This window comes from Gallinula chloropus (genome assembly GCF_964237585.1).
Source record: "Gallinula chloropus genome assembly, chromosome: 2".
In the NCBI taxonomy this organism is placed as follows: domain Eukaryota; kingdom Metazoa; phylum Chordata; class Aves; order Gruiformes; family Rallidae; genus Gallinula; species Gallinula chloropus.
In genome coordinates, this window is record NC_140086.1 from 53,078,900 (window position 1) to 53,367,257 (window position 288,358).

The following is a 288,358-nucleotide window of genomic DNA, read 5'->3' on the forward strand; positions in this document are numbered from 1 at the left end:
AGAGAACAGCAGCCTTGTTACAGCTGGATTTGGGGACATCCTACCACACACGCAGACCTAGGAGGAAGGCGGAGTCATCAAACTCACACAAAAGCATGAATTCTGCGTTTTGGATTCACTTACTGGGCAGTGACTGTGGGCTACTTGAAGCCCAAGGGAGGAGGATAAACTGTTGCCATGAAGTTGTGACTGCGTGAGCAGCAGAAACCCCACCTGGTAGCAGCTGCAGCAGGATGCAGAGGCAAGTTGCAATGCAGATGGGTCAGTAACGAGAAATCGGGGTGAGGCTTGTTGGAAGTACTTGGGTTTACTCTGTACCTGTTGCAATGCATGCAGCCCCCTGCCCCTGAAATTTTCTGCCCCAAGCTCTGGACATGGAATTTGGGTAACTGGGTAGCCATCGGACTAAGGAAGATTAAAATCCAAGGAAGATGTATGAAGACGGGGGCTGGGGCATTTAAGTACTCGGTGATGCAGCTGATCAGAGAGACAGCTCTAGTGGAGCTGCCAGTAGTCAGCCTTCCCCAGAAACTGGGCACCACTGCCTAGTCAACTCCTGAGGTAGCCCTTTACTTTGGCAACTCACAGTACCTCTTTCCAGGGCTCTGTTTTATATTTGATGCTTCACTCTCTCCCTGACCCTCCCCCCTTCTGTCCTTTATGCAAGCACCTAAATGCCTTCCACATGTCAGGGGCCTACATCTACCCCTTTCGTTACAAGCTTTAGACGGGCCTAAGGGTTGAGGCCCTCAAGCCAGAACGGCATTCCCTTCCCTGCTTTGTGCACCACACCTTGGGCCTCACCTTGAGATAAGATTCAAAGCAGCTGCTAAGCTGTAAGGCAGGCTTTGCAAATTTCCACGCTTCAAAATTCAAGCACCTCCAGGATTAAGGAGCAATTCAGTGGCAGCTTTGAAAACGCTTGGCAGTGTCTAACCGGGATGTCAGTACCCCCAGAAGTTTCAGGTTCTCTGCTGAAAGCGCCAACGAGATTCTCATCTAGGGCCACGTGTGACAACGCTGTCATCCCAGGGCAGCAGGTAAGTGTGCTGGGAGAACAGGAGGCTGCTCTGGCTGAGGTTCTTCCTAGTGGTGCCTGGAAGATCTTACTTTTGGAGCTGGTAATTATGAGCCTCCCACGAGCTGGTCTCATGTAGGGCTGTGGAAGAGCAAATATCAAAGGGGTGCTGCCTGCTTGTTTTGACAGCCACCTTCCAGACCAGAAGGGTACTTTGCACCTATGTGACTGATTCTGGATTATTCTTACCTATGATAGATTTAGCACTCACACACACCCTTTGCAGGAATGTTTTTCTTACCTACTGGTGGTTTTCAAAGCGATTATAAAAGCCAGGAAAGCATTTGGGAGATGCTGCTGTTACGACCGACCGGGTTAGGGTGTGTTTATTTTAGTTATTTCTTCTTCCAATCCCTCCATGCCTCCCTTAAGCCTATTCACAGGCTTTCTTTCTGCAGGGGACTTGTACCAAATTCAGCAAGGCTCACTTTAAAAGCCTATTTTAGCAACATTATGCAAGTTTCCAATATTTACCTTTACATACCAATACGTAATTCTGGCACATTTCCTGACTGCTGTTGGGGGGGGAGGGGAGGAGTTTTGCAATTCTTCTTTAAAGGTACAGTTTGCTTGACTCTAAACAAAATTACATCAATGACTTTCCTGTACAGATTGCCTTATTTTATCTCTTTGGCAGTTGAAATTTTAATTTGGTGAATCTGCTTGTGTTTATCTGCTCTGTGTGGCTGATGTCAGACACCTGTGATATCTGGGCATGTTCTTACACAGCCCACAAAAGTTTGTTTCAAGCTTTTGTTCCCAGAAGCTATGGAGAAAAGGACTGTATAAAATCTATTTAGAACAGGATTTGGTGGGGGTGGGGGGGCGGCAAGGGGGTGTAAAGTTTTATCCCTGGAAATAAAAGCAATGTGGCATGAAGGTATTTGTAATATGGGTTCCTTTTAATGAATCTTAGCCACTTAGTTGACTGAAGACATTAAATTAGTCTTTCCCTAAAGTAAGTAATTAACTTTCAACACAGAAAATTAAATTGCTTAAGATTATTACACAGCTATCTGAACAATACTTCTAGTGTCTTGTTGCTTTTATTGCTTTTTTGCCCCTGGCACTTTGTATGTAATCATCCAGACACCATGAGACATATTGATTAAATAAATTGGGGCCCTTTGCACGGTACAATCTTGTTTTATATAACCTTATACAATATGCTATCGCTGCAGCCAAGTAATAAATAAGAGCAGTGTTAAGATAGAAACTTCAAGCAAAGCCGTTCCGTCCTGTAATCCGTAGTCAGAAGTTGTTTGGACTCATGAAATAAGTTACGTCTTTACTGAGGGAGAGACCGACAGACTGTGGAGCTGACTTGAGTAGGTATTTTGCTGTTAGGTTGAGCATATTTCCTCTTACAACACGGGGAAAAAAAAAAACCCAAAAGGCTGGCTGAAGGGCAGCTTCTGTGCCAATGCTCACAATGCTTCCAGAGCTCCAGTCAGGTGAGCAGGTCTCACCTCCGTCTGTGTTTGTACAGTGTCTAGCAAAACAGAGGTGTGTGGAAGGGGGGGTGGGGTGGTGGTGCTGGTGAAAATATACTGTCTTAAGGCATTCCCATAATAAAAGTAGCAAGCATGTTTTCAGTAGAGATGACAACAAGCTGTGTTTGAACAGCTTCCACTGGGCCCTCTGTAATTCACCAGAACGCCATTCCCACCTCACTTTGGCTAGGCTGAGGTAGCAGCTTTCTGTTACCAGTGTCCTAGATAACAAGTGGCTGCCTGGTCCTTTCTTATCCCACAGCCCAGTGACAAAAGGAGACAATTGTACCGTGCTTGCTAACTACATGCTGTGCCTTGTCTTGCATTTCGGCTTATGTTGTCATCAAGTCGCTAATCGTCATTCTGTGACACTGTCTGCACAGCTCCCCTATGCCTCTCCTGGCTGCACTACGTGGGCCTGGTATCACAAAAGAGCAAACACAAGTGTGGGCACCTGTCAAAAGCTGCTGTTTCAAGGGAAACCATTCATTTCGCCAACCAGTGGAACATCAGGTTTCAAAGTCACTAAATAAATGCTATTCCACATCACCTCAGCACCATATGGTCTGCGTGCTTCTGACTATAGCAGAGCCACAGTCCTCCAAGCAGTCAGGTGAGAGAACCACCTTCCAGCCTCAGTAGCTACCTGCTTTAGCAGCAGTAAGTCTTCCACATCGGTGCAAAGAAAACTGGGGAAAGCCTCTGGTAAAGTGCCAGAAGGATTTTGTTTCTTTGTGGAAGTTTCTGTTGAGCCTTTCAGGCAAGGATGTATACACATCCATCCCTGGATGTGTTTAAAAAAAGGGTAGATGAGGTACTTAGGGATATGGTTTAGCATAGGACAGGAACGGTTGAACTAGATGATCTTAAAGGTCTTTTCCAACCTTGTGATTCTGTGAAATAAATAATCTAGCTGTTTACCATTAGTTGTTCTCCTAGAGATCTGCACTCTGGTGTATCTGCAGCTCTGTTGCCCCCTCAGAGACCCCATGTTGTATTCGCCTGTCTGAAACTGTGGCTTAAATGAGCTCATCTCATCTTATGCAGCTTTTATTATGTTACTGCACCAGCTAAAGGAGTCTGCCCTGTGCTGGGGTGTTGCTTTGGCACCGTGCCTGAATCGCCAGATCCAATGTGTGTACCTGGAGGTGACTGGGTTAAATGTGAGACCTTCCACAAAGAGAAAGAAGAAATAAGGTCTGAAGCAATTCCTGGAGTAGCACAAATTAGTGAGTTACTAAGAGCCCTCAGAGAGGTTCCCTGAGACTCAAACTTCCAGGTAATACAGCTGCAGGTGGCTATGGAAGCGTGAGTCACACAGGTGAGAGTAGTGCAAGACTGGTTTTAGATGCCAAGGAACTGGGTCCAACCGCATTTTATTGACCTTTCTGCCAAGGCACCAGCAACCCCTGCACTAGCCAGAGTACAGCATGTTGTTGCCATGTAAAACATCTGGGACTGGGACAAGCTGTATGGGCCAAATCCCAGTCTGCAACCCGTCAATCCAGTACTCATACAAGTTCAGCAGGCAAATTTTGGCTCTGTGCCTGCAACTCACTTCATAACAAGTGAAGATCTGTTGCCGTCCTGAAGTGCTTGAAAGGAACTTCTGTGTTTGAGAGCATGAGATAACTAAGGTAACAAATGACTCAATCATCTACCGACATCCTGTAAACGGGGACACACAGGTTCTGCAAAGGAACTTTAAACTTCCAGGCTTTAATCCATACTGAACTTGGGCTTTGAACTCTTAGCAGCGTCAACGGTACTTTTCCTGTCCTAATCCCTTACATGCTTAATTGTCTGGAGTGGCCTTTTTACATTTTCTTTCTGGAATACTCATATCTCATGGTCTGGGCTGTGCTGAGCAGCTTCGCTGTTGTTTCCAACCTAAAGCCACATGAGCTCTAAGAGGTGATGACGTCTTTGTGCCTCACTCGTGTCCTGCTCCTTCTTGGGCTGAGTTCAGTGATCATACACTGAATCTTTGCTGTGTTCAGCAAGGATGGGTGGAGTTAAATACAAGCACAGTGGCATCTCATGCAAAATCATGACTGGAACAGGCTGCCCAGGGGGGTTGTGAAGTCTCCTCCTCTGGAGATATTCAAGACCCATCTGGATGCCAACCTGTGTGATGTGTCCTAGGGAACCTGCTTTTGCAGGGGGGGGTTGGACTTGATGATCACTTGAGGTCCCTTCCAACCCCGACGATTCTGTGATGCTATGATTCATGCTTTTTGCATTCTATTTTAGTATCCAGAGCAAGTAGAGACCTGGGGGCAATTTCCTTCTGAGCTTGAGAAGGTTCAAAACTCTTACACCAGAAGCTGTTCTAGAATTAGACCTTTTAGTACTCCTCCTGTTGAAACTGGATTGTTAAAGGAGTGTAAGCTTCATGGGAGGACAAGGGAAGACAGACAGACACATTACATGTGCCTGGCTCTGTAACTCAGAACTTCCTGGAGAATGTGGCATTGGGCTTCTTCAGTGTTCAGCTTCGTTTTGTTGAAAGCAAAGAATTCCTCAGGAGCAGCCAGGCCTGCCTGCTCCCCTGGGAAGTGCCCTTCTCATTGAACTGCAAAAGTGGGCTCGGGATTACTTTCTTTTTTCTACTTTGTACCTACCCATATTACTGGCATTTCCTCTTGCCCAGTTAAGAGATTTCCCTTTCCCATGTGATGGTTGACATCACTCTCATTTTTACACACAAAATGTTATCTTTAGATTGGATATGGTACGGGTGAAGTGCTGAAGCAAACTAGGTGCTGTGACTTCCTAATCTGTGTTACTCATTATGGCCATTCCTAACACTGGAGTTGAGTTATCAAGGATTATATATGCCCTGCTTCAAGGAATCAGTTATTCTTGTTTATTGTATGCTTGGTGTGTGCATAGATTTATGACTCTGTAGACAGAAAATTATACAAATGGAAAAGAACTGTTAATGGGTCTTTTCCTTAAGGATAAAATCTCATGGTGGCTATCCAGAGGTCACTGCAAGTAAGTGCCAGTTAAATGGGGCTACCTAGAGGGGGGTGGGAATGCAAAAATCGATGTGTTAACATCAAATTATCCCAGGCAGAAATTTTACTTTGTTGGTGGTGGTGGTTTTTTTAGCACAGGGCAACTACTCTCCCTGGCTTTAATGGAGAGGTGTGGCTAAGGTGCTGGGTTCCTGATTTTTTCTTGATTAGGTTTGGATACTGTGTTCCACAAGGACACAGGTAAGAGGAAGAGGCTCTCTACACTCTCCACTTCCACATGGATCAAGACTTCCAGCTGGTGAATTTCTCTAGGTTTTAAGAACACACAGGCAATAGGGGCTTGACTGAAAGATGCTCCTTTAGAATAGAACAGAGAATTTAGTTTGAAAGGGACCTGCAATGATTATCTAAATCCAACTGCCCTTCATCTGCAGTCCCCTCCAGTACGCATCCAGTGGAGCATAAGTGTAACCTCCATCACAGCTCTAATTAACTGCTGATGAGGCTGAGGTGAGTGCAGGCAAGGGATGAAACTTGTAACTCAGGAGGCAACTGCACATCAAAAGTTCCACCAGGTGGGGAAAAGTCACGGGGCAAATCTGGACCTGCCATTCCCACGGAAACAACTCTCATCTACAGATCTTACACATTCTCTCTCTTGACCTGCTCCCTCTTCAAACAGTCCTTAAATATTCAAGAGAAGCACAGCCAAAGCCCTGCACAGCAGGTACAGCCTAGGCCTCAAATGTGTGGAAAACTGTGGAAGAGTTCCTTGGATTCCTAGAATGGCCTTCAGTGCCAAAGCACCTGGAGCAGTGTTTCAATCTTAAAACCCAATTCAGAGGATGACTGTCTGTCAAACCTAAATAACATTAAAAGGGGGTGGTATGTGTTTGGGGGGGGGGTGGTACATAGGAACATACCCAATCTGTGCTTGTTTCTGCTCAGGTTCCTGCCTGACCCCACTCTGAGAGACCCATCTTGCCAATTTTTAGCTCCGTCTTGCCAATTTTTAGCAGAGCTGTTATGCCACAGCCCAAGCACGCCACCACACATGGCTCCATGCCTTTAAATCATGCTGCTTTTCCATGCATGGGTTTTCCCTGCCCTCAGCTCCCCAGCCAGAGTGCCTCTGGAATACAGGATTAGTTTTCAAGGAGGAGAATTCAACATGCTCCCAGTCTGTCACTTTATTTACCATAACAGAGGAGGACGGGATAATGGTCGAGCACTGTCTGGAAGGGGAAGGGGATGTACCAGTGCCTGCAAGAGTGAAGTCATCCCTTCACCCCATTCTGTTTTTTCCAGATGTGGTGCTGAGGGGTTGTCAGCTGTGTGGCTCTGTCAGTGTTCTCACAGCACACTGTGGGAGAATTCGCCCGTCCCTACCCCAGATCCTGGCAGAAGTAGGGTGGGTATGGCAAGCCATGAAAGCGACCGAGTTCTGGCTCCACATCTGTGGTTCGGTTGGTGGCGAGGCATCGATCCAGTGCCTCGTTCTCTGATGTGTGTGTCTCAGTTACGCAACAAGCCCTGCGTGTTCGCAGCTCTCCTCCTGTTAAACTGCCCAGCATCAGTACTCTGAGCCTGTGCCACACTCCAGACAAGTCCGTGTTCAGCTGTCTGAGCCAGACAGCCCTCTGCATATCTGCTGCCACCCAAGGCGTCCTGCCCTTCGTTTGGTGCCGTCAGCACATTCCCCTTCTCCTGGCATGCTTCTGTTCAAGCCTGCCTCTCCTCAGCTTTCTATGCCATTTTCAGCCATGTTGGCCTGCCCCATAGCCCATGCCTCTCCAGGCCTTCCATCTAAGCTCCGTGAATCCAAAGAATGGCACAGGAGAATCTGTTCACAGCTCCTGACTCAGTCCAAGCAGCCAGAATACACCCAACTGAAATACTTCTCTTTTTTGGGGGGGTACAGGCTGACGTGATTGCAGAGGAGAAAGGATTAGGGCCAAACCTCACTGTCTGATACTACCCTTCCCAGCTGCCATGGAAGAGAAGTCACGGTGCTAAAAGGGAATCGCTATAGACCAAGGGAAGCAGGTATCCCAATGGTGAAGGTGCCTGCATAACTAGCTTCTAAGCAATAATTAGTGCATGTGCTGGTCCCAAGCTCAAGAACACATTAAAACTATCAAGAAAAAGGAAAGCATCAGTAATTAATTACCTACTGGGAAAGATTAATAAAGGTTAAAATTAGCACCAACTGCATTTGGTGACAAACCTGGAAGGATGAAACAGAGGTGCTTTCATGATTCCCTCACTGAAAAGGGAGCTTCTGAGATTCAACAGGAAGCAGTCAGACTGTCAAGATGAAAGGAGCAATTGATCGGAGGGGAGTGCAGAGGGGCTTCCACCACGCAGCCAGCTCGGGAAGTCTGTGTGACGGGGAGCCCGGACCAAATGTTAAAGGGAGTTTCTCAAGTGATGGGAAGGGAGAGAAGTCAGAAGGAGGCTAACTAGTAGTAGTAAAAGTTGGGGGGGGATTTGGAAGGAAGGACAGAATTTAGATTAACACAACCATCAGTATTCTTTGCACGTGGCTCAGGAAAAAGGCCAAATGGGGAAGACAAGCTGAGTAGAGAGATAAAAGTTACTGGCATTGAAAGGGGAACCAGAATTATTAGTGTCTGCTGATAGCAGTGAATGGCAGAAATTAGTGTGCTGCTGAGAGCGCTGTAGAATAGTGTGGCAAAAGTGTATCTGACAGATGAGCAAAGCTATTATCCATGCCTTTCCTACTTGAGAATCCCAAATTACTTTGTGCTGTGATACCTTGAAGTGTGGAGAAAGTCCCTGGTCTTGAAAGGAGATACTAGTAGGCCAAATATATAAATGCTCATGTTCGTAATGGCTAGAGGAGAAAGGTTAGGAGGGGATGGAATGAGATGGTGGGAGTCTGGCCAAAACAGGACAGCACATTCAAAAAGGCACTGGCTGGTCATTTGCCGAGCAGTGAGATGATGGAAAAGCATACAGAACAAAGGAGCATCAGGTAGGTCAGCCCAGGAGCAGTTTGGGGAGACAAGCAAGAAAATTACTCTCAGAGAGGGCAAGAACAGAGCTGAGTGTGTGGAGCGTAATCAGGCTGATTTCAGATCAAACCACGTGCCAGTTCTGCTGATTTACTTTATTGAGAAGTTCCCTTAATGTTTCACGTGGAAATCAGGAGTTTGAGTTTATTCCACTCCGCTGTGGCCAGTTCTAAAAACGTAACCCCAGAACTCTGACACCCATTTTAAAGCATGAAGTAGGAAACTTCCTGGAAATCACAACTTTTGCTATCCATATGGCTGGCACCAGCCACTCAGATGCACATACAACTGACATGCACCAAAACCACACTAATATAACATCTCAAGTTAAAATTTCATCATCTTCTCTATCCTTTGAAAATAAGCATGTGAAATAAGCCTCCTCTTTTCCCTGTCGTGAGGACTGTCCTTTGTGTGCTGCCCCCAGGACAGTGGATGGAGGCTGGGAAAGCTAAAGGCAAAGGTTTGTGGGGAAGGGGTTCGGGGGGGGGGCGGGGGGCTGTTATCAACTAAAGGGTGTCAGCAGATGGCAAGGGAAGGAAGTATGGAAGGAAGGAAGGGAAGGAATTAAGTATGGAATTAAGGGAGGGAGGGAGGACCAGTGGCAGTCGTGGTTGTGCACTGGAAGAGGTACTAGCCTCAATCAGCAGTGCTGTGCAGGGCATGGGTCCTGGGGGGTTACCAGGCAAGCACAGCTGGTGGGCTGTGGCCGGTGGATTGGGAATGAGCTGCAAACTCCTGCAACTAGTGTGAGAAAAAATGGACCCATGACCACACAGAAACAATTAGGAGTTCCTACTGTAACCCTGCTAGACTCCTTCTCCCAGACTTACCTGGCAGGGACAGCACTGCTATGTTTCTAGTCTTCCCCAGCTCTGCCTCTTGAATTTTTTGTCATCCTTACTCATACAGATTCATTCTAAACCTGGAAGTGACCTTACAGATTTCAACTCAGATGTTAACTGTACAGGCACAAATGTGTCATACAGAGCATTTAAAGGTAAAATTCTGACCTAAAATAATATGCAAGATTTGCTACACAAAATAGCTTCCTGAGTATAGGTTTTGTTCTCAGGGGATGAGTTGCAACATCATTAGGTGACTAAGACCAGGATTTTGGGCTGGTTGGGACTGCTTTGCTGCCTTGCATGGCCTTTCGGAGGCAGAGGAACCTACACCACCAGTAAGGTCCTACAGCAGATGGCTGTGTAGGGCTACTGACTGAACTAGCAGAGCACAGGAGAGGACAAATGCTGCCATCAGGGAAGCAAATGCTAAAGGTGGCTGAAGGCCCAGCTGAGAAGTAGATTCAGTGGAGGCATCAGGGTAAAAATCTTCATGTATTCACAAAATACAGAATAAAGGCCAGAAAACAGTAACACTGAGGTGGCACCCAGATGTCACTTGGGTACTGCTTGTCAGCATCCTTGCACAGAGGACCTGACGCAGCGAAGCTTCAACAGAATAATCCCCCCTCACTCTCTGGTGTGTGACCAAATACAGGACCTGAGGGGCCCTGCTGGCTCCCCACTCCCCTCTGCATGCCAGACAAGAAGGACTCACCCTGAGAGATGAGAAGTTATGTAGGCAGCTATTGCTGCCCTTTCAGAGAAGGGAAACAAGCTAAAAAGCCCAGAGGAGTTGAGATTAAAACTGAAGAGTTTCTGGCTGGGTGCCTTCTGGAGGTCACAGCACTCTCCTGATTAGAAACAAAAACATTTGATTTACATAGAACTATTTCTGGCAAGCACAGGGAAAAGACATGCTATGTGATGGATATGGTTTTGATTACACTTTGAAAGTTTGCCTGACCGGAACAGTAGCAGCAAAAGAGTTTGCTATGTAAGCTGTCCTCCTCCAAACTTAAAATAAGGCTGCTCTGCTTAGCCAAATGCTAAAATGACATTTCGCTGCAAGTTCTGTTACCTCCCAAAGCTGCTCTCTCTTTCCTAAGAAAACTTTTGACTTGCATATTAAAGCAATGATGGGTGAAAATCATCTTGATCAATCACTCACGGATCATCTCCTCCTGTTTATGCAGATGTTCAGCCAGTGTCTTTTCCTTTCCTCATTACAACCATCACTTGAATGTTAGACTTGCACTTAATGTTACAGGAGCCCTTTAATGATGACTGATGAACATGAACAGAGAGAGAGAGAAGTTATTTTTGCAAGCAATTATCTCAGAGCACTGCTGCAGCAGCAAGCACCCTGTGCTCAAACCTGAGCAGCGAAAGCCACAGGGCTGAAACTACCTGCAGACCTCCATTTTACACTCTCAACTTCATGTATTTGAGACATCTCATTTGTGGTCTGAGTCCAAAGGAAAAATATTTCTCCTCCTTTTGTTTAAAAAAAGGTATTTCTATCTCAGACTGGAGGTATTTTGTTGCTGTCAGTGCTCCTGCTGCTCTTTAGTCTATTGGCGTTGCAGATGACAGGCTGGAACAGCACTGATACACCACCGGTTATTTCTGTGCAGATCTTCAAACACTTAAAAAAGGGCTGGCAAAATGAGGATCCAAGCACTGGACCTGGCCTGTTCCCAAGTGGTCAGAACACAAGCAAAGGGGTTTCCTCTTTATTTGCATACTCACATACCAGGGTTTGGGTTTCTTAGTCATTCTCTTATACAGGCACCATGAAATACACGTGATTTAGCAAATCACTCTGACTCAGTGCATCTCTTCTGAACCAAGGCAAACACTTCTTCCATGGCCTTTATTTAAAAGTTTTCCATCAAAATCCTGTTAGAGGTGGGTAGCTAATTATCCTTTTAAGCAGGCTAGGGCTCTTCAGTAAGACCAAAGGTTTTCACATAGAATTGGAAATTAAAACAGCCACATTTAATGTAGTACCTGAGGAGCACCTGAGAAGTTCTGATCTAAGAACACCCTGCACCCATTATGTTAGGACATACTAAATCATAACTCCTTTTCTGTGCAGAGCCTGAGGTGTCCCTTGATTCTGTCTCATGGGTGTGCTGGCATAGCCCTCACAGTGCCAAAACCACCCTCCCTTCCACAGTCAGGTGAGATGTGGTGATCACATGCCCTGAAGGCTGCTGACTCAAAGACTGAGAAAGACCCAAGTACCAACCAGGGAGCTGAAGGCAACCAAGGTCTTCAATCTGTTGCAATGCCATGGGACTGGACTCATGTCACAAACTGAATTACTGACAAGGTTGCTTTCACTGGTGGAACTGGGTGTGCTGGGCAAATGGGACTCACATTTCAAATGAAGTGCTGCTGGACGTGTTGCTTTGGCTGGTCTGGTTGAACCTCCCCTACATCACCACTGCATGTAAAGCATCCCACCTGGGAAAATAAGCCCTTTCACACTCACCAGGCCAGTCAATCACAGAACCACAGAACTCTAGGGGTTGGAAGGGACCTCTGCATAGGATATCACCTAGTCCACCCCGCCTAAAGCAGGATCACCTAAAGCAGGTTGCACAGGACAGCATCCAGGTGAGTTCTGAATCTCTCCAGGGAAGGAGACCCCACAGCCTTTCTGGGCAGCCTGTCCCAGTGCTCTTTCACCCTCATGGTAAAGTTTTTCCTTATGTTCAGGTGGAACTTGCTGTGTTCCAGTTTGTGCCCGTTAGCCCTTGTCCTGTCACTGGGCACCACTGAAAAGAGCCTGGCCTCATCCTCCTGACATCTACCCTTTATTTATAAGCATTGAAGAAATTCCCTCTCAGTTTTCTCCAGGACAAACAGTTCTCTCAGCCTTTCCTCATGAGAAGGGTGCTGCAGTTTCCTCATCTCTGTAGCCTTAACGTAGGGCTCAATGTAGGTCCATAGAGCAGAGCTGTGGCTGTTAAGATGTGTCTTGCTCACATGGAGTCAATAGTTCAGGCCCTCATTGCTCTCTCTTCCCTCTGGCAGGCGAAGAAAATTCTCTCTGCTGAGATGCCACTCTGCTTTGCTCTTCTCAGAGAGGAGGAGCCACCAAAAAGACCTCTACTTCTGGTGGAGGAGAGCTCAGTGTGCCAGATGAAGGGGAAGCCCTGCTTAGGCATGTTTCTACCAGACCTGATCCCTCCATCAGGATATACAGACCCTCCTCCAGCCAGGCTGTGTGCGAGGTGTCCCCACATGGCTGTCCTGGCTCTAGTGAAGCCACAGACCTCTCCCCAGTTCTGTAGAGCAGGGCTGGCACACTGCTCATAAGGTTTTGCCTTGCATGCAAAAGGCATGTGGTGTTCATCCATGAGAGTCTCAGCTCCTGCTCCCTAAACATTTTCCCCAGAAACACCTGATCTTGCTGCTTATCCCCAGGAAAAGCACCCCTGCTTAGAGGCAGCAGTACTGAGACCCTTCCCAAAGACCATGACTGCAGACATGACCCCTACCTGCACACAGCACAAACCTAGGAGTCCATGGGGCCCTTTGCAGGTTTGGCTTCACTTTGCAGCTGAGATGGCTGATGTAGAAAAGCAGCTTGGCTGTGTGGTCCCTCTGCTCAAGGGTGCTGTCGGAAGGAAGCCATGGACATGGGCACTGCTTGCAAGCCTTTGTGTTAGAAACTGTGATGGATTAACATTCATAAACTTGTAAGGAGCAGTATGCAGTGGCTCTCCAAAAGAGTGACTTAATTTATTTTTACATGTAATTACGTATCCTAATCCTGCCCTAACTCTACTCCATTACTGCTGAGACAAGGAAAAAGACCTTCAAACTCAGATCAGTGTCAGGCCCAGCAATCAAACACGCTTCTTTTCAAAACAACCATGCAAAAAAGACAAGTAGAGAAAGCATGCAGTATTTGCCAGCATAACCTGAAATAAACACTGAAAAGAGAACTGTGGAAAAATATGTTGTACTTGCTACGGTTTAGGCCACATCCTGATTTTACATCCTGGTTAAATTCAGCACAAGTCTTGAAACGATGCCACCGAATCCACTTTGCATTTACTCCAGGTAACTGAGCAGATGAAGACCTGGAACAAAGTTAAACTCGGTGTTAAATTAACAGCGGGGCTTAGTAGCACAGATGAAAGTATAATCCTGAAAACTGCTCTTTCCCTTCCTTCACATCACATTGTATTTGAGACACATCCAGGCGCTGAAACTGTTGCAGAGCTGGGCAGTTCCTTAGTTACTGGAATGTGCTTGTCACAGGCATCAAAGGTTTGTGCTTTGGGTCTGCATGGGCTACTTATTTAGTAGCAAAGTGCATACAAGCAGCTGGGTTTGCTCTGGAGATCTCTGCACAGCCCCTGGGTCTACCAGGTCACGCCGCTCTTCGCAGCGAGCGAGTGCAGCCTGTCCCTTTGCTTCCTGCTGCCTACCAAGAGTGAAATACAGCAACTGCTTTACCAGCCTTCCGTCCTCACTGCAATGCTCACGTATTTCCCTGGCTTCCAGAGTCTATGAAAGTGCTCCCAAGAGCAAGAAATCCCAACTGTTAAAGGCTTCCTTTTGGAGGTGAAGGGGTAGGTGGTGCTCCCTCAAGCTTACTGCATCTTTAGATTGAATGCAGTCGCTCGAGTCTTCTTCCTAGTCACATTTTCAAATGGGTCAAGAAGCATCTAGGAACAAGAGCATTCCTTTCTTGGGAACAAACCTCTAAAAACATACAAATGGTTATTTAGATCTATTTATTCCCTATGAAGCTAAGATACTATCATGAATGCTTCAAGGGATGTGTTACTTTTAGTTGTTTTCACTCTAAAATGGCAGTATTGGTACACTTAAAACTATCCCCTTCCTGCATCAGGAACTCCAACCTAAACACACACACAGAAGAAAAGCTCCATCATCAAGTGATGCTAGGTACTAAGGTCACTACCACCACCACCAATTACTGCAGAAGCTGCATTCTAACCCTGCAGGTAGGAACACTCATGATTTGATGTCATCAAACCCATCCTAGCATTGCTCCATAGATATGTTACTGACTGAAGCAAACCCTCTATGTCTCAAAGCAGAAGCTTTTCCTCCAGCATGTTCATCAGGACAGCTACAGCCTGTAAGTCAGCTCTGAAAATCTATGACAAGGCGATCACCCTAGTGTGTGAAGGAAAGTCTGTGGGTGTTGTCTGCCCAGACTTTAGTAAAGCTTTTGACACCTTTCCACATAGCATTCTCCTGGAGAAACTGGCTGCTCTTGGCTCTGATGGGCATACACTCTGCTGAGTGAAAAACTGGCTGGATGGCTGGACTGAAGAGTTGTGGTAAATGAAATTAAATCCAGTTGGTGGCCAGTCACAAGTGGCATTCTCCAGTTCTGTTTGATATCTTTATCAGTCACCTGGATGAGGGGATCAATTGCACCCTCAGTAAATTTGCAGATGACACCAAGTTGGGCGGGAGTGTTGATCAGCTGCAGAGCAGGAAGACTCTGCAAAAGGGATCTGGAGAGGCCGGACCAGTGGGCTGAGGCTAACTGTGTGAGGCTTAACAAGGCTCAGTGCTGGGTCCTGCACTTGGGTCACAACAACCCCAGGCAACACTAAAGGCTTGGGGAAGAGTGGCTGGAAAGATGCCATGGGGAAAAGGACCTGGGATTGATGGATGTGTCGTGGTTTTACCCCGGCTGAGAGCCGAGATCCACGCAGCTGCCTGCTCCTTAAAGGAAAAGAGCAGGGGAAGAGGGAAGGCGGAGGGTGAGAGGCAAGGGAAGGGAAAAGGAAGGGGCAAATAACCCCAAAACCAAGAAACTAAGAGGCCCGTGGGTTGGGATAAGGATAGTTTACTAAACTAGCAGAAAGATAAAATATAACAATGCTAACAGGACTTTAGAGCAAAAAATATGAAGCTGTTGATACACAATGCAGTTTCTCACTGAACCCACAGCTCAGGCCGTGCCACCCAGAGCCGCCCCTGCTCCTCCTCCCATCAGCCCCCTGTTACACTGAGCAGGATGTAATTGGCATGGAATACTCTCTTTGGTCAGTTGGGTCACCTGTCCTGGCTTCGCCCCTCCTTTCTCATGAATAGAGAAATACAAAGGGCTGAGAAAGTCCTTGACTGTCTGACAGCAACTAAAAACATCAGGGTGTTATCAGCACTGCTTCCATTTTAACTCCCAAACACAGCATTCCATCCGCTGCTACAAATGAAGTTAACTCCATCCTGACCGAAACCAGGACAGGGTGACAGCTGGCTGAATAGGAGTCAGCAGAGTACTCAGGTGGCCAAGAAGGCCAATGGCTCATATCAGACATAGCGTGGCCAGTGGGACCAGGGAAATGATTGTCCCCCTGTACTCAGCACTGGTGAGGCTGCACCTCAAATACCATGTTCAGTTTTGGGCCCCTCACTGCAAGAAAGACATTGAGGTGCTGGAGTGCATCCAAAGAAGGGCAACATAGGTGGTAAAGGGTCTAGAGTGCAAGTCTTATGAGAAGCAGCTGAAAGAATTGAGGTTGTTTTGTCCAGAGAAAGGAAGGCTGAGGAGAGACCTTATTGCTTTCTACAACTGCTGGAAAGGAGATTGTAGTGAGGTGGGTGTTGGTCTCTTCTCCCAAGTAACAAGCAATAGGACAAGAGGAAGTGGCCTCAAGTTGAGTCAGGAAGGTTTAGATTGGATATTAGGAAAAAGTTCTTCATCAAGTGTTGTTGAGCACTCTAACAGGCTGCCCAGGGAAGTGGTTGAGTCACTATCCCTCAGGTTATTAAAACACACACATAGATGTGGTGCTTAGGGCCATGGTTTAGTGATGGACTTTGCAGTGATAGGTTCACAGCTGAACTTTATGATCTTCAGGGTCTTCTTGAACCAAAGTGATTCTATGAACCCTAAACTATATGTAGTGCTTGTAACACCCAAACTAAAACTTTTTTTCCCCCTGTACGTTTAGCACATCTTCCCATATTAGTTTGGTGGTTAGAATATTTCCAGCCTCCATGGAAGAGCTTGTTTCAGTTCCTTAAACTGGACTTTAACCAGTTTAAGAGCCTCTAACTCTGTGTAACAGCCTGTTCTTGGGATAGTCTATTAGGTAAGCTGTTTAACTAACTTTATAAAGTTTTGTATAAATAACTACACATCCACTGAAGGAACGATACGAACTGCACGCAGTGACAACGCAGCTGAGCAAGAGAGGAAGTCATTCTGTCCCTGACTTGATAAATATTTAGTTACAAGAGACTGGAAGAGCTCTCTTACAGAGCATGCAGGAATCTAGGAGCTGGAACATTCCCCTGGGATGCATGTCACTTCATGACTAAGCAGCATATGCTTGTTCTAGCTAATGATTGGCATTACCTTTGAATGACTTGCCAGATTTAAAGATCACAGCTTAAAAAAAAAAAAGTTTCCACAGTGTGGTGGGGAAAGAGCTCCAGGAGAGGATGATGACAGAGAGAGAAAGATTACAACCCTAAACCTTAAGGAAGACTTGAACAGTCATCATGATACTGGAAATAACACGCATTCCCGTTCAGCCTCCTGCCTGCAGAGCCAGCTGAATACAGTGACTTGGAAAAACAGCAATCCTACCAAAAGAGGTTTTACATGCAGGGGCGAGATGGCAAGACCGGCCCCCTACTCCGCTGGTGGAGTGACCCGATGGCCTGAACTGAAACTGAAATGATACATAGTAGGCTGAAGGCAAGGAACATGTTTCTCTACAGTCACAGAGACAAACCTGAAACTGAATCCCTGATAACAAGTTAACTAAGTGAAACAGTGAAACTCACTAGAATCTCACTGTGTTTAAATTCAAGCCAAGGAAACCAGAGGGATGGTCTGAAAACATAAAAGTTTCTAACCATCACCTTATTTTTCCTCTCACCTTCCATGTTGGCTATAACTCCTGAAACAATGAATTCTTCCTCTGGAAAATACAGAAATCAATTTAGCACCATTTTAGTTCTTCTAAATCACAGCCCTTTCAGTATGATCTCTAGGTCACAGATCAAGGAGAAAATGCCGTACCACACAAAGGCACGCCTGACCCAGACCTCTGGATCACTGATTTTTATCAAATGACCTGTGGGTGAGAGTCAATCAAAAAGGCAGCTGAAATAGTCCTAAGCATAGTTCAAACAGCTTTCTGTAAACCAGCACATGTGGGAACAAATAAACATGAGTGGGATGAGAGTGGAATAACGGTCAGTTTAGCTGTATTTTTTATTTGGTTGCAATGAGGTAAACCACTCCAGCAGCATTACAGAACACCCATGTCCTACCAGGGTGAGATCTGACATGACTCAGCATTCCCTGTGCTGTTCCTTCCATGCAGGACAGGCAGGCAGGAGCTGGCGTACATGCTGTCCGGTTTCCCACTTGCTATGAATGAAGGAACAGGATGCAAAGTGCAAGCAGATCTTTGTGTGCAGTCATTCCCTGAAGTAAATTCAGCCCAAGCCTTCCTTGGACAGAGTCAGGGTTCAGGATTAAGCCAGGGCTGACTGCCCAGTCAAACAAATGCCAGTTGCAAAGCTAGACTTTGCACTTCAGTGAACGCAGAGATGACCAGCACTAAGAACTCGGGTCACTAGTCCCAAAATACTTTTAAAATTGCATAATCGCTCTTTCTAGCGGGATAACTAGAGCTAACCAAAACCTTCCTCATTTAATCCACTGTTTTGAAAACACACGACACCGCCACAAAGGAAGGAACACTGCAGATCCAGGTTTTAATTGCTTTGGTGGGGCAGTTCCACCTCAGGATCCTGAGGTAGGGCTGAATTATGGCACGTCGCAGGGTGCTGCGGGAACACGGTACGCGGCTGCTTTTAGCTTATCGAAAGGAGACAGAGTGATTTAGCTGAAACCTTTTTCCTGGAGGTTCACGCCAACACGTTCCACCAGAGGCTTCCTAAAGCCCAGCAGCACACAGGCAGCGGCAGTTACCACAGCACAGCTGAAACGCAGCAAGTCTCTGAGCAAAGAAATTCAAAGTGTTGCCTTTACCCCAATCTCCAATCCCAGTTTCTTACACAGAACACATCTCAGAAAAGCTAATGTAATTATTTTCAGTAAAAATGTTCCCTTTTTATCCTCTCCTCCTACCTTTTTCACTTTTTTTTTTTCCCCTTAAAGGGTGAAATAAAAGTTCATGAAGGAAGCAGTCATCTGTTGCAAACTGGTGCATGATCATTATACCCTTATCGCAGAGCTTTAGCTCTGAGCTTGCATGTCTGGCTGTGCCTGTGAAGGCATTCTGTTAATTACAGAAGAAAGGGAGTGATTCTTAACCAACCTGAACTTTGATGACTAATTCACTATCTTAGCAGCAGATACTGAAAAAGCTGAGTTACAATTAAGCTCCAGAAGCATCTCAGTGTTATCACTGAGAGGTGAAGCAACACACAGCATGGGAAGACTACAACCAGTGTCAAGATCTCTCCACAGCTAGAGAAAATGTAAGAACATAATTCTTCTGCTTCGGAGGGTAAAAATTGTGAGTAATAATTTTACTGGTATCAAAGTTAAAATAATGATGAAATACTATCAGATTGGGAACAGGTCCAATGCGTTCTCGGTGCTCATTAGGCAGGACACATATGTCACCACTTAGTAACGCTCTAAGTAAGAACATACAGTACCTAAATATAGACACCATAATGTTAGCATTTAGATCCAACTCCCCCCTAGGAGTCTGCATCCTCCATTCTTAAATGGGGATTATGACTTACCCACAATAACATGGAAAACGAGGGCTCACAAAAATCCTCACAGCATCCCATTGTTCCCATTCCACAATGCAGCCAGACTAAAAGTGACCCAAAGCTGCCAAGGAAGGCAACAGCAATTGTTTCTGCAACTTTTGCTCTTCTGAAAAACAATTTTATTCATGGCATTAAGAGTTGCTGGATCAAAGATTGCTACAGCTCTTCACTGAAACCCAAGGCTGAGCCCCAAGGCCTGGAGTAGCAGCTAACCTAAACCCAGAGCTCACAAATGACTCAGTTACTTTTTCTACCTCTGGATCAGCATCGCTCTCACCTAGGCCCAGATTCCTTGTATAAGCCCTTCCCTGAGCCACAGTGTTTCCTGACACAGCTATCACAGAGCTTTGAACTGCAGCCTTATATACATCCAAGCCTCCCTTTTCCCATTCAGCAATCCACTTGTGTTTTCTCAGAACTCCTCCTCAGTGCTGTAATTCTGGTTTGACACCTCCAGGCACTATCTCACACACACACAAGGCCCCAACCCAAAACATATGGTACTCAGTCTCAGCAAAAGAATCTCTCAACCAGTCAGTTTATTATTAACAAATGCTGCAGAATACCACAATTCCATAAAGCCTAGCCTAGCCTTCACAGCAGAGTGGTCCAAGTTCTGTCAGTATTTCAAGGCACACAAAGTTTTTCCTGCTTCTCTCTTTCCAAGTGCCTCATTTAACAGGGACTCCAGGTCTACCTCCTACCTCTTCAGCCAAGCAGATGCTACACACGCCTCCTGAGAAGCAGTAGGTCTATCAGCCATGCTGGGTCCCTCCTGTAAAAACAAAGCAAAACATAAATAATAGTAATAAAAACTATTAATAATCCAGAGCCCCCCACTTCCAGGGCCCAGTCCAGTAGTTCTGAGATTGAAACAAAAAATTTTCTGCTATGGCTGTTCTCTAAGGTGTCCCAACAATTTTTTTCTGGAAGGCAGCTCAGAATTCAAAACAGGTGTCCTTATGAAGCCTCCATTTTGGAAAGCCCAAAATTCTTCAGTTAGAATGATGACAGAAATCTGCCAGACAGGTTAGCATGCTGATGCAGAAAATCCGAATCTTTACAATGTATTCAAAGCTAATTTTATTACGTTTCTATGACATGTTTTTACCCCAGTTCATATAACTGTACGTGGAGACAGCAACATGTTGTGTATTTCATTCTCTGGGGGCAGAGAGGAAATTCCCGGACATAAGCTTATATCACTCATAATTATGAGTGAAGAAGTGCTAATTAATGAATTGTATTCATTGGACAGGCAACTTTCAAGGGTCTCATTTTCATGCCCATAAATCAGGTTTAGTTAGAAAGCAAACTGACTAGTGATAGTTGTAGCAAAATCCAAGAGCTTTTTTCCTAAGATACATTCTTGCAAAGTCAGCGCAATGCCTGATGGATGCCTCTTATTTGTCATTAAAAATAAATCACTCAGTACCTCTAATAATTTCGGTACAGACCATGAAGAGCTGAAATTAAAGTCGAACAGAAATGTAAGCTTTCAGGATCTAAAGGACAAGCTGACGTTATCACTTGAGATGCTTGAAAAGATGAATGTACAATTTGACCTGAACCAAACTTCAAAGTCAGTGAAGGCCAAGTGAAGATAAAAAGAAAAATGAAAAATATTTTCTGCAATTACTTAGCACTAATGATTCAGTAGTAGAGAAAGGACGAGAACTTAAGTTAGAAGAAGCCTCTATGTCTCTAATGACCTGATACTTAAAAAAAACCCCCAAACAACCAAAACTAAAAGCCAACAACAAACCCCCAAACTGTGAAATATAACATTACTTTACATTCTAATTCATTCTTTTTATGTTACAGTATAAATAGCAGTAACAACTGTGTTTCCTGTAACACAAATGTTCTTCAAATAAATAATAGCAAGAGGGAAAACAACAGCAAGAGGGAAAAAAAGGGGTGGAAAAAAGAGAAAAAAAGGTGGAAAAAGAATTTTCCACTAATCTAGAAAAAGAATCTCTACCACTAACCTAGAGACCTACTGAGCTATATAAACGCAGGGAGGGGAAGATGCAATTTCATTCCCAAATATATACAATTCACAATTATCTTTATGGAGCCACTTTATGGAGTCTCAGCAGAATTTTACTACGTCAAAATAGCACAGTATTTCCTAAAAGGAGAATTACCCAAGTTCCTCGTGAATGGCTAGAGGATTCTGAGGTCTCCCAAGCCTACTGTTCACTCTAACAGACAGAAGAGTTCGGAAAATACAAGTAAAGACAGAAACAAAAGCTCTACCACCAAGTGCTGCCCTGGTCTCCTGGCCACGTTAAAGAGAAAATTAACTACCAAATCTGCTGGCAGATTAGTAATGACAAAGAACTATTTCCAACCGATCAGTATTTAATAAGAAATGAGCTCATGATCTCAGGATGGTTCTGGCTGTCAGGTGGCATTACATCATTCACTCTCACTGTTGACACTGGGGCTTTTGGCACACATTCGGCAGACAGCACCTGCCTTGCTAGAATTCAGATATGTAATTCATTACTAGTTCAGCTCCCCGATATACTAATCGGGAAGGCCACAGCTCAGATAAGGATAAGCGCCTCTTGGTTTGGTTTGGTTTGGTTTGGCTAAGACATCTGTATGTGACTCAGAGGAGAACTAGATAGCATAATCATTAAGAGTTCCAGTCCTGTCTCTGCAGCAGGTTCTCCATTCACCACCCCCTGCAAAACCATTCCAGTAAACCATAGCTTGGCCACATTAGGGAAGGTACACCAGCAGAGAGGACACTGACTTACAGCTGACAATAGGTAGAGACCTAAGAATCATGTACACACCCACATTATCTGACTATCCAAACTACGCCCCCCCATTTTAATTTCCTGAGGCAAGTTAAAACCCATACCCATAAACTCTCTGAGGCATACTCATACATTTTAAACTCCGATATACTTTTCTTTGAAACCAGTCTGCAAACCACACAGCCCAGAACCAGGGACTCTCATCACTGCCTGCTCTTAAAGACCTTCTGTACACCATCTCCTCCCTCTAGCCCTCAGAGAATGGCTGGTGCTTTACAGTTTCTTATTCAGCCTTTAACCCTTAGTTAAGGTCCAAATGATAAGAAGAGAGTGTCACCTTTAATCCATACTCTGTCTACCCAAAGAGCACTTCCGTGTGTGACCTTACTGAACTACTTGTACATCTGTAGGCAACCTACTGACCACCATTTCATGGCTACAGTACAAGTTCAGAGCTGCCTGGTTGGCTGGACTGCCGTCCTGCCAGACTGCAACGCCCAGAAAATATTGAGCATATACAACAAATTTACATGAATGCAAAGGATGCATAACAAAACAGCACAGAGAAATCTTGTGAGCATGGCCATATGTGAGGCAATGCAAATGGCATCAGGTTAACTGGAGAAAGACTCTTCCCCAACAGCCCAGCAGCAAGAGCCGTTCTGGTTTTGCAGATATGGAAAGACCACCACTGGTTCCCTCAGTATCAGACAGAGGAGTCAGGTCATTTGACTCTTAATTCCTCTATTCTAATGACAGCTATCCACATATTTAAGATGTATTTCAGGTCTTTTGTAAATTATTAAGGGTAAGTATTGCAATTAGACGCTGCAAATACCAGACAAAGACCAGAACCAGATTAAAATCCAAGGTCCCGACATTACTGGTTATGTTGTATCTTCATGGCTGGACATAATTTTTCCCAATCTGTAAATGCTGTGATCACTACTATTGACAAAACAGGATCATCAACCCTACAAGCTTTGATAGCCACCTAAGTACAAGTTAGTAAACTGGGAGTCAGGGATCAGAACCTGTTCTGTCCTCAAAGTAAGTATTTGGAAATCGTGACATCACTAAATTAAGTAAGGACATCTGAAATAACCCTCTTAGGTTTTGTGAAGCAACATGAGAAGCTGAACGTCCTAACTTCCTTGCAAATATTCATTCCTGTTATTTTTAAAATACATCAAAATTATCTCCTTGGCACTCTTAAGGGGGATTTCCTCCATTCTCAGAATGAAAGCAAGAGGCAAAACCACACAGCCATGGTGTTGCCAGCACCAGGGGATCATAGATAAGCTCTGATTTGCATATTACAGTTTGTTTTAATGTTTCATAACCATATCCTCTTTGATCTGCAAGTCTTTACATAGGCAGTTCTGTACTTTGAATTTATAGGAACAGCCATTGCTTCAAGAAGTTTAAGCAAGAACTGATCTCCATTACTTATTCAAAATTAAAAAGAAATACTTCCAACAACGTATTTGAAGGCATCATTCCAGTATCAGTATTTGGAATAAAAGCCTCATTGTCAGTTACACATGGTTTAAACTCCACTGTGGTTCTACTGTAATTAAAAAGAAGAGGAAGACAACTGAACCTATCACTGCTTTTTTGTGTTGGACCCTAGGAACTCTGACTAGGACACAATGCAGACAAGGCAAGCCTCACAAAGGGCTATCTTTGCTCAAAACTAACTTCACCATGACAAATGCTTGTTGGGGTGTGGTAGGTTTTTGGGATGAGGGGTTTTTTTGGGGGGTGGGAGGTGGTGGAGACAAATCAAGTACACATGAGATTCGGTGCTAATAACTCACTCATAATCTGTGTGGTCCCCGTAGTTACTCTTGTGGGATTTTAACTATAAGCAGCCCGACTTGGGCTTTACAAACACAAATGATCCATCAAATCTTTAAAAGGCACAAAGACTTCCAGAGGGAGTTAAATGTTCTTCAATTTACCTGTGCCTTTGTGCCTCATGTTTGTACTATCCCATTTCAACTAAGCTACAAAGTCTGCCTCTTGTGCTTGGGATATTCAAAATTGACATTCAAAATTTCTCCCTTGCAGGGTCCTCCACTGTCTAAGAACATAACTCCTGTCAAAGCCTTTCCTTCTGTGAACAGATTCAGGCCTTTGCCTATTCAATCACTTTCATCAAGAACAAAACATCTTTAAGACTTGCATTGTGTAAAATATATCTGAAATTGGCTTACAACTTTTAAAGGTACTGAGGAACCCAGGCAGCGAAGAGACAAAAACATGTTTACAATTGTGTAAGCCTCCTTTCCTCAGGAATTCCAGCTAAAATTCCTGAGCTGGTTCTTCTATAATGTCATGACTACATTTCAAGGTTCATTCAGTGCAAGCAGGTACCCTTTACTGCCTGACCCTTAGAGAATCACACCAAGCCAAAGCAGCACCAGGCAACACCAGCCCCTGCCCTGGCCCTCTGAAGCCTTCCCTGTGTTTTCTGAATGAGTTTTAGGAGCACAGCTTCCCTGAGACGGGCCACAGAGACAGAGCACATTAAAGTTTTGGTTTCATCTCTATTTCGCTTCCACACAGCCCCTGGTTCAGGCTGCTTTCTTAGGTTTGAACAGGAGCAGCATGTGATACTAAAGAACAGACCACCAGCCAACCCAGAAGCAGCTCTGACTGACCACATCTGCGAGGGCGGGATTTCCTATCCCTCTGCCCCACTTTTATCCAAATCCCAGCATTTCAATGGCATTAGATGATGTTTCAAAACAGCATTAGGCACACTCAAGGCCCATCCAAACAAAAAAAAAAAATGTACTGCCGTGATTTACAATGCATCAGGCAGTCACTCACACAACTGGCTCCCCTGAGAGCTCTTTTGAAGCGTACATGAGTCAACAGACTGACAGCAAAGCACAGTATGCCATCACCAGGCGTTCCCGGGCAGCCTCATTGTTTCTTCTGCAGCATGTGTCACTCTCCTGTCTCCAGTATATCTTTTTTATATCTCCCTCTGGCTCTGTCAAAGCAAGTTACACTTTATTAATTTGCTGATCGGGTCCATTCATATAGCAGAAATTAAATTAACGACAAGTGCAGCATCTTTGAATGCTAGCAGAACCAGAAGTCCTAGCACCTTGCCTCGCTTAAGTCCATGGAAGGTCTTCCACAAATCTGAACTAGGCCAAAGTCTCACTTCCAAACTCTAAGCCCATCTAGAGGGTAAGTGCGGCTGCTTGAGCAATGCTGAACCCCGCCCCCCTTCCCAAAGCAGCTTACCTGTCCATGCAGTCTGTAATCCCACCTGGTCCTGCATTTCTCTCCATCAACACCCGCTTGCCTTTCTGCTGCTTAAAGCTGCTTCTGACATTGTTCTGACTTTTACACTTTTGAAGTATAATGGATGTTTGTGCCAGGGCCACTGTATTTCTGAAGCAGTGGCTAACAAGTTGTTTGGCTACTTCAGGGAAAAGTGTATTGCTTGAAAGAAAAAATCATCAGCATGACTTTCTTCACGGTTGTCATGCATAACATTGTGTTATGTGGACATGAAAGTCTGAAGTTGGCTTTGAGAATGAGAAGTAGTTAGTGTGGTGCTTAACCAACACTAAGCCTTACATCTCAGCTAATTAGTGAAGCAGGAATGCCACAATGACAAGATCATACTGTTACCAGTGCTCAACATTAATTAAGCATGACACATGTCACTTGGACAGGACTTGAATTTTGGCCCATCTACAGAGAAGTTTTAGGGAGGAGTCTCATTTCCCAGCACACCAGAACCATCATTTCTGCTAGGCACTCCATTCACTAAGCCTTCCAAAAACAATAGTTACCAAATTTGCAAAATAGTATCTTCCATCTGCACACGTATTATTATTATTAGTGTCGTAAGACAACAAGGAAGGTTGGTTCTTGACAAAGGCATTTTATCAGAGTTGTATAACAAAGAGCACTGAGTGTGTATTTACAAACACAGAGACGCAGGCAAACAGCTCTAAATGTGCTCTGCTGTGTTTTCTCTTTTAAGATTGACACTAACAGGGAAAGACAGGACACCGTTATGACATTGTGTACATATGTTCCTAAGCACATACATATTTGTAAACCCAGAACATATCCATATGTACAGAAGTGCTCTTTATATTAAGAAGAGGCAGCAAAAAATATTAAATACACTCTGTGTCATAACTCTTTTCCTTCTAGATTGGTAGGATCTACCCATGAAACTAGATTTTATTAGCAATGTTCACGCTGTTATGTCAAGACCATACATACATTAACTGTATTGCCCTGAAATACAGAAAGAAACAATAAAGCACTGTAAGAAAGCAGTTTTTCTCTGAGTGTTTTATCTCCATAACAGAACAAGCTTAACTTAAACTTCTGCATTTAACAAAACCCTGTATGAAGCGATGTCATTTAACACCCTTACTTGGACCGAATGACAGCTGTCAGTTTTAACTTTTATACAGTGTAAAACTATTCCATGTCTAAAAACCAAACAATTTGATTTGAGAAATCATGTTTTGGAGAATGACACTACCACCAGATTAATTACCAAGCAATGAGTACTGTCTCTTATGCAATCCTTATCTCTGTCTCTCAAATATGTGGTTCTGCACCAGATAAAAACTTGAGATTAAAGGAGGGAAAGTAAAAAAAAAAAAATTACTTCAGCATTTCTGACTTCTGTAACTGGCACACAGATGTTAAGCCTACGTGTTGCATGAACTCCTCCCTTTCCCCTCAAATCTTCCATACTGTCAGTGAGGATAAGCAGATTTGAGCTTTGTACATCACATACAATGCAGTGTTTATCTAATTACCACTTTTGACTAAAAGGCTGTTTATTCCAGGAAGAGAATCAAGATTTGCCAGGACCAGCTACTACAGTACTTCTGTCCTGACCAGCACAGCTCATGACTACATGGCTCCTCCTAGCCACATGACACCATCATGCACGGCTGGGCACTTCGGTGTTTTAGAATGTTAATTCAACTCTGCGTAGGACTGGGTTAATACTTCAATAGTACAGATTTAGAGAGTACTTTGAACGCACTATTTATCTAGTATTAAACCTGGCTGCAGCTTCTTTCCAGAGACATGAGAGAGAACACGTTGGTTTGGTATCAATGAGGTTTTAGTAAACAAGTAAAAAATAAAATAGGGTTTTTGAAAGTTTCAAGGCTATCTTTTCACATTTAAGGCTAAAAGATTCTATCTGCAAAGGGGAAGCTACTCTGTTTTCAACTGATTTAAGAATAGAACTGGTAGCCACGGCCTAGCGATGTGCAGTTTGTTTAGACTCTGTGACTGCGAGCACACCTGCAAGAGACTGAAACAGATGTCAATCATCTGCCTTAACTGCACACAGGTAAGAGGCAATTAGCACCTTGTAAAGTTGTAAACAGTTTAACACAAAGACTGAAAGTCACTCGAATTTGCTGTAGCCCTCTGCTCCACTTTTCAGGACTAACCAGTTAATCAAACAGCTCCACAGCTGAGGCTTGTCTTGCGCAGCTGGAGTCAGTCTCAGCCATTTGAGCATCCGACGTAAGACTGTTAGCAGCCAGGTGACTCAATTCCAGCTCCTCAGGAGACTAGTGACCCTACTTGGGCTTGTCAGGGTTTGCTACACCTGGTAAGGGGTGCAGAGGTGGGGGAGGTATGAGAGTCTGATATTTACTCAGAGTAGAATGCGTAGCTCTTACTAAGCACAACTTAACTGAAAAGGAAGGAGGAAAGACATAGATTTTAGCATTTTAATAGTTAACAAAACAACATATTAACAACAGTTGTGTAAAGACTTAGGTTTTTCTCCCTAAGGATACACAGTTTGTTCACCTAGTTTCATATCTTTCTCGAGGGTCCTAAAATCCCTTGTTACCAAGACATGAGATCTCCATAACTATAAATTTAGAGTTCAATCCAAGGTTGCTGTCAGTCAGGCTGCTAGTGTACTCTACACTGAGGATCCAGTGTCTCCTAATGTATCACCACAGTTTCCCCAAGCTCCCAGGGAGATCCCAGTTATCACCCACTTCTCGGAAAGAACAATGTGGCACTGTCTGCTACAGGACAGAGAATAATTATCACCTGGCTGATTATGCAGGCCACAGAGCACCCATGAAGGAGAGAATGTCCCCATGATTTCTGGCATTTGAGATGACTATATTTAAATACTCCCGAAGACAATCAGAATCATTAAGATGATGATCAAATATTTGTGAGGATATCCTGAGTATTTAATCTCTCAAAATACTGGAATCCACAAAAGCAGATGGTTGGATTACAGCAGTTTTAGGAGTGCTTGCCATGTTGTCATTCATTTAAATAGTGTGAGAAGCCTTAACATTACTTAAGCGTTGCCACAGGCCCCATACTGCGCCCACAATGTGCTTTGAGATCGGTTCATCTCAAATGCCAGGAATCATGGGGACATTCTCTCCTTCATGGATGCTCTGTGGCCTCGCATTCACTTTTTGACAGTGTGAGAGATGACTTGGCAGGTTGCCTTAGGCCCTCACAAAACAGGTTAGATGTCTGGAGGGACTTCCTAGAGTATTCCCATCTTTAAGTGCCATGTTCCAAAAATCCAATCCTTGGGATGCTCCTGAGCCACACTTTATCCTTCACTACCTCATCATAGCTTTTTTAAAAAACACCTGAAAGAATTATGCAAGAAATACCCTGATATAGAACAAATAATTTTATATAAAAGTCTGTCTCACTTTTCTCATGGTGTCTAGGGTTTGCTTTTGGGGTTTTTTTGTTTTGTTTTGCTAGATGGCCTATTTCTTTCAGTGAGCAGTAGCCCCCTCCCTACATCAGGCTGGATCCTATACCTCTAAAAGAAAGGCTGTCTTAAGAAGTGCTGGACATGATGGTCACACATAGGAAGAGCACACTACACAGAAGGCCTCATGCAGATTCGGATATGTCAGCACTACTGAATACAGATAGCACACATTCCTGTTTCTCTCCCATGCTCAATCCTCCATCTGCACACCTTCAGGAGTTGGGTTTTAAAATCAAGCACTGACACCTGACTGACTTACCCTACTACAAAAGTAGAAGCTGAGCACAGAAGCCTCCACCCAATTGCTTCAGCCCTAAATAAAACCCCCCCAAAACCAAAACAACCCAACAAGACCCACTCTGCCCTCTCAAAAAAAAACCAAAACAAACCCCAAACAATCCAAACAGGAAATTAATCTCCTTAGACTGCAGCACTCTCCTTGTTTCCTAAGTTATGCTTGGATGGGCCACATACAGGTTTAGTGATCTTCCTTGGTGCCTAAATGGTAACTGCAGGGTGCATTTGCCAACAGAAGACAAGGGCCTCAGGCTATGTCTAGGATCTACAGGAAGGTAGCCAACATCCTTACCCATCACTTTAAAAACCTTACACATCTTTTACAGCAGTGAAAACTTAACATTTTCCTTTCGCCATTAAACATCCTCCTGTTCATGGTTCCACACAGGTGAAAAAGATGGGCTCACCAGTACCACCTGCAAGGGAGATGTAGCTGTCCCAAATTCTACAGATTAGCTCCTTTAGGCTGGGCCTCTCAAGCAGGCACTGAACCCTTTCAGCTGAGTCCAATGTACATAAATGCTCAGTCAATAAAGTAACTTTAACAGCTTGCTGAGATGTTCAACTGATGAAGCTGTGCCATAATGCTGTAAATTTGATCTGTCACTCAAAATCCCTGTAGAATCTACAATACTGAAAGAATATTCTGTTTGTACTTAAATGTGTGGAACTTACAGCTAACAATAATACAAGCATTAATTTAAAATTGTACAATACAGAAGATCAATAAACAATCACAATAAGCAAAAACGATAATGTGGATGCAATACCTATACACCTTTGTAGGGCAATTTTGAAAATAAAGCTCCCAGCAAATATTCAGGGCAGGTAAAGCACAGCCAGCACTGAAAGCTTTTCTGTATTCAATATATGGTGTTCAATTGTGGCCTGTCATAAAATATCACTTTATTTTTTTTAATAGTCCTCATCCTTAGCAATCTTTGTTGAACATGAGGTTACAGACCTGAATAGGGTTGGGTTTTTTTTTTTCTATACTATTAAACCTAATAAAAATACATGGAAAAATTGCAGTTTCAGAAAGCATTCTGATCTTCTATGTAAGTCTTTCCCCTTAAAGACACGGAAAGGCAAAAGAGTATTAAACACTTCCAAGAACGGCAATCTTCTGAGCTTTCCTTCCCTAATACTCATCTTTGTTTTTATCAGTTTGTGACATCATCACTTCCTTAGTTCATAGGTCATAACAAGTACTTCAAGTTAGGTCTTTCTTATAAGGAAAACTAATTATTTTATTGCTATACCAAATAATATTTAGAGTAACAATAGTACAGTGCAAAATAACTGCATTTTTTTGTCCTTCTGCAAGTCATACTAAACCTTGGCTTGTAAGGACAGAAATAACTTCGGAGACAAAATGTAACTTTTTAAAAAACAAAGCAAACTTTCAGTTTAGATCCAAACAAGCAACCACTTAGAGTATCATTAAGTTACACTGCTTAGAGTGGACTATGCTAAACCCAAAGTCTCCTGATACAGTTACTAAGAAAGTTAAACTGACACTCTGCTCTGAAAAGAAGTATCAGTTATCAAGTGTAGACATCTCTTAGTTTTTTATTGCTTTACAGGGTGACTTTTGTACGGTTATAGTTTGCTGATGCAAATCTAAGTGGAGATGGACATTGCAGCATTTGGTTAGACGAGGTCAGCTAAGTCAGGTCACTCTTGCTTAGGGCACCTTACAGTAAACCTCCTGCCTCACCTTCAGTGAGTAACCAGTAACCAGTCTGTGATAAAACCCAGTTAGTCATCCCTCAATTTTAAAAAACCCAAAACACACTAATATTTTTGTTAGATACGCTCACTTAACTTCTTACAAATAAGCAAAACCTGATTACATCGATTTTAAAATTGCACCCACAATTTCAAGAAAGAGGGATCTGTTCCTTTGCTTGCCCCAACTTCTTGAGCTAAGCTGAGACTATCAACAATCATGCAATTTGTCATGCTGATTTTGATACACTCACTTGTGTGCCACAAAACAAAACAGAGCCAGAACCACCATCCCTCCTCTCTCCCCACCTCACAAAGGGCAAAACAGTTATGACATGTGCCTGTGGTGGACAAAATTGTCATTTGTGCATAACTGGAATACATGAGGTCTGTTCTTTAGCAAACTCATACTTTTAAGTTGCAACCTTAAAGCAAACACCATTACTACAAGCAAGATTAAACCTATAATTCACTTTATTTTTAATTTTACACAGTGGTCTGACTTCAAACTATGGAGAAGAAATTGCTCTTACATTAAAGCAAGTTTCATAAACCACTCCCCAGAGTACACACACAGCTTTTAGTCTCAGGGCACAAGTGATTATGCCACTTACGAAGTTTCTGCATTGTCTTATAATCACAACTAACATCATTGCATATACTTAAGCTGCCCTTACTGTAATCATAATATTCTATTTCCTTATGCTTACACACTGAGGCACAGGCGTGGGGGAGGACCATGGGGAGATGAGGGCACACGGGCTGGCACAGGGAAGGATTGAAGGAGGCCCCAGAGACTCCGCACTACAGCCTGCTAGAGAAGCCTTCGCTCCTCTGTGCCAGTAAATGTCTGGAAACCCCAGTTGACAAGCACAGATCACTCAAGTGGCTGATGGTCATTGGGAATGATAACTACTCCCTGTTACCTCGAATACCTGCTGAGAATCAAAAGCTTGCAAACCAGACAGGAGTCAGTGTGATTCTACACAGGGAATTCCTGGGGCTTTTGTTCTTCTTTGCTCCTCGATTATCACAAAAATGCTCACATTAAAAGAAAAAGTGAAAAGTTGCAGAGTCTATTGGGCAGAAATTCTGAAATCTTAGGCTTGTCTTCGTGGCTTTGATTTCCCTTTTTTGCCCTTGCACAAAGGCAGCAAAGTGAGCTCTAATTATGGGAGCACAGCTGGTCAGCATAATTTATTTAGCTTTCCAAAAGGTTTCTGACAAGGTTTCATGCAAGGAGCTACTGGAAAAACGAAGAAGATGCTAGAGGAAAACGGCAAATGGTTGTCATGAACGACTATCTGGTTGGAGCAAGAGAATCAAAGTGTAAAATTACATGTTGGGGTTTTATTTATTTTTTTATCATGACACAAGGTTAACAGCAGGGTGCTTCCGGGTCCTATACTCAGTCTGGTGTTCTTCAATATTAACTCAGACCAGTGAGAGAGGGAGAAATAGGGACACATAATGAACAGCGAGGTGCTGGAGTCTGCAGCTATCAGAAACGTATTTGGGAAGGGGGAGATTTGTGAGTAATTTCAGTGTGACTTTTGTTACATGAACAAACAATGCAGCAACAAAAGAAATGCAGCAGAGATGAATATGAAACCACACACAAGAGAAACTTCAAACAAGCTGTAGTTGATAGAGTCCTGTGCTCAGTATGTAGCAGCCGCTAAAGATAAAGCCGAACGTGCTGGATTCTGTAAGAAATAGGTCAGGGAGTAATATCAAATACATACATATTGTAATCAGAGGTATAACCCTGCTTGGACTACTGCATGCAGCGTAAGTCACCTTTACTGAAAAATGGAGTATTGTAGGACTAAACAGCCTTGGGAGAGAACCAAGGCAGCAATCAAAAGCTGGGAGTAATTCTCAAGGGAAAAGCGATTGAGAAGAGTGAAAAATTTTATCTCAGAAAGCAGACATGATGAAAATACATAAACCAGTGAACGGTGCAGAGAAGGTAAAACCCAGGAACTTCTCCTTTCATTGTCTTAAAGCACAAGAGGCAGTCCAATAAAATAGATAAAAATGAATGCATTTTTGAGTCATTTACAACCAACATGCTACTCTGCCATTACACAGTTTTAATACTATAGAGATATGCAACTTTTACAGCAGTATAAAGACCATCCAGTTGTCTCAGTAACAAAATTCTAAGTTATCCTGAACTATTGCTCCAGTGGTTGTATCAAACTATTAAAGATTTGGATAGGACATCGGTGGAAAAATATTACCTCACATCTGTCTTCTGTAGCCTCCCCTCTTCCTGTGACACATTCGAGGCGAGTCAGTGTCATGGATAGTAAGGTGAAGAATGGGTATGACCCACAGTAGTGACTCCTGTTTTCCCATGCACAGGACAGATTTACTCAGTGGAAGAACAGTTATTTGTTACATTGCTTTATTCTCATTGCCAGGGGTATGACCTGCTTTACTTACTGTGCACTATTTAACTGTCTTGAATATAAAGGAATCAATTTTCTCACAAACACTCCAATGTCATCTGAGCATTCCACAAAAATCAATGGGTTTATTTTCATAACATCCTATGAAACATGGGAAAAAAACCCATCCATACTCTACATGTAAGTGGGGAACTGGAACAGATTAAGATAACAAATACTGACCAGCCTGGGATGCCTAGGTCCCAATTTTCCAAAGTACTTCCTTTAAGAGTTTCTATGCCCAAAGCATGGCCTTGGAGAGTTCAGAAGTAGTTAGGCAAACACAGTCCCAACATTTCAAAGCACTTGTAAAGTAAGAAATGTAGAATTAGTTGTGCAAGATACCACACGAGGCACTATGACAGGACAGAAACACGTGTGCCTCCCCACAGAACACTGATAAACCTATGATATGGACAATCATCAAGTAACTCAAAATCTAGCCCCTCCAGTTTTATTTCTCCTCCTTCTTGGAATCCAGTTTTACAAATACTTACAGCATGTCTATGCAGGTGGGTCTAGACAGAGCTGAACTTGCTCTGACTAAACCAAGGTGTTCAAACCTGTTGGCACAAATGTACCTTGATGCACGCATGTACTACTCACCCAAGGAGCTGCAAAGATGCCAAAGTTGCTCAGCAAGCAGTGTAAGCTACTTGTGAGATATGACTATTAGTGCTGATACATCTCCAGCAGACTAATACTAAAACACAACCTCACCAACATGAAAAACTGCAGAAAATTACACATTGTCTTACATCTCTCTGCAAACAGCAGCCAATACCAACACCCATCAACTGGTTACCAGTTTACTGTAAAATCAAGTTATTTTGATTTGAGCTCAGCACAATCACCTGCTCTCTCTTTAGATACAACTTTGTTTCAGGTGTGTTGAGGTTTCACTGACAGAGAAGGCTGAGAGGGCTTTCTTCTACCCACTCTACATTTTTGCAAAGGTTATCCAGCCTACTGCTTATACACATGGTAAAGTGGTAAAGATATACAGAATTTTTAGCTAAACTATCTTGGGTTCAGCTAGGAAAGAGGTAGTGTTGTTTCCTGCAGTTGGTGTAGGGCTGTGTTTGCAATTTAGACATTGCCTTAACCAAGCACAAGGTGCCCTGCACAACGCCACTTTATCTTTCCCAGTAGCTCCAACTACAGATACATATATCCCTTTGTACTCACCCCCTTTGAGTTCTGCATTTTGCACCCAGGGAGCTGGGAATGAACACTCACGGGTCTGCTGCCCGCTCCTACTAACTAAAAAGCTGACATACCGAGTCAGAATCAATCTTCTCTTAGTGTCCTTTGAGAAAGTTGCTATGAACTAACGTTCCACCAGAGCTACAAAGGCTGTTCCTAACACTCCTAAAAGCAAGCCTGAGCTCAGGGGGCTTATTCCCTCCTCACCCCACCCCCGTAAAAAAACAACTGGCCTTGCCAAAGCACCAAAACAAACAGAAAAAAAAACCCAACAAGCCCCAACCCAAACAAACATTAAAAAAAACCCCAACACGCGGAACAAAGAGGGAAAAAACAAAACAAGAAAGAGAGGGAAGAGTTTGGTTCACAAGCTTGCCAGCAGTCCCAAGGACAATAAGCAAGCGTGAGGCGGCTCAGGCGGCACGGAAAAGGGGAAATCTCTTCAAATCCTTGACGTGTCTTTTGTTAACTTCCCGTAATTGCTTTTTTGGCATGACCGTACCCGGACGCTCGAAACACCAGTTTGAAGAGTCAGCCCTCACAGCTGGGAAGCAGGACTTTAAACAACAAAAACAAAACGAGGGGGGGGGGAAGGAAGGAATACCGCGGCGAGCGCGCACAATTCCCCCCCCCCCCCCCCCCCCCGCCCCTGAGTCACCAGCCCCTCGGAGTCACAACTCGCTCCTTTTCATGTTAAAAACGCCCACCCGAGGGAGCCTTTCTCCCGGGCTGCCACCGTACAGGGCGGCAGCACCGAGCTCCCTCACTCAGCTGCCCTGCCCGGGCCACCAATCGAATTGGGCGCAACCGCCGAGCGCCGCGGCGGGAAGGCGGCCTGAAAGGTCGGCGGTTGGATGGCGGGTAACGGCCCGGCTCGCACCGCCGCCGCCAAGCGCTCAGTCAGCGGCCACACAACACAACGGCCCGCCTGACTCATGAGTCAGCGCGCCGTGCCCGGCCCGCCCCGCTAGCCTGCAGCCGGACACAGCGCCGGGTAGCAGTCGCTAATCCCGCCGGTCACCCAAAGCCGAGCCGCGGCCCCACCGGGGCCTTATTAACTGGCATGACTCACCAACAACCCTACCCCCCCCCTCTCCCCCCCGGGCTATAACAGCTGTTTTATCTCCATCAAGGCTGCCGTAATTACGCCACACAAAAATAGTTACAAGGTACTTGGAAGGGGTTGCTGTTAGAGCGCTGCCGCTTCCTCTTCTGATGTGAACGCGCGTGTGCGCGGATGCCCGAGCGGGGTGCGGGGGGGGCGAAGAAAGGAGCCCTGCTGTGCCGTAGGAATTATTTCATCAGCCGTTCGAGGCGTTTGCCTCGTAGCCCCCGGTGCCTGCCCCCGCTCCCCCTCGCCCGCCCGCAGCCCACGCACGCGGCGGTGCAGGAGCAACACAAATAACACGCGATCCCGCGCGTTAAGGAACAAGCAGCACTCCGGGTCCGCACGCCCGTCTCCAGGCCAGGCGGCTTGCTTCCCTTCCACTCCCCAGGCCGAAACCTTCGCGCTTGAAATCTCAGCTCGCAGCTCGGCGGCGTTCGGGACTTTGAAGTACGCGCCCGGCGCCGGCAGGCACCTGGCTTTGACAGGGGGCGGCGGGGCAGCGCGGGGACCAGCAGCCGAGGCCGCCCGCCTTCGGGAAGGGGCTTTCCCCCCCCCCCTTTCCTCCTCCCCCGGTGGGGAAGCTGGATCGATCCCCCCCCCTCCGCCCCCGGCCCCGCGAACGAGCAGCTCGCAAGTCCCGCGTCTCCCATGCCGGAGGAAAATAAACTGTTGCTGCACCACGTGCTCGCCTGAGCAGGGTGAGTCAAGCTGTGAGACTTGTCTCTGCAGCTATGAGCATGTGTCGCAGCCAAACCAACGGGCTGGGGGGGCAGAGGGGAGGGGAGGGGGGTGTGAGACAAACAACCTTTACGAACTGATGTAAAAACAACCCCAGAAACAGAGGCTGGCCTTCCCCCGCGGGCCGGGCTGGCCAGGGCTCCTTCGGTGCCATCGAGAGCGGGGGGGGGCGGGGAGGGGGGCAGGAGGCAACGAAATAGCCCCCACGGGCAGGCGGGAGGGGGGAGGCGGCAGAGCTCGCCGTTCTTTAGAGGGGCTCCTTATCCAGCCGTACGTACTCTCCTTTCTTCTCTTCTATTCACGCGAAGGAGTGGGTGGTTCATCCGGCAGCAACAGGAGGAGGCTAGTCAAGGGCAGCTGTCAAAATCTTCCCCCAACCCCACCCCCCTTCTCCTTCCAGTTTAATGATCAAACGTCTGCTGGAAGAAAGACGAGGGAGCGGGAAGCACGGACCCCCCCCCCCCCGCCGACGCCGCCGTTGTGTGTGCATGAGCGAGCGGGTACGGGCAGGACCCCCCCGCCCCGCCGGCCCGTCCCTCCCCTCCCGTCTGACAGAGCCACAGCAGTCCGTGAGGGGAGGAGAGAGGGGGAGGAGGAGGCAGCGCGGCAGCCGCGAGTGCCAGTGCAGCGCTCGGTTACTCTGCTGTACTCGCTGCGGGGAGGTGGGGGAGGGCGGGCGCTGTGTACCTTTCCCTCCCGTGCCTTTCCTCACTTTAACGAGCTGGGGCCAATCGCCGGCAGAAGGGAACAAAGGGAAGGGGGGAGGGAAGCCCACCCCGGCAGCGGCCGCACCAGAAAACCCCCGGGGAGGCAGAGCCCAGCGGCTCCTGCTGACAGCAGCGCGGCCCCGGACTAGGCGCCTGGTTCCGCGGCGGTGTTTCTTGTTTTCCTTCTTGGTTGTCGTCGCCTTGCTCCTCCTCGCCGAGTTTAAAAGGGGAGCAGTGTCCGGCAAAGGGAGAGAAACTTGGGGCACTGTGCGAGGGGTCCGGCGGCGGCATCGGCGGCAGCTCGGTCCTCGCGATCAAGATGAAAAGTAAAAAAGGTAGTTGTGATGGGGTGCGCTGGGAGAAAGCGGGGTGCCCTGCGCCTCTGCTCTCCCAAAGGGAGCAGCTCGGGGAGGGGGGCCGGGGGGGGGGGAGGACTGTTGCTAAGCTAGACGGAGTCTTTTTTCTTTCTCGGCCGTTTTGTTTCCAGTGCCCACCACCCCCCGTTCGAGCTCCCGTGTAAGATGGCAGTGGATGCTCCGCTCCCAGACAAAACATGCGGGGCTGTTGTTTGGAGACAGCCGCCTCTCGGCGCCGCTGGCTCCCTGTCAAAAACATGTCCAGCCGCCCGCTTTGTGCCCCCGAGAACTTTTGTTTTCGCTCCCTCCGCCGAGTCTCTTCCCCCTGCCCTCCGCTAAAACGCTTTTTGTCGGTTTTTTGTACCGAGCCCCACCGTCCCGCTAACGGGGGATGGAGGGTGCGGGTTGTTTTCCGAACTTGGGGCGAGGAAAAGCGGGGCAGCCCCCAACTCCGAGCGCCGCGGGAGTCCGGCAACTCTTTGTTCGCGGAGGCGCGGGGGGAGCGGGCACGCCAGCGTGGGGCTGGGGGGCAGCAGGGGCTCGCACCCCATCCGAGTTGTTTTGCTGTAAGTTGCTGCCTTTTCCTACGCCTTCTTTTATGTCTTAAAACACAAAAATAGCAGAAAGTTTCGACACATGCTTAAAAGGAGGAAGACACCCCCCTTCAAAAAAAAAGGGGGGGGGCTTTTTTTGTTCTTTCTGTGTTATTTTACAAACAGACAAAACTTTTCAGCTTGAGGATTGTTACTCTCTGCGCCTGTGCTTTAAGTGCCTTTAAATTAGAGCTTGGCCACAAAGACGCGGAACGTGGTTTAAGATTTAACACATCTGCGCTGGCTGGAAAGAAGTTTTTGGCAAAGCAGGATCTTTTCAGTTGCGATTTAGTGCGGATGAAGGGTGTTTTGCATTCAAAGACCATTAAATTATCCCAAGTGGAGGGTTGGAGGGGAGCAGTGCGCATGTTCAGTACTCCAGAGTTGTGCTGTTTTTCCTCTACTACGCATTCCTGCGGCTCTATAGTAGGGCAGCCTCGCTCATTGTTAATATCCTTGGAGCAATTAACGCATATGTAGTTCGTGAAATCATTGGACTGCTGAAAAACGTGATGTACTAATATGGTCTGTAGCCCTCGTAAGAAAGCTTTTGGACGTGCCACTCGTCTTAAGAGGAGGCGCGCACAAAGGGAATTAAGACACAAAGGCGAAGTTTAAACAGCGGGCAGGGTGGTGTTTGAAAGCGGAGCTCCCGCAGGAGCGGGGCGCGTACCAGCCTGCCTGCGAGCTGCCCGGGGTTGGAGATCACAGCGTGCGCTGCATACCGAGCCCGGCCGCCTGCGCTGGGGGACGGTGACAGCCTTGGCTTCAAAGCCCTTGTAGTCGCGATAAGTGGGCTGAGATTCTTAACCTCATGGCAAGCGTTGGGTTTTGGTTGGTTTTTGGTTTCTTTTTTCTTTTTTTTTTACTTTTTTTTTTTTTCTCTGGTTTCACCGAATTAATTTAGCCCGGTTATTTTTAGGACATTCCTGTGCTCCCTGTTTGCACAGCAGTGGTGAGCTGGTTTCCTGTCTGCTGTTGCTTCCATTGTTCAGACTTCTCTCCCCGAGGGCAGCTGCTGGTTGGTGAAATACCAAACTCGGTGCACTTTCAGCTGTTGTTCTTGCCACCCCCGAAATAAATGCGTGTGAAAAACGCTGACGTAGTTTCTAGGTATGGATGTGTAGGGCTGTGCGTGCGTGTGTGAAGATCTTCTGCTTTGAGGATTGCAAGTCCTGGGCTGAAACAATGGAAACAATGAAAGGTGACAGGCGGGAGGGAGAACTTTTGAGAGGGGCCATGGGCCTGGGGTTTGCGTGGCAGAAATTAAAAGGTGTGGAGACAAAGACCGAAACTTTCTAAAAAGATGTTAGGGGCTAGGGTGTCTTTGTTTTATTAAAGATTGGGCTTGTAGTTATTTGTGACCTCCTGGCGTACGAGGCTCATTCAAGGAAGTTTCAAAGAGTGACTTTGTTAGAGATTTCTTGCCTGCACTCCTGGAAAAATCCCGTTTCAAGAAAAAAAAGCCGCATAGCGTAGCCAAGTCTGGGCGCTTTAGAAGCGATAGAGTGCAAGCTGTGAAATGCAGAGGAACACAAATAACCTGGTTCCTCAATTATGAAACCTATTGAGAAGAAAAAGTTGTGTTAGTTTTTTGGTTGTTTTTTTTTTTTAAGTGTGGAAATTCCCTTCTGCATCCTTGTAGTTGTTGTTTACTTATTAATAATTTTAAAGGAATTAGGTTTTGTTGTTGGTTTTTTTTAGTTCTCATTAAATTGTAGTTAGGGTTTTTTGTGTGTTGGATTTTTTTTGGTGGTTTTGGGGTTGTTTTTTTTTTTAGTGTGTTTTTGTTTTTAGCTAACAGGCAGCGGAGTAACCCCCCCCCCCCAGGACACTTCTGTGGATAGTTTCATGTACAAATAATAATGTGATAGCAATCGCACTGAACGTACTCAGGTTGTTAATTAGCTGATTTAGAACACAGTCTTGTAAAGGCAGAGGCATGTGCTCAAGTTTATACATGTGAGGAATCTTACTGAACTTGGTTACAACAGGATCGGGGCCTTAGATGGGAGCTGATTCTGTTTATCTGTGTTCAATAATAAATAAATAAATCATGCTTTAAAATCCAGAGAACCCTAAGGGAGTAGGGTGAGAGGTTTTCCTAAGGTGTTTTTTGTCCATCCCCTCTCTGGAGGGCAGAGATTGTTCCTTGTGGTCTACTTTGTCCTGTTTTGAATAACAATTGGCTTCTGCCACTTCCTTTGTGAAGCTCTTCCTCGACACAATGGGATAGTTGTGTTTTTTTGTTTTGGGTCGTTGTGGTGTTTTTTTTTTCCCCCATCCTAAATTTTTCACTTGCTCAACTCTTGAGTCTCTCTGGACACTTTGTCCTCCCCCTCAAAGTATTTCAGCTGTGCTGCCGTAAGTAGCAGGAGTTTATTTTGAAATCAACTTTAGTCATCACTGTACTTTTACTCAAGTTGTTTCAAGCTGTAACGGTTGGGTGCTGAGCCTGGGCTCCTGGGTGTAATCTTCACCGAGCTGATTACAGCGGGACCTGTGAAGTCTTAGGGCTGTGATACAATGCAACAGTGCCTTCAATCGCGCATATGACTTCAGTTGAAGAGCCGGGAGGATCAAGTAATTTATAAAGAAGGGATGCTGATCGTGGAGTTCTTGGGTCATTAATAGCATGGATGGCTCACCTGAGTGGCAATGGCAGGAGTGGAGGACTGGGATTTTGTTTTGTTTCTTAGAGCTCCCTGCAAATGGACTTGTTGTGCAGCTTTAATTTGGGTCCTGTAAAAGCAAGTTTTTTCTTTAGATTAAACACATTTAGGAGAAGAGTGTAGAATATCCCGGCGCTAGGCTGCTTTTAAGACAAAATAAATTAGTAGGTCAGCTGGGGCTACTCGTCGTGTCCACAGGCCTTTATTCTGGGTGTAAATAACAGTGAGCCAATGGTCCAGTCTGTGGAGCCCAGCCAAGAATCCTTTTCAGTTGGGCCCTGTTAAAACAGGAAACCAGCAGCGAATAGCCTGATTACTAACAAGACGGAAAAACAGAGTTGGGTTGTAATCAGCAGGAATGCTTTTAATGAAAACAGAGCCTTGACAGCAACAACGTGGCTCCTGCTCTAGTAAAAAACATATCAGCTGGGGTAGGGTGAGATTTCTAGCCGTGACTTCCTGTCGCTGCTCCCTCTGTGCGGTGCCAGGGAGATCTGCCACAAGTTCAGAGGGCCGATCATCTTATTTAAATAAGAAGCTGTACTACACCGGGTTTCCTGCTTAACCAAAACCTGCTTTGTGTCACTAACTTACTGTGTCAATTAATATGACACACTAAGCGAGGAGGTCAAAGGGCAGGCTGTGCTGTTGACTCATTCCTTGCGAGATGGGTTAGTCAGACAGCAACTTTTACTTTAGCAGAAGATCGTGTCTGCAAAATAGACAAACGGGTTTTTCTATGCTGCTGGCTTTCAGACAGTGTTTTGTCACTTTTTTCAGGTGAAAGCGAGCAACGGTTCTAGAAGAACTTCAGCTGTCAAATCAGTTTTCTCAAATCCAGAGAGGTTCCCGTGGAATCTTTTAGCTCTGTGTTAGGTCTTGGAGAGGTTACTCCAGATAGGGTGGTGTGTGCCTGGAGGACTTTCTTCTGCCACGTAAATGTGGCTTGCAAACCATTAGACACCTAACTTTCTCAAGAGGAGCAGTTTCTTTGGCATCTCTTCCCTCTTTATTTGCAGCGTTTACTGTTTGCCTCTCCCTGTTTTCCAAAGTCCTGTCTCGCTGCCCATTATATTGAAAAACAAACAAAAAACCCAACCCACTGAAGTGCCGCAACACTTCTGGCTTCTGACAAACAAGAACAGCAAACTTGAAAACACTGCCTGAATAGCCCAGGCTAGTTTTAGCTAGTTTTCGAGTTGAATTTTAAAGGGATGAGCTGCTGCTTTGCAGAGCCGTGGTGGTGTCTCTGCAGGAGCTTTGTTCCAAGAAGTGCTCCTCATGGCTCCAGGAGCCCATTGTGCAAGGCATGTTCTCAGGTTAGGCTGCAACCATGACAGCACTTTCCGTGAAGCTATGACGAATACCAAGCAGTTTGCTGGGAATCGTCTTAAAGCAAACTTGACATACTTTCTACATGAATTGAGAACCTGTGTACATAATTCAGAGTTTATCTTGTGTTGGTTATTTAAATACTGTCCTATTGTTCCTGTTCCATGACTGTATAATTTATGTAGCTAATCATCGCAGGAAAAAATTGCTATGTTAGTTTGGTGTTTGTTGGTTAAGTAAGTGAGTAAGTGGGAGAATGGAAACAACAGCAAGTTACTGAAGTAACTGTGCCAGATGAATTGCAGATTGATCATCCTGCTGGGAATGCTTTGCATGGTGAAACTGTGCATTGAAATCTGGGTAACTTAAGCTAAATGGAAGGATGTTGGAGCTATTCATAAATAGGGGAAGGAAGAGAATAATTTCCATGTCAGCTTTGGCTAAAGTTTCAAAGTGTGGGGTGAAAAGTCCTCCTCTGCCCCCTGCACACCACTACCCAAGTGTTAAGGAAAACTTGCGCACACCCCTTTTTTTCTTTCCTTGTGTGGCTGGAGTTTTGTTTATTTGTTTTTAAAATTATGTTAATTCCTTCTGTTTATTTATGGTATATAGTTTTCTACTTTCACATGCACATTTCTTTTAGGGCTGATTTTTGTTTCCTTACACAGAATTTTTGATTTAAGGGTGGTTGCCCATATAAAAATCTTATTTTTGCATTCAACTTGTTTTTACTATTCAGGTTGTAAGTTTTGATGTTGTGAATGAGCAAGTCTCTTCCTCTCCCAATCAAAATTCAAAACACAAAAAGATTAAGGTCTTTTTTTCCCTTCTATAGCTTCTAGAAAATGCTTCTGAAAGCCAGTATAGTTTAACTTTAAATTAGTATTAAATTCTACTAGTCGAAAATGGGTGGTACGTTATTTAAGTTTATATATAGTTTGTAAGATTCCTAAAATTTCTCGTGTGCTTAACCTAGTATTTAAAGCATGGTTTTCTGTGTACTTTACAGTACTTCTTGCTTCTTCAGTAACTAGTGTGTCCTACCAAAGGAGTAGAGTTTTGTAGTGTTCCTAATGATTGAATGTTTATTTGTTTTAATTTATTTATGTACCATAGCACCATGTTACTAGCAGTGTGGTGTATATAAATAGGGTAGTCAGGTTTTGAAATCTGTTCCTTCCTTGGTATTGAAGGAAAAAGGTATGCAGTTAACTTGTAAACCAGGAGCCTTTGTAGTAGCACAGAACATGTAGCTATGAGATGAAAAGCATGAATTGGAAAAAATCTGAGTGCGAAGTGGTACATTTGAGGCAAACAAACCCACCCAAATATTATGTTTTCATGGTTGGCTGTTACAGAAGTGCAATTAAATTACACCAGTCCAACTCCTGATAAACCTGGTTGACTCTTACATGACTTAGGCACCTGGTTCTTTCTTCCCCCAACCCCCCCCAAGTGAAAATACACTCAGGTGGGGGCAGACACAATTTTCCCCTTTCTTCTTTCCTTTTTCTACTAGTTTTTATTAATAGGTCTAGAACAAGCTATTAATTTATAAAATCCACAAGCTATCTCTCCCAGGAGGGAACCATCAACATGTTAAGAAGCAATTAAATAACCCATTGCTTGAGTTGGGTGTTTTAAGTTCTTGTATATTGGCCCCTTGCCTAGCCACTGGATAGTTACCCTTGAAGAATAGTGTTGGATGCATACCATAGCAAGCAAATTTGGACAATATTGGCATTAGATAGAAGCTATCTGATAACATGCAGCAGATAAAAGGTTGCCAGGGGAACAAGAACATGAGGGTTTGCAGAGAATTCCCCTAGGAACAGATCATTGGTGCTACGTTTTGTTCAGCTGACAGGAAAGCTACAGCTTGACAAGTTAACACTACAGGACAAATCTCCTCTATAAGAGGCAATACCATGATACGTAGTAAAGACAGTTAATGTAATAAAAAGTGAACCGTACAGTGCTGGAGCTGAGCAGTTTACGGATTTAGGAAGCTGATTGTTCTTCTCTTATAATCGTAGGTGTAGTTGCAGTATCAGGCAGTGAAACGGAGGATGATGACACTATGGATGTCCCACTGGATCTTTCCTCATCTGCTGGCTCAGGCAAACGGAGGAGACGTGGCAACCTGCCCAAGGAATCTGTGCAGATTCTTCGGGACTGGCTATACGAACACCGATACAATGCTTATCCTTCAGAGCAAGAAAAAGCGCTGTTATCCCGACAAACACACCTTTCCACACTACAGGTATTTAAAAAAAGTAGTTATCATTTCAAAAGGAGCTGTTCTCTTCTTATTTTACCTGTGGTCATGCAAATGTTTACATTGTACGCAATATTTCCTTTTTTATTGTTACTCACTCTCCTCCTGATGGCACTTGTAAGGAGAAATACAAATGAATTGTGTGTTATGATTATCTTTGTTTATTGGGAATAAGAACCTCTTCTCTGGGAGAACAGGCAGTTATGAGTTGAAGCTTGCATGCTAATTTTTGCAGAGTCGGGGCCCAGAAGATATAAAGTGTCTGCATACGATTATTATTATGAGGAGAAGGTATTTATTTGTCAACAGAAGTTTTATGATGATAGCTAAACAGCTTAACATACAACTCTTCACTTCTAAAACTGCAACTTGAGGCTTGTTCCTCTGGAACATGCACATGCATAATTACACATGATCCACTTCCATTAAGGTCAGTGGAACAACCTATTTATGGGATAGAGCTGCTCAAGTGTGTTAGTATATGATGAGGCTTTTGTTTGGTGAGCTTGGATTCTCATCCCGGGACACTGCTGGCAGCTGCAGGGTCCCTTGGATGCATCATTCTTGTTTACTGTGATCACCTTTGGTGGAATAGCTGTTGACAGTTGCTGCTTTCTACCTCGTGGGAAGGTTGCTTCCCGAGAACTTGGGCAAACCCTGCCTGTTTCAGTTTTGAGAGGCTCCTGCCTGGCTTCTGGCCTTTATTTTTCCAGATTAATTCGTTAGTACAAGTTTCGTAATTGGCTAGAAAGTAAAATTTCCTTAATGTAACATCATAAAGAAAACCTCCTGTATGTAGTAACCAGAAGAAAGACGTTAAACTATAAACTATCCTGTATCTCCCAGGAAACTGGTTTGATATTTAAACAAGGACAAACTCAAATGAGGTAATTCATGTTATGTCTGTCGACACAGTCAGTTGAACAAGGAAAATCAGTAACTATTTGTGGGAGGAGTGGCCCTCTTCAGAGAGAAAAGGTTTTCCTGTTGTTAATTAACCTAAGCTAGGGAACAATAGCTAATAGGTTAATGCATGTGCACAGAGTTAAAAGCTAAACCCCTCGGTTTGGGCTAGCAGCCTTCAAATGTGTCCTGGGGCTTTCTTTCTGTAACAGGAGTGGGGAGCCGGGGATAGAGCTGGGACAAGGGAAGGGCCTTTGCCAGGCATGTCAGAACTTGTCAGTAGGTCTCTCTTTTGTTCTGCAGTTAAGGAAACTGCTTGGAGGGATTCATTAATCTAACCCGATGACTCTAATGGCACATAGTTGGAAATGAATGAAGGTAGAAATTAAGATGTCGTTGTATTCCCAGGTCTGCAACTGGTTTATCAATGCACGCCGCAGGCTTTTACCTGACATGCTGAGGAAGGATGGCAAAGACCCAAATCAGTTCACTATCTCGCGGCGAGGGACCAAGCTTCCCGAGGGCGGCCTGGTGGAGTCTTCCATCAGTACCAAGAACTACATTCCCCTGCTAGAGGAGACTGCCTTCCTTCCCGCTGCCACACCGCTCGGCAAGACTGTGCCCTCTTCCAAGCTGGCTTCCCCGGGATCGGTCCTGGCTCGGCCGTCGGTGATTTGCCACACGACTGTGACTGCATTGAAAGACGCCCCCTTCCACTTTTGCCCGCCAGCTGGTGTAGGCCAGACCACGGACCTGCAGCAGGCCCCGGCCAACGGCTTCACAGACAACTCCCTCTCCTACCATGAGGACGCATCGAAACTGGGACCCGGTGCAAATGCACAAAGTGGGCTCTTTAACACTCCTCCTCCAACCCCACCAGACCTTAACCAGGATTTTAGTGGATTTCAGCTACTGGTGGATGTTGCACTCAAAAGGGCGGCAGAGATGGAGTTGCAGGCGAAACTTATGGCCTAAATCCCCTTCCTTCTCCTTCCCCATTTTGTTTTACCAGGCAGGGATCTAACAGCTGTGTGGTTATTGCCACCCACACGATATCAAAAGACTTCACTGCATTATTATATTTTTTTTTTTATTAATCTTATTTGCACAAGGGATTGCTGAAATGAAGCTTCCTGTCACTGAGATGGTCTTCAGTGGAATATGGTCATTCCAAGAATTATAAACTTAAAGCTACTGTAGAAAGAAAGGATTGTGTTGGTTTTTTTTGTTTTGGGGGTTTTTTTATGTTTTCTTTGTAGGTTTTTCATAATGTGAGATGGTTCCCAAGATCATGTGATTTGTTTTTGTTTCTTTCAGACTGTGCAATATCTAGTAATGATATAGAGTCTTCTTATCATTCCCATGCGGAACAGAATATACCGACACGCTGTCTAAAATAAATTTTCAATTTTTTTAACAATACAAACTTTGGATGATTATGCTTTTTTCCCATAATAAAATATTTTCTTTAAAAATGGATGCATAGAGTATTTTGTCAAATATGAGCTCTACAGAAACACAACTTTACTCTTTAAATACATGGAAGTGAGAAATATTTTTTGAATTTCTACTGACTTTGGTTTAGAAAGCTACGCTAGCAGTTGTTGTTAACCAGATGTTTAAAGGCATGCTGAAAAGTGGGCCAGAAGTACCTGACCATGTTCTGCTATGTTGGCACTTTTTAGAGGTACCCAAGGGAGCTATATATACAGGCAGCTCTTCTCTTGGGCCCCTCTTAAAAGTTCCAGCTTTAGGCCTGGAGATGTGACAGCCTGTGGGGAAGTTCTGAAGATGAAATGACTATACCAGAAAAGGGGTTGGGACAAGTGTTCTTTGCAGGTGATACAGCTCCTAGACATCACTGGTGACAAATATTGAGGGGAGGGTGACATGGGCCTCCCACTCTTACTCTACTTTGACTAGCAATTATGAGGTTTTGACTCGGTAATTCTATTAGACTGAAATGTATTCTTTGAAACCTGAGTTCCAGAAGCCAGGTCTTGGTGAGATACTTAAACAGGTGGTTGACTAAAAGTTAGGAGAGATCACTGTTGTATGGGGGTGTATTCTGGACAATGGATTCTAAGTTACCTTTCAGAAGAGGACTTTGCTATCAAAATGACTTGTTCCTGAGAAATGTGAAGACTTGCAGCTCACATTTCAACTGACTTGAATGTCAGTCACCCACCCTTATCCTCCCAACAACAATGAAGTAAGAGACCTCTAGGGGAAAGAATCAGTTCCAGATAATCCTTAAAAACAAGCCAGTTGTCTGGGAGCCTGGGTGAAGGCCTTGTGGAGCAGGAGAGCTGATAAATTTAAGGATGTCATTATGGGTAAAAGACTGCAATAGTCTGTCTGCACTGTGTATGTGTTTTGTTTTGCTGTGACCTCTATCTTTTAGTGTCAGAACAGTGTCAGAAGTACTGTCTGGAGTACTCTTTGGAATCCTGCTGAACTTCTGCTTTTCTTTAACCTTTAATGACTTCATTTTTATTTCTTAAAAAGGCAAATAGTAAATACTGGCTTGCTCATGTCTATGTCAGCTCCAATAACATGGTGTCATCCTAATAGAGTGTATGAAAACATGAATTTTTAGAAAATACTTTATATTAAAGCTAGAGAGAACAATTCTGAACATAGCTGTATACTTTATCTTCACGGAATAGCATGTGAATCCAGAAGGAGCCTTGTGTTTTGTCTCTTAGGACACACTGTACTTTATACTTACAGGATATTTTTCCTAGGATACCCATGTATGGGTTTGGGGTTTTTAGTTGTTCAGGTTTTTTTTTAATGAGTAATTGTAAAATGAATGTACACTTTTGTGTAACTGTGAAGTCAATGTTGAGGGAAAAGTTGGTCAATAGGTATCCTTTTGGGGCGTAGATGGTTGTTCTCAAGGGATGCTAGACACCCAAAGAGGAGAGTCATCTTTTGTAAAGATGTTTTCTTTTCCACATGCAGGAAGGAACTTATGTCAAGCGCTGACAAAAAAGAACCTCATGCAAATATATGACTTTCTTCTTTTTTTTTTTTTTTTTTTTATGGGGCAGGTTGCTGGTGTGCTGTGGGGTAGAGAAAAAACAGGGAACTGGGATCATTAAAGGGCATTCTCCAAGATCTTTACTCTTCATTACTCCGCCCTTTAGAATAAAAAAATGTCAGCAAGTTCAGGAAAAAAAAAATGAGTTTTGCTGGCTGAGCTGACAAGTTCTGTAAATCCAGTAGAACAGCTGCAGTACTGAAAATGAAAATAGGATGGGGAAGAAAGGTGTTGCCATTTGGGTTAACAGTTTTCATTGAAAGTAAAAGCCTGTGGTCTCGCTGCTGTTTTCATTTACCATTATGCCCCACAAAATGGATTACCGTAGCAGCACCAAAGGGCCTGCCCATGTGATGAGCACTGCATTTCCATTTTGCTGACTGACTTAGCCTGGAGACTTTCCTTGTGACCACTTTTGCTTGAGGCTGTCTTTTTTTATCTTTTTTTTTTTTAATTATTACTTGTATTAAAGTTAGACCTAGAAGTTCAGCTGTAGTCATAAGTCAAACCCCTTTGGCTGACGAGCACCTGGTGCACTATGTAAAAGCTTTTCCCTACCCTGAGGTGTTACTTAACTTTAAAGAAGAAAATGACTCTTGCTAAGTACCCACCATAATATAAAAGGAGTTTCTCCTTTCCTGTAATCTAACAGAGTTTTGGTGCAGGCTAGTGGAAGTTTGCCTGAACCTATTCTTTCAGAACAGAAACTTGGATGTCTAGATAAACTTTTTAAAGGTAGGTAGATAGAGGGCAATCAGGTGGAGCTCAGATCCAGAGTGGAGCAGGAGTCCCAGTAGCAAAGCAAAGGCTTCATGCGATGGCCACTCATCCCTAGTACAGCAAAGGAGAAGTATTTCTGTAGCATTGTACCATGGAGTAAGAAAGAGGGTGGGAAAAACGCAGTACAAGGAAATAAAGAGACAGAGAGTTTTGCTGTTCTTGCAGTAGTAATAAACCCAGTAGCAAGGCAGCTGTGTCAAAAATTGACTCATTGAAAGCACACACTTGGACTGACTCCGGAGATGAAGGCGGGGGGGGGATCGCTGGTGACCATGCAGCCAGCCAGCACGTGAGCTAAGAGGTATGACACATCTACACTGGGGAAAACAGCTCACACAGAGACTTTGTCAACCTTGTTTTCATGGCTTTTGTGTCTTGTAAACAACTTGTGGCAGCTGCATGTGATAAATCTCTGCACAGAGCAAAAATAATTACAATAGGGTGGGAATATTAAGACTGGCGTCACCGCCTGCGTGCACAGGGGGGATGGTGTCTTGCTGCCTGTTTTGGCGGTGGGTTGGGGCTGGGGGAGTGGACTTGTGGTATCCCACTTGTCTTTCGGCTTCTGCCATGAGGTCAATGTACATGTCTATAAAACCGTTGAAGCTGTAACAGCTGGCCTTATGCTATGGGGGAGGGAAGAGGCAGAGAGAGAACAGGAAGCTGGGATAAGTCACTTTGAACTCACTTTAAGAGGGCAGCGCAGCTGGTCTGTGAGCTCCAGGGCAGGAGAGGTGATGCTGCCCTGGGCAGAGGAGTGCAGGCAATAACCTCACTGGAAAAGGGGTGATTTGAGAAAGTAAGGAGAAACCTGAGAGAGGGTATGGGTGGTGGTGGGGAATGATCACCGTTTCCCCATTGGAGGAAAGCCTGCAGCGGGAAGCCCATCCAGCACAAAGTGCAGTGCAGCTGGAAGCCCAGGTGCACCATGACCCTGTTAAGTGTCACTTTTATACCTGTGGTATTTAGGCCATTTGCAGTTAACTGTGTGCTGCCTGTCAGAGTCTCTTTCCTTTCATCTTTTTCCTCACAGCACTTGATGCAGTTTTTCTGTTAATGCTTAAAATCTATTCCTGGAGTACCTCGTAATTCTTTTAAAGCTCGTTTGGGTTTTCTTTTTTTTCTTCCTCTTCTTGGCATCTTGCAGTTGTCAACTTCCCTGCTGGCTTTTGCCAAATGGAGATTACTGGCAGGAGTACAGGGCATGTTCACTTTTCAGGACATTACTTGTTTTAGGTCTCTTGTTCACCAGTTCTCGTGGTAGTTAGTCTCTATCCTGTTTCACTGGTTCAGCGGGTTCTTCTCCCATGTTGGGACTGAAAGAGAGGAGATAAGATTTGCCATTCTCTAGCAAAACATCACTTAAAGCTGTTGCTGTTCCAGACATTGCATCCATGTGTGCTGTATGTGGTTCGGTGTCTATTCTGGTCCCTGTGATGACAATGAGTGCCAGGAGCTCTGCACACGCAGAAAAACATGTAAAGTGGTGCTAGCTATAGTAGAAAGTCAAAACAGACTACTTTCTCCACCTAAATTTTGTGTGCGTTCCTGCTGACAGCTCAAAGCCTTGGCATTTAGCCATGGTGTTTTGCTCACCTTTCCCCCTGAAACTGGCATTACTTGCCTTAATACTCCCTTTTCTTTCTGAAGTTTTTCAAGGCCTTCAGCTCTGAGATACAGGGTCTGGGACTAAAGCTAGCCAAGTATCAGAAGTCTTGTTAGAGGCTTGCAGACTAGGGCAGCTACCAGCACAGCCCTTTGTAGCCCTGCGATGCTGCCTTGCTGTGTAATATGAATCACGGTTCCTGAAGCTGATGCAGACATGAGTAAGTCACATCTGCCTCCCAGCTCATCCCCGCTCCATGGGATAGCAGGGTTTCTGCCAAATTCCATGTGCTTCCACTGACAAAGTGTAGATCTTTCAGCCGCTTACACCAACGTGTAATAAACTTGTAAAGATGCACACAGGTAGCAGAGCTTTGAATTAGTGTCTTAACCGTGTGGGGGAGGCAGGCTGCAGCTTGCAAAGGCAAGTTGAATGAGAGCAGCTAACAACTACCTAACTTTGGCCAACCTACCTGCCTATTCTTGGACAACTCTGGGACCACAGACCAGGGCTGTAGCGGCTTTCTTTAACTGCAGCCTAGCCAGTGCCTGCCATGGGCAATGAGCCCTCTCTGTAGGTGTGTTAACAAAGTGACCCTCTCGCAGCAAAGAAGCCTTGTTCAGGCATATATAAACCCTGCATGTGTTTTTTTTGTTGTGAGCCTTTTTTTTGTCAAATGATTCAGCTGATGATGGAAGATCAGCCTGACTGCAGCGAGAGCAGGTCAATCCCCATGCTGTGGGTTCTGCAGTAGGTATTTATCTTTGTGTGGCTACTCTGAGTTGTTCCCTCTTTTCTGCATTGACATGCTGCTGGGGAAATAGTGCCCTGGCAGCTGGTCCTGGAGCTCTTCCATCAGTGACATTTCACAGGCTGGCAGAGCTCAGCTTCTTTTTGAGAATATTCATTTTTATCAGTAGTAAGGAAACAGTTCCCAATTGTGAGACCTCTAAGTTTTACCAGTATAGTATTTAATAAATATACAGAAAATGTTCAGTCTCACCTCTGAACTCCCTGCATTCTAATAGCTCTTCAGGAAATGATGTGTCATTACATTTCAAGCTTGCTGCTGCTTCCTCCTCTACAAACAAACACTTAGGACCACACAGCATATGTTAAGGACAAAACCTTCCGTTTCTTTAACTGATGGGTCCTATCTAGCTTCAGTATAAAAGTGAGAATTCTTTCCTATCACAACTTTCCCTCTAGTGTCCTAGGTCTTTTGCAGGGGCAATTTTATTTTTTTCCTGTTGAATAGATTTTAGTGCTTGGCTGTGGGCTTTTGGCTTTTTGACCTCTCCTTTAGGAGATGTTGATGAAAAGACAACCTTGATTGTAATTTACAAGTCATTGATAGATTTTACATATATATATATATATTTGCACATATATATATTCTAGTAAGGACACCGTATATGTATATATATGGTCCTGGTATTTTTATATATATATATATATATATATATGTAAAAAACCCAAATCATTTGACTGACTATGGGAAGAATATGATGTTCTCCAGCTTGCTTTTAGAAGTTTGTGTAGCTTACCTTGGAAATTGTTCTGGATAGCAGACACAAAACTGATGGTAAGGATCACAACAGTTCTGTAATTTTCCTGAGCAAGCATCCAGCAGTTTTGCCAGAGCCTGTAATTTCACTTCCTTTTCTAGCCTACAATGTTCTGATCTCCTTTTCTTTTGCACTTCTAGTCTGATGCCTTGTTTGAACTCTCCCTCTATCATCTCTCTCCCTGTTTGACTTCAGAGTGCTTACTTAAGAATATCATGCATAGGCTATTTAACTAGATTAGGGATTATTTTGACTAGTTTTGTACTGTTTTGGAAGTCATGTGATCCTTGCTACCCCACTAAACTAACCACAACAACAAATCTTGCTCTGATGCAAACAAATCAACTTCTGTTCATGAGAGGAAAGCACATCTTCCCCTGGTAGACAGCTCGGTTAATTTCTAACTTCTGCTTTCTGTAATGTGACAGGGGCGAGCCAGAGAGAGAAGCAATTAGTAATAAAATCCAGCGTGTGTTTTTAAAAACAGAGGGATTGTTTTTAGTTTTGAGTTGGTGGCATTTCTGGTTTCAGCATACAGTCCCTTGGCTCTACTGCTACGGGCCTTCCCCAGGTGGATGTCCCACCAGGTGAGGTGTGAAGCAGACATTCCTCTGCCAACCTTGACTAAAAGGTTAGCTCAGGTTATCGTATTAAACACTACTTAGGCAGTTGCTGCTGTAACTCATTCTTCATGTTAAATTCAGCTGGCTTGCAGTCAGCCAAGGTATTTCCAGTGATGTGCTGCCAACTTTCTCCAAGGGCTTCCTCAAAAGTCTTTCTTCCTTTAGCTGGTATTACATAGGGAAAAAAAACCCTGTAAACATCTCCTTTTAGTTTATGGATTTACATCTGCAAAGCAAATACTGTCTGTTGCAAAGCCTACAGACCCTCCACCTCCCTTCCTCTACCAAACCAGTCCTCCTTGACCCCCTGATCCCTCTGTCCAGCCACAAGGAGCTTCAGCCAACTTCATCTTCTTGTCTGCTGGGTCTTTGCCAGCCGCCCTGGCCCTGGGGCTGTCCCTGAGTTTCTGGAGGCTGTGGATGGCTGCTCAGATGCAGAAAGCCTCCTTCATTGCCTGATCAGTAAAATAATAAATGTGTCTTCGACAGACACTTTGTCTTACTTCTCTCCTACTGCCATCTGTGACACTTGGGGGGTGGGAGTGTCCTGGTCCCCTTCTGAAGAGGAAGTGTCATCCCCTTACTGTCTTTTTGGACCCTAGGAGGAAGTGGTGGGGATGTGGGTACACAGGTCTGCATGGGAGAGTTCCCAACTCAGTCCTGCAACATCTTGCTGCTTTACTCCAATGTGAAGCTGGAGAGGTGGAAGTGGTGCAGTAGGGTGCCAGTGATCACAAGGGGTGCAGCACGCGAGGTTGGGCTGGGGAGCATGCCCACTGCCAGCACTGCTCATGGAGCTTCCTCTGATGTGGCAACTCAAATAAGCAGCACACTTAGAGGTTGAAGTGGGGTGGGGGGAAATAATTTTCCCTCCTATTTACACTGATAAGCAACAGGTATTTCTGCTGTGATAAGTTTCATTTCCTCTCCTTTTAAATGCAGTGATACAGAAGCTCAGGTTTCCTTCCACAGGGTCAGAAGAGCAAGGAGGGAAACACGGACCAGCTGATGCCTGCATTAGCCAGACTCTCTCGGTCTGGCAGAAGCGATTTGTTGGCGGTGGGACCCTGCCACTCCATGATGCTTGTTGAACTCAGAGGGAGTTTCGCTTCAGATCCTCTACTTCCCCAAAGCTTTGTATTTGATCCTCGCCTTTCCCCAGCGCTCTTCCACATTTCCTAGCCAGTCTGAGCTGAAGCAGGCTGCCCTGGATGCCTTCCCCAACGCCTGTGGGCTCCTTCACAGGGTGTGGGGAGCCGCCATTGCAGAGCTGGAGCTGCTCCCTCCACCTGGGGCTAATTACAGGCCGCTTCCTCTCCAGCTGCCAGAGGCCTGAACGGAGAAGGGGGAAATCGCATGCAAGGCCCTTGTAAAAGCCGCAGCCAGGCCCTCGGTGCCTGGTTCCTTTCTGCCATGGAAGGAAGAGCTGGCTGAGCCTCCCTCCCTGCGCTTCCTGCCTTAGGAAATCCCCTGCTGCAAGGCAGCCCGGCAAACCCACCTTGGGGATTTTAAACTGCAGCCAGTCAGCACTGGTTGGGTACGGGATGAGAGCTACAGGTTTTGAGAAAGCCCTAACAAACCTATTGATTATGCATAAGGAAAAGAATAAATATTCCTTCCTGCTCCGCAGCAATGTGGTTTGCCTAAACTCACTTCCCTGGGATACGGCGGAATTTGATCTTTAAGAAATGCTATCTAAAAAGGCCACGTGTAAAAACTTAACTGTTCCGGTGATAGGATCGTAATCTGCCTTTGATCCCATAAATTGTTGAACCACAGCTCTATCTGTTGCCCAAGGACTGCAGGAAATGTACACAGGCTTATGCAAATTTCTAGGAGAGGGAATATTTTTCAGGGCTGGGGGGGGGGGGGGTGGGGAAGGGAAAGGGGCTGGGGGGAGATGACTTGCAACACTCTGTTTTTGGATTACAGCTGAAAAGTTTGGCAGTCCTGATGCTCGCCTGTGTCACCCACCCCGCTGCCAGTTCCCATGGCTTCTTCCCCTCGATGCTTGCAGCCCAATTGTGCAAGCCTGGAGTGGTGAGATTTTTCCAGAGCTCTTCTCATGTTTGCCGGTGGCATTTACAAGCAGAGTCTGCAAGCTGGGTCCTTTGGCTGCATTTTCCTCCAAAGAGCCACAGTGACTGCAACGTTCATGTTTTGCTTCTAAATCCCCGTGATTTTTGTCAGTTGGGGGATATTTGCATGGGGGTGGGTGAATGGTGAGGGGCGAAACAGTTTCTTTGGGAACCTTGAAGGGAGCTGAGGTTGTGCCCGAGCCTGACCAAAGCAACAACACAGCGGGGGCACAGCCCACAGCTGGGGAGCTGTCAGGCAGGACTTCAATTTTGTGTAAATTGTGAATTTTCCTCTTTCCCAGACTTGTAAAAGAATATTCAAACCCTTGTAAAGAGGCAGGTTGGGTGTAGTGTGGGATTACATCCATCACTGCATTTACATCCTAAACTGGATTTAGGGCAGCAGATCTTGCTAAAAAATAAAAACAGAGATCCCATGATCCTCTCCTTGTGCTTTTTTTTTTTGTGTGTGTGTATATGTGTGTGTGTGTGCAAGCCAAGTGACATGACACTGGACTTTGATACTTCACCTGATTTAGTTTATTTTGCATGTTGAAGAAAGCTGTCAAAAGGGCAGCGTAAGCCCTCCATTGCCCAGCCGCCCTGGCAGGACTCCCCTGGCAGCCATGCCACAGTGCCGTGCTGTGCCAGGGGAGGCTACACTGCACCCAGAGCAGAGCACAGCATCTTTCCTGAAGCCACATGTGCTGCGCAGGTACAGGGCTGTCCACACCAGAATGTGGGGCAACTGCCTCAGCTGGGCATGAGTTTGTTTTGCTGTTTCTATTTGGTTTTTTCACCTCGGTGATAATTCTTACCCAATGCGCGATCTCTGCTCTGTGTACTTTACTACTCCTTGTGATAATCAAAATCCGGCCCTGAACTTTTTCACTACAAAGAAAACAAGAACTTTGCCCCGTTGGCTATTCACAGGGTGTCCGGCGGTGCCGCAGCCTTTTCTCACGTGCAAACCTCCCCCCCCCTCAAAGTCTGGTGAAATCAAGGTTACGCTGATGGCAGAGCGCTTACCGGTTTTTCCTGGTGTGGGTGGAGATAGGTGCTTTGACATGATGAGAGATTTCTGGTGACAAGCTCCTCTTCAAAAAGAGAAGGCACCCAACCAGCCGGTGAAAACAAGCCTATAAACCCCAGGATCACCAATATTGTGCTGTATATGGCTCAAAGTGCAACCTGTGGTGGGCAAGCACTGAAACATTAACCAGACCTTGGGACAGCGTCTGTAGTTGCCGCTGGGTGCCCATGCCGTCATTCCTGGGAGCAGGGAACAAGGGCTGCACTATTACTACTCCGCGCGGAGAAAGGGCACAGCGGTGTTTGCACAGTGTGGACAGAAGTGCTGGCGGCAGCCCCGAGTCATTGTGTGTATGGCGGTGGGGACAGCAATAAAAAGATACAAGCTTCCCTGTTCGGGGCACGGTGAGAGCTGGGAGAGGCTGAGAGCTTAAATCTTGGTTTCTGGCTCTCGTCAAAGAGCTGTGGCAAGCAATGTGGTGGTGGTGTGAAGCCATCCTTCCACGTACACTCCCATATTAGTAGGTATAATCTTGGCTGCTTGTGAAACTCCTCAGCCTCTCTTCTCTTCTTGTGGGAAGAACTGATAAAATTTATGAAAATGAGGGCTGCAGTGGCAGAGGAAAAGGGGAATACTAGAGATGCCTCTGGACCCAGACATCAGATAGATCGTTTGAATCTGGGTGGTGTTTTGGTTTGTGGGTTGGTTTTTTTGTTGTTGTTAACACCAGTGAGCTGTCCTGGAGATCAGGCGAGGAGATATGAGGAGCCAGAAGGTGTTCCTCAGCACGCAAGTGTTGTAATCACATTACTGCTCCCTGAGCTCAGCTGACAGAGGAGACCAGTAAACATCTCCCACCTCCCTGGTAGGTGACAGTACATAAATCTTCAGAGCACCCTGAGGAATAACAAGTCTTTTGCAACTTTGCCTCTGCACTCTGAAGGAGTTACGCTTGCATGATGGATGGCAGCGGCGCCTGGTCGTACTCAGAGGGGCAGCGCAGCTCCCGACTCCCTTGCAGAGGTATTATCCTCACCTGGAGGAAGGGTATAGCCGGGCTGCCTGCCAGCGCCGACACTCACAGCTGTAGAAACTGTCATTTCCTTTCCAGACACTGTCACCCTCAGCAAGACGCCTCCAGCCGCCTTGCATGCTTGGTGTCAGGCCAAAAACCATTCCTATAGCATCTGCTAATGCTGTATACATGTGGTAGTGTTAACTTACCTGGTTCCTGCTGTGGATTTCTCCACGGCCATTACCACATATCTGTGTCTTATCAGTGGGGTGGCTTTGGGAACAGCCTCTTCCATTAAAGTTTAGAGCGACTTTACCTGACAGTGTGTCCCTACTCAGGATCAGCAAAGTGATGCCTTGCCCTGCTCACGCTGAATCCTTGTTACCTGGCAAGAGTCTGGGAACCATGAGATCTTTTATTATTGTCGTGTATTACAGCTTCAGAAAAAGTACTGGATTTTGGGTTTGTATTGAAAGACTGACTCCTGGTCAGGATGATAAAGCCTGCAGGTGCAGGAATAGGACTTTGCCTTCACAGCTCTTTGTATAGTAATCGCTCTCCCGGTAGTCACAAAAGAAAGGACATGCTCATTTATGACGCATTAAATCACACAATTAATTTCCAAAGACAAATAACAAAACAGTAGCAAAGAGCCCCGGCGTGGTGCTCCTTCGTGGACTGTAAACACTGCAAGACAGAAACCATCAATATTTGCACAGTGCTCAGCCCAGCATAACACAGTTTCTCTGGTCAGGGCTTCGGAGGCACACTAATAGGTGTATTAAATAACACTCAATACTTTCTTATGGTACTTACAGCTTAACAATAACATGCATGCATGTGCCCAGGACTGTGGAGTGAGACTGCAGCACCGGGACCTGAAAACCCGTGATGAGGCCAAGCCTTGTGGTGTGCCCCCATTCCCACCCCGCTCTCCCCCCTGCTTATCACGTGTGCACCGCAGTGGCCGGGGCCCGTTCAGGTGCTGTCAGTGTGCATCAGAAGCAACTTCTTAGAAGGAGATGTGAGAGTAAGTGCGTTACTGTGTGAGCTGTCACCAGATGTGCTGAGGACTGTGTATTGAAAAGGCGAGGTCGGGGGGAAGGAATTAAAAATACCATTGCCATGTTGCCCCCTGGGCTTACACAAATGTGACACAGAGAAGAATTAGACTGCTGCAGTTTCATGTTTCTGTGACCTTTCGAGAGAAGAAGGAAAAAAACAGATCCAAGTTTTGCTCCCAGTTACAATGCTGAAAGTCCAGAGGTGCAGGAGCAGAGTTTTGTGTTGCCTACTGAAAAATCAGAGAGAGTGAGATAGCTGAGGTGTAAAGTTATTTGAACAAAAGCTGGATGCATTAAAAGCCAAGCCTCTGTCCCAAATGAATGTAATTATTGATGTTTAAGGAGATTTGTTCACCCTGCTCTGGTGGGATTTCTGGCTTGGGATCACAGCGAGGTAAAGGAGAAAGCACGTGGCTCCTACAGCTCAGTGTCGTCTTACCACACAGGAATGAGGGACGTGCCATGAGAGAAGGTTCCCAGACAGTGGCACCGCAGCCAACAGACCCTGGCAGTGGCAGCTATGGCTAATGCAGGTGGCAGAGGTACTGCAGCAGCACCAGTGTTGTGCTTGCTTGACACTTGGGAAGGCTGTGGACCATTACTGTTAAACTGACACGTGCAACTTGACATGAAAATATTTCCAGTTAAAAGGAATTTCGGAATATTATAATATTGGCTCATACAACTGCTGACAAACAAAATCTGTTTGGATTACACTTTAATGGCAAACTATGTGTACTTCAAAATGTTTTCTTTGTTTTGGCTTGGTTTTCTGATTTTATTCCCCATCTTCTACTAAGAAATATTTCAGCTTAGAGAGGACAAAATACAGAGGGTGGGCTGCTTCCGACCCGAAATATTGCCTGAGAGAACATGATCAGTGTGGACCGTCGCAATGAAACGTGGCACTGCACACAAGTACCTTCCTCCTCCCCGCCCCCACCCCCCCTTTAGTATACAAGCACAAGGCTGTTAAGCGAAGGATGAGAAACACGTGGAGTGCAGCACGGTTTGCTAACGTATGGCTGCGTTCCCAGGTCCATGCGCATTCTTGCAGACAGGCTGCAGTTGTCATGATGCTCTTGCCAGGAAAGATGTAAACACAAGGAGAACTCTGGCAGTCAGCTGAATCATTAGGTTAGCAATACCAAAGAGGACTTCACAGAGCCTTTCAGATCAATACTCAGTATCTGTTTGCCAGAGATGTTATTTGCTATATGTAGTCATACGTATTCATCGACATAAGTCACCGGTTTTTACTCTTTTTTAAATGACAGTGGCATTTGCTATGTGTGAGTCAGGGCAGTGAGCAAGGATACTCTCACACAGGATCATGACTTAAAATTCAGGTGTTTCAAGCACAGCTCTTCTGGCTTCACTTGGAGACGGACCGTCTGTCCATGCTTACGTTGAAGCTGCTCAATGTTCATCTTTATGCCTTGGCTACATTTTACAGCTGGCAGTTCTCCTGGGGCGAAGTCTCCCTTCTCTCCCAACACTGCAGATGCAGCTGCGTAACTTCACTAAAAATTAAACTCATTATGCTGGATTAAAACAGTTGCTAGCCAGATGACAAAACTCACCCTTTCAAACTCTTCTTTCCCACCATGTCGGCTTACTTCATGGAGGTATCAGCCATGAACTGACCTGAGTTACTTTTGGGTTATGTTGTTTGGGTTAAATCCACACCACATTCCCCTGGAGTTGGCATCATTTCAGTACAGTGTGATAAAGCCCTGCCCCGTGTGAGCCCCAGTGCTGCCCTGGGAGTTGCGTCCCCCCTGCCCTCAGCTGGGTCCCAGGGCCACCTTGAGACTGTGGTGCTGCCTGGCACATCTGAGGTTTGCATGGTGGAAATTGTGGTTATGGTGACGCTGATGCATGGGGATGGGATGTCAGATCTTGAGAAACCATTTAATGAAACATCACTCCAAGAAGGGAAGGAATTTCTCCCTTCAGCTGTCGCTGCAGATTGCGACAGAAAACGCTTTGGTCATGGACGAACTTGGTGGTATCCAGGCTCTGTCCTGCCAAACCCCTCTCCTTCCTCCTGCTTTCCTCCTTCCCCAGGGCCACTGGTGCCACTCCCTGTTTCAGCTCTCGGTACCATGGCCTGTTCTCTCAGCGCCCATTTCACTTTTGTACCTTTCCATGGCAGAATGCCATTGCAGTTTTGGTGTGTTGCCTGGCTGGTACCAATTTTTTCCCTTTTACTGTTAATTTTTATGTGGAGAGATGAGGAATGACACGTGCTCAAGTGCATCAGTAATGCCCGTTCCCCTCCCCGAGGTCTAGTACAGCCATGATTTGCCAGAGTTATTTGCAAACTGATGAACTTTCAGTGTTGGGGTTTTTTTTTAGGTTTCTGGGCTGGTTTTTTTTCAGGTGGTAGGAATGTTTTCTTCCCAATGTTGGCAAATGACTGGAACATAGTTATTGTGACAAATTCTTACTAAAAAAAAAAGAAAAGAAAGAACATGCTGTAAGAGGACAAATAATGTAGCCCAACTCATGCAGTGTATTAGCATCTCAGTGCTACATACTTCCTGGAGCACTCACAACAAAAGCAGGGACAATCACATCTCTGGTTCAAAGGCTGTGGCAATCCATCGCTGAACATACGCTCACAAAGTGATCCCAGGCAGCAGCTTTGGGCACCCATAGTCAGTACAGTAAGAAAAAAAAAAAAGCCATACTATTTTAAAGACATGACTTGGATAATTCTCTCATTAAAAACCAGGGAAAAGTGATAGGTAGGGCATTCCCACTGTGGAAATAGGTTAGTTACCTCGGAGAGGGTTACCTTTTGCTATTCAACATCTCAGCTCCCTGGTTACCATCTCCAAACTAAGAAGTTTGCCTCAGCACATGGTTGTTTACCCAAGTGACTTACCTTACCTCAGACATTTGTTACCCATAAAACATCCTTCATACTCTGTCCTACTCCTTTTCTTTAACTCCAGGCGAGGCCCATCCCTTTGCCTGAACCTTTGACAGCTTTGAAACGTGGCAGAGGGTTGTCGTCATCATGGCTCTGGGGCTGTGCAGCGTTTGCCTTCTCTGTCAGCTCCACAGCACTCCAGTATTTCTCCTCTTTGAATAGAGCTGGCAAAATCCATAATTGCTTCCATTCTGCTTGGCTAAAAACGAGCCCACATCCCACCATGGGGATTGTGCAGCTCAGAGTCGATATGATGAAGGCCTCTGCACCCATAATAAGTGATGGCAATGTCACAGCTCAGCTTTTTTTCAAAATTTTTTTTCTCTTTTCATATGTTTTTTTTTCTCCCTGGGTGGAGCACAACTGAGGAGGTGATGGCTTACCTGCCACAGCTTGGTAGATCGCAATCTGTAACTGGCAGAGTGTTAACACAATGCCCCAGCAGAGCTTTTCTGTCTCTAATTTCTATGATTATGTTGTTACCGGATCAGTGAAGAGAACCATGAAAAACACAATTACCAGGAAGCCCTGTTCCTTTCCTCGTCCCTTTGTCTCACTGCGGATCAGGCATGTGACTCACAGAGCAATAGAGGACCCCCTGTATTTGCCCGTGCTACCGAAAAAGGGTGCTGCCCGCTGGTGAGACCCAAGCGTGGGAAAGCCTGGCCGCTGGCTGAAGGGGCCAGTCACGTCATGTTTTGCAGCTGACATCCAAATGCATCCTGATGAATCACATAACAGCAACTACCTGCTCCTGCTACAACAGCGGCCGAGCAGCAGTGCCAAAGAGGGGTTGTAAAAACCTCCACGCCGCGTACGAAAGCACAGGGAAGGGGCCATGGTTGTGAATGAGCTTGCCATGGCATGACAGCAATTATTTTTGGGTCACTGGCATAAGCATCAAGCTAAAGGGAAAGGGAACAACTGTGTTGTAACTGTGGGTCCTGGTCTCATATTTGCTCAGATCAAGCCCACCCCGGATATCACAGGCTGGCGGGACTGACCCAACCCTGTGACATCCCACAGAGTGGGAAAGGAGAGCTTCGCTTACTGACTGCGCTCCAAGTCATGTATAAACCCAAGACTCTGACAACAAATGCTGATAGCAGCAGAGCGGCTGATATTGTTATTACCGATTCCTATAAAAAATGTCAGCTCAAAGTCAACACCAACTCTTAACAGATCTGAGAGGCGAGCGCGCTCCAAACCAACGGCCCAAATGTATTATTTGCCTATTGGCGTGCTGCAAAAACAAATGCCTAGCAGGGGGAACAGACTTTGGCAAACAAACTGACAACAAGCTCTGCTTGTGGGGAAGGCTCGTGATTTGATCTGGAAGGAAACATCGAGTATAAATAGAGATAAAGTTTACCTTAAGTGTGCATGAAAGGCAGGGCTATGAGCCATGGTTTGAACTTCTTCATTCTTCTGACGGAGAACAGCTTGAAACGTATCTGTTGGTTTACACCCTCTGATCTATTCTTATTACAAAGACACTGGCCACCTCAGAAAGGTTTTTAAATAATCACACTTTTTTTTTTCTAATTTCGTTTTTTTTTCCATCCCCAGTGTATCAGTTTATCGGTGACCAATGAGGACATAAATTCCAGCAGATGAAGAGAAATCCCTTAATCTCGGTGGTAATAATCCTTTAAGCAGAAATTTCCCTGCCTATAGATTCCTGGAACAGATCTTTCTGATCTTCCCAGGCTGAGGGTCTAACCATGGGCAGACAGGACTTGGTGCAGCATTGTCATGCTGTTAATATAATTATTAGGCCCTATAGAGTGAATCAGAATCACTTTAAATTCTGGTATTGCCATGTACATCATCATCTGGGACATACTCCTATGGGATCTGGTGACGGCCCTTTTTTCCACGTACTGGGAAAAACCCCATCTGGAAGCTGGACTTGAGTGAAGGGAAAGTCAGCTACCTCCGCCTGGGATCCCTTTTGCCCCCCTCATTTCAGCTGTCACCAGAGACGAGACCAAGATGAAGGGAACCAACACGGGGCAGAAGAAACAGGCTAGGGGTTTCCCACTGCTTCTTTTGAAGTCAACAGCCTAAGTCCTGCCACCTTCAGCGGGGTTTGGCTGGGCTCTGTGCAGAAGCGCCCTTGAAGATATCACTAAGGCTCAAGGCCTCGATCAGGGCAACAGTTAGGCCTGTGAGCAAATCTGTGCAGATGAGCACTTCCAGGCCGCTCAGCGGTGCTCTTCATATGAGACTTTGCAGGATTGGTCTTAAGCTAACACGTGCTTAAGAGAAACACTCTGCTTGTCACGCTTTTATCATTGACCACATCAAATGAAACGCCTTGGCAGTTCTGGGAGAATGAATTTGCATTGAAAACCCACAGCTCTTACAAGCAGTGCATTAATTATTTTATTAATTTGCTCTTTTTACATTATGGGAAACATTCATCTATTTACATTTTCCTGTCCACACACACAAACTAGATAGATAATCCTATGGAAACCCAAATCGTTAAGCCATAAAAACACTCTCCTCTGTCTAAAGGCTTTCAAATCTGTAGATTTTGTTTCAAATCAAAAACATTTTTAAAATCACATTTGGGAATGCAGGTAGGCCAGTGAGTTACATTCCAGTTACTTAAAGTATGCATTTGACCATTTTCTTGAAAAAAAAAAACCAAAACCCCAAACCAAAGAACCAACAAAGTCACAAAGATACAATTTAAAGTAAAGTGATAGTGCACATCAAAGCATTAAGGGAACACCAATAAATAAACTGAAATATATTACAAATAAATTATTTCTATTTACCTTTTCAAATATTAAAAATCTTTAATCCATTTCTTCATCTTTCTTTACAAAAAGATTATGAGAATTTTATGGAAACATCTGCAAAAAATATAATAAATACTTATTTATTTACTTTTAAACTTTTGAAGCAGGAGACAAAAACAGCCTTTTCTAAAATTTCCCCCAAGGAAAAAAAAAGAGAGAAACAAAAAGAAAAGCGCAGTTCTTTAGTCCCAAAGTGAAAGGGAATATAGGCATTTTTCATATACACTGGGCAGGGTAGACTGAAAACAAATAATCACAAATTATACTGAAATAGACGATAGAGCAAATATACTAGCGTTAGTGTTGGCAAATGAGTCAAGTGGTTAACTAGTGGCATCCTAGGGGCAAATTTATTCTATTTTATAGGTCTCTGTCTTGGCTGGTTTTTAAAAATATTTTCCTAAAAAACTAAGCAAACATTATAATAGTCTCTTCAGCGCCAAATCAACTAACAGGCATTCAGCTAAGAATAGGTTAATTTAAAATAGATACGAAAAATATTCTATGATCTAGAAATATAGTAATTCGTAACGTACAAGACTAGGCAGTCTTCAGTTTTCTGCCTTTTTTTTTTTTTCTAGGGGGGAGCTTTGCTGGGTATAAATTTCTGTAGCCACTTGTCAACCCAAACCTTAACTCATCTTTCGCGAAACATCCACAAAATGAAAGAATTCTGCGACACAGTTGTGAACATGGACTCTCACCTGGATACCGCTTTGAATATTTCAGTACAAATGAGTTCCAAATAATTAATACTTCCTATGACTATATATGCTCAAAAGTGGCAGTTGGCACTATTACATACTGCAAACACGGTGATGTTTCGTCGCTGCTAAAAGTTAAACACGGTGTTTCAAAACTAGCAAATACACTGGTATTCAAACGCTTGGAGGATCAAACCTTTCGAAGCTCCTGTAACACAAAGCACTCTAGGGTTACGCTGGATTTCTGGTTACTCTAGTTAAAAGTCTTTTATATATTAAATTATTATTAGCCCTTATCTTGTAAACCACAGCAGTAAATATTTGTGCCCTGTTTATAAAGACATAGCTCAGATATCAATGGCTTTGAGAGGTAGCAAATTCTCTAGTGGTTTTAGTATGCTCTCATGAAAATACTTGGTGCCAGAACCTATTACCTCTCCTATATTCTTGAATGAAATTAAATTAGCACCTGGCTATGATGTCGTAGGAAAAGAAGCTGTCTGGCATGATCTTGATGAACAGTTCTTGCAAGAGCTTATCTTTTTCGATGACAATTTAAAAAGCTTTTAAAATGCAAGCTGCAGAATTGCGTCATCCGTGCAGTGGGTTTTTTCCGTGAGCTGGACCATCCGTAGCAGTTCTCCTGCTACGGGCACGTCCAACCAGTGCTGGTGTGTGGCTACGGCTGCACCCTGCGCCCCTCTTATAGGGGTTGTGTCTCCCTGCCCCTGCTCCCTTTGGGAGGAGAAAGCATCCTGCCTTCCTCTCCCACATGCCTGTGCCCTGGCAGTCACGGCGAAGAGCACGCAGGGACCAACGGAGGGGTCTGGAAAGCATCACCGTGAGGCCGCACGCACACCGTGGGCCACACACTGTTCCTCGGCCCTGGACCAGCCCCATCACCCCAACCAGCTCACGCCGATTCTGCTTTCAGCAGCACATGCCAGATAGGCAGGCGTGTGCGCGCGCGCGCACACACACTCACTCTCACACGCACCGCACACAACTTGCTTTCAGCGACATGCCTGGCATAGCTTCCCTAATGTTGGCACAAGAGGTTTCGGTAGCGGCGTGGTCGGCATCCTTCCCTGTCAGAGGAGGTGGAGGACAAGCTCCTGCCTCAGCCGGGGGTGGCTGGTGGGGATGGACGCACAAGGGCTGACCTCTCACGCTCCTCTCCAGCCCTACTGTCTGCCATTTCCCCCCAGTATTAATGAGCTACTCGGGATGCATATTTTTTGTGATTGCAAAACAATGGCAGAAGCCAGGGTAGGAAGGCTTGTTGTGAAAAAAAAATTAAAAAATTAAGTTCATATTGATTCCGTAACTTGTGAAAAATACTTTATTGTTCTTCTTGAAATGGGTATTTTGTAGTATTAAGAGGAGGCTGAATTGGAAACTTACTCCTAGATATGGACTGTTTGGTGACAAGCAGTCTGAACTGTAGCATACAATTGGCTGTGGATAGAGCAAAGCAAGCCTGGCCTAGGAAAGCATCGGAGGCTCCATGTACAGCAGTTTGCCTACAGGTGTCCGTGTGTGGCTGCGTGGACGTGTGAGATCGGATGGTCCCACCGAGATTAAGACATCAACAAAACCAAGCTTTTTTTTCTTTTTTTGTCTTTTTTTTTTTTTAACCAAGATAATCCATACAATACAATACAAGAGGAATTGACAATACAGTACAGTTTTAAAAATTCTTAATACTTGGACAAGAAAATCCTTCTTTTATATTATCTCTTCAACTGTCTTTGCTTCTTATCTCCTTCCTTTTCACTCTTTTATTGCCTTTCAAAATAGATTTATTTCCCTGGAAGATCGAATTTACAATCTTCTGCTGATTGAAATGTTTAAGTAGTGATTGATGAAATAAAAATGAGGCAGTTTGTGCAGCTGTGAGTGTGCAGGTAACTTTCCACAGGATCTTTTCTATCCCTCGCCATCTCACCTGCGGGATATACTTCCACTTTTTCACCTCCCAGAGCGGTGTTGTTTGTTTTGTTGTTTGTTTGTTGGTTTGTTTTCTCCCCTTCCCTCCCCACTCCCGCCCCAGCCCCCTCCCCTTGTGTGACTCCTTAAATTCAGGTGAGAAGGTGTGATTCGGAGGTTTTAGAATAAAGTGCGCCATCTGCTTTAAAAAAAAAAAAAACAGTAATAAAAAGAAGGGAATCTGAGTCATAGCTCCTTTCATCTTTTGTGAGGAAGACGGCAGAGTCCGAAAGGATCACCCTGCATGACTGGAATTTCCAAAGTCCCCTACAGTTTGATATTGCTGTACACTGGGTAACAGACTAGCTTTAGGTCAACTAAAGATTATGAGTTAAGTTAAACGGAGCATCTACTGTACAGGTGTGCAGGTGGGGTGGAAGTCTGAGCGCTGCGTTTATTTGTTTCAACCAGGAAAAGAAAAAAAAATAAAAAGAAGAAAGGATTGTACTCGTTTACATGAGGCAAAGTGGCAGCATCAGTACATGTGACAAAGCATCGTGATGACATGGATGAACCTTCAGAAAGCAAGGGTGATTAGAGGACATCTCTCGGAGGACCGACAACTACGCCACGGCAGTGGAAGTTCACTGGGAGCATCGGGGCGGCTGCGTACAGAGAGAGGGGAGGGGACGAGGGAGGGGGAGAGAGAGCGAGAGAGAGAGAGGAAGAGGAGGAGGAAGAGGTACAAATACTTCATGGTGACCTTGAGCAGGAGCCTAGAGGGGCAGATTATACATGAGGCTTGTCTTGCCAGAGAGAGTCCTCCCGGTTGGATCCCTTCATAGCCTGGTCTGGGCTTCGGGGATGTATATCTCAATGCTTTCGGCGCTCTCGGTAGCTGAGTTCTGGCGGACCGATGCAGCGCGCTTGGCAGCCATCAGCCGTTTCCGGGCCTCTTGACGCTGCGAGCTTTCCAGAGAGCGTTCTCGTATGAGTGGCACCTGACCTTTCGATGGCTTCTTTGGCACTGGAGGAGGGACCCTTCTCTCCTGATCAAAGCAGAAGGTTAATGGCATTATACAGCTTCTCAGGGAAAGGCGGGAATAACTAGGATATGTCAGTAGTTAGAACACACATTTTACCTAAGGTTTGTTAGCTCTTATCTGCCTTTCTGTCTTCAGTGAACTGGCTTTTGTGCTCAAGGGTTCATAAACATAGGGCAAGGACAAAAGGGAGGGAGGGGTGGGCCGGCCGCAGCACTACTTCTCCTCCGGGACGGTGCCCAGCGCTGCCAGGGCCGAGGCCCCCACCGCCGCCAACCGCTTAGTGCGGCTCCCCAGGACCGGGGGGATCCAGGCGTCTCCTCCTGGTGCCAGGGACTAGAAAGGAGAGCATCTTGGACGCTGGCTCCCGCCGCCAGTTGTGTGCGGCCCAGGGAGCGAACGCTGCTCTTGGCAGAGGAACTCTGGAGAGCCCCGACTCCTGGCTCTAATATGTTCATACGACACCCTCTTCTATACGTGTGCAAGTCTAGGCGCTCTGGCAACACGGAGATACCGTGGCTCTGGAGTTCTCTCGTGTAGATGGGAACTAGCTGCCTGCAGCTGGTGCATCAGAATAAATACTTTTTTAAAAAACCAACACATATCTGTTTTGCGGTGGCTTAATGAATGCTCAGAAATCCCACTCTTTGGGTCTCACTGTGCAAGCTCATAAACTCTAGCCTCCTGCTAAACAGGCATGACAACCTACAATCAGCTAGAAATAGAAAAAAAAAATGGTAGGAAAAACTTAAGACACATTAAGAGAACATGTGTTAATCATCATGGTGGCAGCTAGCTCCAGATACGCAGTCAGCGAAGAGGACTTTCATGTATATCCTGGTGCATATACACACACACACACACACACACACAAAAAGCCAACCAGAAAAACTCTCAGAGAGGGATCTGTCCCGAAAAAGAAAAGTGTATTCACGTCTGAATTTCAAGCAGCCACAAAGACTTTGTCAAGTTAATTAGATTGTCTTTTAAGTTACATCCCCTTCCAACTGTGAACATGGTCTCTGAGCGAAGGGATTTTATCGCACTACAAAGGTCCCATTCTGCCCTTTCGTTTTCTCTCATGCTGCTCACAACAGCTTCCATGGCTCGAAATATAAAGGTGCTTAGTTACACTTATTCATACTTCGCTTTTTCTCTCCGTCCAAGGATTAATCTATGCCGCTTAAAAAGGGCCCAGTGGCAAAGGCCAAAGGCAACTGCAAATATTAATTCCACAGAAAGTTTTTTCTTCTTTTTTTTTATTTTTTTCCTTATCCTTTTTAAGAAAGATGATCTGTTTCATCTAGAATTATAGACAAATGCTGTTGGAACAGGAACACAGTCAGTATAATTCTTTAAAATTTTTACCTTCCTACTGTAGGTCCCTTTCTTCAGCACTACTTAACTTCCTTTAACCCGTTATAGTCTTCTTTTTGTTGGAAACTCTTTGAAATGTTTATCAGAAGCAAAGAAAAGGCACATTTTTTTTTTAAGGAAAGCTCTTGTTTCTTACTCTGCAATGGCAAACATTCAGCCTACCCACTTTACTGTAAAAGCTAATGAAACACCATATACCAGCATTTCTGTGCATGCATGTTTGACGGTTTTAACCTCCTTTTCTGATAGATACTGAAAAAAAAGAAGATAAGAAAATGACTTGCCTTCAGTACCTTGGGCTAGGAAAACACATTACCATTCATCCCCCTACAAAACACACTAGGTGTGCACACATGGTGTGAACATGGCACTCCTAAGACAGGACTTAGTCTTGATCGGAGGAAGAGACAGAGTGCTACCAGCACTGCCTTTGCAAGCTTCCTGCTGCAAGATTAATGGGGTTTGATATTATTAGGGTTATTTGTCTGAAAGAAAACACCGCTTTGGTCATCAGCAGCCAGCTGACCGTAAGTTGGGGCAGCCCAGACTCCTGTCTGAGCCACTGTACCTGTAAGTCATGTTCCCCCTCCTTCTGGTCACCCTACCTGTTAGCTGTATTCGCTGCTGTCGGACCAGCCACAGTGGAAATTCAGCCCAACATTAGACCATTGATTCCTAGGAATGGGTTGGTTTTTTACGGATTTTCTGAAACATTTGTGTGTTTTGGCTCACCCAAGTGCTGTTTTTCTCGATGCGGATAGTGAGGAGAAAAGTAAGGCAATGGTGCCAAATGAGAATGGAAAGTGAAATGTGGCTCACACTTGGAGATGTGCTAGTTTTTTGTGGTGACAGGAGAAGACTACATTAAAAAAAAAAAAAAAAAAAAAAAAGAAGACCAAAGCTCCAGATGATTTTTATGCTACCTTGGGTGAACAACACCACTGGCGAAGTGAACCTGTTTATGAAATCACCCATTAAAAAAAAAACAAACCAAAAGAAACAAAACCCAAACAAATGGAACAAAAAAAAAGAAAAAAAAAAGTAGAAGTTCTTTCATGTAACATTTTGGAAGGCATATTTTTGATATTGCTCTGTTTGTAATCTGGTTACCAAAGTCAGCAATGGATACAGTGCTTTCCTAGTTTTTTTCAGTAACACAACCTAGAACTCTTGCTATATGCAATAATATGAACCGTAAATGTGATTTATTTAATTTTAAGAATCAATATATAAGGCAGTTCCTTCCAACGATTGATCGTCTAATATGATTAAATGTAAAGCTTAACAAAGTACCACATTCCCATTATCCGATTCACAAAGACAGATTTGGTTTAAAAATATGCCTGAAACATATTACAGATAATATCCCAGATGAGTATTATGTAAACATTGTTATTACAATGAAATTAATTTGATATGAGCTTCATTTCACATTTTTAACGTCAACGCTGTAACACAGAGGCCTATTTAATCTGTCCAGTATTTGTGCAGGGTTTTAAATGAAGCATACAAAATCTACAATGTTCTACCTTCTTGTCATGAGGATCCATCTGTTTCCAATTATTGGCCTTTAACTGATGAAGTTCATCAAATTTCATACTAATATTTTCTATGGACAACTGCAGCATATCCCAAAACCCTGCTAAATCCTGGGAGGTCGGCCGTGGATGTGCATTAGGATTCTGTGCAACAGAAGAAAAAAGACACGTTGGCTTTAGTACCTCTTAATGTAAACCATTTGTGCAAGTGGTTACGAATCTCGCTAGCAAAGCAGTTTCAGCAGATCCAAGCCACTGGTGAGACACAGAGAGGGAAGCGAAGCGGAGCACTACTTACTGGTGGGGGCTTTTGCAACCCCCCGCGTACCGACGGCAGCGGTGGAGCACAGGGAAAGGGTGTGTGGCAGGTCCCCTGTGGCAGGAGCTGCCTTGGGGATGTTTCTGGGCACAGCCAGTGGTATCCTAACTGCACTGAAATTAATCGCCAGCTTCCTCTTCACTTTCATGAGGAAGGATTCCCTGCCATGTTCACGCTTGTAGGCAGACTGAAACCTGTGCAAATGTACGTTTTCTGCTTGTGCAAATAGTAATATACCAGTCTACAAGCCCTTTTCCACACTTGGAGACCCTAAGGTCTACAAAACCACATCATTTCAAGTAAAATTGCCTCCTATACACCTCTTTTTTTTTTTTTTTTTTGGACCAGGATGACCTCTGTAGGGTGAAAAGCTCAGAAGAGAACATGCAGAAGCATAGCAATCCCATTTTTACAGGCGCATTTTTGGGAGGAGGGAGACTGGGACATGTGAGCATCGCTGTTTTACATGTGCAAACTCAGTCCAGTTCATCAGCCCCAGAGCATTCCTCAGAAGAGCACATCTGGGCCATTAGCACCTTCAGCACAGCATGGACCAGAGGCTGGTGACCCAAGAGGTCCTGTTCTGGCTCGCATCCCTTCAGTGCAACCCAGCTGTGAACATTTCCTGCGTGCAGTGGACACACATGAAATGGTCCCTATTGAAACTCTTCATATAAATTGGGTGTTGCATGCGCTCACTTCAAGAATGCTGGGGTGGGTTTTTTTGTAAATGCTGAGCAGTCCCTGTGCCAGTCTGAGTCAGAAAGGTTTCGTGGATATTGTGGCCTCATAACATTACACTGATATATTGTTAATAATAAAGAATAAATAAAACAATATCAGACACATGCATGTTGTGTGATACATGACTCAAGTTCTACTCTGTGTTTACTCTGCATGTTGTCTGATACACAGCTCAAATTCTACTCATGTTTATGTTTTCTCCCTCACCAGAAGCAATAAACTGAAAAGGGTCAGTTGCTTGTTTTAAGAAGTTTTCAAGTGCTTGTGCTTTCACAGCAACTCTGAGGAACGATGCTCACAGGGTGATTATGCATATGCCAACAGAGTAATTATTGAAAACAATACAGTATATATTTTTAGATTCATATGGACATGGCTCCATAGTTTTTCAGCACTTGACACTAGCAGGTCGCCCAGTTGTAGGCCTTTATTTACAAAGATGGGCAACAAGAATGCCTTTTCAATTTTTATGTTAAGAACTGGCAGGCCTAGGCAGAGCTGATTCCTGCTGCACTTGTCCACTGAGGCAGGTTTTTGTTTGGGGCTTGATTTCCAGAGGTCTACTAACTGAAGTGGAAGACAGTCACCCCTCTCTGGAGAGTGTTGCAGGGTTTGCTGTCCCTTCCCTATACTATGCTGATAGAACAGAATGCTCTATGCTTTGGGGGCTTGTAGAACTTTTTGCCCAAACTGGGAATTAAATGTATTGTACCTACTCTGCGAGAATGGATCGTTAATTAAAAAGCTTGGAAACTGTTTGTAAGTGCTGGCGTTTTTGAGAGTGCTGCTTTATATACATGGTGTGAAGTGTATCTTGATCTATCAACAGGAGTGATCATTCTGATTTTACTACTACAAACAGCGTAAAAATAGCAAACAATAATAACAGCATTTGCAGCATAACCCAATTACATGCAGTAATAATAACGATCACATACAGCCTCTTCGCCCTTTCAGCACTTTGGAAAAACACTTTTATCTCGTTCGCTGTTGGAGTTGTGGAACATTAGGCACCAACTTTTGAGTGTCTGATTCCCTGGTATTTCTGTCTGGCTGAACACAGGCAATATTTGGATGATGTGGAAAAGCCCCACTCGTGCCCATGTGAACTGAACTCAGGGGTCAAGGGGCAGACCCTTGTTCCTTTGAAGTCAGCAGCAGAGCCTCAGTGATGTTTCACCCAAAGCCTTTTGCCTGTCTTTGTTTCAAGGCTCTCAAGCTATTGTTAAACTCACGCTGTCTCTGCTGAGTTTCACAGAGTTACTCCCAAATTCCTACCAAGGCCCTTTCTGGAAAAAGTACCTGGTTAGAAAATTGGTATAGTTTACGCACAATTATTCACAGGGTTAGTAAAAGGCACACAAGGGTCAGCAGGGAAGTTACATACCAGGTTTTCTTCACAAAGTTCTCTGAACTGGTAAAATTTCTGGGCCATGAGAAGCTGGGCACTGCCCACGGCGGTTCGGATTTTCCCTAGAACTGAGAGAAAAAGAAACATAAGGCACAATGCTTTTTTTTTTTTTTTCTGCTGTGGGCAAATAAAAGCCTATGAAAAAAAAAGAAGAGAAAGCCATGTGGTGGTCAGCTCCAGCTTTCCAAAAGCGTGCTACCTCTCAGCTACGGTTTAGAGAGAGGCTGGTAAATCTGAGACCAGATCTGCGCTGGGCAAAAGCATACAGCAAGGACTGCCAGGGCAGCTTGCATTGGCAAAAACATTCATCTGTTGCTGCAGTGTGCTCTCATTCCCCCAGTGAGAGCAGTTGTATCCAGCAAAGAGCGCTTCCACGGTGGTGTAAATATGGCTAATCACAAGATCTTGCAACCTGTACAGAAAGCCCTCTCCAGAAATGACACCCCTCGCCGTCACTGTAACCCAGGCTCAGGCTTCGAATACAAACCCAACTCCCTGTGCAAGGACATGTGGCTTTCAGACCCTGTGATGTCACCTACTCAGCTGGGAAAGCATTGCATCTTACCAGCATTTCGGTCATCTCGCTTAGCAGCCTGGCACCTTGTTTTCAGATTTCTCTGAGTATCGAGCCCCAGGAAGAGAACGGTGGTTTTAACGCACACTGACGAATTTCATTCGGACCCTCTGAGTATTTTCTGTGAGTACAGTCTGAGGTAGTTTCTGCCTTTGAACCTGAATGCCCAGGCATACTTCAGGGAGCAATCACACCCTGGCCTCTCCTCCTTGCTGTCAACCTGGAGGGAGGTGTCAAAAGGTCCAGCTCTTGCCCTGTCTCCCAGACTCCTTTGTACAGACAGCTGGGTACTTATGGTCTCTTTGGACTGAGCAAGTACTGTGAAGGACCACAGTGAACCAGAAGACAGCCCACAGAACCAGAAGATAGCCCATTTCTCTTAATAAAACAGGAGCTCACACAGTTTGAGTTGCATTGAACCACACTGAAATGCTGGGGTTCTACTGCTGCAAGGGGTAGCTGAGGGTATGCTACCTGAAACCAAGGCATGCAGCGGTGTGTTCAGAGACCTGCATTTCCCTGGGGTTTGCTGAGTTCTGGTAGAGGGGAAGAGGGTGTGTGTGGGGTTGTGGGAGTGTGTGTGCACACGAGTGTACAACAACTATGCTTTATGCACAGTCTTTAAATAAACAGGTTGGCATCATGGATGCAGCTGGCTCCACCACTAATGTTCCATCTCAGCCGAAGTAACTTATTATCCCTCAATTCTTTGGTTAAATATTTATTTTTAAATTCATTTCATTTAATAACAAAACCATTACCACTTCATTAATGGCAGCAACTGTGTCACAATTTTCTACTCATAGATATTTGCATTGTCCCCATCCTCATATAAACACAGCAACTTCTCCATGACAAACTTACAGTCTGGATACATGAGTGTCCCAGTTCTGTCCAGGCCAGAGTTAACCTCCCCTAGCAGCCAGCAAAAGTGAACTGAGTCAGCCAGGGCTGTTTCCACACCACCTGGCATCACTCCTGCATAAGAGGGGCTGGTCAGGAAGAGGTGCTCCTGGGTGTCTCCTGGGCAGTCCAAGTGTGGCTGGGTCATTGGGTCGGTCCTTGCCTCCTGCAGCACTCTGTTATCGGGTAGGTAAAGTACTCTGTGTTATCACTGGGTGTGAGTGTAATTTGCTACGGGCTGTTATTGTTCCCCTTTCACAGTGATTTTGTCAGTAAACTGTCCTTATCCTGACCCAGACTCTGTCTGTTTCTCCTCAGTGAGTGAACTAGGGGCATGTGGTACTCAGCCACTGGCTGGGCTGAAACCCCACAATGAGGCAGGCGAGGGAGGAACAGGAGAAAGAGAGATGAAGTGGATTGCTCAGGGTGAATGATTTGTTGGCAAAGCCTGGAAGAGATGAGTCCTAAGCTGCCATCCTCCGTACCATCCCTTGGGCATGGTCATTTTTTGTGTCAAACCTAATCCAACCTTAGCATGCACTGGGAAAATACTGTTAAGTGTTTTGATTTACCACAATGAACAACAAGCAAACAAATACTTCTGACAACACTTTTAGGGTCTCATGGTCCCGTGACTGGCTGCAGTGCATGTCAGCAGCTTGTGACCAGAATGCCCCTGTGCAATGTCTGGTAAGGGAAACAGGTTCCCTTGTGTAGCCACACGCTAAGCAGACCCGCACAAGCACCCATATGAGCTGAGACCAGACAGAGAGTAGTACAAAATCTGCATTTGGCTCCTTTAGGGCAAACAGCTTTTCCTTCAGCAGCCTTAAATCTTGTTCCTTAAAGCTGCTGAAGGAAAAGTGGGATGCAGAGTTAATTTATATTTTAGACATAGGGGGCGGGGGGGCTGGGAGGGGAAGCACGTGGGGGAAGAGACAGTCTTTGGCCTTTTTTTATTTTCAGAAGCTATAGGAAAGAACTCTGCGAACACACACAGAGCCCAGACTTTCAGTTTGTTCCCAGAACTCAGCTCAGGGCTGCCAGGAAATAGCCGTGAACTGGAAGATTCACCAGGCGGAATATTTTCAGCACATTGCGCAGGGAGCTTTGCACACAACTCTCATTATTGTTAGCAAGGCTTGCGTGTCTAATCCCATGCGCACAGTGCTGAAAATGGACCCCTTGGTGTGTCTAGTCATTTATGCAACCCAATATGCAAACCACTCAACTGAAAGGACTCTTGAATAGTAGGAGGAGCTACTCCCAGAGCTTTCATGTGGTTCCCATTGTTATGAAAACTCTACCCACTGAGTATATTTGGGAACAGCTGCCTCATCTGGAGCTCGGCCACTCTGACGCTTCCCAAGACTTGAGAAAGGGAGGAAAAAATTGTCTCTTGACTTCTTAGGACAAAAAGAGAGAAGGGGAAAAAAAAAAAAAAAAAGATGAAGGAGGCTCTTGCTGGAAGCTCTGTACCACCCGAGTTGGAAATCACGTCCTGAGCACGAAGAAATGTAAATACACCTTGTTGGTGATGGATGGGAATGTGCCCCTTTCTTTGAGGGAAGAAGAGCTTAATATTCAGAGATCTCGGCAGAGGGAAAAGGAAGTCCTTGTCCTTGGCTGCCTAGCGACTGGCTATTTGCCTAAAAACCATCATCCCAGCTGACTGTGGGATGCATGCTGATGCTGTTCTCTATTGTTGCCACTTCTGCTGTAGCCGCGGCTGTATCTAGTCAAGTGTCACTGATTCCTAGCCCCTCAAAAGCAAGCAGTCTGTTAATGTGCAACCAGTCAACAACAAACTCCCTCACCGAAGTTTGGAAAAAGGAGAAAAAAAAAAAAAAAAAAGGCAAAGCATGCAAAAGACTGAAAGGAATTTCTCCAGAAAGCAAAAAAGCCTGATCGATAGTTTTGTTTCCAAATGCACGCTGCTTTCAGTATTTCAAGGCAGAGTGTTCATTTTGCTTACTCAGTCAAAAACCCCCGGTGCCAAAGAGAAAGGCCATGGTATAGTAAAAAAAAACCAAGATGTAAAAATAGAGTGATACTTTCTGAGGAGAAAATCCTGTGAGGTTTGAAGCCAAATACCAAGAACATTAGTGGAACTGCCAAGATAATTCTCAGAATACCTAGGAAAAAATGTAAACATTCAAATCGATGGGTTCAGCTAATAGGATACAAACAAGATATATAAAACCAAGCAACAACAAACAGTACCCACCCATCAAGATGCAATCATAACAGACTTAAACACCTATACAATGTTAGGTATGTCTGCTTTCTATTCCATACAGGGTTGTACAGCACACTCAGCACCATCAGATCTGAATGCTTTCCAGTAATGCATTAAGCAACATTATTAACATCCATCATATGCTTTGCTGTCACCCCTCCCCCAGGGGGAGAAGTGTGTGTGCTGCACTGTTTGGTTTCTATAGTTTGAATGTTTCCTTTTAATTTTTTTCTCTCTTCCCCCTCCTTCCTTTGACCTCTCTTCCTTGTAAATCCAGCTCTCTCCTGTGATGACTTTTAAGAAACAGACAGTTACGTCTGTTCTGGAAGACTGCTTCAGAATAGCTATTTTGATATAATTCAGCTATTGTGAAGTGCCTCCTCACTATTATTGTCCTTGACTAGGGGACGCAGAATGTTAGGCTGGGATAGACGCAAATTTCCTTTTTTCTCCAAATCCCTCAACCTGTTGTCCTTTTAAAACATTCTTAAACATAGACTCAGACTACATGCTGTTCAAGCAGTAAGTTCTCTCTCCTCTTAGTTCTCAGAACTTGACAGGCCCTGCTTTGGGATTGTGGGGCTCTGTGGGTCTCCTCCCTTTCCCCTCATTTTCACAGGAAAGAAATGAACAACAACAAAATAATTTCAAACACAAGCAAAGAATTGGTGACACTGCCCTGGAAGGAGACTCTGCGTGTGTGTATAACAACGTAACAAACTAGAAGAAAACAACAACAAAACCCACTTGAAGTGATGTGAAAAGTCATCGAGGGGAAGCCACGGGAGCTTTGAGGAACAGCAGCGTTATTTGGCCTTAACCCACCAACTGATCTCTTTGCATTTCAACTCTGACAGGCCCCAGGGTCTAACAAAGTGACAAAGGAGGCACTTTAGGTCTGTGCCTATCAGATCCCCTCAACGTGAAAACACCTGGTTGGTAGGCAGGGAGCAAGCTAGGGAACAGCAAACCTCATTGCCCCGGGAGCAAGTGGCAGGAACAATAACCGAAATTACAGGGACACAGCCTGACATTTGCTTTGCAGATGTTGGCTGGGCACTGTGCATATGAAGCAATCCTGCCATAGAGCTGTCACAATCCATTTCCAAGCCGGGATGGACCAGCGTTTTAGCCTATTCATGTTGACAGACCTACATTTAAATAACGCCAAGCATGACAAAAGCCAGGAAATTCAAAGTTAAAGCTACTGCTCAGGTCTTAAGCTCAGCTGTTAAGGAGAAAACAGACAAATGGAGCAAGCTATGGAAGGGACAGCCCTTGCTTTGAGTCCTATTTGCTTACGGGAGTGATGTCATAGAAATTAATAGGGCTGTCTGCATGAGTAAATGCTGTTCACTGGGACTAAAGCAGTTTCCTGTGTTCTCTGACTGACTTGGCTTTTATTAGCACACTTGGTGTTTTTTTCCTAACTATATTGTTCACTCATGGACCTCTTTCCTTTCCTTGCTAGCCTTCGGACACTGGCAGGGCTGGGGAGGAAAGAAAACCGGAGGAAGAAAAGGACCAGGCAGGCAGATGGCCAGAGGCACGGAGCCAGGGGAATTCCAGCTGGACTTGTCCACACGTCAGGCTGGTGACTGTCCATCCCTACGTCAGGCTGGAGACACTCTCTCTGCAAGGCTGCATCAGCCCACTGGTACCTCTGAGCAGGGGGGAACAGGACACCTCGGGCAAGCCCTGCAGAGGACTGGAAAATGGTTTTCCTTGCTCCTGACAGTGAACTCAGTAGTCGTCTTTTCTTTTGCCATGCACAACTACTGCCAAGAGTATCTTTTCCTTAACTGTCTCCTCCCGTGTCTAGCCTTCACTCTTTTTAAAAAAGTTCTCCCGTGAAGCTATCAAAACAAAAGAGCAGAAAGTATACAAGCATTGCATAATTTGCCAGAACTGGCTGAATTCGCAGAGACTTTGGTCCTAAGCAGTGAGGTTACTGCAGATGAGGTCAACCTTTGTTCACAGACTAGCCCAGAGGAGTATAATACGCACACAAGACAGTTATAATGACATGTCTTGTCAGAACCTTGTTTTTCTGTTTCAGTGTTTACTCGATTGGCCTGACTCGCCTTGCCACTAAACCCACATTACACCTGACTCGCGGTGAATCAGGCCCACGGTCTGCTTCCGATGGTTATCTTCGCGTAGAAGCCACATTACAACACTGCATGGCAGAGATGCGCTTCTGAAGAGGGTCAAAATGACATCTTGCAGTTCTTCCAGAAAGGTTAATGCCTCATGTGAAATAAAAACAACAACAACAACAACAAAATCCAGCAAAAGCCAGGCCAAGGCAGTAGGTGTATGGTCCTGTGCCCACCGCTGCTGGGAAAAAATGTGTTCAGAAGCCGCTGGCTAACGTTGTGGTGAGACTCTGAGGGTATGAAATGTTGCAGGGTAGAGACAGGAGGAGATAGCAGAGGGGGAAGAGAAAAACAAACAAAAAAGGTAAACAGTTGGTTTCACTTAGGGCCTGATCCAAAGCATGCATGTTAATCAGTTCTCACAAGGTGTTTGGCCTCATGATCTCTAGCATCATTTTTCTTTTTTATGAGAGCCCATGAGTTTGTAGCCAAGGTCCCCGTGACAGCAAAATACATGGAAATCCTATCGAGTGTGAGTGGTATTCATCTGCCTGTTACACACGCCACGGCTCTATCAGAAAATGATTCCAGATAAAACCTGAACATACTATACAATAAATAATTCATAGCGGAAGGGGAGCCACATTTCTCTCTATATTGGCATTTCATCGTGCAGCCACCGGACCACAGCTTGTTTTTATACACAGCAGCAGACTCCATTTCCCAGCTAGAAGCATTCGATCCCATCTGGTAGATTCATTCCCAGCTAGATAATACCCAACGTATCTATGTAACATACAAGCTACTGTCACACAGCAGCGAGCCGTCTCCCCGAGACAGCTGTTTCGCACAAGGGCCGCATTGTCTGGAGGAAGCGCGGATCGTTTTACGCCGAGCGCTGGGGGGACGAACCCTCTGTCAGCTGCCATGGCATCGAGAAAACCTCGCTCATCACACGTTCTCATTATTTTGTTATCTGGCCAAACACACGCTGGGGATGTCAGGTTGAAAACAAAGGGTGCGTTCCCTGCTCTGGTTATATTTCATTAGGGAAGCCAAAGCGAACACACCTCTTCTGCTTCTTCCCTCCCTCCTCCCCCCCCCAGCCCCCTTCAAAGTTTATAGATGTATGAAAAAGGACCTATTTCGGGGCAGGGTTTGTAACAGTCTGGCTTTTGTTTCTGGTACTGCTGAGTGGGCAGCATGGCCCGACCATGCACCATATGCTTTTCTTGGCACCAGGCAATACGGAGCCACAGCGGAAAGCCCCGTGCAGCCTCTGTGGGAGGCAGCTGCCACATGCCAGCGGGGCTGATGGCGTCACACCAAAACCAGTACCTCACCAGTGACCACAAAACATGAGTGACCCCTTTTCTCCTCCCGTTTCCAGCAATCATGAGAAGTGCTGGTCGGAAAAATGATGAGGAGGAATAATCTGCAGGACACATTGCCATGTGCTCTGTAAGGAGGCATTGGGAATAGCCAGCCTAACCACTTCTTTATCTTCCCCATAACTGACCTCTCCCCATGACTGCTCAAAGAAGACCCCTTTAAAACTATCATGTATCAAAGTCACCAAGACACTGAGAGAAAACTCTGTGCATGGATATACATGTTATGCATGTATCAGCCTTGTAAAATTCACTTCATGTTCTTTTCTTAAGGTAACTACTTTGGTACACAAATGCAGTATCTGTAGTGTTTTCCATTATTATCAGTTCATGGAGTCACAGGATCACAGAATGGTTTAGGTTGGAAGGGACCCCAAAGACCATCTAGTTCCGATCCCCTGCCATGGGCAGGGATATCCTCCACCAGACCAGGCTGACCACAGCCCAGTCCAACTTGGACTTGAACACTGCCAGGGAGGGGGCAGCCACAGATTCTCTGGGCAACCTGTGCCAGAGCCTCACCACACTCATTGTAGAAAACTTCATGTGTCCAATCTGAGTTGCTGTTGCAAAGAAAGCAAGTGGGGTTTGTGGGTTGGACTTAGAAATGTTGTGTATTTCCTATATGTTATGTGCTCACACCTCTTGTTTCAGTCTAAAATCTCTGGGTGCGTGGGGTTTATTTCTTGCATGCTACCAACATTAAAGCTTTGTATTCTGATACACGTTCAGAGAGATATTTCAATGTATTGATAATATAAATTAGAAATAAGGTTCAAATATTCTGAAACTTGGGGAATCTGGATCTGCTTTGAAGGCTAATCCTTCTATATTTTTCTCTTGGAAGAAATCATTAGCCTGCTATGTAACAGAAATGTTGTAGAAACCTGAACATACCTTAATGTTAAGGTTATCTTATACTTTCCATTAGAAGTCAATTTGCATTTGCTTACAATACTGTCTAACTATCCAGATCAAACTTGTCTATGGTTATTTCTTTCATTGGGTTCAATGGAAAGTTCCAGCAAATACACCTTATGCATTTCTAAGAATTAAAAAAAAAAAATATTTTTTGCCGGTGTTAATTCCTTTCCTTCCATAAATCAATACCTTCACACCTCAAAAGAATATCAGTGCCTCCTTTCTTGACAGGAAGGCTTAGAAATTTGGAAGAAGTAACCCTGGAACTGCAGCAGTCCTTGTTTTGGTAGGAGCTAATTTGGGGGTGTGAAAATACCCAGGAAAATACACAAAGGTGTGCCTGAATTCTAAAATATTTTACTCTCTGGATGCAGCTGGTCCTTAGTGTTTTCTAGGAGTTCTCTGCTAGAATTTGAAAAAGCTTCATTGATGTGGAGCATGCTCCTAAAGCTCACAGATTTACCTTTGTTCAAAAGTTGACAGCTGTCAATAGTACTGCTTCTTGTAACAGAAGTTAATAGAAAAAAAAATCTTCCATTTTTACTGGGAGAAAAAAAAAATGGAACAAGGAGGCATTTTTTCAGCTCTTCTTCCCTAACCTGAGTGAATGAATAATCTACCCAACCCTTCTTACTAATGAAGGACATTTCCATTACCTTTTTGGGTGGGGTAATACTTCTGGCAGTGCTGACAAGTGAGATGAGATTTGTGCGTGTGTATGTGTGTTTTATCACAGAATATGGAGAGCTTGTTTTACCAGGAAGATCAAAGAGGGAGATGAGGGGAGATTGGAGAAAGGAAGAGAGAGAGGGAACAACTTGGAAGCACAACTGAAACATCTTTCAGTTGGGAGAAGTATCTGAAAACTCTTGATGCAAATCACCATCTAAAAAAGCAGCTAAAATATGAATATATGGAAGAGGAGGTAGAATCTTTTCAATGATATTCTGAGGTTATAAGAAGTGATTTCAAATGGAAGAGTTAAGAAACATTAATACTACAAGATCTCTAACCACAATCTCCTAATTATCTGTGGAACTATGCAATCCCAAAAGCTAATGCCTCTGGAGTTTCAGAAGTGCTGAACATTTGCACTCCCTGTCAACTTTAATAAGGCTTATTATATCCATGCATACGGTCCTTTTGAGAGTCATGACCATAGCTTCCTTAGCTAAATAAGGAAGAGCACGATACAGGATTCACTGGAGTTAATTTGACCTATATGAAATACTTATAGTTGCAATACTATTATATAGAGTTACTTACTGTCCTCAGGTAGGTTGTTTTCCCGTTCTTCTCTCTCCATCTGTTGGCACCAGCCCTCCATACGATCTCTCTCTGCCTGAAGTAGCTTCAGAAACCAGTGGCCATCTCGTGGGCACACTGACCTTTGAACAGCCTCCAGAGGATCTTCGGTGATAGAGTCAATCCAGGGGTCAGGAGGAGGTAAAATGGATGGATCAAAATCTGTGTCAAAGTCATCATCCACTGCACATGCATGGTAATGGTTTCCTGACCCTTGTATGCTAACGGTAGAGGTGCTTGCATCTCGGGAAAATTGTCTTGATATTTGTCCAGAACATGTATTGTCCTCTTGAGGGTCGATTATTTCAAAGTTCTCCTGGAAATCCAGGTCTGCTTGCACGGCTGTCGTTACACTATTAGATCGTGTAAACCTGCGAAAGCTTTGGAGAGCACAAACAGAAAAATATTTAGAATATTTTTTCCAGGTAACTCCGTAAGAAAGGACTAATTAAGATTCTGCCACTCCTCCAAGGACTGATGGTTATGTCTCTCAGTCCTACACTCAGGTATTTTTTCTTGAAGTTATCAGCAAAAGGTTATTTTCTCATTGCAAGCCAGCAAACATCTCTCTTGTTTCCAGGCAAGCTCACTGTTTATTTAGGCAAGCACCCCTAATTGTTGTGTGGTTCAGCAAAGCCAGAGGCTAGCCCAAGAGGCAGCTCACCCTGTTAGTACCTCAGGTTTTAGGTTACCAATCAAGTAAACTGGACAAGTTTAAAGGGCCCAATTTTAAGTGGCTTATCTTTCGGCTTTTAAAACTCACACCCCTTTGAGGTTACACACCCAGGCTCACCAGCCACATTTGAAAAAATCATACATGTGAGACTGATAAGATGGTAAGACCAAAGAGGGTTCCGCTATCTATATAATGCATACATTCCATTTATAGAGACAGTAAGTTATTTTTAACCCTGGTAAGTATTCTTCTTCATAATTACATACTTGCTAGTTTACTACTTCTGCAAATACTGCTGTTGTCTCTCACAATTTTGGCAGCCATTCTCACCATTAAGGCGGTTTGTTTTTCACATCCAACTCCCGGATTCTGTTCAGTCTTCCCCTTTCCATGCAAGGCAGAATTCTCAGCTGCTCCCTACGTTACCCTCATGGTGATGGCTGCTACCCTGTAGGCAGCTTCCTATCACCTTCCATAGTTTCCCTCATGTTCAGGGCAGAGCGCAGACCCTAAGAGTAAAGGCAAAAGCCAGGGAGATAGAAGGTTTGAGGTTTTGTGTTTGGGCAGGTTTTCTTTATGTAAACAGCACCCCAAATTCTGCAGTCCATGGCATCCAAGGTAGTCCACCTGTTCACTGATAGAGAAGGAGCAGAGGGAAGGGTAAGGAGTAGTAGCCATTGCTGGGGCTGGCAGTGAGAACAGAGGTGATGAAGCAGAGGGAATGAGTGGAAAATCTGGAGGCAAATAATTACACAGTTGGGGTAACTCTAGAAACTGATGCACTCAGGAACACAAGAAAACAAGCGAAGCAGACACCTGTTTTGACACAAGATGAAAGGAGATAAAGAAGCCAGAACATTTACATTAAAGTAATTAATGCAGAAGTTATTTGATTTAGTAATATTTAGGCTTTGGAATTAGAGTAGCTTTGAACTTAATAGGTTCAGATTCCCACCCCTTTTTCTTACTACCCTGGGATGCCTGTGCACTCATGCTGCTGGTATTTCACTTCCAGCTTGTTCACAATCTCCCATTTACTCTTAAAACCAGCGTTGGGACCCATTTCCCCGTGATATTTTGACTGTTTTGCCCTTACCAGTTCAATTTTTATTTTAAGCTCAAGCAGCAGTGAAAATGCCTAGGAGACAGAGGAGCTGGATGCTGGGCACCATTTCCATCCCTTTCATTTATGGTTCACCTTTCACTGAAGAACAACAGCCGACCATCCAAGTCCAACTGACTGCAAAACTTTGTTGAGTGTATGAAGTGTGCAATTGGGAGGGAGCAGATGGAAGGATGCTGGGGGAGAATTTCATGTCTTATATACCTGACACATCCAGATACCTCAGGAGGAGTGTGGCATTACTTTGGATAGGCCTGTATCAAGTCCTGCTGATGGAGAAAATTCGTGGCTGTTGATCTGGGGCTTAGAGAGGAGTAGAGCAAAGCCAAACAGGGCTTGGGAAGGGTTTCCAACTTAAAAAAAAAAAAAAAAAAAAAAAAAAAAGGGGGGAGCAATTCTTCCACAGAGGAAAGCTCAGATTACCTTCTCACCCACACCATTCCCTGGAAAATTTTAATAATGGATTGCGTATGTATATATATACACACACACACACATACATATATATATTTATATATAATGACCTGGAATATATCCATTTTAATGCAGTGCCTGTCACTTACAGCTCTTTTGGAACCTAAATGATGTAAAAGTCATGGTTATGCCACTGTAGTTTTGCACGATATGCACCAGCAGACTGAAAAATATGGAGTGAGCAGAACTCTTCAGCTCGGCAGTATTTATCCTTTGACAAGCAGAGCAAAGCATTTTGCTACGGACTGACACAGCAGAAAAAGTTCAAAAGGGAGGATGAGGATCACTGGAGATATGGCATGGCTTCCATAGAAGGAAAGACATTTCTTGGTTTAGAAAGCAGATGGCTGAGGAGCTGTATGAGAGACCTGTGAAATGGTGATGTTTCACCGTTTCTCAGGGTGCAAGAACCATGGGTCAGAAAGCAGCCAGTTGCAAAGCTTAGAGGTTTAAAGATTTTCATCCAGCAAAAGGAAGTATTTCTTTAGACAATGTGCAATTAAATTGCCACTAGATCATGGAAAAACTACAGGTAAAAATAGGTTCAAAGAGAACCTGATCAAATGCACAGGAGATATGTCCAGGAAGAGCTATTACACAGATGTCATATCTGGCTTAGGAAGTTTCTGAACAACAGACTGCTATACTGGGAGGGTCTACAGGGAGAAGTAGTGCTTTATACACACCCTTTATACTTTTCCTCTACGCACACTCCTTTATACTCTTCCTAAGTATCCTCTACTGGTGCCTGGCAGAGAAAAGCTGTTACACTGGTGTTAGTGGTTAGAAAGACTTTAGCTTTAGGCTGACAATACAATGAAAATCTTTTGGTCCAATCTATGCTATTTAAAAAAAAAACAACAACAACTCAAAACCAAACAACCCACTTGCTTTAATTTGGCCACGGACCAGACAAATCCCTCATCTGCACTGAAGTGCGTGTATGCACGTACACACACACACACACACAAACATGTGTGCCCACACAGCCACATGCTCATGCAGGATTTCTTTTCAGTCACTTAGTCAGGGTTCACTGCAAGCCAAAGCATTAGTACACGGCGTGCTCTTCCACACCTTCCACGGTACTGGAGAGAAAAGCAAAGGCTTTAATCAAGGCTGGTTCTTCTCCAAGCCCCTCCACACCACAGCCGCCTTCTGCTTTCCCCAGTGCCTCCCATTTCCTTCTCTTTCAGATGACCATTTGTATTTTCAGTTAACACCCTGGCTTTTCAGTGTGCAACAAATCCCAAATGTGAAAACATCAAGGTCTGCTTGTCAAGAGGATGTATTGCTGGAGGCACTACATTTCAAAGCTTTCAGGTGTGTACTCTTACTGGGTTCAATATGAGCGAGTACCACTAAAACCAGACACGGCTCAACAAATAAAACAGAGTGACCTACTTTTCTTGCCTTTGTTTTATCTATATAATAGGATGCTACAGGCTTGCTCGACAGATTCTTGGCACTGGGTTGTGTAACCTATCTTGTCTTCAAAAGAAAAACAACTTGGCAACAGAATATAGCATTCAATATAGTTCAAAATTTTAAAAGATACTCCCAAGGAAATATATGCTGAATGAAAATGGAAATGGAGGAAGACACCCACTATCTGCCTGCCCCCAGCACATCTATATAAACTGCCTAATAGATGGTAATTTTAGTCGCTGACATAGCTTCCTCACTCAATTCCAGGATGTTTTACTCAGACAAAACACCATTTGTGTCCCACATGAGCCTTTCTCGTTTTGCTCTCAGTTAAAACTCCATACCACAGAAGAGCTGCTGGAGCTGATGCCCGAGTTTTTAGTTTCTAGATAAACAAAACATTCACAGGTCTGTCTAAAAAAACCCAAAAACTCCACAAAAGTTTTCAAAAATTGCTGGTAATTGTTAAAAACAGAGATTTGCTTCTTCCTCTGCTTTCAGGCTTGGTCCTTTTGTAATCAGTTGTGCCCTGCAGGCACAAGGTGTAATAATTACAGCGTCAGAGAAATGCAGCAGGTATCTGGCCTAAGGTGCAGAAAGCCATGAAACCTCAGACTGGATAAACCAGTACAGAGAACAACAGCACGATGTGTTTTGAACAGCAACAACAGGGTCACTTGTTAGCTAAGCCTTCTTTTGATTTCTTTTGAAAAACATGTTCACATTTCAACTAAAAGAACTTCTTTCTTTCTTAAAAAAAAACCCCAAACAACCAAACCCCAACTACCCCAGAAAAGATCTAAGTTTCAAACCAATTCATGTGTGGTGAGGCACTTCATTCAGCCTGCCTCACTCTACCCGTCAACTGTACTCTTTCATGGTCTTAGCAGGGAAACTTTGATTCCTGGTGGCAATGCTAGAATAGACTGTTTCAGTTGGAAGGGACCTACAAGGATCATCTAGTGCCCACTGCCTGGCCAATCCAGGGCCAACCAAAACTTAAAGCATGTTGTTATGGACATTGTCCTAATGGTGACAGGTTTGGGGCATCAACCACCACCTCTAGGAAGCCTGTTCTAGCATTTGACCACCCTCTTGGTAGAGAAATAGTTCCTAATGTCCAGTCTAAACCTTCCCTGGTGCATTTTTGAACCATTCCTATGTGTCCTGTCACTGGATCTCAGGGAGAAGAACTCAGCACTTCCCCTTTCCAGGAACCTGTAGAGAGCAATGAGGTCACCCCTCAGCCTCCTCCTTTCCAAACTAGACAAGACAAAAGTCCTCAGGCTCTCCTCACAAGACATGCCTTCCATCCCTTGCCCCAGCTTTGTTCCCCTCCTCTGGACATGTTCAGGGACCTTCACATCCTTCTTGAGCTGTGGGGCCCAGCACTGTGCACAGCACTCGAGGTGAGGCTGCACCAACACTGAACACAGCAGAACAATCCCCTCCTTTGACCGGCTGGTTACGCCGTGTTTGATGCCCCCCAGGTGCAGTTTGCCCTCCCAGCTGCCAGGGCACACTGCTGGCTCGTATGGAGCTGCTGCTGACCAGCACCCCAGGTCCCTTTCTGCAGGGCTGCTCTCCAGCCACACCTCTCCCAGTCTGTACTTGTGCCCAGCCTTACTCCATCCCAGGTGCAGAATTTGGCATCTGGACTTGTGACATTTCATCCTGTTAATCACTGCCCAATGCTCCAGTCTGACCAGACCCCTCTGCAAGGCCTCTCGTCCCTCGAGACAGTCAACAGCACCTTCCAGTTTGTTACCAACAAAGCTGCTGATGGTGCATTCAACTCCTGCATCCTGATCATTGATTAATACATTGAGCAGAACCGGCCCTAGAACTGGGCCCTGAGGAACATCAGTAGTAACCGGTCACCAGTCAGGTGACCCTTTGAGCTCTGCCCTTCTGCCAGTCCTTCAGCCAGTGTACTATGAACCTTCTTATCTCACAGTTGGGCTTGTCCAGAAGGATGGATGCCTTACTAAAACCTAGAAAACCTATAGCTACCACCTTCATCCACTGGGTGGGTGATCTTTTCATGAGGGCCATGGCTGGAGGAGAGAGGCTATTGCCAACCACCACGGGCTGACCAGAAATTCAAGGCAAATTCTGCAAATGCCAGGCTTGAGACAGCCCAGCAGCAGGCTAAGAGGCACCAGGAGTGTAAGGGTTTTCTTAGATCACAGGCAGCCATGGCCAGGGAATGAAGCTGGCCATGTCAGAGACAGCTGACCAGAGACAGTTCATTCCCTAAGCACATACAGGGTGGTAGGAGGTGTGGACAGTGGGTCCCACCCTGATGTAGGAAAAGCACCTTCAGCCCTGGTTACCCTGCTCTTCCCAGTTGGGGACTATTATAGACCAGATGCCCTTCAGCCAAAGGGACCCATGGTCAGCTTCTTGTGTGGCCATCCTGATAGTCTCCTGATGCCACATGAATTTCCTCACTATCCACTGTCCCTCATCCCATAAAATGGCAGCCTTGCCCCTGGCTACCACTTGCCGAGCTGCTCACATCTGCAGCAGCAGCAATCAGAGGAGGGCAGGAGCAGGGCACAGTGCCCAAATGCCTAGCAAAGGTGCCAAATACAGTTGAAGGGCAACTACAAGATTGACCCAGCCAAAGACAACACCTAAGGCCTCTTTAGTTGGTGACCCAAAACCACTGGGCATGTCTCTCACCAGCAGAGTTTGCAGAAGATGGAGGATCAAAGCTTTTCTGGGAAGTCCTATCCTAAATTTAAACCTGTTCTACCCTTTGCCCAGCGACACTTTCTGGGCAATGCTGGGAGGCAATAGCTGGAACAAGATGGGGCAACACTTTGTTGAGACCTAGCACACAAGACCAGGTCAGAGCCCTTAGCTTTACACTGGGAACATTATTAAGCCTTGGTTTTGAAACTGCCTCTTCTGAGTACTGGCTTGGTCACTCACATCCAGGTTAGAATCATAGAATGGTTTGGGTTGGAAAGGACCTTTAAAGGTCATTTAGGCCAGTCCCTTCCAATGAACAGGGACATCTTCCATTAGATCAGGTTGCTCAGAGCCCCATCCAACCTGGCCTTGAATGTTTCCAGGGATGGGGCATCTACCACCTTCAGAATTTTTCAGTGGCATGGCTTTCACCACAGAGAACACAGACAGCCAGAATATGCTGCAGACAAATGCAAGGAAATATCAGCCCCAGCCCACCTTAGTCAAAATACAGATTTGAAGGCCCTATCCTAAAAGCTGGAGAATTATGACATTTGAGTTAGAGCATAGGGCTGTCCTGCTGTGCAGGGAAGACCCTAAACTTGGAGTATTTTTTGTCAGGACAGCAAGTGACCAAACCCAAAAACCTAAATGAAAGGAAATATAAAGCTTTATATAGTAACAAAAGCCAAAGATGTGCTTTTTATCCTTGAAGAGATAGAAGAGTATTTTTTTTAATGTTACTGCATCACCATTTCAAATCATTTAACTTTATACCACACCAAGAGGTAGGGGCACCTTTCCTGTCCCCACAGAAGCCAGAGAAAATGGAAATGGACTATGGTCTGAGTTAGCAGAGACATAGCAGATTTCTTGCTTCAGAAACTACCATTGTTTCAGCATTTGCGAATTCTTGTGATGGCAGAACAAATACAACTGCTCTCTGGTGGTATAACCTTATAGCAGCCTTCCAGTACCTGAAAGGTGCCTGTGAGAAAGCTGGGGAAGAACTGTGCGTGAGGGCATGTAGCAAGAGGATGAGGGATAATGGTTTTAAACTAGAAAAGAGGAGATTAGGTTGGATATTAGCAAAAAATTCTTCAATATGAAGATGGATCACTGGAACAGGGAGGCCCCATCCCTGGAGATATTCAAGGTCAGGCTTGATGGGGCTCTGAGCAACCTGATCTAGTGAAGATGTCCCTGCTTACTTCAGGAGGGTTGGACTAGATGACCTCTAAAGGTCCCTTCCAACCTAATGCATTCTGTGATTCTATGACTAGGAGCAATGAGCACTTCTGGGGGTGAGAATGTAATGGAAGGAGATCTTGGGGCAGACCAGGTAAAATGTAAGAGAGACTAAAAGTGATTGCAGAGCTGTGGGACTTGTAGCCCCTTGTTCAATAAGGATGTGTGCTAATTGGCCTGGTACAATATATGATGACTTCTTTTCTGGTTCAGTAGAACTGGTTGCCTCCCAACAATTCAATTATCTTTGTAAGTGAGGAATGGATGGTGGTCCTTAGGGTCAAGATGTCACAGGTAAAGAGAAAGGACAAACAGAAATGGACAGAAATGGAAGTGACCTGAGATTGCACTGATCAGCTTCATTAGATACACATTTCAAAATTGCCCTGGAAGGGGTGAGTCATGTGAGGAAAGGGGAAGAACATGTTTCTTGGGGTTTTGTTAACATTGTGAGGGAGATCAGGTGAGAGATAAGAAAGTAACAGCAGGAAGATCATCAGGTTACTGTTGAAAGAAATGCATACCAGTTTTTTTCCGTGAGAAGCACTGGACAGTGGTACTCCACAAATGCTAAAAATCATAGAGCTGCATTTAGAGAAGGGGTTTGAAAAGCTTATTGAGAGCAGGCAGCATAAAGAACTGAGGATAAGATGAATATCGGTGATGGATCCAGTTGTAATACAGTCAGGTAGCGGTAAGCACATTTATCCTTTGAGCAGTGCAAGAGGAGGAGGAGGAGGACTCAGTCATTTGTCTTGGCAGGAAGCCCAGGTTACAGGGAGTGAAGGGCTAATGAAAGGTCTGAGATGAGAAGGAAGATGGAAGAGATAGAGCTGTCCTCTGAAGATGCTGGTTTTAAGCTACTTAGATCAAGAAATGGAGGCAAAAATCCTTTGCTTACTTGGTCCAAGCACAGAAGCAGAAATATTTAAAAGGACATGAGGAGGTAAGGCTCCTTGGTGGGAGAATGACAGTCATATGAGGTGAGGGAAAGGGGGAGGAAAGAGCAGAAGGCAAAGAAGAGGAGTGAAAGGAATTTTGTACGGTTGACTTTTGGTGCATGAAGTAAAGAGCTTTCTTGTTTTATAACAGGGCACTTAATAGCTTAGACTGGCAAGGAAACGTGATCCATTTACTGTATGTGTCCTCTTTGTTGTGTGTCATTCTTATCTTCTTATTTTATATTTAGTTAATATTTCTGAAGCCTGGGAGATTTTAAAAATCATTCATTTGTCAAAGATTCAACTCAAAGGGGCTTTTCTGAGGCTCTGCAGATGTGGCAGTGTAGGGGCAGGCAAGAATGCCCTGTATTTACAATTATATTCCTGTAACAGATAATCAATACATTGTGCTTAGCTCTGTTAAAAAAAAAGAAAAAAAAGAAAAAAAAAAAGAAGGAAGGAATATGAGTGCCAAACTGTGATGATAAACCCTTTGTGTCTTGAGTGCACTCATTTTCTGAGGATTAGGGGCTGTCCTTTATCAGCCAGCTCACTTCTCAAAGTCCATGATAGATTGCTGCGTGCCCCTCTGCTCCAAGCAGCAGCAACCTCAACTTTATCAGCAGGGAAACCTCCAAACACAGCTGTCAGCAGGTAATGCAGAAATATTGCTTTCTCAGGGTAGACCCTCACAGGCAAATCTTACTTTTTTCTCTGGAGTAATAAAAACTGCAACTGAAAGCAGACTCTGGAAGTAAGGTATTTACAAACAGCCATTTCTTTCTTTGTTTTTCTGGGGGTTTTGGTGTGGGGTGGTTTTTTTTGTTTTTTTTTTTTTTGTTTGTTTTGTTTTGTTTTGTTTTGTTTTTTTTATGTTGTTTTGGGTTTTGCTTTGTTTTTGTTTGGGTTTTTTTGAGGGGAAAGGGAGGATTGAGCTTTTGGGGTAGTTATTTCCTTTGTGCTCAAGCTGAAAGGGAAACCGTCCTTCTGCATCTATTCCACGGTGCTCATTTATCTAGTGCTGGAAGAGTTGTGGGTAAATGGGGCTAAGGTCTAACACATAAAGAAATGTCTGCCAGCAAGAGATGTTTTAGCAGGTTAATGAGGAACTTGGTAACAGCCTAGCAGGGTTATTGCAAAATCACATTTCTTCTTGCTGAAATCACTTTAGCCTTTTAAAACCACAGGAAGATACTCTGCTACTTTATGGGGAGATTTTCTTGAATTGAAAACTGTGTAGATAACATGTTATTTTTGAGTATTTTTAGCAGAAGTAGGGAAAATAAACCCACCAAACCTGTGTGAAAATGGACATCTCTACTCGCTACCGCGGTTGGTGGGCCAGAGGAGGGCAGAGGGCCCTAATTTTTCAGCTCAGATTTGCTGCACCCATGTTTTTCTCCGGAGAGATTGCAAGAGTGACTCTTCCCTCACCAACGAGCCGTACTGCCCTGAGGCTTCTTCTGTGGTATGGTACAGCCAGTTATCCCCCAAAAGGTTCCAGGATCCAAAAGTTACACCGCGCCCAAACCGCTTGCGAAAAAGCGAGCCAATATTTGGGTGGGTGCTGGCAGCCGCGGCAGCACCCGGCCGGCCTGCGTGGTCCCAGGGCAGAGCCTGGCTTTTCTTCCACCGGCTTTGGGCAGGAATTAGGGTTTGCAGTTGTGGTCAAGCACTCGGAAACTTTATGAGCCTGGAGAGTGCCACGCGGAGTTACGCTGTCCCGCAGAGCAAGCGCAATTTGTCATCCAAAAGAAACATAACCCTTCAAGACATTCACTGTTCTAGATTTTTAAAAGTTTTTATTTTATTTGTATTGGACTCTACTTGTTTACTAATTCAGCTTTGGGAGAGAACTGGGTTTTACAGGCTTTTTAATCTTAACATCGTGGGTTTTTTTTTTGCAAGGGAGCAGTTGTAATGCAGAGATGTCTGGGCGAGATACCTGGGCGAAAGCAATCAGTTTGGCTCTGCCACTGCGCTGCTCCACGTGCCTGAAATTATTCTGCTGAAAAACAAGGTAAACCTCCCCATCAAGCTCTATGCTGCTGCAGCCATCCCAAGACTAACACTCCAGCTGCATCACCTTCCGCTGGTTAGTTAGATTTTCTGGGGAAAAAGAGCTTATTAAAAGTACAGTGACCTTCAAAACCTGTGGCACTTTTCTCCCGCTGGTCCTGAAAAATCCCCTCTGAGGAAAAAGAGCTACAACATTTATGAGACTCAGCTTTTCAGCTGGGTGATCTAACAATTCATCCAGGAAGCAGATTTATATGCTCATGCATGCAGGAACTAGGGCTCTTAAAATTTAGTTGCAGCATAATTATTTACTTTAGAAAAACAGTATTAAATTTTACTCACCACTTCTCCTCTTCTACTTGAACTCCTATGGACTGGAACTTACTGGTTGCTTTATTTTCACCTGGTTTGGTGGATTCTTCAGCACCATCAACCTTAAAAAAATTTAACCAGCTAATCAGATTGCATTTTAGCAAGATATCACCCAACTATTTACATTTTCTATGAGTAATTACCACCAAGTGTCTGCATAGATAGTTTGTACCATGAGTATCTTCATCTAGTCAGATAGTTTCTCTCTGGTGTGCCCATTTCTGATGTGATTAGTGAATATTCATCATTCCTGTTAATTTATAAAGCGTTTCTGGAGTTTATCCAGTATTTTATGGAAGCTGGATGCTCAGATTTGCCAGAGCAAATCTCTGAGCAGCTGCACCTCCACTTATTGTGCTCGACTATTTGTTTCATGTTACCTGTTGGTCTGCATGTGTGTGCATAGTGAACTCCTGTCAAAATTACGTGTTTATTTTGTTTGAATGTTAGTGCCCTGAATCAGAGCAGTGCACAGAGAAAATGTGCACATGTGGCTCTTGGATGCATTTTGTTTACTGCTTCATCAAGCAAACAGGTAGTCCCTAGGAGCACCGGGAGGAACTTTATACCACCTCTCCATCGTCGCAAGATTATTTCTGTCAGTGGTATAGAGTTTCACCACAGATGTGTCTTTGAGCAAAATCACAAACTTCTGGGTCCAATCAGTGTAGTTGTTAACTCCCAATGCTATGCATGACGTTGCTAGTCATACAAGAAAATAACTTTCCAGTGCACAGAATTTCTGGACCACAGCAGTGTTATGAAGTGGAACCACTCTGGCCTGAGTGTACAAAATCTCCAGCTGTAGTTAGCATCTGTTCCACCAGTAAGTAAACTTGTCTAGAGCCAATTTAATAGCCTGTGCAGGAAAAGTGCTCAAGAAGGGATGTGAGTTACAGAGCTGTTCAGTGAAGCAGGGTACCGGACACTGAGGCTTTGGGGGAGAGAACTATGCCTTATATCCCATAACTGACACAGAAGCAACCTTCTGATGGAAGGTTTTTTCTTTGCTTTGCTTTGCTTGTTTGCTGAAGAGATTTACAGCAAAGGCTTGTGGTGTCCTAAGGGGGGCTGTGGGGTGCGGAGGACACACACAGAGGTTCATCACAAGCTCACATTGGGTTGATTTGTTAGAGGAGGAAGCAAACCAAGAATATGTCTTTGGCGAAAGCAGCTTGCCCTGCTCCACAGAGATGGGCCAGACTGTAAATAAAGTGTATATCTGGTCTGAGTTCAGTCTAAGCCTAAACTAGGCTGCCTTTACAAAGAGACAGACTGACTTCATGCTGTCAGTCAGAGAGCTGACAGCATACCTACCTATTTTAGGGCAGCTGTTTCTAAGAGAAGTAATTTCTGGTGGCAACAGCTATCTTACGTATTTCCACTCCTACACTGTTCCTTCAGCTGTACCAGCACAACTGCTTGTGCAGTGATGCTGAAAAAAGGACCAGACAGCAGACTGGCAAAGTAAGTCTTCTTTTATTTGTGAAACCTGTCTGACTCAAAATCTCATTGATAAGTACAACTGGGAGTGTGGCAGGGTGCACAGGCAGGGGTCCTGTAAGGCTGTATGACTCCACTGGCTTGTACACTAAAATATCCCTTGCAGCCCCTCAAGTGCCACCCCCCAGGTACTTTCAGGTGGTGGTCATCTGTAAATTTTGAAGATTTAGAGGGAGTTTTTCAAAGGCTTGAACAGCATTAGGGGCTTTGATTTCCTCAGTTCTCAGGAAACTGAGGTCCCTCTATCTCAAAAGCAGCATTTGTTATTTGCAACAACACCACTTTAAGGAGAGACAGCAGTGAGACAATGTCTCAAGAGTCACGATTCACATTCACTGTTGTTTGTTTTGGATTCCGCAAATGTGGAAATTTTTCCTTTCTACCCTTTATTTTGCAGGGTGGTTTTGCCTGCTAAGGAGTCTTTGTTGCTTTGCTCAGTGAAATAAGGGATTGCAATAAAAAAATGTCACCCCTTTGGCTTGGCTGAGTATGGGAGTAAGGAATAGAAGAGCTTTCCTCTGTTACCACTCTTCCAAGAAGTGAGAGAAAAGGCAGAGCTTCTCCAGGAGCTGCCCCTGGGATGGCATACTTCTCCACAGCACCTCTCATCTCATCAGACTGATGCAGAGATTTCACAGTAAATTCTTAGGCTTTGCTAATCAGCTAAGCCTGTCCAGGCACATAGTGCCATGCTTGCAACCTCCATCTGCAAGAGCAGAAAATAATCATGTCTTCTTGTGAAGGCTGGTAGGCTGTGGATTGCTATTCTGTTTGCTTGGGATTCCTCTCCCATCAAAAACTCTTGTTGATTCTTGGTTGATTGGAAGTTCAAGTACTTTGTTGTAAAAGCTAATCCTGCAAGCAGATAGTCTCATGCACATTCCTTTTTCTTTTGGTTTGGGGAGGAGGGGGGAAGTATGGGAAAGATTAATTAAGAAAGCAGATTAAATTGGTCTAGTTTATTTGCTCTTCTCCTTTCTGCAAGTAGGGGTCAATTTTGGCAGCGTAAGTTTTCTTGTTTCACTCTACTAGAGGTAGCAAAACGCAATATTCTTTAACAAGGGCAAAGCAGGAGGAACTTACCCTCTGCTCTTGAAGCTGAGAGAGGAACAATGCTGCCCCATTCAAGCAGCTACCAGTCATTATGAGATGCATGAATAAGCAGCAACAATTAATTCAGTGAGGCTGGACGAAAATATTTTTGGGTGATAGTGTAATGTAAATCATTGTTTTACACATTCCCTTTCAATGATTTAATTCATGCCTTTCTGACCCCTGCTGTGTTATGATTCATAGATTAGTGCTCATGTGTGTAATTTAACAGAGCTGAATAATGAGCAGCAAGAAGCCTTAAACAAAGTCCCACATCTGATGTTTTTATGATAAATTAGGAAAACATCATTAGTACCATGCAGAATGATTATGCTGCTGTGATTTCTACATGGGTACCTGTCAGGAAGAAGAGAAATTCCCAAAACATTGTATAACAAGCAGTAAAACAGGTGTAGGAGTCCAAAGCAATGGTGGGCATATAACTGGGGTCCTGTACCGTACCTGTATTCCAATGGATAAGCATCTGTTTTTCTTGAAGTGGTCCTTCTTCCTATCTTCTACTGCAACGGTGGCAATGGTTGTGGTGGTGGTGACAGTGGCAGTATTGTTCCCTACATGTTGGCTCGCGGGGCCATGGATCTGCGCGTTGGCAGCTTCAATAGCAGCTGTTAGTGCCTTCATACTGTCCAAGCTCTCCGTGGAGTTGCTAAGTCCGGACTGACTGATGATATCTCCCCTCTGCCCGTGCCCATCCATGTACGCATCTTGGGCAGACTCTGTGCTGCTCTGGGCTGTGATGGAAATGAAGGGTTTGGTGGTGGTTCTTGGTGGGACCGGAGGTGGTGTCTTCTTATAGGTGGTAATGCAGGATGACACTGGAAAAAAACATATGAGAGTTCTTGCTGTATTGACACTGCGGGGAAAACGGATGTAAACATGAGCTCAAAGCATCAGTGAGCATGGATAGAACATATGTAAGGAGGATGCTGTTAGGCAAAGAGCCCTGAAAAAGTTCCAGTGTAAGTGCCACGGAAGAACCTTGCTTACACTGTAAGTGGCAGAATTGACAGCAGAGGGAAAGAAATTAAGTATTTGCCAAGTTTCTTCATAGTAATTTTATGATTGTTTTCTCCAGAATTTTTTCTTCTAACTGTTCTAACTCCCATAGGAACAACTTCCACCAAAACTTTTGTTCTGCTTACGACTTCCAAACAAGATTCAAGAGGATGATGACTTCTCCAACCACTTATCCGAACTCAATTGTATTTCATGCAGTTTTATTGCAACTGTTTCATGTCTCTCTACCCTGTCCTACTGTATTTACCAGGCTTATGTATAATTTTAAACCACATTTTTCACATCAGAGACCCTCAAACCATCCCAGGTTAAAGTCTGTTAACACTCACTATACTTGGACTTCTGTATTTCTTGCTATGAAAGGTCTCATTTGTTGCATGGACTTCTCAAATATTTTGAAATGCTTTGTAAGCTGCTGAGGACATATTTAAAACAAGATTTTGCCTTGCCTCAAACCCTCATCACAAATATAACACATCAGTTCTGGGGAAAAAAAAAACAAATCAACTTGATTTTACACACAGGGAGTTAGAGTAATAGAAGGCAATAGCTAACACCTGTCAGTCAGTGGGACTACTTAAAGTGTCAAATATAAATGTTTTCAACAACAGAGGCTTTAATGAAAGTTTATGAGGACTTATCATATTTTGAAGGCCATGCTCTCTTTGTAAGTGCTGCTATATGGATTTACAAGCTTAGCTTGAGGTTCCCAGGTTAAAGATGATTGGCCTGTGTGTAGAAAATTACATGCAGAAAGCAGTGTGTGGAGATAAAAACATCTTCCTTTAAGGGAGAGTTGGCAGCTCTGTGTTACCAAAGTCCTGGAATGCTTTCAAATGAGGAAAGAAAGTCCATTAAGAACAAAAAACAATCACGATATGCTCTATTTTTTAAGAAAATAAATGCAGGCATGAACCTGTGCAAAGTTCAGACACAAACATGTTAACATAAATTCTTATTAACAGTAATCATATGGCAAGAAATGATTCATCAGATCATTTTAATTGGCAGACATCTATGCCACCCACATAAAAGGTAACTCTTCTACAGCTGTTCTGCTCTCTGTTTGTGCTGTACGTGCTTGTCGAGCCAGAAGCCATTACAGTATTAATTTGACTAGCTCAGATCCATATGTCTCATATCTCCTGATAGCTGAAAGAACAGTTATAGCATCAAAGGTGTTTCCAGGGCATGAAATCACACGGGATTTTTTTTTTTTCTTAAGGCCTCTAGTACAAGTTGCTGATAACATGCCCAAACCCATGTTAAACACGTTGAACGCTAATGGAAAAAGAGTGTTTCACTAAGGTAGTGAGGGTTTTGAAATTATGATTCATTTCTGAAATACCAAACAGAAACCACAGCATCTTTGAGAGAAGAGATGGCTAAAAATGAACTTGTAAAATTTTAACTCTGGGGAAATGAGTAGATGGTAGGGGTTAAAGGTGCTTTTTTTTAAATATCTGGAGCTAACTGTTCTTTGCTGGTTTTGATACTGCCAAAAGGCACGTGTGTGAGTGCACCTTCAGGTAAATCAGCTGCTGTTGCTGCAGTGCACACATTTGCACTGGGACTCAGGGAGGATTGTGTGGGCTGCTGCTCGGGTGATGGTATCCCAGAAACAACCCGGGTGGCTCACGGTCTGGAGAATGTTCTCTGAGTGTGGAAATGCAAACTGAAGTTCCCCAATGAAGAATTCAAAGCCCAGGCATGCGTGTATATCCAGGTAACGCTTCGGGAAGCTGGTGCCAAGCTTGTCTAGCAGAGGTCGGTGTGCAACGCTGCTCTGCAATTCAGGGAAGTATAAATTGCGCCATTTAAAAGATGGTAGGCAGGGTCATTGTGGAACTCCTGGGGAGATGCCAGCACCTTCAGGACACCCCAGCAAGACACGTAAGTATAGTTTCTCCTACATAGCAGGTAGGGAAATGGTAAGGAAACACGCTTGAAAAGTGCTCTTAGGTAGGAGACAGGGCTTCAAAAATAGAAAGCAAGCCTTAACGAGGCCAGTCCCTGCATCACTAGCTATCCCCCTCTAGAAAGAGTCAATAGCAACTGTCTATTGACAGCTACCGGGCACTCTGGACACAGCAGCACAAATACAGAAACGCCCGATTAAGATGTCTTTCATTCTGTTGGTAAATGCACTCAATGAGGAGCCTAATCCACACTGCGCTGAGAGATGTTTGCACTCAGCTAATTAAATCTAAAGTTATTCTTAAGAGGGGGGTTAGAATTGACAAGTCATACAGTGAAATTGTAAAGAGAAACAGCAAACGTTCTTTTAGCAAGTCAAAACAAATCCTCAGTTTCCAGGAGTCACGCAGCACATACTGTACAGCCCCGGAGAAGCGGAGTGTGCAAGTCATAAAAGAACCCCAGGCACTTCATTACTGGAAATGATGTAAGCTCCTGCCGCTCCTCTGCAGAAACGACAACAAAACAATGCTCGGGCTGCCGCCGTCGGAGGCAGCTGGGCTCTAAATGTAGCTGGCTGAGCCCAGCAAACGCCTGAAGCATGGCAAGGAGAGGGATTCAGCGCATCAGTTTTTCTCCGGGCGCCTTTGGGAACCTGGCAACTTGTGACATGGCAACCTGAAGGATCTGCTGTTTTTTTCAAGCAGCTGTGGTATTTTAAACGCCAGGCTGCCTGAAGAGCAAAGTGAGTACTCCCCAAGGAAAAAAGTGACAAAACCTCAGTGCTCTCTCCTTGTGCAGCCAAGAGAGAGCCTGAGTGTTCGGTCGGCGCAGGAAGATCACATCACCGTACTGTCTGTCCCTGTGGGCAAAAAGGGATGCTCTTCCATCCAGCTTTCCCACAGCAGGGATGGACTGTCCTGCAGGATGACTCTGAGGGAGAAGATTACAAGACTGTGGGATGCGTGAAAAAGATGAAGAAATCCTCGCTTCACACAGAGGGAACTTTCCAGGGGTTTCACACATGAAAGCTAGTTTAATTCACATCAGGAAGTGAATTTAAAAGGCTCAATAAATTCACTGATAAATGCATTCTTGGACAGGGATCAAGGAGCGAAGTTCTGTACGGAAACTGATCTGACTGGAGAGTCAAGTCAAAGTAGTCTCATTTTTCATTAAAATTAGTTAGACGTGGAGTTAATCAGAAATATCTATTTTTTTCTCTTTTCTGAATAGCAAATGTGCATGAACCCTCAGTTTGTCACAATCTAGGCTAGCTTCTTGTATTATTTTTACAGAGCACACATGCTGCTGGAGCAGGTACACATTCCTCTCTCAGGGCATATGCAAAGTTTAATCCAGAAACTAGTTAAATCATGTGCAAGAATCCACTGACTCCCAAAGTACCTTGAATCAGGCCTACTGTCTCCAGCTGAATCAGTGTACCAAGTAATGCTCTCCTCTTCCTTTTGATCTTTATCCTGTTTCTGTTGCCTGCCTTTGGGTTACAATTTAATCCCAAATACCTAGTGAAAAAGCACTTTCTCCAGGTAAAAAAAAAAATAAAAAAGCCACGGTGTTTGTCCTTCTAGCCAGTATTTCCAAACAACTAGCTCATGGGACAGGAATTTGGAACAGGGAGTGTCAACCACACAGTTCAGAAGGAAGTCTAATGATAAAAAAAAAATAATCCCAGATTGCATAATAATAAAGGCTTGAATTTGAATGTTTCATTGTAAGAGCACTTCAGTTGTTTAAACACGCTCACTAGGGAGATGAGCCCTCAGGAACAAACATCAGCATGCAAACACAGATTTTTAGCTCGGTGAATGGGTGCTCAGGAGAACCCCAAGGCAGATTAATATTTGTGAAGAGATCAAATTTATGCAGTGCTTTGAACAGTTCAAGTGATGAGATATGTAAGCAATATCTTTCTAATTTGGCAGTCTCATATAAGTTCGGTTAACAAATCCCAGAATGAATGAAAGTGCAAATTTAAAGTTAATTAAAATAATAGTGGTTCTCTTGAGGAAAAGGACTAATTCCACAGTTTGCAGGGAGCAGCAGAGGACACAAGTGGTGCACAAACAAGTACGAAGGTACAAGGCAGCTCTTCCAACAGGTGCAGATGGACTGCCACCTTCTGATTTACCATTTGTTAAAGGGTGTGTGTTAGCAGCGCCCTTGCACCTCACACTGCTGCTGCAGCACAGAACAAGCAGGCCTGAGCCTCACAACTGCAGCCCCCAAGCTCCCTGCACAGGGGTGCAGGGCTCGGTTTGGCTTGTTAGACTCAAAACAGAGCTGGTATTCTTTTTATTGTGCCCTTACAACCTTGCTTTGTTGAGTTTGGTGGGGGGAGGGGGGAGTACTTGGAAATGGAATTTCAGATCCAGCATGGTTATTTTTACATACCAAAAAATTGCTGTGAAAATGGAGCATGCAATTCCTTAATAAAAAACTATTTTCAGACAGCAGGTGGCTTAAAAATAAACCAAAATAAAGATTTTCATAAGAAGTTCTAAGTTGCCCGAGTGAATGGTACCAGAGTGAGTTATGGATGTCACTATCCCAAGCAAGAACTACTGAAATCCCTGTACCACACCATCTTCATGGTGCTGCCAAGCCCATGCTTTTTCCGTACCCCTTGCGCTCACCCCCTCCCACCCACCAAGCCAAATATCCTCTCTGACAAGAGCTATACTGGGTTCAGACGCAGGAATAACTGGTAACTAAAATCCTGTAGACATCTGTGCAAAGGATCTATGCTATCTTTACTGCACACAAGAATACCACAGCATTTTGATCTCACATCCCGTGTACTCTGAGGTCTAAAAGCCGGTGCTGATGACTTTTTAATAAGTAAAGTTTTGTTTGCGAGTAGGGTGCCTCCAGCTTCTTAGCTGGGTACACTAAGGGGCTTCCTAAAACCCAAGAGAGGGGTGAAAATAAATATGGCTCATCCTGCATCTCAAACGGATTGATATAGAAAGTCTGCACGTGCATAGCCAGTGGATCACCAGTGAATATTTATCCAGCAGATTTTTTTTCTCTTTCTTTTAATGTCTACTGCTGGAAGCTGCTGATGCCAGTCAGAAGTTTAATTGTTATCCCAGGGAAGCTGAATTAGTGTACAGAGAACAGGTGAGACAGTCAAAAGTGTCTGCTAAATGCAGTGTATCACTGGGACATCACCACCAATTATGGATGTGCAGACAAAATTCAGGCTTCCTACAGGACTCGCTTCACTCCTTGCACTCTATAGCCATAGCTGAACTTCCTTATATATATAAAACCTACCAGTAAGTTAACAGCAGATAACTTAAGCAATTCAACTCATTTGGCCTCAAAGCCAAGAAGTGTGTATTAACTGATGCTCTGGAAAAAAGATTTCAGATGAAATGAAAGTCACTGAGCAAAGTGGATTGTTGCTAGGGTGGCTTGTGATACTTTGCTCCTAAAAGCTGTGGTGTCAGGCAATTAGGACTTGGCTTCATCTATTCTGAAGACAGAGGTAAAAATGGGACCATGCTCAAAGCCTAGATTTCATTTTGGTTAATCCTTACAAGCTCCCTTGCCTTTCTACATGGAGTGAGCAGCTGGAGGGGACAGCCGTAGCACTTGCTTCTGCCATTCCCTTGCCAGCAGCTGCCTGCATGAGAGGAGAAGTGCACTGTATCTGCAGAGATGGTGCTTTACAGACGGGTTCAATCCTGGCCACTGTCCCATGGGATGTGACAAAGTTACATACCCACAGGCAACATATGAATAGCTGCTCAAACAGAAATTTAGTCAGGCTGAGAGGGAAGTCAGGAGTGAAACTGTTTTGGCCTTGTCCTTAATCTTTGGCTACCAACAAAACATCTGGACAAACACCATCAAGATCTGCAGGGATGACAATGTGACTGTTTTCCAAGCAGATGCTCCCCATGAGCTCTGAAGATTCAAACTGCTTTAAAACAGTCTTGGTAGAAGATATCTGATACAGAACATCAACCTCTACATTCAATGAAACACGGTGTAGAAGAGTGGAAAGAAAAAAGGAAAACCAGTACAGCACCATGGTCTTTTTCTAGTTAACGTATGAATTATTCACCCTCTCTTTTCATTTGTAGGGCCTTTTTTTTTTCCTGACAAAATCAGGGAAACACTGATCTATAGCTTACACAAAGTCTAGAGAACACATCAAATGCTTTCTGCAATAAAGTACTTCAATTCTTCACGCTTCCCCCTTTTCAAAGCACTCATGGAAAACAAGAAACATTTTAACATTTTAGATTTAAACAAGAATGCTTAAAAATATTTTGTGCTTCAGAACCCACACGTCATAAAATCACCATGGTAAGAAATTAGTAAGCTTTCTGAATATTATGTTCATCTTATAAAAGGCATTTATGGAAAACAGAGGAAATCTTGTGAAATAAGGTAGTTTATCCTACTTAGACCAAGAATGTGTAACAGTAAATAATAATATGCAACTTGATGAAATCAGATCCTTTTCCCATATATTTTCCAGGAATCAATTTCTTTGGCACTTTTGATATAACACTTTGTTATGTGTTACTGGAGCACTCTCAAATTCCAGAATTTGCATATTTTTCCCTCTGTCATTTCTGTTAATAAAGCAAAATAGGGTGGTTTTTTTTCTTTAATGTGAAGCTGTACTAACCAAATACACACACATGTATGTAAGCAGCTGTTTAAGGAAAAAACATCAGTGCAAGAACCAAAGCCTGGATTTCCAGAAGCACAGGGAGTTGAACTTGTTTCAGGTATCTAGCCATTTTAGGTAAGAAGATGCATTTAAGAAGTTTCAAGTCCAAATGTAGTCTGAAAAACTAATCACTTTTTCTTGACCACTGAGGAACAGTTGAATATAAAGACTTGAGCTGCAAGTGCACATTGCAAGGTCTTGGGTCTAATCACTTGAAAACCTGTCTCTTATTTACATTTCTAAATTGGATCTGGATTTTTGAAAACCTGACCTGAACGGTGAATACACAACCTAATTTCCTGAGTATACCAGTAATCTCTTTCAGAGAGCCTGCCAAAGCGGAGCCCACGTTGCTGCTCTGTTTGACCATATTACTGTAGGTGCTATTTCTCATGTAACTACTGGTTCTGGATGGATTAGTATAGTGTTGTATATAAGCTTTCTCTTGAGTTACAACTGGAATATTTAATATCTGAGCAGCCAATGTATAGGAGACTTGAATCCCATCAAACCTGGAGATATATCAGGGCAGATATATGGTCAGAACCAAGACCACACATTATTATTGAAGCAAGTACTGTGGGTCATGCCTTCCTTCACAGCTCATTGAAAAGCCCCATGTTCTGTCCTTCTTGAGCCTCTGCTGTCAATCTATCATCCTCCCACCATGGCAATGGAGATGGTTGATGACAAAATTTAGCAGTCGGTCATTTTAGGATGAGCTTGTCATGAATTTGATGGAGCAACTGCAGGTTGAAATTGCACAGCTTTTGTCATGTACGAGGTCAGACTAGAGAAGAATTAGGATTCTTCTCTTTTAAATCTGTGAATCCCAGACACTAACCTGTGAAACAAGAGGAAACTTAAGCAAGCCAATTATCTGGGAGTAATCTGATCATGTAGCATTTAGGTTAGCTAGAGATTAACGTAGTTGGACATCACTATTTTCAACATTACTGCTAGGATTTTCTTTACAAGCTCTAACTTTGAAAAGGGAAGATTTGGCTGGGGTACTAAACTTCAAAGTGTGCTTCCTCTCTAAGAAGAAATAACTGTAAAAGTAGCTTTCTCTTCCTCAATCTGGAAATGTACCTTCTTTCTTTGGTGCCGATGTTAGCAAGAAATCAAGCTTTACTGGTTTTCACTCCCAGTGGTTTCCTGAATGCTTAAGGTAGGGTAAGCAGAATTCTGTATCATTGCACACATTGACATCGAGCTGATCTCACAGAATTTGATTAGTAATGCATCTAAATTGGCTTAGAAATCAATTAGCTTAAATTACTGCAAGCCCACCCCTGATGTGGACACATTTACAAGTGGATATGACTAATAAGGTAATTTTTTAAAGCTTAAATGGAAATGCAGTAGAAATAAAGAATAATTAATTTAAAGAGTTTATACCCATTAAATGTATCAGTTCACTGATTTTAAACTGATTTCCATGGTGTGCAAGCAAACTGTACATTGTTATCAGTTACATCCAGTTGGCTCCACTGAAAACTGTGTAGGTATAATTTGACCTGATGGCAACTGGTGATGTTTAAGAGCTGACTTTAATTTTCCGAGTCAAAATCAGTTGCTGGGGTTGCTCTGTTCCAGTTCTTTTGTGCCTGCATGGTTTGGGGGCTTTTATATTTGGGATTTTTCAGAAGCTGCAATAACACACAGAACCCAGTGAGCAGCGCTGTTACTAATGAACTTTTCAAAGTTGACCCACACTGGGGAAATTCTATGCTACGAGACATATACATATAAGTATATACATATGGGACAGTTATATTCCTCCAGTCATCAGCGAACTGCTATACACAGCAAGTATGGAAAAGCGGGTATACCAGTTTTGCATGTTATTCAACCTTAAGGTTGTTCAGAAGCTTTGAAGCACTCAAGAAAGTAATTGCTCTGACATATACTATTCAACTGTGTTTAATACAACCTATATGAGATGGATTTTACTGTTTTCGGTAGAGTATCCACCTACTTTATTAAGGAAACTACCTCATGATGCTTATGAGCATAATTTTGATTCCTCACAGCAGAAAAGCACTTTGTCACCTGATCCAGCAAAGGACTCGAATCTCTTCAAACTCTTAAAAGAAAGTATATGCTCAGTCCCTGATGGCATCAAGGCTTTAGTGCTCTCACATCGTCTCAAAAGTCTACCTTTCAGTTTGTTTTGAGGATTTTTTTTTCATGTTACTTTGTATCTAAGTTTATATTAAATAGTTTGACCAAGAGTTAAAAGTTATTAAAATTACAGCAATGACGAAGGCTACTGTGTTTTAATCAGGTATATGTTGGGAAGAAACTGCAAAAATGCCAGAGACAAGAAAATAAAAGCTAATGCAAACTATAATAAGAATGTGATTGATAAGAGAAACATGAACAACTTTTTAGCTACTATCAATTGCTATGAAGCACCACAAGAATTTATTTGTATCTTTATCTGTTTTGACGTAGCTCGCTATAACGAAAAAGAGCTGGGCAGATGTAACAGCACATGATGTTGTTCTCATAGAGAATTACTAATAAACACAAATATAGAGAGTCAACATTGAGGAAGAAAAGGATCATATGGGTATTGAGCAAGAACATCTGTTCAGCCAGAGAAGTATTGACTTGTTTTTACACAGCCAGTACAGCATTCTTCAGTATACTTATCACTTTTGGGGTGTTCCAGTACAAGCAGGAATGTCTAAAACAAGCAAGTTTTGTTCATGTACTTCCTAAAAAAATAAAAAAAACAAACTCAAAACAAAACCAAAAGCAAGAACTGCTTGGAGCAGGAAAAAAGAAAGGAAGAGGGAAAATGACAATGGAATCCATGCTCCGGGCTGAACAGCGATTTGTTCACCTGAGAAAATTATGACCCAGCTCCAAAGTACTGCTTCCCCTGATAAGGCTATCAGATGACCTGCTGCAAGTCACCTGTCAGGGCAGATCCTCTAGTGCAGGGGAGGGAAATCCAACCCTTCCTCAGCTGAGGAGGAAATGTAGACGTGGGGTTTACACAAGAAATTAATATTTTTCAAAACCTAGAAATGGAGTTGGTTGGTGAACAAGGCACATGAAGAATGCATATGAAATATGAATAGAAAATATGAATATATGAAATATGCATTCTGTGGAATCGAAATCTACACCAAAACCTGAATTCTATCTTCCCATTTTTCATTCAAATTAACAAGTGATGTCCTTCCTCACTGGCAGGCTTCAGGTCACTGTGAGTGACCTCATCCTTTTATCTATTTGCTTGTTTTTATGAGAACAGTCCTAGTTAATAATGCAACAAATCAGCTGAAAGTACTGGCTTGGCATAAGAAACTCCTAATGATCGGCCTGAGTGTCCTGAGCACAAAAAATATTGACATCTCATTTACAGTCGCCATAGTGCCCATGTAAGAGTATTTCAATAAATCTGAGCACAAAAATAACAGCTCCTTGTGACTCCTGAACTAGCAAGAGGATCGCAAGAGTTCCCAGAAGACATTTAGACAAAGACAAATGGTGGCCCTGGCACCCGTGAAAGAGGACAGATTAGTCTTGTGTTGCTTGTAAACAAGATTTGAGTGAAAGACATTCTCATTTCTTTCTACATTTCCATTTGTTATAGAAATGCCTCTAAAACAAGCCTTGAAGAAATTCAAGATTTGTAGATGTCATCCTCCTGTAACTTCCTTGCAGATGTCAGCTTCCTGTCTGATGACAGTTCAACTGCCTTTTTTTTTTTACTTTCCCTATTTTTTCCTTTTATTTTTTTTTATTTTTAAAAAACATGAGTTTAGTAGAGGTGAAAATTAAAAACTTGCCAACATGATTCTGAAATCCTGATGGCTGAATTCATGCCATATCATTCCAGTGGCAAAAAGCAGAGGTTTAATTTATGAAGAAGCATTGCCACAGTAAAGAACCAACTGGAGTAAAGTTTTCTCTCCCAAGCACGCAGAGTATTTATCTTTCAATTACAATTTCCTTTAGCCAGAGATTTTGGAACTCCTGCTCATGGTGTCAGCCTGGGATAAACCTCCCTTCTCCCTAAAACCTGTCAGCAAAATAATATTAGCATTCCTTATATTTGCATACTTGTAAAAAACAAATGATGCATTTTTTCACTGGTTTAGTTAAAAGGGAAACCCAGATGTTCTGTGCTGGCTGAGTTTAAAAGTAAACCCAGGCCATCTATTTAATACATAAACGGAGAAAGCAAACACACCCAAATGAGTCTCAACACTTCAAAGTATTTAGACTTTTTGAATTTCTAGACTACAGAAACAGTTTCTGAAGACCACAAGGCCAATACAAAATCTTCACAAACACCAGAAAAGTGAATTCTACAAATCTGTACAGTAATTCTACAAATCTGTACAATTTCATATGCACGTAGCAAATCTTCCACACCTCTGAGTGTATGAGATGCAGGAAAGATCAAATTTTTGAATAATTTCCCCACCGTTTTTTGCCCCAGCCAGAAATTTCCTCTTCTTTAATCATCCCTCTAATAAGAACTATTTATTTCACACACCTGGTCCACCTGCAAACTTGGCTTTTCTTTCGGAATAAAAATCCATCTCTGAGGCTTAGCTGGTTCATTCCCACAGCATCTTCATAGGGGATGTGAAAGAAGGGGGAAGAATTAGATTTGGATCCCTCTTGCCCAAATTGGACAGTTAAAAAAAAAAAAAAAAGATATAAACTAATAGAAATAACTGTGAATGTTCCACAAAACAAGAATGCTGAGCAGAGCAGCGGGTGACTTGGTCGAGCTCGGGCTGTTCAGTTCAGCTCTGCCCACTCTGATTTCCTTGAAAAATCTTTATATGACCATAGCTTCTGTTTGCATGGATGTTTGAAGAATGTCTGTCTTAATACCAGCACCTTTATCTGCCTGGTTAACATTGCTGAGAACGTGGGGTTATTCCTTACTTGTTATTCTCATCAAATTACAGAGTCTGGGCAGTATCGCTGTGAAATGCCAATCACCCAGCACAGAAAAGCAAATAATTAAAATGGACAGATGATGACTAATCCACAGGCCAAGGCCTGCTTTCATAAACTGTGTGTTAACAAATGATAAACAAATATATGTGTAATAATGAGGACTGTTCACGAACAACTTGGGAACTGGGAAAAAATATAAATTCAAGATTAACATTGGTTCCAGTGAGTAAATCAGTTCTCATTATCAACAATATTAATATAATTTCCTTTTTTATCGTAGGGGAACTAAGAGGATATGCAGAGTGTGTGAGTAGCTGTAGGTCACAGTAGCAGCATCCCCAGCTGCACTGCACCCAGCTGAGGGAATGGTTTAAGGTTAGCTGGACGCTTTCCACAAAAGCACTTACTCTGGAATAATTATGTGTTTTGGAAGTAAGTGGTTTAAACTGAATCACTGCACCCCCACTTTTAATTCAGGATTAAGGGTATCCAGACGAAGAGTTATTCTGGAATAGCCCTGCTACTTCTGGAGAATTTCCAGAGTTATGGAAGTCTTTGCTGCTGAGAGGAGTGTAGCACAGTGAACCAGTCACCTCCTCCCACGACCTCTTTTCTTTGGAGTCTGTCAAAGTCCTGGCAGGTCTGATTCCCTTCAGATGTTAAAGACTAAAAGGGGCAATATTCGAGGTACCTTGGCTGAATGACTTGGGTGAAGAAAACAGAAATGAAGTGTGTGTGTGAACTTGCCTCTGTCTAAAATTACTCAGGTCACAGACTTCCCTACCTGCGGCATGATTAGAAAAAAGCAGAAACAATTAGTTTGTAATAATTTCAAAGGCAGCTTATTACATCCACAATGTCATGCTTTTATGTATAAAACTGCTGTTTAATCCATGTACACCAGGAGTGAAATCTCCTCATAAAATGAAAAGGAACTTTCTTAACAGCTTTCCTGGATTTAGCCCTTAGGACTGTGGATGAGTCATATTTTCCTTGTTATCCCATTTAGTTGACTTTTCTATAGATGTCTTGAATGCGCTCTGTATTAACAGTCAAGTAGGCCGCCACGGCAGTTTTCTTTGAGATTGGGAACCTGCTGGTTTGGCCTGTTTATCAAGAGAAAAGTGTCATCTCAACAGGACAAGATTGTTTCATATTTTTCCTCCCTATTTTCCTCTCGTGAGGGATTTCTTTTAACCCCATAGACCCAAGTAAAAAGTTACTGGTCCAGAGAATTTCCCCCCCCCCCACACAGATTCACAGAATCTTTTTCTTCTTTTCTAATATTTGGACATCATTTAAGAAAAAAATAAGGAAACATTTTTCTTTCTATAAAAGCTTAAATTGTGAAGTTGGAAAAAGCATACCCTTAAGGTTAGTTATATATTTCTGTGTGGAACCTCTTTATATTGATTTTTAAGCACATGTAGTAGAATTTAGACTCTTAAAAGAGAAAATAAATGTCAGCATTTATGAATGACCCTGTAAGTGCAAAACCTGTCATGATAGATAATAATTTCAACCTTACTATGCTCACACAGTAAGGATGACAGAGGACTGGCACAGGCTGCCCAGGGGGATTGTGGAGTCTCCATCTCTGGAGATATTCAAGACCCGTCTGGACACCTACCTGTGTGATCAGTCCTAAGGAACTTGTTTTGGCAGGGGGCTTGGACCCAATGAACTCTGGAGGTCCCTTCCAACCCCTACAATTCTGTGATTCTGTGACTTGACCTCTGTTGAGCATGTTAGAGACGTTCAGGTTGGAAGGCCCCTGTTTGCTGTAATTTAAGTTAGTATTAGAGTCAAAGAGGTTTTGGCTTTAAAAGTGTTCTAAGCTGCTCAGAAATGTTCCAGAGGTTTGTTTTCCTCACTTCCACCAGAACAAGTTAAAAGTTAGACCTCCTGGATCATTGTATTAGCTTCACTATGAAGAACTGAGTGAACAGTACTTCCCCCTCCCCCATAAATTAGATGTTGTTGAAAGAAAAAATGGGTTAAAAAGGCTACTTTTCACATCCTCCAGACTGCTGCATCCCACTTGGTTGAGAACTGAGCTTCCCGTGAGGTTCCACAGCCTGCCATGTGTGAAATCCATCCTACGTGACAGTTCTAACATCAGTTGCATCATTAACACATGTTCCTATCTGCACAATGGGTTTTTTTCACTTTTCCAGATGAGGCAGAGGCTGGAAGAATTATTACTGTGCACATGCAATTTTCTAATAGAAACAATATGGGTGTTATTATTCTTGGAAATGCATTAGGAAAATCTTACTCTACATTGTACAACGTGCATTTAGGATGACAGGTAGGTGAGGTGCTGGAAGTGCATGTGGAGTGAGAAGAAGGAGTCCACAAGTACAATAAATACATGAGTGCATATGCCTGTCTGAACGCACACTTGTAGCCACCCATGTGTGCACATACAACACTATGTGTTCATTTTGAACTCTGCCTTTGAGTTTTGCTTTCCTTCTCCTCTTATGAGATGCAACAAATGTCAAGGCATGCCTCCCTCCTGAGCTTCGATTTGTATCTTTGGTTTCTTACAGGCTGCTCCTTTTGGGTAGTATTCACAGCTCCCTCAGAACACGAGGCTGGGAGGGGTTGATTGGTCTGTCCAATAGCTTCCACACAATACGTGTTAAGTCCTAAAGAGTCTTGTAACACTAACCATTCTGACTCAAACCACAAAACACCCAAAACCTAAATGAAAACACATAGCATTTGCGGCAAAAAGGCTGAAACCTCAAAAGTGAAATGCTATGGGAAGAGAGCAGAAGAGCTTCAAGGGCTTAGCCAGTGTCATGAAGGTGACGCAGCCCAGGTGATCCTTTCCTATGAGTCAACTAATTTATCTGACACCACAGTCTGGAGTTAAGAGGTCAGTGTCCCCAGCATTGAGTGGTTTGATTCCAAATAAAACTTAGTGTCCCCAATAGTTCTTTACCTCACAGAACAGCGTAAGAAGAGATGCTCTGAAATCGTTTCTCTGGGAACGTTCTTCAGCTTTAAGGTGAGGGTACATGCGTGTGCATATGTATTTGTATAAAGGTGTTACTGGGACACGGAGGGAATTACAGTTAATAGCACCAGATGTCCTACGGCTTTGTGTCAAAGACAAAAAACCTGCAGCTCGGTTGCTCACACAACCTGCTTGCTATGGGCTAAAAAAACCACCCAAAACCCCAAATCTGCTTATGAGCAAAATAATACACATTATTTCACCACTCATTCGAGCACCAGCCCTATAATTACTGCATTCTCAACAATCTTCCACATTCCCCTTGAGCTGTGAATTACAAGCTTTCAGCAGAGTGGATACTAGCACTGTGGCATGATTAGATTACCATTTCCACAGGTTGCCAAAGCAGAAGAATAGCTCATCTAAGTATGAATAGATTCATTTACTTGAAGAGAATTTTCTTTACCTTTCAGACTAATCATCTGTGTCTAACGCGGGGTAAAAAGAACAGAAATTCTTTGCAGGTTAGCTTCTCTTTGAAAATAAAATGAAACCCCTAGTTTTTACATCCCAGCATTTGAAGGTATGCAGATTTGGGGGGTTTGTCTGGCTGCTCAGAAGACAGCTGTTGTTTGTGAAATGCAGATACAGACCTGTTTCCCATTGTAGACCGAATGCATTAGTCACTAAGGAGGCTGGAGCATAATGGAAAGTAGCCATTTTGTGTTCATTTTAGTGCACAGCCTTGGAGAGGAGAAACACACGTATCTGTCCCACTTTTGATGTGCTACTCAATAGAATATAAATATTATAAATATTTTATTAGTCATTTATGAGTTAAAAAGGGAATTTGCACAGAGTAAATATTTCCCTTTGGAATTCAAGAAAACATAACAGGTTTGAATTCAAAACAAGTACCAGCATCTGAGGAGATTTACTATCTGCAGGCTATTTACAGTGTGAATGTTCAACTGCATATGTTCAGAAATACTCAGATCACTGGTACGCCAGTAACACGCGCTCCAGTGCTACCAAGCAACCTTAATCCCAGCCTAATGGGCAGCATCTATCAGGCTTGCAGCTCACTTGTGCTTTTTGTTGCACTGTATAAGATGAGAATGAAAGCAAAGCAGGTGGGTGACACCATTCTAATGTCCATTCAAGAATATAGGCAACAGATCACACGCAACACACTTGGCTTTTCGGTGTCTATGGCTTCCTGATGAGGGGGAGCGAAGGGGCAGGTGTTGTTCTCCTCTCTTTGGTGAACAGTGACAGAACCTGAGGGAATGGTATGAAGCTGCAACGGGGGGGTTGGATATTAGGAAGAGGTTCTTTACTAAGAGGGTGGTCAGGTACTGGAACAGGATCCCCAGGGAAGGGGTCACAGCACCAAGCTTGACTTGAGTTCAAGAGGTGTCTGGACGATGCGCTCAGTCCCATAGGATCATAGAATCATAGAATCATAGGGTTTGGAAGGGACCTTGAGAGATCATCAGGTCCAATCCCCCTGCCAAAGCAGGCTCCCTAGGACATATTGCACAGAGAGGCGTCCAGACAGGTCTTGAATATCTCCAGAGAAGGAGACTCCACAACCCCCCTGGGCAGCCTCTCCCAGGGCTCTGTCACCCTCACTGTGTAAAAGTTCTTCTGCATGTTGGTGCGGAACTGACTCGTCTTACTCTGACTTGTCTGGCCCTGTGTGGAGTCAGGAGTTGGACTCAATGATGCTTATGGGTCCCTTCCAACTCAGGAGATTCTAGGATTCTATGATTCTATGTCATATTGCACATGGTGATGCTGGTGGGAAGCAGCCTCTACAGCTCATCATCTCCCATTGCTCACTGTTGATAGGAAGCTGGTTTCGTTTAAATGCGTTCACACCCTTGACCTACATGACAGCATAAAGCAGCCAGCCCCACACAATGCCTTCACAGCCCTTTGCACCTTACAAAGGTTTTTTTGGTGCGTGTGAAGGCCGACCCATGCAGAATGCCAGAGAAGCCAGTGAGAACTCGTAGGTCCTTCTGTGGGTGAGCAGCCTTTGTGGCCCATTTCTTATATCTGCAAATGAAATTACTGCCACACATTTGTGGCCTGTTCAGCACTCTTATCACCCATGTTCTAATTCTCCAGTTTATGGTTTTATTATTTTAGTGTGGTCTGCAGACAATCTGAAAACCACCTACAGGGACTGGCAGCTCGCAGAGCTAGGAAACATTGCCTTATGATACTCCTCTGTAGCTATTACATTAGAAGCTTGTTAAAAAGGCAACTTTTTACAACTTTAGAGATGTTCAAGGAGAACCACAGTTTTCTTCTTGGCATGCATCATTATGTAGTTTCACATCTGTTGAAACACAAGGATATTCAGTGTTCAACAGATAACACTCTCTTACAGCTTAAGCTAGTCTGGAAAAAAAAAAAAAGGACAACATTGTTTAATTAATGATTACAAATTAAATCCAGAGAGAGAGAGTTGCTGCCTTTTCAGTTTTTGTTAGCCTGCATGTTGCTGCTCACAGAAATACTACTCCCATCTCCCCTTCACTCACGCACACACACTTCGTTCTCCTGACTTCATCCTGACTGTTCCTGAATGGCTTACCCATTCAGACAAGCATCTAGGCAAACAAAAACATGCCGCCGGTAGGAAAAAGAAGCCCTTTACCTCAGGGTGTCCACATCTCTCTCTCTGTAGGACAAACGCGCACAGTGTTCTCTGCCGTGGCCTCCCTCCCAGCTTTCCGCCCCCTCCACAGCCCTGCCTCACATCGCAGCCTTTCAGATGCTCTTCCTGAGTCTCACTGCTTCCTGCAACCCGATGTGATTGCAGCTGAATTCATCCTTCCTTAACAGAGTCTCAGGACACTGTATTTCTGACTGGGAGTCCAATGCTTCATGTTATTGCCGGTTTCTTGGGCATATCCTGTGTTACTTTCTATAATGCAGCAAGTGTCACAGTCTTTGCCCAGAAGGATAAAGCCCCTGTAGAAGTGCTGTGTCACTGCATAGCACACACATAAAATGAGCAAAGTTTTCCAACATGCCATTTATGCCCTGTTGTGGTACTGTCTTTCTGAAAATCCCAGTTATGTATGACATGACTCCTGTTTGCTGAGTAAATTCAACCTGGCTGTTTCCACTTCCTTGCTGTGAAAGGAAATCTGCAACAAATACAAGTAACACTCACAGTCCATTCAGCAAATATTTCCAGAAAACAGAAAGAAGAAAAATCTGTCAGAACCTGTACAAATGGCTTTAAATGCCTAGAAAACACAGAGACTTTGGGCAAGTAACTTATCCCACACTCCTTACAACAGCTATATTTGGAGGGGATGAACTGGCCTTTGGCAGTGTCTGTCTCCCTCCCTGTTGTAAACGGCAGGCCTGGATGACTAACTTTGGACAGGCAATTAGGCACCAGGAATCCCAATGCTAAAACAACCCTGGCATGTTGCTGCACAAAGTTGCCCTTATTTGTATTTGGTCCCTTTTCTCCATTTTCGTCAAGCTCTGAGATGAAAATCAGGAGACAAAGAGACACTATTCTAGCCGTAGAGTGTATCCGTCTCGGATACAGTGCTTGTAAATGTGCAGAAGAACTCTGTTTTGCTGTTTGTATAGTGATGCGCAGTAGAAATCAGCCATTAGTAGACAGCTCTTCCAAAGATCAGGGAGAACAAACACTCCTTTCTTTCCCCTCTGATTTTCTGCGAGTTAACAAGAGACATGGACCTTGTGGGATCACTTGCAGCACACTGTGAATTATGTATGAAACGCAGTTTCCATGTCTGCTATGGACAAGTTTGGGCTGTCTGCAGTACCCATCGTCAGAGGGCTCGCAGTATTCTCAGAGACATAAAGCATCCCGACTCATAAAAAATAGACTTCATTTTATATTTAAAAAAAAAAAAAATTTTTCTTAAAATCCTCCTAGCAAACTGCTTGTTGTGGCTGCTGTCCCACCTCCTAACACAGTTTAAGACGTTTCAAAAGCACATTTTGTATTCTTCCAAGGGTTCAACATATACTTAAAGGTAAAGTGCAATGTTAAGTAAATGAGTAGAGTAGACCTGACCAGACCAGACTACTTCAGTTGCAAGGTACCTACAATGATAATCAAGTTCAACTGCCTGACTTATTCAGGGCTGACCAAAAGTTAATGCATGTTGCTAATGACACTGCCTCTTAAACACTGACAGGCATTGACCACCTCTCTAGGAAAAAAAAAAACAAAACAAACCAAAAGCAAGGGAGGTTCAAAAGTAATGACAGATATCTTACTGGCAAGCTTGGAATAAAGAAATCAATGATTATAGTCTGCCTATTCTTTTTTTTTTCTATCTATCTGGATAAACTTTAGATTGCATCAAATGAGTGATGTCAGATAAAAGAGCCTGTATAGAGAGAACCTAAATTTCACGTGCAACCTGGGATCTGTTGTCTGAGATCCAGCTGATTCCCTTCTCAGCACATTTCTTTGATCATCAGAGACCTTCTGAGAGTTTCATCCATGTGACTAGTCTTGGGGACTAAGGAGGAATCTGGGCTATCTTAATACAGCTCTAGAAGTTTTGCAGCCCAGTAGCAAATCCGTGGGAAGACATATTGTAAAAATTTTAATCAGAACATTTCTCCATAATTGGGTCATTAAGAAAGTGGAACATGAGCACATTTTAATGGCATTATTCAATTTTCCTTCCGTTTGTAACATTTGGTTTTAAAGCTTCTAATCAGTGTTTTTACCTCATCCCATTTTTATTCTTGTCCTAGAAACAAAATGCCACCATAACAATGAAAAATAAATGGAAACACTTATTAACACTTATTATAATATATAAAAGCCATAGAAGTGAACTGAAGTACTTACGTTATTATGAAAAAATTCTTGTAGGTGCTTTTTTTCTCTGTTCTTTTGTGCAAGTCCCATTAACAATGTACAGTGTGTACATTAACAATGTATGGGTGGTCCAGCATGTATATTAGGGTAGGAGTCTAGCAGGAGCTCCCCAACAACATCCAGCCCCACTGCTGTTTTTCTGATACTCAGAGTTTATTTATTTTTTGGGGGGGTGGGGAGGTGTCTGGATGGTGGTGATGTTACAAACTGCACTCACACTAGAGCTAGTAACATAAGTAGGGGCAGAAAATGTAAGAAAGCTGCTTTTAACTGCTGACTGCATGAAAGATACTCAAGTACAGCAAGTAGATCTGTGCCAACAGTTCATTCTGCTGATGCAAAGGCTGTCCTGTAAACTGCACCCGAAAGCAAGCAGAGTTGGCTTGGAAGTTTACTTCTAAAAATTAATTACAAAATGGGTTATTTTAAAAACTTGATTTCCTCATGGGCGTATGCAATTTGCACTCACGGAAACTGTAGGAGACTTTTTTTTCTGCTATCAAGTAATGAAAAGTGAAAGTGTTTCAGCTGTTGGCATGCAATGAATTCACTGTTCTCTCACTTACATTGGTATGTTCTGTTGTACAGCCACACATCCAAGGATTATATACTCTATACGCATAATTGCCTTTGATTCTGTGGTGGAAATAGATTTCGTATGCCAGCCAAACTTCTCCTAACCACGGATACATCTGCTGTCCCCCTGCAGCTCGCTGATGGTTAATTCCCTTCACATCTCCTGTAGCTGCCGCACAAGAGGTACTGTTCCCAGTGCCCTTGTGAGGTTACAGCCCGCTCCCGCCCCGCATGACTAAATCAAAGCATTCCGAAAAAACCAAAGGGACAGTCAAGTCTCTGGAATTTCAAAGCAAACATTTTTTCTGTATGTCTTGTGCTTCAACTCCTGCCAAGTCATTTCTCCTGGTAATCATGTGTTTTGTTTAGCACAGCAGCCGAGCTCCTGACTTCCATTTCACTGAGGGAGCAGAGGCTTTGAATCCGGTTCTGACATACACCTGGATAAACCCACCAAGGTCAACAGAACCACGCAGGTATAAGTTGAGAAGAAATAGAGCCAGATCTGGCTCTGTGTACACGGATGTCACGAAGCAAGAGCGCGCCGTGATTTTTGTAGTAAAACCGCTCAGCCTGTTCAAGAGCCCACATCCGTAGGGAGCGGCAGCCACACCGACCCGCCGTGCGCCCACAAGGTAACACACCTACCCTGACTGAAGACAACGCAAATATAGACTTTTCAATCAAACAGGCAGCCTGCCCAAGGGATGCTGGAGATCTGGGAGAATGGCAATCCCATATAACATCACTTAATCGACATGTGATTGACAAACAGCAAAGCCTCTGCCCTGTACGTAGGGTGATCTAATATGAGACTGGGCCACCTTGGGCATGGCACTGCCTGAGATGGGCATGCGATGGAGATGCATCATCACATAGTTCTCCTTCCAGGTGTGATAATATGTTCTTCTCCTCTGGACAACTGCCAGTACATAGAAAGAGCTAGCAAGAGTTGGTAGCTCTTGATGAGCTTGCTCTAGGTGTATTTCCAAGGTAATGACTCTTTGGCACCTCCCTTGAGTTCCCAGAAGGAGTCATCTACCAGTTTCCTGGCTCATCCCAGATTAACACTAGTCTTTTGTACTCTGCTGCTACTGTCCCTGAACAGGGACTTTTGTTGAGTCCTTTTTATTAACAGATGTAAATCTAACAAGCCTACATAAGAATCAGCGCTGGTTTTTCATCTAAATGTGAAGTCTTTGTATGACAGGAGAGAGAAGTAGAAGAAAAGAAGAAAGGAAGGAAAGCAGGCAGGTCCAGACCTGACACTGGGCTCCACTCACCACAGAATCTAAGGACAGGTATAATTCTCCTAACTTTACTCATATGAGAAATTGAAGTTCACTCACACACACACACTCCTTCCTCACACTGTATTTCGCTTTTCCTAATGGTCTCTTCAGTCTTTACTTGATCATCCTGGCTCTGAGTTTTTTTGAACTGCAACTAGATCATCTCCCAGCCTGTTGGAGAACCCCTAGTCAGAGGGATTCCTGGGGACATCAATGCTGTTTGGTGAAACAAAGAGTAGCTAAATTGACAAAGGACTGACTAAAGATATGTTTCTTTCTTTGTAGTAGAAATCCTGTTTTACCAGCAACTATTTTTAAGGAACCCTATAATACAATATGTATGCTTGTATGCTCATGCTCCTGTATTTTATCTGCTCTCAAATAAGATTCTGAATTTCTAAATATTGTGATCTCTGTGTGTGTCTCATTGGGAATTTGAACATCAGCTTGTGCACTTGAAACCCATCACCTTAGAGATCCCAAATGGGTGGGCATCATTTGAACTAATTTCCTCAAACCCATCTTGTTTGCTTTGCCCTCTCTGCCTTTATATGTGGCTCTCAGTCGCATGCAAAAGCCCTGTGCATAACACACTGACAACTCCACAGTAAAGAGAGGACTGCTTCATATCTTTAGGTTCCTGGTGTCACTTCTCTGCCCTGAGCCATGTCCCACAGTCTTATTTACTTTAAAGAGTAACCCTCAAAGTACTTTTCAAGAACTTGGTTAATCTGGTATTACTTATGCTTCTACAATTTCAAGGAAGACCTTGAATGACATTTAGCTAACCGGCAGTGTGTAGCTACAGACGTAATTATTTCTGAGGTAAAGACCGTGAGCTGAATGTGCATATGGTTTACATTTGTTTTTTAAGAGAATTCCCTAGTGAAGCACATTCCCCATCCCACAAGGCATAACAGTCTGCAGAAAAGGTGGAGATAAAGTCTTCTCATTAATAATTAAATTTTTGTTGCTACCACAGTGGTGAGCATTAGGCAATTAACTTCTGTCTTTGGAGCTATTTGTTCAGATAGGTTTGTAAATAAATCCCTGCTTTGATGGGTCTGATACATTAAAAATAAAAAAGAAAAATAGCAAGCTAAGTCCTGTTCCAGAAGCTGCCAAGGACTTCTGCAAATATAATGGATTCAGCCTCAACCACCATATGCATTTTGTCTGCATTTTGTTCACAATCTTTGATATAAATACATATCTATCAATAAGCAATGAGCAGAAAGCAATATACACTACTTTTACTCATTTCAAAATCAATAAGAGAATAGAAACACTGAGTCAATGCAAGGAGCTGTTAAGGCCAATGTTGCCAAATAGATGCAGCTCTCAGGATTGTTTCTGTGCTGGATGAACACACTGTTTCTCAGCCGGGGCGTGTGTCATACCAGTGCCTAACTTTCCAAGAACCACCTGCACGGCTCAGAGTTGTGACCTCATGCACGAGGAACCCAGACACAAGAGACAGACCTCAGGCACAGGCATTTTTGAGTTGGTCTTCCTGTTGCCAGCCAAGGGGACACAATGGATGGGACTTGGTGTCTTCAACAAATGGGGCTATCGGCCCGATGATTGTCCCTCTTCTGCCAAGAACACTAATAGATCTTGTTGAAGAAAGAATCCATGTTCTACCAACTGAAAAAAAAGTGTCTTGCCACTCTATGGGATGATGTAGAAAATCACAGAATCACTAGGTTGGAAAAGACCTTTTTAAACACATCCAGGCATGGTGACTCAACCACCTTCCTGGGCAGCCTGGTCTAAGTTCTGACAAGTCTTTCAGTAAAAGATTTTTTCCTAACATCTAACCTGAACCTGCCCTGGTGCAGCTTTGTGCCATTTCCCCTTGTCCTATTACCTGTCACTTGGCTGAAGAGACCATCTCCCACCTCTCTACAACCTCCCTTCAGGTAGTTGTAGGTGGTGATAAGGTCCCCTCAGCCTCCTCTTCTCCAGACTAAACATCCCCAGCCCCCTCAGCTGCTCCTCATACGATTTACTCTCCAGCCCCTTCACCAGTCTGGTTGCCCTTCTCTGGACCCGCTCAAGGACCTCAATGTCCTTGTTGTAGTGAGGAGCCCAGAACTGGACACAGTACTCGAGGTGTGGCCTCACCAATGCTGAGTGCAGGGACACAATCACTTCCCCAGACCTACTGGCCACACTGTTTCTGATACAAAATCCTCCTCATTCTCTTACTAAAGGGACATCATTGGCATCTAATGTCCCAGACTGCTTCATAGAGAAATTGTGGCAGCATGTTGTGGGTGACAGCTAGGTAGTTGGAGTAAAACTAACTGTATCATTTTACTTGTCACTGACTGATGTCAGTTTATCTTTATTGGATCAAGACTTCTCATCAATTTCTCCCATTATCAAGTGTCAAAATAAAATCATTAAGACTTGCATCCACACCTGGGATCCCAGGCAAGCTGGGGCTAACCAGCTTCTGTGCAGATGCTTTGAGCACATGAAATTTAAACTCTCACCCTGTCTTAATGCCCTCCCTCCACCTCCATGCCAAAATCCAGCTATGAGAACTTGCAGTTTAAAGGTGTGCACTTTTTTTTGCCATGAGTTTCCAGACATCAGTAACATGTTTGAGGTGCTGCCACTTTTTCTTGTCTTTTTACTTGCTCTTAAAAACATGTTTTTGTGGTAAGGAGGAATGAGGATGGGTCTATATTTTGGAACATAGAAGGCTGTGATTGTGCCAGTGGAACTACATCAAGAAGCAGCCTGGGCTAAAGTGTTTCTGAACAATAATGAATGTAGCCACCACTTTTTCTATTTACAAAGCTTTTAAGAAGTTTTTTGACCTTTTTTTTTTTGTTATGCAATGTCATTCTAGAACACCTCTTATAGTCAGGGTTTTTTGTACTTGTTTATAAACTTGAACTATATCTTGGCACGTTCAGTGTTTCTGGTGTGTGGCTGAGCAATTTTCATCATGCCTGACTGTTGCTGTTCTCTGTTGATGGAAACTTTTGTAAAGGGCAGAGAGATTGGCAACTACAAAATGCCTGCAAAACCAATCTGAGCATCTGAGAAATTTAAGTGGTCTTTGAACTTTCTGTGAAAAATACCTGGAAAGAGCAAAGAATGCTGTTCAAAGAGACTTTGTGTTACTTTTTCTGACAAAATTTATATAGGGGAGTTGGGGTTAAAAGTCCCTATTGCCAGGTCAGAATTTAAAAACCAGAGCACTGTAGTACTTATTCCTAAACCAAACATTATACAAGGTGGAAATCAGTAACAAAGTTAAATATGAAATAAAGCCAGCAAGATTATAAAAGGGCAGAATAACTCTGTCCCTGCAGTGACCCATGTAATAGCTCTATGCTGGTGCTTGTGATGACATGTCAGCAATCCCACGTTAAATGTACTTTAAGGGCACATTAGCTTCTCCTCTTCTTTGTGCTTCCAGAGGTTTCCTTCACTCCTTTATGAACAGATTTCAGTGCCTTCTGCCCTCTTCCCTTTACCCCCATGTTATCTGTGAACAGCATCACACTATTCTCTTCTGACCTTCCTCCTCAGCTGATTTTTACAGCGAGGAAAGTATTTTGAGATACCAAGTAATTTTTTTTCTCCCCTCTTCTGTGTTTAACAGAAATTCCTTCACTGAAGTTTGTTCAAAATAGCTGTTGTGTGCAGGTGCTTTTGCAGTCACATTTGCTGTAACACTGGCAAACACCTAAGGCTGTCTTGATGACACACAGAGGTGAAAAAGGCAGACGCAGCCCTAGAGTGGCAGCGGCAGGAGCAGAGATGAGTAAGGGCGCAAGGAGCAGGTTTGTGTACCAGGTGAATACTACATGGGGTGAGGGGAATTGAATGGCTTGATGAACTGGGGGATGGATAGATGCAGGGAGGTATTTAGTATCATATGGTACACTTGTGAGGCTATACATTAGACAGCATTTAACATTAGGCGATTGTCACTTGTTTCTAATCAGCTCTTGTGGAAGATTAACCTTGTAATTGTAAGTTTGGGAGAGCTTAAAACACTGTAGCTGCTCCACAGATGTTGTGGATAGGCAGAGGAAGCTCATCAGAGTGAAAAACCCACAGACTTCTTTTTCTGAGGCCACAATTACAACCTCCAAGTTTGAAGGCTGGCAATGGCAAGGACCATTTTTCCATGAGAAACAGAGCATATGAAACTTGTTTTCCCCTGGATTACTTCATTCTCACTTCATCCCCTCCTCTCTCCACATCTCCATATGCCCTTTGCCAAGTGCCCAGTTGCTTCACCATTTTTGGTATCTCTGGGTCCCTTGCTCCAGGCCCCTCATGCCACCAGCTCACCACAGCCAGGCAGGGTGAGCAGCACCCACCTGCTCCCCCATCTCGGGTCCACTGGAGTGGGACCTGACAGGCTTGTCAAGAAGGATGCAAACCTGAGTTGCACTTTCCTACCCTGCCATTGATTTTCATAAAACCCATCAGAACGTTAGCAGTCCTGAGAGCTTTTCCATGCTTAAATTTGGTTGAAATGGATCAAGAGGTTAAAAAATTATTGAAGGGGGCATGGGTTATTGGCCTTTGCCCATCTGCAGGCAGTAAGAGAATACCAGTTTAGGTATTAGGTATTAGGAAGAACTTTATTCAGGAAAAGCTGATGCATAATTTTGCTGTGAGATGACATCGATGGGAAGACTGAAACATCTATAGCACTCTGTCATTAATGCTTCTCATGATAGAAATGCTGAACACAGGCAGCTCCTAATGAACTGTCATCCCTGAACTCCTGAGCTGTCTTCACTCATGCATTGTCAGAAACTCCTTCTCTATTCCAGCAGTGAGTTTTGTAATGGCAGTCAAGACACAAACCTCTCCGTTCATGACAGAATAAGGATGTGTTTTGCTTCTAGTGCAAGACTTGGTGTTAGGAGCTACTGTGAGGGATTGCATCTGTCACCTGAAGCTCACATTTTAATGAACATTAGCAAATATCTCATTAGCAAATATCACATTTGCTGCTGTTCAGATCTTGCAGCCAAATGTGGCTGATTATAGCTGTTGGATGTAGGAGCTTTATTAAAATAATCAGTTCATGCTATGTGCAAATAAAAAGGTATATTCCACTTGTGTGTGTACCTAGTTTCTCCGTGAATATATTTGAATTTACACAAAACTTTTTCTACACTTCTTTTTCTTCCTGAAAACAACACAAAGTTATTATTCCTTGTACCTCTTAGACTATTCTCTTTCACAACGTCCTAAAGTATATGATGGGAAAATGGTCATGGCCTTGTAGAAAGCAGCAATAGAAGCTGCCAAAGGTTTCAAGAAGCCCTATTTGCCAAATCTTGACATTTTGTCAGAAGGTATTTTGTTAAAATGTCTCTCTGAAAGCTCTGGTCCTCAAATGATGTTAATAATCCTGTAGTAACTCAATTGCATCTGATCAGTTTAAAATTTAGAATCTAAGTAGAAAAAAATTAATTTTTTACATCTCATTATTTTTAGGTACCCATCATACTTCAGGATTTGGAGTTGCTGCTGCATACAAACAACAGTAAATGCTTTGGGTTATTTTATATCAGGGAAAGCCTCATAACTGGTGAACACAAGTTAAAATGTATCCTTCCAGAAATTCTGTATGGTGAACCCATATTTTTCTGGGAGCCCCTTATGTGCAGGGACAACAGAATGTGCACAATTCCTCCTTTCCTCCCTTTTTTCTCCCCCTTAAGAGTTTAAAACCTGAACTTGTCAAACAACATCTCTGCTCTAAGCCAGCAAAGATAAAAGGTGTGACACTTAATATGCTGTGGTAGTGAACTTTTTATCAGGTATCACAGAAATAAAATACATAAAAGCAACTTTAAATGATAAATGAAGATCCTCACAGTCCTGAACAATTCACTACATATTTTTTCAGAAAAGAGAAGTTTTCAAGCCCCTGCTCTCTCCCCCCACACCCCAAGGCAGGGGCCTGTACCACCCTGGTATTACAACCTTTTATGTTTTAGGTCCGGAAAGCATTACCAGAGACTAATATGACTGTAGGGACACTCTGCCTAGCATAGTTTGTGTGGGAGTTTTCTGAAAGTTTGCCCCAATGAATGATTTACCAGGACAGTAAAAAGATCAAGAAAGTGCTGAGCTGGCCTCTCAAGACAAATGACTTTCTTCACCCACCCCTTGAAATCCTTGAAAAACTTCTTGTAATGATTAATTTTCCAGAATTCTGCGATCTGCTGAAGATCAGGTCTGTAACTACCGCATCTCTCTCCCGGGATAAAGATACGGCGTGGTCTTGGGTTGAATCCTGCCTGATGCATCCCCATACTTGCTTTGGGTATCCATTTGTTTTACTTGCTACTTGAATTTCCTTAGATCATTACGGCTTCGATGTTTTGTAATGCTGCAGTTTTTTCTACTAAAGAAAACACATGAGAGCTTTTTGCCCTCCTTTTTCATACCCATTTTGTCAAAATAATTTGTTTCAGGCACAGTAAAGATAACAACAGACTCACAGGGAGGAAGGAAAAGGCAAGTGGGAAGATGCCAATAAAGGCAGAGAAGAGAGATAAGGGAGATGATAGAAAGAAATGACTGCACATTGTCGGGGGTCCCCTGCCTTTCTGAGATGCTGGTGCCTGGCTGGGACCCCTGAGGAGTTTCGCAATACACATATTAAAGAAACGGTGGTAGGAGACACATGGAGAAGAACAATTAAGAACAATTAAGACCAACAATGAGAAAAAAAAATTTACAGGCATAATTGTGCCTCGTTAGAGGTGCTTTATGATAATAAACAATGATATGTATTTCTGGTGATAATGAACCTGCAGTTCACTCTCTCTGCTTATTCTAATTCCCCCTGCTGTGCCACTGCTGTCTAATATAGGATATTTATGCGAAAGATGAGCTAGAAAATTAGATTTCATTATAACAGCATAAGGTATAATAGGGAAAGCTATGGAAAATAACCTTTCTTCCTCTGCTGCTTCTACACCTGCCATTTCCAGTGGTTTCCACCACCCACCCATAGACATGGAACAGTTTACAAGCATCACTAAAGTCTCAGATGCTCTTCATTTTACTGAAGGAGAAACTGAGGCACGGAATAACTTGCCCACAGATACGGACCTACGAAGCAGCTAGGCTAGGCACTGGGCCAGTCGCCAGTTGTATGCTGTAACTGTTTCTGATGCTGCTATATACAGTATTATTAATTACTGGCAATTTGTAGGAGGCAAACCCATATGAAGGCCTTATTAGCAGTGTGCGAACACAGCAAGAAGAGCTCCTGCTCCCCAGAGGAGCTTCTGAAAGGCTGGCAGCTTTAATAGCCCATAGAAGCTCACATTGGGAACAAAGATATTTTAAAACATTGCTCCATAGTAATTTTAATTATGGCAGATCATTAGTCAGCAAACCCATGCTCGGGGACCACTTATTGAGCAAGAAAAACCTCATATCCACAGCTGCAGCCGCGATTGCCTCGCAGTGCTAACAAAAGCAATTAGGGAAATATTTTCAAGACCCTGAGCAGACCCAGTCAGGACAGTTTATTCACCTACCGCTTCTGTTCTGATCCACTCGCAAAACCAGGGAGGAGAAAAAGTGCTGGTGGTGCAGGCGCTGCCTGCAGGGCAGCCAAGGTTCAGGCCCTCACCCCTCTCTTAGCAGGAATTTGGTACCTAAGGGCTGCCTGCGCCTGCCTTTGAAGCACAGTGAAGTTGTTTTTAAGGGCTCCCACCAGCCAGCCCCTTCTGTAACTTAAGAAGAAGGGGCTCTGTAATAGCAGACATAATATTCTTCTTGCAGAGTCTGCAGCTCTCCCACATGTCTGCTTGACTCTCCTTTCACAGCGGACAGTCTCCTGGCAGGAACCAGTTAACAGGGATGGTGACAAGCAGCACCGACAAGCAGCAGCTCTGGAGGAAGGTAGTCATGTGTTTTAAAAGCAAAAACCACCACCAAGAAGCCCACAAAAAAAAGCCACACTATTTATTTTTCCTGGGAGGTGAGTGGGAAGACTTTAAAAAACATGGCTGTTATGCTGTTTTGGCACAAAAAGTACTTTTCCAAATTGAAATCTTCCATCGGGCTGGCTTGGAAAACAGCATGTGGTTTATAACCACGGCTTTATCCTTTCGGCTCTACCTCCTCTTCCAGGTTAAACTCAGCAGCTGGGAGTGTCTCTGGAAGGAGTGTGTAAGAAACGCAGCATCCCCAGCACGTTTCCACTGGCTGGCCCTGGGATCCACAGATAGTAAACAAAAATGGTCTTCCCTAAAAGGGCTTTGCTTGGCAGGGTACCGAGGGAAAAAAATGAGACTATTGCTGAGGTGGGGAGTGAAAAGAAGTTGTTATTTGCTGGCATGGGGGAAAGGAACGAAGGATGCTGAAAGGGTACCGGGCAGCTGCTTTTCCGGCTGCTCTGGGAGCCAAGGGAAGAGCCTTTGATCTGCTGAGCAGGCCTGGGCTTGCCGCCAGGACCTATATCCTTTCTCCAGCAGCGACAGCAGGCTTCCTCGCCAGTTCCTCTCCAATTGCAGAGTCAAAAAACAAGTGACGTAACTCGTATAGGGATCTCACTGAAATGTTTCTATTATCACCAGCTCTGCAGAAAACACACACTACAGTCTGAAATGATCTCCTTCTCCAAGGAGGGGGGAAAAACAAAACCCCAAAAGAAGAAACTTCTGGATTACATTGTAAAGCCTCATAACCCCCCCGCTAGCATACTGGTGAATTAAATAAATCCACTGGTTCTACAGCTGAGCTACCATGTCTGTGTAGCACTTTGGCCAAGCAAACCCTCCCCCAGGGTAAGGGGGATGTGCTCTTACCTGTTGTGACTGGGAAATTTGAATAGGAACATGGCTTCCAAGCCCATAGCCCAAATGATGCCATCAAGATAGTACTTACTAAAGAATGAGCTGTTTCAAAATAATTGCCAACAACTTTTAGTATAGAGTGATGAAAAAACCAGCCTGCTTGATTTGTGGTGATGCCCAAGAAAGAGGAACACAAAAGCAACTCTATTCCTCTGCTTTCAGACTGGAACAACCAGAGCCTACCTGCATTTAAACCTCCAGCACCAGCATGCCTTTGGTACTTATCAGCATAACATGCTATTGCCATTGCTGCAGGTAAATTCTACTTGGATGTGATCCAGGATTACATCTCACACCAGAACCAGCCAGGAGCTGAAAGTCTCATCACTTGAAGCACAGAAACATGCTGCATTCTATATCTAATGAAGCTGAATCATATATTTTTGCATGACATAACCGAAAGTTCAATTTACCTTATTTGCAGTGCAACAGCTTTAGCACTATCAACTCCCTTTCCTTTTTGATACACACCACCACTGCTGAGAATCCAACCTTGCAAGACTCTAGGAGTACTAGCTCAGGAGTTTGTATGGTGCCATAAAGTTACCTTAACCAAGCACTTCTATTCTCTCAATAATGCTTCCACCTTGCTATCAAGTACTTACTGCTCTGTATTAATGTTGCTTGCATGGCAGTGGCAGCTTCCCTGCAAGATGCACTGGGTCCCTCTTCATAAATTTTCTTTCCTGGGTCACAGCTTAATGCTGTGGGATGCAGTAACAATTGCACCACGTGTGCTGTTTTTATCATGCTCAGCTCTGCTGAGCTCAGTTGGAGGTTTGATACTTGGGTACCCAAGACAGATACTTCTGTCTCCAGCCATTATCGTACTGACTTCAACTTGCTCCTGGTGAAACCCCTAGTCCCTGGTATCACTTGGGACTCCAGTTTCAATTTGATAGAATCACAGAATCATTTTGGTTGGGAAAGACCTTGGAGATGATAAAATCTAATCCTTAACCTAGCACTGCCAAGTCCACCACTAAACCACGGCCTTAAGAGCCACATCTATGTGTCTTTTAAATACCCTCAGGGATGGTGACTTGACCACTTCCCAGGGAAACCTGTTCCAGTGCTTGGCACCCTTTTTTTAAATCCTGATACCCAATTTAAATCTCCTCTGGTGTAACTTGAGGCCACTTCCTCCTGTCCTATCACTTGCTACTTGGGAGAAGAGACCAGTACCCGGCTTACTACAACCTCCTTTCAGGTAGTTGTAGAGAGCAATAAGGTCTCCCCTCAGTCTCCTTTCCTCCAGGCTAAACAACCCCAGTTATCTCAGCTGCTCCTCATAATATTTGCTCTCTGGACCCTTTACCAGCCTCATTTGAACATGCTCCAGCAACTCAATGTCCTTCTTGTAGTGAGGGCCCCAAAACTGAACACAGCATTTGATGTGCAGCCTTACCAGTGCTGAGTTCAGGGGGACAATCATTTCCCAGGTCTTGCTGGCCACACTATACCAGACAGAATCCAGGATGCTCTTGGCCTTCTTGGCCACCTGGCTACACTGCTGGCTCAAATCTGCAATGCTTCTTTTCACATAGATAGAACCTGCACAAATTTTGTGTTCTTTCTCCCCTCAGCTGCTAAGCTGTACTGAACCTGGGAGACATTGCTACACCTGAGAAGACATTTTAAACACAATCCCATTAATGACGTTGGGTGTATTGAGAAAAGAACAAACTACAGAATATGAGCAGGGAGTTTTGAAATTATTGGCTAAATTTTGCCTTCTAGCACACACAGTCAACTTTTGTAGAGTTCTTTTTGAACCCATGGACCTGAAACCTGATCTTTTTTCCACTTGAAACACTGTCTCAATTTTTTGCAATTGTTTGACAATAAGATAACACACATCTGTGTAACTCTTGGCTGGAGTAAACCTGTGCTGACAAATAGGATTTCTATCAATTTTAAGAAGCTGCTTTGCTCACTGCAATACTGCAAGAGCAGCCAAACCTCCACCTCATTATGGCCATCTTGGACAGTGGCTAAGACAGGCTGCTCAAGCCAAGAACTAGGCATAGTACGTTCCCTCTCCCAGCCAATCTCCCAGCCTCAGTGACATGTGTTTGAGCAATTTTCCTAGTCTGAGCTGGTACCCTTCACAATTATAACCCTTACAGGATTTTATTTCATTTATTTGTATGGATGCTTCTTGAATCCATATAGTAACAATAAATGGTGATGGTCTCTTCAGCCAGGTGACAGGAGACAGGACAAGGGGAAATGGCACAAAGCTGTGCCAGGGCAGGTTCAGATTACATGTTAGAAAAATTTTTTTTACTGAAAGAGTTGTTGGGGCCTGGAACAGGCTGCCCAGGGATGTGGTTGAGTCACCTTCCCTGGATGTGTTCAAAAAAATATATACTTAGGGGTCTGGTTTAGCTTAGGATGGGAATGGTTGGACTTGATGATCTTCAAAGGTCTTTTCCAACCTTGTGATTCTGTGAAAACATTTAAATAGTTTTTTGTGTTTTGTAAAACCAGTGTATTTTCTTCCCTGCCTATGTGCAATTGAGGTCCAACTTTTACAGCACACTTGTATCAGTATACCATGTGTATGATTCCCTCATCACCTTTTTCTACCTGTCACCTTTTTCTACTCCTGGCAACACTGACTGATGCAAAGGCAGAGGTGTAAACAGAAAGGGGATATTTGAGATACAGAAATACTTAAAAAATAAAATGCCTGTCAAAAGGAAAAGAACAACACTGATCAGGAAAGAAATTATGTTTTCCATCTTCCGACTGTGCACATTGCAGAAGAATGCAAAATTTGTTAAAAAGGACAGCTTTGGAAAAGTAGTTGACACTTTAATTTTTACGAGAACTGAACGATAGGGTTTTCTGCTGTGTAAATGCTTGAAACTTCATTTTTAATTTGTCATCAGTAATAAACACAGAAGCTGTAGAAATGTCAGCTGGGTTTATAGGAACTTAACACTAATGTAACTGGAGAGAACTTTGCAGAATGACTAGCAGGATACAGCAGCAAAGCCCTCTTCACTCTCTGTCCACACCTGCACTGAGGGTTAAGCTATGACCAGTCAGCTGAAGGACTTGTCATAGTTATTATATGGCAGCATACCAACAAGCTGGAATTCGGCCCAAAGAGGAGTCACAAAAAGCCACTTTGCCGTGACAGGTTTTGCCTGCCATCCCACTGGCTTTTTGAAACTGAAGGCTCACGATGACTTGGTTTCTCCTATGGCTGTGAAGCAGGTCACTGTGGCCTCCAACATGTCGTGTCACTCACACTGAAGAGTCAGGAAGAACTATTAGTGCCTTCCTTCGGGAATTAAATGTCAAACAGCCCGAATTTGGAGATTGGGAGGGAGACGTATTACCAGCACTTCTTCAGGTAGCAGATCTTCTTCCTATCCTTTTCCCGTGGCTGTGACTCTATGAAATGACTCAGCCACTTAAAGGGCATCACATACTTAAAGCACCTCCTAAATTAGTACTGGTCAGATCTTACTTAGCATAGCAGGCTCCTGCGATGTGGAGCTGGGACTAAGCCTGTTGGAAAACCCTCTCAGGCTATATGCTTTTGCAATCTGGTCGTAATAAAAACCAGCAGCGTATCTCCTACGCCTCTTCAGACTGCTGACAGTTCTGTGTGTCTAGTATGTAACTGGCATCAGACAAAGGGAGGTAAGCCTATAGAGTCAGAAATAAAAACCACTCACTAAACCAGATGTATCGCAGCTATCATAGTTTCCACTTATTTTTGCACAGCTTTAATAATTGCCAATCTGAAATGGGATCAGCTTACTGGCTGTAATATATAACAAATATGTTCATGTTTATATATGTCCCTCGTTTCCTTTCCCACATGTACATGTTTGAAAAGCCTTGTGTTTTGCAGCCCTCACCCAAACATCTGCAATCGTTTAGGGAATATAACAGTCTGCCATCTCAGCCTAGGTTTTTTTGTGCACACTACAACTGATGTCATCTTGGTATTTTGGATTTTCAAAAGAAACAAATAGGTTTCCAGGCAAACCACATCACAGAACACGCCACGGTTATCAGTTCAAAGAGCCTCACTGGCTCAGCAGCTAAGCGCTGTGTTTCATCACGTCTTCCTGAGGTCAGGCAGGGAAATGCTAGCCCAGGAGTACACATCTGTGTGTATACAAATAGCTTCAGTCTTTGGCTGTTCTCTCCCTGGCTGCCCCCCTGAAATAATCCTCTGCAAAGCACAAGAACTGTCAAGTACAGGCTTGGCCAAGGATAGACTTTAATGTGAATCACGCTACGTTCTGGAGTGTGGGTGTTTTGTATGTCATTTCAGGGATGAAGGAAAACAGGCTGACTGAAATGGAGACTGTTGGTGCCCTGTCCCATCACCTTACTATGAAAAGGTCTCTCAAACTTATTTACAAAAGTGTATTCTGCTTACATTCCATCTTTCCTCTAGCCAACATCAGAGCTCAGGGAAGAAATAAACTCCTTAATGATCCCAGAGCGTGGAAGTAAGACTGGATTCAGGATGGACTACTTAGACCTTTGCTTCTCCAATTTGGACAAAGAGTCTGGATGTATTTTTGGTTCCCCATGAGGTCCCAGAATGGTTCCAGGCTTCAGTGAGTGACAAATTAGACTGGACACAGCAGAGGCAATGCAGAAGTGCCTCTGGGGCTGCTCCCAGCTAACCTGGACATGTTTACAGCTGGTAGCCTCAGGCAAATCCTGGGCTGATGCCTATGCAACTTCTCTGAAACAAATTCTGCTGCATAAATGAAATGAAGGTGCTGTAGGAAGGGGGATGTGAGAATGCTAACAGCTCAGCATTGGTTGGTATTGATTAAACACTTCACTGACTAATCCTGACAGGCTGCCAGTCATAAAATTACAGCAGATTCTAAAGACATCCAGTAAACTTTCTAAACAAACATCCGTTAGTAAAATTAGAGGAATAAACTGGTTAGAGGACTCAAGAGAGTACTGAATATTTATTAATAGGTAGCACCTTTGGAAAAAGACTTGGTAAATGGGTGTGAACCTAGCTGAGCTAGGGAAAATATGGCATAGGGGACACTGTATTTTAGGTAGATGAAGTCTATTTCTGGAAAGGCTGCAGTTTCAGAAGACCACAAGCATCAAATTAAGTATCCCAATACCTTGATGTAAAACCACAAGCTAGAAATGAAGGAAATGCAAAAGTTGGCTGGAGAGAAAAACAGATGTGACTCAAGTGTTTCACCCTTGGAAATGAATCCCTGCGTTGTCACTGGGACTATTGTCCGGTGCTGCTCTTCCCTGTTTGCAGTCTGACAGATGCAGGCACACACTGCTGTGACTAATATTCATTTATTGCAGGTTATAGGTCCTCATGAAAGGGCCCCAAAGGGTGGGTGCTGTTCAAAGCAGGCATTCAGAAGCACAGGTCTTTAAAAATGTATTATTAGAGAGGAACTATATGAGCTTTGCAAGCTGTATTTTCCCAAGGGCAAGCTGACCTTTTTTTCCCCCTTGTTCTTACCCCTGAGGTGTGGGATTTCTTTTCGCAGACACAGATCCTGAAAGATCCTAGTGAGAAATAATTCTTCATGTTACAAATGCCTCCTCTGCTGTCCATACCTGCTGCCTGGCAAAACCTGCTGAGCTTTAAGGTAACAGAGCAATGATTACTTCTGAATGTAAGTTGTGCTTGGCATTGCAGATTTTAACTGTTTGTAGCACCCTGGTTTTTGTACACATGCGATTGCTCCAACAGTTTAGACGACTTGACCTGTGGCATGCTTATCTGATGAATAAATTTAACATTCATAAGCATGTGACCTTGCTATTCCTTTTTGACTTGAGATGCCAGTCAGTTTTGGATTAGATGGATTCTATTGCTAGGAAAGGAGTCCGGTGATGGAGTAAGCATCAATCTTTGAATATTTGATAATGAGGAATAGAAGGATTCTGACTTCCTCAACTCTAGATGAATCAAAGAGACAAAGATTTCTGTCCTGCAAAATCTAAGCTGCTAGCAGCACATACTTTAACCAAAAATAGTCATTCCATATTCCTACCCATCCCCAGAGTAAAGCCCTGAGGTTTTTCTAGCATTTTTGATGCTCTTGAGTGAGTTTCTGTTGTTTCTGTCATGCACTGATAGGTACAGCTCAACAAATCAATGCCCCCATTCCTGTGTTTGCTACTGCACTTTGGTCTTAAGAGACATTCACCATGTTTTTATGTTTTGGGTGATGACAACATATTCTTTCAGGTCTATAAAACAGCTTGGTTTGGATCTCTCTACTGTCCTAATGTCGGACATTTGCTAGATCTACAAACTCCTGTGCAAACTATCCCCATTCCTCAGCAAGCTGGTGTTCTCCAGGCCTACCAGCCTAATTCATCATAAAAATTGCTTTACAAAAAATATTACTTCCCTTTACCATAGCACTACAATACTGTTGCAGAGGAAATATCTGCACTACTCAGGAGTTGTATATACGCCACACAGAAACATCACATGGAAACATTGAAGTCTGCAATGAAAATACTGCCAATGCATGGGAACCCTTTTCACAAAGGATCATTTCAGCTCTTTCCAGAGCATGTATCAAGGACAAGGTTTGATGGTACCAGTCTGCAGTGGTGTGGTACTGAGGCAGATACCGTAGCCACTTCATGCCACTTCTGCATCACTACATCCTCACCTGTACTAAAACACACGGATGGTGCTGTCAAACAGATCAGGTACATAATATACATCACTGCTTTTCCATTCAGTTTTTTCCCCCTTCCCTTCCCTTCCCTTCCCTTCCCTTCCCTTCCCTTCCCTTCCCTTCCCTTCCCTTCCCTTCCCTTCCCTTCCCTTCCCTTCCCTTCCCTTCCCTTCCCTTCCCTTCCCTTCCCTTCCCTTCCCTTCCCTTCCCTTCCCTTCCCTTCCCTTCCCTTCCCTTCCCTTCCCTTCCCTTCCCTTCCCTTCCCTTCCCTTCCCTTCCCTTCCCTTCCCTTCCCTTCCCTTCCCTTGATTTTCTTTTCAAAAAAAGCCAGATTCACAACATAGCTCCAGAAATTAGCTGTATGAGCAGAGTTGGAGGGAGCAATAAAGAGTGAAGCAGGGACAGAGATACCCTATGACAGTATCACTTCTGAAGACAGAGCACTGTGACTACAACCTTACTTCGAGTGCATGGAGGAGCCCCTGTCTTTACACTGAGCAGCCCAGGGAGATTTGTTTTCCTAGGCTGACGTTGGCCTTATATATAACTTTTACTTCTGTCCACATTGTAGGGAGATTCAAATCTGAATGCTGATTTTACTTTCAAAAGCAAGAGCAATGTATTACCTTGCAACCAAGTAATCAGACCTGAAGTCACAAAGATACTGATATTTAAACGTATTTACAAACCTCAAACCTACTTAACCATTTGGTCTGCATAGAGGTTTCTATGAATGTTACCAGTCATCAGTCCACATCTTTAAATACCTAAATATATTTTTCCTCCTCTACCTTTATTTTGATATAATTAAGACAAGAATTTGACTTTAGTTCTCTGATTTACTGCCTGGATAATTTGTATATGGTTCTGATTTAATTAATAATCAATTAAACACCCACCTCTAATAATGCCCAGATCTTTCAAAAGATGTCTATAATGCAACTCATGCACCTGAAAGCATGAAGCACCTTCTGTGCTCACCATTATAACAATGCCAAGATCCTCTTTCTGTGATGGTGAGCTCTGTAAAGCTGACACACCTAAGAAGAGAATAGGCTCATCTCCATTAGGGCCTACACACCTGCAATAAAGCTGTTAAAAAGAAAACAGTTTTGTTGCAGAATCCTTCACCTCAGCAGAGTTGTGAATGCCAGGGGTATACAATTTAACATCAGGACAGGCCTGGATTTACTTCTTTGATATTCATCAATGAAAGGGTGAATTTTACAGAATACCCTTTTGAGAACAGAAGAGAACTTTGAAGTCTTCTGCTGAAAAGGCAGCTGGATTGTGTTATGAGCAGATCTTTGCTTCATATTGCACAGGTGAACCTCAGTGGCTGCAGAGAGTTAAGCACCACATAAATAATAGAAACTAAAAGCAGTCAGTGCAGAAGCATTAATTATGTGTGAGTGAAAAGCAGAGTGTGAGCCTCTTCTTTAGTCCATTGTTTTGGAAGCTCAGCAGCGAACTGGAGAAGTTTCCCACCTGCCCCAGCTTTGTGTGAACTGTAATGGAGTTGGGGCAGTTTGTTCATTGAAGTGTTTTTCTAAAAGACACTGGCACAGATTCACCTTGGGGCTGCCTGCATGTTTTCAGCGACTGAAAATCGACCAGGTGTAAGAGAGAGCCCAGGGGATTCACCCTTTCTGGTACAGGACAGATGAGACTTCATGGGCAGAAGAAGGAAAGACTTGTACCAGGCACAACATGTAGCTATAGTTGCTGAAAGGGCAGAGCCACTGCTGTGGTGGGCTGAAGTATAGGATGTTTTGACAATCAGTTGGAGGGTCACAGAGCTGTACTTGTTGGCACTATGCCTTTTGGGTCAAAAGCATGTGGTGTATGAAAGTAAGGATCTTTTCTACTTATGGGACAAAGTTACAGAAGCACAACAGTGATGTTCCTCAAGTATTTGAGATCTAACTGTGAAGTCTAGGCCTGTGATATATTATTGCAGAGGAGAGGTCTGCAACTTTTTCTCATATGGGTTTCTCTTGGTAGAAATATATAGGATCCTGGACAGAAATATAAAGGATCCTCTGAAAGTTGCCAAAACTTAAATTTCCAATGAGTAGATAACCCTCTGCTGCTTTCCTATCTGTGTTCCTACATTTGCTTCAATGGAAAACTGGTGCACCTGTGGAGACGGTTGCATCCTGGTCCCTTTCCTGCATGCAGCACACCTGGGAGCCAGGATTTTATTAGTTCAGACACAGGGGTAGGGCACATGTGGACTGACCAGGAGAAAAGCCTCATTTAATGAACAAGGAAATATGGTGATTTCTTATTTTCTGCTCATCTGGTTCTGGACACTGAACTCCAAGCCCCTGGTATTGCAATAGACCATAAATGGGTGTACAGGTAGCTGCTCCCTGGTACAAAGATTCTGCGCAGTGGGGTCAGCACTGAGAAACGATGAAGAATGCAGACTTTTCCAAACATCACCAGAAGGAATGGCTTCACCATTTTTTTCTTTGTTTTTCTTTTTTTTTCTTTGTAGAGTCGTGTCATCCGAACTTTTTTCTCTATTCAGGAAACTCAGTCCCTCTATTTGCCAGTACGGTTATCCCCAGGCTTTCCTTTTCCTACATCTTCAGTAGGACAATAACTCCCTCTGGTGTTTGCCTGCTATTGTTACCGCCTCAGCCGCAGCCCTGGGAAACCCTGCCAGATGATGATGATGATGACGATGTACGTACTACAAACCCTCCTTCCTCGGTCGATGTCATTTTACGCTGCGGCAGAAAGGACTGTGTGCGCCCGTCAGGCACACTCCGCTTGCAGGTGAGCCTCACCACCTCCTGAAAACCGGAGCTCACCGTGCCAAAGCCTCTTTAACATGCTCCCTGCGTTTATCTAAGTAAACAAACAGTATTTTTATTGCAGTGTGCCTGGATGGGTTATTTGATGAATAGCAGAACATGCCAACCCAATCCCCAGAGGGTCAGGATACGTGTAGGGATACGTCGAGTGTCTGGGTGATAGTTCAGAGTTAATGAGTGAGCTCTGCTCTTGGGACAGACAATGTGGAACTGTCATTCAGCTGCAAACTTATTTACAGAAATGTTGGCACAGCTTCAAGGCTCAAATATGACCTAAAAGTGAGTTTTGAGCTGTTACTGATGGCAGAGAAAGTAAAGTGGGATGCAAGGGACTTAGGCTCCTGTCCTTAGGGCTAGACCTTGCCATAGAACTGCTAATTGCCAATTTACTTTGTTAATACAAAACTTACAACAATACATACACTTTTAATGTTTAAAATGTATCATATGATAACTTATAAATGAACAACTAATATTTTTTCCCCCAGATTTTTGCTGTAATCAGTCAATGAAAACAATCTGCAAAACAAGATGAAGGAAACTAAATGTCTGAGATACGCCTTGTGCCAAAGAGAAGAGGCTCTTTTGCTGGTTGGTTTAAAGAATCATGTGCTCATTCAGCTGGGTGCTCTCTCCAAGCAGCCTACAGGCGTTTGATATTTGACCTGGATGTCTAGAGCTTTTTTCTCTCTCTCTTTTTATTTTTTTAGCATATCACAGAATGGGAATCTGTAAGCTGATTATTGTTGCTGTTAATTCACTTCTGAATGCAAACATCTTTGCATATTTCAAATACTGGTGTATAGAGCTGAAATCAGAAAAGTTAAAAGAGCTTGAAAGCTCGTAGTAAATCCTGGCCGTCTGGCTCCCTCATCCTTGTTACCAACAGCCCTGTGGCAGAAGGCTCCCTGGTCACGCCTTGTATCATTCAGTGTGTAGCCATGCTACACCTTTGATGTAAAACAACTCCCCTTTAATGTGCTGTAATCTCCTATCCCCTTTGTCTCTCAGATGAATAATCCTCTTGCACGGGGTAATCCTCAAAATCACATATGCTGTTGAAAGCTTTTCTTTTGGAAATTATTCATATCCATTTTCTGGACACTGACAATTAAATATTACAGAAAACCCGATTCTTCTGGCTTTGACTAAGACCATCTGATTTTCTTTTATTCCAGATTCACTGCTTGGCTGGAAGTGGGTCAACAAGAAGAGTAAACAGCTTCTAGTTGTCTAGCAGAACAGTAGCATGCTTACTTTTTGTTTGGGCAAGACAGAGGCACAACATTTCTGGGAGAGTTAACAGTAAACAAGGGAAACAACATTTTCTATTTACGCTGCAGAACAGAAAATTGGAAAAGAAAGATCTAGTTTTCTAGAATGATTTAAAAATATTTCCTCCTGGACTACTAAAACAAGCTAGCAGAAGAGTAATTCCCACTGCAATCAAGCCCCCTAGCACTGGCACGTGGACGTTTACAAGCACACTGTCGGTTGCTCAAAGGTTCATTATTTCAAGATTGAACAGTTTTAGATATTGCCACCTTAGGTCAGAAGTAGAGGTTGAGACTCAAATTACTTCATCAGATCAACACATTTATTTAAATGATCTAATCGTGACAATAGGTGGTGACTATAATGTGAGCCTCATCAGGTCAAATGTAGGATCCTGAATGACATAAATGGCATTAATTGCAGGACATGATTAGCCTAAGAATTCAAATATATATTTTTATTTGCTGACAAGCATGCATACTGTCATAAGGATTTGTAGCTAGGAGGAGAGCTGAGGTACAGCTTCCAGTGCTACAACAGCACAGCCTGCTGATGAGACCATCTCATCTTGTCTGTCCAAGCCCAGACATCTTGCCTTAGACCAAGCACAGAAATTTCTCTGGTTTTGCCTTTTTCACAAGGCAGGACAGATTCTGGCTGTACTGCTGAGGTCTAGGGGGCATTTTATTCCTTTTGCCCCTTTTGGTCCTTGGAGTTGGGGATCACCCAGGGGAGATTTAGGTTAGATATCAGGAATAATTTCTTTACTGAAAGGGTTGTCAAGCACTGGAACATTGTCCTCCCCTCTCCTGGGCCAGTGGGCAGCGTGAGGGATTAGCCACAGGCTCTGGATCAGCTGCTGTCTCAAGACAGCTACCCTGGGGATGATGCGTGAATATGCCTGAGCTAAACAGAACAGCTCACTGGCATCCTGAGTTAATGTTTCACAATGTTCATCATTTAATCTTGTGACTAAAAGAGGTTTAAAGTTTATCCTGAAGTTCTGGGAAACTCTCATCCTTGCACAAAATCAAAATTACCTTGCACTTTCTTCATTCTGTATAACCTGTTCCTCAAGAGTCACAAACCTGAATGAAAACTCCACAGTTTCAGGAGTTTGAGGGAAGAGGTCTCAGTGGTCTCTCAGCCTAAGTGGCTTTGAACTTTGTAGGAGATTTAGGGATGCCCTGCAGACCCGCCAGTCCTTCTTGGCAGGGAATTGCAATGTGTCGTAGCTCATAGACTGCCACCCAAGCATAACAACACCAGTAAATAGTACTGATAAACACTCCAAGCTGAAGTGGGCTGCACGTGGGAATCAGGCAGTACTATTTCTAAAAGAAAGGCAGGAAATTAGGCTCTCTTATGCCATTTCAAATGTTTACAGTAAATCAGCAAAATTAATGGTTCTAGCAGAGAGAAACTCTATTCTCACTGAGAAATTCACTGTACTCCAAGCAAACTAGCCAAATATTAATTTCCTTACAGCTGTTTTTCCATTTATTTCCCTGATTTGCCAAAATTAAGTCAGCTGAATTTTCTCATGAGTACAAACATTTGTGTTGCAAAAAATAAGAAACTCAAGGATTTAATCCATTTTTAGGAAATAAAGTTAACTTATCAACTATAAGTGCTAATCTTCCCATCTCACACGGAAGTCCAGAAACTTCAGATAGATATAAAACACTCTGGTAACTTAATAGGTCATGTGAAATTTTAGATTCTGAACACTGAAGGCAAACACCTGCCAAAAGGAACCAGTTTTACTTTGGTGTATAGAAAAAACCCGAGGTTGAACACCAAGGTAACAAGCAAGATGCTCAACAAATAGTTTCATGTAGCTGTGTCAATGCAGATAAAAAAGATGTAACCTCATTTCCACTTCTCTCTAAGGAGGATTAGAAGTCCAGCTGTAACAAGGAGCATGCTTACTCTCTTCAGTCCCTATCAAGGTGATGACAAGCAACTCTAGTTTGACAAAGTTTAATTAAGTCATCACTTTTCCAAACTTCATTAGCAGTGTATTGATTAGAAAAAGACAACTTTTAAATTATGAAGAATGTTTCCCTGTTCAGTTTCTGAACTTTTAAAATTAGCATAATCACTCCTAAATCACTGCTTTAATGTTTGTTGATTGAAAAACAAATCACTGAGGTAAAAGCTAATAGTTATAATTAATACTACTTTTCTTTCATCTTAATTCTTAATTGAAATGAGATTAAGTGAACAAGAATTTAAATAGAAGCCAATGTAAGCCCTCTGCATATATGTTATTATCATGAAGAGAAGAAAACTTTAGCATTAAGATGAGAAGCTTAATGTTATTGGCACCTACAAGACTGGAATCAGAATGTCCAAATTAAAATTCAAACTCTAATTCCCTTTTTATCTCAGCTTTCTAATCAGCTACACAGGGCGAATTATCCTGATTTTTCTCATTCATGGGTTGTTTCAAGGATGAAAAATACAGTGACAGTGTTGAGTGTTCTCAGAATTAGTCTGAAAGTCATGAAGCTATATCATAAAGGTAAACAAATAGGGTATTTGAAACCATAAATGCACAACTCCAAATTCATCAGGTAATAATCATGGTCTGATGGAAAAGAAATGAATGTTTTTTTCTTCAGCGGCAAGGAAACAAAATTTCACTTTTTTCCTCACATATTTTCCACTAAAGAGATCCATTCTGAAAAGGTTTATAAAGTATTTTTTGAGCATTAAACCTGTTACAGGTGTAACTATCTTTAGATGTACGTATGGTAGAGTCTAAGATTTTCACATTATATAAAAGTGGTTGTACAAAGAACAAGAGGAGACAACTAGTAAAATGTTGTCATGAAATGGGTTTCAAAACACCTAGTGATCCATACAAAAGACATTAAAAAGCCCTATTTAATTACTTAACTGTATTTAAAAAAACCCAGCCCTCCCACTTAGAGATCTCAAGGAGAACATAAATGACATAATGGCATAACTAAATGTGGAAGGAAAAAAAAAATCTTCTTAAAATATTAAAATTAATGCCAGCAAAAATCAGCCATCACAGTTTTAGATAACACATGACAAGCATAATCGGCTTATTATTTTTCCAAGCCATCAGTAGAACAAGATGAATGACAAACCTTAGAAGTTACAACAATTTATCAGTTGCTTGTAAACTAGTTTAACTAAATAGTCTTAAATAGAGTGTTGCTATATATATCAGGTAATAGTCCAACTCCCTTTTTCACATCATGGACATCACCTAGTTACCTCTTCTCCACAGTGGATTTTCAGGACTCACTCTACTGATAAAAATGGGAGTGAAATGCTTTGAAAAATGTGGCCCTTTAATATTTTTTTTATGCCTAATCTCAGCAAAACTTCACACCAATAAGTATCAGCTTATCATTCAAAACAAGGTCACCCAGTGGCCATTGGGGGGTTTCCACTCAGAAAAGACAGTCAGAAAACAAATTTTACATTTACATTTATGACCAAGACACAGAAATTCCAATCCACTTCATACTTCCAGGCATATCTAAATCGATATGAAGGCTTAAGTTCTGATGGGATATTTGGTATACATTAACGGGTTAAAGGACACAGAACTGATTTGGTTATTCTTTCAAAGGCAAAGTCATTATATATATATATATTTCTAAAAAAACCCTTTAGAAGCAATTAGGTGAATCAGGATATGACATAGATAACCTCTGGCAAGGCGTATGCAAAGGTCTACCTTCACACATTGGTATTTGCTATGGAGATGTATCAATGCTTATTAGGACCTGAGGATCCATGTGTATGCTATGTAATATGAGGATGAGACCAAAACAACAGAATTTGAGAAGTGACTGTAAAACGGTCAGATTTTGCATGCTTAAACACTTACTTGTGTGCTGCTACACTGACCTGTCCTGTGTGATTAGAATCTGGAATAATTTTGAAATGAGCTAACATGACATCAGAAGTACAACAATATAACACCACATGTTCTGGTTTTTTTTTCTGCAGAAAATTAATCCTTTATTAATTGCATTCGTGGCTAATATGACAGCTATCTGAAGAAAAATATTTAATGATAGGCATTGGTCTAGATACTCAATTTCTGCAGAAAAGCAAGGAAGAACGTATGATACCATTTGGCTGTCATAAAATGCATGAAGATGTCATCCTTTGTCATTTCAAACTAGCTTTAAACACTTCAGTGAAGACATGCAGGTCTATCATTATGTCAAATCCCAAGCTTTTAACAGCAAACACATGATTAGTGTTGTCAGATCTGTCAAAACTCAACAACTTCGGTAGATACTAAATGCAGCAGCACCGACTCAGTCGTCAGCAGCTGGTCGGCTCTAGTGGCTCCTGCTGTGGGACTGGGTTGGGATGCTCCTGGAAGTCCCCTGGGGTGATCTTCTGGGCTTTCACCTTCTCTAAAACACCCTGGGTAAGCCTGAGCGCAAGGTGAGCTTTCTCAATGCTGGAGGCACAGTGAAGAGATTTAACAGGTGGTTGGTTGCTTGACTTTCTGTTTAATTGACCATGTTAATGCTGCTGATATCAAATTATATTGTTCACAGTGTGTTATGAAGCACTACTTTGGATGGGGTTTTTTTTTGGTCATTATTGAAATCAAATAATTCAAAGGGCAGCTGTGCAAGAAACATATTTTGTAGCCAACATGGTACTATAGTACATTCTACTACCAAAAGCACACAACGAATGCCAAATGGTGTAAGTTTTCACAGGCCCAGGAACACTGTAGCTGCATCTTTCCTGAATGAAGATGCATTATGAGAACAACTAAAAGATGTTTCCATAGAATTATTTCTTGTATAGTTGTTATATGACCAACTCTGTACAACTCAAGCTTTGAAAGCATAAAACCAAATATATGTATAAAACTTATGAAAGCTTTTCATGCCAGAAATTGATAATTTCAATTTTGATACATCAGGTCCTTACAGGATTTGAAAGAAGCAGCTGTGCCAAACAATTAGGCAGCTGGAGATCAGCCCTCTGCAGTGATATAAAGCTCCAGTTTCTGAGCCTGCAGGGCTATGAGATATCAGATTTTTAGTAGTGGTGTCTTAACATGCAGAAGAGCTGTCACTGCTGTTCTGGGTTTCAAGAAGGGAAATTATTTCTGGGGGCAAAGCCAAATTTAAAAAGGAAACATTTTTGGGGTGTATTAAGGCTAAAGCTGGAAACTCTTTGAAATGGCAAGCATGCTTGAACCAGCACAGTGTAAGTCTTCCTTTTAAACATCATCTCTGCATTTACCTTTTCTGAAATACTTGATTTTCACCCTTGTTCACAATGTGTTCTAGTGCATTTGTATGTGATAACTCTTGCAACCCAAAGGCAAAATAGTAACAGACTGTAAGATTTCTTTGTTCCAGCATTTTTCAGTCTCTGCCAATTTATTTTTAATAACAGCTTTTTTATATTTGTAAATTCATTGTGATGATTCATTGGACCCTTAAGTATCACACGGAGAGCACGTAGAAGTGCTTTACATATACCAACATTTAATTCTGCAAGTGTTCAAAAACTGGGGGGACCTCCTTCAGAGCTAGGCAGGTACTACAGGATGCCCAGCAGTGCTTGGCTCCATTTGCACCTTCTGCCTGTAAAAGAACTCCATATGATACTTGAAATTACTTCTAGTGAAATCAGCAACCCTCAGTATGAACAGAAGTGGTTACAAAATTCATGTATTGGAGATTGCACGGGAAAATGCACACACAAAGGGCACAAGCTACAATTTAAGCTAAAGAGAAATCAGAGCACAAAAGATTAGGTATAAAATGTATATTATGTATTTTTCTATATAATCAATATAGTCATACATTTGCACATAATGCATAAGCCTGCTTACGGGATTCTAGAAGAACAATAAATCCCCTGTACTCAAAATGTAAAAAATTACAGCTCCTACAAGCCTTTACTTAGCCCCCTTGGCTATCTCTTCACAAAATGGCTACTAATTCAGTACACAGAGAAAGCAGCACTCATCTGATCAGCAACTCTTATTCATGGGGTTTTCTTTTTTGTTCGATGTACAGTGCCACCGTAGATCTACTAAAGGCAGCTCACACTACACCCAAAAGACAAAATTACTATATTCTTGGTGGCTTACCTTTTTTTTTTTTAAAAAAAAAAATTACTTTATTGTAAAAGCATTCTTCTGAGGAAAATCACTCCTTTTTCAGGGGTGGGCAAATGAGAAGCAGAACAGTCAAATTTAAGATTACCTATAATTTTTAGTGCCCAGCCTGAGCTGTTACCTAATTTTCCAGATTACATCACCTCCTACGTGCAAGGGAGAGATCCCTGTGACTTCAGTTCTCAGCACTTCCACAAATCAAGGCTGTACATCCAGCCAGAGACCTATGAAACAAGGATCTCAAAGCAGGTAGACATGTCCTTGCCCACAGCAGGGGGGGTTGACTAGCTGCTCTTTAAAGGTCCTTTCTAAGCCAAACCATCCTGTCATTCTATGACAGCTGCAGGAAATGATTTAGCAGCACACAGGAGCTCTGTGTCAGAAGCAGGGCAGAATACAGCTCTCCAGGGCAGCTTTCCATGGGTTGAACTGTTAGACCATTCTTTTAATTGCTGCCATTCTCTGTTATTTGGTACATTCCTTGCTTCTGAAAAAAAATGAACCATAGCCTCAGTGGACCACAGTTTCAAAACATTCAAAATGCCATTTTTATCCTGTTCTGCCTTTTAAAATGTCTATGCTGTTGTACTGGGCTTGTGTGGCAAGGTTTTGATAGTGGGGCCTACAGGGATGGCTTCTGTGAGAAGCTGCTAGAAGCTTTCTGCATGCCCCATAGAGCCAATGCCAGCCAGCTCCAGTGATGGTTGTAGTGCCTCTGGGATAATGTATTTAAGAAGGGGGACAAAAAACCTCACCAAGTGCAGCCAGAAAGAGGAGACACAACATGTGAGAGAAACAACTCTGCAGGCGCCCAGGTCAGCAAAGAAAGAAGAGAAGGAGGTGCTACAGGCACTGGGGCAGAGATTTCCCTCCAGCCCATGGAGAGGACCATGGTGAGGCAGGCTGTCCCACTGTAGCCCATGGTGGAGCAGATATCTACCTGAAGCCCATGGAGGACCCCACACTAGAGCAGATGAATGTACCTGAATGAGGCTGTGACCCTGTGGGAAGCCTGCACTGGAGCAGGCTCCTGGGAAAACCTGTGGACTCTGGAGAGAGAAGCCCAGGCTGGATCAGGTTTGCTGGCAGGACTTGTGACCTTATGAGGGACCCACACTAGAGCAGACTGCAACCCATGCAGTGGACCCACAATGGAGCACTTTGTGAAGAACTACAGCCTGTGGGAAGAACTCACCATGAAGTTGGTGGAGGACTGTGTCCCCTGAGAAGGAGCCACACTGTAGCACAGGAAGTGTGTGGGGTGTCCTCCTCCTGAGGAGGAAGGAGCTGCAGAGACAACATGTGATGAACTGACTACAACCCCCATTCCAGAGTTTTCTATATTTTAAAAGCTAACTAATTCAGGTATAGTCTGGAAAAAAGTATCTTTTTGAGTCAAAGCTTTTTGGGTCTTTTGGGGTTCACTATGAGGAATAGGCTGAGGCTGCTCTACCTTAAATCATCAACAGTTATCTTGGCTTAACCAGTCACCACCCTCCTAACTTTTAGTCCCACTCTTATGACAGTACCATTCTGGCTCATCCATCTCAGTGTCACCAGCAGTTTATTGGTATCCAAAGAGGTGGCTGCTTTTTCTTCCTGACATAGGGAACCAGGCATCTGTACAGTAAGTGAAGATCTCAGAAGAAATCATTAGCTATTTGCTTTATATGATTTCCTTTGTCCAACATGATATACATAAGTGAAACTAGTTGTTCTGGGGTTTTGTAAAAGTGATCTCCCTCTCCTGTCACTGGCAAAGACCCAAGAGCTGTACTGCTTGGTAGGCCTAACTGCTGATGAAGAACAATTACATTCGAGGAAGAAGCAGCCACATCTCATTTTGGCCATCTGTCTTTAGGAAAGTGTTGTGGTTTTGTGTGGCAAGGTTCTGGTGGAGGAGAGGGAGCTGCAGGGGTGGCTTCTGCAAGAAGCTGGTAGAAGCTTTCCCTAGGTTTGACAGAGTACATACCAGCTGTGACCAAGGCCAAGCCCATCAGCAATGGTCACAGTGCCTCTGTGAATCACATTTAGGAGAAAAAAACCTGCAAGCAGCCACTTTTTGCCACCAGAGAAGGGAGTGAGAAGATGTAAGAAACTGTGTGGACATCAAGGCCAATGAAGAAGGGGAGGGGGTGGCACTCCAGATGCTGGAGAGAAAGATTCCGCTGCAGCCCATGGAGAAGACCATGGTGGAGTGGGTTTCCCCCTGCAGCCCATGGAAGATGATGGGAAGCAGAAATCCTATCTACAGCCCATGGAGAGGCCCCGCACTGGAACAGCTGGAGACATATGGAAGATGCTGTGACCTGCGTTGGATCAAGACCCTGGCAGCACTTGCAGCCTGTGGAGAGAGTGGCCCACACCAGAGCAGGTTTGCTGGGGGGACTTATGACTCCATGGGGGACCAGCTGGAGCAGCCGAGGCCTGACAGATTGCATCTCACAGAAGTGACTCATGCTAGAGCAGTTGGTGAAGAGGTGAAGCCCTGTGGGAAAGGACTCACACTGAAGTTTGTGGAGGACTGTCTCCCATAGGTGGGACCCCACACTGGAGCAGGGGAAGGGTGTGATGAATGCCCGCCCTGTTAAGAAGGAAAACAACTTGTGAGGAACTGACCAAAACTCCATTCCCCATCTACCCCCGTGATACCTGGGGGAGGGGAGAAGGGAGAGAAATCATGAATAAAGCTGAGTACACAAAGAAGGGAGGGGTGCGGGAGGTTTTTTAAGATCTGGTTGTACTTCTCATTATGCTACTCTGATTTCTCTCTGTGTGTGTAGTATAGTAAATTAGATGGGGTTTTTTAATTCAGTGTTGAGTCTGTTCTACCCGTGACACTGATTGCAGAATGATCTCTCCCTGTGCTTATCTCAATTCCTAAGCTTCTCAATATATATTTTCTCCTGTCGAGCTGAAAAGGGGAGTCATAGAGTGGCTTTGGTGAGCATCTGGCCTCCAGCCAGGATCAAATGAGCATATAAGGCTATGACCCAGATTTACAGTTACCTCCAAAAAGTTATACTTTATCCATTTTTAGTTTGAAATAGTCTTCTGTCAAAACCACAGGCATGTAAACTTAAGGGGAATGCAAGTTCAGACTGGAACTTTCAGCCTGGGACCAGTTTGTATGCTAAGTTAGGGGTAGGAATTGATTGATGCAACAGGAAGTTCCATGAAAAAATCCTTCAATATTGCATAAAGCTAATCAACTAAAAAATTTAAAAACTGAGGCACAACAGCAGCTTTCAAGAAAATAAGCATTGTTTAGTAATACATTTGCAAACCTTTGCAGTAGAAAGGGAACATTTCAAGTAGAGCACCTGTTAGGTATTTTATTTGACTTCCAAATCAAACCCATCATTTCCCATTCCTTGTTTCCAGGATCAGATGTCAGTCTCCTTGGAGGCAGCATGTGCAGCAGAGAATGCCCTCTGTTAGGCTTTCAACACTGTTTGCTAGTTGCTGCTTTCCAAGTGTGTCTTCCTGTTTTTCCTAAGGCCGACAGAACAGTTTTCATTTTGTGCATGAAGGGAATGATGGTGTCGTGGCACTTGCACGATTTCCAGACAAGTGAAAGACAAAAGGCACGCTGACGGGGTTCATGCTGGGCTGTAGTTCACACCCAGATGAACTTCACTCCTCTGTGAACTGCCTGTCCTCAGCACTTGCTGCAGCTGTGAAAGTGGGAGCTGCGCCTCGGCTGCTGCTAGTCACAGCATGGCACAGTCGCACATCACAACCCTGCAAGCATTCAGGCTGTGAAGGAACCAGTGCTAAGCACACTTGCTTGATTTTGTTGTGTTTTCACAGATATCCTCAGCTGCTCAACTTCAAAAGACATGAAATAATGGATTTACTACTGATATCCAAAGTGGACAATGTAGGGTGTATTTATTTCAGAGCAAAATTCACTTTGGCTAGGGAAACAGTGTTGTCTTCAGTGTTCAATAAGAATTATTAACATTTCAGCTGCGATACATAGAAACAGGGATTAACTCGTAACTTTTCAGATGTCAGAACCAGGTATAATTTGTACTATTGCTGTTATAATGTACCTAATTTTTGTAAAGTGAATTACATTTAGTTTAAACCCAGTTAACAGTTTTGTGTCTTGTGCTGGAGTAGATCCTTATGGCCAATTCTAACCCATCAATGAGATGAGGGCTCCCTGAAGGCATCAAATGAGATAAATCAGCACATGCATATGCAGTTATTAAAGAAATTGACCCTGTGCCACACAGTCCACGCATCTGAATGAAATGCAGGCCTTACTTTTGCCCATCAATTTTACATTTTTTAATCTCTAAAATGAAAGAACACAATATACTGTAATTGTACTGTATTTGTAACAACTTGTTCAGAGAGAGATTTTTGTAAAAGAACAATCATGAAGTGGAATTGAGCCAGTCAGATTACTGGCAAAGCTTCCTGCTGAATATGATTAAATAAAGGGAAAACGGAGACTGGAGAAAATTGATCCTCTCAGCAGAATCTGCCATAATTATATGCAGGATGAGGAATTAGCTATTATTCCTCTGTTAAATTCCTCAAGTGGCCGGAAGGAACACTCTTGCATAATCTGCCTTTTCAATCTCGTCTATGCAAAATGAAGATCCCGTTAAGAAAAATGGAGATGTGGCTGGTCAAGTTCTATAAACCTGGTAATTTTTCTCCCTAAGGCCTAGACAGTACAAGGATGTATTGGGATTGCCTTACCAGCACTTCTCAAATAGCCCACTGGCTTCTGTTTAACAAAAGTTTTCATTTCAAGAAGTAAAATCACTGAATTTCAGACATGCATTCATCCTTGGCAAGTTACAATGTAAAGCCTCTGAATCTCAAATGCTATTCCTGTAAGGCAACCTCTCTGCAATGCTTCGTTGCTGGCATGACCTGAACTCTGCCCTGTTGCACGAGCAATCGCATTGTTGTGAATCAATTATTTAGTGCATCTTTAACTAACAAACCAGGACTTCTCTGACTGTGACCCCCTATTTACAGAAGGAACTCGTGGCTTATAGTACAGCTTTCTCATTGCTGCCTAATTCAAGTGGAGAAAGTACTAGTAAGATGAAATAATAATTCTGAGAAGATACAAAGGACACATTAACATAAACAGGGTATAGAGTATATAGCCTAATGAGAAGGGGGGATTGCCCTTACCATTACCAAGTGCAATGAAATTGTGCTAGGTTGGCACTGCTGTCTCCAGGGAAGTGGTCTAGGCACTGAGCTGGGCTGAGGTCAAGAAGCACCTGGACAATGCCCTCAGTCCCATGCTCTGACTTGGCTGGCCCTGTGTGGAGCCAGGAGTTGGACTTGGTGATCCTTATGGGTCCCTTCCAACTCAGGAGATTCTGATTCCCATGGGCTAACAGCTGAGTTAGGTGACAGAGGAACCATGAGCACAGCTATATGAGTGGAAAACTTCTCAGTGCTACTCCTTTCCAAAAATCAGACACTGTTACATAAGTATTCAAATAAGCAACATGAAGCAGAATCAAAGGAAAAGGAAACAAAAGCAAGGAACTATGAAAAGGGACAGCTTGTCTGAAAGATAATTATATACAGTTAAAAAGAGTAAGGAAAAACCCCACTGTGTTTAGTATGCATATAAATTAGCAATGCTCCTTCCTTAAATGCAGTCTGCTCTGCTAATTCTTCCTATAATAAACATTTATTATAGATGTTGCAAATATGATGATTTTATAGTTCATGATTAGGCGGGTGATCTTAGCTGCAATACTACTACGAGCCCCCATATCCAGTCTGCTGAGATGTCCTCCCTGAGACTCTAGCCACTAAAATAGTCATTAATGAAAACATGAAAAGGAAAAGAAAGAAAAAGAAAATCTGCTTTATTAGTAGGGACCCAGAAAAATCTCTGAAGTTGTGAGAGTTGTAACACTGTCACAGAACCACAGAAAGGCGGGGGTTGGGAAGGACCTCTGGACATCATCTAGTCCAACCTTCCTGCCAAAGCAGGATCACCTAGAGCAGGCTACACAGGACAGCATCCAGGCAGGTTTTTAATGTCTTCAGAGATGGAGAATCCACAGCCTCTCTGGGCAGCCTGTCCCAGTGCTCCATCATCCTCACAGTGAAAAAACTTTTCCTCAAATTCAGCTGGAACTTCCTGTGTTCCCACTGGCACCTGTTGCCCCTTGTCCTGTCACTGGGCACCACTGGGAGGGGTTTGGCCCATCCTCTTGACACACGTTAGATCTTTATAAGCATTGATGAGCTCCCCTTTCAGTCTTCTCCAGGCTAAACAGACCCAATTCCCCTCAGCTTTTCCTCTTAAGGGACATGCTCCAGTCCTCTAATCATCCTTGTAGTCCTCCAATGGAGTCCTTATGGGACCCTTCCAACTCAGTATATTCTATGATTCTATGAGAAAACAGAAAACTAACATATAGGCAAAGCTGAGAGGAAATTACTGTTGCAGCCATGAGTGATTAATACGTATGTGCACAACAGGGAGAGTTGCAGACCAGTAATATTATGACACAATAATGCATTTAGCAGAGATAAAATATGACTTTGATGGATAGATATATTTCCCAAGAAAGCAGCTGTATTCAAGAGGTGGCTGTAGAGGTGGAAGTTCGGTTAAAAGCCTTGTAATAATGAGACAACTCTGTCTATATGCCATAAATAATAAGCAAAGGGCATCTGGAACATTGTCCTGGAGTTCTTCCCTAGAAAAGCCTTTGATTATTCTGTACATACCACCACACCAGATGCAGGAAATACTTTTATGTCACATAATTTTTAGATATTTAAATTTTCATATCTAAGATGGAGGCACATTACCAGCACATCTTTAGACAATGTCTCAGAATACATAGTTTTGCAATAGTGGATGATAGTCCCTTAATTTTTATGAAAATAGCAATTGACGAGTGTTGGTTGAAGAAAAGTCTGTTGTTCAAATGTTTGCTGGCTGACCAGCTGAAAGACACCTGCATTTTTCATAGGCAGGGAAAGGTGAAAGGCAAAAGTCTTTGTGAATAAAAATCAGTATGGAGGCGTACTTTTTTTTCTCCTAAGCAGTATTATAGAATTGTTGGAGAGATGTTATCTGCAAAACTCAGAATAAATGGCCTAGGAAAAAAAGGTGACTGACATGAATGTCACTAGGTCATCAGATATAGTTTATGAAACAGCAGTTTTTGTTGAGTAAATGAGCTATCCCTTTAGCTTCAACTTGTCTCCAAACAAATCTTCATTAACTAACCCCTTCTGCCAAGCATGGCAAACAGCTCAGGCTTGATTAGTGCAGGAAATCATCAGGGACTGAGCCAGAGAAATCACAGTGTAAATACAAGTCTAGGAGAAGACATGCCAGTTGCTTTCAACACCAGTGAAGTATTAAAATATGGATTCGGTGGATGTAGATCAGAAATCTGCAGTGAGAGCAAAGAGGATTCAACGTGCATGACATTATAAATTCTGTACAAAAACACATTTTAAGCAGACAAACTGTTAAGAATCAGCAAATCGCAGAATCACAGAATCATAGCGGTTGGAAGGGACCTCCAGAGATCATGGGGTCCAACTCCAAAGCAGCTCCCTAGGACAGGTCGCACAGGTAGGCATCCAGACAGGTCTTGAATATCTCCAGAGAAGGAGACTCCACAACCCCCCTGGGCAGCCTGTCCCAGGGCTCTGTCACCCTCACTGTGAAAAAGTTCTTCCACATGTTAGTGTGGAACTTCCTGTGCTCCAACTTGATGCTATTGCCCCTTGTCCTGTCCCCACAGAGAACTGAAAAGGGGCTGGCTGATTCCCTCTGTCTCCCACACTTCAGATATTTATAAACATTAATCAGATCCCCTCTCAGGCTTCTTTTCTCAAGGCTGAACAGCCACAGTTCTTTCAGCCTTTCCTTATAGGGGAGATGCTTCAGGCCCTTAATGATCTTTGTGGCCCTCCAGTGGACTCTCTCCAGGAGATCCCTGTCTTTTTATACCCAGAACTGGACACAATACTCCAGGTGGGGCCTGACCAGGGCAGCGTAGAAGTAGCTGAAATGGGCAGTGGAGAGCTGACTGACAGATGACTTGTGCAGTGGCAGCACATGAAATATTTGCAGCCCTGGTTCTACAAAGTTATTTAATAACATTGTCACTGTTACAATAGGAGCTTCTTTTCACTTGAGTGTATTTGAGAAGAGCATCACTTTCCTCCAACTTCATGTAAAGCCATGGCACTGTGACTTACTGCACTGTGAGGAAGATGTGTGTTACTTTGGATTTTGCAAAAATTCTCTAAGTGCCCCAGCAGAAAGATACCCACTTCTTCCTGCTACATTATCAAAAAGCCAACATGCATCAGTTTTACTGTGCAAGTAAAATGTTCTTCATAACAATATGGATGAGGTAGGCATTGCTGACAGCTTGAATTAATAATTTCCCTGAGCTGCTTTCTCTGTCCTGAGAAGTGTAATGTCATGCTCCAACAAGAGCAACAGAGTTCTCAGAAGAAAAAAAATAGATGTGAAAGATGATGCCAGATGACAACAGCGCACAGTGCACATCAGTATCATAACCTGCCAATGCCTCAAGTCTCAAAGAAGTTAATATCATAGAATCATAGAAGGCTAAAATATCTTTAATTATAGGTGATCTGCAGGCTGGGGAGTATCTTTGTGCTTTTCAGTGGCTGTTTCTTTTTGTACTCTTTCTTCATTGTGAAGATCTTAGAGACTTCCTGAGCTAATACCATGCCTGATTTTTCCAAAATTCCCTTTCCACTTCTCAGTTCTGCCTCTGATGAGTCACCGCGCCGTGCAGCCCGGGCTGGGGGCTCTCGCTGCCGGTGGGTGCCTTGCTCGCTCGCTCAACTCCTTTTTGCCCTCGCGGGTCGATGCCCTGGCTTGCCGCTTTCAGGCAATGAATATAGAAGGACCTGGGGGTGTTGGTTGACTGCAGGCTGAATATGAGCCAGCAGTGTGCCAAGGGGGCCAAGAAGGCCAATGGCATCTTGGCTTGTATCAAAAACAGTGTGGCCAGTAGGTCTAGGGAGGTGATTGTGCCCCTGCAGTCGGCATTGGTGAGGCCACACCTCGAGTACTGTGTCCAGTTCTGGGCTCCCCACTGTAAAAATGACATTGAAGTCCTCGAGCAAGTCCAGAGAAGGGCAACCAGGCTGGTGAAGGGGCTGGAGAGCAAATCATATGAGGAATGGCTGAGGGAGCTGGGGACGTTTAGCTTGGAGAAGAAGAGGCTGAGGGGAGACCTTATCACCTCCTACAACTACCTGAAGGGAGGTTGTAGAGCGGTGGGCGATGGTCTCTTCAGCCAGGTGACAGGAGACAGGACAAGGGGAAATGGCATGAAGCTGTGCCAGGGCAGGTTCAGATCTGATATTAGAAAAAAAATTTTTACTGAAAGACTTGTCAGGGCCTGGAACAGGCTGCCCAGGGAGGTGGTTGAGTCACCTTCCCTGGATGTGTTCAAAAAAAGGGTAGATGAGTTACTTATGGATATGGTTTAGCATAGGATGGGAATGGTTGGACTCGATGATCTTCAAAGGTCTCTTCCAACCTTGTGATTCTTGTGATTCTTGTGAATATCATGTTGCAAGTGAGAGAAAGAGAAGTGGTTTTCAAAGAGGAAGCCTAGACTGGGCAGGTATGCCTAATCCTGCAACTATGGAGTTGCAGGCAGAAAAAGACCCTGGGGTGTCTTGGTTGACAGCCGGCTGAATAGGAGCCAGCAGTGAGCCCAGGTGGCCAAGAAGGCCAACGGCATCCTGGTTTGTCACAAATAGTGTGGCCAGCAGGATGAGACAAGTGATTGTCCCCTTGTACTCAGCACTGGTGAGGCTGCACCTCAAATACTGTGTTCAGCTTTTGGGTCCTTGCTACACAAAAGACATTGAGGTGCTGGAGCATGTTCAGAAAAGGGCAACAAAACTGGTGAAGGGTCCAGAGACCAAGTGTTATGAGTAGCAGCTGAAGGATCTGGGATTATTTAGGCTGGAGAAAAGGAGACAGAGGGGAGACCTGATCACTCTCTATAACTACCTGAAAGGAGGTTGTAGTAAGGTGGGTGCTGGTCTCTTCTCCCAAGTAGCAAGTGATAGGACAAGAGAAAATGGCCTCAAGTTACACTAAGGGAGGTTTAGATAGAATATTGGGGGGGAAAAAAAAGGGTGCCAAGCACTGGAACAGGTTTCCCTGGGAAGTGGTCAGGTCACCGTCCCTGGGGGTATTTAAAAGACACATAGATGTGGCTCTTAGTTTTGTGGTGGACTTGGCAGTGCTAGGTTAACGGTTGGACTTTATCATCTTGAAGGTCTTTTCCAACAAAAATGATTCTATGATCTATGTCACATGTCTTGAATTACTGTAATTATGTTGTTCAAGAACCTTTTTTTTTTTTTGAGATTGGTGATAGTAACTGGCAACATTTTACACTTACACAGCTTCTGGCTTGGGATAAAAAGACCTTCTTCCACATGCTTTTGCATAGGCTTTGGCCAGAATGCTACCCTAAAAGAGTTCCGGACTCCTCATGCTGGAGGTGCAGACAGCTGAACACAGAGTAAGGCTTCCTCTCCTCATTAGCAGTAGCTGGCAAAGTGATACAAAGTACATGCATGTACTGAGCTTAATGTGTTGAGGAGGATAAAACATGGATGGCTTTTGAGAAGCACACATGATTGTAGTGCAAATAGAAATAATTTCTTTAATGGACACATGTTAGTTTTGCAATGGGTGGTCTGTTTTTTTTACACCATTTAGCACATATATATGAAATACACTGGGAGAGGTCAATTCACGATATGATGTCATGGGCAACAGATGCAAGGCACCTGGGATTGCTCCATATCATTCTGCTGACCATGATCTCCTTGCTAATTGTGAGGGTGGAAAGAAAGATACAGCCACTCCTTCTGTGTCCTCCATTTATGAATGTGACAGAAACAACCTTGAAAAAAATCAGGTTTTCTTGTGCTGCAATTTTGTCTGCTACTACAGCATGGGAAAGTGTAAATATTTACCTCACTCACATTTCCCAGGATCTCATCTTTTGTAGCAGCATTATGGAAAAAAAAAACCAAACCCATGCAGGATTTGAAAAGATTGCCCAGAAATGACTTTTTTTGCAAGCAATTTTGTATTATTCCCTAGGATCTAGTTGCACAATTTAAGCTTTCAACAGAAAAAGGACTAGAAATGCTCACATTTCTGTCTTCTAAAAATTAGCACAAACTGGATTCCAACAGATTTGTGCTCTTGACCCAGACTCTTCTGGTTGTAAAGGCACCTGCAGTGAAATAGAGGAGCCAGATGTTTCTGTGACACCAAGCATATGGAAATTATAAACTGATTCTGCAATGCTGGCAGCTGAGGACACTCAGCACCTTTTACAATTAGACCCTCAATGAGCCAGGTCTGCAGGAAAAGAAAGATCTATCACTTTTGCAGCTTAACAGACTGTTCTGATCTGCAATATTGTACTTAAAATATTAAAAACTGTATCTGCAAAACAGACAGGGGAAAAAGCTACCCTTCATTTGATGAAATGCCAACACTGCTGCTGTGGTCCCATAAATTCCCACAGCTACTTAAGCTATCTATCCAGTGCATACTCTTATCTGGCATGTTCATTATTTTCCATTCACCAGCTTTGCCAGCATTTTGAATGCAATAAAGGGATTCTGAATGCCATTAGTTTGATGACCATCTCATATCCTTCTGTATCTCCTGCCTGCAGGGGAACTGGACTCATCACAATCAGAAAACTGTCCTAAAGTGTCAAAAAAATGGCTACACTGGGGCATCAAACAGCATCAATAAAACATGCCAGACAATAGCACACCACCTCCACCTAGTCTATGAACCAAGTCATATGTGGTGAAGGAATAAAGAGAAGACAAAGCATTTTGGAAAAACTCAGACATCTATTTCTCACCACCAACTATGCATGCAGGGAAAGGTGTTAGACATTCTAAATTTTGTTGAAATGAATGAGTTTTGAAATGCAGGACACATTTTTGTTTTATGAAACTATTCTGGACCCACTTTGCTACTGAGAATCAGTTTCTTCCTTATAATTTTCCCTCACCTTTTGTCACTTCTCACCTTTTTGTTCGTAACCATCAAACACTTTGAATTAGGAAAAAAAAAGTACATATAATATTAAGAGTAAAAACTGCTTTAACTCCTACTGCTTATTTATAGATACACATTTTCTCCATTGATACGGGCCACCTGTAGGGTGGGCTATCATATTTTATTAAATTAAAAAACTCAACCATCCACATGCTTTCATGAGTAGCCTTTTACCCCACAGCTATTACTCAACCATCCTACTCAAGCTCATGAGACCAGTCTTTGTACTCAATGCAAGTCTTCTCTACTTAGTTGTACATGCTCTCCATAAGGGAGATGGAGATTTACACTCTCAGTCAGCATTGGCAGAAACAGGAAAAGGGTTATCAGGACCGTGGTACATATTTGATGTCCAGAAAAGGGAATGACCAGGAAGGTACATCAGATTATGGAAGGGTGTTCTCATTCATGATGCCATGTGCAATCTGTGGAAGCATGTGACCCCAGAACAGATGTTGATGTGCTGCAGAGTTAGCATAGACAGGAGGTACATTTGGGAAGGGTGTGTTGATATTAGAAATCTTAACTAATGACTTCTTGTCCCTTTTTTGGAAAAGAGAGTAATAATTTTGGCCTTAGCTGTGCATTAGTGTCACATTTACCATGATCTGACTTCCCCATAGCAACATCCCAAAGAGGGAAAGAGATGGCTTGAAGTGATACTTACAGGGATAGAGACAGTTCCCTTGAAAGTACGTAACAAGACCATAACTGACTCTACCTACATCAGAGCATGCAGTCTTGCAAACAAGCTTCCAACACAGTCCAACACAGGCACAATACTTGTTTCCCTCACCCCACCTCCATCTCTCTGAGTACCTTCTTGCCCCCAACACCTTTTTTTTTTTTTTAAAGAAGCAAGTGGTAAAATGTCACATGAGAGTTCAGAGACCTGTGTGAGATAAGACAGTGTAAGGCCACGGCACCAGGTGACAGCTAATTCTGTCACTTGGGTGTAAATTATTCTTCACACAAATCGAAGAGCTGCAGATTTTCTCAGGACTTCCTGAGGCAGACAGATTTGGACTAGTAGTTCACGGATGGGTTGAGCTTTATTCATGGCTTGTTTAGTTTTGGTCCACTAAGACCCTGGCTTTATTTTTTTTTTTTCTACCACAGATGAACATAATTTTATTTGACTTTTAGAAAAGTTCAGGAGAAGAGAGTTAAAAAAAATTGAGAGCAAGAAATTTCAAAACAGGAATAGCCTGCTTTGTTTAAACAAAGAGTCTGCCAGCATTTATTTCATTATACTATTACAATGTTCTGACTATCATCTAAACCTTCCCAGTGGGATACAAATCTACATTTTACTGTAGCTAAAACCAGAATTAATTTGAAAAATCATTACAGCAAAGAGAATGGTTATCAAGCCAGCATCGTCGTGACTGTGCAGACACAAAAAGTAGGCATCTTTCTCAACAGAACAAGCAAGAGATCTGTAATAGTCAAGGGGTCTATGATATTATTTATTTGGGGTTTTTTTCTTCTGGTAGCTTAGCTCAAATCCTTGATCAGAGCAACTAGGAATTGTTCTGCTCAGATGGCTTACTGCATTTTAAGTGGAATGCAATTTAGCGCGCTCCCATCTGACCAAAGCCAAATTCAGTAAGGGAAAACAATTTCCAAAGACCAACACATCCTTTTTCCCCTTGAGAGGCCAGACAAAGGTTGCAGCATTAGAACAGATTACCAGCATCTGTCTACAGTGTGCCTTTGATAAAAGGGATATTAGATTGTAATGGCAGCTAGACTGCCCCTCTTTGCAAAATAACATTAGGCGTTTTCCAGATCCCAGTGTTTGACTTTCCATTGTGCTTTGTTACTGAGCGGTGTAAGAAGCAGTGCAGGAAGATCAGAGTAATAGCAAGAAATAAAAAAAAGTAAATCACATCTCTCTGTACACTTCAGAGCTTCTGCAATTTTTTTTTTAATGTATGGATTTCCTTTGGGTTTATCTGTGATATTGCTAAAGAAAAAAGGCAGTTTCTGTTTCAAAAAGTGGTTAATAATATAAAAAACCCCATAGTCTACCACAGCTTCAAAGAGCCACTTACTGTTAGACTGCTACATAAACACATGTTTAGGAAGCATGAAAAAGTGTAGCTATTTACTGGATCCTCTACCTAATGCATCACATTTGAGCTCTGAAAGGGGAATTACTGACATGGTGAAATAGAACAGCTCCAAACAAATTGCTTTAGCAGAAAGGCTGTACCCATTAAACCCACTAAAAACTCTTATTTTTTGGAAAATCCAAAATCACTCAGTCACTTCACAAGCCCATCATCACCAAATATCTCATCTATAATGTCTTGGAATATGCTATGGCTGAAGAGGGCTTTGTAATTGTTATATCTGAGGAATATTATTGTATCAAAATATTCAGGTTTGTTCTAATGACATGTAACTTAATTGCAGGTGGGTGGCAATACCCTGCTGAAGACTGGGCAGTAGCACAGACTACAAAGAACAACCTGAGTTATTTTTACATGCTGGATGTATTACTTAAGCATAGCCCCTTCAGGAAAGAGGCCCAAGTCTTGCTTCCCAAAAGACAACTGTAGTTAAAAGCAACCACATTAGTCTATTTCAGGAAAATGGCAGAAACTATTACGGAAAATGTGACTGAGTTATATAAATAGGGGCATGTCTTCAGCTTACTGATTCAGCTAACTTCTGCCATCACCATCACAAAAACTTTGCATCAGAAATTAGCCAGAACAAATGAAAAAACCCAAACCAGTTTTTGCTGTATTTCTCCATAAAGTGAAAATTTAATTATTTGCCCTTAATTTGCAATTGGCATCTCAGCTAATCCTTAATGCTCAGATTTCTGTTGTTTCAGTCCCTAAAAACTACACTTTGAATAAAGGTTATATTGTCATGGTCTGTAAGTGGAAATGGACTGTAGTTTTATTTTATATTCTGCTACCTGTTCTGCCCATGAGTTTGTGATTAAGTTGACACTTCTATGGGAAACTGCTCCCTTGCAGTGTAATTCCAGGCATATTTCAAAGGGGGGTTTGGTTTCTACTCCTCCTTGCAAGTCAGAAAACATCGTCCCCAAAAACGCAGATACACAAGGCTGCTGAGTCAAAGCTGTTGGAGTCACATCAACCTGGCCCTGCACCTGAGCTCATTGTTAGGACACCAGACCCCACCTAAACTGCTGCCTCAACCTCAGGTAGATCTGTCTGGCAGCCCAAACTTGATGGCACAGGGTAGGCTTGCCTTGCAGCAATGAGCAGAAGAGATGGTTGATTTAGCAGTTGCTTCTTGGATTGTGATGAAATCACTGAGGTTTCCTGTTTGTTTATAGGCTTAGAAAACAGTTAATTCTCAGCTAATGAGGCTTGAGGCATGTGGTGCTCAGTCAACACAGCAACCTTCAAATTACTGTTTTGCTTGCAATACCCTCCTGTACATTTGCTACAGTAAATCAAGTGGTATTTTGTCTCAGCTAGGCACTGGACATTCAGATGCTTTAATATACGCAGACAAGCAGGGCTGCAGGCTCCTTCAGGGATACTAATACAAAGTACACAGCAGGAGTGGGGTGCACAACCATGGGACCAGGGTTGTCTCACTGCATTAGCACACCAGGGTGTCTCCATCTAACTGAGGCTCTGGATGCTCCTACAACCCTCTCTGGATAGTGGTGCATTTCATGACACACATACCTAATCTGAAATAAAAGTATAGGTCAAATCATCATGATCTGAACTCCTTCAGGGACAACTATATAAATCTGATCACCTGAAATGATCATCACTTCAGTGCTGAAACATGGAATCATAGAATCACTTAGGTTGGAAGAGATTTTTAAGATCATCGAGTCCAACCACAGCCTATCCCTGCTTAGTCCACCTCTAGACCATGTCCTAAAGCACTACATCTACATGCCTTTTAAATACCACCAAGGATGGTGACTCCACCACTTCCCTGGGCAGCCTGTTCCAATGCTTGAGAAGCCTTTCAGTAAAGAAATTCTTCCTGATACCTAACCGAAATCTCCACTGGTTCAATTTGAACCCATCTCCTCTCGTCCTATCGCTTGTTACCTGAGAGACCTGCCCCCACTTCTCTACACCCTCCTTGCAGGTAGTAGTAGAGAGCTATAAGGTCTCCCCTCAGGCTCCTTTTCTTAAGACTAAAAAGCCACAGCTCCCTCAGCCATTCCTCATAGGACCTGAGCTCCAAACCCTTCACCAGCTTCATTACCCTTCTCTGGACACACTCAAGCATCTCAATGTCCTTCTTGTAGTGAGAGGCCCGAAACTGGACACAGAACTTGAGGTGTGGCTTCACCAGAGCAGAGTGAAATGGAACAATCCCTTCCCTACTTCTGATGGACACACTAATAACTGATACAAGCCAGGATGCTGTTGGCTACCTTGGCCACCTGGGCACACTCCTGGCTCATGTTGAGCTGGCTGTCCACTAACACCCCCAGGTCCTTTTTCCTCCAGGGACCTCTCTGGCCATTCTGCCCCAAGCCTGTAGTGTTGTCTGGGGTTATTGTGACCAAAGTGCAGGACCCAGCACTTGACCTTATTGAACCCCATAAAGGTGGCCTCAGCCCATTGATCCAGCCTGTCCAGGTTCCTCTGCAGAGCCTTCCTGCCTTCCAGCAGATCAACACTCCCACACAATTTGGTGCCACCTGCAAACTTACCGAGGGTGCACTCGATCCCCTCATCCAGATCATTAATAAAGATGTTAAAGAGGACTGGCCCCAGCACTGAGCCCTGGGGAACACCACTTGTGACCTGCCACCAACTGGATTTAACTCTGTTCACCACAACTCTTTGCCAGTTTTTAACCCAGCGAAGAGTGTACCCATCTAATCCATGAGCGGCTAGTTTCTCCTGGAGGATGCCATGGGGAACAGTGTAGAAGGCTTTACTGAAGTCCTGGTAGACAACATCCACAGCCTTCCCCTCATCCACTAAGCAGGTTACCTTGTCATAGAAGGAGATCAGGTTGGTCAAGCATGATCTGCCTTTCATAAACCGATGCTGACTGGGCTTGATCGCCTTAGTTTCCTGCATGTACTGCATGATGGTGTGCAGGATAATCAAAGGAAATTAATAAATGGAAGAGTACATTTAGGCACATTGCATACAGATATACATAAAGGGCTTTCATACAATTTTTCACCTCCACAGAGAAATTAAGAAGAGACAAATAATGAGATATCACATTCTATGTAACTAATTTCTGCATCCTCTTCATTGTACTGCTACTAGACAAGCAATCTCCTTAAAAGTTCTTCTCATAGAATGATATAGATTTCTGTTAAAGGTATCATTTTCCTGAAAAATCATGTGTTTTCCTGTTTCATTTGAGACTGCCAAATCTACAGGTGTGATGGCCATTCTATTCCTAGCATCCAAAAAGAGTATGATGCACCTGTTTCAGCCTTGGAGATGTCTGAGTCATTTTGACAACGGGAGAAATCAACCATACAAGCACTATCTGAACAAAACAGCAGAGTTGTTCTGTGCTTCTGGAAATGTTCACAAGGTAAGACAACATGTTCCTTCAAGACTTTTTAAAATCACAGTTTTGAATGATTAAGATGTTCCTCATATTCTTACTTCACTAAAAGCCTTAAATCAAAAGTTTAGAACCATATCAAGCAAATGCAGAGTAAGAATAGTAAGCAAAGATTGAATACCAAAGAGTATTACAAGTCTTTCATTTCCTGCATTTGAAAGACATCTTTAACTTTGGAGATCACATTTAAATATATTTTCATAGGTGGAAAAAATAAATTGGCCCTGCCCTACAAAACAAAGTCCTTCTCTCACCCCTTCTCTTTAGGAAGTTCTGAGATTTTACTGTGCCCTTAGGCACAGCAAGTCCCTTGGAATGGCAAGGATGGAGTACTTTCCTGCAGTTCTGTGAGAGAAAGTGGGCTTGTCATAAAGAAATCAGAAACTACCAAGCTCTGGGGTGAATGCCACATGGTGTACCTCTGGATCTGGGCAGTGTCTCAGATAGGATCAAACATTATTCTTAATCACATAGAGAAATGAGTCAGAACCAGGGTGGATAATTAAAAATTGATGTAATACATTCTATTACCTGACACCACTCAAACTGTGAACCAGCTATAACTACCAAGTACTCTTAAAGCAGAGGCCTGTGCAATATTTATTCCAGTAATCCCTGTCTCTCAAGCCACAAAGTTCCATGTTTCTTCAAGACATACAGGCTCTGTATTCAAAAAGTAAAATGGAATTTATCAAATGTGTTTCAATTCCTGTTCTCAACTGGCATAAAACTACATGACATGTAAACTGACCTGCCAAATGTTTAGGTAGCCTTTCCATGGCTGTGTCTTTCTCATTGCTCAGTCCTGCTCCTTCTCAGGCACTTATTATCAGAGCAATTTCCATGAGTGCTTTGCATCACACTTCAAGTCGGTTAAAAGTGTTCTGGTAATGGTTCTGTTTGGAGTTTCTCTTACTAAAATCTTCCACCAACTTCATAACCATGTTGGGTGTTTTTGGCTTGGTGGGGGTTTTTTTTTGGTGTGATGTGGAGCTTAGCATTCATAAAGCTGACTTCTGGGATAGACAAGAGGAAACTTGCAACAGCTACAGTCAGATGCTTCTGAAATTGGAAACAGTGTTCTCTTCCAAGGTCAGCTCCTCATTAGTAAAAAGGGAAAACATTTTTAAGTGCTGGTTTAAGCAATTTGATAGCGGATCCAAAGGCAGACTGCATTTCGGCATTACTCAAGGAAACAGAGGAAATGAACCATGTAAATTCTTTGTCAAACAGTTTTCTGCACTCTTCAAATCTATTTTAAGGTTCAACATCTGCGTGAAGGCCCTAACTTAGTTATATTTCTTCAGACCTTCTGTGGGAATATCTTAATTTTGGTACAGATCCAGAAACCAATCCTAGCATCAACTGGAAATCAAATTTGAAATCCTAATTTCTTTTTCTTTTTTTGACTGAACAGTCTCTGAAAGGACAGCTCTGAGGAGGCCAAAAGAGCCTGGACACAGCTGGCATACAGTAAATTACAGCTTCCTTCTCCACAGGATTTGATTTTATTTTTGAATTCTGTCTGGAGCAAGTCTATTTTTAAAGTTGTTTGCATTTTCCCTTTTTCTTTACTTTTCTTTCTTTTTTTTCCCCTCCTTTTCTTTTCTTTATTGGTTAGGCAGCCCCTTAGAGATTTTCCAGAAAATACCTTACCCCTCTTGGTCTGATGTTCCAATGAACGGAAGGAGAACAGCTTGCTCAGCTGAAACACCATAATTAGCATATACTGTGATAACTCTCAGTCCTTCTCTAACCTGCTGGCTACACAGCATGATTTCCTTGGCATTTTTGTTTGTTTTGCTTGCAAGCAGAAGTGTAATATTACTGAGAATCACCAGATGGCATTGCTGCAGATAGCTTCAATATTCCTGTTTACCTGACTGTACAGAGGTTAGATACTGAGAAAATACTTATTGCAATCCAGTGCAGAGTTTTTGCTGTTACTGCTCCAGCTCCATGGCAGAGGCATCATTTTCAAGTTAAACATGTCCAATCTCAAATCTATATTTGGATCCACATGTTCTAATGCCTCACAATGTCATAACATTTGTTTGCAGCAGGAGAACATGTGTGGCTGCACAGGCACGGCTTAGAAACACAGAGACAAGGAAACCGCTGAAAGATGTTCTCTAGACTGCTTTAAAATGTCATTGTTTCTTAATTAGTGTATTCTTTAAGCTTATTGAAATGATTTATACACTTTAAAGACTGTTAAAAGGCTACCTCTGTTGTGACTGAATCTGGTGGCTGGAAAGTTTCAGCCGTTAACTGGTTGCATCTGCAAATAACCTGGGATCAAATTATATAATAACTCACACCTCATTAAACTCCTCTGAAGAGACCAAATTACATGGGAGGTAATTTTTAGTGCAGGCTATGGTGTATAACATATGCTAGCACTTCAGAGCTGCTGCAGCTCCCAGCTTGCACAGTCCCTCTCCCAGGGATGGGCCCCGGCTGGTGCAGGGGGTCGCTGATGCTGAGGGTCTGACCGATGCTGAACGGGCAAATACAAGGATGAAGGGACAGTTTCAACTGCATAGCTCTTAAGGCATGATGAAGTTGTGATGTGGCACTTATTTCCCAAATGTATCTGTTTCTGTATCTGTTTTCATATAAAGTGGAAATAGATTTCCACTTCCCCCCCCCCCCCCCCCCCCCCCATTTCAAAATCCTTCGTTTAAAAATTCATTTCACTTACGAGACTGCCTCATGAATGAAGTACTCACCTCCCAGATACATTAGAGGCTTCACTTCGGTGAGGTTAGGATTTTTTCCCCCACTCACAGTGGAACACTTCATTTCATTGATGACACCAGGGTTGTGCCTACAGCCACATTTTCACACTCAGCTCGCTTTCAGCCAGATGCAGTCATGCCACAGCATTGCCCTGATAGCATTAAGACCAGTGCAGGCTGCCGAAGCCACCAGTTGGGCAGTGACCCATAGCTGAGCTCTGTGCCCCAGCCAACACATTGGCATTGGATTTCTAGTTAGATTGAGCACATCCTCAGGAACTGAACAGCCACACGAATAGAGGTGTATTCCTAATCCCAGAACTAAAGCTCCAATATTATGTGGCAAAAGGAAATTAAAACTTGAGGCTGCAACCACCGTAGCACAAGGTAACAGGCAGAGCTAAGCACAATTTATGTCCATAGTGCTTACTTAATAATTTTATCCAGTTGCTCTGCAAATCACAGAATCTCAGAACATCAGCAGTTGGAAGGGACCTCGAAATTCTATTCCAACCCCCCTGCCAGAGCAGGATCACCTAGACTCAGGAACACATCCAGGTGGGTTTTGAATGTCTCCAGAGAAGGAGATTTCACAACCTCCCTGGGCAGCCTATTTCAGTGCTCTGTCACCCTCACAGTGAAAAAGTTCATCCTTATATTCCCATGGAACTTCCTATGCTCCAGCTTGCACCTGTAGCCCCTTGTCCTATTGCTGGTCATCACCGAGAAGAGCCTGGCTCCATCCTACTGATGCTCACCCTTTACATATTTATAAACATTAATAAGGTCACCCCTCAGTCTCCTCCAAGCTAAAGAGACGCAGCTCCCTTAGTCTTTCCTCATAAGGAAGGTGTTCTACTCCCTTAATCATCTTGGTGGCTCTGCACTGGACTCTTTCAAGGAGTTCTATGTCCTTCTTGAACTGAGGGACCCAGAACTGGACACAGTATTCTAGATGCAGTCTCACCAGGGCAGAGTAGAGAGGGAGGAGGACCTCTCTTGACCTACTAACCACACCCCTTCTAATACACCCCAGGATGCCATTGGTGCATTGCTGGTTCATGGTCATCCTGCTGTCCACCAGAATCCCCAGGTCCCTCTCACCCCTGCTCTCCAACAGGCTAGTCCCCAACCTGGTTACCTGGGGTTGTTCCTCCCAACATGCAAGACCCTGCACTTGTTAAATCTCATTAAGCTTCTCCCTGCCCAGCTCTCCAGCCTCTCTGAGTCTTGCTGAATGTCAGCACAGCCCTCTGGTGTGTCAGGTACCCCTCACAGTTTTGTGTTGTCAGCAACTTGCTGACTTTACACTCTATGCCTTCATCTAGGTCATCAATAAACATATTGAATAGTACAGGTCCCAGTAGCAACCCCTGCAGGACTCCACTAGTTACAGGCCTCCAGCCAGACTCTGTTGCATTGATCAAAACTCGCTGGCTTCTCTTCAACCAGCTCTCAATCCACCTCAATACTCAACCTTCCAGACCACATTTCCTCAGTTTAGCCATTTGGATGCTGTGGGAGATGGTGTCAAATGCTTTCTTGAGGTAGACCATACCCACTGCTCTATCATCATCTGTCCACCTGGTTATATCCTCATAAAAGACTAATAGATTAGTCAAACATGACTTCCCCTTGGTAAAACCATGTTGACTGCTCCTAACAACCCTCTTAAGTTTGATGTGCCTAGAGACAGCACCAAGGATGAGTCGTTCCATCACCTTTCCAAGGATGGAAGTGAGGCTGACTGGTCTGTAGTTACTGGGTTCCTCCTTCTTGCCCTTATTGAAGACTGGAGTAACATTTGGATTCCTCCAGTCCTCATGAACCTCTTCCCTTCTCCAGGACATAGCAAAGATGGTGGATAGTGGCCCAGCAATGACTTCCGCCAGGTCCCTCAGCTGTGGGTCATTGCTCTAGAGGAATAATTTTTAATCCAATGGACAGGCAGCTCTTGTCTTTTCCATCATCATCAAGTCAACATTTTCCTAGGCTTCTAGTGAAGAAATCCCCAGTATCAGCATATGAGCATAGCTTTGTGCATTGGCAAATCAACTGCTCATCAACCAACACACCCTATTTGTTCTCAGGCTGAATCCCCTCAGTTATCTGCCCAGCCTGTAGCTGTGCCTAGGATTGCCCTGACCCGCGTGAAGAATGTTGTGTATATTAATAGAAAACATCAGTGGTACCTATCATGTTGTTCCTCTTCACAGGCAACAGCAAGGTAGTCGATATAGATGCTTTTGGATGGAGTTAATTCAGGTCTAATCCCCATTAAATGGATAGTGGTATGTAAGTCAGGTAGTAATAGAGACAAGTTGTTTGAAATACTGCCTGTGCAAGGGATGTGCCCTGGGGAGCCCAAGAATTAAAAAATGAGAAAGCTAACAGTAAAATTCCCACAGCAGAAAATGGATACCTACAGCAGCCTTAAACACTTCTCTGGATTTCCAAATAAAGGGCTGAAAATCATTCCTCTCTTCGTTTTAAGGGGCTGACGGCAGAAGCAGCAACCCAAGACAGACCCACTGGATTACATTTTTCAATAACATAGCACTGTTCATATGATTTTTTAATAAAGCCAGCTACCCAGAGAAGGGACCAGGCTTCTGTTTGTGGTTGTACTACAAAAAAGGAGCATAAGTAGGAGTCAGTTTACAATAGCTATTTTTCCTCTTTCAGGTTTTCCAGTGTTTTTGGCTGACACTTACAGCCAACCTTCTCCATTTATACACCACCATACCTGAAAACAGGTACCATTTTTTTAAGTTACAGAAGCAACCTCTTCTATAAAGATAATTAAACATAGTTATTCTTTTCTGAATTAACAATTGCAGTTATTTTTATAATGGAAAAGTGTTAACAATGCCATTCTCAAAGAACCAAGAAACCTCTCTGGGATGCCCAAGATGATTAAACATAGGCAAGTGCACACTGAAAAAACTCCCATTTAAGGCTTTTGTCTCAGAGTACACTGAACATAATTTAATACTCTACAATGAAATAACACATACCTTATGTAAATCTTGTCCTTGTAGTGTGCAAACCCTATGTGCACTCAAGAACTACTTTCATAGTAGAAATGTAATCGTATGGATACTATTTCTTAAAGGTTAGTGATTTAGATGAGAAGTGCTCTGCAGCCATCTTCTAAAAATGCTTTGATGTTTGTGATGTACTGCCAATATGTTTCCAACAGTACTTAAACTTGTTACTTTTAGAAAAAACATGAATTAAGCTGAACATTTTTGGTAAAAGGACTGAAACTGTCCTTTGATGACATAAACCAATAGACAAGCCGCATAAAAAAAGACTGGAGTGAGAGATAAGGAGCTTACAAGGTATAAAATCTGCACCTGTGAGATAACACACAAAAAAGGCAAAAGTTTCAAGTACAGAAAACAGAAGTTACAGAACCAGGAAAAGATATAGTAGGTGCAGTGAAACACTTACTATAGTCAATATTAGTCATGGATGCGAACAGTGCATGTTTAGTAAATCAAGCCAGTGTAAAGCAGTGGAATGGATAAAGAGAAGCCAAAAGAAAGAGGGTTGGTCCCTCTTCTCCCATAGGGAAGAGCACACATACATAATGGTTCCTGCCTCGTGGTTTCCTGAATGAGAGAGGCAGATTTGCATTTTGGCTTTTGACTTGCTTTGCCTTCCCCTTAAGCACTAATTTTGGTAATAGCATCTGGAATTTCCAAAGGAAAAGCCACTTCAAACATTAAAAGGCCGGGTTGTCTCACTTTTAGGCTGAAACATCCCTCTCTTGCAATGCTTGAATAGTTGGAACTGCAGAAGGAATAACAGCAGGATGTGAGCACGTATCTTTTGACCTGCAGACCTCTTCTTCCCTTCTTTATTCCCACCCCTGAGATATGGCTTGGAGAGCTGCAAGAGTGTCTCTCAGCCATTAAACAACACATCCAACAACTTTTTACTTTAAAAAAAGACACAGATCACCTCATCTTTGTACAAAAAGACAGCAGAGGGACCCTCCTCTGTTGATAAGAGCCAGGAGAGCTGCTAACCCAGAGCCTTCATATTCAGCCTTGCCAAATTGTGATTGCTCTTCTGGGGAGGAGAGCAAGAAGGGAGATGACCTTGGACTTCCCTTCTATGTTCTTTTAGCCCAGAATAAATTAGCCTGAGTATAGGAGACAACACAACTGCATTAGCCTTGATCTGTGCATAGTTTTAGGCTGATTATTCTGCCCAGCTTCCTGGTGAAACACAGACTCTGTTTTGGGCTAGGTGTCTGACGGAGGAGAGCTCATCATTGACCTCATGGAGCTGCATAGAGAGGTACTTTCCCTCTCCACCACCTCTCTGGATTTCCCTTTTTGTTACTCACCAGTACTGCTCTGGATGGTCCTCACCGTGGTGGTCGTACGTGGGGGAGATGAGGACCGTAGCGATATGCACTCGTCGTCCTGGGAGCAGCCCTTCTCAATGGCTCTGACGTAGCTGTGGCTCCTCATACGGAAGCAGCCCGGCATGGGCAGATCCAGCGCCTCCACTGCCTGAGACTCGAGTTCGCTGAACACTGACTCGCAGACGGATTCGAACTGACCGTTCACCTCCATCTCACTCACCTGTGGGCAGAGACTGGGCAGGTTCAGTGCATCTGGTACACCAGCCTACCTGGTACAAACACTCCCACAGCGAGTACAGTGGCCACCCTCTGTTAGAAGGTCCCTTCACACACGGGGAACTGGTGAATGGCACACAAACACATCCCATTTTATAATGCATGAATCTTTTTTGGGGGGGATGGGGGGAGGGGGAAGTACAAAAAGAGGAGGCAAAGGCTTTAGGCAGAGATTCAGCAGTTTGGGCTCTTGGTTCCTGCTGAGGCTGGTGGGAAGTGGGAAGTCCCCACCGTAGCATCTGGTTTACCTCACCCTGGGCCCACAGCAGAGGTTGAACCTCTGGCCATTATGACCATTGCACTGAAAAACAAAAATCAGTCTTTCCTGGTGGGTTGAGGGGGTGAGAAAAAGAAAATAAAAGGTGAACTTAACATTGGTACAATCAGTACAACCCACAGGCAGTCACAGTGATAAACCTGAGGGGCTGGGAAGCTTGAGGATAGAAGTGGTAATAAACATTTGGGAATGGGAGGCTGGTAAAGGAACCAGCTTTGCTGCAGGGGACAAATATATGTATAACTACATCCCCGGACTGACTCCTCTGGCCGAGAGCGAGAGGTGCCAGGGAACCCTTCGCCCCTTTGTGCAGCAGACACTAGGTGGTGACAAAGACTTGCACTCACGCAGGATAACGAACATCCAAGCGCACGTGGCCTTGCTGCAGGTCTCACCAACCTGGGAACCATTTACCTTGTTTTAATTAGTAATGGATGTTCATGCTTCTAAACTGAGAATAGCGCCTTGAGCTTGACATATAATAAAGCGCAATAATTATTGCTGTAGGAAACGTGCATGTGGAACACATGACTTGAGCATTTTGTCAGCTTTCAAGCACAGAAAAGGCCAAGGCCACAAGACAACATAAAACTGTGTTACGGTGGTAGAAAAAAAAACATTAGCAGCTCTTTTCTGGGATAAATTTTACCCAGAAAAACATTACTGCGAGCATTTGTACACATAAATGAAAAGGGAAATCTCAAAGAATATAACATTTTTTCAGAGGGAAATTGTTTAAAAGACTGTGGAAGAGCAGTGGATAACAAATCTAAAAGAATAATCCTAAATTCCAATATTCAATATCCAAAATCCAATATGGCAGGGAATAGCCATATCCCCAAAAAAACATCTGAATTAATGCTTTTATAAAACCCCCAAACTTTTTCATAGTGGCAAATATCACTGACTCTGTGGAAGACAGTTTTGTATAAGCTGAAAGTCATACTGAGGAACTACAGGATTTAGCAGACAAACTACTGGCCCACTGCCTGGTCGAGCGCAGGCTATTTTGTGAGGATAAACCTCATAAACTAAACATGTCACAGCAGGCTTATTTTTTATAGTTTGGAATGAGCATAAAGAGATCTTAACAGAATTTCAGGGCAGTAATACCTTTGCACTCAATATATACACTGTGACATTTATACTACTTAGGTGAAAATTTCAGAGGTGCACAGACATAAGAATGTGCAATAGCACAAAGAAAGCTTTAAAAATTCTAATAAAATACTAATGAAATTGCAAAACACAAAATGCTATGGATTTGATTTGCCTTTAGCATCTCACTCAGCATGTGAACATTTTTCTTAGGCATTCAAAAAAATCTGATTTCAGGTGCTAAGCAAAAGATCTTTAAAAGAACCCTGTTTAAAGACCCTGTTGATGAGCACCTGCTTTTGGAAAAGAAAATAAATAAATAAATTAGACTGCTCCTTCAAACAAATTGCATGTTGTGCCACTACTCATCCCTTTGCAAAGGGCAGATTACATCATTATCAAGTGTTACCCTCTCAAAACCAAGATTGTGTGAAAATATTTCTGTTTTCTTGATAATGCTGGGAAAATGTGTGGCATGGAACATCCTGACTGGACTTAAAGTCCAGTTTCTCCTATTGCAAGGACGTGGCTGGTGTCCAGCATGGTGGCTGCTCTCTGGGCCACCACAGATACATGTCACCCACCTGACTGATGGTGCTCATGGCTCTCATGTAGCTCTCGTTGCGGGACCGAAACTTGGGGGACGTCAGCAGCCCCGCAGGGTCCAGGCTGTCCAGGCTCCTGTTGATGGAGACTTCGCTCACTGCCCTCAGGTAACTGTGGCTGCGGATCTGAAGCTTTGGCGAGTGTTCACTGGATATCCTGGGGTTTGGGGTGGGGAGGGAAGAAAGAAAATAGAAATTTCAGCAAATCTAAATGGCCACACCAAGGGTGGGGTAAAGAAAGAAGAGACCCAATAATAAGATTGGCTGCATGATCCTAAACTTAACAGCTGAACATTCGCTTCTTGAAATGCAGTTGGTAAGAACTGTAAGCTATAAGGGGCTTTATTCTTCAATTCCTCCTCCTTTATTCCTTTTTTTTCCCCCTTTTTAAATTGCTTGCCCTCCCTTATCAGCTCTCTGTATTGTTTCTTTGCCCTCTGTCCCTTCTCTAGTGTAGGAGGGCTTCTTCAGGTTTGGGCAACAGATTCGCTTCCTTGGAGCTGGCTCAGCACCTCTCTGCAGGGAACAGTTTTTAGCTACATGTCCTCCTGTGAAAAAAAATGCCCCCTCTCCCTCTCTGTCTTCCTCCCTTTCCTCCCTGTAAACATCAGTCACCTTGTATCCCAGATCTTGCTGGACTAAGAAGCAGAAAGTTGTATGAAAACAGGGCAGGTGTGTCAGGATCCTTGGTGAATGTTGCAGGGAACAGTTTGGGGCAAAGGGTCCAGCCCTGCTGCTTACCCTCAGGTAGATGAACATGCCCATCAGTCTGAGGACATGATTTCTGTTCTCAGATCTGCTTTGGAAAGGCTTTGCCAGCCCTGTGGCACTTCCTGCCACGCAGGTTGGACTTGATAGTCTGAAGGGTCCCTTCCAACCAGGAGAACTCTATGATTCTAATGGGTTACTCCTTTGTGAAAACCTGCTGCTGATCAGACATGCTGGTGCGTTGACTCTGACACCCATGTATGTACCTGTGTAGCTGGGCTACTTCTTGTGGAACTTTCAAGGGTGTATAGGCAAATAGGGTAGGCAGATCACACCCACCATGTATGATACTCATAGGATGTCTTAAACTGGGAAAACATTCCAAGAACTTGGGGCACCTGGTAAAGGTTTGATGTGCTAAAGATTTTATTTTATTCCTGGCTTAAGCTGGAAGTTGAGAAAAAAATGCAGGCTAGGGAAGTGGCTTCACATGACTTGATGTCCAGTTAGAAGTTGTATTTCTGAAGTGATAACATCTCCAAACTTTCCAATACCAGTGACAGATGTGATGCACAAGTAGTCAGAAGCAAAGAAGAAAAGCCCTGTAAGTAAGGTGCACAAAGTCCAGTACTCCTGCCACATGAGCTTAGGCTCAGCTGGCAAAGTTACACCCTTCAGCTACAGCCCTCCACCTGTGAGACATTCCACCCTCTGAAAATGCCCGCTAAGTGCTGTCCTCACAATAATCTGGGGCATCCTATAAGGATGTGTCACAAAAAGCGATCCATGTCATTCCTCTTATGGAATGAATGCAGCTACTTTCGGGGATGTTTCTTTTTAAAACAATTAATCAATAGGTGAAGTATTGAAAGGGTGATCCTGCAATATTTTTATCAGAATATCTTTAAAGTTCTCCAAGTATGACAAAGTAAACAAATTAAAACAGTAACTAAATGTTGTGTTTTTAAACATAAATCTCACATGGATGTTTGCCACTATATGCCAAAGAAAAAACCTGTAACCTAATTGCAGGCTTAATCTTGGTCCCCTAGTCTTTAGAAATAAGTACATGGCTGACCTGAAAGAGGAGAATCCGTTTTATGTCTAATTCCTCAAGCATTTTCAGATATTTTGTATTCAAGTAGCTAATGATGGTAATTAGTATGAGCAATTTCCCAGTGGCACGCACAATTCTGGTAATTGTCAACGTAGTTTAGGAGGACAATTCCGTTGTGTAATGGCACATCTAAGTAGTTCAGAAACTGGGTCTGTTTCTGAATGGTACAATGCCGTAATAAAATCTAGGTCATCTCTCCAACACCGTATTCTCTGCCTGCTAATTACCTGCCTAATGAAAATACGCAAACTTATTCTAATTACTAGATATTCCTGTCACAAGATGAAGATAAAGCCTTTGCTTGCCATTTTCACTCCTCCGTGCCATGTGCACTCCTCACAGCAGCCACATCCGTATGCTTTGACTCCTTACGCCAGTTGATGCCCACGTGACAAAAGTAGAAAGCTCTGAGACATCATAATTAGCACTGTTCCAAACAACCCCCAAAAAAGGAAAGAAAGTGATGAAAAAATGACCATTACTAATGGTTAGCTGCAACATTTTGACCAACTGTAGTCAGGGCACTCTTGGGGACAAAAAGATTTCCATAATTTGATAAAAAAATTAATAATAAGATAAAATAGAATGAATAATTCAACAGAAATCATTTTTCAGACACATGCGAGCTGCTTCGCCACCCTGTAGATCTGTAAACTGATCAGCACTGCCTGAAATGCATTTCTTAAACTCAAAATGTATTTTATGAATATGTTGTGAACCATTTGCTGCCAGTTTGTGACATGCAAAATTCAAATATGCTTGATTAGCTGCCAGTTAGTCAAATACGTCACCTGGGGCTTGTCACTGTTCACTGATTAGCTGATTTCGCAAGAAGACTGCAGCACATCACCAAATTCATCACAAAGATATTGCCAGACAGAAATTTGCAAGTGCTGAGGCAAGTGCCCTTTAAAGACTGAAACCAACATAACAAACTTTCCAGTACCTGAAGGGGCTTACAGGATAGCTGGAGAGGGGCTCTTTTACAGGGACTGTAGTGACAGGACAAGGGGTAATGGCTTTAAACTAAAAGAAGGTATATTTAGATTATATATATGGAAAAAAAAGATTTTCATTCTGAGAGTGGTGAGGCACTGGCACAGGATGCCCAGAGAAGCTGTGGCTGCACCCTCCCTGGCAGTGTGTAAGGCCAGGTTGGATGGGTTTCTGGGCAAGCTGGTCTAGGGAAGGGTGTCTCTGCCTATGGCATGGGGGTGGGAGCTAGATGATCTTTAAGGTCCCTTCCCACACAAACCATTCTGTGATTTCTATGATTAAGATGCAGGTACCCATAGCAGCAAGGTTTTGCTGTGGCAGCCACAGCAGAATCTAGATCAGATGCTCCAAGTGTCATGGACAGCCATCCCAAGAGGTATAGAAATTTATTTTCTGTATGCATTAGTGTTGCATAACAACATTTTCCCAATTCTGCTTGAAATAAGGGCATCCATCCACGACAGTACATGTTTCCAAGCTGTTTCAGATGTGTGTGGTCAGCTGAGATGCCTTTATTCTCTGACTGGTTTTGTTCCTGACTATATGATTGGCCAGTTTGGCACATACCTAAGAACTGTGTTTTACAGGTGGCCACTTATCTTAGCCAGAGCATATCTCATCTGTTGTAAAACCCAGACTGGGATATTAGCAGCTGCTGGAAGAGGTGGCTCCATGCTTACTGATTGCTACAATCACTGTTTCACTAGGTGCAGTGATGGGGGAAAAAGAGAGAAAAAAGGAAAAAGGATTTAAAGCATAGACAAAGAAACATCTGAAGGTTTGCATTTATAGTGATTACTATTGCTTTTACAGCTCTGCAATAAATTGTCACTATATTCTACAGTACGCTTTAATGAACAGTTGAAATGCCACTGGAAATTTTGAAAACATTCCATTTAGGAATAAATCCAGCTATGTATGACAGGGGAAGATCTGAATGTCTAATTTATTTTCTCAGAGCTACTATAACCAGCAACGTGTAAGTGAAAATATTCTTTCCTTCCTTAAGGGTTCAACTCCATCTTCTATTTATCCTGCATTACCTAAACTTCTGCTTGTGCCATCGTAATTTCCACAGCTAGGTATGACAGACAAGGGACAGCTCTTTGGCCAATATAAAATGGTCTGTTAGCTCCACTCACTTCGTTGGATATATTAATTGGCAGAAGGAGGACATGAATTATTAAAGATCTTGAACAAGCTCTTCAACCATGACGCATCATATCTGTGCTGCAGTGCCTGCCAGTGTGACAGGGGACAAGTGTAGTTCTGATTTTGGTGCCAGAGCATTTTGAGAGGGGCTTATACACAGCTCAGCCTTACTGCTATGGTACAAGAGAGATTGTGCTTGGGAGGTTTCTGGTCCCTTATGAGTACATGATGTTGGTTGAAGCAGCATCCAGGGAGCCTGCAGCAGGCATAGAGAGCCAGGCGTGCTTTGGGGATGGGCTGTCACCTAAAGCAACATGCTTCATTCACAGGTGAAAGGTCCCTAAACTGGCTGAAATCCTTTTTCACCATACTGCTGTCCTTGCCCTAGGCTTCTCCCAAGTGGATGGGAGTACAGCCCAACACAACATGCTGATAATCACAGAATCATAGAATGGTCTGGGTTGGAACCCCAAAGATCATAGAGTTCCAACCCCCCGTCACAGGCAGGGCCACCAATCTCCAGGCCTGGATCTACACAAGGTTGCCCAGGGCCCCATTCAACCTGGCCTTGAACACGTCCAGGGATGGGGCATCCATCACCTCTCTGGGCAGCCTGTTCCAGCACCTCACCACTCTCTCTGTAAAAAACTTCCCCCTAATATCTAATCTAAACCTTCCCTCCTTTAGCTTTAGTCCATTCCCCCTTGTCCTGCCATTATCTACCCTTTTAAAAAGTTGATTCCCCTCCTGTTTGTATGCTCCCTTCAGGTACTGGAAGGCTGCAATGAGGTCCCCCCGCAGCCTTCTCTTCTCCAGGCTGAACAAGCCCAGCTCCCCCAGCCTGTCTTCGTAGGGGACGTGCTCCAGCCCTCTAATCATCTTTGTGGCCCTCCTCTGAATCCTCTCCAACAGTTTTGCATCTTTGTTCTATTGAGGGCCCCAGATCTACTCCAAATGGGGTCTCATGAGGGCAGAGTAGAGAGGGACAATCACCTCCCTGTCCCTGCTGGCCACCCCTCTTCTAATGGAGCCCAGGATACCATTGGCCTCCAGAGCTGCAAGAGCACACTGCTGGCTCATGTTAATGACCAGGGTGGGAGGACTAGCACTGCCAGATGTGCTACCCAAGAACAGCACAGATATAGACAGCAGGATGAGGACTTTGGGGTTCTGCCAGCCTCCTGTTGCTAATGTCCCACAGGGACTGAGCAGGAAAGGAGGCAGCCCTGTGCTGAGGTGTGTGGAAATGGAGTCTGTTGAGTCCCAGTGGAGAAATAAAGGCTCCCCTGGGTAAAGGAAGGGAAGTGCCTCTGATCTACACTGTGCCTCTGGGAAGATTGAGGAACCCTGCCTGTGAGCGCAAAGCTCTCATGAAAGCTCATGAGGGGAGGAGAGTGCTCTTTTAAGCAGAAAATGCATTTCAGTGAGGCAGTGAAAGAAGATTGTGTGGGTGTGTCAAGGTAATATTTAAGCCACCTTTGCTTTGCTGCCCTTTGGTTTCTGCTCTGCACATTCCTCATATACTGAAGCTGATGCTCCTCATTTCATTTAAATGAAGACATGAAAAGATTTAAAATGCACACACCGAATCACCCCTACCACTGTTGCAACATGCACGTTGATAAATACTTTTAAAACAACTGTTACAGATGTGTTTGTATGCACATAGTCTTAATTCAGATGGAAACATATTTTAGTCCCTAATTTGCTTAATTGACTATTTGCAGAGTAAGGAGCTGGTCAGCACAGGAAATTTGCATGGGAGGAGCTAGGCTTAGCTGATTTGCTCTGGTTTGCACAGGGAAGCCTGAGACAGAGGCAGGAAATCGTCTTGGCCTACTGCCTGTTTCAGGTGATGGCTCAGGGTGAATGAAGGGGGAAGGAAAGCTGTACACTATCTCTAAATACTGCCTTGTCATTTCTGACTTGTATATGCTGGCCATAATTTCATTCATTCAAGTATACATTATAGGACTTAAAATGCAGTGTTAGCAGATTAAAAGTGAAATAGCTTTGAATATATTCCTGGAAGAGGTCTTTTGCCTTCAAAATGACTTTCAAATGCCAAAGAGACTGCAGACAACAGGGATTTACAAGAACAGGCAAGCTTACTTTCAAATATTTCCTTTTAATTTAGGAAACCATAATGCACTCTGTTGTCTGTGTGCTTTTTATGAAAAATGCTCATTTATTACATTTCATTTCAGAGTGGAAAAAGGGAGAGACAAGACTGATGATGGCTGCTTTCTTTCCCCGTTAGGCCAGGCATGATGCAAAAAGCCACCATTACAATGAAAAATAGACCTAAAACTGTGTTGTCTTTTGCAAGTTCAGCATTCAGATCCCTAGCACAAAGTGCAGTGCTGTGCCAGATGGGTACTGTGCTATGCCAACAGAAAATGATAAAGCAGAATAAAGTGAAAGTCCAGAAACATGCCCAGAATGCTTCCATAAGCCAGCAGAGGAGTGTGCTAAGATTTGCCTTCAGACAAATGGAGAGCCCTCAACAACTCACCACATGCAACCCCAAACCAAGAAAAAATACACCTCAAAACCACCACTCTTGCTAAACACCCCACCTCTCATTTTTGTAGCCTGCAACAGACAGCTGAGTTCCCTGGGCCTTGATTATCCCAGGCTGAATGCCTCACCTTTGTCATGGCTTGGGGGGCACGTCCAACGTGCTTAATTTTATTTGCATTCAGTGCTTAATTTTATTTGCATTTTAGTGTTGTTAGAAGGTAGAATAACCCGGTGCAGTCTGACACAAGGCAAACACTGGAGGACATCAAGGAGGAATATGTACAGAACAAAGTAATTCAAGTGCATCTGTCTGATCCTGATCATGACATGGGTCACCAGGCTGGGGTAGTTTGATCATGTTGGCACCTGTGTTCCCCTGCTTTTTCAGCACAGTGAACACAAATCTGTCGTGCTACTGATGGAGACAAGGGCATCACACAAACATTCTGAGCATTCTTACCCCTCACCAGGGATTTTTCCATGTTTCAAAGATCTCCCTTTCTGTTTTTATTTATAATCAAGCGAACCTCCTCATGGGGATTTCCTACCTTGAAGCTAAAAAGAATTAATAAAACCTCTCTTGAAGTCCTCAGCGTGTTGCTAGAGAGCCAAGTGTGAGAAAGGAAAATCTAAAACTTAGAGACAACCAGAAAAAAACTCATCTGCTGAAGAGCAATTCAGTGTTATCAGCACAAAATTGGCATCCGCTTCCTTTTACGTTACGAAAGATCCCACTGATCAGACTACAAATCGTCCTCACTCCATGGAGCAGCCAACACATACCACAAAACTGCGTGGGACATGCCAGCATCACTGGGTTTGTCACAGGGTGAGAAGAGGCAGAAACTGCAGTATGGTGTATTTGTCTCTCTGCTTGATTTTACAGATTCTAGTAGGGCTGCAAAGGAAAGCACTTAAAAAAGTAAATAGTCCAGGCAGTTTGGTGTCACGCAACTCTCTAATGTCTCTGTCTCCAGCTGTTGTGGGTTTTTTTTGAGTAAGCACATGGTGTCGGGCCAGAGAGCTCCTGTTTGTTTGATAGAGAGCAGCAGGGACTGGGTCACCATTTTTCAGTAGGAAAAGCTCCTAAAAATCCCAGTCCCTTTTAAAACTCTCCATGTCTGGTTACTGCCAGCTTCAGAATCAGCCATGAAATCACTTCTTTGTGATTACATCACAAACCTGCTTCCCTCTCAAAGGACATGGAATCACTGGGTTGGTTTATTTCTTTTTCAGGTGGGTGGGTGCTCATGTTGTATGACCATGTTTCAAGAACATCGTTAGCTCTTAATAAGTGTTGCAATGTTAGCAAACAAAAGTTGACTACTATTTACATTTCACATATACATTAAAATAAAGCTCCCCCTTTACCTCAAGGACCCCTTTAGGTGTTGTGTACAATAAAAAAAAAAAAGAGAAAAAAAAAGAGAAAAAAAAGAAAAAAAGAAGAAGGAAAAGGTTCCTTGCCATTGATGTGCTGTATCTTCTCCCTACTTTCTAGACATGGAGAAAGAACAGAGCACAGCATGCTAGAGGCACATAATACCATATGCAATTGAGCTGATAAGAGAAGCAGATGGAAGATGATGCAGACAGACATTATACAATTCTCTTTAATCAGAAATCTGGTCTACATGCTGGTGCTGATTCCCATGTGGGGGTGTGTGTGGGGAATAGTTGTTGAGTGCTCTTCTGTTCCACCCTGGAGAGTGAAAAGAGATGCTGAAGCATAGAAACAATTAAACCCAGATGAACCAGCTCATCCCAGTGATGCCAGGGTAAGCCATTTTTGTATAACGACACACAATTTTTGTTTACACTGGAAGAGAAATACACCCTCTCTTGACACCTAGCAGGGTAAGATATAACACCACTGAGAGTGCACAGCTTGAGAAGAGCAGCTTTCCTCTCAAAAGACCCTCTGAGGGAAGCTGTGGGCTTTCATGTCCCCTATTGCAAATCTTACCGACTACATGCTTAGAAGATTTTTCAGAGACTCTTGCTTGAGACAAAGATGTCTGAACCTAGGCCAAACATGTGACATAAGTCTCTTCCCTTCTTCAGCAAGAGTTTCCTTTGGGTTGGCACTAATAATGACAGGAACAAGCACTGCTCACCAACAGAGAGATACATTTATCTAACCTGGAAAAGCCTTGTATCAGGTATATCACTAAGAATGAACACTGCTGGAGGGCCTGAGCAGGTCGGCCATGCTTGCAGCCTTGCCTGGAGCCCTTTGGCACATGTTGGGGTGAGGATGAATCTTTTGGAGCTGCCCCTATTTAAGCCCTCCACCACTGCTTTGATAAACTCTCTCTTTGCCAGCACAAAAGTCAACCCTTCCTTCCTGCAGAAGACACTCCTTCAGCTCCCCTTGGCAAGGCCAGGCTCACCCATCTGATCCCACATTATGTTACATTCTTAGGTACTTCAACGGTTGGTGACACCACTTGGAAACACACAAGTCTGTGGGGCTGGATGGGACCTATCCAAGGGCACTGTGGAAGTTGCCCTGGAGAAACTGGCTGTTCGTGACTTGGGCTGGCATAGTCTTTGCTGGATAAAAAAACCCACCTGTCTGGATGGCTGGGCCCAGAAAGTTGTGGTGAATGGAGTTAAATCCAGTTGGTGGTCAGTCACAAGTGGTGTTCCCCAGGGCTCACTACTGTGGCCAGTTCTGTTTCATACCTTTATCAGTGATCTAGATGAAGGGATTGAGTGAACCCTCAGGAAATTTGCAGACGACACTAATTTGAGCGGGAGTGTTGATTTGCTGGAGGGTAGGAAAGATCTACAGAAGGATCAAGGCCAGCTGCATGAGGTTCTACAAGGCTCAGTGCCAGGTCCTACATGGACATGGACTGCTTCACCCCCGCTTCTGTAATTGCTGCTATTAACTTAAGTGAGCCAAACCATACTATAATTTTCCTCCTCTTCAGTGTCTGGAAATACACTGAAAACATCCTCTTGCACACCTGCGGATCTGCACCTCCTGATGGATTCGTGGAGAGAACTGAAGTTTGAGTCTCAGTCTGTATTAATACTAAGCCTACTCCTACTCAGAACACTGACAGACAGCTCTTTCCTTTTATTAACCTCAGGGTATCTGGGATCAAGATATTCCCCATTGCGGTCCTTGTGCTATTCTAAAATCACAGTTTCCACAAGCTCGGACCTCACCTGCTTAATTTAATTTTCAGGTCTCCCACGTTCATACATTAAGAGTTTGATTAATTCTGCCAGTGGGAAAACCCAAAAAATTACAGCGCCCTGCCAAACCACAGGAGGAAAGCAGTTACTTTTCAGGAATGTCACCCGGCCGTGTGCTGAGCTGGCTGCACAACCAGCCCTCCCTGCTTAGCACCGTGATTTATGCAGGAGCTCTGGCTTGCTCCTGGCAGTGGGAGGATAGCACTCCAGCTCAGCTAAAAGGCATCTTCTGGGCAGACTTCCCATAACTGAAAGTCCTCCTGTGCTACTCCAAGTTACAATATTGGGCAGTATTTACCTACAAATAATGTTTTCCAGTAAATACTTAAAAAAGCATTTGCTGGTGAATGTCACCGCAGTGTTTATTTAAGAGTAATTTTTCCTGACAAATTTCATTGCATGTTCAGTGTTCAGCGTCCTCAACTCCATTTGGACTTGAAACCAGGTGATGGTCACCCACAAACTGCATGGCCATCAGCCTGCAAGCCCTGACACATGCCTGTTTCCAAGTCACCCCATTCAGAAAGACACTACCAAACATCCAAGCTAGATCTGCATAAACATTTTCCAGTGAGATTAGGAACACATCTCAGTTTTGCAAGTCAATACCATTACTCCAAAACCTTCACATAAATAAGCAGGCACCTGCATTTTCCAAAAATGCATTTGCTATATGCAGCATTTCTTCACTTCCTAGTCAGTGCCTCTGACATTTCAAAAATTTCAGGTATGTCTTTTAAAAAAAAAAAAAAAAGCAGCAGATTCAACACCAGCTGTATGGATGTGCAACACAAACTGAACTACTGGAGCACCATGAAAAGCAAGGAAGACTCTTAAAGCAATGACAACAACCCTTAAAGCAAGGAGAAGGGTAGGCTAGTAAGTTTATAAGGGAGAAGGGAAAAATCCCAAGTCCAACTAAGCTAAGGGGCTGAGCTCACCTTCTTACATCTCTGAATAACAGCACTACCTCTAAATGGGAGTTTGACAACACAAGAGTCAACACAAGGCCAAGCACCTGATGTGACAAACACTTTTGAGTACCTCACCTACTGTGGACTTGCATCATTTCTTGCTAGCACCTGCAAATTGTTGACCTGGACTGTAATACGTGTTGGTGGATTTTCTCTCCTCTTCTCTCTTGATAGGTTCATTTTGAAAGATCATATGTGCACTCTTTACAAGTGGCTATTTCAGTGTCCTCTATTTTATCTGGTTTGTATTTGAAGATCACTGAACAACTTAAAATGCCTGAAGAGGAGACTGTTTTTTCTTCTTTTCTAAGCAAGTACTTCTAACATATTATATTTTGTTTCCCTGCAGACGCAGGTGGTGATTAGAAATTCAATCTACTCTTGATGGCACAGGGGTTAGAGGGGGATGAGAGATCAGAGCATTGACCTCCTGGATAGCTGTACAGCCAGTTTCTCGTGCTGTGTCTGCAGAAGTATAGCTTGGACCTCAGATATGGCTGCAAGGCTGATAAAAAACAAGCAAAGACTTCAGGGGGGAACTGTTCAAATAGAGTTATCACTGACTAAGATGAAACCCTGCAACTTCTCCTGTCACAATGAAGAAACTGGCAATATGCACATTTCTTCTAAAATGTTATTTAAAGTAATGTCTAGAATATAAGTAAATGAAAAAAGAATGGTCTGTAGTAGGGTTTCTGGCAAATTCTCTACTGAATCTCTGGGCAGCAGTCTCTGCTGTTCTGGGAGATTTTTCCTTTTATCACTGACATTGCACAGCAACAATGGTACCACAGGAGCAGGGAGACTTTCCCTTCATGTAGCTTTTCCACAGGTATTCCTCAGAAAAAGGAAGCTGATGCTGCTTTCCCTTCAGGTGCTACATCAAATGTAATCCCTCAAAAGAAACCCAGATAATTAAAAAAAAAACAACCCAGCTCTCCATGTGTTTTTTATAACACTCTCTTTCCATTCCAAAGGCTTTCCAGTTTTGTTTTGCAGTGATTACAAAAAGACCTGTCTGAGATACTGAGATACAACATGAAGTGATAACCTGCTGTTTCAGGTATGTGTGAAATATACTGTGGCTTGGGCAAGTTGTCTTGTCACTGGTTTTATAAACAGGTCCAAAGCACTGAATACCTTGAGGTACACGTTTGCAGTTGATTCCCTTTATGAAAACTTTTCCAGTTAATTGAAGTTTGCTCAGAAGATGTAAAATTATGCTTAATGCACATTTTTAGAGTGTGGGGGTTTATTGGTTTTTTTTTTTGGGTGTGGGTGTGTGTGTGTGTGTGTGTTTGTTTGTTTGTTTTTTTTCCCTTTACAGAAAGAAAAAAAGCCTTCAGTGTTATTTGCTATCACTGAGCCAAACTTGTACAGATTGAGTCCTGATAAGCAGAACTAACTATTTTGGAGTATGAGAGAACAAAGGAAAATAATCAGGAAGTCTGCCTAATAGTGCCAAACCCAGCTGGGAATTTTGTTCTAAATTATTTAAAAGAGGTATCTTTTAATCCCATGAAAAAGAAACATCCTGAAACATTTATTTAGGTCTGGGAGTAAAGGAATGGAGAATGAGTTATCATGCTATTTATCATGCTGATAGAGTCAAGTACAACGTTTTAGATAGAGACAATGAGGATGTATAAACTTTCCAAATAAAGGGTGTTCTTAAGGGTTGAGGATACTCAAAGGGGTTTTGTACTGCATTTTAAAGGAAGAAAGCCTTTAACTCTTAGGAAGTCAGCTGGCTTCTTCTGTAATAGTAGGCATTCTTAAAAATTCACAAATATTTATTTTAATACTTAGAATGAAACTGTAATCATAGAATATCCTGGGTTGGAAGGGTCATCTAGTCCAATTCCTGGCTCTGCATAGGACTAGCCAAAACTTTACTGAATTGGGACATTACTTTCTTCCCATTGAAATATTAAACCGAAATAAAATCCAGCAAGGTCAGATGGAAAAGAGAAAAAGTGCACAAACTTCTGTGTCTGCATAGGGAAAGGAACAAAGCTAGCTCCTTACAAAGAACTGATTAATGTGTGTGGTTTACCCTATATAAATCATGGTCCAACCAACCACATGCGAATGAGTTCAGAAAAAACTCCTTTCAATAAATAACGATAGGATACATGGGGTATGTGGTGAAGCTGAAGATAGCCTTCTGTCCTACTCAGATGATGAAAATATCTGGATATCTATGTTTTATTAAAAAAAAAAAAAGCAACAGGAAAAAATAAAAAGGAAAGATAAGTTCTAAAATTTTCTGGATGAATAACTTCTACCTGGGATATAAAACCACAGGCAATGGACTGTGGGTCATGGGTTTGGATTTCAGTGTTGACAGAAATTTGCAGTGTGAGCTGAATGTGAAGTCTCCTAAGCTTTCAGGCTCAGCACAGGTATGCTAATACTTCCCTACAGCACCTCTCAGGTGGCTTTGTGATGCTGAATTGAAGCTAGCAAACATGACCGAGGTTCTTTGATGGAAGACAATAGCAACACTGTATTTTTATTATATTACTGGAGGCAAAGGTGACAGAATGACTGAGATAATAAACTTCAGCCCTAGAGACAGACATTGTATATAAAGTGGAATAGCTAGTTAATAAAGAGCAAAGAATGTTCGGTGTGATGGTCAGAAGTATTTTAGAAGAAAAGCATTTTTTTACTATTATTGACTATGGCTGGTGATTTATAATGTCACCTCAAGTCAATGGTTTTGCTGAAGTAAGACAGAACTCCTTGAAAAGATGTTCAGCCTAATAAAACTTCAGTAAGCTATGGAAAAGTTTAATGCCTAAATGTAAATTTTAAGCAAAGCACAATGAGAACTACATTACTTTTCTCAAGCCTCACAGGTCTTGGGGGTGGGGTGGGGGCTTCAATTTTACCCCAAATTTACATAATTTAATTACATCCTGTGATTAAGTATCCTCTTCCTTAGATGATGTCTTCCTTAAATGGCTGCTGTACTTATAGCAGCTATGTTACTGCTCAGATTTTTTGTCACCTTGATTAGGAAAACAGCAACATTATAATAACGTATGAATCCATTTTTTATTGTCAGGAGCAACAGGGCAGAGACTTGTCTGATGATGTTTGAACACCAGCATGTCTTTGTGTGTAAACAGGATGCACATGGCCACCTTTGAAGGTCTGCTTAGCATCCTGAGACTCGGGCGTCTCCTGTGATGTGCCAATTTGTCAACCCACTAAATTTTGTCTTTCTAAGTAGATAAGTTGCTGCTAGGCAAAATTAAGTGGAGCCATCCTGCTCTGCCACACCTTTACACTGTCCTGTACTATCCACAAAGGGACGTGTTTGGTCTCTTTTAATGACATGAACACACCTGAGCTGCCCACTGGTGTATGGGTATGAACTGGCAGGTGCATGGTACCGATTTACTGGTATGTAGGTGTCTAAACACAGTTCCCAGTATTGCACCATGACCAGACAAACTAAGCTGCCTCCAGCTCATCACTTTTTTCAGTTTACCAAGCATCAGAGATCAGCTGTGATGAATTACCTGGATCTGGTGTAATGTACTGTGTGGAAGCACGGAAGTGTGATAGAACTGGGGTGACCTTCTTTACGTGACTGCTACCAGCAATCATGTAACACAGTGTACAGAAGGGATGGGGAAAGCTTGAGAACACTGTAGAGACGTGGCCTTGAAAAACTGAAAGGCTGGTCATGTATCTCCATCAGGGACATATACATATATTACTAAGCAGGCAGGGAGCTGGAAGATCCTAGCTTGAAAAAAAGTAAGTTCCCAGTAGCTAAGCTAATGGAATAATTCCTCGAGATGTTAATGAAGAGCTCCATTTATTCTCAGTGGAGCGAGCTATCCACTAGAGGGGGGAGTCATCTAGTGCTGCCAATGATTGCTATTTATTGCGCTTCTGCATTGCATTATGCTTTCCTTAAAGCTCATCTCTTGGGGCTTGCAAAACCTTTCCAGTCAAAGAAAAAAAAACAAACCCCCTGAGTTTTCACAGCCGGTGAAGCAAGCAGGCAAAATCAAAGTTCAAGGACTCAAGAATGAAAGCATGTAAAAAAAGATGTTGCACATCTATTTATCTTAGAATATATTCCAATTTTTAGAGTCCAGAAGAATTGTGGACCTGATATCCAATTAATTAGCATTCATAAGGCAATTGGCTTTCATAGAATTCTGCATATCATCACAAAAATTGTACGATGTAAAACTTTTTGTGTGCTTTCCAGGAAAGTATTTTACTTGGTGACTAGAAAGGATAGGTTAGTGCTGGGACTGAAAAATGAATTTTCCTTCCGCACAGAATCTGGCAACCTGCTTAAAAACATTACTTCCGTATTCTTTAGGTAAAAAAGGTATTTCAAAACAGAAGAAAAGTCCAACACAATAGTACATTCTCAATGGCTTTATTACCAACCTTGCTCCTCTCACAGACAACACTGCTAAATATCCATTTATAGAAGGAAGGAAGCCATTTGAATATGTGAAGGCAGGTTTGTGTGTGCGCTGCTATTCACTACACACCAGTGAGAAGATGGTAACAGGAAAAAGCTAAATGAATTTTTTTTATCTGAAGATTAGCAAGTAATTAATTAGATATGCAATTGCTAGATGTTTAAGAGGTCAAATCTTGGGAGTTTTGCTGAAAGTCTATCAATAGGAAAGTCTGAGTCACATTTTTTTACTCAACTTCGCACCCACATCTGGTTCTTCCTGATTGTCCTGGAAAAGAGGTTAACCGTGAGCCAGCAATGTGTCCTTGTGGCCAAGAAAGCCAACAGCATCCTGGGGTGTATCAAGAAAAGCGTTGCCAGCAGGTGGAAGTAGGATATCCTCCTCCTCTACTCTGCCCTGGTGAGGCCTCATCTGGAACCCTGTGTGCAGTTCTGCGCCTCCCAGTTCAAGAAGGACAGGGTAGAAAAAAGGGCTACGAAGATCATTAGGGGACTAGGACATCTCTCTAATGAAGAGAGGCTGAGAGACTTGGGGCTTTTTAGCCTAGAGAAGACTGAGGGGGAATCTTATAAATGCTTATAAATCCTTGAGGGGTGGGTGTCAGGAGGATAGGGTCAGTCTTTTTGCAGTGGTGGCCAGGAACAGGACAAGAGACAAAGGCGACTTACATATATGAAATTTCACCTAAACATGAGGAGGAACTTCTTTACTGTGAGGCTGACAGAGCACTGGAACAGGCTGCCCAGAGAGTTTGTGGAGCTTTCTTCTCTGGAGACGTTCAAAACCCACCTGGATGCTCTCCTGTGCAACCCGCTCTTGGTGATCCTGCTTTGGCAGGGGGTTGGACTAGATGATCTCCAGAGATCCTTTCCAACTCCTATCATTCTGTGGCTCTGTGATTCTCTAACTTACACAAATTCTGCTTAGCAGACCCAGCCCGTCCCTTCCAAACTTGAAAAAAACCCAAGCTTAAATTCACCATGAGGAAATGGATCAACATTCTTCATAAAAGGCAGTGGAAAGCTCATGGGTAATTTCTGATGTGAGTGCAATGAGAGCTTGGGATGCAAGTAGAAATCTGTTCCTCCACTAGCTCCTGTGGGTTTTACCGTCCCTGGCATCACCATGCTCTTAGCAGGCAACTAGACTACACCAATATCAGATCGTCAGTGCTGCTGTCTACCCTCTCCAAAGAAGAGAAAAAAGGAGACAAAACCAGACAAATGTTTCTCACAGCCTTCCAAATGGCTTTTCGTAAGAGAAATTCACAGGTTTTCCAGGAATAGGCATGCACGGAGCATACAGTGGGAACCCCCTCCACTCAGTCAGACTGTGATTTTCAGTGTGTGTGGTGTGCTTGCTTCTCTGTGCAGCACATACCATGGCAGCTCAGACTCTGGGATGTATTAAAATAGCTTTTCCTAGCTCTGAAGACCTTCCCAATGGGAAAAAAACAAGTGGCATTTTAAGATTCCCTTCTGCTATAGTGTGAAGGGTAACAAATACAAAGAAAATTTATAGACATGTGAGTGGGAAGCCGTGCATTAGTGTATGTAGGTAGGGTGCAGAGGGAAGAGGAGAGGTAGGACTAGCTGAAGGGAAGCACGCCTGTCTATCTTTTACCCTCTGTGAAAGTATCTGAACCACCTCTGGTACATATGTTAGCAATGGGTGTGGGCTGCAGGGTGGTAAGAGAGGGGGAGATGTGTCAAGTTATGAGAAGATCATACCTATGAATTTCAACAGACACAGCAAAATGCAACATGAGTTATTGTTACTCCTGGAAGTAGCGTGCCCCTTTTCGGGCTTTCGCACATCAGGTGGAGAGCAGATACATACAGCAGGTGGAAAGAGAGAAGGGAGCATCCTGGCAGCAGGATGCACGTGGGAAGCACAGTCGAGAAGGAACTACAAGAACCGACCCTGGCTGAGGTCTCCCCAGACTCTGCATCTCTTCCTCTGGCATGGAAATACGAGGATGATTTAACTTCTTCCCCATGCTGTGCCTCACTGTTCATGCAATATGGTGGGGCTCTTCCCAGGCATTTGGGTGACACAAAGTTGCTACAAGCCCTGTACAAACCAGCAGCTAAGAGCAAGGGGCAATGACTAATGATGACTCTATTAGCATTTCTGCAGCCTCTTTAGAAGGCTCCATAATTGCAGGACTAACTGAAATGAATCAATCCCTGTGACATCCCCATGTGCAGAAGGTGTGTGTTATTATCCCTTTTTACCCACAGCTTGAAGCACATCAATATCCAAAGCTGGGAAAAGGCCAGGCAGGGAACAGTAGCGGTGGGGCACCCAGCAATCCTTCTTCAGCCCCTGCTTTGGAGGCCACAGCCTGCGAGCCATGGAGGTATAGCATGTAGGTGTGGGGGACAGCGTCTCCCACCACCCTGCTCCCCCTGGCAGAAAAAGGGGCACCACATCTGAGAGTTTTGCAATTTCAGTCCTTCATTTTAATGGCTCGACTGATCCTCCCCTTCCCTACGGGAACAGCACAAGCCAGGTGCACCCCTCATGCTCTTTTGAGACCTGAGTAACACTGAGCAGCCAAATCATACCTTAGAGTGCTCCTGAGCTATAATTAACCTTAATGTATCATTTTACGGAAGAGAAAGCTGTTAAATTTCTCTGAATTCAAAAGAACTTGGAAAAACAGTGGCAAGATAATGTTTTTAACAAGCAGCTTGATTAATTCATGGCAGAGGTTATCATCCCATTGAGTTGGGTAGGAGGCCAACATTGAAAATTTGTTGGGGGGAGAAAAAAGCCTCCTTAGCTTACATTTTAAATGTTGCACTTGAGAGTTGTAAGCTGCAGAATCCAGTATTGAGGACCCAGGTCCCAAGTGCATAGAATTCCCAAGGACTTTCGGAGAAACAGTCGACAATCATCATTTTCCTGTGCCTTAATTCTGTTTAGTCTCACGCCTTAGGGAAAAAGCCCTGAGTACTGTGTGTACCTCCCCACAGAGTGGGATGCCCCCCCAGTGGGTATCTCAGGCCTGTTCTGAGGGCAGTGGGTAGCCCAGGGAGCAGGGCAGGGGATTTACATTCATCTCACATCTAACCTGGACCAGATCTAACCTTCCCGTTCTGTCTGGTTTCAGTGTTGGCAGTGATAGAGATACTGAGGTAAGATTCAATTCAGAAGCAAGCTTTTCACAGAATCACAAAATTGTAGGGGTTCGAAGGAACCTTCAGAGATCATCAAGTCCAACCCCCCTGCCAAAGCAGGTTCCTTAGGACAGGTTGCACAGGTAGGCATTCTGACAGATCTTGAATATCTCCAGAGAAGGAGACTCCACAACCCCCCTGGGCAGCCTGTGCCAGGGCTCAGTGAAAAAGTTCTTCCACATATTGGTGTGGAACTTCCTGTGCTCCAACTTGAGGCCATTGCTCCTTGTCCTGCCTCACAGACCACTGAAAAGGGGCTGGCCGTTTCCCTTTGTCTCCCATACTTCAGATATTTATAAACATTAATCAAATCCCCTCTCAGTCTTCTTTTGTCAAGGCCGAACAGTCTCAGCTCACTCAGCCTTTCCTCATAGTGGAGACGCTCCAGGCCTTTAATCATCTTTGTAGCCCTTCTCTGGACTCTCTCCAGGAGATCACTGTCTTTTTTATACTGGGGAGCCCAGAACTGGACACAATACTCCAGGTGGGGCCTTGACCAGGTTTTACCTGGTTTTGGGTACAGAAGAGGCTAATTTTAGTTTTCATCTACAGAAATATAATTATTCTATATATGAGAAGGTATTAGATTAAAAAAAAATTAGCTCTCTTTTAATAGCATTCCTTAAAAATGTTCTTTCTCATTGATTATTTCTTATTGTCTACTGTGTAAATCATTTAAAGGAGGTACAGAAAATAAAACACATAATCTGAAAACATACTCAAAAGATGAAAAATCTCCATGGCCTCAACATCAAACTACAGCCCTGTTTTTAAAGAGACAGCTGTTCAGGTGATTCATTGTTTGCATGAACTTCAAATGGATTATTTTATTATTCTTTGGGCTGTTGCCCTTAAGGGAACTAGTTACATTAAATAACAAGCTACCATTATGTGGACATTCTGATTCCAAGACCAGGGGGAGGAAATATAGTCATAACATACCACTTCAATAGAAAACTAGGGCTTGTCAATCTTCTGCCAGGGGCAAAACACTCAGGCGGTCATCAGAGAGATATAACAAATCTGATTAACTTCTCTGGAGAAGGGACAATTAGAGCAGATAGGGTAAAGCCTCCTTGGCGTTCACGTGTGTTTGTACAGGCATCAGCGTGCAAGGGCTGCCTGACTGCTGGCTGATGGCAGCACCACCTCAGCTACAGTTGCAAGCCACCGTGGAAACTTCTGTCTGCAGACCTGGAGCGGGGAGCAAGCCCAGCTGCTTGGGAAATCACTCCAAAGGTAGCTTGAAGAGAAGGATGGCATAGCCATTTTCCAACACAAGCTGCATGCCTCCCTGGTGAGAACAGAGAAGGGTCCAGGAGCGCTAGCCACAGACCAGCTCTAGTGGGGACTAGAAACTGTGGGATAAAAGAACTGTGAAAGAATCCCAAGGGTGATACCAATAACTAGACTAGTGAAAAAGGTTAATCATTAAATCGCCACTGATGAAAATCTTAGCAGAAGAGTTCATCAGGATCAGGGCTACAATAAATCAAAGCAGAAAAGAATGGTACACTCTCATTATTTTCAGAGTTGTGAAATTAATTAAATAAGAAAAGAAAATAAACAGTTAGAAGGTGGAAATATAGGTGGTAGACAGAAGGTCATACTGTCACTATGGGAAAGGACAGTGACTCTAGGTATCGTATTCTTCATAGAAATCTTGACACTCTTATGTCGAAAGGATGCTTCAGTCAGTACTGATGATTATTGCTTAGGAATACTGAGGAATCCCCTAAAAAACGCCAAAACAATGAGAAAAGGAAAAAAAGAAGGGGACCACAGAAATAGTGACATAGTGCTGACATCCATTCCAGCCACTGCCAGTCTGTCTTATTTGAATAAGGCATCATCCACTCCCTCACAATCCAAATTTGCTCATCGCAGGTAAACAGCAATTAATTTGTGTCCCAAATCAAATGTTCTCTAAGGGAGTGTGTGGGGGAAGTAATAGACATAGAGTTACTGCTCTGCCAGAAATGACATTCTACCCAACAGTAAATGACTGAACAACTGTGTGGCACAGCCTGACTCACCAGCATTTCAAACAAGTCTGAGCAACAAATCTCTGCCAAAGCCCTGTTGTCTCACAGCTCTTACAGCCACATGACTGAGATGAGTACAACAGATCCTGCACCACGGCTAGGCATATAGAGTGGACCCTCTTGACTAGACAGTGCAAAGGTTTCTGAGATTACTACCATCCTTGATTGCAACCTCACAAGGATAGCTGAAAGACATAACAGAAAAGAGACCCTTTCAAAGTCTGAAATTGCCCCTCTCCCCAATTCCAGATTTTATAAATGTAATTTCAAACATGACTACAAACATAAATATTATGAGATGAAGTCATGACTCAGTTGATGTTGACATTGACACCATTTCACCCAGAGCAGCTGTAAGCTTTCTGCATTATCTATGTATCTTTGGTTTTGAGATTTGTACAAAGTTCAGGATCAAATTATTTAGAAAAAATGTGACAAAGGCAAAGTGGCAGCTTTAAGTTTTGTAAAACAGAGAGTAAAAGTAACAAATGAAGGAACTTGTCCTATTTTGCATTTGGTATACTTTCCAGTTTTTGTTATGCAGACATTAATAAATATCGATTATTACAAGAGAGAGTTTTAACAAACATCCATATTATGCCTATTTTGGTGTGACAAAGTAATACATAATTGAACATTTCCAGGACTAGCCCAAGGAGGACTACCTTCTAAAAGAAGTTTTCAAGGTTTCCTTTCAAGTGTAGAGTGATGAAGGCTTAGCACAGATTTGCAATAGCAATTGTCAGATATAAACCAGAAAAGATTTATATACTAGTCCTGAAAGCTCCTGAGTTTGCCTTCAGCATGCTACATCACTGTCACAGTGCAGAGCTGCACAGACACAACCCAAGCATGGCTGCCACCCCGATGTCACTTAAATAAAGAGAAGGATTTGGGTGCTCTGGATGTGGCTGCTGGCATTTGGGGATGACAAAACCCGTTAAGGCTTTCTGCAGTCCCTGGGCTTGCTGCAGGCAAAGCTGCTGGGCAGCTGGGATGAGGGCTGGTAAGGTAGCACCGTCCTTCTGGAGGGGAATGGGAAATTGCTATGTGACTCGGGTACAGATATAACCAGAGAAATCTCTTGGGGAACTCAGGAGGTGCTTTCAACAACAACAAAACATCACACCAGCAAATAACACAATGACCATATGACGGCTCTCTATCTTTCTGGTGTACAATGAATAAGAAAGCAGATGCAGTGTAAGAAAGTCATTAAGGATTTTCCCTTATTGCTCCCCTCCTGAAAACATTTATAACTTCACTAGCAGTAGAGGGGATTTTAAAAAGTCAGGCCTCTTCAGCTGAATTTTCGTTCACGTGTGTCCCTGGGAGGAGACTGGTATTCGATTCTGCCCTCCTTCAGCACCTTGGCAACCAGGGGCTATGCATTTACTTTGCTGTCCCCTGCCCCTAACCTTCACCCCATACTGCACCCAAGGCAGCAGAGAATCAACAAAATCAGCTGAAAGTTAGTCCATCTTAGCAGTAATACAAACAAGAAAATACAAGAAATAAATGACTTAGATGTTAATAGCATCTTTTATTTGTATGAACAGAACATTTATTCACTTCCCCGTCGCTCTCTTACCCTAACATGATGCAAATTCAGAGTGGATCCCAAAGCTTGTCTGGAGAAACACAGTCTTGTACTTTAATATTAGAACTAAAGCAAAAAGCCTTATTTTAACTTTTTCCACTTTTAATCTAACAGGGGTCCAGTATCTCACAGTGAAAGAATACTGCACTTCTAGCTGATCAGAACAGAAAATTATTATGAATAATTAACTTAATTATTGTTGCCAGTTTGCTTGTCTTGTTATGTTGGACATTAAAGACTCTAGACTGAATTTGGTGCAAACACATATTGCTTTTTATGCTTCTGAATTTTCTGCATGGCAGATGTAATACATCAGCTGAGCTCCCCTTAGCAAACTAAACCAGATAGTTCAAGATCACATACTGAGAGTCAAGCATGGTATGGCTGGCAGCAGTCAGAACATGATTTCAAAATGCTAGTGATGAAATAACATTTAAAATACATGAAAGAATTGTGCAGCACTGCTGTGGGTGGGATATCTATGTTTACTATTCAACAGCAGGCCTTCAGGAATAATTTGGTCCTGATGGGAATTTTATTTTTGTATTTTAAAAATGTGTTAAGGAAAGGAAGTAAGAACAACGATACTGGGTATTCAATAGCCTGAGAAAGACAGAGAGAATTGTAAAAGATAGGTCTGGAGGGGTCTTCATGAGGTTGTTTGGTCCCTCCTCCTACCCTAAAGCAGGATCGGCAATACCTAAATTTGTCCTGACAGACATTTTCTACCCTTTTCTTGAAAATGTCCGGTGAAGTGATTTCTCTTGGCAATCCACTCCCGTGCTGAACTATCATTACCATTAGGAAAATTTTCCTAACATCTAGCTTGTGTATGTCCTTGCAATCTAAGGCAGTATTTCTTACACTGTCCCCACTGGACATTATTAACTTCCTTTCTGAGGCAGCATTTTAAGTAGGTGGGCAGGAGTAGGGCTGAAAATAAACCAGGCCAGTTTAGCACACAAACATGCAGGTTGGCTGTGTAAAATCTATACCCTGAAAGAGGCAGCTGAAAACCACATCTTGGTTCAGTGATTATAATTTTTGTGTTTCTTAAAGCAAGCACTAGAAAGGCCCATTAGAACTGTAAGGTACAGGGAAGGACCATGCTTTGTGAAACCAACAGTGGGATGGACTTGAATTCACCAGAATAACTTTCTCTAAAATGAATAAATGGTTACAGGATTTAACTGAGAGAAGCTAAAATGTTAGAGGAGTCCTCACTTTCATCTGTGGCTGTTTCTAACATAAAGCTAAATATTGTGCAAAGTTGAGTCAGGTGACTAGATGCAGGACAAGGATTTTCATTTCTGCAAGGAAGACAATCATCTAAGTGAGGCTGCAGCTTTTCTTGAACAGATTATCGGCTTCCAAAACTCTGCTCCAATATTGCCAAAATACCACCCTTTGACTAGTGTTATATAACACGGCATGAGGGATATGGAACTAGGTGTGGAATGACATAAGGGTAAGTTTTATGATGGGATAAGCAATGTCTGCTAGCAGTGAGACTGTAATAGCTAGGGCATCTCAGTTGCTTTTCAAGATAAACTGGCGAGGATCATCACAGAAGTAGAGAGGAGCAGACATCCGTCCTACCTACGTACTATGCAGTAAACTGTAGGAATGTCCTGTCTTCACAGAGGATCATAGAGTGAGATGAGTGGGTTCATTTCTGTGCTGTAAAAGCATACACACTGCTGTGTAAGGGTACACAAAGCCCAGGAGGGAAGCTGCCATACTGTACAAGCTTTCTCACATGCCCATCAGTGATACTAAGCATTAACAGACTGAACATCCTTTACATACCCATCACTGGAAAGTTGCAACTGTTTGTTAAAAGCTCCAAGCTCTAAGTTCCTCTGATATATCAATATCCTCTGCTCCTTAAATATCGTGTACACAAAGCAGGTGTCAGTTACTACAAGGAAACTATTGGCTCCAGAGGTATGTCCATCTACTACCTCAAAATAAGTAGATATTTTATTGTCTCGCTTTTCAAATTTTCTTCTTTTAAATTATTCACTGAACTTAATCACACCTGATACATGAGCTGAAAAGTAGAAACCCATCCAACATCTTCTCCCTAGCTTTCAGAAAGAAGAGAGAAGGGATTGCAATAATGTGAATAAAGAGGCAAATACATCATGGATTGGTGACTGTGGGACAGGAAAGTTACTACCTAGGCCAACAATAATTCCAGAATACTATTCCTTTGGCTGCATGTCTAAAGCTCACAGAGATGCTCCAGTCTGTCATGGAAGATCCAAAATATCTCCCCTTCAAGCAAACAAAAAACCCCCACAGCTCAAGGAAAATGGAAACAATTCTTTTGCTAGCTAAAGATTTGATGTGAATGAAAGTGACTGCAACACAAAACAATGAAACACACTGTACTGGAAACATACTGTAAAGCACTAATAAAAGATTAATCAGATATTCCTTTTGTACTAATTAGGAAAGTCGTAGTTCCCTAATTGGAAGTCACTCAACAAGAAAGAAAATTAACAAGCTTCTCTGCATGTGTCTAAAAATATTCACCATAAGGAAGATGAGGCATTGCATCACCTAAGCTATCCATGATCTGGACCAGAGAAGTTAATGGGACATTTTCATTAAATTTAGTGGAATGAGCATAACAAGTCTTTTAAAAAAAGTATGTTTTTGTTTATATGACATCTTTTTCTGGGGGTATTTTGGAGCAGGTTGCAGTAATACAGAGACACCTTGAAGTAAAAACGACCTTATTCCTAAGTCCAAGATGGTTTTTATACATAAGAATGTATGCCACTCTGTAAAGTGAAATGCAGTCGTGAAAGGACACCAGCTTCAGTTTGTTCAAACACCAGAACAGCCTAGGCAGTGTGTCAGGCTTCAATTATCCTTATGTCCCCTATCATTTCCCTCAGTACGGATACTTTCCCAGAGAGGAAGTGGGGGAACCATCTCCAGAGTTTATATTGTACCAGAGCTTTCCTGAAAGCTGCATATTTCAGTTTGAGAAGCTGTGAAGATATCTATATACACAAGTGCATGTATTGTATCACTATAGGAAAACCAAAGCTATTCCATGGTAGAAGTTATATTGAGTTTGGAAGCAGAATCTGAACTCATATTCTAAGCAGTGAGTATGTGTGCAGTGGAGAAGAGGAAAGGGGTAGAATGAAATAAAAAAACTATGGTGACAGGATCCATTTCTTAGACCTCTTCTCCTCAACAGTTTTTCATTCCCTTCCATATTCCTCTTCTTTTATGCTGGGAAAGTACTTCTTGTCATCAAGTTATACTTTGTGCTGATCCACCAGATACTTTACTCATATGCCTTCAAGACATTATCTTTCTCTGTCTCATCTAGCTAGAGGTCTTCACAAAGTTTGTGGGAGGGGTAGGGATTGGGGGAATGGGGGTTTCGGTCAGTTCCTCATGAGTTGTTTTCGTTCTTAGCTGGGAGGGGGGTGGAAAAGGAGGGGAAGGGGGGGCACATTCCTCATACCCTTCCCCTGTATGTGTCCCCCTGCTCCAGCATGGAGTCTCAGCCTTTTCCATGGGCTGTGGGGGACACACCTGCTCCACCATGGGAGAACCCCAGGCTGCAGGGGCATCTTTCTCTCCAGCACCTGGGCCGCCTCCTTCTCCCCCCTTTTCACTGATCTTGGTGTCTGAACAGTTTCCTACATCTTCTCACTCCCTTCTCTGGCGGCAAAAATGCAGCTGCTTGTGTTTTTTTCCCTCCTAAATGTGATACCCAGAGGCGTTGTGACCATCGCTGATGGTCTCAGCCTTGGTCAGCAACGACTCCAGCCCTGAGCCTTGAGCTGCTCTCTGGGGCCTGCAGAAAGCTTCTAGTTGCTTCTTGCAGAAGCCACCTCTGCAACAGCCCCTCCTCTTCCAGAACCCAGCCACACAAAATTATAACAACTTTCTAGCTTTCAGACGTCTCTAGCAAACTTGGTTTCAGTTGGCCAATGGATTCAAAAGTTACTGGGAGGTTGAGGTGACAGGTTGGCATGTGGACAGACAGTGTAATTCTACACTTGTTTCCAAAGAAAGCAGACTATACATAACTAAGGTAAATACAGATAGCAAAGGAATATGTATTGAATCAAGCTCAGCTGTAACTGAGCCAGTTATTCGTTGCCTGCACCTCCTTTAGAACATAGTTAATCAGTCCATTTTCTCTCTGCTTACAAGGGCATGAGAAACTTTTGCCACTTTTCAGGAACGGGCAAGAAAATGTTACTTTTTTTTTTTTTTTTTCTTCCCAGCTGGATCTGTTTATCGAGACTGTGAAAGATTAAACACCAAGAGGATGCTGCCAGCAAAGACAGAGAGAAAAAGCTGCTTACTTCCTGGTAGGATAATGAGAGTGCAGCAGCGGAGGTGTGCATTTCAAGATCACAGCAAGCTGTGCTTTATTCAGAACGGTACCGCAGCATTTGACACATGTGCTGTAACCACATGGAAACCATGGCATGGGAGGAATATTGTGGGAGGGAGATTGTAAGGTATCGCAAGGAAAAAAAAGAAAACACTCAGCAAAAACAGGAAAATAAATTTGTATTACATAAAGGAGATATGACACAGTTGTACTGTTCAAAAGTTATTCCTTATATAAAAAGAAACATTGGTAATAATGAAAACCCTTTCTTAGAAGAGTAGGCGCATGAGCAATGGTAGGTAGGTAGGTGGGAGGAACAGCGTGGGTTGTGAGACCAATATTAGACTCAAAGTACTCAGAGAGGAAAAGTCCCACAGGATGAAAAATCCCTTCAAAAACAGTGAAAGCAGAAGGGAACAAGTTTTTAAGTTGTTTGCTCTGCCAAAGATGAAAGTGAAGCCAACCAGAGGCTGCATACAGAAAACAGAGAAAGAGAGTAGCAGCAGTGCAGAAGATCCCTGACAATGACTGCTGTACCAACACCGCTTTCATAAGGCGCCGCCTTCTTCACTGGCAGAAAAAAATCAAAAGGAGTGAGATGCCACTCAGATTTAAGGTGCTAATAATGTCCTGCAAGGTCAGCTAGAAAGTCCACTAGTGTCAGTGAAAGGCTGCTTGCTGGCTGGAGTAGCTTTTGGCTCATTTCCATAAAGCGCTTATTCAGGTGCAAATTGAACTTAAATCAACAGTAAACCAAGGAAATAACTTGTTATCACACATTGCACAATTGCTTGATGACCTATATTCAGTGAGCTAGTGGCCCTAATTTAGTCTCTGACTGACATTCCAGAAGGACTCTATCACACCTCTCAGAGTAATTAGGGTAGCCCTGGGATGAACAAGCAATGTCACGGTCAAGGTCAAGTCATACTACTAAGGGAAATATGAAGAAGTCTGCAAAATGCATCTAGCTTAACAGAAGACTTCAATTCCCAGAACAAGCACTTGGCTAGTTCTCACAAAAAAAAAATAAAAAAAAAGAAAGAAAGATAAAGAGAAAAATATACCTCAAGTTATCAGGTTCAGCAGAAAGGAATACAAGCAATGCGTAATTATGTATTACACAATTTGTCTCTGAAAGTGGAAGGTTTGCCAGGAAGAGGTATTTCTATACACTATCATCAGAGATTAAAAGAAATCTACTTAATCCTAATGTATGATAAGAAGTCATTGAAAAGGAAAAGTTATTTCGTATTTTGCCTTTTTTTTTTATTTACTACTGTTTACCATTTCCCCCTTGCTGCTTCTACCCTGTGATTTACATCCTGCTTACATGAATTTTACAGAGTGCAGCTTAAAATTAAGCACATTCCTAAAAGCTTTCCCAAATAGGAAGGGATTAAAAAACATATGTGAAATGAAGTATGCACACAAGCACTTTACTGAATTACAATGACTTCAAAGCTAAACACAAAATCTTCTGCTGCCTAGCTCCTCTGATCTAACATCCTCTGTGGGTGAAGAGTGACATGCAGTACTTTTTATTTTTAATAATTCCATATTGTTTTGCAAATCTCATATCTACACAGAACAGAAATCACCAGGAGCAAAACCCCTCACTGTGATGCATTGTATATATATATATATATATATTACGGAACTATGGAACGTATGTCTCCAAAATCTCAAAAAGAATCAGCTTGGTTGCCTGATAGTGTGTCCAGGAGTAAAGCATGGCTTTATGGGTTTCATGGAGGTATATAATGCTTATATTCACCTTGCTAAGTTTGCAATAATTGATCTCAGAGGGGAGTTTTGGCTCGGGGAAGAATGTGGTAAAGTCTGATGGATGATGAGAGGAATCACTGGATCCCTTGAGCTCGTTCATGAAAATCCCTGCAGAAAATGACTGCTTTCTCCTTTGGACAGTAATGGAAAGACAGAGCAGAAGCAACTCCTGACTTCCCCTGAGACAAAGTCAGGCAGGCTGATATAGGGGGTTACAATAAGCATGTTTTCATTTTCTGGTCTATTCATCACTGATATCAAGAGCATGGCATTCTTAACAAGGATCAAACGCTTTTCTCTAAAATCTGTTTCTCAGAGAAGTTCTCTGGGAAAAAAAAAGGGGTAGTGGAGGGCAAGGAAGGAGAAGAAATTAATGAGGGAAATGCAAAAGGAGTCCTTTGTCACTAATCATGGATACTAGAAGAGATACAGCTTCTTTTTTTTTTATTTTAAAGCTACAGCCTTAGGCAAGTTATACTAAAATTAGGTTATTTTTGGTTCGGTGAACTATGATTCACTATTATAGCTACAAATTTTGCAGAAGACAGACAGAAACAATTGTTGATTTAAATCCACCCTATTTTCTTTTATGGATATAATTTATTTTCTTCCTTTAGAGTACCTCTCCAATTTAGAATAATTTAAATTAAAACACTAATACCAAAATTGTCTGTACAATTCTCCTGAAAATTTGGTTGGCTCTTTTAAAAGGTACAAATAGAAGAAAAAACACAGAGTGGCATTAGAAAAAACATAAATTCATCATTTCTCTTGACTAAAGCTTTCATAAACAATTTAAAAAATATAAATTTTGATTATATTTCTGAACAAAATACAGTGCAATTCTGAGTGAACTAAAGAGTAGAAAGCATGGATTTGTCTATATTCAGACAGTCATTGTTCTTTTTAATTAAATGTCAGATGCTCTCTGATGGTTTGCAAAGACTAGCTTTGGGCTAATTTCACATGTTGAGTATATATATAAATACACAATTATGCAAAGCTTTTGCAGGTCAAAGCTATAATTCAGCCACGTATTTAAAGAACAGACCTCACTGTATGTACCTGAATACTCAACACTAAGAGGTTGGAAATAATTTGCAAATTCAAAGTACAGGTAGTAGGGTCCCTTTTCAGAGTAACATTGAAATACATTCCCAAATCTATTATTGTTCAGAAAAAAAACCCCAACCAAAAATAAGCATGACCAAACACACTTCTTTAAATACTTTCCTTAACTGGTACCCAGAATTAAAGAGTAGAAACAAATAGGAACAAAAACTGCATGTCTTCATGGAGGGCTCTACAAAACATGGACTTACTTGAGGGTGGTGAGCTCTGTAAGGGATGGCTGGGTGGCCTTGAGATAGCTCTCTCTCCGTGCAGCAATCTTTGGAGATGGCTTCGGACTTGAGTCTGAGTCTCCACTGTCATCATCCCCCATGGCTTTGATGTAACTGCCACTGCGCATTCGTCGACAGGGAATCTCATCATCTTTCCCTCGTGGAGTGTACCCAGTCCATTCATCTTGAGGAACCTGAAGGGATAAACACAATTCTCTTGTTAGTACATCCTTCCCTGATGTAATTGCACAGCAAGAATTGACCATGCTAAGTCATAGTAACGAAAACTCGCATGGCCAAGGGCCCATCCTCCATCCTATGTGAGCATGGGTTGATGTTTGCAGTGGAGGCCCACTTCTCTCCCTGCATAGTCACAAGCACCTCTGGAGCTGTTATTTTCCACTACTTATTTGGGAAATTTCTAGCAAACATGCTGATGTATAAGCCTCAGTTAGGTCTAATGCTGGGCTGGTTAAATCTGGGGTTTTTTTGTGGTTTCCATTCAAAGCATTTACAAACCAGATCACACTATTTTTGGTTCTGCTTGACATAATGGAACACCTTCAGGGAGACAGAAAAGATGAAATACAAATCCCTGTATCACAATCTTATCAGACACAGTGTGCATAGCCACATTCACTGGGATGATTTTGGTTCAAGATATAAATTAGTTGAGCTATGGACTAATCATCACAAAAGTAGGTTTGCAAGTGTGAAATTATAATACTATTGCTCCTATAGCATAATTAGTGTGACTGAACACCCGCCAGCTTGCAGGGATCCTCCTTTTGAATTAGGTTAGTCTGAGTGTCTGAGTCATACATCTCTTTACTCTCTTCTTTTCCTTCTCCTTATTGATGTGCATTATATCTCTTGGTCTGAAATAAATGTCCATTCTTTGCACCGGAGATCTGGAACACCGAGAATGCACATTCACTAGATTCTGGGCCATAGCAGAGGACAGTCCAAGAACACTGTGCTCCTCTCCCTTCCTCTGCTCTTGGGGCTGTTGACCATTGTCAACAAACACCCTTTTTGTTCCTGTAACAATGGAAGCAAGTAGTGGAGCAGGACTCTTGAAGGAGTTATCCTCAAGTTATTTCGCAGAAACTCCATTTTTCATACTAAAGGTGAAACCAAAACAAGGCTCTTTAGTTAAGCATATTTTGAGTTAGATTAGTTGTGAATTTTGTTTGCTTTTCTGATTATTCTCAATGAATCAGCTCAGTAAAGCAAGCTATAGGTGCAACGCTCAGAAAATCTTACAACCCATATTAAACAAGACTTCAGTCTGGGTTCCTAAAATTTGTCCCACAGCTTGTGAATATTAGCATCTACCAGGAAAATCACCAAGTATCTCTTTTGTTTGAAAAGTTTTTTTCTTCAACAATATTTAGCTTCTGCTGAGTACCTTGTGGATCTGTTGATTTCCAAGCTTCAGCCAGAGCATTTACATGGTGGCTTGTTTAGACAACAAAAACTGAAACCCTGGACTGTTTGGTAACAGCTTAACTATTGATTCCCACTACAAACATAAGCCTAAACCCAGAATATGAAAGGCCATTCAAATGTTCCTGTCAATGTAGTTCAAATTTATATAGCATTTTATCAATCTATTCTGCTATAAACTGCAATCTAAACCCACTGTGCTATACAAAGGAATGAAGATATTTAATGGTCCTAGGCATTCACAGACAGATTAGTAATAAACTAATTCTAATTAATTAAACAAACTATTCATAAACCATGACATTGCTTTATTTGCTGCTGATTTCAAATATAAGACCTTGCCAACTTTCTTTCCTCATTAACCCTTCTTTTCCTGATATTCATAAAATCATAGATTTTCATAAAACCACAGAATCATAGAATCTCCTGAGTTGGGAGGGACCCATAAGGATCATAAAGTCCAACTTCTGGCTCCGCACAGGGCCAGACAAGTCAGAGTATGTGACTCAGTGCATTGTCCAGACGCTTCTTGAACTCAGTCCATCTCCATGCTGTGGCCACTTCCCTGGGGAGCCTGTTCCAGTGCCTGACCACCTTCTCAGTAAAGAGCCTCCTCCTAATATCCAACCTAAGCCTCCCCTGTTGCATACTGTTCATACTGTTCACTTGGGTTCTATCACTGGTCGCCAAAGAGAGGGGATTTGTGCTTGTCCCCTCACTCTCCCTCAACAGGCAGCCATAGACTGCGATGAGATCTCTCCCCTCAGCCTCCTTTTCTCCAGGCTGAACAAAACAGGGGACTTCAGCCTCTCCTTGTAAGTCTTGCCCTCTGTTACAGTTTTGCGTGGCTGGGTTCTGGTGGAGAAGGGGCGGCTGCAGGGACCCTTCATCATCCTTGCTGCCCTCCTCTTGACACTCCCCAGTATTTTTATGTCTCTCTTGTACTATGGCACCCCAAACTGCACACAGTACCCAAGGTGAGGTCACACCGGTGCAGTGTAGAGTGGGACAATCACCTCCCTTGACCAGCTGGCAATGCTGTGTTTGATACACCCCAGGACATGGTTGGCCCTCCTGGCTGCCTGGGCACACAGCTGGCTCATGTTTAACTTTTTGGCGACCAAGACCCCCAAATGTCTCAGCATGGCTGTCCTCCAGCATCTCATCCCCCAGTCTGTCTGTGTAGTCAGGGTTGCGCCCTTCCCAGGTGCAGAATTTGGCACTTACCCTTGCTCAGTTTCATGTTGTTGGGGATTATCCAGCTCTCTAATCTGTCCAGGTCTCTCTGCAAGGCTTCTCCACCCTAAACAGAGCCAACAGTTCTTCCCAGTTCAGTGTCACCTGCAGATTTACTTAAGACACCATGTAGTCCTGAGTCCAGGTCATTTATGAAGATATTAAAAATAACTGGACCTAAAATGGAACCCTGGGGAACCCCACTGGTGACTGGCCGCTAGGCAGATGGAACCCCATTTACTATTACTCTCTGGGCCTGACCCTTCAGGCAATTGTCCACCCAACCCATTATGGCTTTATCTAGTTGTACACTGGACATTTTGCCCAGCAAGATACTATGAGACACATTATTGAAAACCTTACTGAAATCAAAAAAACCCATCATCTGGTTTCCTTTGGTCAGCCAGCTGGGTGACCGTGTCATAAAAGGAAATCAGATTGGATAGACAGGACCACCTTCTCCTGAACCCATGTTGGCTTTGAACAATGACTGCGTTGCCCTTTAATTGTTTTTCAATAACTCCCAGTATGATTTTCTCCATAATTTTACCAGGCACTGACAGGTGAGACTGACAGGCCTGTAATTACCAGGGTCTTCTTTCTTACCCTTCTTGAAAATTGGGGCAACATTTGCCAGCTTCCAGTCAGCTGGGACCTCTCCAGATTCCCAAGATCATTGAAAAATAATTGAGCGAGGTTTCACAATGACATCAGCCAGCTTCCTGAATAACCTGGGATGAATCCCATCGGGTCCTATGGACTTATATGGACCTAGGCACAGCAGCAAATCACCCACAAGTACAGGGTTCACTATGAGTTTATAGGGCCTTTGAACTTCAAGGTTCAAACAACTCCATCTTTCCTCTTGTGCTCAGTCTAAACTCTCGCTTTTCTCCCTTTGTCAAGTCTGGGACTTAATAAACTCACTTGGAGCTTTGATATGCTCCTTGGAGGACTCAAAATTTAATCCTGGAAGCATATTCTACTATGTATCTTTAGCTATATTTCTTCTTATGACTCAGTCTTCCTTCTCAAGACTCAAACTTCCTTCTCAGTTGCTCTAGGTTTTATTTAACCAATTCTTTCCTTGTGCCTTTTAAAAGTAAATTTTCATATTTTCCATGCTAACTAAGAACAGGGTTATTATAGACTGGGAGTACTAAGCACTAACAGAGCACACTGGAGGAACAAGTTTGAATATATGGCTCTGGTATGTTTTCACATCAAATAAAAGCAATGTTTCAATTCTGTGTCTTCTAAGTTTATGTCTAGACCCCAGACCTGGAAAGCTGATGCTTTGCTGGTGGGTGTACACTTGTAAAGTGCAAATGAAGGTAATACTCAGTAGTGGTTTTGATTCTGATTTTTTTAAATGCAAGAATATGACAGACAGTGGATAATAATATTTTTTCCAGGTCTTATTCTTGCACTGGTTCTAAATCTACAGGGTCATCAAACAATGAAAATACAATCTCTATTTATACCACCCCTCACACAAATTTTGGAACATACAGCTCCTTGGCTTTTCAAATCACTCATATACAAAGAAGAATTTAATCAAAGTTTAGTAAAATCAAGCTCTGCTGACATTTTGATGATGTGTTTGGACTTCAGTCAGAAGTTTGAAACCTGTAATAATGTATTTCCAATATGTTTTCAGGCAGATATTCGACATCTAAGTCAGACTATATAGAGAATCTGTGAATTCTCAGAGGACATGCACTTTACTCTGTTTAATATTTTATTCATTATGCTTTAGTTAAAGATCTGTGCTTTTTATCCCTCAAATAAATTAGTGAATAAATCTTTAATGCACTAAATAAAATATGTTACTATAATGTTAAGGTTGGTGTCTTTAACTGAGAAAAAGTCAGAAGAGTTAAAGCTGCAACGCTAATAGGGCACCAATAATTCAGGCAAGCTGAACACTTGTAGTTTTATTAAATAAAAGACAAATTTTTAAATGTAATGCTGTAGTTTATAGGTGCAAGAGAGATTAGGTACAGTTGCTGTGGGCACTGTTAACTCTGAAATTCTTGAGTTCTCTTGTCAATGCATAAGTACAGTACACTTCATCCTAAAGCTTCTCAAAATAATTTAGATATGATAAGCCAAAATTTGAAGGTTGATTGCAATGAATTCGCCACAAAAATTCCATACACAGACACTATGTACGTCCTGAGTTTTGAATGCATTACTCTACCCCCAGTATTTGTATGAAGTGATCTGAAGGAAGTTTCTAGTTTGAACCCTGCTTGCTCAATGAAGTAGGACAGGTTGTGAAATGCTATCTTTTTAGTATCTCTTCCACCTTTTAAACACTCTAGTTGCAGAACAAAATGCTAAGCTGTGCACATAGACACCAGGGAAGAGGCAGTCTCTGAGAACGCCCCAAGCCCACTGGCTTCTTGGTGTGCTAGAGGTTACTTGCATGTGCAAAACCAAAGAAAATGATACAAATGCAGCCCGAGTTCCATTACCATATTATGGCTTTAAGGGTAAACTCTGTATGTGCCAAAGAGAAAAGGGTGGCTATGGTTAGAAAAAACATCCAGATTTAGAGAACACCCTGTAATAGCAAACAGGTATGCTTCTAATTTCAGCTTACATATTGAGGAAGCCAGAGTGTTTGTATGAGCTACCCTACTGGCCTAGACAAAGTTGTGGTAGAAGAATGTAATGTATGTTCAATTAAAAGCTGCTTTGGTTAAACAGTTTGGCCATTTTTCTGGCAGACAGGTAAGGTGATAACCTAGTGATAGAACCCAAGTGAACAGTATGAACAGTATGCAACAGGGGAGGTTTAGGTTGGATATTAGGAGGAGGCTCTTTACTGAGAAGGTGGTCAGGCACTGGAACAGGCTCCCCAGGGAAGTGGTCACAGCATGGAGCTGTGTTTCTATGATTCTATGGTGATTCTATGTGTTTCTATGATTCATGGAGCTGGACTGAGTTCAAGAAGCGTCTGGACAATGCACTGAGTCACATGCTCTGACTTGGCTGGCTGTGTGCGGAGCCAGAAGTTGGACTTTATGATCCTTATGGGTCCCTCTTAACCCAGGAGTTTCTATGATTCTATGGTGGAGTGGGTTTTTTTGTTGTTATTTGTTTGTTTTTCTTTTTTCTTTTCAGTAAGGTTTCAGTGTTTACGAGAATGTTAGGGAGACTAATTTTGGCCTTACTTCAGTTTCATGGGAATGAAGAACCCTGATTTCAGAAGTTGGAGTAGGAGAAAACAGTAAGACATTGTGTAACTGGTAGAGAATACTTGCATGGTAAAGAAATGCTCCAGAAATAGTAGATTTTGTCTTTGGTTATTAACAGTTATACTACTATTTATGAAAGGATCTCCAAGCACTGTCTGTATATTACTAGAGTAGGACTAACAATGCCTAAAGCTCAGCATTTCTTTTTATTGTGCCTATTTTACTGTTCAGAAAATAGATAAAGTAACGTCAACACTTTAATACTCTTGTGCCTCTGGTCAAATACCTCAAGCAACACTTAGTAAAAGAAGTGACCTGATTTTCAGAGTGCTTTCTTTGCGGCCTAAAAAGAATGGCTGTAACAGCTCATTGCAGACAATGCAATTTACTGTCGCAGTAAAGTGTTTCCTATCATGGGAAAGGAGAAAACCATAAAGCCCTCTCAAAACTACAGAATAGGAAAACATAATCAATCATGCATTCCTGCGTTCTGTTTCTATACATACGATGTTCAGCATTCTGCTGTGTGTTCCCTTCTGTTGGTCTGGAAAAAAAGTCTGGGAAAAGCATCTATGTGAACGTTCAGCTCTTTCTCACTTTTTCAGTCAGGAAGTCTGCACAAATTTTCCCACAGGCTCTTACTTTGTTTGAATGGCCAACACTGTATCTCACAAGGTCATATACTGCACTGCACACAAGTGCGTATGCGCAGTATGGGCTGCCTTAGAGGGTTAATGGCATTAAGATTGACATACCTGAGATAAAGCTGTTTCATGCTTTTAAGAAAATCATATTATCCAATTAGCTCGGCAATACCATTTTTTCAGTATCAAAATATCAAGCAGGAACATCACTTGCAGGATTGTTTTTAGTCTCGTGAAAAAGGAGGAAGAGCTAAACTCAGATCTAACAATGAACATCATTGTTTTTATTAAAATAAAACTATTATTATTCACAGTATTGAAGTAATAGAGATCCTGGAAACATTTCATTCTGCAAATGATATTTAAGGTCATGCACGATTCTTTCTTTAGAAATCTAAAATCAAGAGTGTACTTTTCTTATACAAATAAATGCAGTGGAACAGAACATCATTATTACTTGGAAATGCATAGAAAATATTCAGCAAAGGCCTCTGAGCCATGCAAATTACTGAAACTTAAGACTTCAGCATCAACGTAGAATTAAAATGTTTGTTACAACTATGAGAGTTAAACCTGGGTATAGCTTCTTTCTTCAGATTAAATGCCAGATATAAGATCCTTTTGTAAACAGAACAGACTGTACATATAACATACTGCCACCAGCCAACATCTTACCTGGATTCAGCTTCATTTATTGTATAGATTGCCTGTCCTGATCTTTAACTAAATTTATGTTGCTCTGGAAGTGTTCACACTTTGTCATTAGCCAGGCTCGACAGACAGGTCAATTCCTTTAATGCATTTTTTGATATGAAGGAACTGCATTTTTCTAACAGATAGCCTAGGTCCCCAAGTAAAGAAACTAAGCAAACAGGTAAACTGGCCTCTCAGCTTTCAAATATTCATTTCAAAAGCTCACACACAGTGGAATATGAAATAAACCCAGCATGTAAGGACAAAGATATAGAAAACACTTTTTATTCAATTTCTAAACAATAAAATTAGAATATCAGATTTCCATCTTCCCCCCCCCCAGTAATTGTTATTAACTTACCTTATTGGATGAAATATCAAAAAGACTGTCTCTATAGCAAATTAAGTTCATTACTGATCTCTTGTTTGATTTGGTTTATTGCAGCTGAAATCATTAAAGCTTCCCCCTGTGCTTTGCCAAAGCAATGTGGATGACTACAGAAGTAAACACAAGGACTGGAAGGAGTGGCTAACCATTGCTCACAGCAGTAGACTTGTAACTTTAGCTTTCTATTAGTATGCAAATACTTAATGAAATGAAATCACACAACTGAAGAACAATGCTTAATGACTGCTCAGTGCAGATTTTCAAACCCATGCAATTTGGTTTTCTTAGCCATTATTATGCCTCTTCTGCGTGCTGCTAAGGAAGTTTCAATTGCCATCTTCTACTTACTAAGCCTATTCCTAGCACTCATGAATATTGAATTAATCAGACCAATAAAGATGAGTAGCATTTCATTCTATCAATGTGCATGCATTAAGAATCATTGAAGTATGTAAAAAAAAAAGAAGAAAAAGATAGCCTTAGAATCCTTAAAGAACAATATATGTTTAATAAGCTTCAAGAGTTTTCAGAAAGACAGCCACGTTGCTTCCATTTAGGACAAACTTAATATTCTCAGTATCTGCCACAACTCAATTACTATTTCAGCAGTCAGGTCCTACTATTAATTCATTTAATTTAGCTGGCTTATCTCCATACTTTTTTACATTAAGAGCTTTAATATCCAAGACAAAGACCCCGTCTGAGGCAGAACATCGCTTCCTCAAACCTAAATACCCACACCTTCCACCAAACCTGAACAAGCAGTGTGGAGAACTGCAATCTTCCTTCATAAACAATATTGTTTATGTTCTAAGATGTGAATCCTCTTATAGTTACGTCAATACTTAAGATTCTTCAAGCACTTCCCACTCCAGTATATAATTTTCATTCAAGAGCTGCCTTCACCAGTAGCTTGTCAATCTGATTCACATCCTGCTTTTTAAATAGGAATGTGTGTCTCCTACACAAAACAACCATGTCTTTATTCCAGATAAATTTTGTCCTGCTTTATGCATGAAGAGGGACATGTGGGACACTACGATTCCAGTCAAGGGCCTTGCAAGTTTGCACCCCCAAACACATTATGCAGAAAGGAAGCCAAAGCAACGACCACTTCTATTAGCCGAAGAAAACATAACTGAAGGTCACATAACAGGACTCTTGGCAAGGAACTCAAATTAAGATTGCCTCGGTATCATGGATGATGCTTTTTCTGTGGCAGAGGGCAGACATTCATTCTCATCTTTCTCAATACCCTTGAAGCCCTCACTGTCAATAATGAGATATGGCTCCTTGCCCAAGTAAGGATGACTGTTAACAGGAATATCAATCCTTGAAAGGACAATTTCAATGACCAGCAATAGACAAATGTTCTTTCACTTCTAGACTCCTTCTTTGGGGATGAATCGGTTCTCTCCCTAATCACTTCAGCACTTGCATACAGAGATTATTTGGCACTGAATGCCAATACTGTTAAATGAGATGTCATTTTACCTTTCCTTTCACATGACCATAACCTCACCATCATGCAGCCAGCAGAAAACTGGCTCAAGGATGGAAAGCTTGTAGTTGAAAGCTTGTAGTTGAATCTGAATCTTTGGAAGAAAACAGATGTGGTGGTGAAAGCATTTTGAGAAAACAGCCCTTACGCTGTTTCTGTTGGCTGACTGCAACTTCATAATCTCTGTTGCTTTGCTAATGCTGTGCTCTCGCAGGCAGCAACTGTAAGTAATGCAGATAAGCTCCCATCTCCAGCTGGCTATTAGCTTCCATCACATTTTAGTGTACAGTGGTCAGACTTCGCTGAAACTTCCACAACACTTTCTTTTGGATTATGGCAATGAAATATACCTGCCTAAGGAACCTTCCTTCAGCTCTAAGGAAACTTTCCTGATTTCGGAATATCATAGTGTGCCTTCTCAGTGACTCCAAACTGTCACCTCTGCTCTGCAGTAGTGTCTCACTGGATATCAAATCAAGGTCATGGTCTTGACTTTCATCCTGCTGGTAAGTGAATTGCTAGACACCAGGAAATCTCAAAGATTTCCTAACAAGCTGATCAGCAGGCTGTTGTTACGTCAGTAAAGCAAAATTAGACACAAATTTATTTGCATAGAGGACTCCAGAGACAATTCAAAGACTGTCTGTGGAAGCCCTGGCCCATCAGAACTGTCACAGTGCCTTATCCAACTGCATGGCACATGGCTTAGCCTTTCGTGAGAGACATTCATGTCTATCAGAAGCCATATTATCTTTTTTCCCTCCACCTAAAAAAGACAGTCCATTGCACAGGATCAGAGTAACAGGACAAAAGGACAAACAATAGACAGCAGATCCCTGCTCCTGTTGCTTAATTCACTAGTGACAGCAGCTGAGCTGTGCAATGAGCACAATGCAAGATCATTTGTAGGGCAGAAGCGAAGCTGTGGCCAGCTGCCCCCAGCTCAATGCACTTCTGGCACTGTAGTTTTCCCCACTCAAGATCTGTACTAGAGCTTCCATTCTTGAAACAAAACAAAAAAAACCCAAACCCCAAACCCAACAACAACTGGATGTAGAGGAAATGTTCCTTATTACTTTTCACCGACTGAGGAAAACATATGTTTGGGGGGGGGTTTCCCCACATACTTTGCATGTCTCCATAAGAAAAGTTAATAATGTCAAACTCAGATGCAGATTGAAAAGATCCTCTTTGCTTGATTTTTCTTGAAGAATTTTGTTGGGTTTTTTCGCTTTTTGTTTCAGTGAAATTACTGAACACTCCAGATATTTAAGGCTACAGAAAGGAGTCAGATCCAGAACTGAGTCAACTCTTACCATGTTTATATTGAAAGGAACTGAAATAGATAAAAAAATGTCAGCTATTATGTGCTGTCATAATTTTCATAAACATTTCTGACATATCAGTATATGTAACATAGTGTCACCCAAGTATGTTGCTGAATGTATGCTAGCAACACAAAATGGGGATCCAGATGCCAGAATTACATTCATCAGTGGATGCTCTATTAGAATGGAGGGATGTTAATGGTAATTCTTCAAGTTAATCTAGAAAAAATAGGATTATCAGTAGTATATTCGATACTAAGAAGGTACAGAAGGATAATAAAAGTAAAGGATGGAAAGTTACTACTTAAGGAACACAGGCAGATAAAATTGCCGCTAAATGTGAAGTACTGACATTGCTGTAGAACAGTTCTCTTAGTACTTAGGTGGCCCCATTAATGCATTATTGAGACATCTAAGGTCAATCCAGGTTTTAATTAAATGAATAAGAACACAGCAGTTGTTAAGGTGAAATATGTGGCAAGATCATTCTCACCAACTCAGCTGACAATTTCTTTTTTTTTTTTTAAGGTAAATTAGAGGACTGCAAAAAGGACAGCTACAGTGAATGAAATACTCTCCTACATATTTGTCTTAATATAGCAAAGACGTCTTGGGTAAATTTGCACACAGGCTAAATAGAACTCTTTGTTATTAATACTTTTTTGTAAATAAGTTATTTTTTACTTTATTTTTATTTTCCAAGTGCCCACAAAGTCTCTAAATTTATTCATTATTTATATTACCGATTGCACAGTAATTTAAAAATTGAAATAAATTAGCTTTCTGTGAATTACATTTTTTCAGTTTTAATGTTCTTAGACACTAGTTTAATTTAAAATTCACGATCATTTAAGAATTTTCAATTTTTTTTCATGCTCATTCCATTACTTGGAAGGTATCCTAGAATACATTATAACATCTGACATTTTATTTCATAATTGTTCAAATTGTCTTTATTGAGAGGTATGTTTCATTTGATCTCAGTAAAAAATTTGAATCATATACTTTGCAGTTCCAACCAGAAAAATGAATGGGAAGTTATGTATGCTTCATTCATTTTCAGTTTACAATGAAATAAGAGAGAAAAATGCAAATCTTCAGATAGATGAAAAATGGAAGACTGATATTAATGAATATTAAAATACAACTTCCACATACACACATGGAGATACTGAAAGATTAATTTGAATATAGCAGTTGGCGACAGAAACGCAAACACAACAAACGAAGAAACAGAATAATTGAAAATGCAGATGGACTTGCACAGATAAGGTCCGTGTAACAGGCCCAACATAAATTGTTGTGTTGTCAGGATAAGAACTTTGTAGTTTAACGTACCATGTTAACAAATCATACCTCAGATACTGGTCCTTATTAGTACCCTGGCCTAGGGCGATGCCCTTTATTTGGCCTTTATTTGGACACAGGCAACAGAAAGAGGCTGGGACTGAGGAGTATATTCTAAGAAACCATGGAAGTGACATGTACTGAGGCTGGAAAGCAAGTCAATCTAATGATACCAGTTTCTTAGAACCAGGCATTATATGATAATGCACATTACAGACAACCTTCACACAGGAAACTGAACACACCAGCAAATGTTTATTATGCCCAGAAACTTGTATTTTTTATAGTATTTCTGAAAGTCTCCCACCAAACAACAAATGATGTGAATGCGGAACCTACTGCAGCCAACTACAGCACTTCAGTTTTCATAAGTAAATTTCCATCCTCTGTATCCACCTATCTAACACAACTGACTTCAGTCTTATCAAATAGGGTCAAAGAAGCCCTTATGACTGACCCACATACAAAAGAGGAATAATAATAAAAATGTAATCCTTTGTATTTGTCTCTTAACGAATGAACTGAGGACAATGGGAATAGTAATTACAGCAAAGCTATAATCAGAGATAAACTCTGCAATGTATTTTATACAATACATTGTATTTGCTATTAGCTTCAAATAGAAAAATGTGTCAAAAATATCTACCCATGTATGTAGAACCTATTGCTCTCAGAAAAAAGACTGCTGCTTATGTTTCATCTTCAATAGTTTTGTTTATTTTTTCCAGAGAAGCTGCTACTAGAGAAGTGGGAGATTGTCCACTGCTCTATAAATTCTTCTCTCAAACAATTCTGAGAAAGAATTTTGAGGAAATGTGAATATTTCCTTCTCACTTTCCTTCAAGTTAGTCCAACTGTAAACCTGAATCAAATAAAACCAATGGGCTGGGAGCTAATAGCTACTTCTGAAGACATACAGTCCTGAACCTCCCCTAGACTGCCAAGGATGGACACTCCCTCAGCACTTGGGCTGGAAAGCAGAGCCTGCCACAGTAAAGAAAGTCTGTGCAATGCAGGAGGACTCTGCACTCGATCCAAATTCCAAAATCATGAGAAATAAGCCCATCTGTAATATAAACTACTGCCAACTCCTTTCACAGAACATTCATGTGGAAAATATCACACCAAGTGAGATAATTGTTTGTTATTTCCATGTCTTTACACTGAGAATTCATCCAGATACTTTTGTGATAAAAGTCCGTACAAGCAAAAGTGAAGTCAATGTCATCTGTGAGCTCGGATATTATTAGACCTAACAGGATAAAGAACACTATCCTGGGTAGGCTGACTTGAAAAAAAGTCACACCTTCATTGTATTCAGATACTATCACAGGATGAGTTTACATGAATGAAATAGTTGCATAGTTCAAGGATCAGAGGGTTTATGTTTGGGGCCATCAAAAACAGCTTAAATTAAAACTGAGTTGATAGAAGCATCTATTTAATGTTTAATGAGCTAAATAAAACAATAAAAAAGCATCATAATAATTATCAGAGTTGTCAAGAATTGTCGTAAATTTGTGGCTTTCATCTCATTTAGTACATTTCTGATTGTTTGAACACAGGACACCAGTCTTTTGGTACACTTATGAGGAAGTCATCAGGAAAGTAACAGATACACAGAATACCTCTCCAGCCCACTAATGGAGTAATACTCTGCTGCTGTTAATATATATTTATATTGCAGCACAGCCAAAGGCCTCAATTAGGTTCTGCGCCCCATTGTGCCGGGCACTGTGGAAACACAAAAGGGAACGAAGTCCAAGTCCCGAAGGGCTTGTAGTGTAAAAAGATAAGTGATATACTGAAGAGAAAGGCAGTGGGATGCATTCAAAATAGACTGACTTTTGAATATCTGTATCTACTTGTCATCCTTTTAAGCTGCCAAGAGAGAAGAATTATCCTGACCTGCTTCTCCAAATCTACCCTATTCTGTTTGAATATTATTTCCAATGTCAATCCAAGCCTGGTTAAGTTTTTCCTTCTTTAAAACCCCCCACATTTTCAAACCAGTTATATTTCCTTGGCTTTTACAAACAAGCATACAATTAGCAAAAATGAAATGACATGAGAACTGAAATAAAACAACTAATGAGGATGGAAATCACAGTGAGAATGTAGTTTTTCTAAGTGAGAATTTAGTTATTCTAATTCTTGCCCTTGACAATTGTTGGGCACATTTTCATAAAGACACAGATAATGTCCTCTAATTCCACTTCAAGAGTCTATTTCTGTCATTTAAACATTACCTAAAAGTCCCTATGGAGGTGTTCATTTAAAGCTAATGCTGGCACAGTTTTTTGCTCCTTTCTAGCCATCTGGTCACATACTGAATTGTCAGCTATTTTATCTGAACCTGAGAGGAAGATTGAAGGAGTAAACAAAAAACATCAACAAAAGAAATTTCAGGGTCTAAAGAAACTGCAACAATGAAGCCTAAAGTTATGATTTCTTCTCACTCAGAAAATTCAGACAGAAGAGACTTAATACAGAAAAAAGGAAACCTCAAAAGGTTGCAACCTGAGGCTATTTTGAAACCCCTCTCCCTCCCCAGTCCATACGCCCAGCTCTAAATACATACTGAACATTAATATTTCCCCCTCTCCCCCCAGCCCACTCTCCTAACAATTAATAGAAAACACACAGATCCACTTCTTCACATTTACAAGTTAGAATCCCGGAGGCTGGCATTCAAAATTATTTTGCATGCCATTCAATAAAACCTTTTAAGATCAATTTTTAAATGCGGATGCCTCAGTCCTACGCTTTCTCTCCGTACTGACTTAAACAACAGAATGTGGAAGCTGACTGTCTCATTAAAGCACCCATATGAGAAAACTCGCTACAGTTTCTATACAAATAGACAGGAGTCCCACTACATTAAAATGAAACCAAATCATCTTAGCAAACCTCTTTTTTCCTCATGGTCTTCTCTCTTCTCTGCGTAACGTTGTTCCATCTTACACACACACTTAGATGTGCCATAAGTGCTCCGTTTAAAGTGCATAAAAGCTATCCACAGCTCTCCTAAGAATGAAACAGTTTTAATATTTTCTGATCCATGTTCCTGCCACAAACATTCACCGGCAGTATGATAGCTCCAAGAGCAGACATCTGATTCTTGACATTTAAAGATACAATACTGGTGAAAAATAGTGACGCTGTATTAACAGCAAACAGCTTGTGAGGGAGTAGGTGATGTACTCCTAAAATGTATAATCAGAACAAGCAATAATTTCAACCTTTTGATTTTTTGTTTTTGACTCAAAGCCATGAGAAAGAGGAATAGCCAGATAAACAAATCTGGACACAGTACAATAACTGTTTTATGAGAATTTATATTCCATGGTAAAAAGGGAAGTAGGTTGTTTTCCTGCTGGAGAAAGCATTAAGAGACCCCAAAGTTTCTCAAAAGGGTCTCAAAAGCTTTCATAATAAAATAAGCAGTAAATGAAGGCAAATCTTGAAATTACAGAAATCAAAGAATTTGTATGCTGGTAACATTTGGTTAATTGACATTATAATGCTAAGTGCATGCACTACAATGTCAAATTCCTTGTACCCCTACTGTGACTGCCTCATATATTCAAAAAGTACACAGAAGGGTCTTATTTTTCCCACATGAAAAAATTAAGCCTGTTCCAACATGAACTGTTTCTTTGAAATACTGAATGCTGGGGTGAAAAAAAAAGAAGAAAAAAAGAAAAGAAAAAGCGGTTTTATTTTTAATTTCAGCAGCATTACCCCTTGTTTGGTGATCAGTGATCTCTTGGGAAAGTTGAAATACCAGAGCAAACCTCCATCCCCCACAAACACCTGAGACAAGGCAGAGAGCACAGATAACAGCAATCAGTTCTCCACACTGTACCTGGAGGTACTGACATGACCGTTCCTGTTGACACGTCTCTGCCTTCACCACTGTCTGGTCCATGTTAACTGATGCTTTCTGGTAAACTTCACGGGCTCTGCTCACGGTTAATGTAGAGGACCAAGAACTTTTCTTCATTAACTGGGAGTCCAAATTCACAGGCAGATTTGCACAGGTAGAGCATTTGACATCATTATTGCTTCTGGATGACTTCACAGTATGTTCACTAATAGTGTTATAGGCTTCCATAAAGTATTGGGAAGAAGAACGATCAGGGCATCTTCCCATGGTCATGACCCCACTGGGACCATGATAAATGCAAACATCATTGTCCAAGTTGTCATCTGAACTCCACCATCCTGATGCATTGGACCTGGGCTTACCTTCTGATCGCCTTTCTTTACTCTTGCTGCGCTTCCCATACCTCATCGTCTGTGACTCCTCCGGGCTCGCTTTGCCCCCGTTGACGCTTCCCTTGGATGGCCCCTCCAGTGAATGGGACTTGGTAAAGAGCTTTTGGACAGAATGAACCAGATGCCGGATCCTCCCTGGGCTGTCACTGCGGTGCTCCATGGCAGTCCGCTTGTACTGCAGAGTGTGGTAGCCATCCCGATTCAGAGGCAGCTGCCGCTCAAACTGGTCCAAAAGGTTGGCAGGAATGCGGTTGGTCTTGTTGGCAGTTCCGTGGGGAACCAGAGCACACTCGTCTTTGAGTTCGTGGTGGGAATTGTAATGTCGCCGGGGAAACGTGCTGCTGGCAATCTGATCGTTGTAGGGCACCATGCACTCTGCCTGAAAAGAGTTCCTTTGAGTGTAGTAAGGGTGATCAGCAGGATGGGGGTCGACCGGGTTTAACAAATATGGCTTCCTGTCTGGGTGGTGTGGCAGACTGTCACACGGAGGGTCACAGGCAACCCCATGATGATGACTACGGCTGCTAGATAATCCCTTCATCGTCGATGTAAAGCGAGTCCCAAAGTCATCTAATACGTATGGCTATGCAACGGGCAGATCTCAGAGAAAGGCCTGAAAGAATAAAATACAACAGAAGCCGTAAGATATGCAAGCGAAGATGAAAACCAGCATGTGCACATTTAGCATTCATTGTTTCTTACTGTAAAAATAGCTGGAATAAACATTCTCTGATTCTTTTTATCACTTAGTCTTTTCCATGTCCAAGATAGTGATAAGGGATTCCTAAATCATACACAAGAAAAATTATCTCATTCCACCAGCTGGAAAATGGATGCAACGTTTTTTTTTTTCTGATGTGAAAGTCACTATTGTGCATGTATCCACAGCAAGGTAAGTATCACCACCTATACTCTAAATCCTTGGTTCTGAAAATATTCATGGACGGGAGCCTCCCAGAAGGCATTAATTCCTCATCTGCATGTTTTCAGGGCCAAATAAACACATTAAAAAAGATCACGTCCTCAACGGAGTGCTTTCTGGGTTACTTTGGGCCAAATACAAAGTGTGGTGCAATAAATGGCAAACTTTCCTTTGCCTTCAGTGTACACCTGCTCATGATTCAAGTGCAGTTTTACTTGATCGATATGTTGTCTGCATAGACCGTAAGCATCTTAAGACAATATCAATATATTATTTTTTTCTGTAAGCTTTTTTCAAAATAAGAATAAAATAATAATGCATAACACTAACTCTGTCGAAACGAAGCAACACCAGCTGTCTAATAACTATATATTTGGGGCAGTTGTATTTACTACTCAGTCCTATTCACAAAAAAAAAAAAAAAATCTTATTTTGATAATGCTTGGTTTAATTTTCCAAAAATTTTCATAGTACTAAGCAGTGTCTAAATATCCCTACCTACTCCTTTCACTGTTAGGGGAACTTGTACATACAATAGCTGTAATGGTGTAAGAGATTTCAACACGCAATACCTGATTGCAGTTATTTGGCCCTGAAGTGACTCCCAATGTTATAGACTATTGATTACAACAAGCTGAAAATGGAAATCTTCATCACAAGTGATATAATAAACACTCTGATGCCAGATGTCCTCACTTCAGTTCTTACCACTGCAAGAATCTGGATGCAACCGCTACTGCAATGATCAACTAATGTGTAAATTATGGGGTTTCAGATGTGGCTAAACATTCTCATGGTGCTGTCTCAGCTCCTGATGGAGAGAGGACTCCTTAGAGGATGCCCTCTTATACTGCACACAACTGAAATAGGAGTCACTCAGCTACTGTTTACCTTCCTAGCATGGCTGATCACATAATACTTCTGGAAATGTCCCCCTTGAGATCTTTCCTGGAGTATGGGTAGACATGCATAGCAGAGAGTTTTCACTACGTTCCTCCAGTGTTCTCTCAGATAGATCCCATGTTCTACGCTGTAGACATTGTACCTACTGGCAACTTGGGATCAATGAAGTTTTTCAAAATAGCATTAAGTTAATGTCAGTCTGGAAAGGCCTGACTGTATTTCATCAGAACATATTTCATATTTTTTCAATATACTTCAAAGCTAGTGTGAATGTCCTGCATTTTACTCCCTCACACTGGATCCCTGCAATGCAGAAAATATTCATTCTCAGGAGACCCTGAATTAAAAAAAAAGTTTTCAAAATGCCACAAAAGGCACTTGAAATATTTCAAATGGATGAGCTCACTGGCTTACTTGAAAAAGAGAATGGCCAAAGGCACTTTTAAAATCACAAAAGTAATATATTCAGAGAGCTGGACTTGCCAATTACACTGTAGTGACAACCCTTAGCACTTCTAAAGAGCATTTTGCGTCCCTACCAACTCCTATAAAAGTGTGATCTATTAGACTGTGTAATGGAGAAACGTCCAAATGGGTGTGGTAGTAGTAGATCCATTACTTAGTTCATTGAAAATGTGATTTGACCAAGAATATCGTGTCAAGAAGAATACTACTAAATGAGATAATGACCAAATAACAATACTCCAATCTCTGATATATATGGATATCTTTCACACTTGAAGGCCTGTGAAAACAAGGCTTCAGACAGTTAATTTTTATTTAAATCTATTTACAATCACGCAAGAGTCCTCGAGATGACTGACAGATCACCTGAGAGCTAACAATAGACTAGTGTGCTATGTGAGAGTAAAAGAGTAAAACCTTGCTCCAGAGATATGAGAAAGACATGAAGTGAGGCATGCCCAGAACCAGTGATTTATTTTTGTTTTTTCATTAGCTGAATACCTATGAATTTTTTATTTTTGTGTACTATGGAAGAAGAGTAGATGTAGACAAAGAACTGAAAGGACCAATAATTTACAGAACAGTGAAGTCATGACAGGCATGGGGGATGTCATGGAATTATTAAGAATATGTAGTCTTAATATATTTATAGAGCAGAATGTCTGAGATGAAGAAGCACTTGATCTGATTTATAGTCTGGGACAGAATAGTGTAGAACACTTGAAGATAAAGATGAGCTTAAAAGATATAAGTATGGTTTGACCGATGACAGCAGCAGTGTTAACAGCTGTGTTTTGGATGGACTGGCAACAGGGATGCTAAAGAGCATGTGCAAGAAGTCTTTAAAAAAATGAAAAAGCTTATGAAAAATGACATTTGTCTGCAGAGAGAGGAAAGGACAGGCTTTCCATAAATTGTGGAGGAAGATTGGCTAAGCACTGCTATATGACTTTAGATGGCAAGTAGGATGGTGGAAATGTTTAGGAGAAAAGATAACATTTAGTTCTACACCCATTTTGAGCTTGAGCTGTCAATGAATCTTCCATGAGGAAGTACTGGAGAAAAAAAGCAGAAAATAGATAGAACGATCTGCCCAAGACGAATCAGATGAACAGATACAGATAATAACAGAGAAAATATGTCTGTGTAAGTGAAAGATCATAGAGTTAAAAAAAAAAAAAAAAAGCTTTGCTGAGGCAGAAGAGGTTTTTTTAAAAAAGGAGGAAAAGAAGAAACAGCAAAGACCAGACAGTGACAAGGAAACCAAACCAAACCCAAAAGGGAGGGAGCAACCAACCTGTGTAACAAAAAGGGGGGATGGGAAAGGCTCCAAAACCTGGGAGAAACTGATACTCAGAGTAAAACCTGTTTATTCTCAACTCTTAGTCTGGTTATGATAGGTTTTTTTTCTTCTACAGCAGCACTGACAACATATTTTTTCTTTTTTTTTTTCTTTTTTTTTTTAGCATGTATCAATTGTAGTATAAACCCACGAGTATTAACTAGAATATAACTTCATTTTGCCTTAACTGCGTTACTGCTGTTATGATATTGAAAGTGGAATGAATAAGTTAAAAAAAGAACAAGAATGAAAGCATAGGTATAATATACTCTACACTGAAGAAAGGAGTGGTACTTTTCTTAAATAGTGGACAATTTTTCTGCACAGAAAAATAACCCCAACACAATCCCTAAATCACTCTCACACCTCAATCCTACTTTAATAGACACCTAGAAAAAAATAGCCTATAGCTTCTGATTCCATCCTATTTTTCAAAAAATATGCCTAATTTTCCATGATTGTGTTGGCTGAACCTATCAATCAATGTTTAGTGTAATTAACAGCTGGAAACAGGGTTATCTGGCCATGCCATGAATAGCTGAGAGGAAGCCAATTAAGGTTTTTATTGTATCGTTATTTTTTGGCGAAACTAGGAACATTTAATTACTCATGAAATAAGGCTAGATAATTGATGAATATACTGTGTATTACTAAACACTGGAACTAGCAATTCTATGGACAGCAGACCAAAACCATTGAAGACATAGGAATAAATGAGATGTTAAATAGATACAGTATTTCAAGACTGCACAATGCTTATTACTTTCAGCATTCATGTTACATTTGCTTTTGTTTTCTTGAAGATGCCCTGGGTAAGAAGGATAGGAATATATTAATCCTTGCTGCTAATGTGGTAACCCAACTGCACAACAATTTGTTGGAATAACTTAGTGGCTAGAAAAATGCATTATTAATTCTTATGTAATTAAAATGAACATGCATGCAAAATAAAGCCTGAATGCATCAATTACATATGCTTTTCAAATTTTATTTAACTATATTGTCTACTCATGTGTTGCAAATTAATTCATAAAATGCAAGTTCAAGAGACATATTGTTTACCTTAGATATATGTCAAAACTTCTCACACAAAAAGTTTTACTGATATGTCACTTAGCCCCTCAATCTTATCTCATGAGACTGCAGAATTACTTTTCCTAGACAACAAATGCTGTCACTAAAGTAATTCATACATAGGTATATAGAGAGTAAGTAGATAATAGATGAGAATGTAGTGGGTAGTACAAAATTGATAATTAATAGCTCTCAATGATGAATCTAATTAAAATGGTGGCCATCAATGATGTAAAATCTTCATAAGTGAAATGTATTTTATGGAATCAATAGAAAGAGTCAACATTCATAATTTTATCTTTTTTTCAGTAATCCAACTATGCTGTATCAGTTCAATTGTCAGACCAAGGCAAACCGCCACATGCATGGTACAATGCACAATGAAAAGCGTAAGGTCAAACACTGATAAGATAACCGAGACAATGATGGTGACACCTATGTCAAGGTGTGTAGCTTAAGTTTAAAAATGTGGGATATGTATGAGATATAGACAAACGTGCTCTTGTGATTTGTATGAGCAACATACAGGAGGAAGGCAATACAACTTTATTATGTGTAGTTACCAGTAGAGACCCCTGAACAGCCAACCCTAACTCTAGTGCCAGCAGTGACACCTTAATGAAGTGTCATCAGGACCACAGCACCTTTAGTCTAACAGACTTTGTTTGTTCAGAAAATAGCTAATATTATTTGCTTGTTCAGAAAATGTTGGGTTTTTTCTTTTTGTTTGGTGAACATGGTTCTTCTAAAATGCCATTCAGTTTGTTAAAAGATGTGTCTTCAGTTTTGTGCCAGGTCCGGAAACTGAAGGGCTGGTACACAGTAGGAAGGAGATGTAAACACATAATATCATGTATGCATAGCTCTGAGTCAGGAAGGCGTTTATTCGTGCACGTAAGTTGAAACACCCATTTGAACCATATTGGTTCTCACACCTCAGAGTGCAGCAGTCTTTTCAAAGAAATGCTGTCTTACTGTTTGAGTGAGGACATAAGTTATGCTATTTAGCAATACTATTTGTACTTGTGCTACCATTTTTTGCACTACGGCAAACAGAGATTCTCAGTTCCATATTGAGCAGCATTTGCTTTTTTATTTACTCACATGCCATGGGATGTTCCCAGGGAAATTCCTTTCCCTGACTCTCAGACTCTTGCAAATGCATGGAAGATACATTCGTGCCGAGAAACAAACTTCTGCATGCTCCTCATACAGCACATTGCTTTATCCCAAAGGTCTTGGTATTTCACAGCTACTCTGTGTGGCCTTTCTGCTATATTACATCACATTAATGAAAATCTAGACATCAGTAAAAGGATACATATTCTAAAATGTGTCTACCCACGTATTTTATTAAAGGTGTTCAGAAGAAAATGAGGCCTCACATTATTTTCCTAATCCATTTTGGCATGTAATATGAAAGATACTGTGCCTTGGGTAAAACTCTTGAGAGAATGTCTGAACTTTGATTCCATGTCAGCAATCACACCAGGCAAGTGATACTTAATTTAATTTTGAACAGTGGACAGGGAGTCATAAGCAGAAATGTTTTGGCCAGTAACATAGACTCATTCCAAGTTTATGGGCAGATCAATAAGTGGGAGTAAATTGGGGAAAAGAAAACGTAATTAAACTCTAGCTGATCTCTGAGGAGTACCTTGTGAAATGGTAAAACACAAGAAAAAAGGCAACCCTCCAACGGTGACATAAAAATTGATGGTTATTTTTTTTCTGTCTCCTTTCAACACTCTCTGGCTTGCATATGCTTGTGGTGGCAAGCTTTGCATTCACATCCAGTGACTGTCTTCAGTCATTGTGCTGTTGGTGAGCAACTTCTGTGGTCGGTACCAGGGGAATATGTGCCTTGGAGGTATGGGTTTGGGTTTCTTTTCTGCGTCTCTGTGGCTAATAGCAAGTTGATTCTTCACTAGGAGTGTCACTAAAAATGTAGTCACTAAAGGAACCTAACACATAATTAATCTCTGAGTCATATCTAAATGCATTACAAGGTCTGCAAGAATTTTAGCAGTAGTATGTCAGCAAAATTTTGACACGGAGTCTGATTTTTTTTCAATCCTGTTAGGAGTGTGACTAACAATAGACAGGATTGCGCAGAAAAATCTTGGCTCTACAAATAGAAACACCAACCTCTGATCATCTGCTTGTCCACTCTCCTCATTTGCACACACAATTAACAGTGAACTTAAAAAAATTCTGATCTCCTTCAGTGAGTAATTATATACTGTGTAATTAGACTGCTCATGCCTCTTCTGCAGTATAGAACACAAAATCTCTCTGTCAGGTTAAGGTACAGCACATTGGTAGGAGAGTCTGCTGTGAATTCCCCTGCAAATTCAGACCTGTCAATCAACATTTTCTTTTCTGAGAAAGGAAATGACCAGGAGATTAAGTCTTTATAATGTGCATGTAATATATTAAATCAAATCATATGATAAATGTCACATGGGCACTACTGAAGAATAATGATCATATACAAGTCATATTTTATCCTCAGTCTCTACAATAATGAGCTTTGTAACCCTAAACATCTTTTTAGCAATACTTACAGTGGAATTTCCAGAACGTTGTTTGGACTGGGGGAACAGCAAAAGGGGATGAAAAAGATTTAAAAAAATTTGGGTATCCCACTGTCACATATAAGTTTGTGACTCTAGAGATCTTTCATCTGCTTTTCTCACACATAATTTCTTAAAATGGAAGGATTACAATCACTATTTTCTAGCAATTGCAGATAAAGAATGCGATCTAGACTGCTTATATTATCTCAGGATTACAAAAGGAGGCAAATATCAGGGACAGGCCATGCATTCTTACAGCACTGACACCCCATAAAAATAAAGGGGATATCACATTGCCATGAAATATTAAATGCCTAATATATATATGGAGATTTCAGGTACGTAAATATCTTCCTGCAAGCCAGTCACTTACGGATGTTAAAGACACATTTTTATGGCTGGAGTGGGATGAGCAGCAGATAAAACCTACATTCAATGTGTTTTGTGCTGTTCCTGAGAAAATCAAGTAATTTCATGCTCCATGATGTGGTCTCATAGTGAAAATGGACATCCTTGTACTAAAAGAAGCACTTGATCCTCATGGCAAGGACACTACTGTGGCCAACCAAAGCAAACACTAGCATCTAGTGACTGACAGAGATCTAATGGAAGCTGCTAATCTAAGTCAGACCTTGCACCAGCATTACAGACTCCTTGGCTGCATGGCTCACAAATACATTTTCTATCATTTTTTAATGTGATCTGCAATTCACACTATTCTGTGAGGAATCATAGTTAAATTATTGCCTGAGCTACAGGTTTTCATGATCTCAAGAGCTTTTCTACATGCATCTACATGTGACAACATTACCTGGAAAGCCAGGCTGGCTTTTCTTAGTTCTGTGCCACTCATGGCACACCACATCAGAGGATCCATACTTTTATTTCTATGATGGCAGTCACAGTATGATTGTGTGACTTTGCTGGTCTCGATCAGCAATGCTCATTACTCAAACTAAGCTTTGTATTCTGTTCAGAAACGAAGATAAACACGGTATTAAATATTTCATTCTCATTAAAAAAATAATCACCCAACTAATTTTAATTTTATGAAACATAGTTTTATGAGACTCTTTGTACAGCTACAGTCTTACTCAGAGACCTTGACCTCATTTAGCAGAAATAGAGACTGATTTCTTTGAAAAATGTTCTTCCAAGTACACTGTGATCTTTGAAGTCCAAGCAAAAGTGAATGTTACAAAAACATATAAGAATCAGAGTCTCTATGCTTGCAGATAGTCCCCCATCTTGGCTTTCAACTGGTAGCTTTATTTGAATGGTGTCACCCTTAAAAATCTGTTGTCAGCTCCAGAGACTAATGAAAATTGAGAAAGAAATTTACAAGTGTCTTAGTAGAGAAACTTCATGGAACATTACAGGAGCTCTGTGAAGACCAAAGGTAAGAATTATGAAGACAGTTTTAACAGAATGACACCACAGGGTTTATTGAGCTCCACAGCTGGAGAGCCGATATTATACTTCCACTAGCTCACCAGAAAGAAGAAAAAACAACCTGCAAATCTTCAGTGAAAATATCTCACATTGTAACTACCACTAAGAACTTCCTGAAAAATCTAATTCATAGTCAAAGTGGCATTAAGGAGCTTTGGTTGTATCAAACAAATGTCACCACTATGATCACCCTGCTCAGTCATGGATACGTTCCAGGTTCCGTGTGCCCAAGCCAGGATTTTCCAGTGAGGCAGCAGGAAAAGAGAGGAAGCAAATAGTGGCAAGAATGTTCTGCTGCTATCTAAGGCCAAGGAACTTCTACATGAGATAAAACTGACTCTTGGAAGAAACAAAACTCATCTCTGAAAGTATGAGATAAAAGAGCTCAGCAAGGAAGGTGGAAAATTAATTGGGTTGGAAGAAAACAGTTATACGAAGATCAAAACTAATTCTTACTCATTTTAACCCGCTCCTTCTGGCTTAATTTAAAAGAAAAAAAAAAAAAAAGCACAAACATAAGTTTGGTTTGGCATTGAATATGAAACCTCTGATTAAAAGGCAAGGAATAACAGGACTGTTGTAACTGTTTCCTAGAACAGGAAAAAAAAATGTTCTGCCATGATTTATGCACATGAAATTTGCTTCCACTGTGCTCATGACTTCCCCTCACGTATTTTTTAGTAAATAGAGTCAATGGTCTGCACGTACCTAGAAGAAAGTAGATTTAAAGATGAAAAAATACTTCCTCAAAGTTTATTTTGAACTTTGTTTATGTATGTTGAGGCATGCAGACAAATGGCATGGGAAAAGAATCTGAGTGTAGGAATTATAATTATCCAATTAAGAATCAGAAAATAATTCTATTAATTTGAAGGTAAAATCAAAACAAAGCTTAATTACATAACACACATTTCTAACGAATCCCTGCAAAGATGCTAAAAGTTATTCAAAGAAATAAATTTTTCACAACAGTGAACATGCCTTAAATATTACAGAAATTGCTTTCAGAATATCTTTTAAATCAGAAAGAGGCAAAATAAGGGTAAAAAATATTTGATGAAATTACACATTATGGGATAGTTTTCTGGTGTTGGATAGCTGAAAAGGAAAAATGAATAGCTTGCATTCCACAGGTCAGCTTTGCAATGTCACAGAAATTAACTGTACTTGCCCAACTGATTGATCTTTAGTTAAGTGGTTCTTGACTGATCTTTTTATCAATTTTGTAAGGTCACATAGGATTCGCTCTGAGGATTTGACACTGCAAGGAACATGGTGGTGATATCCTAAAGTTAGGTGTCATCTCAAATGCTTCTGCATGTACTCTGTGTTTGTAAGGAACCAATACCAGAAGGTGATTTCTTCCCTGTTTGCGCTCTGTCCAGAAGCTCATAAAAAATCACTGCACTGAGATATACAGAGGGTGTCAAGAAGATAGGGCCAGGTTCTTTTCAGTGGTGCCCAGCAACAGGACAAGAGGCAATGGGCACAAACTGGAACATGAGGAAAAACTTCACTGTGAGGGTGACAGAGCACTGGGACAGGCTCCCCAGAGAGGCTGTGGAGTCTCCTTCTCTGGAGAGATTTGAAACCTGACTGGATACAATCCTGTGCAGCCTGCTCTAGGTAATCCTAGCAGGGGGATTGGACTAGACAATCTCCATAGGTCCCTTCCAGCCCCTACTGTTCTCTGATTCTGTGATATAGTAAATTAACATCTTACTATTGAAGGATGCCTGATTTCATCAGCGCTTTAGGCATTTCTACACTATATTTTTAATTCTTGGGGGTTAGAGGAAACATTGAAGCACCAGACTGTTCCTTAACACTAGCCTTGCTAGAACCTCACATATTGCTGACATAAAATATAATATTAAAGAGCAGAATTAAAGTTTTTATTTATGTGCATTAAATATTTCCATAGCACTGAAAATATTTCAGGAAAACAGTTCTTTCAAAGAGAAACACCAACAGCAAACTACTATGTATATATTCATAAAATTGGTGATGTAGGCAAAACATCCTGATAATTCTTTGTTACTTCCTTCTCCTAATTCAGTTTCATTTCAGGGTGAAGGGTGAGTGGATTCATACCAATCTATTTTGACTTGTGCACTAAAAAGCATATACTCTATTAAAACTGGATGAGAAGTACACAGCCTTTTCACTTTATTACATCATAGATATTCAACAGGTATCTCATCTTTCCTTTCCAAACATCATGAAGTTCATCATATGTTATATGCCAGTGTTACTGTGCAACCTCAGGAGGAGCCACAGCCACTGTATTCTTTGTCCTCTTGCATAAGGGTCATAAAAAACATCCATGACTGCTACAGTGGAGCCACAGTTTTCTTGTTGAAACAGAGTACACCTTGCAGACAGAGAGTCATTCTGATTTTGAACTTATGAAGTAAGAGAATCTGCCACATTTCCAAACAAATTGTTCTGTAATTAAGCACCGATACACAGCCGCATCTAGATGAGTCTGGTACCCACTTCCAGCTAAGAGCTCTGGAGGTTTTTGCAAGGATCTTTTTAGAAGACCTTACTATAAGCCACATTCCCTCATGCTGCTGTAACACAGAACTTTTTCATAAAGCCGTAAATTGACTGGGTTTCTTCAATCACATTTGAAGGCAGATCTCAGGCTTTTGGTAATGCTGGAAGCTGCCTCCCATCCACCCACCCTTTGGCTACTTAGTAAAATAGAATTCTTCTCAGATATGTAATAACGTTACGCTGTATCAGCAAATGCAGGTTTGTTCTCATGAATTTTTCTGTCTACATAGAACTTGACTGAAAATGTCCAGTAAATTTGCCAGAGCGGGGCTTGGGTCTTTCCCTGCTTTTCCCCATGAAGATCCTAGTTTGGACTGTAAACACAGTACAGCATGAAAAATACAGAATACTTATTCGCAGCTACCTTCAGGTCACATCATAACTTTTTTTGTTGTTTGTATGTGCTTAGATTTGGAGCATTAATTTAAAACAACAATTTTCAAATTCTTGAATCCATGCTCACATTGTAGCGATAATTAGATAAATCTTGACACCAGTCACATTAACTTATGTTTTCACAAATGTAACTCAGAATCATACCCAATGTTCAATTAAACTAATTTTATTTTTCATTCATATTTTTAGCCATTTTTCCAATGTTAAATCTGTGCTCCGTGAAGAAGAGTAAACAAAATTACATTAGTCCCACAAAAGAGAAGCCAGTCTAAAATGTCATGTTTACCCTTTTGGGGAGTTCACAGTAAAGCCAGACCTAGTGAGGATTATCAACTCTGACCATCAGGCGAACCCCTGCTGAAACGGCAATCCATGTGAGCACTAGCAAAGAACTTTTTTTTGGTTAGAAAACTTGCACTACTGCAGCTATAAAACCCAGTATATTTTCAGAGCATACTATTTAAGGCACTGCAGAGAAGATCCAAGGAAAGAATGTTGGATAACACGGGTGGTTGCTTTCAGAAATGGATGATTTCTGTAGCAATACTTTCCAGCAGACAAATGAAGGACACTGGTTTCTGCAATCATCCATTTTGAAATTACTTGAGCATGAAACTTATTTAAAAATAAAAAAAAAAATAAAAAAGGTGAATAAATAATTTTTTTTTAGCTTACAGGTGACAGTTACTTAAAGGATTTTAGTATACAAACTGCATTCTTTTTATTGCAATTCTAATAAGTACGCATTGATATTCTGTACCCTATTTAAAGAACTGCTAGCCAATGAGTATTTAGGATAGAGTTCTGCAAAGGGTTAGAAAATCCCTCATTATTTTCTGACTTAGCGAAAGAAGAAGAGCTGCAAAACACAAGCAAATGAAGATGTGGTTGAATCTTGTAAGTGGGATTAGAGAGCCCCGTGACCGGCAACACTGTACAGCCACAGAGAGTCTGGCCATTTGCAATTTGAATTCCTTTGTTTCCAACCCATGCTGCCTGTATGGAATAGGGTGGGATCCAGCAATATTGATATAAGATATGCATTTCTTTCATCTGGTCTCTTTTGTTTCAGGTTTAAGAACAATTGTAGTTAAGGTGAGATCAGAGGAAGGTCCAAGGTTTGATTTCACCATACTCAGTACGAGGTTTTTGCAGAGCAGCATGAAACTGCAGACAAAACAAAACATGTATGCTCTGCAGACCCACAAAACACAGAATCAAATAGGAGCCTGCAAGTAGATCAGGACAATGATGTTACTCTTTATATGACTGAATGGGCAGAATATTAAAAAGTGATGATCCTAGGGTTTTTTTTAAGGATAAGTTCTTTTTGGCTGGTTATAATCCTGTGTTCAGAAAAGTCATTCCTCTCTTTTCCTAAGTAGAAAGAGCCCAGCAGGTCAAGGACGTGTGTAGTGGCAGTTCAGAATAAAAGCCTGGAAGCAGCATGAAGAGGTCTGTGATCCCTCCTGCCCTAAGTGAGCAAGAAAAAAGGCCACCAAGCCTGCTAAGGCTCTTAACATTGGCTTAGTTTCATAAGACTCTGATTTAAAGGAAAGTTTTTATAGTCTTAATACAGCCGTTAAGAGTGTGATCTCAGACAATTACCATGCATCTTTGATGTCTAAGGGAGAGATGGCGGACAGCAATAAAAAAGATAAATGGTCAGCTATTAAGCATTACTTGCCAAGTTTTCTGTGGTAGTAAAGGTTTATACATCCTATCTGTGCACTTGTGTCCATTCTTCCACCCACCGCTCTACCTCCTGCCCTGCCTCCCTACTTGAAATTTAAACTGGTAGGGGTTGAAATACAAGTTTTATAAAATCTCTGAATGTTTTTGTAAAGAGAGGCAACTGCCACCTATTTCTTGACAGTGGAAAGAACCAGAAAAGTAGCCTCAATCTTCTTAGAGATGAAAAAATGTTATTTTTGGAGCCAGGCTCCAGTGATACAAGGCAGGAGGGACATGCGACCTTTCCAGGATTCAGAGTCAGAAACGGTGGCATCTGAGGATCAAAGAGTAAGAACAAAAGGCACAAAGGGCATCACACATCCTCTAAGATCTCCCTTCTTTTCCCTCCAGGAAGCTCTAGCCTCCCAAGTACACTGCCTGGGAGCCTGGGAAAGCCAAGGAGCCCACAGATCAATCCCTCCCATGGCAATCAGCCCTCTCAGACTCAGGTGCAGCCCTTTTTTGGTCCTGCACTTTGAGTCCTCGGAGCTGACTGAGCACCTCCTATTTCACTGCTCCCTGTTATAGCAGACCTGGGAGGTTTCCTCCATCTGCTCAGGTTGACTTTTCCTCTGTTAATTCTCACATCACTGGGAACTGTGCAAAATAGTATTTTGTGCCTTTAGTTTTGAAGGGCTGTGCAACTATTTGGACTGAGTACACAGCTATTTTTTCTGCCATTTTCTCATAAAATTTTGAAGGCAAATGTGACTGAGGCAGCCACAGCTCCTGTAAAGTTGATTTCATACTTACAGTTTCATAAAAAAAAAAAAAAAAATAGGAACTCACTCACACCAGGTCTGAACATTTGCAAGTTCACTTTTCGTAACTTTTTATTCCTGTGTCTGATTATTCCAGTTGAAGTGTTGAAAAAAACAGCCTGACTGGTGTTCCCTCACCCCTGCCCCTCCCCCAAAAAAGTTATGGGAACAGACTAGATACATGTGGAGTAACAAAACGATTACCATGATTCAATTAACTATGCAGTCATCTGACACACATAAAGCTATAGAAATTCACAGTTCCCAGTCAAGACAGTCGTGCTTTACCCACACAGCTACTTGCTTTATGTTATGATAATGAACATATTAGTATCAGCATCATTAATGTTTTTATCTTCTAGAGTCATGAAAGGCTTAAAGTCTATTAACAACCAAGTTAAAAGCCATCCTCATTTTTACACATCTTCCAAGCAGGTAACAAAAACTTTGAGAAAAAAAGTAAGTTTGCCAGGTATTTTAAAACTATTTTAAAGTCTGGATTGGGAAAATTAATAAAAAATAAAGTGCACATGATTTAACTTTTTTTTACACACAATTATGGTGACATATGAGGTTTCCAATATCTACCAGTCAAAAAGATGAAGCAGTCAATTTAGCATGAATTTGTTCTGCTGCCTTACTGTAAGTTGGACACATAGGGCATTCTTGTGAAAGTAACTAGATAGATGATAAATAGAAGATTTGAGTTTAATTATGACAATTATACAAAGTACTATGTCTGTTTGCTTTTCTTGACAGTTCTTTTCATAGATGGCAGTTCTTTTCATAGATGGGTGCTCATGAAACTAGAATGTGAGGTTTTTAGAACTGAATTCAGCAGTAAAGATTTTTTTTAATGGATTCTCTAAATCCAAGATGGTACTAATAGAAACACTTATATTAACCTGAAGAAAGCTCAGTTATTATAGGATGCCTGGTTGTCCCACAGTCATGCAGTTGACAAAACAAAACAGTCCTTTCTACCTTTATTTTCCAGCTCATCTGTATTCTCACGGGTAGCTAGAACAATCCATGGTATCCGGGAAAACGAATAATCAGAATTTATCAATCCTTGTTCCACAAGTTCTAAGCCTTGGGTAAAGTGAGAAGTTCTGAAGGTTGTGATATTCTCTCGGTGGGATCAGACCCAAGTGACTGTGTCTCAGGTGATGCCTGTGTTTCACAGCACCACCCTGGCACTCCTGCTGGAGGACAGGCCAACCCCTTGGCAAAGGAGGAGGCTTGCAGCAGTGTCCCGCCCTGGTTAGTTAGTTGGAGCTGGACTCCCTCTCAGTTGACAACATGGGGAAATCCTAGACTGGACAGTCACATGCTTCTGCCTACTCCTTCTCACACAGCCAATAAACCACTGTTGCTACCAGACTTTGTGGTCATCATTCTCCCATGGTATGAAGTCCCCAGCAATTGTTTTTCCTCAGCACTAGTTGAGGTTAGAAAACTTGACACGGGCAAGAATGCAAAACAGCTTTGTTAAAAATGCACTGAGCAACAAAGTTACATTTATTTCACTAAGCTCCCAATTTTCATTTCATTGGTCATGAATAGTATAGCTAAAGCCAAGATCACGGATGAAATTTACCTGGAATGCAACAATACTGCAAGAACATTCAGCAATGAACTTAATTCAAGGCCCTGATGCAAAGCTCTTCTAATGGCCAAGTGGATGCCCTTTGTGAAGCTACAGTAATCTGCAAATGAATTCTAACTGCCAGGAACTGAGTATTTTTTCTTAAACTCTTAATGATATGACTTCTCAAGCTAGCTGCAGCCCTAAATGAACTTCACAGGCAATAATTTTTTTCATTTATGACACAAGGGATATATTTCTTCCCTTCACTTTCACAGATAACTTCAGCACTTCTCTTTGCTTTAAGGTGATTGCCCTCAGAAGTGCACGCTCAGGGACACATAAGCAGCGTTACAGTTCTAAAGAGTAATGTTCTGGTTGAAAGAGAAGATGTAATGAAGTATGAGAAGCATGAAGAGTAGTGAGAGGAATATGAAATACTCCATGGCTAAGAGATCTTGGCTGCCTTGGAGACAGAGGAGACAATAATAAGCAAAGAAATTGGGTGGTGGTATTAAACTACCAGCCTGAGAAAATCTTTTCTGTTTCACTTCCTGGTCAGTTGCATCCCGTGGTATGTATTTTTTAACTTCTTGGAGTTTGGGGTATGTAATGGCGTTCTCTTTGAAGCATGAAGAAACAGAATGTACACAGCTTCCCAGAACATCACATGATACCAGAGAGATGAAGTGAAACAGGAATGTCTCAGTGACGCCCACAGGAACACTCACCATCGCCAAATTGTCAGCATGCCTCTGCAATTCCAGACCACAGCGAGCATATGGATAGTTTAGGCTTTCTGCCATTAGACTAGATTAGTGAAGCACATGGTTCATGCATATCCAGTCTAGCTTTGTGTCAGTGGGAAAAATATTTCCATTATAAGTAGCCTCCGGGACTTGGGCAAGAAGGGCTAGTTCTCGGGCAGCTTCCACGAAAAAAGCCTGCTGCTGCCTTCTGCACCCCTTAGGTTCTGTGGTACCTCCCTGGAGAAACCCTTCATGTGATCTGTGATTACACATCTGAGACCAAGAGCCGAAGTGTGAAACAGAATACCCTTCCCTTCTGTCGAGCAAACGTGACTGACAGCTCTGCAAAATCCCTCTAACAGATGACACTACCGGGGATTTTCATTCTGTTACAACTCACGCAGGCTGCACGGCAGCAATTTGTGCAAAGCCTGCCCTCCGTGACCTCCCCAGGCGAAGGTGCTTTAGTGAAAGATGCACTACCCAGAACCTTTTGTGAAAAAAATGCTCTGTATCATTTGGAAGAGAAAACTTTGAGTCTGGTGGAATTGGATACTTCAAGTTTCATTTTCTTTAGAGAAACATTAAGCCCAAGCCATTAAAAAACCCCATTGTGGTACAGTCTGCAGTGCCATTGTTTATGTTGCAAAATGACCAAGACATTTAGTGCCTTTTAATGTATTTTCTTATGTAAGATTATTGAAGCAGAAATTTAGTGGTCAAATTTGCAGTATATTGACAGAACTAAGAAAACCAGAATATATACTATCCTGTATTGCAAATGACTCAATAGCTAACTTCTATCAGCCCTGAATGAACTAAAAATATGGTTATGTAAAAGGTTCCTCCTTTTGAAGCGGACCTGGTTATTTATATCCCAGTACATAACCCAAATTACAACTAAGAAATCTAGGAAGGTTTCCAACTAATATGTTAGAGATCTAACGGTGGCAATCGTGTACCTGTGCATTTGTTCCACTTCAAACAAGAAGCAGAATATAAAATGGGGAAAAAAAAAATTAAATACTAAGTTAAATACTGGTTAACATATACATCCATCATTCTGCAAACACACATGATTAATTATACTAACTTGAATAATCCTATGCAAATTAATCTATTTGCAAATAAAAATTCATAATATTAAATATTTGTGAAATAGAGGACAAACTGTTCATGCCAAACTCACAGTTGAATACAGCATTTAAAATATTCTTTTAGTGTTTGACTTCCATTTCTTGGCATATTAATTGATTTTTCTTCTGCACTGGCAGTATACAGGAATGATTTGATCAAGAACTCTTTAAATATTAACAATGAGCCAGAGGAGCCTCAGAGGAAAGAATCTTGTTAGTTGTGATGTAAATGCAAACATATGCAATGCTTATGTCTGGCATACTACAATTGTGGTCTGTTGTAGAGGCCAAAGACATTATTACCCAAAATACTTTAATTAGATGTCTTTTCAATTAAGATAGAGAAATGTCTTTTTACAGCCAACTAGTCTTCATATCAGGTATCAATGTATTTTTTCTTAATACTTAAAAGTTCTGTAAAACTGAAAATATCAATTAGCTATGTGAGATTTTAGTGAAGGAGTACATCTAACTACCTCTGCCCTTATAAACTTTAAGCATACAACTTAAGGCAAGAGTTGAAAAAGAACCTACACATCACTACATAGTGTTTTCTTCAGGAAAAAATGCCATATAGAGTTTTCTGCAAGACTGATCACATTCTTTGCTAAAATTATCATTCAACAAGGACAACCATTAGTAATTTTATATAATACAAATTATTCAAAGTAAAATATCTTGAAACTGTAATCTGGAAAGATTTTCTTTATTATCTACAATCAGAAAATAAACATTTAGGATTTAATGTACTATTGGAAGGTAACTGTTCTGGCAAATTTTCATATCCCTATTGTTTTTTCCTATGCGTGCCCAGGGAAATATTGGAATGAAGAATGCTCCAGATTGGGTATGGAAAAATAAGCATTATGGAATAGGTCACAGCAAGATGCTGCTGATAGAGGCTGAGCAACCACTTCTAAAAACTCTGACTCTGTACACACATGTTTTCCTAACAGCTCTAAGCTTTGCTGAGCATCATGTTCTCAAACGTAATTTTATCATTTAAAATAACAAAGGTGCTTCCATGTTGCTTCACTGCTGAAACCAGACTTTGGAATGAACGACAATTATTCTGCCAACTTCTTTAAGGTTCACTTATGCCAGTCTTCAGGTGTACAGGATGAAGTTACAAGCCTATAAAAGAACATGTCACTGATGCCACTGTGAATTTCACGAGTGTTTGAGGTGTTATGGCCATGCATGACAAATTACAAAACACTGCAAGTTTTAAAGATCTTGCAATTTCTAAGAACTATGAAAATATGCTTGAACATTTTCTAACACCTTCACAATTATCAGTCTAAGAATGTACACATATACTGTATTCCTATGAGGCACAGATATTTGTGGCTTATGCATCCCATTATCTTGAAGAAAAATCTGCTTGCCATATTCATGACAGTGCAAACACATTCACACGTGTTCTTACTCATCCTCCTCATGAATATTCATTAATTTACCCACCAGATTTGGAAGGACCAGTCTTCCAAGTGTTAGATAATCCTCCAGGGAATTTTGCATTCTGAAATGGAAATATTCTTTTTCCACTGCACAGTTGTCAGTAACTAGAATAAAGGTCAAACTTGCAACTTCATCCTTCATTAAATACTGTCATAATTTACTCAAAAAACCCCAAAAACATGTGCTCAGCATTTTTTTTCTTATAATAAATTATTCATTAAAGTATGTTATTCTTTGTTTATAAAAGATTTTATTTTAAAAGAAAAAATTTACTGCTCAACTAATTTCTGTCTTGATTCCAGAATTATCTATGGAATAGCAGGTGCCTTCACTGGTTTAAGAGGTATCAAAGGGACTCCTAAGTGGTATTTACAGATAGGACACAGACCAAAAATGATGATTCACAGTTTCTCACACACTGTTCATTGCCCTCCTCCCTGCCCTGCCCATCTGTCCTCCTCCTAACCTTGATGTAGCAACTTGCAAACAGCAGTGGTGCAATACAGCCATGAGGAACTCCATACGGCCTCCTGTGAATCAAATCTTGACACAAGGGAACATCCCCATTAGTAGGAGGCTAATGGCAATTGGCAGCTAGTGCTTTGAAAGGCTGCTTTAAAATTCCCATTCCTTGTGCAGTAAGGGAAAAAAAAGACAACTTCACTTCTTAAAAGATATACTTTGTTGGATCATGACTGCTTGTTCAGTGAAATGTGCCATTGCCTGTAATTTCCTATTGCATTTCAACAGTTGGAATGTGTAATAAGAATGAATCTGCAATATAATAAGTCAGATGTAAAATAAGTAGGGAAAAAAAGAATTGCTTTCTGCCCTTTACCACTTCTGGAGATTACATTTAATGTGGTTTGCGGAAGAAATTCATTGAAAAAATTCTTTGTCTATGCAAAGGAAAAAGAAAAAAAGAACATCCTTCCTATCAAGTGAGGCAACAAAACATTTTTACTGCAGAGCACTTGTATCACTAAAGTATTTGTATCATTGTTATGTGATTAGGCTAAAAATATATCTATTCATCGTCTCATAATACTGTAGAAAACTATGTTTGCATGTAAATTGCTTCAACACCCACATTGACTTGCTTTTTCACCCCACAGGCAAATGCTGGACTTCCACAGGCATATTTAAAAAGCTATAACCAGGTTAGTGTTTTATAGAAAAATAAGGGCCAAATCCATACAAATACTCAGCATACAAACTTCTCATGCTGCAGCTCCAAGTTTCCTCATTTTGACCAGATTAATGTGAGGTCTATAGAAAACACCTGTGCTTCAGGTTTTATATTCACATCAGCAATGCTCATGACTTGTATTTGGGCACATCGAGCTTCCCTTTTCACTTCCCGCTCCAAGTATGGTCACCAACAAATTCTCTTTCCAAGAAAAGGGTGATTTCTTTTTCTAAAACCCTAACCACTCACACAAAAACCAGAATTTAAAAAGCAGTGCAGATGAGTGCAGGATTCTCAGCTATCACAGAACCATCTATGGGTTGCCATCAGCATCAGCAGTGCCACAGGAAAAGATCTTGGTATGTTATCAGCTGCAACTGAGTAATAAATAAAAAGAGAACTGAGCTGTGACAGATGATAACAGCAGGTTGCTGAATTTTTCAGTTACTTGCAGACTGCTTGTGGGAAGAGTTTGAGGCAATGTGCTCTCAGCTGCGCCTCATTTGCACAGCGGTGACATTCATGAAGCACTCCCATATTTATAGACGTAAAGACACTTATTTATGTTCATCATGTCTTTTTGTCAGGTCTCACAGCTATAGGTTGGTTATATGCTGGAACCTACATGTTATGAGCCAAATATGCAAATGTTTCCACAAGCACGCATCCAAATCTCCAGATAAATTGACAAATTGTTATTTTGCATTTTTTTTTGAAGCACTACCAAGTTATTTATGGTGACAATCAACTTTATAATAATGTGTTTCTGATATTGCAGAGATGATAACCAGAACACAAAGCCCAATTCCAGTTCCACACACTCAACTTCAGCACATAGCAGGTTCCTGCCACATTCAAAATCTTGCCAGAGATGCCACTTTCTCTTCACTCCTCGTCTACACTCAAACGTGTCCTTACAAATGAAAAAAAACCCTTGCAATATGGTAGTTTAAATACAGCTTTTTTCACAAAGGTGAAACTATTATGACAATGAGGAAGAAACAATTTTCTGTGGCAAATATTTGTTGCTCTTACAAGAGAAATGAATGTAAGTCCTTGGAAATGTATTTAAGAATTATAAGTTCAGGAAAACTTTCAGATGTAAAGTCCATTTTTATGAAAGACACCTGTAAGCAGAAGGCTTGTTTTTCACCTCCAATTCATCCATTTATTTCCCTAGTCCTAGGAGCATCTGACCAGGCAAGCATTGAGCTGAGAGAACCTTGAAGGAACTTGAGGGAATTAGATGTGAGTACAATTTGCCCTGGCTTAAACACAGCTATAGAGCTGTAAATGCAGTATGAAGCACAGCTGACTTGACTGAGCATGCCAGCACGTCAAACAGGTGGCATTAAAACTCCGTGCATCGCAACTGTGGTTTTTTATATAAATGAGACGAGTGGCACCACTTATTATGACGACTGCCAAATACCGAATGATACTTTCTTTCCAGTTGCTTATAACCTTAACACACCTCTGTGCATATGGGCTGACATTTCCCATTACTGGGAGTTTCTCCCTTGTTCCGAATGTTCTCTGAAAATTGCAGCCCCAAGAATCCCACTATTTCTGCAAAGTTAGTGAAAATGCTTTGCTTATTTTTTAAAAAATGTGCTGATGTTTGAAAATGATGCACATCAACTCTTTTGTACTTTAAAACAAGGATATAAAATTTGCCAGACATTTCTTATCCATTCTTGTATTTGCCCAGACTGAAGACTTAAAAAACTGCAGTGAGACTTAGGTTTCAACAATTACATGTCCACAGTTCCTCAACCCCAGATGCAATGTTTTGAACATGCAAAGTCATGCAATTCTAGGTCTGAAAAGTTGTATCTTCAACATATCCATGTGCTGTATACATGGAACTCTCTCACAGAGAACTTGTCAGACGCTATAATGTTTCAAAAATGGGGTATGCATACACAGAAAGACCTATCTCAGGTAGACCATCCTGTGCGACAAGGGGGAAACTGCCTACCAGTTTCTGAAAAAGTTGCCATATGAAGGACTTCAGAAAAGATGTGTGATCCCTATTTTGACATAGTCAAAGTGATTCGTACATTACTGTGCAACAGCTTCTGGGAAGTATTTGGAAGCCAGTCAGCCCTGATAATGCTGTAAATATTTCAGTGAGTCCATTAAGCATTAGCAATGTAAGGATAAAATGAAATGGCTATAACACAAGCGCTGGAAAGGCACTGAAAAAGTGTGCTGCCTGCCACACAGTGGAGTCGGTAATGAGTAAATGCAATGGGTTAACCTTGGCTGACCGTCAGGCGCCCACCAAGCTGCTCTCTCACTTCTCCTTCTCAACAGGACAGGACACTCACCAATTACCATAACTTGCAAAACAGACCTAACTTGAGTAAATTAATTAAAATTATTGCCAATTAATAAAAGAGTAGGACAGCATGAAACAAAGCCTCTAACCTGCCTTCTCCCAAGGCTCAACTTCACTCCTCTAGTTCTTCTACTTGCCCACTGGTGGCTCAGGGGGATGGGGAATGAGGGTTGTGGTCAGTTTGTAAGTTTTCTTTACCGCTCATTCCTCCTAATGCTTTTCCCCTGCTCCGACACTGGTCCTTCCCATGGATTGCAGTTCTAAAAGAAATGTTTCTGCATGGGTACAGTCCTTCAGGAACAGACCGCTCCAGAAAATCTGCTCCTATGCGGGCTTCTTATCATGGGCTGCAGTTTCCCTCAGAGCATGTAAAACTGCTGTGGCATGGGGTCCTCCACGGCTGCACTGCAGGTATGTGATCCACTGTGGTGCTCCATGGGAGGTCAACCTGCATAGTCATGATCTTTCACCATGAGCTGCGGGGGAATCTCTGTTCCAGCACCTGGAGCACCTCCACCCCTTCTTCTTCACTGACCTTGGTGCCTGCAGGGCTGCTTTCACATTTTTCTCGCTTGTTACTACCAAAGTGCTAATTTAATTTTTTTGGGGAAATGGGAAGGGAAACAGGAATGTATTTGTGCTTGATCTTTATTATTCTTAGTCAATATGCTCTCAGCCATGGTGAGCACCTCGCAAGAGATGCTTCTAGAGGGCAATGCAGTCCCTTTTTTTATTGGATAACTTTGATCACTGATCGAAAGTGCACATGTAAGATCTTGCCCTGGTTTCTCTTTAGCTGGCCCTCTCTTTCTGCAGTTCACTGATTTAACCCTACATGTTTCCCAGAACACGGCTTTCAACCCCATGAATATCCAGATACTCCCATATTTGCTCCTTTTTTTTTGAGAGAGAGATCAAAACTAAATGAAATAATTAGGCAAAACCCCGCTGTGACACCTACCACCCAATAAATTTTTCATGCTACATATTGAGAATCCCCCTTCCTAATTTCTCAGTGTCTAATACAACAATCCTTCAGCCAGATTCTCAGACCCATTGTGCAGATTTGACTGCGTTTGAGTTTAAATTCAGTGGTACTGGCAGCTGTACCTAAACTGTGGAGTAATTCAGGCTATGCTCGAAGCAGAACTTTGTTGTATGCAGCCTCTATAATTTCCTGCAAAGAAGGAGGGTTTATATAGTACCTGTAGGCTTTCTAATTATACATCACAAGAACCTGAAATTATCTAATAGCAGAAGGATTTCAGTCCACCCCTCCCCTTCTTTGCAATAGGACCATGTTTTCTTAACAAAAGCACCAATGACTGCTTGTTCTCTACTATAACGAGGACGGCTGTCCTGTGACCAAAAGAGCTGTGCAGCGCTCACTTCCTTCATTTATACAACTAAGTAGATTGTAAAGCTGATCAATTCACTAAAAAGGGAATTGAACTCCCGTTGCAATTGTTCTCTTTTTAATCCTGGCTTGTTTCTCAGCATTTCCCACATAATAACACCCTACGCGCTGTTAGAAACGTCGTTGTTCTCATTTCTTAGCCACTCCGCTGAGGCACCGAGTTGAGAGATTGTTCTAATTACTGGTGGTGAAAATATCCAAGTGGACTTGGATATATGCAATGCATTTACAAGTTAGTTTATTTCAGCTCATTCTAAAAATGCTCAGATGCTTTAAGCTTTCACTTTCTGCACACATTTAATCGATGGAATATTCTTTCCCTTGTTAACAATCACAGAACCGGTGTAAGCATGAATACTTGTAGAAAGCACATTTTTAGAATGTGAGCATATGGGAACAGGCATTGAAACCTGTGTAGTGTTGGAGGGACACAAGCACCTGAAACCTCAGCTTATTTTTACCTAAAGATACCACGCTTCTAAGCACTTGGACTAAGCTTTCTTTTCTCTTTTCTTTAAAAGCCAAATGAAATACTCAATAACAGATCATCTCGGTGCTTGCTCTTGGTGTTCTCACCATTTCACGCAAGGGAGTGGGCTGTAATGGGCTGTAACATTTTCTTTGGGGATGCATGGTAATGGATATATGTAATAGAATTACACTGTTGGAGCTGATCACTTCTAATTTGGCCAGGCCCTGATAGTGCTAAATACATTATTGTGGTAGTCTTGGCATTGGGTGGGGTGGGGAGGAAAGAAGTGGAAATCAAAGAAGTCTCAAAAGCTAAGTGATGGTATTAAAATGCAGTAATCTCCCTCTTTTCATGGAAGTTAGAAATGTAATTTGTTTCTTTTCCTAATGTACAGCACTGTTCCCACAGCCCCACACAGAGCATTGCTTGTTTTCCCCTCACAACTGAATGAGTATTCCTCTTGCATTCAGACTTCTAACATAAATGGTCATAAAATACCTAATGTGAACTGGCAGAGAAATCCAAGGACAGGCAGAGAACCTGAAAATAATTTAGTTAATTATTTTTTCAAATTTATGAGATTTTAAATGCCCTTTTATGTCCTTTATTTTGCTGCCAAAGCATTTTTGCAAGGCTACCAATGGGCAGTGATGCTTTTTTGCATGATTTCCAAGTTAATTCTTTGTTCTCAAAAAGAAATGCAGTTATTTCTTTCCTCTGGGGAAAAAAAAAATCACAATATGAGGGGTGAGATGATAGAGCTAATTAGACTAAATGGTGGTATAGAACACAATGGGAAAAATATCTTTTATGAAGACCACCTGTCTACTCATTTTTGTAGCCTGAATGATGTTTTGTTTTGTTCAGGGAAACAAATTCACTTAATAAAATCCAAAACACAGATGGCAGCTGCTAGAAAAAACCAATACAAGATTTTGTTGCAAATGGTATAGAAGTGATCTGAGCTCTGAATGGGAGAAAGAAAAAATTCCTTTCTCTCTGTCAGTGTTGTTGTTTTCCAAGAGCCCTCTTCGTGCAGTCTGGGGTTTAGTTAGAGCAGCAATTCTAATACTGCATGTTAGAGATAAGGCTTTCTTTCATAGAATCATAGAATAGTTTGGGCTGGAAGGGACCTTAAAGATCATCAAGTTCCAACCCCCTGCCATGGGCAGGGACACCTTTCACCAGACCAGGTTGCCCAAAGCCCCATCCAACCTGGCCTTGAATACTGCCAGGGATGGGGCAGCCGCAGCTTCTCTGGGCAACCTGTGCCAGGGCCTCACTACCCTCACAGTGAAGAATTTCTAAATCTACCCCGTCATTCTAAGAATGTTTCTAATCTATATTCTTTGCATGCATCTTCATTAATTTATTCTAAATGATTTGAAAAATAGTGCTTGAATCTACAAAGAATGTATTAAGGTTAGTTTAAAATGGAGATATTTCTTACATTTACATTCTTCTTACAGGTTTAACAGCATATTTTAATGCATAATAGTTTAAGAAAAGATACCAGATTTTCTTTTTTTAGTTGCTACTGTTCATTATAAGAATACATCTGTATCTCAGTTTAAATTCAAATCTACAGCAAATGTTGACTTCCTTATTTGGCCAAAAATACACCATGAGATATCTACAAACAATAGTAAGAGCAATAGTTACTCAGACAATTATTTAAGAAAAAATATTTTTACAAGTTCATAGTTTTTCCTTGGAAATTGGCTCTTTCCCTGGAAAACCCATAAAACCAGAAAAACAGATTTGTTATGAATTCAGTCAAGGTCTACTCAGAAGTTCAGAAGACAGGGGCTTGATTGAGGACCTTTCTAGATGGCTGTTGTGAGGTATCTCAGTCTGATTTTAATCTGGCCTGTCCTTCAAACACATTTATCTAAATAGGCAGCTTAACTGGGAGGATAAAACAAGGACTGTTAACAGCCAAGAAATGTTATGGCTTAGATTCCAAAATAATCTTGTCCTAAAGAGGAATATCTTTCAAGGCATGAAATTTTAAGTCACACTGGGGGTCTACCTGATCATTTTCCATTAGAAAGGGAACCTCTCCCATGGTAATCTTACCTGTCCTTAGAGAAAAGGGCAGATGCTTGCTGCGCTGCTATTCCTCCAGAAAAGCTGAACCCCACCCAAAGAGATACAATAGGATAAAGACTACTGCAGACATTTGGTATCACACATTGAAGCTCTCCACTAAAAAAGTAACAGTATAATAATCCCTGAATAGATTAATTTTTCTGATGCTGGATTCTGGTTGAGCATCAGAAGGGTCAGTGCTGATACAGCTTGTGGAACTTTTATGAAGAGTCTCTAAGGGAGTTTTCAGGCAATAATAACCTGTAACTATCTTTAGATTCCTCTTACAAGACTATTTTTCTTGACAGAAATTATTCATGAGCCTATCACCTCTGCCAAAGAACCATACTGATTGCACAGTATTGATAAGAGAGAACATTTAACTAGGGACATTTACTCTTCTTCGTTATGTACATAGGAGTGTCTACATGTACATACCTGTGTAGCTGAAGTGTCTCCAGAATGATGCTCATGCACATGTTGTTATGGACAGCTAACCTGATAGACTCAAAGGGTGGTGAGTAATGGTTTAAAGTTCAACTGGAAGCTGATCATCACTGGAGTTCGTCAGGAGGGAGATTGGGTCCAATACTATTTGATATCCTTAGATATGATCTCGTTGATAAGAGTGGCTGCACCCTCACCAAGTTTGTGGATGGCACCAAAGTGAAAGGAGAGATAGATAAGCCAGAAAGAAGAGCCACCACACAGAAACACATTAACTGGCAGGAAGATTGGGACAAGAAGATTTGTACAAGGTTTAAAAAAGATAAATGTGAACTCCTACATCCTGTATAATTGCACACAGCAGTATGGGCTGGGGTCTGACTGTGGGGTGAGCAACCCCATTGAAAAGGCCCTGAGGGTCCTGATGCGTTAGCAAGCAGAACATGCACCAGCAGGAAAATATGTCTTAGGCTACATCAACACGAAGGATGCAGGGTTGTCATATCTACCCTGCACTTGTTAAGCCAAACCTGAAACACTGTATCTCATTCTGCTCTACCAAATCTTGGTCTCACCAGTTCAGGAGAGACAGGGAAAATTGGATGGAGCCCACTGGGAAGCCACTGAAATGATAAGAGGGTTGGAGAAGTTGACAGAGGAAGAAAGTTTGGTGGAACTGTCTGTGTTTACCCATGAGAAAAGAAGGCTCAGGGGGTTTAACCATAGTTTTGCAGTATCTAGAAGTTATAGAGCAGACGCACTTGTTTCACAAGCATGCCTGGTGATAACACAAGGGGCAAAGGACACAAGTTGCTTCAGGGTAAATTCCATCTGAATACAAGAGAAGAAATTCTTCACTGCAAGAACAATTAAACTCTGGAACAGGTTGCCAGAGAAGTGGTGGCATTGCTTTCAATGGAAACATTCAATAGGCTTGACTGGGCCTTGGGTGGCCTAATCCAACCCAGCAGGTTGGACCAGATGATCTCCAGTGGTTCCTTCCAACCTTGACTTTTTTGTTATTCTGTATGTGAAAGAAGTAATAGAGTGATAAAAGGATTACAAACACACAATGGTTATAGTGGGGTTTTCACTCGGCATGAAAAATTTACTTCAATTTACTCATGAGCAATCAAGCCACATTAAAATATGGTATATATTACAAAAACGTGGGCAAAGTCTTCCAAATCATATCTCAAATGCACAACTTTGGTGCCGTATTTACTGTGAAAACTAAAAAAATTTGTAATATATATGTTATTTTCTAATTTAAAGACATCTTTACCAAGCTATTCTTCTGTGCATATTGGTAGGCTCTCTATGGAGGATTGAGACAGAAAGTGAAGTAGGAATATATAACTTAAAAACAGTCTAAGCCAATCATAATCTAAAGTGATGTACCAGGTACTTCTGTGCAGTAACGCAAATACTTCTGAGACTATACTTATAAAATTTGTAGTAAAAAGGTTGATAAACTACAAGATACTGTCTGTTGATACTGACAATTTTGGATTCTATGTTGTAGCAAACTTAGGGAACAAAATGAAGCAAAGCCAGATCTCTAGGAACTGAAAATAAGAAACAGCTGCTACCTGACCATGCTTAGAATCTTGGAAGGATGTAAACAGCTGGAGTAAAGTTGTACCACAGGGCAACATCCTCTTTCCTTTACATATTGTTGCAGCAGATATAAGATGTTATAAGAGGGATGGGGTTTACTATAATAAAATGTCCTCACTTGAGAAATGTAATGTCATGAGCCATTTCAGTTTGCCTTTTCCAAAATTTTTTTTCCAGCACACTTCACCTAGCATAGCTTTAGACGTAGCCTAGATTCTTCTCTGGTAGCCAACCATACCTTCTTTCTGTCTGAGTCATATAATACATCCCTGTCCCATCCGATCAATGACACTAATCTATTATTTCCTCTGATCATCAACACCTGCTAATAGACTGAGAAGATAAATGCACGCTATTACTAGTAGACTATGGCCCTACTCTGTGTTTGCAGCTTTCAAAGGCCTATGAGAGTGTCACAAGACAGCACATACATCTTTCCCCTACTAGAGGGAACAGGTAATTTCATCAAAACCTGAAAAAACATTTGCACTTGTACTTCCCTAAAACGGCCCACAGAGGTTATGCAAACTCTATGCAAACAAAATGAAAATCAAGCATTACGAATAAGTCAGTATAAATGCATACACGTTCACTTGAAAACTTTTTAGTAAAGTATTATGTTCCATAAAACTTACTTTCCTGATAAAATAGTGCTGGCTGCTTTCTGTTTGAGAGGAGCATGCAAAGAGTCTGCTTCAAGCTATAGATAAATAATAGAAAATGCTCTTCCCAATGGAAAAGTAGTAAGTGCACATCAAAATGAAGAAAATAGCATGCCAGGAAGTTGGATGGAGCTAGAATTCCACATGAAAACAAAGTACAATTCTGTTTAAGTGTCTAAATGATCACTGGATTTCTGTGTCAGTGCCCATTCCCAAGTTAGAATAACTTTTGACACATCTTAAAGTGTTTCTTGAAATACTTCAAAGAGAATTCAGGAAAAAGAAAGAGGGCTTTCAATACAAAAAAACCCCGCATCACTTTCTCTACTGTTGCATTAAGCAAGAAGTCCCTGCATATTTGGAATTGTACAAGACATAGCAACTTAATATTAACAGATTAGACTTTATCACAGAGGAAAGTATTTTATTTCCTGGTTCATTTTTAAATATAGTCATAAAATGCAGTAACTATTCTCCTGAGTCCAGGCAAATATTTCCTTTCCAACCATGAGAGAAAGAAATCTGTCTTATATTCAGCCTAACAAGGACATAAATGAGGTCCTGAAGCATGTGGATTTCATGAATAAGAGTAATTTTTTTTTTTTTTTACAGTCCTTTCAAGCTTCAGTTTCTTAAACATCTCATTGTATTCAAGAGTGAAAAGCTAACAAACTTTGGCATTAATCAAGCAGGGAATGACAAATGAAAGATTCCACTTACTTAGAACCTCCTGGAGTATCAGCCAGAAATTTGTTTCCATTACAGCTCTGTTGTGAAAAGCCCAAATGAGCACACTACTGAAAAACCCTGTAAGTGGAAATGGAACATTTTGCAGTAAATCTTCTTTCACAGCAAAGGAGCTCTCTCTGAGAACAGGGGGATACTCTCTTATCACCAAGAAGGGTAATAAACAGAGTGGACAGCACCATGCAGAAAAAGCAATTTTGAAAAAGACTCTTGAGCTGATCTTTTCCAACTCCTCTTCAGACAACTTCCAAATGGGAAGCCTGTGGTCTACTTCCAGAGGCTTTATCCATTGTATCTCACCGCTTTTGAGAAGTTTTCTCTGCTTTTGGAAAGTTTTCTTCAGTTTTGAGAAGTTCTGTCCCGGCCTGAGATTTTACTTTGAAATTTTGTCCCATAAAGTTACAGATATATCTAAGGTAGGCTTAGGATAGACTAGGCAGATCCCCATGAGAAATTTCATGATTGCACACGCACACACTCTATGCTGATCTGCTCTATGAGGATGTCTGTGCACAAGGCAACAGCAGGAATAAGCAACAAGTTCCTGAGCCTTATTCTACACACATACAAAACCCCTGTTCCTATTTCTATCACACAGCCTTTATTGTGTTACCAGAAGGTACGTTGTTTGTTAGATTTGCATAGGCCTAACAATTCAGACATGTCAGAGTCCACCTGGACTGTTGCCACAATATGGTACAGCCACTATTCTTCATGAACTTGCACCACTGAATCTGGGCAGTGGCACATAGTTTGGCTTATGACGGTGCTCACCCGGGCCAGCATTTCTGCTCTTCGTGTATGCTTGTTCATGTCACTTTCAACACTTATTAACCAGTTTTATGATTCTCTTCAGAGACTATTTTGGCATCTAATGGTATTCAGATAACTGCCATTTAGATAATCAAACCTAAACTGTATTTATGAGTATTCAAAAAAGCTTCTTTCATTGTAACCACTGAAAAATATCAGGATGCAAAACCCAGAACCTATGTTCTCCCTTCTCAACAAATATCCCAGCTGGTTCCCCAAATTGCTTCTTTTCTTCTCCCTTGCTCAGAATTTGCATTCTTGATTGCACAGTGACCCTGTAAGCTCAGCAGAGGGAATGGGGAGTGCTGTGCAGTCTGGGTACTCAATACGCATAGCAGCGCTCAGGGAAGTCTGGGATCCAGGCATCACACCTCCTAAGTGAATACTCCAATGAGGCTAATAGGCAAAAACTTGTATCATCACCCAAAACATCATCATTACTTTATTCTCCAGACATGTATTTTCTTCTTCATATTCCAAGCATGCTCACAGCCTACCTAGCAAATCACGACCATCAGAAGATGCTTGATTTGCGGATCCCACTGTTGATCCATCCAAGACACTGAGAGTGTAAAGCCATACAGTAACACAGGTTTGGATGTCTGAGAAACTTTTAAGTGGAGAATTCAGACACCTCTGATGTTGGAGCATTTTACTGCTCAGGTGTGCTCTTGCTCTCTAGAGCTCAGACTGCTTTTGCTTCAGTTGCATTTTAAGTGCCTGAGGACCATTTTGTGTCTTATGTTTTGTCTCAGATTACTCTTACAACACCAAATGAAGTAACTCTGAATACCTGGTCTCCTCACTGACAGCAAATAACAGATTATACAATACCAAGAAACTGTCCTATCATTAAACAAATACTGAAATTTATGGGTGCTACTTATTTTCATCTCAGTACCACAGCTGCTGCCACATAATAACTTTGTAATTCAATTTCATCTCACTTTAAGTGAGCTCTAGATGTTTGCTACTGTTATCACATGCAGCTGAATGAAGGCATCATTGGAATCAGGAAACATAAATTCAGATATGAACTTGTCAGAAAATATAAAACATTTGTTAGCTCACCTACATATTGAAATGTATTCATCTAAAAACAAAGTTTCCAACAATTGGTGTCACAGATACAGATTTTTCATTACACAATTAGTAATAAAAAGTGCAGTTATAATTCATAGTATGCAGGTGATGACAAAAAACTGTTAGATTTTATGCACTCTATTTTACATCAGCTACCTACACTTTTACTTCTAAAAAACTGGAAAATACAAACTTGTGCCTGAATAGTGAACTAAGAAGTGCAAACACATTACTAATAAATTAGCCTTTACACCCCCAGGCAATTTCAATGCAGCATCAAATTACTAACCATTTGTAACAAAAATACAAACCTTTTATTGAAAAAGTACTTGGTCCAAACACTCAAATAACTTTGAGCTGAAATATTGCCACAGCAGAACTCTGCATTGCAAAACATATTCCTAAAAAATGTGTGACAAGTTCTTATCCTCACAAATGAATTAAATCATAATTAAATCTATGTGGAAGTCAATCAGATACATTTTAATGTGCAATCAGGAAAATAATCATAGTTGGAAAGATAAAAAATTGCTGTTTCAGTGTGAAATCCCTATCTCACTACCTTTCAGTGTTCTATTAGAGGACTTTCTAAAGCAGAAAGATTATTCTTAAAGACACAGTAGAAGTGTAATTGTAATATTCCTCTTCCTCAGTCACTTGAAAAGCTACAGGTTGCAAAGCTGCCTACTCAGAGACAAGATTATGTTGTTCACTAAATTGACAAAATGTATAATTGCAGAGTTAAGGTGGTGTGGAAGGTATTCTTGAGAATTTAGAAGGTTTTCACGTCTTCCAAAGGCTGATCTGACCTGGCGCCTTGTAGTGCTAGTATCTTCTTGGAAGCATTACTTTGAATGTGGAAAAACGCACAGGATGGTGAGAAGAGATCTTTAAAGTACTAGAGCAAGCACACAAAACCTATACTGTAACTACAGAAGTTCTGGGATGCCTGCACCTCCTGGGTTACTGCTATGTTACTGCTACAGCATGTTCCAATGCTGAACTACTGTGTGCAGGGGGAAACCTTGCTATAATTTTCTATCAACTGATAAACCGTCTTAATATCTTTAAATTAGAGACAAAAGTGACCATGCCATTTTCTTGAAAACAAATGGCAAGAAAGTATATATCACTGTCCAGAGAATGCAATTAGTACTTTTTGCTCACAGTTGAACTAGTCCACAAATGAGCTTTTTTCTGTGATTTAATAAGATATATAAGGGAAAACATGTTAAAGATTAGAAATTAAAGCATTGGTATAGCCAAGAAGCTTGGATGACATTAATTTTGTCGCAATGATGTGAGCAATGACTTAAAAGTTTGGATCTCCATTGAGACAGTGTCTTCTGCAAGTCGGATGAGCCTTCAACTGGACTGTTGCCTTAGTTTTCTAGGATAGATTTAACATTCACAAGAACCCGGGAGGGGACATAGCCAAAATAGATGAACCAAACTAGCCAAAGGGGTATTGGATACTGTATGACATCATGCTCAGTATGAAAGGGAGTGAGCTATCCCGGGTGAGGGATTGCTGCTCAGGGATGGGCTGGACATGGGGTTCCAAGTGGTGAGCAAATTGCATTGTGTATTACCCACGTTGTGTAGTCTGTTGGTATTGCTGTTTTTTTCCTCTTCCTTTGCAGTTCCATTATGCTGTCCTTATCCCAACCCATGAGTTTAACTTCTCTTCCAATTCTCCCCATCCCTCTGGGAAGGATGAGGGATAGGAACGAGGGAGTGGCTGTGTGGTGTTTAGTTGCTGGATGGGGCTAAACCACAACTGTCTTCATGCTTCAAGGAAGCAAACAGCTCCAAAATGAGCTGCTTCACAGTTTCCATTAAAGCCATCACTGTAAAAGTGGACTGATCCACCCTGCTAGTTTTGCAATCCCAGCAAGGCCAACTATCCACTATACAGCTTTCTCCACCACATCCTCGCCAGTTCCCTCTATGGATGTGCTCAAAGGGAGACTCTTATCTTAAAAAGATGAATATTATTTCAAGTTTTTGCAAGAAAGGGGCACTTCACATGAATCTGGAATGAAACACACTCAAGCAAAAAACATTGCATTGCTGGTATGAACCCTCAGTATTCCTCTGTATTGCTACTTCTTACAACTATTCATTGTACCCCTGAAGGTCTGCAGTTGTGATAAGAGAGGTGGAAAATGGTAATGAAGAAGTATCCTGAGAAGTCAGTCGCTGTTATAAACCCAACAGATGTTAGTATTCCATCCTCCCTGAGGCTAAGAAAATTACTTACTTATAGAACATAAGACTTAAGCTGACAAGTATCTCAACATGAAACTTTGAAAAATCCCATATTTTGTTTTACCTCTGTATTTACTGCACTAAGAAAAGCATTAACCTGTTTCAGATTGAAATGCAGCTGGAAATATCACTTTGAAACTCACCGTTCCTGATGGCACTTGTGAAGAATCAAAATCCAGCCCTACGATCAGCTTCATATAAATCTGAGGAGTTTCCAGCTGAATCAGTCATCATAATGGGAAATAAGATGGCTGGGAACCACATTCTTTTACCAACGTAACTTAACCTGAAAACACATCAGATTGATTCTGGTGCTTTGTATCTTGAAGTCAAACGACATTCTGCTGGCAACTTCAATGGGGCCAGATACTCTGTGTTTTGCTTGATGATATATTGTATGATTAAAATAGGTTTTGAAAAACTTTTGAGCAGAGTTGGAGAGAGACACCCATTAACACTTAAGAAATGCAAAACACCTTAAGGAATAACAAAACAACGCTGCGTTGATTCCAAAAATGCAATTTTCTTATCTTGGCAGAAGAGATTTCATAAATAATTTAAGCAAAAATATGTGCAAGAAGATAAACATCTCATAATCTAAATTCGTATTTCTTTGCATAACAAGTGTCCACTTGGAAAAATACCACACATGAGTTTGAGTAATGCTTTTAACAGTGTTCAGTGTACTCAAACAGGAAAAAGAAAGGCATCCTTTACACATTTGGAGTTTTTGTCAAGGATTCAGAAAAAGTCAAGATGCTTGGCTAAAGCATTTAATCTCTCTCTGCTTTATAAATGGTAGATTTGTGTCAAAGATGCATTTTATTTGGAAACAATCTATTTTCTTTCTTGGTGTGAACTTCTGAGTGTAACATTTGAAGTTCTGTGCAAAGCTAGAATATGATAGAAAGCCTAGATGTTTTCCTCAAGATATATGGTTGATTGGAATCTCACATTTAGAAACATTGTAAAATTAAATCGCAGTGGAGAATTAGAAGGTTTTATTCCAAACTATTGTTTAGGACGGAAACAAAGGATAAAGTCCTTTTTCAGTCCAGGCTATACCCAGCCCATTATGCATAGCATAATAGAATTGGATAGTCCAGTCTTTTGTACATAATACAAGTTGTATAAGAATGAATGGAGTCTGGGTCTCATTACAACTTCATAATACTTCCTCTAGCATCCTGGGCTATGAATTTCATGGATATATGTACTTATAGCCTAACTGTACCACCAGTTTAAGATTGAGCATCTGCCCTCTGTGATCTGTGCGGCAGATACACACACAAAGTTCTTAATAAAAGTAAGACTAACATAAAAATAGTTACCTACGAAGTGCCTTTAAAAGGGACCACTGGAATAAAATGAAGAAAATGAACCCTACTCAATAACAATTTTAATAAGGTTAAGAGGTGACAGATAAGTAATTAGAACAAAAGTATCCACTAAATCTTTCTTTAAGAGGTGCCTGAGCTGACTGCAGGGAAGTTCCATAGGTCTGTTCTAGTGAAGGGTGAGATAGTAGGGAGGAATGAGAAATATAAAAAAAATTATTAAAAAATATGAGATAAATTTGAAAGTTCAAAATACTTGACTTGCCTGTTTTTGAATACAAGAATAAGTAACAATCTAGATATAGGTATCCAGTATCTGCTATTTGACCAAGAAAAAAAAAAAAAACATTGGAAGAAGTTAGGAGGAAAAAATATGCTCACACAATCTGAATTTAGCAGGCCATCAAAGCTATTATTAATACAATTCTGCAAGACCACAGAATCATAGAGTAACAGAATGGTTTGGGTCAGAAGGGACTTTCAAAGATCATGTACTTCCAACCCCCTCTGCCACGGACAGGGATATTTTCACTAGATCATGTTGCCTGAGGCCCCATCCAACCTAACTTTGAACACTGCCAGGGAGGGGGCAGCCACAGCTTCTCTGGGCAGCTTGTGCCAGTGACCCTCATCGTGAAAAGATTCTTCCTACTATTCAATCTAAATCTACTCTCTTTCAGTTTTAAACTTTCTCTGTTTCACACTGAGCCACCCCAGCTCTCCCCGTCATAGGAGAGGTGTTCCAGTCCTTTGCTTATTTTTGTGGTCCTCCTCTTAGAGTGGGTCCAAACTCTAACAGATTCATGTCTTTCCTATGCTGGGAACCCCAGAGCTGGATGCAGTACTCCAGGTGGGGTCTCATGAGAGAGGAGTAGAGGGGCATATCACCTCCCTTGACCTGCTGCCCACGCTGCTTTTGATAGGACATAGTAGCCTTTCTAGGCAGCAAGCACACATTACCAGTTCATATGTAATTTTTCATGTGTTAGTGTATGCTATAGCAGGAGCCCTCTCAATTTTATCTACTAAAGGTTTTTGGAGTCTGGGGAGGTCCCTGCTGCCTGGAAACTAGCAAATGTTATTCCAGTTTGTAAGAAGGGCACGAGGCACCCAGGAACCTACAGAACTGTTGATCTAACCTCAGGTCCTGGAAAAAATATGGAGAAGAATAATAATATCTGGGTCTTATTGAAAGACATTTAAAGGACACTGCAATCATCAGGTTCTGTCAACATGAGTTCATGAAAGGAAGGTCCAAAGTAACTAATTTAATCTCTTTCTAGAATAAGGTCACCCACCTAGTGGATGAAGGGAAGATGGTGGATGTAATTTTTCTGTATTTTCAGGAAGACTTTTGATACTGTTCTTCACAGCATCCTTCTGGACAAGTTCAACTGTGAGAAGAGTTGGTTCATAGTGAATTGGGAGAAGAAACAGCTCAATGGCACAGATCAAAGGGTTATGGTGAATGGGACAACATCTGGCTGGTGGCCAGTCGCTAGTGGTGTAACTCAGAGCTCAATCCTAGGGCTGGTTCTGTTCAATACTTTTATCAATGATCTGGGGGAAGGAGTTGAATGTACTATTAGTAAGTTTGCTTATGATAGTAAACTGGGAGGTGCTGTTGATTCCCTCAAGGGTCAAGAGGCCTTGCAGAGGGGTCTGGACAGACTGGAGCATTGTGCAGTGATTAACAGGATGAAACATCACAAGTCCAACTGCCAGATTCTGCACCTGGGATGGAGTAAGGCCGGGCACAAGTACAGACTGGGAGAGGTGTGGCTGGAGAGCAGCCCTGCAGAAAGGGACCTGGGGTGCTGGTCAGCAGCAGCTCCATACGAGCCAGCAGTGTGCCCTGGCAGCTGGGAGGGCAAACTGCACCTGGGGGGCATCAAACACGGCGTAACCAGCCGGCCAAAGGAGGGGATCGTCCTGCTGTGTTCAGTGTTGGTGCGGCCTCACCTCGAGTGCTGTGCACAGTGCTGGGCCCCACAGCTCAAGAAGGATGTGAAGGTCCCTGAACGTGTCCAGAGGAGGGGAACAAAGCTGGTGCAAGGGATGGAAGGCATGTCTTGTGAGGAGAGCCAGACAACATTGTCATCAAAACAGACACCATTTTGATCTTAACTGCTCTGGCTTGAAGAAGCATACAGAACTGTTTACAGAAAAAAGACTTTAAGAATCTAATACCTACTTTGAATTTGACACCATTCAATTTACGAAGACATAAACAGCAACAAAAGTAGAATATGTATTATCTGTGCAGATGAACACGCCACTATACAGAAAGAAGCACTGCAAGAAAAGATAACTGCAGCAAAACTGGCCAGAAATAATTTTAAAAGGCTAAATGATTATCCAGTGCATTGGACTTTTTTACAGATAAATGAAAGAAACTTTGCTTGCTAAATAGACAGGGAGTACAGCACTGGGGAATACAAATTATGTCCTGGACAGACTGAGGTAACAGAGCTGGGTTTTGCTGGCTTCTCTGTGATGTGCCCATGTTGTAATGAGCTGATGGTTGTCCCCTTCCAGAAAAAAAAAGGTAAAAGTTCCTTCTGGGTAAAGGGCATGAGAAAGAAAACACACCAGTATTTGTGTTTATTCTATTAAGATGCATAAGGACTTTTATCGGTTTAAAGTGATTATACTGTTCTTGACAAGGATTTGTACTCAACTTGCTCTTCTGAGTTGAGAGTATGGGGAGTCACCTCACAATACCTCTTAAACTCTTTGTGCATTATGGATTCATACAAATTCTGTTTCGCTCCAGTTGTGTAAGTTGTGTTTTACCCTCAGCAGCACTTGGGCTATTTCTGGTGTTCACTTCTATGAGAGTTCTGACTAAATTAAATTTCTGCTCCTTCCACGTGGAAAAATCCCCCAAACTTTTTCTAAAAGAAAATCAGAAATTCTCAGGTAATGCTACTGCTGGTGTGGAAAAACAAGTGGATGTTCAAAAAGATTTACTAGCCACCGTGTTCTAGACCACTGAGCATTCCAGCTATAAGGGAAGTTGACATTCTCCTTTTAGAAACAACCGTTAACCTTTTGGACATATATTAAATGTTGACATATGGTGACAAAAGTATAGCCAGCAAGAGCAGTATCTGAATAATTCAACAATGGAATCACAGTCAAAGAACCTGAAACAACTCATATTTAAAGCAGAATTTAAGGACATGTTCTTGGAATTTTTCCTACAGTGATGTTACCAGACATCAGGCCACTTGCTTTCTGCCAGCATAAATAAAAATAAACAAGGTAAACTACTGCTTTGACTTTAGTGATAAATAAGGATACTTCTCTGCTTGTTTCTTCTGAAGTGAATTTGTGACTTTATCCAATACTTCTGGTGAGACTGACAGGATGAATCACCTGCCAGAGATAGCAGTTGTTAATTTGACAAGATTAAATTTCTGATGGAGGACACACTTTTTGATTGTTACTCTATTAACTGGGATTTTCTCAGAAAAATATGGGGATATTTGAATGTTTGCAGTATGTGTGTCTAGCATTTCAGTACAATGATAACACTTATTAAAGTTAAAATGAAATACGATGGTTGAATAAGCGCACAAATTGTTTTTCTATAATTCTCAACAAATTAGAGATTCTCTGCACAATGTGCAGTTAAGTGTGGCCCAAGTTAACTTCTAAGATCATTGTAACAATGCTAACTATTTGAAAAAACATTATTTAGGACAACATCTCTGTTTTAAAAGGCCTGGCTTAAAACCACTTGAGTCCAATGACAGATTTCCTGAATTATTTTGAAATATGTAATATTAGCTCTTTGCAATTCAAAATTCAGAAAGTTACCAACAGGCTTATTTGGCCCAAAAGCAAACTCAAGTGGGATCTGTGCTCATTTCTGTCAGATAACATTACACAAGAGCAAGGTTGTTATGCGTTAGATATTGCTTAAGGAGTAAAAGCAGTGTGTTTTGTTACACATGCATAGGACTTGGTACCTTTAGAAATGCTCCCAACTATTGTCAAATGGACAAAATGTGCTTGTGTACATATATATGTAGTGTATATATATATATGTATATGCATGCAATATGCACACGAACCAGATTCTAATCATATCATAACATTACCCATCTAGACTACCAGTCAGTACGTGATAGATACCTAAACACTAATTTTCTGTCTGTGGAAACCAAACCTTCTGGGAATGGCTTTTTTTTTTTGGTGAAGGTGCAGGGACTGGTGCAGTTCTCAACTTCCCTGCTGTCTTGGAAGGATGCTTCCAAATGACAAATATAGTTAGGCACTTGCTTTGCACTGGAATAATTTAATTTGCAAAATAGAGATTGAGCAGATATAAAACCTTTACCTCAGTTTAAACCTGCAACTATAAATTTGGAACCATTAAAACATGACAAAAGACCCTCTTGGCTTGTACCATGATATCCTAAATGCATCCATTTAGGAAGTTTTTGATGTCTGTTTAACCATCAAAAGAAACACATATATTTCCTGTATACAGCCTTTGCATAGCATATGAATTCTTACACATAGATTTATAATCCCTCCCACATAAAGTATATTTTTCTTTTTGCAAAGCAATACTCCTAAGTGTTAAATATATTATAATATCACACATTCACAGACTGTAGCAAACATAGAATCCAACAGTAGCCATGTCCTAAGGTCCCTATTTAGCTGAAAATACCAGTGACCTTTAGGTTGATAGATCCTGGCCCAGTGTGAATCCAGTCTATTCAGCAAAAAGGTCAACAACCCTTTTCTCACCCTCCCCAAAACCTGGGTTCAAGACTCTTTCAGTCCTTTCTTCTCACTGTTTGCTCTTAACAAAAAGGAATTAATCACCTCATAAAGTATAATTCTCACTGAAACAATTCTTCTATACATTCCTATATGAATGACTAGGAGAAGTATTGCCTGCTGATGACAGTCTGCAGAATTATTTGTTTTCTCAGGCTGACACTTCAGATACTGTAGATGTACAAAGGGAAAAAAAGAGAAATTATTTAAAAACTAGATAAAGTTACAGTTTATTTGACAAGAGATTGCAGGACTGTGACTATTTTAAAAGGAGTAAACCAGATTTATTCATAGAATCATTTAGGTTGGAAAAGAGCTGCAGAAGCACACCATGGACACCTACAGCAAAGTTTCACAGAACTCATGTGCTTTTCCTATCACAAATGTAAAGAAGGATAGTACGGAAAGCAACAGAATCCAGTTTTCTGTATGAGAACATGAAGCAGAGTCAAAGAGGAAAAAAATGTATTACTCAGTTACTATTAAAGCCATGGGGATGAGACACACGTATTCCTGCACCAGTTAACTCACCAAAAAATATGTTTATGGAGGTTTACCAAGCAAAACTATCACTCACGTACTTAGGCTAAATAAAACGTGGAGTTATGCTGGAACTCTGGCCAATAGTTTGGAACTGCATTAAATGATTTATTCCCCAGAATGACTTTGTAGGTCAATCAGGGAAAAGCAAATTAAACTCTTCTATCGTGTTTCCCTCAATTTCTCCAAGCAGACAGTAAGAGGCAATATTGCCACTTCTGAAGCTTTCCTTAGGGAAGAACCATTTCAGGTTACCACAGACTTTCCAAGCAGACACATGTGGTTCGCTTCAGTGGTAGCGAAGTGAAACATTGAGTGGCAGCCTCAGCCCCGCTGGTTGCTGGCACTGCAGCAGTTTCTCTGCAGGGTTTAGCTGGTGGCTTTCCAAACCTTCTTAGGGAAAGGGGAACTGCATCTGCTTGCCATTGCAAACAACCACGAGAGCAAAGCCTCTCTGTTGACAAACCCTTAAAACTGTGCAGGGGTTCTCTAGCTAAGTGTAGCACAGCTGGTCCAGGTAACAGGAACAGTTCTGGCTGGCAATTAGCACCATTCAAATTGGGTTTTAGAAAACTCTCTTCTATGAGAAATTCTGCCATGTATGAGCAGAAACCTGAAACATCTCCACAGATTGCCTGGAGCTGTTACAGCTCTACCTGAAATTTGGACAAGAGTGGTACCTGCCTGTCAACAGCCTTCATGATGTTTTGAGGTGGCCTGATGAGGATTGGATGCACATGCATTAAGAACTTTCAGTTTATTATACTGGGACTCTTATTACTTTGGTCATCAGATAAGTAAGAACGGCTGTCTTCCGGCTGCCTGATACGAGCCTGCATCTAGCAAACCTAGTGTACCAACTACTACACAAGTGATGAATTTTCAATTAATCTTAGCCTATAAGTAAATAAATAAACCCCGCAGTGTCACTGCACCTAGAAGAGCTACTCTTCTAAACTAGTGGTGGAAGACTGCATTTCTTGAAAGCAAGGATATTTATTATGTTTGGTCTGAAAGGAAACCACTCAGCACTCATTGTACTGCCTCACAAATAAGCAATTTCACTGGAAGTTTCTAAATTAAAGGAATTTTTCTACAGACAGTGAGAGTTATGAAATTGCAGATTAAAAAAAAAATAGCCTTAGGATTTGACTTTTTAAAGAAATATTGGAATCTGAAAAAGAACAAACCAAGCTAGTATGACTTCTAAGATGATCTCTGTATATTCAATCTGGTCATTGTCCCCTCTTTACTTTGGATCCTTTTCAGATTTTCAGTGCTATTTATTTACCTCTGATATATCTGAATTCTGAATACCAGGACTATTTTCCTATTTGCTGTCTCATTCTCATAATCTCTGCATGTTTAAAACCTCAGAATCTAAGTCTTTCAACTGTGTTTGGATGTCAATGTGCCTAAATACTTTTATTTCATAAAATTACAGAATTACTTGCTAGGTTTACTTCCTAGGTTTACTTTCAGTTTGCCTCTTCAATTCATGAACAATTTAATTCTCATTCTTTTTTTCCTGCAGTTTTCTACTCTTGCACACCATGTTTTGCACATGATCTGCTTGGATTCAAATCCACTCTGACAAATGGCAGTGATTTATTTCAAAGGATTTGTAAGCTTAAATTCACTATCTCAAATATACCTTAGTTTAGAGACTTTTTATTTTGCTTGGGTAAGAAAAAATATACTTCCCAATAAATAAAAAGCAGTAATAGCATCAACTGCAGAGTTGATTAGTAATCGTTATATAGAATCATAGAATCATAGAGTAGTCTGGGTTAGAAGGGGGCAGCCAACACCTTTCTGGGCAGCCTGTTCCAGCACCTCACCACTGTCTCTGTAAAGAACTTCCCCCTAATATCTAATATCTAATATCTAATCTAAACCTTCCCTCCTTTAGCTTTAATCCATTCCCCCTTGTCCTGCCATTGTCTACCCTTTAAAAGATTCCCCTCCTGTCTGTATGCTTCCTTTGGGTATTGGAAGGCTGCAATGAGATCCCCCCGCAGCCTTCTCTTCTCCAGGCTGAACAAGCCCAGCTCCCTCAGCTTCTCTTCGTAAGGGAGGTGCTCCAGCCCTCTAATCATCTTTCAAAAAAAGGCAAATACAATTATTTTCGTGCTAAACAAACTCCTACCTTGATTTTATTACATATATAATAGAGGAACAGCTGTCAACAGCTGGAAGTGCACTCCTTACAAAACTTAATCTAGTTTCATTAACAATGCAAGTTTTTCTGAGGAAGCTGCTCCCAAACACTCTACGTGCTGCCAGCTCACTGAATGCATGCCTGGACTGTATTCAGGCAGTAGATTTCAAATAAAATGGAAACAAATATTCCTTCCTTTCTGAAAGTTTTCTCATCCCTCTAACACAAAGATGAGCACATATTCATTATTAGAAATTGCTAAGCAAAGATTATACCTCTGTGTTCTAATAGTGATGCGGATTTCCGTGTTAAATCCTAGATATTTAATATTTGTCTATTCATAAAGATACACCAGTGATGTCAGCAGAACTCAGTGCTGAATGTGACAGGAATTGGCTGTTACTCCTGGTACAGACAGGTCACTACTACTAAGATGCCGAAGGACTGAATCACACCTTTATAACCTTAAATATCAGAAAAATTATAAAAATAGGGACGGGCTATTAACTGCTCATCTCCTGTGCATATACAGAAGTTTACATGGTTATATATTACCATTATACAGTGGAGATGCTCTGGTATTTACACTACGGTTTCGGTACTACCACAAAGCCTTTTCTACCCTCCATTTACATCACTATTGTCTGCATACATTTGCCACACAAGTTTTGAATGCACTGTCATTCTGCACAGCTTTAATCTGCTCAGGATAAAAAAGATATGGTTGGCTATAGTAACTCATCTCACCATACTTCTAATAGGCTTTTTTTTTTTTCTTTTCAGTTCAAATAGTGCTTAATTTGTGGAAATCTTCCACATCAATTAACATTCAGAGGAATAAGAAAACATCTATATACTAAAGTTCAATCTTGCATTTTATAAGAGACTTCCATGGTTTTAAACTGTTCTCTTTTTTTTTTTTAATTATCTTTTTTAAGGTTGCTGGAATCTTGCCCTATATAGGACACAATTTATATTTAAAATATATCACAGAATAACCATTACAACAGCTGTAAAGTTGCACCTAGGGACTTGTTCCAAAGCTGTTGAAAGGTGAGGAGTGCTGAAAAGTAAAATCTCAAAATACTCTCAAGCTGAGGAGGTTATTCTGCTTCTGAAGGCTGGAAGTTTAGCTCAAGGTTTTATCTTGGTAATTCTCAAATCCTGTGCTGCCATTTTCCTTTTTATTTAGGAAATTGGGATAGTCATTCTATATGCCAAGGTAATTAAATGTGACATAGTGAGCTATGACTGGAATTTGTAAAATAGGTAACAAAATGAGTGATAAAAGAGTTTCAAACCTCCAATTCCGTTGTACAAATCTAGGCCTTACATGCATTTCCATTCCACTTCAGTACACCTCCTGTTTCCAAATTGTACTGAAATGTGTTTTTCCAGATTAGTCACAGAGTACAATGACAAAGCATGGCAAAGCAATTTAAATTTATGTAGGGTTGGACAGACCAACTACAATTCCTTGATGACTACTACTGACTATCTAATCAGCAGTAAATCTAGTTTAGAATAATTTTTGTTGTATAAAACAAATTCCTGCTGTCCATTGATCCACAGTCACAAAACACTGACCCAGCTCAGCTTCTTCTTTGAAGATGAAATCATTATTTGAGTACCTATCCTACAACAATTCCATTCTCCTTCTTAAAGTGCATTTCTAAGATTTAAAACTGCATTCTGGTTCCATAAAGGAGCTATCCTTTCTCTTTGTCCCAGTGAAAACAACAAAAAACCCTCTAAAACCAGATTTTGTGGTTGCATGTACACATGCAGCTTTCAGAGAGCCAGTTTGCCCTCATTTATATGAGAAAGATGACTGAATCCTTTCAAAATAACTTCTGTGTTTTAGCCAACAGTTTTTGTAAAAGAGCCTCAGAAAAATCTGAACGGACAGTGCAGGAGTACAACAAAGGAAGAAAGAAAAGGAACTATCCACCAGCCTATCCCACCCAGCAGTGCCACAGAACTTCACATTCAAAACTTGGTACGCCCTCAGAAATCTTAAATTAGCAGCTGACTCTACTCAGCTTTAAAAGAGAGAGTGGAGAACACCACAAAAAAAATGTTCTCTTTCATATTTTCTCTTTGTTTGGAACAGATTTTATATTGTACCTGAGCCATGGTGGAGTGACCTGAGCACCTAGAAAAGCATGCACTGAAGCAAAAGAGAGAAACTGTGGAGGAGTACTAGATAGAAGGAGAAACACAGTGGATGAATGCAAATTAAAGGGGAGGGAAGAGAGGACAGAAAATGGAACCCATTCCCAAAACAATGAGATGATGTCTTTGGCTGGGAGATAACCAGCTTGTGGGGATAAGCAGGGGTGCAAGCAGGTCTGCATGGGGAATGCCCTAAGCATTCAATTCCAAATATAACATCTGCAACATTATAAAAGAGGAAACACTGCAGATGTTTTGCTGTAGTAAAGCTATTTTATAATGGAACCTCAAACACACAGAATCACAGAATTACAAGGTTGGAAAAGACCTTTAAGATCATTAAGTCCAACCATTCCCATCCTATGCTAAACCATATCCCTAAGTACCTCATCTACCCTTTTTTTAAACACATCCAGGGAAGGTGACTCAACCACCTCCCTGGGCAGCCTGTTCCAGGCCCCAACAATTATTTCAGTGAAAAATTTTTTCCTAACATCTAATCTGAACCTGCCCTGGCACAGCTTTGTGCCATTTCCCCTTGTCCTATCACATTCACCTGGCTGAAAAGACCATCGCCCACCTCTCTACAACCTCCCTTCAGGTAGTTGTAGGTGGTGATAAGGTCTCCCCTCAGCCTCCTCTTCTCCAAGCTAAACATCCACAGCTCCCTCAGCCGTTCCTCATCCGATTTGCCTTCCAGCCCCTTCACCAGCCTGGTTGCCCTTCTCTGCACTTGCTCAAGGACTTCAATGTCCTTTTTATAGTGGGGAGCCCAGAACTGCACACAGCACCTGAGGTGTGGCCTCACCAATGCCGAGTACAGGGGCAACCCTGTACGTTTACAGTGTTCTACATTTTCTGATTTACAGCTGAGCTACTTTACAGAATTGTTTTGTAATGTAAAGCAAAAAAATCAAGTAGGCTTTAGTAAAATTGCAAATTCCTGCACTCTGTTAACTGAGTCCATGCTTCTCATAAACTTTGAGGTCTCTTTGTGTGATGTCTGATAATTCTACATATTCACACATATTCACACAAATACTGGAAATAAATATCTTGGATATTCTCTTTACAGTGCTATCTCATTAATTTCAAAAGACATTAGTAGAAACTGGGGTTAGCAGTTTATCACCAAGTTTTGAGAAAAATGTAATGAAATGGAAGCAGTACTCAATTTTCACAGCATTTTTCATGGACATGGAAGCATAAACATCTGCTTTTGTGTCTTTTTTTTTTTCCAAGTTTCTCCAGGCTTGAAAAATAGTTATGCACCATAAATATCACTCTATGAGTCATTTACTTAAGTGAACAGCTGCCTGCTAATTAGCCAAATGCTCTCCATTTTAAATCATACAGTTAAATGAACACACTGCAACAGGCACAAGAATGGAGTGCAGGAACTTCACTAAAATGATGAAATGGCAGAATCTTGTTATTTCCGTAGCAACAAACAACAGAGGTCATTTCCTTACTCTGCATCTATGGTCTGAGACACGTTATGATCATTTTCAGTAGACTGTGGATCTGAATATAGAAAATCAGGCAACCACCACAGAACCTTGGTTAAATATGTGAAATAATCCAGCTTTTAGACCACCACTGTTTTCTAGTAATTTAATAATGTTAGCTTTGTTTTTTCTCACAGAACTGCTGAACATTGCTAACATCTGAAGAGACAGATTAATAGGCATTAGCAAGGATGGCTGTTCATGTTTACTGGAAAACTCTTCTGTTTCACAGTGATTTAGAAAACTAATGAAATTTAGACAAAGGATGAAGCAGGCATACCTTCGTGGAAGAATCCAAACCAAACCAAACCAAACCAAAAGGAACCACCTTTTTCTCATGATGATTCTCATCTATCACTCAAATGTTGTATTTTTAAAATTAGCATAATTGCTGGCAATAGAAAAAAAAATACAAGTGAGGACTTCTCTTTGAGCCTCATTATTCTGCCTTCCTAAACATAAATTCCTTTCACCTTAAATACAAAAAAAATCCTCAACACAGATCTACAGTGGTTGAAAACTGAAGTGGCTGAAATGACCCATGTGCATAATGAGAACAAAGCTGACTGTAACTAATGCTATGTAGGTCCATCTTTGAAGGTCACTAGGCTTTCACATAGATACTTTGGGACAGCATTTTCATCACTATTTGAATCTTTAAGCAATTGAGAAAAGTCAGTTGACACAGGCACTGAGAAACACAGAGCTATAGGATGCAAGAAAACGGTATTTGAAATCCCCACTTAAAAGTACATTTTTCCTTAAATTTTCAAGTCACATTAAATGTGTTGTAAAAAACCTCCAAAACAACAACCAACAAAACAAAATTAACCAACCCAAGAAACTTTCTTGTTCACACAAAAACCCAAAACAAAACAAAGAGCAACACAGCTTAGAGAGGACTATTGTGTGTGATTGGACACATTCTGACCTGATTTTCAGCAGGAAGAATAATGCACACATTCGTTCTTGTTCTTTATTCATTAAAAATGAGAGGTATGCTTAAACAATTAACCAGGTTTACAATATCATTGCAACAGTGACCTCCAGTGAAAGATAACCGCAAAATTAATCACTCATCAACAGGATAGCAATAGTGAGGGGCTTTAAATATTAAACTGCTTTACAATATCTGCCGTATTTCTATTTTCTTTCAAAAATACTCAGCAGAGATAGGAGCTAGGAGTACTTTATGACCAGAGTTTCTGTAGTCCAGTATTTATACCTTTGCTTGTATTATCAAAATAATTTCTGAAATGGCATGTGTGAGATGTGATTCTTTGCAATAGAAAAAGACTTGACTCAATCACACCCCCCCCCCCCCCCCAAATCTTTTAAAACCTTATATTCATTATGATAATCAATACAGAAGAACCCCAGGATCTACAGGTACTTTGCATTATTGTAGTATGAGCTCTGATAATACATTTCACAATCAGTTACCCATCAGACCCCAGCCTCTCATTTCAAATGGCCTTATGTTACTGTTTTTCTTTTCATTTTCTCATCAGTGCATCAGAGCTGGGGGCTTAAAGTGACATACAATTAAGTACACCTACCTTCCTGATGGTTTATCAATTTTAAAGTGATCCATCCAGTCCTACAATCCTGTGAAATCTGTCCAGTAAACCAGGCAAAATGAAAATAAAACCCCCCCAGAAATCCACTCCCCACACATGCAGACTGGAAATGAGTTTCCACAGATCCTGCCGATTTCGATTTCAAATGTAGTCTATGGATTTTTGAATTTTGGGTTTATAGTTCCTACTCTGTTCTTTGGTGAGATATAAATGACTTCTCAAGGCTTGAAGCCTACAAAAGGAAATGACAAGTGGACAAACAATTTCTGTTCTGATCTGTGCTGCCACTCAGGAATCAATTATTTTAAGGAAGGTGCTTTGCAACATATCCTTTTATCCTGCTTTCCTCTGTATTTGCAAAAAGAGTGAATATACTGCAGCAGCTAAAAAAGGGTTTTATCTCAAAACAACAAATAGTCACAAATGGAAAAGCTTTGCACAGAAACTCAATTGTTTTACCAAGGAGGTAGAGGGCAAAATTTGTTATTAAAAGATGCAGATGCCATCTGTTCATTGGGGAAATAAACTGCATCATTCACCTAGTATGTTTCTCATTCTTGCCAATATGCATGATTCAAATAGAAGTCACGCATTTTAACAAAAATTATTCATCTTGCACATGGAGTATGAACACTCACTTTTTAAGCAGAGACATTCCCTCTTCTTACCAAGAGTCTTCAAGAAGGCTCCCTGCAACAAAAAGTGAGTGAACCCTCATAAACCAAATCTTTCCAAATCAAGCCCTGACCCGTCCAGCAATCCCCTTCCTGTTCTTTTCACAGCACTGTGTGCCAAACAGGCAAACTCTTTTAGGAGTGGAACAGCCACAGGTATAGCTGGGGAAGGATTTGAGTACTGTTACATAAAGATTAACTATTTGAGCTCTGTCTTCTTGTGAAGGGATTAAGCCCAACTGTGAGGAGAAGGACAGTAACTGAGAAGGGTGTAAGCAAAACAGGAAACTTCTCAGGAAAGGGAAGAGAACCATACATTTTGGGTTTCAAAGCTGAAATCACAGAGGGGGTTACAAATGTTTCTGTTTATGAAACCCACCCTGAGTGTGGGTCTGGGGTCTGGGCACGGCCAAATGGCTTTTCAGCTGGAACTGCCTATGGCTGTTGTGCATTCACAGAAAAGACACATCGATGTCCACAGCGACATGCCAGAGCCGAAAGACACCTAAAGTAGTATGCAAGCATTAAAAACTGCAGCAGTAACAATGGGAAACTGTACCCATAACCAGAAGTTCTCAGCAAACACAGTCAGTTATTCTAAAGTGGCTATTGCTTACACAGAAAAATAACTAACAAGAGATAGAAAGTAGAAAATCAGCTTTAGACAGGTTTGTTATTTCTACAAAGTAATGATATGTCTTTTTCATCTTAAGTATCTTAAAAATGCAGAAATTGGTCTCAGATGCTTCTCTCCACAGGGTTTAGTGACAAATAGATTTTTTCCTCTTTGTTCAGAACACTCAAACTGAGTCAAAGCCGCCTCTGTGCAAGTCCAGCGTAAGGGCAACATGCAGCACAAAGCAAGTGGAAGATCAGTCCACGATGTTTGAAAACACACGTTCTGCAGCAGTGAAATGAAATTAATTTGTATCCCCCAGATTAGAGGGCAGAAAAATAAAAAAATAACTTCCTTTTCTTACTCTCCAACCTTGTATATGCAGTCTGTGGCACAGCACAGTTTTTTATCGTATCAGACTTGCCTGGAATAAGGCAGCTGTGCATTCCAGAGAGAGCCTTGGCTGTAGCCCAAAAGTCTGCACAGGACTGAAAGCATGACCAGCGTATGACTCTACACTGTGTGCTGAGAGACAGATCAATGCCCAAAGACTTTCCATCTACCTGTATGACTACAAAAGCAAAGTTCCCAAACTCACAGCCTTCAGCTTTTGTTCCTCTTCAGCGTGGGTGTTTTAATATGTGTACAGGGCTTGGTGTCGAAAAAGGGTGTAATTAATTTAAAGTACTTTATGTATTGTTTCACAAACCCAGGTGAATTAAACTTGTATAGCAGAGAACAGTTGCCATCCTCAGCTGTTTGCTCTACTTCTCTCCAATGGATTACCCTCAGCATTGCATGGATGGGCAAACCACATATGAAGCATATCCTGAAACAATCACAGTTAACAGCCTGATGCTTTCAGGCAAACCAAAATTGATTCTGGGCTGTAAATTGCAGCAGGACATGCTTAGCAAAATGTTTGGTAGTTTACACAGTGTGAGTAAGGCAGACTGCTCAGGAGAGATGCTAAATCAATCTCAAAAAACCCCATCCTTGTCCAACCACCATACTCATAATGGACATAAACAACTTGATGCTTCCCCCCCAAAAAAAAAAAAATTAGTGGCATGTTTACTTTTGCAAGTAATGCAGGTATTTCTGTTAATTTCCTCTGCTTTGTGAACTCAGGAAAAAAAAAAAAAGAAAATGGGTAGACAAGACTGTCAGGGTGGCTTCTGTAAGAGCCTACTGAGGGTGCACAACTCCTCCAGGGAGTGATTTCTCCCTCACTAAGAAAGTTAGCTGAGGCATAGAATGGCCTTCTATACTGTCACCACACCTGGATCACAAAGCAAGACAAAGAAACTCTCTCAGACAATGCATCTACTCTTAAACATTCATTTGGATGTCTTCTCCTTACTCTGTATTTCTTCTTTCCTCAGACAGAAAAAAAGGAAAAGATAAAGGTATTTCAGCCACTTTGTACGCTAGATTATTACCTGTCTACTCACTTTTGACATAGAAAGATTCTCCTAGTGCTCAGCCTAGAATTTTTTCCTCCTTTAATGCTATCATATACTCTTAATTACACTCCCACTTTTGTCTATGCTAAATAGATCCACTGTTACTATTTATGGAATTTAGAAGAGAGATTTCCAAGTCTGTGAACAGTAAAAAGAGCTTGCTCTTGCATTTGATAAATGAGCAGATACAGTATCAGAACAAAAGGAAACAACAGGCTTCTGAAAACTGCCTTGTCAAGCTGTCCATGTGACCTCAAGTATTCCCTGGGGGATTTGCCATGCACATCTGAGGCTAAGGTAATGCTGAAACCTGAAAGGTAGTCTTTTCAGCCTGGGATTTCTTACTGCTATGCATGCATCATGTAATTCCTATGGAAATCAGAACTTGTGGATTGTCATAAATTACAGCAACATTGTGAGCTGAAAACATCAGTAAAGATGTGAAAGTGCATTTCCATGGGTAAATTTGTACTCAAATTCTAGCTGTAATATTTTAAAAAAATAAATAGCTAAATGGTTACCCCTCAAACTAAATATCCATGTAGCAAGACGATTTATGTTTGGTGAGGAATCCACACTTCATTTGCATGGATTTTATGTTAAAATGTATATTTTTCTCACCAACTAACTTTTTTTTTGGAAAAGATGAATAAGAGGAAGCTGCCATTCAGCCTAAATTCGATCCTTTTCTAAATTCTAGACAGACGAGGTTATTTTCTCCTCACCTCCAAATACTTTCACTAGCTGCCAGCATCCTAAGGTCATACCCAGCATGTTACACATTTCTGAGAAACTAAAAGCTCTCCGAGTAAAGTTCCATTTCAAATAAATCTCCAAAATAAAAAGAACTTTTTTGCTGCATCTGGTTCCATAATGCTATTTTCCATAAAGTTTACACTTGAACTTCATGGATTCATTACCATTTTGAAAAGATATGAGGCAAAGTTTATCTACCACGGTGTCAAAAACAATTTTCTTGTGAACTTTACTATGGCACAGAAAATGAATTAGAAATAAAGGTCGATGAGGAAGGCCAACTAAGATTTTATATTTTATGTAAAAATCCTCCCAGAGTGGTTTGTGGAAAAGAAAGATGCACAAAGAAAAATCACACAAAACCTCTGAAAGAAAGTTGGTATTGATTTCTAAACCCAGCAGAAAACTTTGTCAAGCAAACTAATGATGGAAGCAAGTTACGCTTATGCATTCCCTAATGCTGTTTGCTTTTGAATTAAGCACACTGTTAATTTATGCAAAATCCTATATCTTATTATAATGTAAATATATTTCTTTGAATTTGATGCATTACTCTTATTTTCCAAAGTTTCTGGTCTTTGCAAAAGAGGCATTTGTAAAGGCTGCATGTTTGTACAGTACCTCGTACAATGGAGACCTGACTTATTAAGGTATCCGGAAACTCTAAAATAAACTGAAAAACTGGTATCAATACACTATTCTTAGAAAAGCTGAAGTCTGTTAAGAAACACATACTCAGACTGCTTTTTCCTCTCCCCCCCTTTTTTTTTTAAGACAGTAAACCTGCCTTTTATGTGAAGAGGAAAAAACAACAAAGAAATGTTTTTAGACACTTAACATAAATAACTTAATATAAAAGCAAATAGTAGCACATTGCCTCAGACATTCAAAATATTGGCAGTAATTTCATTAAAATTCATGAGACTTCTTTAAAGTTGCATGGATTTTTGGATAGATTTTGTGAAATCAAAGTGAAAAATCCATACTAAGTATCCAGAAACATATAATATGACTTATGAACACATTTTCAACATAGAAAAAGAGGGGAAAATTAAGAGGCAGGGCAAAAAATGAAATAAGAGATTTAATTGCACCATAAATGTACATTATTATTGTACTTAGCCTTAAAGTGAAGAACAGTCTACCTGAAAACACAGCATATACTGTAACAAATTAGGTTTTAAGTCACACAAGAAAAAAGAAAATCACAGAATCACAGAATGTTAGGGGTTGGAAGGGACCTCGAAAGATCTAGTCCAGCCTCCCCACCCTCCTGCCAGAGCAGCGTCACTTAGACTAAATCACACAGGAACATATCCAGACAGGTTTTGAATGCCTGCAGAGAAGGAGACTCCACAACCTCCCCGGGTATCCTTGTCCAGTGCTCTGTCACCCTCACAGTGAAAAAGTTCCTCCTTACATTCACATGGAACTTCCTATGCTCCAGCTTGCACCCATAGCCCCTTGTCCTATCGCTGGCCATCACTGAGAAGAGCCTGGCTCCATCCTCCTGACACTCACGCTTTACATATTTATAAACTTTAATAAGGTCACCCCTCAGTCTCCTCTTCTCCAAGTAAAGAGACCCAGCTCCCTTAGCCTTTCCTCATAAGGAAGGTGTTCCACTCCCTCAATCATCTTGGTCGTCCTGCACTAGACTCTTTCAAGGACTTCTGTGTCCTTCTTGAACTGAGAGGCCCAGTACTGGACACAATGTTCCAGGTGTGGTCTCACCAGGGCAGAGTAGAGGGGGAGAAGGACCTCTCTTGACCTATGAACTGCACCCCTTTTAATACACCCCAGGGTGCATTTGCCTTCTTGGCCATGAGGGCACATTGCTGGTTCATGGCCATCCTGCTGTACACCAGGACCCCCAGGTCCTTCTTACTTATGCTGCTCTCCAACAGGCCAGTCCCCAACCTATACTGGTACCTGGGGTTGTTCTTCCCCAGGTGCAAGACTCTATACTTGCTCCTGTTGCATTTCATTAAATTTCTCCCCACTCAACTTTCTGGCGTGTCCAGATCTTGGTGGATGGCAGCACAGCCTTCTGGTGTGTCAGCTCTCACAGTTTTGTGTCATCTCAAACATGCATCATTTGTAAGGGTTTCTTCTCCCTTAATTACAGATATCTGATGTGACATTAAATAATTAAGAGGACCAGACTGTCAGTTTTCATTAGGAGACATTTAAATAACATGACAACAAGGAGCTTTTGAAGAAACTGTTGTGTGAAGGGTCATCATTAGAAGAAATCCCTTGCTATTGCAACATGGAAGTTCTCTGAAATTCTCTCTAGGTCAGTGGTGAAGATAAGCATTTTGCTAAAATGAAAAAAAATACAAAGAAAAAGGGTGAAGAGGAACAGGTGAGCACAAAGCAGGCACTGCCTCTGCTAGTCCGCAATGACTAGAGAGGGAAATCGATGGATCCACATTTCTCATGTATCTTGTCTTTGGGGAATGTAGAAGATCAGGTATTTTCAGAAATGTCTATTTTCACATCTCAATTTCAATGCTTAAAGTGTGACAGAGGCTGGTATCTAAGGAAACCGGAGGTGGATATTACGAAAAACTGGGTTCTAAATATTTTCCCTCTATTTCAGTGCTCTGTATCAATGAGGCACCAACAAGCAAAGGGGCTGCATAAGGATCAAAGAGGCAACTGATGTTCAAATGCTTTCAATATGTGAAGTGCAATTTCAAAGGCTAGGCTCAACCCAAGTAACCTCGCTGACGCAGGTTTTACATCATCTACATTCAGATGGGGCTTTCTGAGGTGGGAAACCATCTTCCAGCATCACCTCTCCTTCACCACTTGATCTCAGAGTCCACACACTCCAACGCTGGATACTGCATTTCTTGACCTTACAATTTATTCAGAAAGACCATTAATGACACTCTCTTTGGTACTTCTCTGATTCACCCACTGAAGCCACCCGCAAAATCAATTCAAATATTGTTTGCATCAAGATTTTACAACCATGTGTCAGTCCTACAATACATTGTGTAACCTCTCCCATGGATTTTGCTCACCATTCTCAGAGCAGTGATTCAAGAATTGGTTTTGCATTAAACACCTTTTTATCTTATTGATGAATTCCTCCAAAGGAATTCATTTTAAACTTTTGCCTCCCCTATTACAGTGTTGAGCAAGAAGAATAATTCCACTTCATGCATGAAAGGACACACCAAATAACCGCTCTAGTTACCTAAAACTTAACATCCTTTGAAGAAGCTGCAGCATTTTTGTTCACCTGCAGTATTTTTGTCCACCTGCAGTGCTTGCTCTAGCTGCTTCAGTTTTCAGGATGAAAATGATCATGCTGTCAGCTTTGATCACTAGGGCTCTTCCCTGGAAGATAAACTTTAAAGTTAACTTAGATGAATTGCATTTAACCATAATAACGCCTTGGCAATTCCTCCACCAGGTGAAAGAGACAATTTAGGCAGCATGTAATATTTAAATCCTTTATGGTCCCCTAGCTTTTTTTTTTTTCTTTCCCAGAGGATATCTAAGGCCTCTCCTCTGTATATTAGAGTGGTCATTTTAAATAGTGCTTCCAAATGAGAAGTGTCTGTGGCAGTATGCTCTGCACTACAGAGAGATGCAGGTTTAAGTGAAAATGAAAGGGAATCATTTGTTGCAAGCTTTGGTCTGAGTAACAAAGTTGTTTAGGCATTCAAAAAAAAAAATAATGAAAAGGCATTGTTACGGGAATATCCCAGAATTGTTTTCTTAAAATTAATTACCTATACATTTTTCTGTTATATGGTATGAAATATATGTTCCAGAATTTGATAGCCTAACCGAGTCTTAAAAACAGGGGAGGGAAAAAAACCCAACACAAACAAAAAAATGAAGCCAAGAGCCATTTCTTTATTATTCATCTTGCAGTTTCCAAGTTATCATCTCCTTCATATTCCAAGAAACACATCTCACCGTTTGCTATTTACATCCTTTAAGTTCTGTTCTTCCATATTGCTTATTCTGATGCTTCTATCAACACCACTCTGCAAAAACCCAGATGAGGTTAACTTCAAAACAACAATGCCTAGAAAAAAACCCCTTTGACAGAATTGGAGATTTGCCCACTGTCACCCTGGAAATCTCTTGCAGAGCAAGAAGTGAAACCCCAAATTTTCATCTAACTTCTTGATGTCATTTTTACAATAAACTGCCCAAAACTAAATACAAGCAATACCGGTTTCCTTAAGGCCACAACAGAAAGATCCCATGCCCTGATGTGAAGTGTGGATTCTGCAAGCTCTTGGCTGAGCGCTGAGTACAGACTATCAGAGCAGGCAGCATGAGAGGCAGGAGAAAGCCGAGAAACAGCACGGCTTCTCTTCTCTGTAGTAGCTCCATCCATCCAAGCAGAGTTTCCCTGTAAAGACCCCCTGCCTATAAAATGTTCTGCACAGTTTTGGAAAACAATATTCATTGCCTGTGATGAATACTTGTAAACCAGGAGCTTGTCAGAGTCTACGGAAAGAGCATTGCTGAAGGTGAGCTACTGCAGCTTAATGTTATTGTGTGCATCATTATCACCCACACAAACCTTTTGATGGATGGATGAATAATTCCTATGTGTGGGAAAGTAACACCAAGTGATGGATTTCACCAGCATAAATATCACCAGCAATTAGTTTAAAAAAAAATTAACAGTTTAAAAAAATAAGAAAAAAAAGAGTGCAGTCAACACTTAAATTTGGAAATTAAGTAATTTTTAGCTAAGTAATGCTAATTGAGAGTTTTATATACTATGACATAAGAAAGACTTCAGAATGGGATGGAGTTTGTTCTATGATTGTTACTATGATTGCAAAAGGGATGCATAAACAATGAAGCAATTAAGGCCAGGTTGGATGGGGCCTTGGGCAACCTTGTGTAGATCCAGGCCTGAGGTTGGTGGCCCTGCCTGTGGCAGGGGGGTTGGAGCTCTATGATCCATGGGGTCCCTCCCAACCCAGACCATTCTATGATTCTATGATTCTATGAAGCACCTTTCAAAGGACAATGAAGAATATTTTCAGTTTACTTTTCTATCTTTTTTGCTAATGCAAAATATGAATAATAGACAGACCCTCACAAATGATACAGTGACATTCTCCATACCAGTGTTTGGTCAGAAAATGTTTAACATTGTTATGGATATAATCAGTTTTGCTCATAACCACTACAGTAGATAGCTATAATACAGGATGTCTCAATATTTGCCAACCATAGGCAGAAGGCTGTGAGTGCTCTTTTTTCAGAACAGCCACTGATATGCCTACCTGACAAACAAATTATTCCTGTTTTTCTTTGGAAATAGTATCTTTCAAGAGGACTAAGACATATTGTTGCTGTTCTTCGCTAACTCAAGTGACTCAAACGTTCCCTTTTGCTATGTACCATGCTCTGTGAGAAGTACAGAATTAATCTATACAGTGTTTTTTAATTTTTACCAAGATTTTCAGGTTTCTCTGCATCCTGTAGTATGATACATGGCTATGAACCATTTGTCTTTCAAAAATTGCTCTGCTTGCAGCTAAGTAGAAGATGACAAAGTGACTCAAAGTGGAAGCAGAAAACTGAAATTGCCAATGAAGGATATCTGTGTCACTGAAGCCCAAGAGTGATATCAAAAGACACAACAGAGAAGGAGTTGTCAAATCATGAATACCGTTGGGAGAAGTCTCCTATGGTAAGATGTTAAGTAGGGCCTGAAGTCAAGGTCTAAATTTTAAAGCATCACAGTAGGTGCAGCCCATTCGGCTTGAGGCAGACTTGAAAAGCCCTTACTTGAAGGATGGAACAGACTTTAAAGACATGCAGTTCTATATCTGTATATACACATGTAAGTGATAAAAGAAAACAAAAAAAGGTCTTGATGTAAAAATAAGCAGGTGTTCCTGAAGCACAGTTCAGTCTTATTTTGATATGAAGTCAGAGTATTGAAACAACAAATAAAATTTTAGGAACTTCATGAATGTTATGGCTTAATCCCAGCCAGCAACTAAGCCCCACACAGCTGCTCAATCACTCCCCCACTAAGCGGGATGGGGGAAGACAGTCAGAAGGGTAAAAGTGAGAAAACTCATGGGTTGAGATAAAGACAGTTTAATAATTGAAGTAAAATGATAATAAAACCAATGAAAATAAAGTAACAATTAAAACAATAATAATAAAAAAGGAAAATAGAAATACCAGAGAAATAAAACCCTAGACAGACAACTGATGGAAATATAAATAATTACCATCAACAGACTGATGGCCAGCTCCCCGCTTCCACAAGTAGTGCCCCTCAACCCACCAACCTACCCCCATCTTTGTATGCTGAGTATGGTGCCATATGGTATGGAGTATCCCTTTGGTCAGTTGGGGTCAGCTGTCCTGGTTGTGTCCCCCCACAACTCCTTATGAACCCCCAGTGCACTCACTGGTGGGGTGAGAAGCAGCTAAGACCTTGGCTCTGTGTAAGCACTGCTCAGCAGTAACAAAAACATCTCTCTGCATTATCAACACTGCTTCCAGCACAGATGCAAAACAGCCCCATAAGAGCTGTTATGAAGAAACTTAACTCTATCCCAGCCAAAATCAGCACAATGAGCTTTAACTGACTGATATTACATGGCATATACGCTTAACTAAGTTTTAGAAGTAAATAAATAAACAAATATGAGCATAATATCACTACTTAGGTTGTGCAAAGGTAAGATTAAACATCCTCCTTTGGCTTCATCCTCCCCCCAATGGAATCTATGCAGCATTAATGTCCTTTAAAAAAAAACAACAAAAAACTCCCCAAAAACCCCCAACCAATGAAGCAACAAAATGAACTGCACACCACTCAAAATATCTCTGGGGCAACACCTTGGCTGTCTGCAAACCTCCGGCAATGTATGTATAAAACAATACATAACTACCTAGATGCTGATTTGATCTGTACTGAGTACACGTCTTAGCCAAAAGATTAAGTGACATTAGGTATCATGGTGGTAGATGAGGATTGGGAATCCTTTAGGAGACACACTGGAAGTCATGAACTGAATTTCATGGAACACAGAGTTGTGTAGGAGGGACTGTGCATACAGCTCCTTGGTGGCCAGATGGCTACAACACACTGTCTTCTGCGAAAAGGTGTTTGGAGGTACTATTTCCACATGCATTATGTATTGACTTCTTCAATGTTTTAACTGAAGGTTGTAGTTTCCTCTACAACCTTCTAGGATCAGTTCCTGCAGTTTATGTGGCACCTCCAAATTCTTTTCATCAATTTTGGGAATAGCAGCTCCAGCCATACTTCACTTCTAGTTCCTCAGACATATCTCTTGCACTTCTTTGCTATCCTTAAAACTGTGAAGTCCCTGAACTCAAGACAGATGGCAAGGCCTATTTAGTTACTGAACGTTCTTCTGAGAAGACAAATTCAGTTAGTGAAGGGGATTACATATGGCTAGGCCTCAATTTTAACAGGTTACTGACTCCATTGAAAACACTATTTCAAATCATACCTTTAGGATGTTCATTTTTTAAAAAAAAAGTCAATTATTTGCATCTTTTGGAGCAAGGAGACAGAAAGCAGTCTTTAATTATATTAACATAAATTTTCCAGCTTCAGTCATTTGAAGTAAGGTGGATATATTTAAGAATGAGAAATCAAATTACCATTTTTCCACTTTAGATTAGCAGAACTGAGGTTTTTGTTGTAATTGTGCTTTCTGAGGCTTCCTTTACAATCCAAAATGCAGTTTGGTGTGGAAAACATGAACAAACACAAACTCTTCATTGTATACTTATACCATATGGGGCAAACAACTGAAGTACAGTTTAAAACTCTAATAGCAAATAGTCCTGCTATTTGTTTTGAGATTCATGCTGTTAATTTTCTTTTGACCATTAGGTGTCTTTCTTTCCTTCCTATTAAAGGTTCACTGCACTTCTGTTCTCTCCTTTCTCTCTCAGGTGCAGAAGCACTTTGCTTCCCCTTACCTCTCTATTCTGAGTCAGTTCCCCACAGGCATATACACCACTTCTGCATTTTTAATGATCTTTCCCATACAGTATCTAAGCTCCAGAATAAAACATTTATGTGCAATATCTTGTAGATCACAGATTCTTTCCTACACAATAGATTGGTTTTACATTTAAAAGGCAGTTTGGGGCAAGCTAGTTTTTCTGTACCCCTTTTGGATCTGGTCACAGAAGCTGCAAATCAGCTACCCATACAAAACACTGGGCACTGTAGGGTTTAGATTATTATTTTTGGACACCTGGGATTTCCTATGTGATTCTCCAGATCCACCTATATAGTATTTTCTAATGCCAGGCCTCAACTTCTATGTTTTTAAAACTGTTAAATATAATCTGATCGAGCTGGTGGAACTGCAATCACAGTATAAGCTAGCTGACTGGTACTTGTCTTAAAGTTACCTTGGTTTCATTAGAAAGAAAAGATATTAGTACTAAATTAAAAGAAGATGGGGTACACAGGTTAAGTATCCATATATAAATTCTTCACTAAGTTAATGAATTGGCTTAAAAACAATGGGAGCTATAGCAAAAATCTCCCTCTTTTGGAGAGAAGATCTAAATAATTTTCAGCATTATAGTACACAGTAAAGACAGAAACATCAATCCAGCAGGTTAGCACAGATGGTTTCACCTTCATTTTCCACCTTCTGCTGCCATGCAAGGAGTTGTGGAAGAATATGAAACAAAATATAAGACTATGCATACTTTTGATTGCAGTACAACTCAAATTCCTGTCCCTCCATTGACATTCCTTAGCTGGAAATTACCTGAAGGACAGAGAGGAAGATCTTCTGGCATTATGTGCCAGCTCATTCCAGGGAAAGCAGACTGACTGCATTTCATCCTGGGCTGAGCTTCCAGGTTGCTGTGTGACCCTGACTTCATCCTCTGTGAAGCCTGTGCCTCTATTTTTTGACCTTTTACAAATCAAATAATGACGCTCAACAACACATTCAAGGGTCTCTGAGGAAAATTAATTATTGCTTTCATTATTCTACAATATTGTTGAAATTCCTGGTTTTCTTTCAGGCATTTCAGTATCTTAATTTTTTTTGTTTGTTAGCTTCTAAGAGGCAAATCTGAGAGTTAAATTTCACATCATGTATTGACTGAACAAAATGAGTCTTAAAAATTAATGAATAGAATGGAATATTACTTAAAGAAGCAGAAAAAAAATAGGAAAGCAGGCTAAAGAAACAATTTGAGTTGCGACTTCAATGGGGTAGTTAATGATTCAAATTGGCTTGGTAAAGGAATTTGAAGTAGACAATCAATGCTTTGATGTTTTTTAATCACAGTAAACAGTAACTGTATCTCAAGCTGTATGGTTGAAAGGAAGCCTTGGGGAAATTAGACCACTGGGCCTATCAGAAGCGCTGGGCAGGAGAACATTTTAAAATCACTTTAAAAGTATAATTTAAACTACATTAATGGACGGAAATAATTTCTGCTATGCATTTTACAAATAGAAAGATTGCACTGGCCTAAGCTGCAGATGGTCTCTCATTTGAACAGGAAAAAATACTCAAATTTAATAACCTTTTCTTTTCCTTAAGTGGTTGACAGGCTGGAAAGTTGAGTGACACTGGCAATTGTGCACAGGGAAATTACTCAGAAAACAAGTCAAAATTTGTTTCTATATGTTTTTTGTTCCTAAATAGAGATTTACTATTAGGTGGCTTTCCAATACACTCAACAGTTTTAATAATGAAGTCCTTAGAATAAAATAGTGTAGCCTTACAAAAAATGCTTCAGCACATGTACTTCAGGCAGCTGATCTACCTGAAGCCTTCCTCATTCTTTCAGAGGTTCTTTTTGAAGTAAATTGGGTCTAAGCATTGTCTCTCTTGCTCTTTCACCCCACACAAAAATTCTGTCCACTGACTTAAGTGACATTCTCACCCTAGGCTGTCTTGAGCTGCTGACTGAAGGCCAGCTGAAATTTTCCCAGTGAGGACACAGAACAAGCCCCATGAGCATAGTGGGTCTCCCAGTGCCTTTCTCTGATTTATTACTCTCTGTCTAGAAGGACAATCAAGTTACAGACTTCACTACAAGATAAAAAATACACAGCTGCTCAGCTTAACAAAGCATTAAGAACCATGTATACCATGCAATACACCACATAACTTGGCACGTGCAGCACAGGAAGGATGCAACAGCTTAGGTAGAGCTTTTCCAGTGCTGCAAATATTCTTAAGTCTGTTAAGTCAGTGGCTCAGACCCAAATATAGGTCCTTAAAATCTACATTCAGTGGAGACACTCACACATACATATACATAGTGGTTAAGCTGCTGCTAACTTGAGGAGGAAGAGAACCAAAATTTGAGAGGTCTTCAATGGGAAAAAAACCCACCAAAGCATGGCTTCATTCTAGAACACATTTCTTATCTGTCTCCTATATATACTAGAAAAGGTTTTCCACAGGAAAATTCATTGTCTATACATATATACTAGTGTTACAGCATCAACATTCTTCCCATTGATGCTCTCTCTCAGTGACTTATGGTAAGAAGTGAAGCATCATACCCTCTTGTTCTTTATATCCCATTTCCAAGTTCATAGGAAAGAAGAGGGTGGATTAATGAAGACATAAAGGAAAGACATAAAGGAAAGACAAAGACAGGCAAGGGATGACAGGTAGAGATGCCAACTGAATGAGGAGTTAGGACAATAAATGGACTGTTGCACAGGGTTTACAGTGAGGTTCAAATTGAAAGAGAGCTATTATATTTTTTATTTTTACTCTTTTGTTGCATGCATGCAAGTATTTTCTCAACATCCCTGAATGTTTTTAACACTACAAATGCATATTTATGTGGGGTTTTGTTTTTGTTAAATTCTCATACTAAGGCATGTTAAGTGGTGTTACTGTACCTTGATGGCAGTTGCTGTTATGGCATCTTATATGCTGCACAATGATCCTGAGGTTCACACCACATTTAATTCATGAATTTCACTGTCATAGGAGCATGGCAGGAATTATCCAGTCAAAGTATTATTTGGCCTATTTAATTTGAGGGTGGTGAGGAAAAACCAGAGAGGTTGTAGCTACCCCCTCCCTGGCAGTGTTCAAGGCCAAGTTAGATGGGGCTTTGAGCGACCTGGTCTGGTGGAGGGTGTCCCTGCCCACGGCAGAGGGGTTGGAACTAGATGGTCCTTGGGGTCCCTGCCAACCCCAACCATTCTGTGATTTATATACCAGTTATTTATAGGACTATTAAGAAGCATTAATATTTTAACAGATTAGCATGTTTAGTATCCCCAGATGTTAAACTCTAAAATAAAACTGAAAGCCATTCTAGCTATTACTGAAAAGACCATAAAAAACTGCTGTAGGCTTTGATAAAAGGATGTGTACGTATGTATAGAGATACACACTGCTCAGAAGCCCCACTAGTAATATATTAAAAACTTTCCCCTATTATTACTAACATTTAATATCTTTTTACTGATGAAAGTATAAGATGATGTGACTTCTATTCAGAAGCTGAAAGTAAAAGCAATTTGGGGTATATCAATATAAATAACTCATAGGTGTAAAACTTGAATAGTAAATTATTGTAAATACAGGTGACATGTTAACGATACTGCTATTTTTAGTGAGAAAACAACACTGTTTTCTAAGTTACTCTACTATTTTGAAAGTCTTGTTTATTGGCTAACAATCACTTTTGAGGATTTAGTGATTCAGTCTACTGGTAAGTGTTTCACAGAATCACAGAATTGTAGGGGTTGGAAGAGACCTCGAGAGAACATTGAGTCCAACCCCCCTGCCAAAACAGGTTCCCTAGGACAGGTCGCACAGGTAGGCATCCAGATGGGTGTTGAATATCTCCAGAGGAGGCCTCACAACCCCCCTGGGCAGCTTGTTCCAGTGCTCTGTCACCCTTACTGTGAGAAAGTTCTTCCACATACTGGTGTGGAACTTCCTGTGCACCAACTTGAGGCCATTGCCCCTTGTCCTGTCTCAACAGACCAATGAAAAGAGGCTGGCTATTTCCCCTTGTGCCCCACACTTCATATATTTATAAACATTAATAAGATCTTCTCACAGTCTTCTTTTCCTAAGGCTGAACAGCCCCAGTTCATTCAGCCTTTCAATCTGTTTGATCCTCATCTAAAGTCTGTTGAAATGAAGATGAGTCCTTCCAGTAACTCCTACTAATTTGGGAGGCTGAAAAAGCTCTAGGATTGATTATTTCTTTCTTTATAAGTTTAACCAAATAGAAAAAACAAGATCTCAAATTATCCTAGTGTACATTTTTTGATGGAAGTTTTCAAACATTGAACAGCAGCATAGCTTGCAGTTCCTGATGGTCAGATACAAAACACCAAACATGTTCTCACTGGAGGCATTAAAAAATCCAGAAGTGTTAACACCCTGCTCAGGCATTCGATATGCAAGACCAAGTTGCAATGAATTTTTTTTTCCTGAAATTCTGAGCAGCAAGTTCAGAATGCATCTCATGCCCTCTAATGTAACTCTCATGGCACAAACTGGCTTTCCAAGTGTTATGACCCCCCTATGGATACATATTTTTGTCTGCCTTTATAGTTAAGTTGCTAACTTTTCATATTTTCAAGCTGAACTGATATTTTATCTAGATTGAGAAACACACTTACACTTAGGTTCATTTGATGTTTCTCCTTGAGGTTCTTGCAGCATCTTTCTAATTAATAAAATATGCATACTTCACCAGCACACACTTTTTTTTCTTCCCTCAACACTCACCTAAATGTTAATGAAATGGAAGCTAACCCTATCACTAGGTTATCTCTTTAAGATATCTCCTACACATTGATTGTTGCTACTTACCAGCTTAGTTTCCATTTCAGGACAGAGCAATATTTTATTCAGTACACTGTAGGTAATTACACTAGACATCACATGTCCTATTCTAAAGCAGGAATATTGCTTCTATGAATTACTGGAGCTGCAGGTTGCAGTCGAGTCACTCAGTGGAGAAACTGCCCTGGTTATTTGTATTTAAACCAGAGCATTTTATATCACAGAAAATTGATCCCAAACGTAGGAGTGTTGTCAGCTCTGAGCATAATTTGGCACACTTATCCTAGTATAGAATATCCTTAGGGATTCGCTTCCACTGCTTTATACATTGGAGTTGTAATTACATCTTGCTAGCATCACAGCATATAAACCTTCCAAGCAGGAGCCTGTAATTACAGTATCGTGAAATTTCTGCTGTTCAGTAGCACAAATTACCATTGAATATTTTGGTGCAAGTCAGTAGACAAAATCATTGGTACAGCCAAAATAAGGAGAAATGAAGATGGATTTACATCACCTTTACACTTTATCCTCTCTGTGCTGCAGATATCTGGCTGCCCTACATGATTACATGATGATGGCTGCAATAAACCCATGTAGAAATTCTGAGCCAGAGTGAGTATGAGGAAGCAATTACAGCCATTAATATTGTGACAAATACATGTCACACACAGTTCTGTCAATGTTAAGCTTCCTTTGCTGCAAGGTCTCCAAAAGAGTTCAACATAGTCCCTAGCCTAGCAACAGCAAGACCATGCTTCATTTCAGTGATAGCATTTTGACAGTAGAGAATATACAAAAGAAATTCCTGCAGCTAGAAAAAAACCTCAGTGAAGGCACAACACAGCATGGGGAGAAGAAAATAACCACTGATAAACAGAGAAGCTTTGACTGGGCAAAGGAAAAAACCAAAACAAAACCATGGTGCTATAGCCAAGCTTAGACTTGCTTAAGCTCCAGACAATAGCTCCATAATGGAGGTACAGATCAGGCATTGTATCAAAAGCTGACTGCAGCTGTCCTGATCTTAATTCAAAGACTACCCCAGCTTGAAAAGGAACTGGCTGTATACAGAACACTTTCATGGTGAGCAGAGCCCTGCCTTCCAAACCAAATACACAATTTGTGTTTTTCAGTCCTGAAGGACTTGCAAATGCAAGTTGAGCTTGAAAAGTGTATTATGTTCAGAGGATATTTTAATAGCCTGCACTGGTTGATGTTTTAATTAAAAGTGGCAGTATGTTTAGAGCTGTCTTCTTAATGTTCTCCAACCAGAGAACATGTAGATTCAATGGAATTCCAGGTAAGTCAGAAAAGCAACATTGGACTAATTTTAGATGTGTGACAGTGTTTCATATCCCAGCGCAAACATTTTACAAATCTTTCCACAGTTTGCTTTCTTCCTTGTGAGGGCCACACACACTACTTTCATGGATTGAAGTCATGCATAAATTTCCCAATGCTATTGCAATCTTCAGTCTGCTATGTAGTAGTGCATGCTTTCAGCTAGGGGGATGCAGTTGAAATTCTTTGTGGAAGAAGTAAGAAACTGTGGTGGGTTTGACTTTGGATGTCCCCCAACTGCCTCCCCAGCCACCCTTTCACTCCCCACATCAACAGAAAAGGGGAAAAAAATAATATGAAAAAAATGGGGATAAAGGCAGGACGATCACTCACCAATTACCACCATGGACAGAACAGACTGAACTTGGGAAATTAATTGAATTTGTAGCCATTAAAATAGAGTAGGATTGTAAGAAGCAAAACTAAAAATACTTTCCCTCTACCATTCTTCCCAGGCTCAACTTCACTCTTCCATTCCTGACTCTTCTACCTGCAGGGGGATGGGGAATGGGTTATGGCCAATCCTTTGTGCTTTGTCTCTGCTGCTCCTTTCTCTTCACACTGTTGCCGCACTCCAGCGTAGGGTCTCTCCACTAGGATACAGTCCTTGATTAACTGCCCTAATGTGGGTCCTTCCCACAGGCTTCAGTCCTACAAGAACTGCTCAAGCATGATCCTTTCTATGGGGCACAGTCCTTCAGCTCCAGAGTGGATGACCATGGGCTGCAGGTCAGCTCCAGCAGGGGCTCTCCACAGGCTGCAGCTTCTTTCAAGGTATGTACATCTGCTGCAGTGTGGATATCTGCTCCACAGTGGTACTCCATGGGTTGCTGAAGGACAACCAGTGTCACTGTAGTCTTCTCCATGGGTTGCACGGAAATCTCTGCTCCAGCACCTGGAGCACCTCCTCCCCCTCCTTCTCTGACCTTAGTGTTGGCAGGTCTATGTGTCTTACATTTTTCCTCACTTGTCTCTCTCACACCAGTCGTGCAGCTTTTTCTACTTTTTGTTAAATATGTTATTACAGAGGTGCCACCAACATCATTGCTGTGCTCAGCCATGCCCTCTGGTGGGTTGGCTGGAGCCAGCTGGAACCATTTCTGTCTGCCATAGGGCAGCCCCAGAGTCTTCTCACAGGGGCTGTTGCAACAGTCCCCCTGCCAGTTCCTGGACACAGACACCCAATACAGAAACAAAAAGAACAAAGTAGCATTTTTTCTCTTGTCAAAACCATAGTTTGAGAGTTCAGTTCAGGAACATTCGTTTACATCATTAAAAAAGTAATTTCACTTTTTTGCCCCACAGGTTTAAGGTTCACAGTTCACAATACCTACATTAACTGCTCTATGATAAATGGTATGTTATGATGTCATCCCATTAGGTGGTACCATAAGCTCGGGATTTCACTTGAATGTCAGAGAAATAAATGGATCAAAAATTAGGGCATGTAAGTAGACAACATCAAAAAGGATTAAAAAAAAATCTTAAGCATACACTTGAGCATGAAATTAACTTCATTACACCTTGTCTTTCAAAGTAAGCTGAAAGCCACAATTAATGTGGTCCTTTCCATCAAAAGGTCATTTAATTTATTCTCTCTACTGAGGTCTGTGCTGACTGACTAAAATCAACAGGTACTGAAACTTCTGGTTAGAACAGAGTATTAAAACACTGAAGTAGCTGCTGGCAGAAGGTATACATAGTGGAACTGGAACATAATTGGAGGAAATAAAATTAATTTTCTAGTAAGATGACAAGAACTTAGACTGATGTGTCTAAGGCAAGAGCATGCTCCTCAGGTTAGGTGTTATCTTCCTTATTGTTTTCACAATGTCAAATTATTTGGCACTAATGGGACCCACATTTATTTTTCTATTCTTTATTAAAGTAGAATGAAAGTTAAAGTAAGACTCATCTGTCACAGTCAAAAGAAAAGGCTTACATTTGTTTATTTTGTGTGCTATAAATATTTTATTTCTTGGCTTTATCACTGGCTTTGTGATCCTTAGCTTTTCTAATAGGGATGCTGAGATAAATCTTAAAATCCTGTTTAAAATGAACAAAATCTTTCTTGATATTTTAAAGATTTGTGATGTTGTGACAGCTGATACTAATTTACCCACAGTTAATTTTTATTGTGAGCACTTTTATGGATAAATTTCAGTACTATATTCATTATTTATAACTAAGGCATGTTGCATACAAGACTAAACCACCTGGGGCAAAAAAAAGAAAGTGACATTAATTACCTCATGCTATTTTAAAGGTATTGATGCTCTTTCCAGATATATATAGATGTTACTTAGAAAATATGTAAACAATTTGCTTTATTTCAAGGAGGAAACTCCCCGAGGCCTAGGCAACACCAGCATGATAATTACTGTTTGGAAAAAAGCAGTGCTTGTATAGATCGGTCAAGCAAGAGATCATTTATCAGATGCAAATAGATTTTTAGTTTTTTATTTTTGGCCAGAATCAGGCTTATTTTGAGCTACCAAAAAGGGAATTGTTTGATTTAAAACTTACTGTGATCGTTGACCCACTGCTGATTAGACAAGCCATGACTACACAGTACAGGATTTAAAGGAAACGTTATCCCAAATGCACGGTGTCTGTTGCACATCAAAGGCTCCTGTGCCTATGATGAGCCTAGTCTGGCTACATGTTACTGTTGGAAGAAAAATAAATACAGAGGCCAACAGCAGCTCTCTGGCAATAATCTGATTTCCTTCTCAGTCTCCTGTAGCTTGAATCTTAACCGAAACCCCAGGTTACAATGCACAAAATTCAAAGTAACTCTGCGTTCTCTCTATGCTGAGTGCTACCTTAATCATGGAACCACAACATGGTTTGGGTTGGATGATCACTTAGTCCAACCCCCTCCCGTCATGAACAGGACCACCTTTCACTAGAACAAGTTTCCAATAGCTCTGCCCAACCTGACTTTGACCATTTCCAGGGAGGGGACATCCACAGCTTCTCTGGGCAACCTGTGCCAGCACCTCTCCACCCTCACAGGAAAGAATCTCTTCCTAATATCTAGCCTAAACCTAACGTCTTTTAGTTTAAACCCATTACCCCATGTCCTATCACTACACTCCCTGCTAAACAGTCCCTCTCCTCCATTCTTGCAGGGGCCCTTCAGGTACTGGCAGGCTGCCATAAGGTCTCCCCAGAGCCTTTTCTTCTCCAGGCTGAACAAGTCTAACCCTCCCAACCTGCCTTTGTAGGAGAGGTGCTCCAGCCCTCTGATGATCTTTGTGGCCCTCCTCTGGACTCACTCCAACAGGCCTATATTGTCTTCTGCTGGTGGCCCTCAGAGCTGGAGGCAGTACTCCAGCAAAACAGCCCCAATCAAAAAGTCTGAGAGATACAAAAAAAGAGACGTAGTACATTTTCAGAAGTACATTTGTGCAGAGAGAGATTCTTTCTTCTTATTAGACCAAGGAAGGTCTTAAGTCAAGAAGGTCTTTTTCAGCTATAAACTGTTCCATGATTTTGTGGACCCATCCTAGTCAAAATGCACTTTTACTTTTCCAAAGCCAAAAAAAAGTAAGGAAGAAGAGCTGACTTACTCTTCAACAGCACTACGGGAGAAGTGCACATGGTCACAAAAGAAACCAGAAGTTCTAAGTGTGTGAGGCTGAATCAGTTATCACAGAATCACAGAACTGTAGGGGTTGGAAGGGACCTCCAGGGATCATCGAGTCCAACCCCCCTGCCAGAGCAGGCTCCCTAGCACATATTGCACAGATAGGTGTCCATATGGGTCTTGAATATCTCCAGAGAAGGAGACTCCACAACCCCCCTGGGCAGCCTGTCTCAGGGCTCTGTCACCCTCACTGTGAAAAAGTTCTTCTGCATACTGGTGCAGAACTTCCTATGCTCCAACTTGAGGCCACTGCTCCTTGTCCTGTCCCCACAGACAACTGAAAAGAGGCTGGCTATTTCCCTCTGTCTCTGACACTTCAGATATTAATAAACACTAATAAGATCCCCTCTTAGTCTTCTTTTCTCAAAGAAGACGACTGATTTCTAATTGTGCAATTTTCAAGCACCTTCATCAAGACTGATTTATATAAATATTTTAATTACTTTAGCAGTTCCAGAGAAACAAGAAGAATCCTTGCAAAAAAAAAAAAGGAACACATTTGTACCTAAATCGTACAGGATTTAAAGGAAAAGTCTACAAAAATTGGTTTAGGGTGAGATGGGTGAGGGAGGCTGCACTGTACTTACACTCCAGAGACTCAGTAATGCAAACAATGAAATTAATACACGGAAGGACTTTGGGCTCAGCCAAGATCTACAGAGATTAAAAAAGAAAACTAATTTAAAAACCATTTCTGTGGGTTTTGGCCTAAATGTAATTTAGGAGAAAAGGAATGGAAGGTCTCAACAAATGGGCTTGTTCAGACATCTCTGAAAAAACACATTTGAAGAAAATACTGAACAGTAAGTAGGCAACAGTCCAGCTTCAATTTTTGGTATCTAGTAGAGCTGACAGACCTCGAATCCAAAATGCATCATTTTATGAAAAAGATGAAGGACAGCAAGGAACATGAATGGTGAAATGCTTGAACATGCTTACACTGGTTTCTTTTCTTCTATTTCCTTCACACCAGAATGACATTATGCACTATTTCACATGACTAAAATATTATCTTCAAAAAAGCCAACAAGCCATTTCCAGATTTTACTTTTTGAAGACATAATGGAGTCCAAAATGTAAGAATGATCATAATTACATTATAAATTGTCATTACATATTACATTATATTGTGTAGGTATAAGTGATGTTATGCTTATGTAAATAATATTATGGTAAAATCACACAATCCTTTTCCAGTCAGTATCAGAAGTAATAACTTGATCAAATTCCAAAGAAGTTCTGCTTTGCTGTCTTTTTAGGAATCAGGCTAGTTACTTCCCCTACCTTAAAAACAAAAGAACAATCCTCAAAAAGCCGCAACATTTATTGGGGTGCATGAGAAAAGCCCCCAATCTGCCGGGAAGGCCCAGACCATCATATTCACCATTTGTATCTCTAAAGAGAGCTACATCTGAATGGTGCACGCTTCAAATAATCAAGAGATTTACAACATGCCTCTTCACCAGAGGCTTGCATGCCTCTTCACCAGCTGCCTGCAGCCTCCTCACAGCAGAGTTCAGTGGACTCCCAAATGTCCCACCTTTCCTAGCCCCGCTCATGATGCCAACTACAGTATCAGTATCCCATTCATACGCCTCTGCCAAGCTTGTCTCCTTCTGCTGAATGATGTCTTATCTCATTTCATTTGCAGCTTTCCAATATGCTGTTCTTGCCCAGGAAGATAGAGAAGGCTGCAGATATTTAATTTGAAAAAGCTACTGTCATAACAAAATTACTCTTTTGACAAGTTTTAGCTGGAAAAAAAATAAAAATGATCAAGTGTAGGATCACCCTGCTTTCTTTCAGCTACATAGCTGGGCTTCTGGAACTGAATTTCATACATCCAATTAAATCCATGTTGAAATGTAAGAATAACATTTACTGCGGAAGGGCTGAAGGCTCTCCTTGTTTATCTTGTTTTAGCATTTCTCAGTCTTTGGGATGAGAGTAATGAGATTCCTCTGAATTAAAAATGCAAATTTGCCTGCCCTAGAAAGACAAAAATTGTATCTGTGGGAGCTGTATTACTGGGATATTGGTAGTTTGCAGTAAGCTGGACAGCTCAGGAACTGATTGTTGTCCATGGATA

General features: G+C 41.9%; 2 protein-coding genes across 2 annotated transcripts; one reads left to right on the forward strand and one right to left on the reverse strand.

The window, feature by feature from the left end:
- Positions 1–37,283: 37,283 nt before the first annotated feature.
- On the forward strand, positions 37,284–46,659 carry TGIF1 (TGFB induced factor homeobox 1). The gene is made up of 3 exons (XM_084260064.1): positions 37,284–37,360; positions 44,015–44,241; positions 45,568–46,659. The coding sequence occupies exons 1-3, from the start codon at positions 37,345–37,347 to the stop codon at positions 46,132–46,134; spliced, it is 810 nt and encodes a 269-aa protein (XP_084116190.1). The 5' UTR covers positions 37,284–37,344; the 3' UTR covers positions 46,135–46,659.
- A 20,539-nt stretch (positions 46,660–67,198) lies between these two features.
- DLGAP1 (DLG associated protein 1) lies at positions 67,199–217,109 on the reverse strand (the record flags this gene model as incomplete). The annotated part of the gene is made up of 10 exons (XM_084260144.1): positions 67,199–67,408; positions 70,309–70,461; positions 72,768–72,859; positions 82,185–82,603; positions 93,175–93,266; positions 96,262–96,635; positions 168,737–168,977; positions 170,993–171,170; positions 200,475–200,689; positions 216,156–217,109. The coding sequence occupies 10 exons, from the start codon at positions 217,107–217,109 to the stop codon at positions 67,199–67,201; spliced, it is 2,928 nt and encodes a 975-aa protein (XP_084116270.1).
- Between the last annotated feature and the right edge of the window lie 71,249 nt (positions 217,110–288,358).

Excerpts from the sequence above, each read along its gene's own strand:
- TGIF1 (XM_084260064.1), top strand. Across the intron at positions 44,242-45,567 it reads CACACCTTTCCACACTACAG|GTCTGCAACTGGTTTATCAA; the intron begins GTATTTAAAAAA and ends TTGTATTCCCAG.